General features: G+C 43.0%; 1 protein-coding gene across 3 annotated transcripts; it reads left to right on the top strand.

Annotated features, from left to right (window-relative positions):
• The first annotated feature begins 63,666 nt into the window (after positions 1–63,666).
• Positions 63,667–282,669, top strand: PLEKHG1 (pleckstrin homology and RhoGEF domain containing G1). Of its 3 annotated transcripts, none has more exons than XM_048225975.2 (17): positions 63,667–63,873; positions 119,102–119,159; positions 193,221–193,726; positions 224,076–224,176; positions 238,995–239,064; positions 246,197–246,243; positions 250,006–250,156; positions 253,541–253,672; positions 255,886–256,068; positions 256,154–256,249; positions 256,420–256,506; positions 262,610–262,643; positions 265,011–265,106; positions 266,624–266,662; positions 268,377–268,399; positions 271,988–273,632; positions 279,165–282,669. In XM_048225975.2, exons 3-17 carry the CDS (start codon positions 193,319–193,321, stop codon positions 280,229–280,231), a joined length of 4,179 nt encoding a protein of 1,392 aa, XP_048081932.1. In that variant the 5' UTR covers positions 63,667–63,873; positions 119,102–119,159; positions 193,221–193,318; the 3' UTR covers positions 280,232–282,669. The 3 variants fall into 3 exon arrangements, with proteins under 3 accessions (XP_048081932.1, XP_057166955.1, XP_057166954.1); XM_057310972.1 differs by lacking the exon at positions 63,667–63,873 and adding an exon at positions 128,248–128,346; XM_057310971.1 differs by lacking the exons at positions 63,667–63,873; positions 119,102–119,159 and adding an exon at positions 149,933–154,716.
• Positions 282,670–288,358: the final 5,689 nt, after the last annotated feature.

The following is a 288,358-nucleotide window of genomic DNA, read 5'->3' as shown; positions in this document are numbered from 1 at the left end:
TCAAAGATGAGGAAGATTCATCTGAACACTGGGGTTTTCCCTAAGAAGTGACCACTCCTCTACGTCTTTAAATATTTATGAAGCTATTTCTTTTTGGTTAGGTTTTTTTCCTTTTGAATGTAGCTTTTGTTTTATTATTATAAAAATAATATAAAGTTGCCCCAAATTTTTATAAAATACTCAAAGTTATATTTTTAAAAATCTTCTGAAAGTCCGCCACTCAGAGGTAGTCTCCGTGAACGTTTAGGAATATCTTTTTTCTGGTAATTTTCTCTGCATATTGTATTAATTAGATATAGAATCCTAATTTTTAATAAAAGTGGTATCATATGATCCATCTGTTTTATATCTTGTCCTGATGCTCAAGAATATATTGTGGCGATCTTTTCGTGACATTAAATTTTCGTTCTACTCATCGCTTTAATAGTCGTGTACGATTTCACGGAACAGATGACGCTTATTTATTTAAAGTCTCTTGTAAATGAACATTTGGACTAATTCCATTTTTTCTCCTGTTATAAACACTTCTGGAATGAAATCTTTTCCGTTGGTATTTTCATTGCTGTTTATTCTCTCAAGTAAAATAACTGTGTGAGATTTTACTGTTTTAAGACTTAGGATACGATTGCTTTCCAGAGAGTTTTCCATCATTTGTACTTAAACCAGTAGTAAATGCTTATAGGTTTTTTGAAAACTTTAATTTTAAGTAGGCTTCATGCCCAGTGTGGGGCTCAAACTCACGACCTTGAGATCAAGAGTCACATGCTCTACCAACTGAGCCAGCCAGGTGCCCCAGATACCTTCTATTTTCGGTAGAGATGCCTGTCTGCTGTGCTATAACACAGTAAACGAATCATACAAAATTGCTGCTACTCAACTTTTATTGCCTATAAATGATATTTCATATGGATAAACCTAATAACAGTTTCTAGAAACACTGTTCGTTATCTTACTCTTACACATCGTATTTTGTTAACATGAAGAAAGTAACCCAGTCACAAAGCCTTACAGCTTAACCTTCTTAATAGCCACCAACTCAATTCTCTCCTCTCAACTGTAAAATCCTGACCCCACATTGTTGCTGGGACGATGTTCTTGTAAATAAACAAAGCTAGACCTGCCGTTGTCTGATAAAAACCCTTCACTGTCTCCTGAGGCCATGGTCGTACCCTCTGCTGAAATCAGAAACAATGGGGAGGGTCATGTTTCTGGAGGTGGGAGAATAAAATCAGAAGTTCCATTGGGACACTTCAACTCTGAGGCAGTGTGAGATATCCCAGTGGAGGTGCCAAATGGCCAGTTAGATAGAGGATTCCAGAATCCAGAGCAGAAGTCTTAGCTGAATATGAACATTTGGGTAGCATCAGCCTAAGGATGGCATTAATACCTGTAAATATGCCTGTTCATCCCTCTTCCGCGCACTCTGTCTGAGCTGGCTCGGTGACGTTATCCTCAGCAAACGTGTGCAGGACGATGAAAGGCTTTCTCCCAGACTGTCAACAAGTCTGATTTATTAAGGAACATTTATGTGCACAGAGGAAAGGGAACATGCATTTTCCCACCTGAAGGAGACATAGCAAGAGTAATTGCAAATATTAGTTAAGAAGTTGGCCAAATCCACAAGAAAAATCCTTGAAGGAATGTCCCTCTTATTCAACCTTTGTCATTAACTTTTACATCTTGAAAGCCATCGTTGTTTAAGTTAGCTTGGAAATGACTCCACTCTGGTTTATGAGAAGTGAAGCAATGCTGCGAATCAGGAAATGGAAAGATCTCTGGTCAGAGAAACAATAGGAATTCTCCATCACCTTTCCTAGCTCTGTGGTTTTGGACATTCTTACCTGCTCTGCACCTCCTCACTTGTAAATTCAGAACAATCTATCTACTCTCCTGGGTGATTACAAGGCCCTGTCCTTGGGAAAAACTGGGTGTTACAACGCAAATAATGAATCATGGAACATTACATCAAAAATTAAGGATATACTGTATGGTGACTAACATAACATAATAAAAAATTATTATTAAAAAAAAAAAGATCTGAACCAGGGAACTCATCTAAACGCAGGTATTTCGGGCAGTGAGTGCTGACATGAGGGTGGAGCAAAAGATCCGTAGAGATTAGGAAGACATTGGGTGTCCCTTCCGCTCTGGGCAGAGACTCAGACAGGACAGGGGCAGGGGACCCTCATTAGAGAAGGACAGCCAGTAATAGACTCCTGGGGGAGGCATGACTCATGGATTTTGATGGTGAGGCCTGATTTTGACTTGTTTCCCTCTTTTTTTTTTTTTTACCAGTTCTACTAAACTACACAACCAGCATCACCCGCGGTGGTGGTAAAGGCTAACACTCCGGAAGTGCTGTTCTGATCATGTCACATAAGCGAGCCCATGCAATCCTCACAACTCTGAGGGGAAAGTACTCTTATCATGCCCATTTTTCAGATGAGAAAACCAAGGCATAGAAAGATTAAGTAACTTACTCCAGGTCGCTCAGATAAGGTGTGTCTTTCCTGCATTATTATCCCATATACATTAGAGCCAAGCCTTTGTTAAGCTTTTACTGAATGGTTGAGTCATTGTTAGCTGAGTTTCAGGGAATTGAGGTAGGAGCTCTGTCTACGCTTTGTGTAAATCAGTGAAGGGCGCAGAGCAGGAGTGAAAAGGAGATGAATAAGTATAGAGAGAATAATAAGTATAGAATATAGAATATTCTTTCTAGAAATTTGGTTGAAAAGGAAATGGGAAAGCTGGGGCTATAGCTAGAGCGGGACAAAAGGTCAACTGATACCTTTTTAAGATAGGAAGTATTCGTGTATATTTAGAAGCTGAAAAGAAAGAGATAGCAAAATGCGAGAAGGGTTGAAAATATAAGAGAGAAAGGGGATCATTACAAGATCTTCTGTTGGAGGTGGGGAAGAGTGGCATTTAGAGTGTAGGTGAGGTAGCCCTTGGACAGGAAGTGGCATGGCTCCCCCAGGAAGCCCGCAGAGAAGGAGCAAGGGAGGGTACAGAGGCTTAGTAAGCTGACATGACTTTAGAAAGTTGATCTAATTCACACCTGATGACTTTAGTTCTCTTGATAGGACACATCTCTGGGCAAGGGTAAAGACTAGAGTTTGGATAGGGAATTAGAAGACACAAGTGGCTGAGTGGTAAGGCATAAGAGGCCAACATAGGTCAAGAAAAAAGACTTTTGAAGAAGAAAGGGAAGAAGGAAGGGGGGGTAAACAGAAGGGGGAATGAACCATGAAAGACTATGGACTCTGGGAAACAAACTGAGGGCTTCAGAGGGGAGGGGGGGAATGGGATAAGCTGGTGATGGGTAGTAAGGAGGGCACGTATTGCATGGTGCACTGGGTGTTATACACAAGTAATAAATCAAGGAACTTGACATCATAAAATAAAAAAAAAAAGAAGGTACATTCCGCAAAATACCCCAGAAGGGTATTTATACTGAAAACTTTTCAGTACCTAAAATTTAAAAAAAAAAAAGAAAAAAAAGAAAAAAGACTTTTGAAAGATGTTCAAGGTCCGACTGAAGGAGGAGACCAGGAGTTTGCAGGGGATCCAGCACATTCTGTTTTGGTTTGCTCCAGTGACACCCAGCAGCGTTAGCAACAGACTGTCAGACATCATGATCCGCAGGTTTTGCTGGGCTGGGCAGGGCCTGGGGAAGACAGGGGCTTAAAGATCTGAGAAAGAATGTAGATTGGGGATCCATCCTGCGACCCAATGTAGATGAAGAAATCAGACAAGGAAAGGGCTACTGGGTTGGGAGAAGTGAAGGGATATATATAGCCGGTGTAGCCAAGAGCACGTGCAGGAGGGACAAGACTGAGAGAATGTGAGGCTGTGGCCAGAGATGGGGGTACTAAAGCTCACATTTCAGAGGTGAAACTATTCTACGTGGTGACAAGGTCTGGGGTGTGGAGATACACCGGGTAGCAGAAATGGAAAGAAGAAACCACTGGAGAGAAGGCCATCAAGACCCTGAGGATGTTGCTGTGTGTGTGTTGTTCACACGGACACTGCAGTAACCAAGAACTGGTGGCAGGACCTGAGACAGAGAGGAAGCCTGTGGTCTTCACCTCGGGAAGGTGGGCAGTGACCAGGATGTTCACAGCAGGCAGCGATAAGCCAGGTGGCAGGAGCCCCCCAGGAGGCAGCCTTAGCAATGGAAGGTGGAGAGAGTCCAGCAGAAGGGCCACGTGGTTAGGGCATGGGTTTGGGGGCAAAGTAAACATGAGTTCAAATCCCAGTTCCGCCACTTAGACGTGTGGGACTTTCGGTCCTTTGTTTCCTCCTCCTGGAAGCAGGGATAATAAATAATACATAATCTGAGAGTCCTCGTGAGAACCCTGAGCACACGCGCTGTGTTGGCAGCCCAGTCGTGACCACGGTAAACACCTGATACAGGCAGCTTCCCTCTGCCTGGGAGGCCCTGATTTTTCTCATTTATTGAAAGTTCTGTTTTTCTATTAGGTTTCAGTTCCAATGTCACCTCTTCTCTATGAAATCTTCTATATTCCAGGAGTTCAAACTGCTCCTTCTCCTCTCTGAATTCCCCTGGAGGTCTCTGATTTTCCCCTGCAACCATATTTCTTATAGGTCTCCACGTTATAGCTCTTTGTGGATGTTTTTTGCCCCTACTAGACTACAAACTTCTGGAGAGAGGGAATAATAGCTTACTTGTCTGTATTTCAAATAAAGGATTAATAAATACTTGTTGCATTTTTCCTATTACCCTGTCAACATTATTCTAATCATTAAACTTATATTCTAAAGCCTTATAATTGATGAGGAAAAACACCAAAAACTTTTAAAGTTGCTGACAAAAATCTTGGGTCCAGCTCCTCCAAACACAAAGCCTAAGGACATGAAGAGAAAGATTGTGAGATCACACCCACGAATTGTAGCTTTGGGTAGATCTGGGATCAAAAGATTTCATGTGAGAGTCAAGTCATTCATAACCTTAACTGACAGTAAAAATACATTCTAAAATCAGTCAGTGCATTACAACTCAACACATATGTTTTATTTTAAGCCCGTGGTTTAATTTGTTGTCCAGTGTATCTTAAGCCATATAGAAATTTCCATTCATTTCAGGCAAAGAAGACATTATGGAATTTTATTCTGTCTTACTAGAATCTGCAAGAATGGCCTGAAAGACAAAAATCAGATCTTCATTAACATCTTCTTAACAGCAAGTATGCGGTTGCACAAGGAAGCCTCTTTCCCCCTGTATACACATGAAAAGCCACAAAAGGAAGGAACTGCTGATACGACACGTTGAATCTCAAAAACACATGTTGAACAAAGGGAGCCAGACGCAAGAGTAAACACTGCATGATTGCATTTACATGAAGTTCTAGAAAGGGCAAAACTAATCTACAGTGACAGAGCGCATTGGCTGTCTGGGGCCTGGGGAATGATTGCACAGGGGCAAATGGAACATTTTGGGATGATGGCAGCAGTCTCTATTTCAATAGGAGTGTAGGTGACCTGGGTACGTGCATTTGTCAAAATTCATAGAGCTGTACATTTTAAAGGAGTGCATTTTATTTTAAGTTACACCTCAATAAAGGTGATTTTAAAATAAAAATTTTAAAAATTTGAATATAAATCATATTCATCTGACCAGTTCTCTATGTACCAGGACCCTCTGAGAGCTGGTGTTACTGGCAATGTTTGTAGATATGGAGGACGATTACAATGAATTAATTAAGATGTTCTAAAATGTTTATTTTAAGTGACAGTAACTTTCCGAGACGGAAATTCTCCTTTCTCTTCCAATTAGACCAAAAGAGATGGAGGAAGCAAGCTACCAAGGGTGAGAAGTGCTTTCCCCTAACAAGGTCACAAGCATGGGTCCTTCCTCATCCACGGCAGACACGGGCCGGTTGGAAGGCTTCTGTGGGAGCAAAACTGCATTGGAGGACCCACAAGTTCAAGAGCTAGAAACAAATTCCCAGGCATTCTGTAACACTTGAAACACAGTTAGTGGTTGAAATAAGCAATAATTGATAACAGCTGAAAATTAGAAAGCTGGTTCATAACATCTTCGTTGGGTGTCTCTTAAAATTTTTCTATACATGGATCATCTGGCTAAATATAATATTTAGAAACTTTATCAAATTTGACCTTAGTTGGTTTAACAAAGATATTTTTTTCTTTTTTTTTCCCCCCACTTAAAAAAAAGTCCTATCTCATTGGTGGAAAAATTCTCTAGTTCTGTCTGGAAGGAATCCATCTCTTTGGACCAGGAGGCTTTAGTGCAGACACCACCAAGGGTTGCTACCCAGTTGGTATAGACCAGGGTGGATGGGCTTTGGAAGGATAACCCGGCAAGTCTTAATTAAGGAAACAGAACCATCAGACACGTAATCTGGTACTTTATAAAATGTTGTTTTCTGTGCTACCCAGTGGGCCTCTTTTATGTTTTATTAGTTTTGTCTCCTAAACTAGAGGGTGAGGATCTTACTTTGTGACTCCCCGAATACTTGTCACCCCCAAATTTGTCCCCTGGCCCCATAGTGCTCTCTTTTTAATGAGTATTCTATGCATGGTGTCACCTCAAGGTCCCTATCTGAAGTTGACCCTTCTCCCCACTTACCTGCCTCCAACCTTTGCCATCTTGGTTTCCAACATCCTGAGAACACACTTCTCCTTGAGTAACCCAACCCTAGGACTCCACGTTTCTACACAGTCCCCCCAGGGCACTTCTCTCTTCTTCCCCACCAGATTTTCCTTGATGCTGCTAATACTCCCTGTATGCATCTTTATTCTCCAAAGACTTTGCTTTGGTAGACAGCATAAACAAAAGTTGGTTACATGTGGCCCAGTGCAGGTAGCTGTGAACACCAGAGGGGGTCCCAGAATACCAACATGCAGGCTTAATTTTAAAAAAGGGTATCACCGGAGTATAACAAGGGCCTGTGAGTTTACTTACAGCTGGTGTCCATACCCAGGTGAGTTGGCTGATGCTTTACTCCCCAGCAGTTTCCCCATGGTGAACTGAGTCACACCAAGCAGTTACATTCCTGCTTCCCAGAGGTCTTAGAAGATTTGGGTTGGGAATAGCTCTCAAGTCCCCACACAGTGCAGAGATGCTGTACCTGGATGTTTTTCTTTTTCCAAAAAGAAATCTTCTCTCTCCTGATGGAATGTATTCAGAAATCGATTCTGATTCTCAGTTCTACACTGGCGGTCTCATCTGCGAAGCAGATCTATAGTCATTTTCTCTCCTCAAAAAGCCTCATTTCCACTAACTTTAAGGATTTGGGGAGTTGATAACCATTCCGGGAGAAGTTATCTTGCCTCTTGAAAAACAATCAAGATGTTTTATTTCTATAAAAATTAGAGATCATCAGATATTCTTTCTGCTCTACTAAAAACTACATTATAATTTATACTATATAAAATATGATGTATAGTGTTTATTATTATGTATATCATTATATATATGTATATATATGTATATATATGTATATATATACATGTATATATATACATATATATACATATATATACATACATATATATACATGTATATATATATATCTGAAATAGCTGCCATTCCAGAAAAGAAGAGACGAGCTCGGGTTCACTGACTATCGAATACAGTTGGGAGGCAGGAATAAAATAAGAAACATCTCAAAAAGAGCAGGACTGCTTCCTTATAGTGTTTGACAGTGGGCAAGTGCTTACAATGAGAAATGTGTGGAAGAAATTAATCATAAGGGCAGAGACCTTTGCCAAATAATTTAAAACCATGACATGCGGTGGTTCTTTCTTGGGATGGAGGACTTCAACTGAGATGTCACATCATTTTATGGTGATCTTGATTAGCAGACATAAATCAAGAAAGAAAAGTCCTAACAGCAATTGTAATCTAGCAATTCGTCGAGCTGAGGACTCTAATGAGTGCTTCATGGGGTTTTTAGAAGACAGTGTGGCCACTTCCGTCAGTTCACCATACATGCAACTCACCACCAACCAGACTGCACAGCTGTTTACTAGAGCAGAAATGAGAAAATATTTTTCTCCTCATGTGAGATGGCAAAAGCATGTGATCATTTCAAAAGAAAAAGGATTTTTAGTTGTTTCTCTTTTCTCTCCTATGAAGGAAGCATGAGTATGGGGAATCCGAACAAATGCAGAGCAAATAATTTACAATTATTTCGAAGATGTGTTCTGTCTATATTCAAACAAAGGTGTGTCTTTGGTTCTAGGAATTCCCATTTTTGCTTGCCATATTCATTTCCATACAGGCATAGAGGCTTGCTTCATCCAGTCAGGGCTTGGTGTCTGACAAAGGCTACAAGTTACACCTTGTAGGAAGACATGGTTATCATCTCTCAAATGTTAGGTTTGTAAACTGAAAGTACCCGTTTTCCTTAAAAATCTAACATGGCCCTGAGATTCTCCATACGCCCCTCCTCTCAGCCCCCACATTTGTATCTTAAAGGAGAACTGAAGCTTATGACCTTAGTCTTGAACTAGCCTCTTAGATCCAAATGGTTCCAAGCTCCTCTCATACTCCACTCCTGGCTGTGTTTTCTCACAGTCTCCGTTCTGAGTTTATTCTTCTAATTTGACCCTCTGTATAATGTTCCTACTCCGTGTCTTGTCTCCTTTCAACAGAAACTCTGATTCTCCATCTTGGCTGCCCTCCCTCAAGAAACACCCCTTCCAAACTGTCCTTTCTTCAGACCTTCCTGTTCTGGGCTTATCATTGCCCTTTCTGAATAAATAAGTCAAAATAAGTTGTAAAAATATATTTATATGCTCATTCTGATCTTTTCTGGAGGTAATGAGTATAATTTATTCATTGTAGCATTTCAAGTGTGTAGAAAATTATGCAGACTAAAACAATCGTATTTTTCCTACCTTTTCCCTAGTAATGTGTACTATTTGGATTTTTTTTCTTCTAGTTCCAGCAGATGAGACAGGGTCATTTCTCTGTATGAATTAACTTGCCCATATCCTCATCAAACTCAACCCTACTCTTCCGGCCACTCTGTGAGTCTCTGGTGATCTTCTGGTTTATTAAGCTCAGATCAACATTTGACTGTACAAATGTGATTAGTACCATTTGTACACTTTGAAAATTTATTGTGCATCTTCTCTTTTCTTTCTAATAAATATGTGAAAAATTCTAAGGCTCTGTGCCAATATCATTTCCATTTTTAAAATCTAGCCTGTTCGTGGGAAAGACTCCAGTCCTTTGATCAAAGAGTCAATCAACTAGAATTTATTGAGCATGAGCATTAATGTGCATGGGATTGTGGAGATCAGGAGAATATTTATGTCTGACCAACTTGTCGAGACTGGAAGTTTGAGTCATAGTTTTTGGCTTACAGGGTGCCCCTGAGTGCTTGCCTGGGGATATAAATAACACTGATGGTTCAGCAGTTCTCTATGAAGCACAGTGTTCCTATAAAATTGAGGCTGCATAATTTGGTCAATAAGTCAACAATTTCATTCCACCCCTTCCAAATGGTTTAATTTCACCTCTGCTCTTAATAGGTCTACTATAGCCTGTTTATCCACTTACCCATTTCAAAAGACAATTTGGGAGTCAGTATCTCCTTCTAGCTTTTTCTCCAAGGGTGATTCTGGAGAAGAGCACATTCCTCCTTGCCTTTAAAAAGAAAAAAAGTCAGAAAATGAGCAATTAGCAACATCGAGTGCCAGCACTGAGTAGCCTCTATTCTCTGAAAAAACCTTTTAGTATTATATTTGGATCTCCCCGAAAGGATCTTGCCCTTGGTTGGGAAGCCAGCCTGATTTCTGGTTGTTCCGGACCTGAAACATATTCAGAAGTTCCTTCTTGCACCAACAAAGCATGGTCTCCAGCCCCCTTGGAGCCCCTGACAACACGAGGAAAGCTCTCTGCATTTTCTCAGAAGGTGTTGTCACTTGTCCTCCACAAGAGCATTTCCAATGGAATCCGCTCTTTTACACAGTGAAAACGAACTGCAGGGTGAAGTCGTGGTGAAGACTGTGGGCTCCAGAACCAGGTTACCTGGTGTGAATCTGGGCTCCATGTGACCTTGGGCAAAGAAGTTAACCTATTTCTACGTTTCCCTTTCCTCTGCTTTAATGGGGATATAATAATAGAACAACACCTCACAGGACTGTTCAGAGGGTAAAATGAGTTAGTATAGATGAAATGCTTGGAATATGGGAGTACATAGCAAGTGCTAATGGTTAATACTAACTCGTATGAAATAAAACAGAGCATATCAGTTGGAAAACCACTCAGCTCCTGACAACAAAACTAACGTGCGTGCACTCATATCCTTTCTGTTTCTCCATTCTTTTCAGAGGTTCTTTTAGGTGGCCTCAGGTTAATTCTCCCCTGTGCTTCAGATACTTCCCGTGACACCTTGCTTTGTCAGGGATCCAATCCATTCCACCCCTCCCCCTCTTTCTCACTTCACAAGGTGGAGGCCTGGGAGGTCTGGGGAGGGTTGTGGGATAGTCCTTCCTCAGGTGATGTTTTATGAGAGTGATGTCTTGTGTGGGCAGACAAGTCCTGTTGGGGATCTTAAGAGGGATCCTTGAACAGATTTTAGAATTTCAACTTTCTGGACTTTCAGGCTTCCAAGATTGTGGATTATAGCCTCTATTTAATAAAGGAAATTTGTTTAATTAGAAGAATTTTGTTGGGATTTTTAAAATTGGGATTGGGATTGCATTGAATATATACATCAATTTGAGGAAGACTATTTATTGTCTTCACAATATTGACAGTCCATATATTCCCCCATTTATTTAAGTTTTTAAAATTTTATCTTAATATTGCTTATTTATGTATAAAGAAGTCTTGCACATCTTTGTTGGACTTATTCCTAAGCATTTTATATTTTTGACACAATTTAAGTAGAGTCTTTTAAATTATATTTTCTAACTGTTCATTGTTGACTTATAGAAATTACATTGATTTTTGTAGTTTGTTACAAGGTCCAGCTCAGTCTTAGCTCATTTATTCTAATAATAAAATTGTTGAGTATTTTTTTGGATTTCTACATAAATCTACATGCAATCATGTCATCAGTTTTATTTCTTTTTCTTCAGAACTTCTACATTTTGTTTCTTTATTTTCCCTCATTACACCGGCTCGAACCTCCAGTGTGATGTTGAATAGAAATGACGACAATGGGTATATTTGTCCCTTTCCCTAATATTATTTTTCTAATATCATTTTCTCTAATATCATTTCTTTGGCTAATTCCAAAGAATAATAGTAGACTTACAGACTAATAGCGCTGGAAGAAACTTTGAAGATCGTCAGTTGAGATAGCAAGAGGTAAATTGAATTCCTTAATCATTCAATGAGAGTAAACAGGGATCAGAACCTAGATATTCTCACTTCTAGTTTAGTATTCTTTTCCCTACAGCAAAAAGCCTCTCCAGAAAAGGAATACAATTTAGACAACTTTTTATCTCCTGAAGTTAAGGAGTGCTTGAAGTTTAAAGTTTTCAGAGTTGAATAACGTGTGGGTTATGTCATTAACAAAGCTGCCACAGCCCGGCCAGAAACAGGGATACTCCATTGGCAAGTCCAGCTCATTCCACTAAGAGCTCCAGGCTTATTTTATCTCCAGAGAGCTTCCAGAATGGGCAATGGTCCTATTTGATTTCAGAACCTCTAGTCACGGGGCACCTGGGTGGCACAGCGGTTAAGCGTCTGCCTTCGGCTCAGGGCGTGATCCCAGCGTTCTGGGATAGAGCCCCACATCAGGCTCTTCTGCTATGAGCCTGCTTCTTCCTCTCCCACTCCCCCTGCTTGTGTTCCCTCTCTCGCTGGCTGTCTCTATCTCTGTCAAATAAATAAATAAAATCTTTAAAAAAAAAAAAAGAATCTCTAGTCACTGACTTTTCTTCTTGATCCACAAGAATAGCGGGTGTGAACAAAGCTATTTACACACCTACTCTCCTTCAGTCTGATTTCCCATGAGATCAAAGGAAATGGTTTTGTCCAGCTTCCTCTTTTCTCTTTGGAGTTAAATTACTGGCAGAGCATGACCAGTGAAACTTCCACCTGTCTTCTCACCATTGTCAGCATCTTCAATTCCATCACTTCACTACTCCTCATAACTGAATTGATGAACCTGCTGGAACTTAGTATGTCAATAGTGTGATCAGCAGGGTAACTAACTGATTTCAAGATGCCGCCGCAGAAGGCAGTATAGGTATCCTACACAGTGCTAGACCTTTAAGAGTTTATACTCTAGTCGCAGAGACAAGATTAACTCACATGAATTAAAGAGTAATAAATGATAATGTACATAGAATCTCTATTAGTAAATAAATATACAAATACATATATCAACATACAAATAAATAGCCCCAGCCACTGAACAAATTCAAGAGGATTAAAGCCTGTGCCCACACTCCTGACTTCTATATTGAAACTGTTCCTACATTGCCACACACGGTTACCCCTCTGTCATCTCAGCTCCACTTACTGGTTCTTTCTTCCCCTTCCCCCACCCAAGTCATTAAGGGAAATGTTTGCTGTGGGTATTCTTGTTGGAACTCAGAATGTACTCACTCTGAGAAACAGTGGGTAGGAATGATGTCAACACGTCAGCCGCATTACAGGTTAAACGGGCTTTTATGAATAGACCGTAACTATTTCTTTGGAAAAGCTGTTCTAAATACAAAATGACCTGCTTTCAAATGAAGTTTCAGAACACAGACTCTTCTTTAAACTCCAAATACTCAAAACTAAGCCCTCGGGAGGGGTGTCCTGCCAATGCCACGATGCTCTCCTTCAACAACAACGTCGATTGTCTTCTTGACGTATACACGCAAAAGGATAAATGTGGATGTAATGAGCAATAAAAATGTTCTCTGATTTCAGGGAGACTAGCACTCTTCAGCTCCGCAGGTACAAAGGCCAGAGGATTAAAAGCATTTCTGGAGAACTGGGAATGGATTGCACATGCTTTGTGTACAATCATAGCTCTCAGGTCTGTAAAATGAACATATTCTCTTAGTTTGCACCTTTGGCCTAACTTGAGGAAAACAGCTTTGAGAATAGATATTGTTCATAATCCTGAGGCTGATAAATAATACAAGTCAGAACTGAGAAAGACAAATTCCCAGCGTGGTATTTGGCAGCCCTTCTCCAAGGGTGGTCTATGGACCAATCGCATCCACCTCATTTTGGAGGTTGCTGGAAATGCAGATTCTTGGGCCCATCCAGAATCAGAATCTCTGGGGTGAGGCCCAAATATCTGGGCTTTAACAAGCTCCCAAAGTGATTTTTACACACACCAAAGAGACCTGGTGCTAAGTTTGTCTTCTCTCCACTCTATGGAACCAGCATTGGTAGTAGCTGCTAGAACTTCTAAAGTCCCATAGCCCTCAAAGGGGCCCTGTCTGGCGGTGAAGGGTCCAACAGTGCCTAGAGCAAAGAGCGTGGCACGAACAGGCACACAATACTTGTGAAATGAATGAATGTAGTGCAGCCCCATGTACGTTCTGCTTCTCGTTGCACTCTATATACTTCTTGCAATCTGTTTTACCCCCTAATTCATATGTTGAAATGCTGACCCCTAGTACCTCAGAAAGTAACCATATTTGGAGATAAAGTCTTTAAAAAGCTAATTAAGTGAAAATGCAGTCATTAAGGTGGACCCTAATCCAATACACCGTGTCCTTATAAGAAGAGGATGTTAGGACAGACACACACAGAGGAAAGACCATGAGAAGACCCAAGGAGAAGGTAACAAGGAGAGAGGTCTTGGAAGAAACGGACCCTGCTGACACCTTGATCTTGACCTTCTAGCCTCCTAGAACTAGGAAAGAATAAACTTCTGCTGTTTGAGCCATCTAGTCTATGGTTATTTGTTACAGTAACCCTAGCAAACTAATACATTCCACACCCCTGCCCTCGTGCCCCAGGAAAGGTCTGTATGGAGCTCTACCCCAAGTAATTGCTAATTTCTATAGCCACACACCACTGGCCTTTAGAGCGGGGGTGATGCCTGGGATTTTCTGTGATGGGCCATTTGTGCAGAGCACCTCTGCCTGGTGCTGACTCAGGTGAGTGTGTGCTCGTCTGTGCTGTCATGTCCAACGGGGGAGGGAGGGCAGCATCAGCCTAACACTCAGGGTTCCGGTGTTTACCACTATCTACACATGTGTCTGAGGGTAAATGCCATCACTCTGGGTTTGTTTCTTCATATGTAAAATGGAAACATTCAAGACCTTCATAATGTCAACAATTCTGGGTTTTACAGGGATGTTGAAAAAGTCAAGTGAGGTAACATGAGTGGGAGCATTAAAATGCATTGTTAATGGAAGTTGGGGATGTGGACTATTGTTTTCCCTGTATTAATAGAGCTATTATTAGCAAACCTGCTAGGGCTACAGCTTGGGCAGAGCAAAAGCTGGGAGCCCACAAAGAAGAATCTGCTTCACTGAGCTCAGTCACCCAGTAGAATTGAAGGGCCTTCAGATTCAACCCAGCAGTCCCATTGGAAACTTGCCAAAGGGTCACGTAAACATGTTCGTATTTCTGTAATCCGTCTGTCACTGCACACTTTTATCTCAACTTTAGTGTGTGTCTCTGTGCATGTGACCAAGTTAACTCATCTGTAATTGGGGCTCCATCCCACCTGTCTCCTTAATTTAAATCACATTCCTTCGTACTCTCATTAAAGAATGCTTGAATCTTGGATCGTTAAGAGTACAATGTGATTGAAGATAAAGGCCCCTTATTTCTGAGTTTAAGTCATCAGAACAAAGAAATCATATCAAGGACTCTGGTCAGCCAGGAAGTGGAGCAGATTGAGTGCTAAATGACACCAGACAAAACAAGGGGATGTTTTGAGAGGTCATTGGTGGAGTTTAGACTCAAAGACTTCTATTTAATTCGAACCACATAACAAATGATGGTGATATCATTAAAATAAATATCCCACATGGGCCATCCCTTTCCCTCCCATATCATAGCACTGACATCATTTTTGCATATTATATCAATGGCATTTTCCATATTCTGCTGGAAGGTCACAATTATGTCAGTAATGAGATGCAGCCCCCAGTCAAGCTGTTCCAAGACACCACCGCCCATTTCCAAAACAATTTGGAGGGCGGCTTCCCAGCAGTATGAATTCCAGAGAGCAGATGTCTCCTTGGATGTGAGCCACAAGTTAAATTGGGGGAGTCCACTCCAGATCACTGTGGTCATCGGAGCTGCAGCCAGGCCACCTAGGAGGACACAGAGTAGTGTGCAACCTCCAGGAAGATAGATGGAGCAGGTAGAAGGAAACTGAAAGGGCTCAGTGACACCATCTCCCTGGGCCAAACCCTAGAGACCTTACTAGTACAGTCTTGTTAGTTTTCAAACAAGGAATCCTTAAAACGAGACTGTTAGGCATTATTTGTCTAAATATTAAGAGCTCTTCTAAGTGAAGAAGAATTGGGATAGAGACCTGGCCCTGTTCCTTGCATAGCTGTGTGGCTTTAAGCAAATTGTCTGTCCTCTCTAGAGGCTTCATTTCCCCAGCTGTAAGATAGGGTTGACAGTGATGCCTCCATCACAGGGTTGTGAGGATTACCACGTAATGCATGCGAGTCAGCCCTCCATGAATGCTGGCTGCTATTATCACCATTAATGGGTATTTTAGGGTTGGTCTAAACTTGAACATCTGTAGCAACAGGGACCTACCACCCCTCCAGTCCCCTGCTGGGGCCGAAAGAAGGGAGTGTAAGGTCCATTTGACACTTGTTGAATCTGGTGATTTTTAAAACAGAAGGGGAGAGAAGGGCATATTTGCAAACATGTATTGGAATTCTCAGAAGCTATGTAATCAGGTTCATGTCTTTATCTCTTTGTAAATGTGGATCTGTGCATGGGTCCTTTCTGAGCTTATTGGCTAAGTCAGTAAGATTTATTTTCATTCTCCATTCCGCTGTGACTACACAATTAAGTGCTTATATTAACAACACTCCTTTCACTTCCAGTATTCAGTGACTTCTTCACTCGAAGCTGAGTCAGTTAGAAAGGGGTCTGTTAGATCACTACCAGGTTAGTGTGAATTCATGCAACATGTTAGCTCTCCCAAGAGGGTTTCCTCTCAAAAGAGAATGCATGGGAGAGAGGGGATCTTTTCATTACGCTGTCAGGGAAATGATCTAGACATAGCCTATCTGGATTTCAGCAGGGCAACTGACAAAAGCTCTCACAATATGCATGTGGAAGAAAGGGAGAAACATAGACCAGAAAAGAGCACCATTCTATTTATAACTTGCTCAATGTCCCTGACCAAGGAACGCTTATTAAAGAAAGAAGGCACAAGAGGATGGTGTCCCTACAGAAGGTCACAGGGCTCTTTCTAAGGCCACATCCTGGCCAACATTTTTATCAGTAACTTAAAGGAAAACACAGATGGCGTGTTGAACAAGTTCACAGATGGCTGGGTTTGTGGCTGATATATTTTGATGATCGAGACTATTCCATGCCTTTATTTGACCTAATAGCATGGCATATGGACCCAGTTGTTCTCAGTGACGGCCCACCTCTCGGCCCAGGTGATAGCCAGGCAGTTGGCACAGATTTTCTCTACCCCTCCAAAACAGAGACCATTGTCTCCATATTGTAACAAAATCAATTTTCATCATGGTCAACAAACTTGACTGGATCCTACAGCAAAACGGAAGGACAGAACTGGAACTTGAATTCAGATCCACGTAACTCCAAAGTCGTTCATGACCTCACTCAGTCTAAGGTGGGTTCTACACTTCCCTTTAAGAGACAAGTGTTCGTGGTGTATGGTGGAGGGGGAAGGCTGTCTAGCACAGTGATTGACACATAGAGATGCAGAAATATTGCGGGGAGAAAACTAGCAGCAAGTAAGAAGAAGGAGAGAGGGAAGGGTAGTATCTGCTTTAATCTGGGCTGGTAATCATGACCAGTGGGAAACAGCTGATAATATTTTGTTTGGCAAATGGAGATACACGAGTTCTCTTCAAATATTTGCAGGGCTGTTGCATGGAAGAAATATGAAATGTAAACCAGGGGGGTGGATTTTCATTCAGTGTGAACTGGAACTTTCTAAAATAATGAGCATTGTTTGTCCACACAGCAGACTCCCTCCTGAGGTGCTGCCGTGTCCCAAGCAGGACTAGGCCACTGCTCACTGGAGGTGATAGGGATGAGCTGGAAGCAGGAGCAGTGGACAGAGGAGGACAGAGCAGTGGACCCTCTACTTTATGAGGGTCATAGTAGTATTCCAGATACTTCAGCGCCTGGGTGGGGGACACCTTTTGGAGCAGAGGGAGTTCTCTGCATCCTGAAGTATACCACACAGATTTCTGCCTCCTCCACGGAATATGCAAAGATTATAAGTGGGAGCTAGAGACTGCCCTTCCTTATACCAAACGCCAGCAAAACAGTGGCCTCATTTATTTCTTTGAAGGAAAGGGCTAAAAATTCCCTCAAGCAGGCTTCTGGGGAAAAGAAAAACCCTCGAAAGTACAGCAGGGGTGCTTTGGGAAGCACAAAATAGGCTTTGTTCTGCCCCCTCAGGCCTGTGCCAGAAGAGCAGTGAGCAAATGGAAAAACGTCCTGACAGACCATGTTTATCACCCATGCCATCTTGCACTATTCACAGATTCTTCCATGGACTTTCTTGCTGGGATACTCATTCTTATGAACTTGAGCATTGCAGAGATTATTTTTTCTTTTAACGTTCAAGGCAGTAAACCAGGAAGAGCTTGAGACATCCTCCCGGTAACTGGAATACTAACAATGAAATGCACGGAGAGCACAGCCTACTTGATTATTTCCTAATTTTCTCTTTATGCTGGTTCCAGCCCGGAGACCCTGCCAGATGCAGAAAGCTTCCTTCATGGCAGCACAAATAGTTTCCATTTCCCAGCTGAGAGCCAGCATCCAAGAGGATCTTCTGATTTGAGACTGAATGAAACAAAAGATGGCCCAGGGCTCGACTGCAGCCAGGAAACAGAGGCTCGCAGGCCAGAAAACGTCTGCAACGTCCCAGAAATCCCCATGAGGCAGAGAGGGCACAGTGGCTACTTTATGCAAGTACGCATGCTTGCAGTCAGTATAGCCTCCCAGCTACTTTTCCATCAAAGATTTCTTCAGGCTCTTGGTAAAATTTTGCAAAAATGCATTCCACATTATATTCCCAATAGTATGCCCTCAGTCTTACTCCCTTCTCATTCATCGTTACGGGACTTCATAAATTCATCATGCAGTCATTTGGTTTTCGATTTACTTCTTTCATTGATTCACTTAGCAAACATATATTGAACATCTCATTATTCATTCATTTCTTTGTTATTTCTTGAGCACCTATCACTGGCAAGAATGGGATTGGGTTAAGGAGATGAATACAACATGGTTTCAACTCAGTAGCATTTCCCTCATGCTGAACCCTTACTAAATGCTCTGCACTTTCTAAGAGCTTTCGGTTACATGCAAGATGTTCTCAACTGTGTATTTCCAACTCTGGCTGCTTTCCAGAGTTGCCAGATTTCAACATGCCTGCTAGATTCAGTCTCATCGGGAACATCCCACTGACAGCTGCACTTCAACATGGTCGAAACTGAACTCATGCCCTACTCTTCTAAGCCTGCTCTTCTTCGTGACTTTCCATTTCTGTTCAACATTGCCATCTTCACATTGCATGAGCTCAGGCTAAGATACCTTTGAAGTTCCTCTTCCCTTTACCCAGGACAATAGTGACTTTCACCTCCAAAATGTCTCTCAAACATTTTTTTTTCTCCATTTCTCTTGCCACTATTCAAGGACAGGACAGGAACTCAGTAGTTCTCACTTGGACTATTTCAATAGCCTTTCAACTAGTCTTCCCACCCTCATATTACCAAATTCTGGTCTATTCTGAACTTTGCCACCAGAATAACCTCCCTAGTCCCATGTTCTCTGTGCCCACCCAAACTGGTCAAATACCCTTTGCCATATATTCTCTAGGCTGTCCTGCCTCTATGCCTTTTCTTATGCTGTTTTCCCTGGCTGGTGCCCCCTTTCCAATATCTGCCTGCAGAACTTCTCCCAGACATAGCCTTCTAGCCCAGGTCCTCCATGAAAACTTAACCACCTTTCTGGTGATAAGTGCCCTCTCCTCCCTTGAACTCTATGACATCTCATGTCCATGCAGCACTAACTTAGATCTCATCACCCCTTCCAGAGTCTGAGCTTCATGACCTCAGCACTCTGCTAAACAAATCATCAAAATCGAAGTGTTACTTTGCACAGGAGGGTAAACAGACCACACCTTTTTCATGAGAAAGAGTGAGTAGAGAATGAAAGATCAAAGGTACAGAAAAGGAAATGTTTGGAAGAAGAACTTCATCAAATAGAAAAGAATTGAATCAAGGGAAAGCATTTTGTTCGTTTTAGACCAGAGGTGAAAAGTCTCTTTTTACCTGACCTCTCAGGGAAGGATGAATAGTGGAGGAAATGTTCAGATGGTGATGAGCAGTGCTCCTGCTCTGACGGGGAAGGGTATGGTAGAGTCAGGAATGCATGTGCTTTGCTCCGTGGTCTGGGCAAGTCGCTCTCTAAGTCTATCCTGTCCTCTATGAGATGGGAGAAGAGTAGTGCCTATACATTTGCTGTGAGGAGTATATGAAATAATGTAAGGGTTTAACACAGAGTCTGGCCCTAGTCACATTAATTGGTGTGGGTACTTGCTGCATCGTGGCCCAAAATGGGTGGAGCTGAAGGTTCTGGGTTCTAGAAATGGCAGAAAGTGTACAGGAGATGTAAGTTACAAGCTGCAGTAGCAGATGTGAAAGTTGAGAAGAGGGGTGATCACAGGTGGGGGAAGGTGTGCTTAGGCAGAAAAGGAAGTGAATAAGAACTAAGACAATCTCTGTCTTTATCTAGGATGCTAGATTGGGATTAACTATAAACTACCACTGTCCTGGGACTGATCAGGGAGTTCGGGTGCGCATTAGCTAGCAAATGCCTATAATCAGAAACTGTTGTAGAGAATGACACAAACAAAAGTGATAAGTTCCTTCCCTTCTGAATGCAATTCCTTTGATTGCATCATCAGTAAACCTCCTTTCTTAGTTCTTTCCTTCCTAGGACTCACTTCACTCCTCCTCTATGGACTCTAGGACTGTTATAGGCACTTCATAGTGTCCAAGGGACACTTCAATGGCCAGAAGTCCCCGACCACCTTAGTGTCTCCATTTACTCACATAGGAGTCACAGTTCCCTACAGCATGGTGACTTGGGGAGTGAGCAGAGGAATTAAAGGCAAATGACCACCCAGGGGATGACATTCTACTAACCGTTAGTCAGGAACAGGAATTCTAGGACACCTATATAGAGGGTTATTGAGGTAGCCCCTAAAAGAAATTCATGTCAGTTTGCATGGGCCTGGTCTCCTTGTTAGAAAGATTTCCAGCATTTTGGGGGCATTAAGGAGTGATCAGGTGGTTTTCCAACCTATCTTAGTACAACTTCATTACCCGGGATGGTCTCAGAGACCTAACTGGTGGCTCCAACTGGCCTGATCTGTTGGCAGTGACCTGGAGCCAGCAGTCCCAGGATGGCCCTCTTTACCTTGGGGAGTGATTCAATACAGGACCCATTTCCTCGTTCTGACTCCTCTGTCAGGATCAAGAGTAGAAAAACAACTCTAGGCAGTCACCTCTTTATACGTATTCTGATTAATTGGTATCTGAGGCTAGACAGGTGCCAGAGTCAACTTGAGAAGATCGAAGGCAGCCCCTTTTCAACCGAAACAGGTGGCTGAATTAGGACTGCAGGTTGCTAAAGGCATGGGCTCATTATTTTGGCTTTCATTTCAGGGATATAGGAGGAAGAATAAATTTCCATGGACTTTAACCCAGAACTCCTGAGAGTTGCTGCAAGTAGCATTTTCTTTCTCTCTTGGTTTCATTTTCTTTCAATATGTGCCTAATTCTTCTGTTGGAAGGTCAATAACAAGGAGTTCACATTATTTTCCTATCATAATCTCTTGCCCTTTTTTCAACACACACACACACACACACACACACACACACACACACACACACACACACGTATATATATTAGTCTGCTTAGGCGGCCATAACAAAACACCACAGACTGTGTGACTTCGACAACAGAGATTTCTTTCTCACAGTGCTGGAGACTAGAAAGTCCAGGATCAGAGTGCCAGGACGGTGGGCTCCTAGTGAGAGCTGTCTTCCTGGTTTGCAGATAGCTGCCTTCTCGTGGCTTTTCCCACGGTGGGTCAGGGGAGGGCAGGGTGGGTCTCTGATGTCTCTTCTTAGAAGGACACTAATCCTATCGGATCAGAACCCCACCCTTAGGACTTCACATAACCTTCATCTCTTCCATTAAGGCCTCCTTTCCAAATATAGGCACTTGGGGGTTAGGGCTTCACATATGAATTTGAGGCGGGGGGAGGCACAGACATTTAGTCCACAACAATATACGAATTCTTAGCATGAGCTAGGGATGCTGACAAGCGTCTAGATCGTGAAGAGTAAGCTCATTACTTGGGCTCCTAGTACAGTTTCTCTTCCATCTCCTGCTCTCAGATAAGACAATCATGAATAAGTCATTAGATGAATGCAAATCCCAGTCTCACACATTTTTTTCTTCCTTGATTTTAATGTGATTCTGTGTCATTTAATGATTTGCTGACCTTGTTTTATTCAATCCATATCTGCCTGACAACAATATAAATACTAATTTGTTTTTTGATTGTTTATTTCTACCTCACCCTATTCCAAACAGAAGTGTGTGAGGGGGTTTACAGAAATGCAGCCAGCACAATAGAATTTTTCAGTGAAAGGATGGAAAGGGAAAACTGGTGTGGGAAAGGCGGATAAAGCCAAGAGTAATGCCAGAAAGCGAAGTGGTTGCCATAAACTCGTGGGTAGTGCCCATGACAGGCTCCAATTTTGTGACTGAGCTCCCCAGTGGCTAAAGCAAAAAGAAAAGCAGGAAGGCAGGTTTTCTCTGTTGACGGTGAACAGTGAGTCCATGTTCTTTGAAGGCTGACCAAGTGGGAGAGAAAAAGGAAAGAACAGAGTGGACATGTTCTTATGGAAATTAAGAAACCCAGTCAGAAGACAGACTAACCACAGGTGTGCTGAGAGCATACCTACGGGTAAAGCCAAGATTTTCCTAAGAAGGCTGCCTGTTCCGACATAGAGCAGGCGTTCTCAAGCTTTTGCGTGCGAAAGCATCACCTGGGATGGTTTGTGAAAGCGCCGCAGATCGTGGGATCCATCCTCAGAGATCTTGGCTTAGGAAGTCAAGGGCAGGACCTTGGAATCTGTGTGTTTAGTAAGTTTTCAGGTGATGCTAATTCTGGTGGTCCACAGACCACACGGCGAGACACATTACCAGAGAGCGCTCTTCTGTGATAACTTGGCCAAGAAACTTTTTCAAAACAAATATACAAATTGCTTACTGTGCATAGAAGTGTACGTGTGTGTGTGTGTGTGTGTGTACACAAAGAGTCCATAGAAATCTAATCTTAGGCAGTGCTCCTCCCACTTAACCTTCCAACATAAACTAGTTGTAAAATAAATCCCTAGGAAGTTAAATAAGTTGATTTGCTGTACATGAATTTTGGATAGGAGCCAATTAAAACTCCTGGGTTTTTTTCACGTGTGCTGCCCTTGAGTTATTGGGTTTTTTTCTTTTTTTAAAGCTCAAACACAGAACTTTACATTTATTCTTGTTATTTTCCACCTGTGATTCCATTTGATTGGCTGGCCTGAGTCCATGGAGTTGGCCCTATTTGCCCTAGACTCTAAACAGCTAAATTCATAAAGGGCACCCCTCCCCCCAACATTTAAGCCTATGGAACATTTATCAAAGCCAATTTTCTTGAATTGACAATAAACAACATACTCTATTTAAAGTTTTATAAAAATTTTCTTCCTAAATTCAATTTCTTACTAGAGCAGTTAAGAACTAAACAAAATAACTAATGCTTCTTGAAGTCTCTCAGCACCCAAAGGCACTAACTGGACTTTATTTGCTTCCGTAGAGCTTATCACCAGCAGACCTACATTTTCTTGGTTGCTGGTATATTTTTTGTTATTTCCCCCCTGGAATGAGTCAGACTCCATCATGGCAAAGAGGTCTGTAATTTTGGAGGCTTCGATAGTGCCAAGTACTGTGAGCCATAAATATTGAATGAATGAATGAATGAATGAATGAATGGTTGACACAGCATAAGTGAAAAATGCTTTGGAAAATGTGAAGATGCCACCACAAGTTCTACAAGTAAGTGCCAGACTGGGAGAGGTTATTTTCGACATGTATAATTGACCAAAAAAAATGGCATCTGTACTATATTTCTTAAAATCCTAGATATTGGTAAGAAAAAGACGAGCAACGTAATGTGGGGAAAATGGGTAAAGGGTATTAATAGGAAATTTATAATAGAGGGAATATGGTGGCCAATGACGTTGGCAGGTAACTTGAAGTCCGGGTCTAGGTTTCCTAATGCAGTAAAAGAGCTCCCAGCCTCCTAGGATTGAAAGAGTAAAACTAGTTAATACAAATTAACTGCTTGAAAAGTGGCTGGCACGTACGGCTGTACAAGTGCTAGCAAGCGTCATTGTCAGCGGGAATCAGGAAATATAACTGAGAACAAAATAGCACTTTTCACCCATCGGATTGGTAAAAAATTTTAAACAGGTGATGGGGATTAAGGAGTGCACTTGTCATGCTGAGCACTGGGTGATGTATGGAATTCTTAAATCACTATATTGTACACCTGAAACTAATATAACACTATTTAACTGGAATTAAAATAAAAACTTTTTAAAAATTTGCTAAGAGGGTAGGTCTCATGTTACATGTTCTTAGTACAATAAAATAACTTATTTGAAAAAGAAAAAAGCAAAATACACATAAAAATGTACCCTATATTTTCTGGGCATATATTTTATGTAAAATATGAAAATGGGCTTGAATCACACATACCGAACTCATGATACCATTGCAGAGTTGCGGTGGTGGGAATGACATAACTTTCTGGGACCAAAGAGGGTGGGTAAAGTAAACTTTTACCACCTCTTATAAAAATGAAAAATGAAAAACAAAGAGGAGGAAAAAAAAAAGCTAGAAGTAAATCCAATAAACATTAAGTTGATGAGTCTGAATGATGGAAATATGTGTGTGGTTATTATATTATTCTTTGTTTTTTTTAATTTTTAGAACTCAAAATTTTTTTTAATTTAGAAAAAAACATTCTAAAGAGCAAAATGTTTAAATTAAGGCACTGCTAAATTTGAGGGGATATTCATGTGTTATAGATGAACCACAAACAGATGGAGTAATTTTTCTTAATCGTTTTAATAAGGGTGACATTTATTTAAAATCTTCGTTAACAACTGAATTTGAAGACTAAAATGAAACAGTAATGTTTGTTGTACCCCTCAGCCCATCCACCCACTGCTATAGTATGCCGCAAAAATTCCCTGGACATTCACAATGTCATTTGTTCTATTGTTAGTAGTGAAACTGACAAAATCTTGTTTGCTCGTAGGGACACAAAGACTGGAGCTCGCCCAGTCTAACTGAGTTGCAAAACTTCAGCTGGACTGTCTGCAGCCCAGGCCCTGGCTTGGCCCAGAGGACGCTCTAGCCAACACAATTGACTTCCTGGTCTCTGCACTGAGATAAAGGCATTCTCAAGGAAGGATGCCAAAAATAGGAAGTCTTAAAATACAAAGGAAACAACCACTGTTTTTTCCTGACATTGATCCCCTTGACGTGGGCCACCAGAAGATAAGTTATCCCCCCTGAAGAGAACATCTCCCCGGAAAAGAGCAAGAGTTGCAGCTACACCTGTGAGCCGTCGGATTCCAGTCGGACATACCCGAGGCTCAGGAACAGCTTTGTGACTACGGTCAAAGGCTCCTGAAAGCTGGACTGTAAGCATCAACCCTTTTTCCTGTGTCTCCAAACCCCTCCAGGACAGTTTTTAAGGTCTGTCATTTACAGCCAATAATTAAGCTTTTAATTGTTACCCTTTTCCTGTGTATTCGCTTAGCAGTGAAAACGATTGCTTCTCCTTGTTTACTTACCTTCCTCAGTCGGGATGGGGGGCCAGTCAAAAACAAACGCGCCAGTCAACCAGAGGAAGGGGTAAATTTGTGACGAGGCCCATTGAGTGTTTGTTCAAAGTCCCCTGCACAAGGATGAACCCATGTTGTGTCGGTTTGATGGCTTGTGCTTTGTCCAGGATTCTCTTCTTTCGTTTTGGCCAGAAGTTGCTATTTTGCACGTAGTCTTAGGAGAGAGGAAACCCGTCGTCCAGAGCCTCCCTCCTAATTCTCTAAGGATGTGGTTTCTTGCTCTCAGACAGCCAGTCTCATGCTCGTTTTGGAAAATGTGAAAATAGATGTATCCATTGGCATCCAGAAGTATTCTTCCTTGTCAAGTGCTCCCTACTCCTGCAGGGCCAGGCCAGCCCCTCGGTCCAGTCCTCCACATGGACCTCAGTTCCACACCAACCCCTGCACAACTCACTTCGCCAGGCCCTCCAGTCCTGTGTCCAGGGAGGGAGAGAGAAAGGGAAGAGGTAAAAAGGGGACGAAGAGAAGGAGAGTGGGAGGGAGGTGTCGCAGGGCATGGAGTCTGTGGAGGTGAAGGAGAGGAAGGCAAAGGCATGTGGGTTTAGCTGTAAAACAAGAAACAAGAATTTCTAATGTGGCTAGAGACCAGCTCTGAAGGGAATCCGTGTGGGAAAGTCTGAAAATCTAAACTTCGGGTGGATTTTGAGGTGGTATTTTGGTAGGGCCAGAAATCTCATGACCGGAGAGGGATGCCTCATAGTCAAGCCTTACGTATACTCGCCAAGCAGAAATGTAGACGCCTGGCAAGGCTGCCAGTGGAATGTTCGGAGCAGGAGGGACAGCACAAATGAACAGTCTCTTCATTTTACAGCTTTAAGCTCAAACTCTGTACCACATGCCTTTGACGTTACCTTCAACATACGCCAAAATTTGAAGCTCCTTGACAATGGGAATCACAATGTGGTGGAGGATCAAAAGTTGGGCAATTTGGTGTTTGACATGAGGAAATAAATTAAAATGGCCGGTGACAGTGAGAGCGAGACCCATAGAAAAACCCGAGGGGTGTTTATGATGAGAAAGGGGGTGGGTAGCAAAGCATAGATCTAACAGAATTCTTCAAATGTGCCTGCTGACGTCAATTCTAATCAACCTTCCCAAATTCCATGAGTTGATTGTTGTAGTGATTACATACCCATATTTTGTCATTTACAATATGTGTGACTGGGCACCACGTAGTATTTTAAAGTTATATATTCTTTAGAAATCTCCTCAGAGGGACACGTGGGTGGCTCAGTCAGTTAAGCATCCGACTCTTGATTTTGGCTCAGGTCATGATCTCAGGGTCATGAGATTGAGCCCCACATCAGGCTCTGCACTGTGCGAGGAACCTGCTTAAGATTCTCTCTCATTCTCTCCTTCTATCTCTGCCCCTCCCTCCTAGCTCACACATTCTTTCTCTCTAAAAGAGAGAGGAAAGAAAGAAAGAAAGAAAGAAAGAAAGAAAGAAAGAAAGAAAGAAAGAAAGGGAAAGAAAGAGGGAGGGAAGGAGGGAGGGAAGGAAGGAAGGGAAGGAAGGAGGAAAGAAATCTCCTTAGAGATGGGGGAAATGGACCTGGAGGGGCAAATGGAAAATATGGAGGCCATATCCAAGTCTCACTCTCTTCCCATTCTTGCCAATGTCTCCCTTTGTCACACCCAGTAGGTGGCTGTGAGCAAGAGGGCGTATTGTGAGTCCATAAGGGGCAGCTCCTGAGACACAGAGCAGGTGGTCCATAATAGAAAATGCATCCAGAAAAGCAAAGAGAGATGATCCAATATACTGCCTAGTTCTTCATCCTGGAAGACCCCCCATTAGTGGCCCTGGAGGCTGAAAGGATTGCCGACCCTATGCCACAGACAGAGGTGGCATCTCACAGCCTGGATGGTCTGCGAACAAGCACATTTTACTTCATGACACTGCCTCCAGCCTGCACTGATGTCTGCAACTGTCATCAGAAGAGGGTGAAGGGGCTCTTTTGGGTGTCTGAGGGGGCCATAGCTCTGCTGAGCCCATCCCACCTTGCAGCAGCCCAAGGCCTGGAGCCCTGAGGTAGGACTGGGTCAACCATGTACTGAGAAACATCCACGCATCATCTTTGTGCCTCTGAGAGTCATGACTTGAAAATCCCACCAAAGAGTCCACCAGAAGCTTATAAAAGTCTTGTCACAGACTTAGCCTCACATTTCAATCCAATAATCCTCTTAGACCTTAGACCTAACAGGCCCTTCTTGCTCTAGTGTGTTGGTGACACATGAGGATATGCTTTTTAGTCATCTGCGAGTCTCGGTCAGACAAGAATTTTTGGCTCTGGCTGCCTGGAGCACTTCATCGCACAAGGGCTCCTGCAGTATGAAAGCCTCAGTCCTGAGGACCCTGCTTGCTGGGGCCTTCCCTCCCAGCCAGTTTCTCCCTCCAACTTTTACTGTGAGTTGCTGGATTTCAGAGCTGAGAGGACCACACAAGCCCTCCCACCCAACATTCTCCTTTTCTACGATGACTGGAGGCTACAGAGTTGCACAGGATAGCGTGGTCAATCACGCTGGGCCAGTACTACACTGGTGAACTCCTAGCCAGAGAGCTTTTTTCAAGGTGGCATTCTCTGTAGCTTTTCTGAGGAAAATGTCCTTTGAGAAGAGCAGAAGCTACAGCCTTGTTTTGATACTTTGCTGTTTTGGATGCTGTCATAAGACTAACCTTACTGGAATACCTGTCATGCTTCTTCCCTCCCCCCTACATCTCTTGGCCCTCCTCCTCTTCCTGGCCCCCTCATAATCCCCACTTCCCCCTTTATTTGTCCTCACCACCTCTCCTATCTCAGCATCTCCCCTTTGGGTTGCTTGCAAGAGATTTTGAAAGGGTGGGGAGAGGAAAAAGCAAAGAACAGGCAAGACTGGGGAGTGAGAAGAGGGAGAAAGTACCTGGAGCTCCCCTCAAGTTGTCTTGGTATAATTGCCCTTGAATAAATGACCTCATTTCCCAGGGAGTCTGTTTATGTGACTTTTTCATCGCACTCTATAACAAAGTTCTCCACATTCCAATGGCTGGAAAGCCCATCTGGGTGCTCTCTCTTTAATTAAGTGCACTACTCTTGATCCACTTACAGCCTTGGAAAATTCTTTCAGAGTGACTGTCTCTTCTTTGTTGAAGCCGGCTGGAAGAGTGGGTGGGAGGGAGGATTGCAAGCACTGAAAACGCTAAGCTACAAGCTTGTGTCCTGCCTTGCCCTGCTCGGGGCCTGATCAGGTCTCCCAGTGATGCCATGCACCACTGGGCTCAGCTCTCCTAAACGAGCCTGTTGCCCTGCCCTGGTGTCCTGTTACTCTTTCCTCGAGGTCCTTGCTTTCACTGAGTATGGCCTATTCCCTAAAAGACTGGCTTTTGACCCCTAATCTGCCCACAGATTGGCTATGACAACCCCTGAAATCCTTTCAGCTCTAACATTCTCTGAATCAAAGTAAATTTGTTAAGGGTGCTATGTGTGCGCATACACACACACACACACACACACACACACACGTGTGTACACACACCAGAGCCTTCTTCATCAAATGTGCCTCTACTGTTGCATGTTTCATATACGCATTTTTGGTCTCACAGACAGTGGCAATTCTGATAGTGCTTGTCTCAAGCCAGATGGGCGGAATCTCTAGTGCTGAGAGTCACAAGCACATTTGAGGTAAAACCTTGCAGTGGGGAAGTCCCCACGCCACACCATGCAGCCGCCACACCATATGAGCGCCAAGGTGGGCACAGTGCTTCTTTCTGGAGACTGATACTGATGGCTGCTTCTGGTCAGTAAGAATGTGCGACGCAGCCAAAGGGCCATTCACGTCCCCAAGACAAGAAATCTACCTTATTGTCCCTAGTGTAGCAGCGTGTCTTATGGAGAATAGTCCTTGTCATTTTTCTGAAGCTAGAACAAAATTGCTACCTGAGTTGCTGCAAACAGATTCTGCTTTGAATGTAAAGGCTTGATTTTACATCAGGGCAGAGAGTTCCTTTTAAGGGAAAAGCTGCTTTGTTGGGCTATTAATAGTTCGTTAATTCAGTTGTCCAGTGTTGACTAAATGCCAAAGCTATAGTTTCTAGGTTTATGGTGGTGAACAAAACAGAGCCCCCGCCGTCTCTAAGCCTGCAGCATAGTGAAGTATAAATGCAGTCATGTAACCAAATGTTTAATTGCTCTGAAGCAGACAAGATCCATGATGGATAATACTAGAAGTTCAATTTAGACCAAGCATTCATTATTCAGGGAAAGTGAAGACCTAAAGAATGAAAAAATGTCAGTTAGGCATGATGGGGAATGGAGGATGGTACTGAGCAAAGAAATAGTATGTGTGAGGGGTGGGGGTGGGGGATGTGGGGAAGATTTTGCCTGTCCGAGGAAATGAAGGTGTGAAGTATAGTGTGTGAAGTGAAAGGTGAGGTAGAAGGACATGGCACCGGAGAGGGAGGCAGAGATTAGGTCATGCAGGTCCGTGTAAGTTATGGGAATGCGTTTACGTTCTCTTCAAAATGTATGGGAAACCATTGTACAGTTTCAAACAGAAGGACAACAGTGTTCAGTTAACATCTGGCAAGGACAGCTGGCTGCTGGGAAAAGAGGTCAGAGGGAGGCCAGGGTATATGATGGAGACCAATGGGGAAGCAATTGCTAGGTCTGGGCAGGAGATGGTCACTTGACCAGTGGGGTGACCAATAAACTGCCATGAAGTGCTTTGTCTCCTGAAGGAAAACATTCAGTAGGAGTTACTGAGGCATTAGATTGAGGTAGGGGAGTGGGGGAGAGGTGAGGGAAAGGAGGAACTAAGAATGAGATGCAGGTTTCTGGCATGACGAACTGAGTTCATGGAGTGTCCTTCAGGAAAAGAGAAGCCTAAGGAAAGCAGTCTGAAGAGAGTGTAGGGGTCAGTCAGAATTTCCATTTTGAGGTGCATATGAGCCATCCTATGTCTGGACTTAGCCTATGCCTGCTAACTGACGCTTGTTTCTGTGAATATGCAAGCTGCTTGAGCACTCCGCAGAAGAGGCGGGGCTGGGGCCCGAAGGAATGCAGGAGAGCCAGCTCTTCACCTCAGCAGACTCACTGTTGAGATGCCCCAGTGCGATTTGGTGTTTTACACAAGATGTTAAATCTGATATTTGTGAAGTGCACCCTAGGCCCCAACTACACCTTGTGGATGAGTTGGGGGGGGGTCACTAGAGGAAATGGGTGTCCAATGGGTATCCACACTTCCAATCATCTTCAGAAGTCAGTGTGAAGGCCGAACGTGAGGACTTGGCGATGCCCCTCTCAGGTAATAGTGTTTTGTCAATCTAAACATTCCATCTGCCACAAGGACCAGAGAATAGTTCTCAGGTCAGTTCTTGAAATGGCTACCGGACAACAGAACTCTACAAATAATTCTGGAGTAGGTTTTGTTCTTATGCCAGGGACACATGCATATAAATACCTACATATAGATATATGGTTCATTTGAAACTGACTCAGGTATTTCAATGCATTTTTAAAACAGGATCTATCCTAAATGACCACTTACTATACACTCGGTAAACTTTCACCACATCAGCCAAATTAGGGAAAAGACCACTTTGAATTAGTAAAAAGCTAAAATACAGAGACCATTTTGCAATCTACAACTCTAAGCAAATATTTCACTGCACTGGCTACATATCTAAGCAAACATTTCAACATCTTTTACTGAATACATAAACATTACAGAAAAGAAAATAACAATAAAAATAGCGGCTGACTTATCACGAGTAACAACTTCTCACCAGGAAACAATAATACAACATTTTTAGTGTCAAAAAAAAAAAAAAAAAAAAAAGAAGCAAGCAAGCAAACAAAAAGCCCTGTTAGTTCAAAATGATATAGCCAAAGAAAATATCCATCAAAAATAAGCAATAATGCTACAGTTATCAAAACATACGGTATCAAGACATAGAGACGAAGAGAATGAAAGAGAGAGCCCAGGAATAAATCCTCACATATTGTGAGGTCAAATGATTTTCAACAAGAGCACCAAGACCATTCAATGAGGAAAGGACAGTCTTTTCAACAAATGATGCTAGGGAAACTGGATATCCACATGCAAAGGAATGAGGTTGGATCCTTACCTTACACTATGCACAAAAATTAACTCAGAATGAATCAGAGACCTGAATGTAAGAGTTAAAAGTTATTAAGTCTTAGAGGAAAACAGATTTATGACATTGGACTTAGCAATAATTTCTTGGATAGGATGCCAAAAGTATAGGTAACAAAAGTGAAAACAGATAAATTGAACTACCTCAAAAATTAAAACTTCTGTGCATCAAAGGACACAATTAGCAATGTTAAAAATAACGACTTACCAAATGGGAGAAAATATTTGCAAATCTTATATCGGATAAGGGGTTAACATCCAGAATATATAAAGAACTTCTACAACTTAATAACAACAGCAAAAAGCAACCCAACTTAAAAATGAGCAAGGAAATTGAGTAGACATTTTTCCAAAGAAGATATACCCATGGTCAACAAACAAACACATGAAAAGATGTTCACCATCACTAATCATCAGAGAAATACAAATCAAAACCATAATGAGAAAACACTTCACACTCATTAGAATGACTACTAAACAAACAAACAAAAACACAAAAACAGAAAATAACAGAATCACAAGTGTTAGCAAGGATGTGGAAAATTTGGAACGCTTGTGCACTAATGGTGGGAATGGAAAATGATGCAAATGCTATCAAAAACAGTATGGCAGCTTCTCAAAAAATGAAAAAATGGACCTATCACATGATCTGGTAATTCCACTTCTGGGTATGCATTCAAAAGTATTGAAAGCAGGGTCCCAAAAAGATATTTGTACACCCATATTCACAGCAGCATTATTTTCAACAGCCAGAAGGTGAAAGCCACCCAAGTATCTATCAATGGATAAATGGATAAACAAAATGTGGTGTATACACGCAATGGAATATTATTCAACTTAAAAGAACAGATATTCTGACACATGCTACAACTTAGATTAACCTGGTGGACATTCTGCAAAGTGGAATAAGACAGTCACAAAAAGACAAATGCTATATGATTCCATTTATTTGGGTACCTAAGGCAGTCAAATTCATAGAGACAGAAAGTAAGATTGTGGTTGCCTTCATAGAGACAGGAAGTAGGATGGCGGTTGCCAGGGGCTTGGGGGAGGCGGGACGGGGAGTTTAATGAATGCAGGGTTTCAGTTTGCAAGATTAAAAGATTTCTGGAGATTGATTGCACAACAATGTGAATATAGTTCACAGCGCTGAACTGTACACTTGAAAATGGTTAAGATGGTAAATTTTACGATACATGTATTTTACCACAATAAAAAGATAAAGAAATAAGACATTTTTAGAATTAAAAAAGCTGAGAGATTTTATTTCTAGCATAATTCCACCATAAAAATACTGAAGGAATTTCTTCTGGCCAAAGGGCAATGCCATCAGAATCTGACTTGGATTCACATGAAGAGCTAAAGAGCACAAGAAATGGTAACTTTGCTATAACTCTTTTTTTTTTTTCTTAATTTCTTTAAGAGATAACAACTATTTAGCACAAAAATGGTAACAGCATACTGTGGGTTTTATAAAGAAGTAAAATGTAGAACAACAAAACCATAAAAAATGGGAGTAAATGAAAGTCATACGTTTTAAGGTTCTTACATATGAAGTAGTATAATATTGATTCAGGGGTAGATTCTATTTAAATAAGCATAGTGAGGGGTGCCTGGGTGGCTCAGTCAGTTAAGCATCTACCTTCAAATCAAGTCACGATCTCAGGGTCCTGGGATCGAGCCCCACATCAGGCTCTCTGCTCAGCAGGGATCTTGCTTCCCCCTTTCCCTCTGCATGCCATTCCCCCTGCTTGTGCTCTCTCTCTCTCTCTGTCAAATAAATAAATAAAATCTAAATAAAATAAAATAAAAAAGCATACTTTCTTCCTATGATTGAGAAAAAAGCCAAAAGTCTACTCTCACAATTTCTGTTTAACAGTGTACTGGATATCCTTGCCACTGTAATAAGGAAAGAAAAAAAATAAAAATCAACAGATTGAAAAGAAAAATTTTAAACCTTTATTCACAAATGTCATCAATATGTAGGTAGAAAATTCTATGAAACCTATTAAACATACTAGAATTAATAAGAGAATTTAGAAAGGTCACAAGATATTTAGTTAGTACACAAAACATAATTTTGGTCCTATAGTCTAGCAGCAAACAAAACTTTAAAAACAATACCATTTATTTTGGCATCAGAAAAATAAAACACTTCAGGCTAAATTTAACAAATATATGAACAAGACCTGCACCCTGTAAACCACAGTGCGTTGCAAAGAGAAATTTGTAAAGACCTAGTAAGTGAAGAAACATATTCATGGCTTGAAAGTCTCAATATTGTTAAGATATCAATTCTTCCCAAATTGATTTACAGATTTAACATTACTCCTATCAAAATTTCTAGGAGATTTTTTGTAGAACTTGACAAGCTTAATCTAAAATTTATATGAAAATGCAAAGGACCTAGAACTGGTCCTTGAATATTGACCTACTGATTGTTTCAAAAAACATTTTTGAAAACTAAGACCAAAGGTAGAGAATTTACAATAATGGATTTTCAAGACTTACTATAAAGCTACAGTAATCAAAAACATATACCAGCTCTAGCATAAGGATAGACAAACAGGTTAACGTACTACAAAGGAGCCCAAAAAGATTATACACACACGGGGCGCCTGGGTGGCACAGCGGTTGGGCGTCTGCCTTCGGCTCAGGGCGTGATCCCTGCGTTGTGGGATCGAGCCCCACATCAGGCTCTTCCGCTGTGAGCCTGCTTCTTCTCTCCTACTCCCCTTGCTTGTGTTCCCTTTCTCGCTGGCTGTCTCTCTCTTTCAAATAAATAAATAGAATCTTTAAAAAAAAAAAAAGATTATACACACACATATATATTGTCAGTTGATTTTGACAATGGTACTGAAAGAATTTAATAAGGCAAGGTTAGTCTTTTCAACAAATGGTGCTGAAAAACCTGATTATATTCATATAGAGAGAAAAAATAAATCCTGACTTATATTTTATATCATGTACAAAAACTAATTTGAAATGGATTATAGACCAAAACATAAGACCTAAAACTTTTTTTAAAAAAATTCGAGTAACCCCTATTCTGCTTTATTTAAAGCCAGTGAAAGGGAACAATTAATGCTATAGGAAATAAATGGTTAGAATGATGAAGTACTGTTTTAAAAAATTTCTGAAGGACAGACTCATGAGAAAGCAAAGAGGGTCTGTGTGGACATGCTAATCTTTTACAAGAATGACTTTTTCCCCCAAGTGTCAAAAAAAAAAAAAAAAGATAATAATGGGAATCTACAAAAGGATGCAGCGTGGGAAGTTTGGGGAACGAAGCTAAGGGAGTTTGTATCTGATAACAAAGCAAAGTGGAATGCCGAGAAGTTGTGAATCTTAAAGAAAAAGTCATCCAAGTTGGTGCAGTCACCCCCAGAAACATGAGGGACTGCTGCTGAGGATAAGTGAAGGGAAAATTTAGCCGCATTGGGGTTCAGCTAAATTTAGAAACTACACACTTCTCATTGTGCTAATTGGCACAACCATTCTCTTGGACAACCAGGCAGGAGAGCTTGAAGTTACTGGTTTAGGAAATGTTTTATTCCTTCCTCCCACAGTGTTCTCACATCTTACACTCCTTCCCATTCAGCCTCCTGCAGTATGGGCCCTACCCGAGACAACCTACACCCCAGCTTCCCAGCGGGGTCTCTGTCTCCAGTGCTTCCCTTCCATACTTGTCTTCTTACTATGAAGGCTTAGAACTTTGCATGCCCAAATTCAAAAACCTTCCACAGCTCCTAGTGTAGGGTGACAGTTAAACGAAAAAGGTTCATCAGCTAAGCCGACCTCACATTTCAGACCGTGATGGAAGCCAGAGCACATGGCACCTTCATGGACCAAACGCTCACTCAGCAGCTTTCTCATGACACTGCCAGGCCTTTACCCAGCCACATATACATTGATAATAGCTAACATTGATGACCTATGATGTGTGACACATTGTTCTAAGCACCTGGCACATGTTGGCCTATTCAATTCTCATAACAACCTCTGGGGAAAGTTCTAGCTTTCTCATTTGATAGCAAGGAAAATGAGATACAGAGAGGCCAAGACAATTGCCCCAGAGTCAACGAGTGAGAGCCCAGGGATTCAAAGCCCAGGCAGCTGGGTTCCATAGCCATGCACTTAACCCCCATTCTAAGAACAGGCACTTGCTTGCCTTGCAACACCTGTGTCTGGGCCTGTTTGTCCAAGTCAAAATCTGGAATCTGCAATCCACCTTCCCTTGTCACGGCCCAAGAGAATATCGGTTTTTTCCAGTTCTGGAAGCTACCTGGCATCTTGAAGCAAAGCTCTCTCTTCCCCCAACTCCTTGTTGGGGTTCAACCCCTGGCTGCAGCCCTTGTCTGTGATGTTTCTCAATGATGTGTTCATGTTTCTGTCCTCCCTGATTGATAGTGAGAAATGATTACAAATTTTTAAATGCTGGTTATAAGTATTAGGAAGTTCAAAAAAAAAAAAAAAAAAGATTGAAAGGGGAAAGCCCATCCTCGTAATGAGTAGATGGTTCCCTAAAAGATTATTTTCACCCTTCCCTGTACCTCGAAGTTCCAGTTCCAACACAAAACTATCTTTATTTTCTTAATATCTTAGTTTACCCTGTTCTGTTGGATTAATTCTCATTTGCAAGAAGACTCGTTCTTTTATTCATTGCTTTTCTTAAGAAAGTCATGGTTGGAAAAAAGAAATGTTTAAGGAATTTGTTGGCCTTCCTCGAGAACTTCATTTCCCCTTTCCAACGGTTACCACCTCTCCCACCCCCCGAAAAGATTTTTTTCCAGGATTTTTTTTTTTTTTTAAGCAAGCTAGAGGTCACAACAACCTGTGCTATCTGAGACACTTTCAAGATTCCATCGTAGATATAACCCTCATCAGTTTGAATGTGTTTACCACGTCACATAAAGTCCAAGATAAATGCTAGTATTCTTCAGACTCAAACCCTGCAGCCTTTGAAAGTTTCTCAGGCACAGGTCTGTCCCTCAAGACGGAGCGAAAGGGCTTGTCATGAAGAGCACGAAACCCCCACCTTCCCACGCTTCGGTGTGAAAGCCCTATCGTGAAAACACGGTGCATTATCCGTAACACATATTTCTCTCTGACTTCAGTGACGCTAAAAGGCCGTGCGAACAATGGCTCTGGCATAGTTCCAGCGTCTCTGGGCACCTGCTCCTTAACGTAAAGTGAGTTCACAAAGGCTGGGGTTTCATTTCTGAGGATAGCAGATACTTTAAATACTGTACACTTTTGTGTCTACACAGACAAAGTAAAGCAGTGAATTGGGGCAATTATCCTTGTAATTCAAGTGCGCCCTTTCCTCCCCCCATAGGTATTTTGGCTTCAATTATCTGAATGTTTCGAGCAAAAAGTATCTTTTTCCCCCTTGGATACTTGTTTCGTTTCTCTATTTCCAGTAGATGAATTCAAAGTATTCCCTAGTCTGTATCTACAGATGAAAGAAACGTGTACAAATAAATTATTTCAGAAGAAACGCTTCTCTTTTTTTCTAATGGAGAGCTATTTGCACCTCCAATATGGCGCAACAAGCAAAAAATAGTGTGCCTGTGAGGTTGGGGTCCCACCCACGCAGGGACGTCCTGTTTCCCATTCTCCAGCCCCAAGGAGCAGGGAGGACGGGAGAGGCCCAGCCACCAGGGATCTGACAGAAGCTGTCATGCAGTAGACAGGAGCGCAATTCACCTGTGGCCCGCATGTTATCACCAGACATGTTGACAGGCGTGGGGGCCGGGGAGGGGGGCAAAGTCTTCCATGCCAGCAGGTGAAAGGCTGGAAGGTTCCTTCCCCTCTCACCCAGCAGGATTGAGAGACAGCTGCGGCATTGCTGATGGCCATGAGCCTTTTCAGGCGTGGACAGGTAGTCCCTAGAGACTTTGTGGAACCCTTCTCATGGCTTCAGGGTGCCGGTGGGGGATGGGGGGGTGGGGGAGGGGGATGTGAGAGGAGGGTGCTCACAGGATGGGATTAGAAATCGTGGTCCTCAGTGTGTTAGAGTGCACATATTAGGGGATTAGCTGGCGACCTTGGGACCGGGATGAATCCCCCATCCCAAAGTGTTCACGTTCGCTTAAGGGAAGAAGTTTCTGTGCTTTGGCAGGTGAGCCAAGCAGTCCTTTTTTATTGCTGTCTGTCCTTTCAACTAGATTATGAAAGGAATGTGTTGCTTTCTTTCAAAACTGTGTAGACAGAGAGGAGGACTTTGTTACGGGAACCCTTAATGGACCATAATTGAGTAAAAAAAAAAAAAAAAAACCCACATGTTTAAACTACCTAGTAAGTTCATCCTCCGATTATACTCCAGAATCTCTGAAAATGACTGGTTTTTCGTGTTATCATACATAGGATAAAGGGAAGTGCAACTCTAAAAGACCTCACATAACTGAAGGGGAAAACTGTATGGTTTTCATTGTATCGTGGCTACAGTTCCAAGGTTTCAGACTACAGGAGATTCTAAAATAGTCTTGGTTCCCTTGGTGTTGAGTTGGAGAGCTTGTTGATTCCAAATGACTGCAGAGTGAGCAAGCGTGGGTGTATTCTGCTCGGAAGTCGATTTCTTTGTAAACCAGCTGGTAATGAGAACAAGATGCCCCATTTCTGGAAAGGGGGAATCTACGGGGCCATATAACCAAGAGGCGTCAAGAGGCTGGATTCATGAGAACTATGACGAATGAGGTGACTGGTGGGAGCTGTTTAAGATAAATGGCCCAGATAAGAAGTCTGTTACCAAGTTCTGGGAATTGTCAGCAACTGCTGTGGCCACAGGAATGAGAGAAAAATTATTTCATGATGCTAAGGTTTTTGTTTTCTGGTCATAAATCAATATTTTTTATGTCAGTTTACCTTAAAAGAAACATTTAGTTACATGGGGTATTTTACCATAATTTATTATTGCTTTGGGCCACAAACAGCAGGAGGAAGCCAGAAATACAAGGCCCTGTAGGGAATGAACCTTGCTTAGAGCTTGAATGGTTCAGGTGGGTGGTCAATGGCATCAGCCACCTGCTAAAGGTCTCCAGCCATTCCTCCCTTCCTCTGTGGATGTGTTTAGGGATCCCCAAAACTATCCCTTGCTGAAACTTAATTCCTATGTACCTACCTGCTATCCAGCCTCTATCATTTTTCCACAAAACCTTCAAGCCTATATCTGTCCATTTGGCTCCCTCTTCAACCCCTGAAATTTCTGCCTTCACCATCCAGATGGGACCATGCCTTTCAAAGTCTTCCATGACCTCCCCCTCTCTCCAGTTCCTCCTCCACTTCTTCCTCCTCCTTTCTCTCAGTCTCCCCCCAACTCCCACCCTGCTCTCTCCCCACCCTCTCTCCCAAATTCAAATGCAGTGCCCTGGTCAGTGTATCCTTCTTCTTAGCCCTTTGATCCTGGACACTTTTGACCACTAGATCCTTTTAAAAATAATTCCTTTGACTTCCAACTTCTCAGCAATTCTCTGTCTGGTCCTGTGTCACCTTGGCATTTCTCTTCCTCCTCGCCCCCTTACCTGTGGGTACCTTCAAGTCTCTATAGTGTAGACATTCATTCCTGCCCCCATCTTCTCCCCAAGCCCTTTCATTCACTCTCCAGCTCCACTGAAATCCTCATCTCCGGGATTAATCCCTTTCAGCCTACTACAGTCAGGCCAACCCACTCAACCGGTATTGGGTACCTGTCTTATGTGTCTAACTGCCTACAAGATAGTTCTGTTTTTCCTGATGGCATGGGAAGCCAAAAATGTCCAAACTGAGCATCTTCCCTCCTAAAACTACCTCCTCTTCTCAATGGTCCCATTTCTGGTACCACTCTTCCTGCTTCATGTCTTTGAAGCTAAAAACCCTGACACGTGATCCCTTCCTGTTCCTCAGTCTGCATAGCCGCGCTGTCACATTTCTGACTTCAGGAGGGCTCTTTGCACAGCCTTTCCTTGCTCCCTCTCCTTAGCTACCTTTTCTCTTGGTTTCTTTCCTCTTTGACAATTATGTCTATGGATCCTGTACTCGTGGCTCTTCTGCTACTTCTTCCCTGCACCAGGCTGGCCTTTGATGCTCCCTATCTGCCCCTCCGCCCATCATTGCAGAAGCCCAAGCGGCTACTGTAACCTCTGCATGGGACTCACAGGTCTCCCTGTAGGCTGTGGCCGCAATGGCCTATATTTGAACCCTAACTGTAACACTTACAGACCATTTGCTGCCCATCCTTAAGAGCTGTAGGTTTTTCTTCTGCAATGTCTCTGATACCTGCCTCTTCCTTCCCATTCCCCCTCCTACCACCTGAGTTCAGACCCACTCCCATGGTTCCCTGGACAGGGGCAAAAGCTCCCCACCTAGTCCTCACCCCAGTTCCCCGTTTCTAACCATCCTCATCCCCATCCTTGCTATGGTGCTCTGCGTCTCAGTTTACGGAAGGCTTTCATATATTCTCCTATCATGTCATCCTCATAATAACTTTTTGCAGTGCAGAGAGGAGAGGAGCAGATGAAGAAACTGAAACTTAGGATGGTTAGGTGGTGGTCCAAGATTTCAGGTGACTCATGGAAGCAGGACCCACATCCCTCAAGCCCCAGGATCTGAGCCCTGCATTCGCTTATAGTGCTCAGAAGCTCAACGACAATCATTATCACTTATCTGCTTAAATCTTCCAACGGCTCCCCACTGTCTACAAAATAGAGCTTAATGTCATCAGTCTGGCTCTCCAGGTGGAAACCCCATAGCCTGGTTCCAGATTACTTCTCCAGGATTATTTCCTTAAGAAATTAATTCCTCCTACAATTCCTCATCTGTACACCAAACTCCGAGAAAAGGTGCCCCCTGCAACTCAGAGCCCATCTCACAACTTCAGCCTATTGTATAGTCTCTTCCCCTCTCAGCAGCTAGTGTCCTCTTTTAGAAATGTGAGACCGTGGCACTGCTCCGTGTCACACGCAGGGTAAAATATCTAGTTGATACCATGGTGCATACACTCGCTCTGGCCTCGTGTCCTGTAACTCACCTCCTGCAACGCGTGCCCTGCTAGTTCACCTGTTCTCCTCAGACATGCCCAGTATGTTCCCTCCGCAGGCCCTTGGTACCTGCTGCTTCCCCTGAGGGGGTGCTTCAGCTGCTAAAAACTGCTCTCATGTGCATCGGGTTTCTGTTTGTCAGAAGGATTTTCCCCACCACCTTCCCCGTCACTCTCTGCCCCGTTATCCTACCATAGCTAACACCACCTGGTATGTTACAGTTTTATTGACTGGGTGTGTTTCTCCTGCCCCTGGAATGTAAGCTCGGTGAGAGTGGGGACTTGGTGTGTCTAGTTTATTCCTGCATTCCCAACACCCAGAACCATGCCGGGTGCACGGTAAATGAACACGTGCCAGACGAATCAATCAATCAATGAAAATGAGGCTACTTGTCATTGACTGTCTTCTGCATTTTCTCATGCTGCTCTTTCTGCCTAGAATTCATGGAGTGTCCACTTTGCACTGGGTCCCACAAAGGGATCAATGCCGTGCCTCAGTCCATCAACACCCAATCCACTGCCTGAGCGTCCCTGACCACTTTCCTGCAGGTTGGCTCACTACCTTCTATGCTCCAATAGCAATGTCTTTGTGTCCCTTTTGTGACATTTATTGCCTCCTACCTGTGGTGTGGATACTTCTATATATATCCCAATTGCCAGGTCAGACCAACTGTCCCAGGGGCAGAGACCTCCTTGTATCTGTAACAGCACCGGGCACATGTCTCGACATATTGTGATGATTTAAGTAGAGTGGTATTTATAAATATATTGTAAGAGCATGATTGCACGTATAATTAAATGCATACATAGAAAAGTAAATACAAATGAAAGAATAGGATGGGCATAAGAGCATAAGTAACAAAGGAAAGAGAAATATGGAGGAAAACCCAAGGGAAGCATGGATTTATTATCCTTCCCAAAAGTGCACCCCCTTTCCTTGAAAAAATGCCCTGGGCAACATGATTGGTTAATTTCAGATGACCTTGACTTCAATTTGTTCATTCAAAGCCCAGGGCCGGCCGTGGGGGAAGGTGGGAAAGCCAAGATAAGGACAGATAGCCATCAGTCTTCCGTGTGAGGAGCCCGCTCTGCAAATGTCCACAGTCGTCAGCACTCTTCCCCACTGACCCGCTGACATTGTTCTGACTAACCTGTGCGCCGCCAGAAAGTTCAGTGACCCTCGGCCAGCGGGGGTCACAGGTCCCTTTCCAGCGTCCCAGGGGGGCCCTCCCCGGGGCTGTGTGCTCACCCAGCATGGGGGCTGGGGGTCAGCAGGGCCAGCCGGCAGGGGCGGGACAAGGGAAGGGGCACAGGACAGTCCAAGCCCCCTGCTGCAGTCCCACGTGACTGCTCTGAGGTGAGAACTCAGAAGCAGGAGCGGAGGGAAGGCCTCTAAGCCCAGGGTGGCTGCAGCAACGCCGTGTCTGGTTTTCCTGGCCAAGGGGCAGGTCCGCTGGGCCGCAGGACAAGTCTGTGGAGAACCACAGAGCCTGGGTCTGAAGGCACAGCAGGAGAGCACAGCCAGGCCCACCCTGCTCTGCCTGTCGGGGGAGGGGCAGGTGGGTGTCACAGCTGTGCTGGCAGCTGGTTGGCAGCTGCTCAGGCTTGGCCCCTGCTGGCCCAGTGCCAGCGGCCCTCCGGACTCACCTCAAGCTCACGTGTACCCCTCTCCTGTCCACCACGGGCAGTTTGGAACAGGCACGGAATGTGGCATCTACAAAAATTCAAGGCTTCAAGGAGAGTCAGGTACCCCCTGTACCCCAAGTTTCCCATCTGTAAAATGGGTAAGAGAATGCTTATTTGATCTGTGCCTCAAATAAAATACTTATGAAACATTTCCTGGTAAACTATTGTTCTTACCATACTGACGTTAGCTTCCTTCAACCTCCCTTTAGAATATAAAAATATTAGTTACTTAAAATTGAAAGGGGATCCCATGGATTTTATTTCAAATTATTATTATTTTGGTGGGTGTAGGAAATGGGGCTTGCTAAGATGATCTGAGCACCAAGGGTGACTTTGACAACAGCAGAGTTCCAGGCTGCCCCTATGGTGTGATTCTAAGGGCTAGCAGGAATCATTCCAGACAAGCTTTATACCTCCCACCCCCAAAACACACACTCTCTCTCTCGCTCGCTCGCTCTCTCTTTTGCCAGTACCTGATTCCTAAAACGCTACCATCACTTAAGCCAAGGCAAGAGTTCAAGGCTAAAGTGAGAAACTATGTTAAGGCGTTGGCATAATTGAACCCTGGCTCCTTTCTAAGGGGAGTAGCTTTCTAGAGAAGGACACAGATGAAAAACAACTGTGCATTTGACATAGAAGAGGGCGTTGTTTTAAAATGTTTGTGAAGAAAAAAACAAACAAAGGAAAGAGGTTATTAGATACTGCTTTTGTCCTCCAAGAATTTCTACAATTTTCAGAGAGTACATAGATGCTGGTACACTAACTCCAGAATCAGAGTTCTGTCTGGTTAGGGCATCCCTGGCTGGGGGCCCAGGAGGAGTACTTTAACCTGACTGGCCAGGTAGACATCAGAGGGTCCTAGACATCTGAGGGGGCAGGAGGAGGGGTTTTGGGGTCAGCCCAAAGATAGGAAAAAGCACCCCCATGTCAGGAAGAATGATCTCTCACACTATCCTTGGTCAACGGCTGAATTTGGCCTGATCATACTAGAGCAGTAAGAAGTAGGAGACACGATCTCATATTTATTGTGTCCTACTCCAATAAACCAGCTACCGTTGATTGAATGCTTACCCTGTGCCAAGTGTTATTTTAACCACATTACATTTAAGCCTTTGCAACAATCCCATGAGGAAGGTCTACTTACCATCCCCATTTCACAGATAAGGAAACTGAAGCACAGAGTTGTTAAATTAGCTGCCACAGGGCCCCCAGCCCCTAGGAGACCCCAGGATTTGAACCCAGGCATTCGGACTTCAAGGTCCACTCTCTTTGCCAGATGCCTGACTACCTTGCACAAGGGAATGGATACAAGGCCAATGGAAGGTTTTCTTTCTCTTAGGACACTGACCCAGCCGGAAGTACATCCTTCACTCTGGCCTCACCTGCCGCCTTCCTGGGGCACAGCATAGCTTCAACTCATTTCTCTTTCATTCCTATAAAGGCTAACTATGTTTTCAAGAGTGCCCACAGCAAGAAGCTAGTTGGAGAGGCCTGGATTCTTCATCTTCCCTCTGCGCTGATGTAGGGGCCAGTCCTTCAAGCCACTGTGGCCAGAGCCGGGCGCCCACCACCCTTCCAGCGAAGAAGGCGAACCGAGCTCAGAGCACCCTAGGTAACAACAGCTGTTTCTCTTCAAGCGGGCACACAAACGCATGCGCATACGGTGGCACATGCGCATACAGCGGCACATGCGCACTCAGCGGCACATGATGCGCAAACATGGACACAGAGCAGAGACCCTCGGTGTGTTTAACCCCCTTCCAGTGATCGCACAGGTAAGTTGCTGATTGCTGCTACTGAGACTAAATTGCTCACTTCCGTGTATTTTCACCTTGCCCTCTTCCCTCCTCCACTGGAAAGCGGGGCTCCCCTCAGGCATTTCATCCAAGCCCATTGGTTCTGTGCAGAATAAGCGTTCCTCTCAGTTTTGGGACATGGAGCTTGCAAAGAAGAGGTCAGGCTCATGTGTTTCAAGAATGGCTCAAAAGTACGGAGAGTGAGTTCGGGAGCTTGGGGTCTGCTGTCCTTACCCATCAACGTTGGTAATTATTACTATGAATCTCTAAACAATGAGCTCCAAAAGGATAGGGACAATTCTTTGACCACGTTTATTTCTCCAAATCCTAGAATAAGACCTGGCATATGGGAAGGAAGGAGAAACTGAATGTGTAACTCAGACACCACCCTGCTTTCATGGGGGACACAGACGATGACAGGGGTAAGAAGAGAAAGAAATGGCATTTGGTTGGGCAGATTCAAAAAGACTGGTTGAAGACTCTGGCCTTGGAGAGGGACCTTGAAGGACAAGTGGATTTCAGTAGGAAAAGAGGCGTGAACAAGGCATGCTTCAGGAAAGCGTGGGAATATTCAGGAAACAGGAGGTGGTTTCCTTTGGCCAGAGCACAAGGTACATATAAAAAAGCAGTAGGAGCCAGAGTGAGGGCGGTGTTTGGACCAGGCTGGCAAGGATGTGAGCACCCCCAGCAGCACTGGGCTGGGTGGCGCAGCAGGAAGGCCAAGGTGAAAGGGGCTGGCTGCCTTCCATGTTGTCCCACCTCCATTTCTCCACTGGTTCCAAGGATCGGTTCCTCTGCGTTAAGTGGATGGAGGGACTTTCCTGGCCTCCTCTCTGTGCAACTAGACTTCACAGAGCGTGCAACAATGGCTTTCTATTTAGAACCAGAAATCAGGCTTTGGGACGTCATTCTCCATAGGTGGGGAAGGGAATGGATTGTTACTTACTTGTGGAAAGGCTATTTGGAGGATGTAGCAATTCTATCAAGCTCTGATAGACTGTCCCAATTAACAGCACAAGCCTTTGGTCAAAAAGCATATCTTCAACTTCCCACATTTGAATTATTCAAATGGACTCATAAGTAGGGAGAGTTGAAGTGCGAGAATAGAGCAATGGGGGGGGGGGCGCCTGGTGGCTCAGGCGGTTAACCGTCTGCCTTTGGCTCTGGTCATGATCCCAGGGTCCTGGGAATAAGCCCTGCATCGGGCTTAGCAGGGAGTCTCCTTCTCCCTCTCCCTCTGTCTGCGGCTCTACCTGCTTATGCTTTCTCTCTCTGTCAAATAAATATAATCTTTTTTTTTTTAAGATTTTATTTATTTATTCCACAGAGATAGAGACAGCCAGTGAGAGAGGGAACACAAGCAGGGGGAGTGGAAGAGGAAGAAGCAGGCTCATAGCGGAGGAGCCTGATGTGGGGCTCGATCCCATAACGCTGGGATCACGCCCTGAGCCGAAGGCAGACGCTTAACCTCTGTGCCACCCAGGTGCCCCAAATAAATATAATCTTAAAACAAAACAAAATAAAAGAATAGTTGGCAAGCCCACATAGTTTTCTAGAAATAAGGCAAATGAGTAAGATATTCTCCATGTAAAATGTAACAAGCCTGATGAGGCTGAAGTCCTGTAGGACCAACCCCTGCTCCAGCCTCACTCCCCCTTCTGTCCTCCCCCCATGCCTCTACTGAGTGGACCATTGGGATCATACTATTGTCTCGATCTCCAGAACTTTTCCCTATGTATTTGCATATTTAGAAAATTTATACTCATGTCTGGTGTTCATATACCTAAATGTATTGCATATGTGGTTTCAAAATTAATTTTGAAAAGGTTGGAAGCAGAAGGTCAGCAGAACACGGTATGTGCTGCAGTGCTGCATGAAATTAATATTCGATAAATAAAACATTTGTCCACTTACACTTGGATTTTCCTCTCATGCTCAGGAAGGTGTGGAAGCATAAAGTTGATACTGTATGTTCTTGCCTGGGTTCTTTTGCACTTCCTGTCATTACTAAAAGTGTTAATTGTCACAACATAAAACTTAGAAAGTTAGAATGCTTTTTCACATCACCCATTGCCAAGGATCAGCTCTCCCTCCAGATGAATTAACTACTGATCCTTATTCCTCTCTCCTAAAATGACATGGCTCATTTCGCCTCTGATGATTTCATTAGGGGACAAGCGAAGGCACATCATCCTCCCCTGACAATCTGTCTTCCTCTTTATCTTCATGTGGCACTCGGGTCCACGTTGGTTATTGCCAAATAATTACAAAAAAATCTCTTCTGCTTTCATTGCAAAGGCAAATGACAAATTGCTTTGGGGTCAGGTTTTATGAAGATAATAAAATCCTCTAATGGGCTTCAGGTGCACTTTTGCCACCAGCTGTGAGGCCATCTTGAGGTCACTAAATGGATATTATCATAGTTTAGGGATATGGATAGGACAGGTGCACCTGATGTTTCTCTTCCACCCTGTCTTTTAAAGGATTTCCATTAAAATCTGGAAGTCTTAGATGCTGGTTTGCTATATGAAGGGAATATGCTTTTACTTTTCAAACTTTCTAAAAAATTCTATTTCTGATGTGACTTTATAAACCTCAAAAGCAGTCTTCCTTACTGCCTCTCTTGTGCGATGAAGCCATGTATCTCTGTTTATCACTAAGCGTGGTTCCCTGTTAGTGTATAAATCATGCCTGGTGACAGTACCCCAATGGCAGCATCGGCTTTCGATGTCAGGCAGTCCTTTGCCTCCCATGGCTGCTCTCTTGCAAGTGAGTGGGGATGCAGCACTGCAGATTTGAGAATCTGAGGTCCCATCTGATATGGGAGCATGGAAGATACATATTTAAAAAGGGAGCATTGTGCTATGCTAACCTCGTAAGTTACAATGTATCAATTACACTCAACTATAACTTTTGCCAAATTTTGAAATCTTCATATTAAAATGTTCAAGATTTATATTAAAATAGTTGTCTCCAGGGGTGCTGGGGTTGCTCAGTCAGTCAAGCGTCTGCCTTCGGCTCAGGTTATGATCCCAGAGTCCGGGGATCGAGTCCCACGTCGGGCTCCCTGCTCAGCGGGGAGTCTGCTTGTTCCTCTCCCTCTGCCCCTCCCCGGTTTATGCTCTTTCTCTCTCTCTCAAATTAATAAATAAAATCTTTTTAAAAAATTAAGTAATAAAATCAAATAGTTATCTCCAGGGGACTATTGAGTGAATAGTCACTCATCAGTCACCTGATGAGTGAAGGGAAGGGTTTGGTGTTCCCTTTATCATGCCTCAGAACGTATCCAGGGTGTGCCTCTGGAACATCTTCAGAGGGGCAGTGTTGACATGTCTCAATGAACACCATCCTCCCCCTGGGATTCCACAGCTCCTTCCTGGGCAGAACACCGCTCTGGTCCTCCACCCTAGCCTCCTGCCCACCTCGCCTCCTGCCTGGCTGAGGGGAAGAATGAGCACCCTGTTCCCAGCAGCTTACCCTAAGTGCTGCCTGTTGGCCCCTCTTTGGCATCTACAGCCAGTGGTGACAGGGATTGTGGCATCTCCACTCCCCAAAAGGCTGGGAGGGCCACATCCCATCAGGAGCTGAGTCTCAACTAAGCCCGACCCCAAGGGTTGCCTTGGTTACGTCACTTATTTGTCTGATGTGGTTTCCCCTTCTGAAGAAAAGCCCTTTAAGTCAGTTCAGTCTGCCTGCAGAGCATGGCTTCCCTTCCACCAGGAGGCTATGACCCGCCTTTACAGTACGTACCATGCAGAGCACAAAAGTCACGGGCATTACAGCATCGGTGCCAGACAGAACTGCACTCAAACCCAAGCCCAGCACCTTCTAGCTGTGTGGCTCTGGGAAAATTCCCAACCTCTGTAGTGCTCCACTTCTTTATCAGAGAAGTGGAAGCAAGGACGATGTGCTCTCTTTTTCATAGGGTGCTTTGTTATATTAATGAAATAATACAAACAAAGCACTTAGCAATATCTAGCAATATAGCGATCTCTCAAAAAACAGTAGCCATAATGAAATGTCATTTCCAACAGTTAATAGATAAAAAGTTAAATAGATTAACTGTATATGTCCCATTGATGAAGAAAGCAGTAAACTAAAAGAAAATAACCTATCGGAGGTGCAGACATATTTTCAAATGACTTCTATGAGGAGGCCAGAGCGTCAGTTCAATCTCCCCTTGGCCCAGTCATCCCCGGCATGACACAGTTAGAATAAATATTCAGAAAGGTAACTCTGAGCTAATATAATATTGTATCAGGGAGGAAAGCAGTCATTTTAAGACAACCTTTTTAGGCATCAATATGTCTAGAGATTTTCTACATCATGTATTGCAAAAGAAAGGGAGTTTTGGTGACCTGAAAATTCAGGGAGTCCTGTTTCCAGAGGTTTTATTTTATCCAAACTTGACTGAATTGAGTGGAGAACATTTGTGGATCAGAAGATTTGGGGCTGCATGGGGCAGAACTAGCATCCATCATGTTTCTCTTCTCCGTCCTCCAAGACTGTGTCATTAGTCATGATCTATGGCTTAAGCCTTGGAGTAGAGAGCACGGAAAATGCATAATCACCAGATAATCTGCTCCACTCACATTATGCTTTTTCTTGCTATACCATTAACCCTAAAGATACTCCTATGAGGCAAATATTCATATGCAGAAATTACGAATTCCTTTTCATTGCTGGAGAAATGAGGGAAGGCAGTCAGCAGTTGAAATGCCACTTGAAATTGCAACAGCAGCTAGTCTTCTCCAACTAACACCAGTATTTAGGTCCATGGTTCCCCTACCACCTACCACATTGTCTTTGAAAACTTGTGAAGAGCTACAGTTCTGACTTCCCCCCCTAACCTGCATATGACTGATTTAGGGGTGAATGACCGTTTCAGGGAGGGTGTGCTCCATCTCCCGGGTGGAGGCACAGTAGCCCATTCACTCTGCTGATCTCCGAGTGACTCACAATGCAGCTGCTTAGATTTATGGCCAGTTGATGGATTTAAGGGCTCTTGGCTCTTTTGTTGAAATTCATATTAATAAAGAAGGGGGCTTTATGAAAACGTACTGTTGCATGGAGTGAATGCATGAAGCATTGCAGTGCAAGGATTATGATGTCCTCACAACTAAAAACGTGGAGTAGAACTATGCTTTCTTTCATCAGTTTCTGCAGTCTTAAAAGCAAATAGGCTTTGAGGGAATTTACCCATAAAATTTGCAGGATAAAATAAACTCTGGCAATTATATATAAAGTCCTGTTTTCCTCTTTACCACCACCACCACCAAGAAGTTACTTTTACTGCCAAGAAATTTTTTTTTTTTTTTTTAGAATCAGACATAAACACCCCAAGGTTGAATTCTGGCAAGTTCTTTTCTTGTCCAAGTTCTTAATTTATGCCTATATGCAGCATACATCAGTTCTCAGCTACTTAAGAGAAACCAAATCCTGGTTATGTCATACAGTAGCATAAAACTCTAAAAGAACTTTCCAAACTTATAAGGGAGAGGGCCCATTGCTCTTTTTTATTTAAAAAAAAAAAAAAGGGATCTCATCTGGCATTAGGAGTTAACCATGTTCTTAATGTACAAAACTGAATGTGAGATATCAGGAAAGAGTATTTACATTTGTTGCATATCTGCTGCTTCAGACACAGTGTCTATCTTATTTTACTTAATCAACACAATAATGCTTCAAGGTATGATTTCACTCCCTCGTACAGATGAGGAAACCAGTACAGGTTAAGTAACAATCTCATCAGGGTCACGTTGAGAAACTGCAGTAGACAGAATTCTGGAAATGCTTCCTAGGATTCCATGCCTTAATCCCTGAAGCCTGTAAATGTAATAAGATATCACTCCCATGATTTTATCATAGGGCTCAGTTGACCTTAAAATAAGGAGATCATCCAAGGACCTGACTTAATCACATAAAACCATAAGAGCAGAGAACTTTCTCTGCCTGCCACTGGGAAAAGAAGTTGGAGAGATTCAAAGCATGACGAGGCCTGAGGAACCACTGCTGGCTTGAAGATGGAGGAGAGGAGGCCACATGAGGATCTAGAGAGATGCCTCTAGAGGCTGCGAATGACCTTTGGCTGACAGCCAGCAAGGAAACCAGGACCTCAGTCCTACAACCACAAGAAACTGACTTCTGCCAACAATTGCAGTGAGCCTGGAAGTAGGTCCTTCCCAGAACCTCAGATGAGAACACAGCTAGCCAACACCTTGCATGGGAGGTCTTCAGCAGCAGAGCTGTGCTGGATTTCTGACCTCGGGAAATTATGTGACAATAGATGGGTATTGTTTTAATCTGCTAAATTTGTGAAAATCTATTATGCAGCAATAAAAAAAACTAATAAAGCAATTAAGTAGAGGAGCTGAGATTCAAATTCAGCTCCATTTGGTTTCAACCAAGTAGATAAGACAACTTCTAACCTACTCACAAAACCTCCTTCAACAGATTAATGTGAAATAAAGAACTATCTCATTTCCGTAACAGATTAGAGATCAGAAAACAGATTAGAGGGGCGCCTGGGTGGCACAGCGGTTAAGCGTCTGCCTTCGGCTCAGGGCGTGATCCCGGCGTTACGGGATCGAGCCCCACATCAGGCTCCTCCGCTATGAGCCTGCTTCTTCCTCTCCCACTCCCCCTGCTTGTGTTCCCTCTCTCGCTGGCTGTCTCTATCTCTGTCGAATAAATAAATAAATAAAATCTTTAAAAAAAAAAAAAAAAAGAAAACAGATTAGAAAATTTAGGAGATTAGAATTTGTGTCCACCCATCCCTGACTTCATCCACCTTTTCTGGATGAACAAACTGAAGAGCAAAGTAGTTAACTAATTTTTGTAAGAGTCACCTGATTAGTAAGTAAGAGGAAAACCACTCCTAGCTTTCCTCCAAATGCAATCTTTTTGTAGAAAATAGGAAACCGAAACTCAAGGAAATCATGTGACATGCTCTGGGTTGCAAATCTACTGGCCTCATAATTCCTGGTCTTCGTAACACACTGACCTGGGATTCCTTGTACCTCAGCTATCTGACCCCAGTTGCTCTGCCCCCTGCAGCCAGTTACTCAGATCAAGCACCCACAGCCTCTGTTCAAGCAACAGCTTCTGACTTGTGTGCCCTCGTCACTCAGGGCCCTCCAACCTTTTCCCCAGTAGCTAACCATCCTGCCCCACAGCCTTTGAATTGACTGCAAACGTTCTCTCTTCCTGGAACACTCTCTCTGTCTTTATCCCTTCCCCTTAACCATGTTAACTCCTGCTCGTTCTTCTGATCCCAGTTCAAATGACCATTTTAGGGACAACTTCCCTCAAACTCTAGAGTACATTAATTTCTTTGGTTTCCACAGTTGGCAATTTATACTGATTTGGGGATTAAGTCATGGAAGTCTTTTCCACCCATTATATGACAATCGCATGGGGACTAGAATAGCATCTTTTTTGCTCACCTGTGTCTGGCACGGTCCTGGCACATACACAGGACTCAGCAAGTAACGGATGAATTAATGAGTACCTTCATGGATTTGTGCATTAATGACATAATGCAGCTACTCTCTAGGTAGGCAGGCCATTACATCACAGACTGCCCCTCCAAGGGGTCAGCCAGGTGAAGGTACTTTGGCAATACTAAACCACATCTTTCTACCTCCACCATGCCTAGGCAAGGCCTAAGAAGTGAGTGGAGGGCTTTTATAGCTTCAAAAAAAACCCCAAAAACAAAAAACAAAACCTACTTCACAATCCTGATGGGAAAACACCCTGTGCCTCCCAAGTACTTCCTCCATTTCATGGGCTGGTATTTCTCACCTCCTCACATTCACAGCTCTACTGACAGATCTGCTGAGAAAGAGCCACCCACTCCACCAGGCGACTGGCTAAAACCCAGCCACGCTGGAAGCCACTGTGTAGACGGTTACCTCCATGACTGGGTCTAACTCTTCTCACAGCAGAATTCACTTCTAAAAAACTGTTCCACATATTAGTCATTCCTGAATAAATTGGCATTTTTATTTTATTTTCTTGACGGGAGTTATTTGGAAAATTGTTTGAAAAGTGGCACTAGACCGTCTCCAAGTTCTTTCCAGTTCTGGAAAATTGTCAGTCTGTGATTTTGCACCTTCATGTAGTAGCCACAGATTTACAGCATCGTCACACTCCTTAAATGAAACCGAACAGCATCAGATTCCAGAAAGTTATCCGGCAACAGAGAGAATGCCCTCTTCTGTGAAGAGGGACTGGAGTAAGGCACTAAAGTTACTTTTAATCCCATCTGAGCTTACATATCCCCTATGCTCCTGCCAAGTAGTTAGCATGCTATTAAAAAATACTTCAGGGGCGCCTGGATGGCACAGCGGTTAAGCGTCTGCCTTCGGCTCAGGGCGTGATCCCAGCGTTATGGGATCGAGCCCCACATCAGGCTCCTCCGCTATGAGCCTGCTTCTTCCTCTTCCACTCCCCCTGCTTGTGTTCCCTCTCTCGCTGGCTGTCTCTATCTCTCTGTCGAATAAATAAGATCTTTAAAAATAAAAATAAAAATAAAAATAAAAAATACTTCAGCAGAGAAGCTGTGGCTCTAAAGAACCCATCAATAAATCAGTTTATTAGATGACTACCTTCAATTATATCAATTTAAAAACAAAAAATCATGTACATGCAAGCTGACCATTATGAAATTGAATGTCTCGCCTGCCTTAGTCTATCATTGTCAATAATTACACTTTGAGTGCATAGCAGGTCAAGGATTTTGGTCCTCGTTGCAGTTTGCGGGGAAGACAATAGAGGCAAGACATGGTTTGGACATTCTGAGTGAGGAACTGTCCCCTGGGATTTTAGGAAAACCTAACACAAGAAGAGGAACTAGAACCACTCTTTGGAGGAAGAGTACATCTCCTCAAAGAACACATGGGAAAGCACATTCCAGCCACAAACATAGAAAGTCACGTGCTAATGATATGCTCTGATATGGGATTACTACTTATTGGTGGATTTGGTTGACTGAAAACTTTTGGTGGAAGAAGAAGTAAAGGCAGGGGTGCCTGGGCGGCTCAGTTGTTAAGCGTCTGCCTTTGGCTCAGGTCATGATCCCAGCGTTCTGGGATCGAGCCCCGCATTGGGCTCCCTCCTCAGTGGGAAGCCTGCTTCTCCCTCTCCCACTCACCCTGCTTGTGTTCCCTCTCTCACTGCCTCTCTCTTTGTCAAATAAATAAATAAAATCTTAAAAAAAAAAAAGGAAAAAGAAAAGGCAAGATGGTCTGATACGGGCTAGATTAATTGACCTTGAATATTGGACTAAGAAATTTGAGCTTGATTCTAAAACTAGGGAGCCACTGAAGTTTGTTCAAGGAATGGCTGATATGCATGTAACTGAGGTTCACCCAGCCCTATGAGGGCAGTTGTCCCCGACTTTACCTGTACACTCCGAGTATCAAGTTGAAGAGTGGGGTCCCCATGATTTAGCATCTTCCTTTAACAGTCCTGAGGGTTACTATGAATACATAATATTGTGACATCATCAAAAAAGAAATTTATTGAAAATTAACCCATCCACGTTATAGGGTATGCATGTACAGTTTTTAAGAACAATGAATGTGGGCGCATGGGTGGCTCAGGCAGTTAAGCGTTTGAGTCTTGATTTTGGCTCAGGTCATGATCTCAGGGTTGTGAGATGGAGCCCTGAGTTGGGCTCCACACTGAGGGTGAAGCCTGGTTAAGATTCCTTCTTTCCCTTGCCTTCTGCCCCTCCCCCATCTAAATAAATTAATTTAATTAATTAATTAATTAAATACAAGCAATGAATGTAAGGAAATATATAGACAACATACTGCCAATAATATGCAGAAGTCCCAGCGTTTGAACCCATCTTATGAAGAAATCTGTGAAACAAGACTGATGGTGTGAGGATTCACAACCATCACCTTCTTTTAAGGGAAATATCTTTGCTCCGAGCCTGTCAAGTTCTTCTTTTACCTTTCTGCTTTAGGATAATTAGGTGGTCCTTGTAGGTGTCTCATGGGTCCACTTTCCATGATAATCCACAGTGGGTTATTTCCTTACATCAGAAATAAAACAGTATAATTGAAAGATCAATTCCCAGTCAAGCCTGCAATTACTCAAAGCTAAGCTTTGAGCTAAGAGCAACTTCCTCAACTATAATCCCAAACTCTAGCTACATCTTTTTCCACTTAACCCCTGTGCGAGTCTGGACAACACTGACATTTAATTAGATGTGTTCTCCTCCAGTGTGTGCTCCACGAATCCACTTGTCCCAGCCCCAAGTGACTACCCAGGGAATAGCTTCCCTTCTGGACAGCAGTGGTAGGAGTGGGGGACTGGGGGGGGGGGCGATACACCTCACACCTTGGGAAGAACAGTGGCCAGGAGTTAGCATCATAGAGAGAGAAAATGCACAGGCTGCAGGCCACTGGGCAAGTCGCCCCACTACTCAGAAGTCTTTGAGTCTTTGCTTACTCTCCGGGTCACACTCTCAAAGTCCTTCCTGAGCACACAGTCTGGTTTTGCTTTTAACCATTTGGGGGCCCTTTATGTGTTGTTAGCTGTGCAAACAGTATCCTGCGGAGATCGGGCTGGCAGCAGGTTATGTAAAGAACAGCGGAGCCAGAGAGCGGACATACCCTGGTCAGGGAACTACTTCATGAGGACTTGAACTAAAGCGGGAGGACGAGGACAGAAAGAAGAAATAGACGTGGGTGCTCCCAGGAGGTATGTGGTTATTTCTGCTTTCTGTATTCTATTTTGCATGGTAAGATTACAGTTGCTTGTTAATTTAATTAGCCCACAGCAAGGGTATCTTCTTCTTTGATGGGTAGGTTTGTTTGTTCGTTTGTTTTTACTTACCGAATAGTTTTAAAAGACCCTTTCTGTTCTTGAAGGGATTCATTTCCTAAGAGAAATAGGAGCTCAAAACATCTTGCTTGGAATGTGGGAATCAACTCTCAGGGAAGTATTTGGTTGCTGGAAAGTGATCATGAAATTGGGTTCTTCATAAACAAAGTCCTGTAATTTCAGAAAAAGTTACTTTGAAACTGGTATATGGAATGTGCCTGAGGTTAATCGCGTTACAAAGGACTTGAATCTACAGAGGCAGCTGAGTCCCTGTAACCCGTGAGGTCTCTACCTTCTATCGAATCTCTGTCGAGGTATTTGGCAAGCGGTTTTCTTCTATACCCATGCCTGCTATCCTGCTAAGGTGAATAAGTCAAAGGAAATTTTAAAAATAAGAAATTAATTTTTAAAAGAATGACCTTTTTTGAGATAAATTGAGAAAAAGCATGATGTTTCTTTGGCTTCTGGTTTAATTTATTCTATCACAAAATTCCAAAGAAAAGTGGAACATCTCAGAATTTATATGCAACGTGTTAATATTATGTAATCAGGTTTTGCTGAATTCAGCTGGAAGAAAAAGCTAATGGGAATAGGATTTTATAATGTGAATGAAGTTGAGCTTGTTGGCAGAAGCGGGCTCAGAAATTAAGAGAAAAAAGAGAAAGGAAGTCTAGAAGAATGGACCTGTACAAAGAGGCACAAATACGTATGCAAATGGGATTTATTTCTGTTCTGAGAAGGCTGATACAAGCGAAAGAGCTAGATCTCACCAGTCTTTAGTTGATGCAGATGTGATTCTCCATATTTGGGGTGTATTCACTGAATGAGCATGAGGAACTAATATGTAGTAAGAATCTTTCATTTATTCTTACTAAGTTTATCCAAGATCCTCCATATTAACAGAGTCTGATTGCTAAAGGTGATGAATAAAATTGTTCCCGAGTTTAATAACAAAGAAATTAGGAGAAAAAAATGAGTTTGAGATATTTTATTATAAATTGCCTCTATGACAGGGCGCCTGGGTGTCTCAGTCGGTGGAGTCCCAACTCTTGGTGTTGGCTCAGGTCATGATCTCATGGGTTGCAGGATCATGGCCTGCATCGGGCTCTGTGCTCGGTGGGGAGTCTGCTTGAAGATTCTCTCCCTCTGCCCCTCCCCCCACTCACTCATGCTCTCTCTCTCCCTCTCTCAAACAAACAAATTTTTAAAAATAAATAAGTGTGTGTGGATGACAAAAACTCAGTCCACCATATTTTACCAAATCAGGAAGCTTGGTCATGCTCACTTGAAGAAAGGATCTTGGGGTGAGAAGGATACTGTCTCCAATCCTCTCTTTCCAAGGAGCTCCCAGAGATGAAAGAGAAATCTTAGCTTTCTCCCTTGGCTGTTTAATCACCCTTCCCTTGCTCCCCATATTGTCCCGCTGTTCTTCCAAGACTGAGCACTATCAGCCTACTGATAACTTCTTCCTGCATCACTAAACTCTGTTTAAATTTCAGGTCTTCATATTTCCAAGTACCAATATTCCTCAATCAAGATGAATTTTCCTTTTTTTTTTTTTTTGAGAATATCGTAGGACTTAGTTTTATTTTTAATCTTGCATTTGTCTTAAAGGACTGGGCTACATTGCACTATATTTCAAAGTTTATGTTTTAACTTAGTATATATGTAATATGAAAACCCAGTTCTAGATCATTGTATTCCTATTACCAGATATTTGAAAGAACATTTTGCAGTTGATGTGAGAACAACCTCGAAAGCCTGATTTCACTGGAACTTTGCTTAGAATAAGGTATGTTTTATTCTTCAGGAAACATAGCCTGCCATCACTTAAAATGGAAATGAAATAAAGGAGTAGCATTTCATTGAATATCGCAAGTCTCTAAATTTACCAGTAGCTTCTAAAGAATTGTTGTAGAGACCTCAGTGATGGCCCTAGATCATTATTTCTGAGATGATGGTGTCTGAAAGAGCACTGCCAACTTATAGTCTCAAAGACCTTTTTTTGGTGTAAATGAGTGAGAATAATTATGGGGCTTTCCCCCTTTCTGCCGATCTCTTTGTTCTTCCTAATTATTCAGTTCCCTTTTTATTCCTTTCTGCAGCATGTGCGTTCAGATCTTGAGTGTAAAATTCCTTTCCTTGCAGGTAGCGGAGTTAGCCTAATGATGTAAAAAAAGGAAAACTGGATAATCACTAAACTCCATTTGAAGGTAGCAGTGTAGAAGGGTTACTTTGGGCTAAAAATCTTTTCCCTCCAAATTTGTGTTGGTTCCTGTACGAACTGAGCCCCCCACGTGCTCTTGCTTCAATCCATACGCTCCACATGGCCCATAAGGTGTAAACATCTTGCCTGGTCGAGTGCAGGAGGCGTGGGACCCACAGAACCCTTGTGACTGGCAACTTCGTGAAGCCTTTGCTCCGCCTCTGCACACACTGCAGAGTCCCTGCATTTCTAGTGGTTTTTGGTGAACCATCTTTACATGGTAAAACCTTAATTTGACTATTTTTCATGTCTTCCTTTAAAAGAGGCAGAGAGGAGGACGAGGAGAAGATTCACACCTCGATCTTTATCACAACACTCGTAAAACTGAGATTGCCCCAACATGGTAGTAATAATTTTTCACATCAGTGAATTCCCTGGGGAGAACTTGGATGGCCATTCTAAGGCAATTCCACAGGATCTCCTTTTATTGATGTACCAATAAAATGCACCTCAAATACGTAACTCCTTATTCCCTTGTATCTCCAAATTCCTGCTGCGTCTTACTTGTTATGAAGCCTTGGCCACGTTACCCAAGCCTCTAAGCCCTTGTTTCCTGCTAAGTCTCAATCAATGCACTAACAGCCTTGTTCAGCACTGTTGAAATTATCCCCAAGACAAAAGGTTAAGAGAGTCTATGAAAAGTGTTTTGCTCCCACGAAACCAACACAGCATTTTCTCTTCATCCTGGACCGTCCCTTAACACCTTCCAACTTGCAGGGAGGGCAGACTGGGAAGAGCTCACAGCGTGTCATTTTCCCCCCTCTTATCTCATCCCTACTTCATTGGTGTGCTGGTCAATGCTTAACAATGAGTTTGAGGGCAAGACAGGAGCTTTGGGGCAAGGCAGAGGAGGGAAGTCTGATCTGTAGCATTTGCCACTTTCTGCAGTGTAAATATTCCTACCACGGCTGATTTCAGGCTACCAACTTGACATCCACTGGCTTACAAAATTCTGGAAATGTTAACAACCAGCTCTTGCAAACTAGTACAAACCAACTCCAACATGCCCCTGCTTCTCACCATTCAGAAAACAGAGTTTTAAGAGTATCTATTCAATATAATGTGGGTTTTTTGAAGCTCCAGATTCATTATCCCTAATTCAAGATTTTAGGGGTTTTTTGATGGGGACTTTTCGAAAGACAGTGCAGTGCATATACCATATATTATGGAGTAGTCTTGCAGGAGTCTGGGATGGCACCCCGAAATCCATCACCCTCATATTTCTGCAGCTAAATGAAAAATGCATACCCAGTGGAATTCAAGCAAAAACTACAAATAGTCTCCAGTCACTGAAGGTGAGGCTTTACTGCATAATGAGTTCAGGGCAGGGCAGGGCAGGCTTTGGTACAAAGGATTTCAGAAAAACTTCCATTTGCAGAGTTGTTGGATTTCCAGTTGGGGGGGAAAGATTTTGAATTGCAATTGTTTACAGCACCTCCTTATCGGGGCACGTGTGTGCACTAGCCCATGAACTTCTGTGTAGAAGCCATAGACGTCATGGCCACTGGTCGTGAACTTATAGAAGGTGACCAAAATGGAGAGACAAAGATGGCTGATGCACGGAGAAGCTCATCTCAGTGGTACGTGGCCCTTCATGCTGGTTTGGGGTCACAGACCTGGTTCCACATTCTCGTGCTGCATCTTACTATTTATAAAACCTTGACCACATCACCTGAGCTCTCTAAGCCTTGGTGTCCTCACTTATAAAATGGAGAAAATACACTTAATTGTGAAGATTAAATAAGATGCAGAGCATCTTAGAACACACTAGAAGCCTCTGTCATCAGTTAATTATTTAAATTTTTAATTAATTTTTCGTGGTTACAAATAGTCTGATTTCCCCCCATTTTATCATTTCAATTATAGCATCCATGGCATTGAATTCTTAGAGGAGAAAAGCATTTTCTATCAATCTTTCCCCATGCAGTTGATTATATGTCTTTTAAAAAGATGCAGGAGGAGACACAGAGGAGGGAAGAAAGATCTTTTCTTTCATTTTTGTCTGAAAAGTTATCCAAAGCAATGGAAATGAAAGGGAAAACAGAGGTCCTCGAGAAGCTCCTGGATTTAGGGAGTGTATGTTTGGCCAAAACAGTGTTTAAGAAAATTTGAATGATATGTCTGAAGTGTGCACTACATCTTAACAATTCTGAGCTGCTGAACAAATTTTTTTACTGGCCTGGCCCCCGAAGGCATTTAAATTTGTGATGCCCAATCTACAGGGACTCCTCAACAGTGAGTGCTTCAGGAGACGCTATTGGTATCGAGGATGGGACCACCCTTCACGGTGCAGGACTGTCCTAGCATTGCAGAAAGTTTATCGACCATGGCACCCTCCCACCAGTAGACCCCAGCTCCCATAGTGACAACCGAAAACACTAACCCCAACACATACATTTCTAGAAGATTCCAAGGGCTGTGGTAGTGCTCTTGTGGAGAACTTCTAAACATCATATTTTTGAGAAATAAAGTTGTAAGCAGCTCCTCCCTCAAACACATCCGACATAGAGAAAAAAGCTCAAAAAATTTTAAAAGCTTCCATACCCATACTGTTATAAACTTGAAAATACAGCTAATTTTGAAGCAGAAGCGTGAACTGTTCAGTATTTCTTTATTTCATATAACACAATGAAGAGCGTTCTCTAAAACAAAGATGCTCCGGCCATGTGCCTAAAATAATACTGGATTTCATTTAACCAAGACAGATAAAAACTTTCAAGTTTGGGGGGAATTTTTTTCTGCAAATATGAGTATTTATAAAGCATGTACACATATGTCTTACTTTGTTATATTAGTCAAAATTGAGGAAATTTAGGCCAGTAGAGAAATAGATAAAATTATGATGTTGACTATGAGCAATTTACACTCTGCTCACAGGCTTCTGTCCTCCGGACACATTTCTGTTGTCCTTTTCGGCATTCGTCGGTGCCCCTTTGCTCTCTTCTACCCTGACTGGTAGCTGGGGTCCTCTTCTTCCCCTCTTCCCCTGGGGCCTTCTTTCCCAGCGGGAAATTATGCTTTTTAAGAAGATCTGGTTCACTCAATAGACTAGTTCAGTAATGGGCAGGATAATCCTTCACTATATTATCCTTTGATAGAAAATGAATTTGCACTTGCCTCCTGGACACCAGGTCTTAATCCACTTGGCTTCTAGGGAGGGGAATTTTAGAGACTGTGCTGCAGGCCAGCCATGGAGATATTATTAAGTGTCAGGATTGCCGAATGGCCTCAAAATCCGCTACGTACTTTTAGACCCAGCTCAGCAAGCTTCTAATAATCATGGACATTTCTTATTTTATCTTTCACTCTTTTGAGATCAGCAGAGTTTCTTAATTTTTAAATCTTCTAGCTAATTTAAAGCTTGAGAAGGATCAAATTAAGCATCACCAGCACCAACACAGACACTGATCTCCGCTCCTGGCTGGAGAGAATTTGAAGGTGCGTGTCTCTCTACCATGAACTTACACTCTTGGTTTTCTGTCTTCCCTACATGAGACTCTATACCATAAGACCCATTGCTTACCCTGATCTCTCTAACATGACCAGAATATTCTAGACCATTTCCTGAAAGCCTCACAAAATCAAATTTAAATTGAAATCACTTTTCAAAAAAAAACAAAAAAGAATGAATCAATGATACCCATGTTTTTCCTGAGGTACTTCGATAATCCAATGGACAAGATGTTTCTGATCTTGTGGGATCATAAATTCAGCACAACCATCATCAGCATCGTAAAAGTTATCACCATAAGTCGTAAAATAAAAGCAAAGGCGTGATCCAGCCTTTTAACTCTGTAAGCTTTGCAAACATTAACTCCCATATGTGCGTGGACTGGTGACCCTGAAATGTGATTCCGTATGAGACTGTGGATGAGTGCACTGCTTTTCATTAGAAACAGCTGAGTTAGTGGGACACGCAGGAGAGCTGAACAGGCTCTGCCATGAATGGCTGTGTGGCCTTGACCAAATCACTGAAACTTCCTGAATCTCTGTAACCTTATGTAATTTAGGGATTTTAGTATCTATCTCATCAGATCTGCGTGAGGAATGAATGAGATGCTATGGGGGACACTCAGTAATCTCAAAAAGCAAGAGCATTTCTTCTGCAGAAGTATAACCGGTAGACCCAATCTTATTTGAGAAGGAAGAGGTAGGCGTTGGGGGATATGCTAGGCCTAGGCTGGCTGTCCTCAGATCCTCCTGGCCCTTTCTCTGCTCAGTATCACAGGATTACAGGGGTGGCAATGGGGCACCCCTACATGCTGAGTGTTCCGGGTTCCCCTGTCAGCTGGGTTCAATCCATGTTGGGTTATGGGGCAAAGGAAGGGAAAAAACAGGGTGTTTCTCCCCCTCTCTGCAAGCGTCTAAGGGAGTGGCTGTTTCTCCGGCTCTCAAAGACCGCTTCCATCTGTAACAACCCCCTCCCTGCCTCTCCAACCTGGGGGAGTGAGGCGTGGCTTTCTGCTGTTGATAATTTCTGGACTACCTCATCATCTCTCCTTTTGAGTTCTTGGTTCTTCCATCACTTGTGGAGTCAAGTCCTTGCATAAAATCTCTCTCTCGTAAGTACTTCAAGTGGTTTCTTTTTACCTCTTTTGACCTTGACTGATATTGGAATTAATAATAAGAAAACCTCTCACCCAAAGAATTTTCCTGATATTAGATATGCCATTAGAAAGTCATTCCATTGGATCCTTTTCCTTAAAGGGGAGAGTAATATTACTAACATGGAAGGCTACATAGCAGCATGTTCACAACTCTTGCATTGCCCTTCCTTTCATCCATCCATCCATCTACCCACCCACGGAACTTGTTATATCTGTTGTGTTAGGAGTGGAACCAAGTGCTGGACACATGCAGATAAACTAGATATATAGTGTGATAGACCAGGTGATTTCAAGACCGCTCTTTCGTCATCTGAGAGGTGGAGTGCATTCGTTTGGGAAATCAGGAATGACAATGCAGATTAGGTGCCTCGTGCTGTACTTGGCACTCAGTATCAATAGAAGAGATTTCATGCACCTGTTTCTACTTCCTACCTCCCACCTCTCACCTCATTAATAAACTGAGGTGAAGGGAATCATAGCCATTCCATAGATAAAGAACCAAAGTTCACAACTCTTATCTTCCTGAGGGTGAGCAGCTAGTAAGTGACAGAGTCTGCGGCTGGTGGTCAGATCACACTGGTTCTGTAAGTCATCTGTGCAGAGAAACGTGTGAGTATGTGGGGGCAGGGAGCAGAGCAACAGAGAGCATGTTCCAGGAATCAGGAAACCCTAGTTCTCGTCCCTTCTTTTCCAAGTTGTCCCCAACACCCTATCCAGCACACACACACACACACACACACACACACACACACACACACATCCATTAGCTGCTTTGAGCCTGAGGCCCCTTCAGTGTCAAGTGAGACCACAGGAGTGATAAAGACCATCAGTGTGGTACCAGTTCACAAATGTGTTGTATACGTGTGAGGTATTCCTGCTCACTTCTGTTGTAACAACGGAGAGAGATGGGGGGATAGGCACGGTTTTGTGTGAGCTCCACGTACTGGAAAGGGTCCTGATTAAGCCTCCTGAGCCTCCATGTCCTGTCTGGGGAAAGAAGCTAGCACCTGTCCTGTTGACCTCACAAGGTTATTGCAGGACCATCTGAAATGATGCTTTGAAGATGGCAAAGATCTGTTTGAGTCCCATTGCAAATCTTCCGTGGTAGCGTAGTCCAACCATAACCCAGCCTCATCGCTTTAGGTAATACAAGTCAGTCGCGGAGACAAAATAAATTGTAAAACTGAACATAAACTGGGCCTTGTAGGGAGAGAACTGTGACACTGGATAGCCTTACTGCACAAAACCTTATTTTGTTTCAAATCTTTATGACAATCTCCACAATCATGTACATGCATAAAAGCAGACCAAAACAGAAAATCAACAACAATAACTAATATGTATCTCGGCTTTATTATCCAGGCTTAGACTCTTAAGCCTTTCCTGTGCATTACGTTGTTTAAATCACACGCAGCAGCTCTGGGGTAGACACTATCATTACTCTCCCCATTTTACAGATGAGGGAACTGAGGCACAGAGAGGTTAACTGATTTGCTCAAGGTCACACAGCTAATAACTGGTAAAGCTGAAGGTCTGTAAACAAGTAATGGGAGAATGCAGTCCTGCAAATTGCAAAACCTAATGGAGTCAATAGGCAAACAGGATAGGTCTACTTTTGACGGGATAAGTGTTAAGAAATCACTTTGTATGCCTTTGACGGTCATAATTTTACTACGGAGCTGGTGCCTTTCAACATTCATCAGGCTATTACAAAGGTTAGTCTTCTTCGCTCCTTTTCACTTTTACTTTCTCTAAGCAAAGGTTATTTGGTACATTAACTTAGGTGGTTAGGGTAATGATGCCTGAAAACCTGAGCTTCCCCCCTCTTTTTACATAGTATTACCCCAAAACTTCTGTACAATACTAGAATGCTGACTTAAAAAAATGATTTTTGGTATTGTTTTAAGGAAATGGTATGGGAAATTATCACATCCAAGAGAAAGCTAGACCCAAGGATCCCGGAAAATGAAGAAAAATGATGTGTCTGCGAAAACGGTAGCTGGGATTAAAAAAAAAAAAAATTCCCCCAGGGGTTGTAATTTGACTGCGCTGTTTGGCAACGCTCCAGTGACAAGTCCAAGTGCTTAATCTCGCTCTTCGGCTCTCCCCCTCCTCCTCCCCACCTTGCTCGCCCGGGGGCCGCGGGGAGGAGGGACCGAAGATCCGCTGCTCTCCGCGGCAGAGCCGGCGTCTCGGCGCTGGGAGGGGCGGGCCCGGGCGCGGCCGAGCCGGGGAGTGCGGCGGAGCGGCGGGGCCGAGCCGAGGAAGAGGAAGTCCGAGCCCGAGCGGCGGCGCAGGGCGCTCGGCGGGCGCGGGAGCCGGAGCCCGCGCAGCGCAGCCGCACCTTCCCCGCCGACCTGCGAGCGCGGCGCCCGCGCAGGAGCCGCCCCTCTCCGGGTAAGCGCCGGGTTCGCCCCGACACCCGGGGTCCTTTTCCAGGGATGGGACCGCTCGCCGGGAGCCCCGGGGAACGGGGAGGGGACCAAAGGACCCTGGTCCGGCACCCCAATCCGCAGGTGGCGGCGGGCGGAGCGTGGAGCCCGGGCCCCCTCTCCCCTGCGCGCTCCCTCCGGGGTGGGGGCAGACGGTGTTTCCCGGAGCGCGCCCCCGCCTCCGGGACCGGGGCCCGCCGCTGCCCGCAGCCGCCTGGAGGGGGCGACCCACCGCCGCCCGGGCCCGCGGCTCCGGGTCCAGGAGTCCCGGCCCCAGCCCCGGCGCAGCCTCTCTCTGCCGGCCCTGCTCTCCCTCCCCTCCACCCGCTCCGAGAAGGGGTTTCTGCGATCTACAAAACCCAACCCCACAATTCAAACAGGATCGTCCGAAAAACGGGACGCGACTGCCAGACACCCGAGGTCACCTTCCCAACACCGGTGCCGGCGCCTGGCCTCCCAGGACCGGCGAACCGCGGCGGCAGTCGGAGGCTAGGGCGCTGCGTTTGGCTTGGGGGACCCCTGCCTTTGTAGGAACTAGCCTCGGTGCCTCGGCTCCGCAGATATGCTCTCTGGGGGTGGGGGGCGGGGGTCGAAGTGGTTCCTCCGTCATGGGGGTAAATGGTAGCACCTGGTCCGCTGGGACTTTGCCGAGCTCCTGGCCTCGGAGGACAGCCGGGGTCTGCGGGTGATGCCCGAAGCCCAGGCCCTCTTTGTGTCCTCTGTTGAGAGTCTGGTTCCTAAACCAGAAGCCTAAGGACGTTCTAACTGGGAGAAGTTAAGCTGTTCCATTTCTTTCGGTTCCTTGGAAACAATGAGGTGGATGACTTTCCTAAGCGCGCGCGCCGTGGAGTCTTGTTTGCAGAGCCGGTATTGTGTTAAGTGCGGGTCCTTAACTCTCCGTTTGTACCAGCTCAGGTGGCCCGGGCTGCTGCACAGAGTTCTGAAATCCTTGAGTGGAGTCCCGCGGAAAGGCTGTTTCCAGCCGGCATCTATGTGGAGCGCAGGGGGGAGTTGGTGTGGGGGTTTTCCGACGGGGTGGATCCCGAACTACCTCGCGTTTCGTATTTGAACCAGGAGTCCAGAATGTTGACTGTAGGTCAAATTTGTCATCTCACAGAATTCCAGGCCTAGATAGGTCGTGCAATGCTATGAAAATAGTTATCAAGTGTTAAAATCGGCTTCTTCGGGCTTCTCAGTTTCTGTAGTTGGCTGACTTTTAAAGAATTTATAGGCTTTGGACTTTGATTAGACGCTATTAAAACATTTCCAAGCCGGTCGTGTCCAGGAATAAGAAAACTCCGTTCTAACTTGAGCCCTGAGCAGGCTTCCCTGAGTACAAAGCGGTGTACAAGAACCAGGTAGTTTCTAAAGCTTCGTGCTCGCTCTCCCTGGCGCCCCCACCCCCCGTGACATTTACTTGGGCCACAATATTCAAGACTTACATAGAAAAGTGATGGTTTGACATATGACCCTTTACTGCCTCTGAGTCTGAATTCCTAATTCTTCACTTTCCTTTTTGTCCTATTTGAGGCCCCTGTCAGTCCACCAAACCACCTGAAGAAGTGTGGTCCCCAGAGTTGTCCATCTCGCTGACCTCATCCTCAGTCCCTCATCCATAGCCGTCACTGCCTGACCTTCCCTTTCCGTCCTGCGTCCGCGCTCCGAAGCTCCCTGTTGAGGGGCAAAGTGAGAAAATACAGATGGCAGTCCCATCTCTGACCACATCATGCTTTCTTTCCTCGATCCGTTTTCCCTGCTCATCTCCCTCTTTACCATGGGCACGGATTCTTTCGGTGACTTGAATATGGGTGATGCTACCAGATAGAAGCTTAAATATTTCCATGGGGGACTCAGTCTGTGCTTCAGAGAGGTTAAGCAATCACTTTTAAACAAATCAATAGAAAGCAGCAATGTGTTTTTTCAAAATCAAGAATAACTCATACTATTTTGTTCTCCTTTGAAGATATGACTTTTGAGTGATTTAATTAAGATTTAATGGTTTGTAGTCTGACATATGCATATGGGGAATGCTTGAGGGACACTGAATCTTTTGAGCTCTTAGTAAACTAAAAGCGATTCCTGGATCTATGCTCTGATTCTTTTTCTTTCTTTCTTTTTATTTTTTTAAGATCTTATTTATTTAACAGAGAGAGCACAAGCAGGCAGAGGGAGAAGGAAAATCAGGCTCCCCGCTGAACAGAGAGCCCAACTTGGGGCTTGATCCCAGTACCTTGGGATCATGACCTGAGCCAAAGTCAGACGTTTAACCAACTGAGCCACCCAAGCACCCCTATGTTCTGATTCTTATTGGCTGCAATCCACTTTTTGCAGGCTTCTCCCTCCTGTTTTCATTGCTAGTGATTGGTCTTTCAAACAATTATCATCTTGTAATTCTCCTGCAGGGATGTTTAGATGCATGGACTATTAAAGCTAGAATGAATCCTGGATGATCTAGGTCAGGCCCTGCATCTTAAAGATTTGGGAAAGCGTGAGTGATGAAGAACCAGGTGGTCTGGAATTAACTGACGTGTGAATGAAATCGGCCTCTCTGCTGCTCATTAGCACTGAGACCTTGACCCCTCTAAGGAAATTATTTAGACGTAGATTATTTTATAATCAGGAAAATGTAACAATTATAGGTGGTCACTCTCTCTGGATTATCTCACCTTTACTCATTTCTTCCTCTGTAAATTTAGGAAATAATGACTCTTCCCTTGGAGTCATGCTGAGCATTGATGATTATTAATGAGACACTCCATTGTAAGTGTTTGCCCCATTGTATGCTTTAAAGGTAATTGTTGATAAACCAAGTCCCAAGACTGAGTGTTTTTGCTGGAGGTTACATAGCTCTCTACTAGCACAACTGTGATTTAACCCAGGTTCACTTGTGTTTACCCCAGACTGTACCACCTAGAAATGATGGTGGCATAGGCACATATTTTTTATTAAATGTAATGGTTCATTCTTTCAGAAAAAAAAAATCACTTGTCTCTTTTGTCTTAGGAAAAACATGGTTCCTAAAGCAAAATGGTCATGTATTCAGCAGGGATGGCAATGGAAACATTTTCTAGGCAAGGCTGTAAGCAGCCAAGTACTTGTAGGTGGCAGGCATCTCAACTACTAATGTTTCATCATAGCCTGCATCAATCTTGCTTAATAAAATGAAAAGCTGACCCCAAACCATTTGGGCAGTCAGAGCTGTGGGTGTCTGTGCCAAGTAGAACCTATGACCCTAGAGCCAGCTTTCAAGTCATTAAGAGACGACTACACGTTCGGCTTTATATTGCTCTCGCTGATGTAGAGCGGCAGATGTTTTGCAGAGATGATGGAAGCGTAGGCTAATCCTCCGAGTGAGGGGGCCCAGGTTTGTTCGTGGGATAACTGGGCCACAGGGTCCCTACATGCTGCAGAACTTCCAGTACGCCTGGGTGATTCCTCTCCCAGTGATCAGGAGTTGACTGTGTATCTAGAATAGTTTTCAGGTTTGAGTCATGCTTTGCTATCTTTTCAATCTGTATACACAAGGTTACCCAAAAAAATGTTTTTCTGATGAGATAGAAGCCAAGTAAAAATTTCCAAGCCTAAACATCTTCTTTTGGTAAATATTGAATTCCTGATTGATGGAAAGCTGAAGTATGTTACATTCGTGGATCCACAAACCCATAACGTTCTTCTTCCTTCCCTCGTCCCATACAGTCCTAGAGAAAAAGTCAACTTGAAGCACGCGAGGCTAAGTTTTGAATAAGATTCCAGCTACACCCGCTTGATGTACTAACCCAAAGGGAGGAGAGGCCAGGTTTTCACGGGTCTTTAATTAAGAAAGTTGTTTTGGTAAGCTTTCATAACCAGGCTGCAGCGGGGCATGGGGAAGGTTAAACCGTTCTAGCAGTTGGCCAAAAACTAGCAAGCCCTTAAGTGGAAGGAGGACATCTTTTCAAAATATCAAAGGCAAAGTTGAGATAGGTGTGAATCTAACAATTGGCTAAAAATTTAGAATTCTCATAAGAGGAATTACTAAAGCAATAAATTATCATACCATTGAATTGGCTTTCATTTTTGAGATGGTAAATAGATCTAGTTCTCGACATGTCTGGTCACATTAGACACTAACTCAAATGACCTGTATCAGATAGAGCTGGAGGAGGACGATAAGAAGTTCAGATGGTAAACCTTTTCCCATAAAGAGCCAGATAGTAAGTATTTTCTGGTGCCTGTATGCCTCTGCCGTATATTCTTTTGGGGGGAAGGGGAGTGCTGTTTGTTTACAGTCCTTTTAAAATATAAAAACCGATCTTTCCTCGACTGCCACGTAAGACAGGCTGCAGGCTAGCCCTGACCTGTAGCCATGGTTTGTCACTTCTGTCCTAAACGGAATAGGCTATTTTTAGTCTCCTTCAGTATTTTTGCAGAAACCCAAAATAACAAATGTCATAGGTTCTATCTAAGATGGCTCAATAGAAATGGACTTAAAATCAAATCTCCTTTGCCATTCCTTTTTCCAGGCATTCTCTATTTTCTCTTTACACTAGTCTTAGAAGCCTATCCGACATAGCCATCAATTGACATGGGAATGGCAGTACCAAATTTCAGTATTTTTCCTTGAGTTGAATGTTGAATGGGAGAGAAGCTCGGCTGAGATGGAGTAAAGCCCACATTAAAATGGGTTATTAACGAAGAGTATTGATCATATGAAGTGAAGTTCAAACCTCCCAGCATGGCACCCAAGGCCCTTGTACCTACTTTTCTTCTAGCACCTGCCATGTATACTCTATGTCCCTATCAGTGCAGGTAACTCACAGAGCCCTAAGTGGGCTATGCTGTCCCTTGTCAATGGTGGAATCCTTCCATGCAAAGTTTAGATATCCATCACTCCCATGGAGACTCTTCTCATCTTATCAGGCAGAAATGTAGACACATGTACTTCTTATTAACACAGGACCTTACACATGAAGCACTTGGAAGGTCAGAGGATTGCGGTGATCCCCAGTAGACAAATACTACTTTTCAAGGGTAGGGGAAGTTTTATTTTTCTCTGTAGCTTCAGGGATCTTCCCATATAGCTTTGGACAAGCACAGAACGGTTTCCAGACTTTGTATGTGTTACACAGAATGGCATAGTCCTTATGGGTCTAGTTTTTGAAGTCAGGATGTGCCGAGGTCTAGTCCTTGCTTTTCCACCTAAATTGCTATCTGCTGTCCCATCTTTTAAGTAGATAATAAGAATGACCTCGAAATTGCTAGGATTAAATGAGATTTGCCTCTGAAAAGCATTTAGTTCAGGGTCTGACATACAGTAATTGCTCAATAAATGGTAACTTTCCTTCATTCCAAAGCCAGTTATTCAGAACTTACCATGTCTAGAATGATGCTTGATCTGGTTCTGGGCATAGCGGTGAACACAAGAGATGTAGTATCCATGAAGATGGGATGACCGAGGGGGAAGAATCAGGGTGATGGGTGGGCCACCTTAGACTAGTGCTCCAGGAAGCTTCTCAGAGAAGGCAATGTGTGAACTGTGACTTGAATGATAATTGAGTTCCTGTCTCAACAAATCTAAAATACTTGTGAAATACACCATCTTTTAAGGTCCCACTAAGAGGAAATGGTGTCAATAACATTGACACCCTCTCCTCTAAGATACATCTGTAAGTTGTGAAAAATGTATGTCTTCACATCAATGGAATTTATTGATACTTGTTGCTAAGTAAATATCCATTGAATACATTAGTGATACTCTATGGTTGCATACAAGATTGGGCTCCAGTGGTTTACATTCTTTTTTTTTTTAATATGTATCTTTTATTTTATTTTTTAAAGATTTCATTTATTTATTTGACAGAGAGAGAGAAAGACAGCCAGGAAGAGAGGGTACACAAGCAGGGGAAGTGGGAGAGGAAGAAGCAGGCTCCCAGGGGAGGAGTCCTATGCCGGGCTCGATCCCAGGACTCCAGGATCATGCCCTGAGCCAAAGGCAGATGCTTAACAACTGAGCCACGCAGGCACCCCTCCAGTGGTTTACATTCTAACTGAGTTTCTGTCTTCTGTTTCATAGCTCGGAAAGGTTGACTCGGATCCACCAAAGATAAATTAAGAATATGGTAAATTAAGACCTTGTGAGACATGTAAGACATTTGTGATCTGATGTGTTTTTAAAATAGTTTAGAACTTTCACTTTGGTAATTTAAGTGAACAAAGCATATTAGAGAATCCTGTCTATGTGGAATTGACCTACACATACCTTGGGTAGGAGTGAAGTCGAGCAGCTTCTGCATCTGGATAATTCCTTTTGGCAGCTGTCTGCAGGGCTGTGTGAATCTTTAATGCACATAAATGCCTTTCTAGGGGCAATGAAGGCATTAGCTGGAGCTTATGTCCTTCTGTTTTCTAGAGTTAATTTAACATAAATACTTCTCTCCTCTGTCTCCCAAGGGGCTGATCATTGCTCTGACCAACTAGGTCCTTTCTGATAATGAAGTGCAAGGGGCTCCATTTAGAATCAGCCCCCTTTTCCCCTCTGGCCAGTCTCCAGGTTTTCACACTCCAAGGAATGTTCTGTTCTCTTCCCATATTTCCCCACCCCACCTCCCTGTTCAGAGAGTAAAATACTGCTTAAGTCTTTGCTTTCTGACCACCGTCTGAACTCTGAATCCTCGCTCATCAAGGTCTATTTCTGCACCCAGTATGGACCCTTCCTGTCTCTCCTTATCCAGCTCTCCCCATCTGTCCAAGATTCTTTTAACTCCTTGGTTTCTGAATGGGTGACTCCATGGGAGCTTTGACAACACGTGGCTGTTTCTAGCTGTCGTGAAAGTGTGCTTTCATGCTGTTTGGTATGAGTTTCATCATATCACCCAAATCCGTAGCACTCAGCAGCAGGCTGTTCCCCTGCACACAGTACCTTCCTGGGGTCTGTTCCTTTGGGCTCTACCCTCTCCCAGTGGTTGGCTGAAGCCCCAGCAAAGTCCCCTTCCATGTTCCGTCTGACTGGGAGGGGTGGTCAGTGCTTGGCCAAGGAGGAAACAAAGTGCAGACCTTTTTCTCTTCCAGAGCCACCCTCTTCCTCCCACCAGCTTCTCCTGGGACAGAAGCCCTCATGTTTTAGGAGGTCTTCAGAATCGACACCAACTCTAGCTGAAATATGAGTCTTCGCAAACAAGTAGATGCAAAGGAAAGGTCATCCGTAGGCATTCCAGGGATGCACATTAACCACAGTGAATCTTAGGATGATTTAAGGCCGCTGCAACCTGGGACTAGAAAGCTGGCTGGGGTGGAGGGGGAAAGGGGGGGGAGTGAGGCCACGAGGAAGGGGTGGGGGTGCTGAACTGAGGCCGTCACAGAGTTCAGCTTCCCGGGGCTGTGTGATTACACATGGTCCTCAAACACTAACATCTGAGCTTCTCTGACGTGCTGGCAGAGAGGGAAAACTATAATCGCAGCGTAAATATACGATCCTGTGTGTGTTCCCTTTAAACCATGTAAACCTGTTATTAGTTTAAGCATCTGTGTTGTGCTAAACTATGATCGCTGCCTCAAAGGAGGATGCGGTAGCTGGTCTGAAGCAGCTTACGGTCTAAATAGTCAGGTGCCTCACACTTCTTCAAACGTGAATCAGCTGAACACGTGAATTACGGAGCCTAAGAGTCAGACTCCGGAATATACGATTACTTCGTGGGGGACAGCAGAGCATAACAGAGACATAGACGTTAGAAGTTAATGTTTTAAAAAGAAAAACCTTATCTTACCATATGCCTTTCCCATCATAGATCAGACTTTTTAGAGATTCATTGGGGAATAATTAGGGGGAGGCTCTAAGGGTGTTGAAGTGGGCAGGAGACAGATGGGAAATGGGCACGTGGATGGGTTGCCTGGGATTGGCCGTGTCTAGGAAAGTGCTTGGGGAAATATTTGGAAGCTTTCGGAATATAGTTATGGAGCAAAATCTTGGTGGTCTTGGCTTTTTTCCACTATTCTTCACTGTGTATATGAGATAAATGCTTATTTTCCCCTCTCTCCTTTAACTGTTGTTTGGGTTAAGCTCTAAGGAATGCCATTTAATCACAATATTTAATGATATCTGATCTTGAAGCTAAAATGGTAAGGAAAGTAATGTGAAAATGATGTTTTTGTGGACATGGAACCCTGTGGCCCCTGGCGCACCCTGTCACAACAAGGCATTACCTCTAGCAACTTCCAATCCAGATGACGTCCAGAAAGTGTCACCATTATAAAGCACCCTTTTGTTGTTATTTCTTTCTTTTTAGAAGTTACCCTGATATGAAAGCAAATATCATGAAGTTCTAAGAGTTAATTTGTCATGAGCCCCACAACAGCAATGCCTTTCAAAATCCAGAATGCCCCTGAGGAGCAAAAAGAGATTTATTTCACTTTATGGTCTGCCATATTAAGATGCAATACCATCTAACCTAATACTATAGTTTAAGAAATTTCCAAATAAGAAGTCAACAGGTATTTGTTTTGACCTTCTTATATAAATGAAAAGAACACAGGTCTGTATGAGCTAAAGACGTAATAGCTAGCAACAGCTAGCCTAAAAACCCCTTTGGCTTTGGATTACTAATATATGCAATAAACATATTTTGCAAATGTTCAGAAACTGTGTACCGTATACCAATGAGAAGATTCTTATTTGATACTCTAAAATGCAAAATAGAAATGGCAATCAAATGTCATACTTTTCTTGCTCTCTTTGCTTCCTTATTGTAATACTAGTTCAAACACTCTTTATGTGGCATCAAATATGGGAAAAATGGTGTGCATGGAAAAGATTAACTTGCTTTTCTAAGGTTTAATTCCTCAGAGTTGAGATGGGGGAATAGCCTGGAAGTGGGCACTCTACGTATGTCATTTAGAAGTTATTTGAAAATGCCTTCAATAATGGGAATAAAACCATATAACAAAGGTGTTATGAGATTTAAACGTGCAATGTATGTACACTACCTAGTAAATAATAAGCCCTTGCTCTTTTACTGTGTTCACTGGGTATCACTCTTCAGTTTTATTCCCTGCTACTAGACGCTGGAACAATAAACCAACATGAGTAACCGAAGCAAAAGTCAATGCTAAGACAGAGGGAAAAAGAACACATTTTTTTGGTTTGTTTTACTGTAGTAGAGACATGATACTCATTATACTTGAACATTCCAATGAGAATTCGTTTATTCAACAAAGATAATTTCCTAAATTTGGGGGATACATTGAACAAAACAGACCAAATCTGGAGTGAAGAGAAAGCTCTAAAGACAAGAAGATAGGAAAAATGGGATGGGGGTGGGATGCTGTCTTTGCCTGGTGGCCCGAAGGGCCTGTCTGAGCTGGTTACATTGAGCCAAGACTTAAATAAGTGACCCTGAGAAGATCTGAGGGAAGAACATTCTAGGCAGAGGGGGAAAAAAAGTGAGGAGGACCTAAGAAAAATAAGCTTGGTGAGTTCTAGGAAAAGAAAGGCAGGCTGTGTGCGTGAGATAGGAGAGCAGCAGTAATGGGGAGATGAAACTGGAGAGTAGGCAGGACCTGGATTGTGTAGATCTTTATATTATCAGAGGTCTTTACCGTGGCTTAAAAATGCAATGCAAAGCCACTGGAAGGTTTAAAGTAGGGAAGTGACATATGATTAATGCCCAATTATCACTCTGGCTGCTGTGCAGAGAAATGACTGCAGTGGAAAGTTCTGGAAACAGGTAGAACAATTGGGGCGCTATCACAGTGGTACAGAGGATGCTCGCAGAGCAGGTGGTGAGAAGTGGGTTGGTTCAGAACCTGAATGTGAGCCAAGATGGTACAGCTCAAGGAGAAGGAATTTATGGGGATTAGGAAGCATCCTGGCTACTGTTACTTGTGTTGACCTACGGTCTTACCAGTCCCCATCTTCAGTTCCTTCACCCTCTCTTTTTCGACTCCCCTAGGTGGGGTGACCAGAGCTGCACATGGCTGCTGCTCTCCGTGAAGCCATGATCGATCAGCTCACCTCCCTCTGAAGCTCTTCACAGCCAAGTACCCCTTCCTCACAGCTCCTTAGTATCCTCATTACCTCATTTCTAGCACTTGCAATGTGGTATTTTTGATAACCATTTAGTTGGTCTGTCTTCCCTCACTAAACTGTGAACTCCTTGGGAGCAAGTATTTGAACAAAATAATTTTTCTTCTACTGGTTGAGATGAGCATTAAGAAATCTGGGCAAAAATCTTTGTTTTCACAAATTAGTTGAAAAAAGGAAATTCTGAGTAGGTGGCTAAATATTTGAAGGAAAAGGAGGAAGGAAAGGAGAAAAGAAGAAAAAATGAAAGGAAGAGGGAAACCCACTGGAGAAATTCAGAGGTTTTCTGATTTAACACTTCATGAAGTTTTCCTTAGGAAAGTGTTTGTGTTCAAATGATTTTCTGCAAGAGGAGTCCAGTAGCTATTGGTTTGAAAGTTGCATGGGTCTGCAGTAAATGTGGGGCTCTATAAATATGTATGTCCCTTGCCTGCCTTTCACTGGTTTATAGTGTACTTGTAAGCTCAGCCGTGTTTATTCTGGAACAGAAACAACTATCAGAGAAATTGTAGTGGTAAGAAGTCTCTCTAATGTTCCAGCAGTTGAGTGATGGCTCTGCATTTCCAGACCTGATATCAACCCTATGCCAACTCTATAAACATGCTTCCTAATGCATGGGGAGGGTACCTCAGACCCTTTGGTAGGTCATAAATCTCCTGGGGCATAGAGATTCTGCTGTATTTATCCTGGAATTCCCCGTACAGAGCATGGTCAGTAGGCGCCCTCGACTTTTAATCAATTAATTGTTCATCTTGAAGTTTGGTCCAGTTCTTGATTTCCACTGTAAAGTGGGATTGAGAAGTCTGATGTTCAATATTAATATGTGGGTTTTGGATGAAAACCTTAATTCTGGTTTACCAACTTCAAGCTTAGACATGTAAAAACAAGTTTGAGAAGTCTGTATTTGTTATTCTCATATTCAGAATTTATTACTCTTACTGGAAAAAAAAACCAATATGGCTAAACCACATTGTTTTGTGTTATTTTAAGTGGTGCAATGATTGTTCTGTTATTTGCAAATTTAACTTATTAAGACAGGTCTTCGAAGGATCCTGTCATGTTAGAAGGGAATGGAGTCTGGTAGCCTCATTTTAATGACTAGGCCTATTAGGAAATAATCAAATGAAATTTCTTTTAGAATATTCTGATTTAAATTTTCTGACTCAGATAGGGAGGCCTTATTGTGTTTCAAAAGAAATCAAGAGAAAAACTGCAGTGGGCCTGTCCAAACCTCCCACTTATTTGCACGCCTCCTGGGATTTATCTGTTAGCTTTTGCACAATTGATTCAAAGTCACCCACCCAGAATCGGGCTCATAATCTCTGTTTCCAGACCCACCTCCAACTTCCTGGGGTTGTTTTTTTCCCTCCTTTTCCAATTCTTAGTTAATAGCACTCTAACTCACTGGTCACGGCAAGCCATTTCCTTCTTTCTCCTGCCTTGTCCAATCAGCGATGACTTCCTATAAAGTTCTCAATCTGTATTCACTTATGCATGTCCCCATCCCATCCTTTTAGACACTTATCTCTTGCCTAGACCATTAGAATAATTGTTGAGACAGCATGGATTGGTGTATCTAGAACACAAATTTGACCAGTGAATGCATTGTCATTGGGGCCCCTTCTAATGGTTTAACCCAGAGGAAGTGTTGATGGTAGAACTTAAGGTTAAGATGAAAGTCCCAGATAGAGAGCCTTTAGCATTTCTTTGGTCACATTCCCCCCCTCCTATCTCAGGTCCAGTAGGCATGCCCTGCAGGTTCCACCTCCAGAACATCCAGAATCCTACTTCTCACAGACTTCACTGTTGCCACTGGGTCCAGTTCCTTTGCCCTGTCTCCCTGGATTAGTGGTCTCCTTGCTTAGATCCATGCTCTCTATTATCTCTTTTCTACATACCAGCCAAAGTGATCCTGTCCATAGGTTGGCCAATTCAGACTCCCCTCGTGGTTTCCCAACTCACTTGGAGTCCAAAGCAAATCCGTGAAACAGCCTCCAAGAACCTTCCAGTTGGCCCCTGCTCCCCTCTTTCTCTCTGATCCCATCTCCTGCTCTTCCCCACACACTCACTCTGCCTCAGCTCACTGGCTGCATTGCATTTCCCACCTATGCCAAACAAGCTCCAGCCTCAGAGTGTTTTCATGACCTCTGCCTAGAAAATTCTTCCCTGGATATCAAAGCCTTACTGTCTCTCTGCTTGCAATTCCCTGCTCAAGTGTCCCCTTATCAAAGAAGTCTTCCTCATCATGCTTTATAAAATAGGAACACCCACACCTTGCAAGCCATATCCTTCTTACCCTACTTCATTTTTATTCATAGCATTTATCAACACCTAACAAAGGATATATTTGTTTCTTATCTGTTCTTCATGGGCAGAGAGGCTTTGTGTTGTTTTCACTGTATTTCCAATGTTTTAGAACAGTGCCCAGCACAGAGAGAAGCTTATACCTTTTTCAAATAAATCAATATCACCATTGCCATCTCTTCCCTCTAAGTAAGGCAGGTTCTGGTTGTCTGATACTGTTATTCTAGAACGAGATCAGCAGCCTAAGGTGTTGTGTGTGAATGTGGGTGAGTGGGTAGGTGAATACTTAGGAGTAGAAATGATGAGATCCTGCCCTGTGATTCCACCTTTTTCCATTCCTACACTCATGCTCTTGGGCTTCCAAAGATATTTCCTTAGGAGGTCCCCCTGGGCCAACTGTCTGCCCTCTAGCGCCATCTTACCCAGAAAGCTTTACTCTTGGCTCTTCTCCCATATCTGCCCTCTACTCCGCCCAGGTTGCTTCCCCACACCTAGCCTTCCTCCTCCGCAGTGCCCACAGAACCAAATAACATCTCACGTGTCGCAGACACTCAAAAAATACCAAGTCACTGCTTGATATCTAGGTCCATTCATTTGCCCTTCATTATCCAAAAGCTACATATCCACCAAAATAGGCAGTCTGGTATGACAGCTAAATGTTTAGACTCTGGAGTTGGACTACCTGGTTCCACACTGGGTTCCCCCACTCAGAGTTGGCATGACTTTGGACAAACTATCTGGCCTCCCTAGCTTAGCAGCAGCACCTCACAGACAAGGGAGACAGTACCAGCTCCCGGGCTTAGGATGAGGATCAGATCCAGTCATTCTTCAACATGCTTGCGAAACCTAGTTCTAGCATCCAGAAAACGCTAGTAAGTTCTAGCCATTATTTTCATTAGCATTTCTTTAAAACTGACATCTTTCAGAAAACTCAAATTGCTCTCTTTTTTCTCAGAAAACCAGATGTCCTTTAATTACTGTGTTAATCAGCTTCATATATATTAATGCCTAAGCCTGATATGGATTACCAACTCCTCCATGTCTTATTAATATATATATATATATATATATATATATATATAATATTACATGCATTTAGAAATATTTTATTTATCCACCTCTTCTCAGCATTTCCTCTTCCCTCCCTTCCTTTATTTTTTCTGCGTAGCACGTATTTCTGTCTGATTGACACGCTGTAAATTACTGTTTATCTTTTTAAGCTCCTCAGGGAGGAATGTCTCTTCTAATTGAAGAAATTTCCGAATAAACACAAGTAGAGAAAATAGTATGATGAACCCCCATGTACCCATCTTGCAGACTGAACAATTATAATGGCCAATCTTGTTTCATCTGTTTCCCTATGATTCTCAGCAAATCCTAGATATCATATTCTTTAACTCGTAAGTATTTCAATATGTATTTCCAATGGATAAGAACACTTCCATAGTAATCACCAATTAATATGCCTACTAAAAATAGCAGTAGTTCCTTAATATCTATTCTTATTCTGTCTGTACTCGAGTTTCCCTGTGGGAGCAGGGGCGGGGTGTGTTATGGCGTTTTTTGCCTGTTTTGTTTGCTGCCACATCGCAAGTACCTAAGAGGCCCTGCAGTATTTAACTGAATGAGTAGGAAAGTTGTATTCCCGAATTTTAATTTTGAAAGACAACGCCATAAAGATATTACAAATAGTGATTGCGATCATGGGCCAATCAAAGAAAGCCCACTAGACTCCTAATGTAGCTGAGGCATAATTCTGTCTAATGTTTGCACGTCCTATAGAACTAACACCGGTGTCTTTAATGAGTTCTCAGTTGGGATGGGCCATCTTTGAACCCACAGCTCTTGCCTCAGAGGATGTGAAATTCCATCTCTCTTCGCCTTCTTGAACAGGGAATGAAGATGGCCTGGTTCATACTTCTCTATCTCAATGGACTGTCCATGAATGTGGACTGTACTACTTACCTGCTGTTTCTTCTTCCACAAAGTGGGGATAAGGAGAAATACTACATAGGATTATAAGGAATAATTAATGATAGTAGATAAAGTGTTAACATGGTGCTTGGCCTTTAGCAGCTGTTTAATGAACAATCGAGATCGCTCCCTCATCACCAAGCCACTGTTGTTGGCAGTCTCCAAGGCAAGAGTCCCCAGGAGAGAGAGAAAGGACCCCAAGGGCTGACTGGGGGCAGGCGGCTACTGAGTGGAAGCTGGTCCTCAGCAGTGTTGCTTCCCCAGGACTTCCGGCCCTTCCTTCCGGACTCTCTCTCTCTCCTGTTCAGGTTGGCTCTTTAGGGTTTCTTACTTCTGCTGGGGTCTCCCACAGAATGGGAGATTTTCAAGCACATTGGTCTCCCTCATGAATTTGGAGCCACAACTGGTCTTGTCAATGACATGTTGGCAAATCACTTCTCTTAATGAGTTTAGATACAAGATCAGTTCTTCTCTCCATCATTCACCTAATACATGGACATGTCTTCTTGGTTTCATGATTTGAAGTAGTTTCCCTTCATTTCCAGGACTGCACCTTGCCCTAAGGCAGATTAACTTGGTATTTGAGGTGAATGAGGCTTTGTATAACCTACAACCTCTGTAAAGCTCAATCTCTCTCCACAGCAGAGAGAGGTTCAAAATGTTATATCCAACACTGACGGCTTTACCAGAACATACAATGGTGAGCCCTCTTCTGCATTCTGCGTCTGTGGTCCCTCCCCTCACACCAACCCCAAAGTACAATCCAGAATCTTCTGTTTGCTCTCATTTAGCCAATATCACCCTCTGAGAGCTGGCATCTGCTTTATTTCCTTCCTCCTCCATTGCAACGTTCGTCTTTTCCAAATCTCAGTGGAAATTTTGTAATATGCATATATTTAAATTCTCACAACAGGGAAAATATACAGATGTAAATTCACAAAGGCTTGAATTTGTTATGAGAAGAATCAGAATGAAGAGGGATTACAGCCAGCGAAGTCTCCTATGAGGAGTAGAATGGAAATTCTAAATAAGCAGGAAGAAGATGGGAAGGGCAGGACATCTGGGGAGTGAGCATGGGGGGGAAGGTAAGGCAGTGCAAGGGCTAAGGTGATGGGGATGAAGCTTTGCCTCCTGATTCCCATTCGCCTCCTGTTAGAGCAAGGAATAGCAGACCCTGGAGGGACGGCCGTGGTGGTGGAGGTGGCAATGGAAGTGATAGCTAACATTGACCAAACACTTACCAGCCCAGGGGAAGTTCCAGAGGCTTTGCATACGTTTACTAATTCCATGCTCACAAGGGCTCTGTGCATAATCATTCCCATTTTGAAGAGGAAGAAACAGGCGTCACAATAGTTAGATTTCTGGTCCAAAGACACCTAACTCATCAATGGCAGCGCTGGGGTCAGTGCCCAGTGACCGACTCCAGATCTCATGCGCATAGTATGCTTGGTGTGTGGGTTGGGATTGGATTCAACTGCCAGTGGGGGTGGGGGACACAGATCTGAGTAAGTCCAAGACCAGTAGGTAGCTGTCTACTCATAGAGACCCAAATTCCTTCTATCTTATTGTGCTGAAAGATATCATCTTAAGCCTGGGCAGCCATATGCCCAGTTAAAATTGAGGATTGCATTATTGCAGAAGAAAAGAGTGGCTAGTTGGGGGACAACTCAGCTGCTAAGAGAAAAGGAAGGTGACATTTGCAAGGTGTGGCATACCAGAGGGAAGGAGCGCCTATGGCCAGAGTCACTGAACTCTCCAGCTCAAGCGCCTTGCCTAGCTGTGGCTCACAGAAGCTACTAAAGTACTTGGGTGACAACTGAGGTATTTTCTCTAAAAACCAGAACCGTATCTAAAATATTTACCATCTGGCAGGATGCCTTACTTAAGTACAAATAAATCGTAGATTCTGGTGTTTGATGAACAACTGGGCATTTCCAACGGACACTTCATTTTGGCAAGGGCCGTTTACTAACAGGGTCAGAAGCAGTTTCTCCGGGAGAGGAAGCGTCTACAGATGCTAATCGTCATAGGGTGTCAGTCATTCATGGTGACATCAGGAAACACCTGAAAACTGATACGGGCTACTTACTGCCATCAGCTTAATGTCTCATACGAACTTGACTTCCTGTCAAAGATCTAGACGAATCAGACACTTGCTGGAAGGGCTCCACATTTGGAATGAATCAATTAACCAACGAAATGATTGCAGTTTCAACACTCTCGATTTACTGTGGTAAATGCAGAACTTCACTAGAATTAAGACCCCCGTTGAGGGTGGGATGATTTCGATGTTATTGACAGGATTAGAAAGAAAATCAGAAAATCCAGAATGAGGATAGCAAAGATTTTTGCCAAGAGGAGGCATTTGAAGAAGTATAGTCGAGTTAAATTGTATATGCTCAGAAACGTAGATTCTGTGCATTTTCTTCTATTGCACATCCCCAGAGAATTACAGGAAATCCTTTGTTACAGGGTATCCTGAGTTGGAAGGTTTGTTAAGTTAAAAAAAAAAAAACCACTCATTTGGTGGCAGGCGTCTGGTGAAGATTATAGAATCCGTTTCTGCTCCGCTGAGTTTGAGGAACAAAGCACTTTCATCACACTCGTGTGCACGGCGGCCCGGAGAAGAATTAAGAGACTTGCTTTTTAAAACGTTTTTGCGAAGACAGCACTTTTCTTTTCCAGTTGAGTCAATGGGATTGTCTTCTATTGGCATTCCAAAAATCAAACTTGATGTCCCAGTGAGATTTAAAAGTCAATTGATGAGACGTCATTAACTAGTTAATGACCAGTGTGGCAAAATAAATGTGTGCTTTAGAAGTTGTGAAATTACTCAAATGGCTGGGACTTTCAGGAGAAGGTTGTTTGCTGATGTCACGAAGCCTTTGGCAGGACTGCGAATGCCCTTGGCGACGTTTCCTGTAGAACTCAGTACGGTTTTCGGTCTACTTTAAAGGTGTTTGTCTCCGCTGCCCAAGAAAGTTAAGAACGGTGATGCTGATGGTAAGCGGTGAACAAAGCTGCCAGCTGGTGTGTGGGCCTATGAGGCCGGTGCAGAGCGCTCACCAGGCCGTCTAAATGCAAAGGATTTCCTTCCATTCTCTGAGGCCTTTTGACAGACAAATGATTACAGCTTACGGAGGGGCATATCAGCGAGCATTGTTTCGTGGAGGGCCTGGGGTGTGGGAACAGGTCTTAGGGGGCGAGGGAATATATCCAAGGACAGGAGGATGGAAAGCGAATATGGTGTGTGTGCTGGTCAATGTTTAACAACCTGCTGGGGTGGGGGTGGGCGTGGGGGGCTCTGTGTGTGTGTGTGTACAGTACACATCGCACAGTTTGCAAATAATAATACACGTGCAAAATGATTTTCACAGAATGCTTTTGTTAATGTTTGCCAAACTTCTTACATTTGTAAGCAACCTGTTAATAAGCGAATAGAGTCTCGATGTGAATATTGTTATTTTCTTTCACATTAATAAGACAAAAGTGAAACAGCGAAGATGTGTGTCAGAGTGTCACTCACTCATCAATGACGTGAGTGACTCGTCTAATCGACTGAATTGAAAGCTGGATGAATATTTCCACATTTTTTGTGCTATTTATATAACAGCTATAGACCCTTTTACATTTTCATCTGCATTATTAACATTTTCTTCAGCACTTTCTTAGACAGGAAGAGAACAAATCGAGCCCAGATTTGTAGTGTTTGCCAACTTCCAAGGAGTAACTATCCCCACTGTGGCTACTTCCCCGCTACTGATGTGACATCATTGAAAGCAGCCTGGGGCAGAAAGGGGCACTAGCCCACCGTTAATACAGGATTTCTGCCGTACAGACAAACTAGATGTCAGTGACCTCAAAAGCATAGGTAGCAGTAACATAATTAAGAAAGGATGAGTTTGGGGCATTTATATCTTTGCTTTTAATACAATTTATTTAATTTTAAGTTTCTATTATTTGTTTTTACTGCTGCCTCTAACCACGGGCTCGCGACATTCCTGGGAATTAACACTGGGCGCTGGCAAGCTGCTGAGGAAGAGTCTTGAAAAGGAGAGTGCCTCCTCTCCCAGTCTAGGGAAGAAGGGAGGAAGCATAGCTGGTCATCCACACAGTTTTTGGCCTGACAAAACATTTTTGAAAAGCAGCGGCGATTTCCCTTCAAGTGTGGGGCAAACTAAATAAAGGTGGCCTCTAAATGACTAAGGGCAACTCAGGTCCAAAGGGTGGTGCAGAGCCTCTGCCCGGCCACTGCTAGAAGTTTCCCCACTGGTTACCCCAGGCTTTTTACTTGGGAGAGAGGGTAGCAGAGCAAGAGGAGGGAAGTGTCAACATTGTGAAAAACCTACCAAATCAGAAATCAAAGGGAAGAAACTATGGAGAGCAAAAACACAGTTTAAACGTGCTTTGGGAACTGATTCTAGATAATTTGACTCAAGTGATGACTTTTCTCAAAATTCTACCTATTTGAGAGATCCAAATGATTCAAGACTCAGGGGTGGGGTGGGTTCAAAGGTCACGTCTGTTGGGTGCCCAGAATTCCTCCACACTCCTGCTTGCTTTAGCAGGTCCCCCCTCCACACACTCCTGCCCCCCCCCAGACCCCCAGAAATTTCTCACATTCTTGCAAATTCTCCCTTCTTCCATCCTTGCAGACAGGTGTTTAGCTTTTCCTGCCCTTGGTTGGCTTATACTCATCACCCAGCTCAGAGTAGACCCTCAGAATCCATGCATCCTTCTAAGGCAAGAGAAGATTGTAAAAATAGCCATATTTCTGACACATTTTCATTTGAATTAATTCAGTCGTAACCGCTTTATTCCTAATGCCCACTGAGACCCACCATACTAAAGGAGCAGATAGGTAAGTGGGAAGGGAGCAGGGAACTTTGAGGAGCCAAGGGAAGCTTCCCTGGGACAGTTGGAGGGGTAAAGAAAATAAAACGCATGCTTCTAGATGCTTTCTCTCCTCAGACTTGAAAGAAGAAATGTCTTTTTTTTTTTTCTCCCTCCTACTTTTTGCTGCCCGCAGCTGCTCCAGACTTGGGCTCCAAATAGCACCATTCTCCTTCTCATAGGAGCAAATCGTGAAAACCAGCTCTGAGTTCTAGGTGGAATGACAGAACTTGGACAGGACAACCCATTTGCTGCTTGGACTGCTTACAGGTTTTAGCATCAACTGATCTCTTTTTCCCAAAGGATGTGTTTTGAGAGGAGGAGCGTGGTTTGTAACATTAACACAAGCATTGATGCCACCACATCTTGGGTATACGTTATGTTTGGTCACAATCACACAATCATTATCATCTTTATATTTTTATGATGCTTGTTTATTTTTTTGGCCTTTGTGTTTACTTTCACTGTTTCTTTATTGTGCGTGTTTTTACAATTTTTACCGACTTTTTAATCTGAAAGAAGAATTTCATGTATGGGAAGGGAAGGGAAAACACTGATTCAGGTTGCGTCATTAGAAGTCATTCCAAACCTGTACTCCTGAAAAATCCTTGTCTGGCCATTGGCAGGTAGCCCCAAACACGGGGCAGCCTGACTGCACTCTCATGACAGGAAGACACCCTGACTCGGTGGCCCCTCTGCTCTGCCCGTTCCCGGCCGCACCCGGGCCAGACCTGGCAGGTCCTGATCCCACAGGAGTTTGCTGCAGCTGCCTGGCCTGTCCTTTGTCCCTCCAGACCCCTTCAGTATTTGTGCAAGTGGGGAAGGGCTCTATGTAAACACCGTCACTCCCTCTGTGACCACTGGGCATTCCACACCGACTTCATCCCAGTGAGGGTGAACAGAGCCAACTGTGTGCTCTATTTTGCTTGTCTTTTAAATTGCCAGATCTTTTTGACTGACTTGGCTATTTTTTTTGAGGTTGTCTAGACTTCTGCTGTAATGATGAGTATGTGTGTGTGTTCATTCAGTGAATATCTGTGCGCCTGCTCCGTGCCAGGCGTCATTCCTCTGTCATGGGGGCACAAGGGTGAGCAAGGCCGAGGATCTGCCCTCTCGGAGTTTGCATTCTCTGCAGGAGACAGATACCAACAAGTAAACATCAAATGCTATCGGGACAATGGAGAAAAGTAAGACAGGCTGACGGGACAGAGAAGGAATACGGATTGGGAAAGGAGGGCACTTTTTCTTAGTGTTACCCAAATGAAGCTCATTTGTCGATGTTAAAAAGTGGTAGTCAGGGAAAGTAAATAAATCTGTGCAATTTATCCTGCCTCCATAAGGAGAAGACCTCTGGCTTCCCTTTCTCAGATCGAATCTCCAGAATTGCGTTTCTGTGCCTCAGTTTCCTCGTTGTAATATGCATTAGTAACACACCCTTGGAGTCGCAAGGAGTAATTGAGTGAATACTTGTAATGTGGTTAGACTGGCACCCGACAAATGGCAGGTCCTCAAATGTTACCTCTGATTCTGTACGATGGCGTTTAGTGGGTGTCTAGCGTTCTCGCAAGGAGGCTCTGTCCCAGAAGGGCAGGACGCCGGAGCTGCTGCTTCACTGGGGGATAGGAAGTGAGCCACAATCCCTGAACCTCAGCTTCCTTCTTTGTAAAATAGGTCCACCTCGCCACGCAGGGGTTTGTTGGGCTGATCAATTGAAACAAGATGAGAGCACAATTTGAAAAGTGGGAGATAACATGACTGTCGGTGGTGGCATTGATCACTACTAAGGACCAAGAATGGCCTATTTAAAATACCTAATTAGGAATGCTATCAAAATGCCCATCTGTAGACATTTATGCCCCATGTCTGTCCTCCTTAGTTTCTGATGCCTGTTTTGTATTTCGCTTTCCATCTTGTCACTTGCACACCTGACAAGTCACTGTGGGGTGGCAGGTGTCCCACCTTATCATGCTGTGCCTCTGGCTGTCCGTGGCCAGCTGTGTTGCATTAGTGCCGTTGACCCTGAGCTGCAGATGAGAGCGGCACCTCTGAATCCAACTCACATTTGAGCCTCTGTTTCCCTTCCGTGTCCCTGGCACGATCCCCTCCTCTGACAAGTCTGTCAACCTCCAGCCAGCACCTCACATTATACCAGGTGGAAGGAAGCAAAGAGCTGCGTGAGAATATCATATGATGGGGCGTCAGAAGGATACTTTTGTTAAATGAGCAAATCTCCATGAAAGCACAAATGTTATAGGAGCATTTATTATGTGTGAAGCACTATCCTAGCTGCCATAGGGTGAGCGGAAACGTTAGCCCAAGGGTAAAGAAGAATAGTTTGTTATATGACCTATAGTAACAAAGGGGAAGTCTTCCTGGTGTCAGACTTTTCTGGAAATTTTCAAAAATTAAAATAACTGGAGATACCAGGCTGTGTTCCAGTGTCGGTGGAGCACTCCCCCAGGCCCTGTCTCCCCAGCTCACCCCACCCATCATGAGGCAATCTTTGGTACCAGAGCCTCTCAGGCAGAGTTTCCCCAAGAATCCTCCCCACTGTGCCACACTTGTTGAGCCAGAGGCCTGAGTGGGACCCGGGGAGCCCCCTTCAGGAAGGCCAGTGAGGTATATATTCCTCAAGGCATTCCACACAACCCCCCCCCCCCCCCCCAGTCAGCTCTCCTCACCGGAGTGTAGAGTCCGCAGGAACCCCTCTCATATCCTCTCCAGACAGGTTTTGTTAAAGGAAGTTATTCCCAGAGGATGTGTTACTGGGGGCTCTTGTGGTGTTTTATCGCCACAGAAAATTGGAGACTTTTCCCTTAAGTTGAAGGAAGAAATCAACAACTTTTTGTTGTAATACCTCCCAAATGCCTATTTGTAGTGTATAAGTGTCTTTTCGGGGATTGAAGAACAAAGCAGCAGACCCTCTTCTAAGCCGCACACCCAGTCAGGGCCATTGTCTCAGCCCATCTGTCAGAGAGGAGCTGGCACTTCCTTCTGTGTCCAATAGATATGGAGGCTTCACTAGAATCTTTTTCTGTTGTTGTTCTGTAGGAAATGAGTGAGCAAGCTTGCTGAGGCCACTTCTGTCATCTGTTAAGGGTCCTGTGTGTCAGGGACACATTCTTACAGTTTCACTTCTTTTTACCCCAAACCTCACTCCAGTGTAATTCATCAAGTGGCACTGAGGTCACATTTGATGTGATGGTGCCTTCAGCCGCACAGGTGCAGCCAGAAAGAGGAAGACAGATGGGAAGACTTTCCTCCCCCATTTTGCAAGTTAAATAACCTTGGTGGTGGTGGGGACAGGGGGACATTATATCGTTTTGTGAGAGCTTGTGCTGTTGAGGTCAATGACAGTGCCATCTTTTGACAGTACTGTGTTAGGATGTAGGCACCATTTTATTTTTTTAAAGATTTATTTATTTGAGAGAGCGTGCGCACACGCACCTGAGTTGGGAGGAGGGGCAGAGGGAGACAGTCTCCCACAGACCCCCACTGAGTGTGGAACCCTATGTTAGGGCTCCATCTCACGACCCATGAGACCATGACCTGAGTAGAAACCAAGAGTTGGAGATACTTAACCAACCCAGCCACCCAGGCGCCCCTGTAGGCAACATTTTAAATACTCCTTCATAAAAAGCATTAACAGGGCATTTTGGGTTTTGTTTGTAGTCAAAGTTCCCCCACTCCCCATCCCCTAGAATCATTAGGTTCTAGATCAGCAGTCTTCAAAGTATGGTCTGTGGTTCACATGTGGGTCCCTAAGACCCTTTCAGAGGGTCCATAAGGCCAAACTATTTTTATAATAATACTAAAACATTATTTGCCTTTTTTACTCCTTTCTCTCACAGAGGTCCTGTGAAGTTCTCCAGGGAGTACATGCCATAGGATATCAAAATATATTGAATGCTGAGGTAGATATGAGAAGCCCTCTGTCTTCTTTCTATAAAGCCAGACATTCAAGACACTAAGAAGACTGTAAAACAACACCAGTCTTCTCACTAAATGTTTTTGGCTTAAGAATTTTTATGTTCCATTTAAATGTTATTTATATCAACATGTAATGGGTTCGTGAAGGTTATTTTAAAATAAATTAATACATATTAAACCCCAAAATTGGGTTTAGTTTCTAATATGATAGATATTAGAATGTATAAGCCACATAATCAAGAGCTCTTTGGGCTTCTCAGGAGTTTTTAAAGATGTAAAAGGGATCCTGAGAAAAGTTTGAGAACCACTGATCTTATACAAGAGCTCTTAACAGAAGAGTAGGGAAGATCTGTTTTCCACAGCCAGCAGTGCCTACGAGGGTATGATACTGGCCTGAAACCTGTGCTGATTGCCTCTGTCTGCAGAATGCATTATAGATTTTTCACTCCAACCCTCAGCCCCTGAGATAAGAGCTTTGCCTCTCCTTCCAGCCCTTTCTCCTCTTTCTCCCATCACTGCCCTGTGCTCCAGGTGGGCTGGAAAAGCCTGTGACTTGGGCGTGCTGATGCCTTCCTACTTTATTCATCACTGCTCCTTGTTCTTGGGTCCTGCCCTGCACCCCAAAGACACCACTGCAAGGGAACCCCCCACCTCCCCCATACCCTCAATACTTGAACCTCAATTTGCCTCCCTGTTGTGCCCCTATAAGGAGAAAACAGTGCCTATCTCACAGAGTTGTTGCAGAGAACAAATGAGCTCATTTCCAAGGTGTTTGACACGGGATCCGACACAAAGGGAGTACTCAAGTATTACCTTCTGTTATGAATAAAAATGCTTTTATCGTGTACATTTCGCCCCCATTCAGATTATAACTCCTCGTGGGGAAAGGAGGCCGGTGGCACTGTGTGGGACCTGGCCCAGCGAGTGCTGGAAGGCATTCTCTTGTAAGAAACCCAGCCAGGAAGGTGGTAGTTTGCAAAAGAAAATGGAGGAGACTCTGTTATCATCATCATGATTCTTATAGACACAGTGATCTATTCTTCACCCTTCCTTCAGACAGAAATGTTGGAATTTCTGTTTGAATTAAGGAATGAGAAGGACACTTACTGCAAACTTCCTATGCACCAGACACTTTCTGTAATTTTGGGGTTTTTTCTCTAGTTTTTCCCACAATCAGCCTAACCTCAGCAGTGGCAGGCAGTGTTTGCTGTGCGCTGATGAAAAAGTGAAGCCCAGAAATAGGGACCTTGCTTCAAAGTGTCCTGCACCAAGAAGCAGCTCTGTATTTGAAATCCAGATTGTCTCCAATAATTGCCCATAATTTTTACATAATGGGGCGCATGGGTGGCTCAGTTGGTTGAGCCACCGACTCTTGGTTGGGGCTCAGGTTGTGATCTCAGGGTCCTGAGATCGAGCCCTGCATGGGGCGGTACTCAGCACAGAATCTGCTTAGGACTCTCTCTCCCTCTCCCTCTGCCTCTCCCCACTGTGCTCCCTCTCTCTAAAATAAATAAATAATTTTTATTTTTATTTATTTATTTTTTTTAGATTTTATTTATTTATTTGACAGAGAGAGACAGCCAGCAAGAGAGGGAACACAAGCAAGGGGAGTGGGAAAGGAAGAAGCAGGCTCCCAGCAGAGCAGGGAGCCCGATGCGGGGCTCAATCCCAGGACCCTGGGATCACTCCCTGAGCCAAAGGCAGACGCTTAACTACTGAACCACCCAGGCGCCCCAAATAAATAATTTAAAAATTTTTTTCCACAACAACCAGATGTGATGAGTGAAACTTGATTGAGTCATAGATCAAAAAACTATAAGATAATCTTAGGATAGTATGTTAACTTATTAAGGCTGCCTTAAATTACCATAGACTCAGTGGCTTGAACGAACAGAAATTTATTTCTCACAGTCTGAAGGCTAGAAGTCCAAGATCAGGGTGTTGGCAGGGTCGGTTTCATTCTGACCTTAGCTTGTAGATGGCCATCTTCTCCCCACACCTTCATGTGGTCTTCCCACTGTGTGTGTTCATCCAGATTTCCTCTTTTTACAAGAAGAGGGGTCATATTGGATTAAGGCCCACCCTAATGACCTCATTTTAATTTAATTACCTCTTTAAAAACCATGTCTCCAAATGCATCACATTCTGAGATACTGGGGATAGGACTTCAACCTATGAATTTTAAGGGGACACAATTCTATCCATAACAGACAACCAGGTAACTTTGGAAATGGACTGGGTATCAGATGGCATTATGGAATTGTTGCTTTTCCCAGGTGCAACAATGGGTTGTAGTTCTGTAGGAAAATGTCACTTTGGGGGATGCATGATGACATATGTAGAGGTAAGGTGTGACATCTGTACATTACTTTTGAACAGTTCAACAACAACAACAAATGTTGTAAAGGCAATGAAAAACCTGCAAAAGACACCAAAACAGGGGCAGACTCAGAGGAAGTGTCTGCAACACAGGCAACGGACAGGGGTGTAGTGTCCCAAATATGTCACAATTCCTGCAAGTCATTTAAAAAGGGGAGGGAGGGGACATATTTTGTTTCTGGTAAGGAAAGGTGTGTATTTTATTTTATTTTATTTTATTTTATTTTATTTTATTTTATTTTATTTTATTTTATTTTATTATATATTGCAAATTCGCCCAAAGAGAGAGTGTATTGTCCTCTCTAGAGGTCTTCAGGCAAAGGTTCAGAGTTCCCTGGCCTGGCTGAGTGTCACTGTGGTCTTCCCTGAAGGCTAAGGATTGAACATGGAGGCCTTGAAAGTTCCATCCAGTGTCTTGTGATCAGGAGTCAGTATTGATCTCCTGTGTGTTTCCAGCTATGAAGGGAGGTGATGGGCACCTGGGAAGTCAGTTCCGTTCACTGCTTGTGCTTTTGAGTGAAAGGGAAAGCTTCCACAACCACTGCATCCATTTTGGCAAACTCACTTTTTCTGGCCTCACAAGACTCGGACGTACCCTGTCAGCAAGCATTCTTTATGTTTTCAAGGTTCAGCCATGACCCCAGCCAAGTATTATGGGATATGACTCAGATAAGTAAATCTCTTTAAACAGGTGCTTATCCATTCCATTTCAAAAGGCTCTCAAAGCCCAATATCGAAGAATTCAAGCCCATTGTTTGGTATGCCTGAGGGATAATATTCTATCAAGTATCAGGCGTAGATCCATTTTCATCCTGAAACTCTGTGTGCGCGCGTGTGTGCATATGTGTGTGCAGTATTTTTACCCTCCGTTTAGGTCAAGGCTATAGAAAACTATTTAAAGTTAAATATCTTTGTGCTCAACTGTTTGCAAACTCAGGAAATCTTATGAAAGAAAAATAGCAAATCAACCATGCTTTATGGTGAATGGGACATTTGAGAGGGAAGCAAGACAGAAAAGCCACTGTCTAGACTCCGCGGTGGGGCAAGTTCCCTTGTAATAGATCAAGGGAAGGGTGTGCTCATGGAGCCCAGTTCTAGAGATGTGATACAACAGGTCAAATCAGCAAGTCCATAAACAGACATGTTTGTTTATACCATGTCAAATTCTGGACAAAATATTTATTTGAAAAAAGGAAAATATTTATGTCTTGAAAGGTGTTTTTGTGGCAGACAGAGATGGAAAGAAAGTTTTTAATCATTTTTCTTCCCCAGGCTCTATTATAAGCTACAGAATCTGCTCTTAAGTAACGTGCACTTGCAAGAGACTCAAAGACATCATTATCTCCACTCCTGAATTTTGCTAACATCGCAACAATCCCTGCTCCAAATTGAAATTTTTCCTTTGTTCAAAAATCAGGTTATCATGGTTTCTTCCTTTAGGACAGTGAACACTTCCACGGATGCAAATCTCAGGCGTAAAGAGAAATGAAACTTAAGCTTACAAATGATAGTAGTCTTTTTTTTTTTTTTTTTAATCAACACTAACATCATTTTTGAGAAGAAAACTTAAACATCTGGTTTCCTTCTGGGAAATTGCACTGGTTTTTTTGACCTTCATCTTAAAAAAAAAAAGTCTTTCCTCGTCTAGTCTCAAATATGAAGTTAAAATAATTACCACATACCTGAAAAACGCAACGTTGACACATAGATTTTGTTTATTAAGATGACAGGTTTAACAAAATTGGATATAACATGTGCCCTGCCTGGCAAAATTGAATATAAATATTTGTGTCAACATATGCTTGCCACAATTAGAAAAGATTTCCATCACGCTCTTGCCTTGAGCACTTTTGAGGGAGTTGATTGCCATCTGCGATCATTAGAAACTTAAATCCCAGATTAGAGAGATAATAATGAACAATTACCGCTTTGTTGCCTTCCAAACATGTTGCTGTATGAAATGCAAGGAGTTTTATGGAATGCAGGCTTTATTCTGTTTTAAGTACAGACATAAGCCTCCATTAATATTGATTTTTAATGATATCCTTGTAACCACATGATAATGGGATTTTTAAATAGAACCCGTCCTTGTGCAGCATCAGTATTTGCGAATTTAACTATTCTTGCGTCTGACATGTGGGAAACAGATTGAACCCAAAGTAAATGTTTTAAAGGTTTGGTAATATTGGAATGATGGAGGAAATGCTGTTTCTGTAGTAAAACTGAACAGTGAAGCAATGATTAAGGCATTTGCACTCCCACTTCGAGAGGCTTGAAATGTAATATGTTTCAGGTTGTTTTCTTCTCTGAGTGGGATTTTCTGTTTTACTGTAAATTGCCACTGTTGTTTAATATGTGTGTATTTTTCTTGGTATAAACTTCAAAAAGGATGTTGACCTCGTAGAAAACCCCTCGCCTGAAAGAATAGCTTAAAGTAGCAGCCTTCCACCCATAGCATTTTCATCCTGGTTTCTCCTCAGATTCCTTTGAGATCAGTTTTCAAAGAGCCCTCAGCAAATGGATGTTGGTTTTGGGCTCCTATGGAGGTAGGAAAATATACATGTACGCACACACACACACGTAGTTGTCCTTGCTCTGCTGTGCTGTACCTTCTATATCTAGATTATGCATTAACTTGACTCAATTGGAGGGACTTGGGGTTGAATTCATTTAGTTTGGTAGGGTTGGTTAATATTCTGCCTCTGCTATTAATGGCCTTACAATCCAGCAGAGACGGTAAGATGATTGCACAGTCATTGTCTTTACCTGTGGAATAAGGGGCTGTGTGGTAACGATATCCCCAGGTGACTGTCAGGCCCATAATGGTAGAGAAGTTCTTCCACTGACAAGTGGGCATGTGGTGCTGTCACCCATGTGCAGATCATGAAGCCTCGAAGGAGACTGGGAAGCAGTGGAAATGGAGCCATTGATCCAAGAGAATCATGTGTGTACATGTGTGTCTGCGCATGTGTGAGACCATTCTTCGATCTGAGCGGCACTGTCCATAATGCCCTCTTTGAGCAGCCTCTACCTTGTTCAGCTGGGAGGCCACGGGAAGAGTGGGACTCAGGGACCGAACAGGTCCTGGTTCAGACCTTGGCTTCACTCTGGGTGTGGTGGAAAGCCCCTGGAGGGGCTTGAACCTACAAGTGCCATGATCTGGCATATGAGTGGATTTGCTCTGGCTTCTGTACACAGAACCAGGCATGAGCATAGCAAGATTAGTTACAGGAGGCTTGTAGCAGTCCAGAGGAGAGACGATGGGTGCCGGGACAGGGTAGGAGCTGTAGAATTGGGGCACCATGGTTGAATATGTGCTGAGAGTGGACCCAGTGGGATTTGAGGGCAGCTTAGTTGTGGGGTATTAGAAAAAGAATAAAGGATGAAGCCAAGGATCAAGCCTGTAATCAGAGTGCTTTTGGCATCATTGGCTGAGGTGGGGAAGATCTGGGAAAGGCAGGTTAGCAAGAGTGAGAAGGTAGGAGTCTGTGGTCATGCTGGACCTGGAATGGGCATTTCAGCTCTAAGTAGTGATATCAAGTAGGCACTTGGAAGTGTGAATCTGGTGTTCCAGAAGGAGGTCCAGGAAGGAGACATACAACTGGAACCTGTCAGCAGATCTATGGTATTTACAACCACAGGGCTATATACGATCTCTTAGAGTAGGCAGAGAAGAGGCAGAAAGGCTGATCCTGGGCCACCCCAACACTGAAGATGGATGAGAAAGAAGACCCAGCCCAGGAGACTGGGAAGGAGCAGCCAGCAGGGGAGGAAAGCCAGGAGTCTGTGGTCTCCTGAAAGCCAAGTAAAGAATGTAGATCGTAATAACTGCAAAGTAAAGCAAGATTCTGAGAGTTGATCACTGCATCTTGTGGTGAGGAGGTCAAACAGTTGAACAGTTTCAAGGTGATGGACAGTTTCATCAAGACAGCGTGGAGGGAGTGAAAGCCTGATAATTCCTCTTACTTGCAAGAGAAAGCTGAAATTCTCAAAGATTTTACAAACCACTATGGAAGAGTAAGAAGGGCAAAGAAAATCTCATATGCCCAGGAATTCAAAAGCTCATGGAGTACAGGTTTCTGGATTTTTTGTGGTTGTGGCTTCCCAAGCCTGTGATCACACCACCTGCTGACCACCACGATCTCTTTTCTCTTTCCCAGTTAAAACCACGAAGCCCATTCCACCTGCCCTCCAGCCAGCAGCCTCCTTGCCAGGTCTGCTTTCGGGTGATAGACAGGACCACGGGGAGTGACTCAATGGATATGTTACTCTTTTGGGAACACCCTGTCCCCTATACACAGGGCATAAGTGGACCCCTAGGGGCCCAGCACGACAGCCACACCTTACACCTAGTCTCGTCTGATCAGGTCTCGTGGCCACTCACATGATAATGACAGCATCTTTAGGTCACCTAGCAAGATGCCCAAAGTTACTGAACTGCCATATGCAGAAAGAGTGCTAGGAGAACACAACTTCTGAGTTTGCATTTCATAACTCTTGTCCCCCTGTGACAATGGATTTGGGGCTTCCCTTTCCTCTTGCTGCAACTGCTCCCCACTCGGCTGGCAGGAGACTCACAGATGCTTCAGAGCATGGGTGGAGGCTTCTGAAGATGGGGGTGAAGGGTTGAAGTGGCTGGTAAAAAGAGGATTTGGGCTTGTGGAGGGAGTGCCTCTAAGGGGAAGGCCCCTAGGAGCAGGAAACAGGGCTTCGGAGGGGTCAGCCTCCTGCCAGGGCTTCTCTGCCACAGGTGCTCCCAGGGGCCAGCTGCCTGCTTTCTCTGCCACCACCGCCAGGCTGTCCACCAGCGTCCCGGCTCTCGGGCCCACTGAGAAGGCAACAGTCCCTCCACTCACAGCTCTCTGATTCCTAAAACAAGCATGTGGCATTTCTGATATTTTCGGAGGAGTTTTTGCTGCAAGTAGCAAAAGGTCAACGGTTTAAACTTCTCAGAAATGCCTCTGTTATAATACTCAGTGGGGGAAGAAAGGAAAAAAACGTCAGAGTGCACTAAATTATTTCATCTCCATTCTCCTTATAAACAAACAAACAAACAGGCAAGACTGGATGAGTCAAGTACCCCAGGATTAGCCGTGATTGTCTCTGAGTTATAAGTGATGCCTTTTCCTCGTTTTTCTTTACAGTGTGCATCTATTATTTGTATAACTAACAAAATGAAAATGTAAAGATCTCTTCCAAAGTTCGGCTCTCTGTTTGCACACTTTTACCATCTGCCTTGGCCACGTGGGCGCCAGCAGGCTCCTATCAGAGTCTCGGGTGCTATAGCGGCCGGTCAGATGGTTAGCGGACACACAGAGCTGAAGCTGCTGCCCAGGCCGGCTCTGCCTCTCCTCCTGGCTTCTCCTCCGTCCTGCTGCATGCCTTGTTCCCCACAGGGTGGCAGGGGCATGTGCCTGGGGTAGAGAAGGTAGTCCAATGGCCATCACGCATTAGGGACATAAATGGCAGGACTAATGTGCCTTTTCTGTCATGATCGCCAGGTAGCCCTGCAAGGTAAGCAAGGAGGATTCTCTTGTAGAATCTATGTAGAAACAACATTTTGCGTGAAAAATTTTATATGCGTGTAAAAAACATAATATTGAACTGTTTGGAGCAGGGGTGAGAAGTAAGGATCCCCCTCCTCCACAGGGAAGGGCACTTTGTGATCGCCAGCGCTCCGGCGGCAAAACTGGAAGCCCACTGGCTCAACCCATGCTGAGCACTGATGATGGAAAGAAGCCACCAAAGCCAGCAAAGGACTTGGAGAAGATAATAGAGCCCTGGGAATGCTTCAGGCAAATTCAGTGTCACACAACTCTAGAGGAAACTTTCGTGAGGCTTAGTGTTGTTAAAGGATGTCTCAGAAATGTGTAGATTGAAAATTCTCTGCTCGTTCAGTGCTTTCCTTTAGAAACAAACCGAAATAGGACTAGCCAGAAGGAAGAGCAGGCATTAAGACGGGGTGGCACTGAGTCCGATTTGGGAGTTGAAGAGAAAGAGACTCATGAGAGGAACCAGATGAGGGACTGGGGGAGTCACTGGGGAGACAAGAAGAGGTGTGTATTTCTGTGGCAGGGCGTGCTTTCTGACTCACTGTGATGGAGAGAGAAACCCCTTCCTGTGAGAACACCTGTAAGGATAAGTAAAACTGGAGGGTCTGTTTGTTGAGGCAAGGTCCAGGGTGCCCTGGCCTGATCTTGTCTGAAGTCAGAAGTGAGCGCATTCATGGAAGACAGGTGTGCAGGGGGAGACATAGAAGTATTGAGGCCTGAGGTTCTCCAGCATGTTAGGACGTCCAACACAGCTTTCTTCTGCCCGCTCAGCTGGACAGAATTTATGTGCAGCTCCGCTAGCTTGTCACAGGTCTCCTCCCACCCTGTGCATCCTCAGGCGGGAGGCTGTGTGTTTGTGTGTGCCCACGCAACTAACTCAAAGGCAGCTTCCAAAGCTTTGACTGCGGGTATCCTTGACGCATGTATCCTTGACTCTGTCCTTGACGCATTTATCCTTGACTCTGTCCATTTATTGAATTCCAGATGTGTGCTGAACCCATTGTCTGTCCCAACCTCCAGAAGCTATCCGTTTTTAAACTCTCAGCTGACTCTGTGACTCCCTGACCTGTTTTTTCCCTAGCTCTAAGTTCCTTCAGATACCTTATCTTTGCAGAGCCTGGCTTATTAATCATCGCTAGTGCTTTGGTCTCAGGCCATGTTGGAGGCCATAATCCCCAGTCTTGACTATGGTCTGACCTCTGCTTGCAGAACTCACTGTGGCCACCAGGGCCCCAGCAGGAGACAGGCCTTCTTCCAGGAGATCAGCGCAGCCTGGGAGCCCAAGGGATGGAGGGTGGCCCAGGACTGTGGGTTGGCCTTGTAGGTTTGGCACTAGGCTGGGTGCTGCCTGAGCAGCATTACAGGAAGTGGAAGGAAGGTCTGTGATGGGCTGTGTAAAGGGAGATGACTCTTGAGTTCTAGAGAAGAGAGCGAGTAGATATCTGGGTGTATCATGTGCTCGGGGTTTCTGTGAAGAGGTTGTGGTTAGAGAGTCTACTTTGGATCTAGGGGCCACAGATGAAGCCCCGTCTCATGTGGAAAAGTCTAGAACAACACTTCTCCACTTTACTGTAGGTCAGAAGTGCCTGGGGAGCTAGGAGAAATGCAGGTTCCCATTCAGGGGGCTGGGGCAGAGCTGAGGGCTGCAGCTGTCACTGCAGCTGACGACGCTTGTGCCGGATGACCCTTGGAGGAGCAAGCCTCTGAGGGCACCCTGAGGCATGGCTGGTCCCTCAGTGGAGGCCTGTCTTCAGTGTGGGGGCTGAAGCTGTCCAGCAATGGCTGGAACCGGATCGGAGAAACAGGGGAACCCGAGTGAAGAAGGCAGAGGGTGCCCATAGGAGCCCTTTGGTAGGGACCTGGACTGGGAACATACATTTCCTCTGACTGGGGAGTTGTAGGAACTTTCTAAACACTCGTGTTCTTCATTACAGTCGTGATTCCTTTTTGACCAAAAGTCACACAATGAAGCTCCTTGGCTTGTGTGCGACTCTCCATTATTTCGGTGCAGAGTAATACTTTTGTCACGGGGGAGCCCGTTTATGAGTATAAAGAGCTTGTTATTGCTGGAGACAAGCTTGTGCACGCTGCCGATCCAATGTCCTGACTTTGAGACAAACCTCTTGGCTGTTTGTGTCTGTACCATAAGCTTTGACTTTCAGAGAAGCAATATAGTTGCGTAGGTATGTGGTATGTAATATTTAATATATGTAAATATTTCTACTTTTATATAAATATTATATATACATAAGCACCACAGTATATAAATCCCAGCATCTTGGAGCTAAATGGTAATTTACAGATTAGTCCAGTCCTCTTATTTTTATAGGAACCATTAAGGTACGAGAAGAACAGTCAGGATCATGGGCACACTCGTGTTTAGAGGTCTTATTGGCTCATTTAAGATGTAAAGGACTAACCTAGACCTCATTATCACATTCCATTATGAATGGGATGAAGAGGGGTCACTTTCCTTTTGAGAAAAGAAAAAGCGGGTTGAGTGTCACATTTCCAAGGTCTCCATGTGCAGGTGGCCCCAGCGTCGAGTCCCTGTGAAGGGTCATCTTTTGCACAAATAGTATACACAGGCTGTGATATTGTAATTTTTAGTATTTTTTTTAAAAAACCTTACTATTCATTCTTATAAATACTTTTCCACAAAACCTCTCTTAAATGATTACAAAACAAAACAGTCCTTTATTTGTGTATAGAATGGACATTTGAGAGCAACAAGGGATCTCCTGGCCCTGATTTGCCCTGAGGTTTGTGTCCGCTCATGAGTGTCAGCTGCCTGGGAGGACGTGACTCAGAGAACAAGATCTGTCTTTTGAATAGTTTCCTTCTATTTACTTGCTTTTCATTAATGGCAACAAAGCTGTTCATGGTTGCAAGCACAGTGTGAAGTTGTTCTAATAAATATATGCAGGGCAACTAAATGAATAAGTGAGAACTCCTGACTGTTTAGCTGGCAGAGATTAGGGGGAAGGTAAGGAAGGAGACGCCTCTTTGACAATAGTTCTGCCAACACTGAGATGTGACTTACCCACCAAACAGATCCAGAAACCATGCTGGTAAACTCACTAGGCTTCTAACAGGCATCACAAGGCTTATGTAGGAAAGCAGGAATGGTGGCTGGCAGAGGCAGCCTGCTCAAGTGCCACGTGCCCCTTGATCCAGCAGAGCCTGAAGGTGCATCCTTGACTATGAAAACTGCCCTGACCAGGGTTCTGAGACCCAGCAGCTGCACGGTTCTGTAATAAGCTTTTGACTCTTGCATGTTAGGTGAGATTCCTGTTCAGATGTGAATCAGCCCAACATGTTTGAATGCTACCATGTGACTGGCACTTTGGAAACCCCCCAAATTATAGTTACAACACTGTTCTCTAGCATATAGATAGTAGGATAAAGGACATACCACACATATCCATCTAGTAAATAACACAAGGGTATTGAGGGGCACACATGGTTTATAGGAAGCATAGACAGTGTGTAGAAAGTGAATTCTGAGTTAGATGGGAGAGGAAATCCCTGTTGATCTGAAGAGGAATGACACAGTCCCGGCTCCACGAGTTCTCCATGCAAGAGGGGGCAAAGATGGAGAGAATAAGGACCATAAAGGCAGTGGAGGAATTAGGCCAAGAGGGAAGCATGAATTAGTCTGGAGAGATGTGTAATCTTCTTATTTGTGATGTGTCTTCATCTCAAACACGCTGTTTTTTCCCGCCTCTGAGCCTTGCTGTCAACATTCTCCTTCTCGAGGTTCTTCTCCTTTCCATCTTGAAGATCTGCATGAGCTGTCAGACACACCCCTTTCAATGCCTTCCCATGGGCATTGCTGGGCTATCTCAAGCTAATGAAAAGGCCTCCTGCTCGTTTCATAGACCAGCCCGTTGGGTGTTCTGTCCCCTTTGCTTCCTGGGAGCCAGAGAATGCATACTCATCGTGGAAGGGCAGCCCCCACTGTACCCAGGATTGAGCAGAGTACTCTATGGGTGGCTTCATTCAGTTAGTCAATGCTTACTGAACATCTAGTACCACGTGTCAGGCGCTGTTCCTGTCGGGTGATGAGCAAAAGAGGAAAGAGAACCCCCTTGTCACAGAGAGTCTAGCTGGGAATACAGACAGGAAGGACTAACTTGTTGCAGTACAGTGCAGGGAATGCCCAACTCGTAGAAGTGTGCAGAGTTCAAATCACATAGGAGGGGCACTTAGCTGAACCCAGACTGAGTGCGAAAAGATTCCCAAAAGAGATCACATATGGACTGAGTCTTGATGAGTTAGACATTACGTATAGATGAAGAAATATCCATTGAACATGTAAAATGCATTTAGAAAATCTTGCCAGGCACACATACGTAAATACGTGAGTTTCAATCCCTTTCCTACACTATTACATTAAGCCTTTGCAGCCCGGAAATATTGTCACTGTTTTCTTATGGATCCAGCTGCTCTCAGGCTGATCTCAGGGCCCAGGCTGATGCTCCTCCAGTGAACGGTGTGAGGAAGGCTTAGAGGGGATCAGAGCTTCTGAGGTCCATGAAATGTATCTCAGGTTACTTATTACTTAAAAGACTTTTAATGAAAAAGTATATAAGGGATACATGATGACTGGGGACGGGAAGGGGGGGAGCTCATACACCTAAATCCCACCAGCCAGAGGCCAGCACATGTACATTTTTGTTTTCCAGGCTTCAAGATATTTTCCCGAAAACATGTCTTTTTTTGAAAAATGGGATCCTACCTACTATACATCCTAGTCTGCAGCCACTGTCTTGGGACCACATTGAGCATTTCTTGGAATATAAGCTTTGTATAAAGTATCTTAAGTGCCTCACCTGTCATAATACCTACATTTAGCTCTGTGAGTCCAACTTCGGGAAGCAATAAATGGAGATACAGAGAATCATCTTGCAAACTTTTTATCCTGACATATGCAGTGTTGGTGGTCAGGACATTGGCGGTAAAAAGACTAGGCAGAGGAGAATAAAGAACTCCACTTCGAAGTGATGTTTTCAAGAATACTTTCAAAACACTTTGTGATGAAATGATACATATCACTGATGGCTGGTTTTATTTACCAAAAAGTTTCTGGGGAAGCTAGCTGGCTTTCAGTTAGAGGTTACCAAATACTAAAGTTTGCAGGCACTTCTATGATTTCATTTGAATTTCCTTTTTCCAACTTAGTTGATATTTTGCTAATGACTTACTTATTTATTTAGGCTTTTAAGCCATTCTGTGCAAATACCTTATGCAATGCTTTTTTCTTTCTTTCTTTTTTTTGTTTCCAAAGTTTATTTATTTTCACTAAGCCAAAAAACACAACTTCACATCTGGGAGCAACTGACAGATGGATTTGCTCTCCTTTGAAGACTCATAATTCAGCTTCACATTTTTGAATAGTGACTCTGGGCCTGAGGTCCCACAGATGAGACCGTGGTTCTGCCCCTGAGCTCACAGTTCTAGCGAAGAGACAGAACAGCAGCACCCCCGGGAAATGCACTGTGTGGAGGTGTCCTCCTGAAGGAGGTCATTGGTGCTGGAGCTGAGCCATGAGTGAGAGAGGGAGCAGGCTGGGCACAGAAGGCGGGAGTGGCTGGCGGGCAGAGGCGAGGGCAGGACAGGGCCCAGAGAGGCAGGGGAAGGGGCATGAGGCCACGATCCAATGAGGTGGGGGTTTTTCCCCTACTGGGGAGTCAGCCGCACGCTGTCCGGGAGCTGCTGCACTGGCAGCTGGAGACACAAGTCTGAGGACTTTGCGTAAAGCCGTAAGGAGAGTTCAGGAGCCCCCAAACACCCGGGCTCACCCGTTTCTCTTTGCTCATTTCGGTGGCAGAACAAGAGAAGAGAAGCATGAGCAGAGTCATTGAGAGGCGAAGAAACAGGGATGCTGGGGGCGCCTGAGTGGTTCAGTGGGTTAAGCGTCTGCCTTTAGCTCAGGTCATGATCCCGGGGTCCTGGGATCGAGCCCCATCTCGGGCTTTCTGCTCAGCGGGGAGCCTGCTTCTCCCCTTCCCTCTGCCTGCCACTCTGCCTGCTTGTGCTCTCTCTCTCTCTCTGTCAAATAAATAAATACAATCTTAAAAACAAAACAGAACAATGACCCTAAAAAAGCATGGTCAAGGAAGGAAGACGATAATAGCCAGGGAGCAGGGGTACAGGATCCAAAGGGGATAGCTTTTAGCAGAGTTGAGATGCCATCGTATGCATGGGCCAAGAGAAGATAGGCGATGGAGAGAGAGAGAGAGTTGGCTACATGGGAGACAGTGAGGACCAGACGAGGGGGTCAGTGCTGGTGCTTAGGTGTCCCTGCTCACTTCTGACCACCCCCCCTCGGAGCTGGGGGAGCCTGGGGGAAGACTGCAGAGCAGAGTGAAGCCACAGGTGCACTGTAGTGCCAGGCACGGGCAGCAGAGAGAGTTCATTCCTGATGGCCTCATCTTCCTCAACGTGGGGGAGCGGGCTCTCGTCTGACAGGAGGGGTTGGCGTGAGCGACAAGGGCTGAGGGGCTGCAGAGAGGAGCCATGGAAGGAGGTGACCAAGGATAAAGGCAGGACCAGCCTATCCCACCATAGAGTCTGACACACAATAAATGTTCAATTAATATTCAATTAAAAAATGATGTCAAGGGGCGCCTGGGTGGCTCAGTGGGTTAAACGTCTGACTCTTGATTTTGGCTCAGGTCATGATCTCATGGCCCTGGGAGGGAGCCCTGTGTGGGGCTTCTCACTCAGCAGGGGGTCTGCTGGAGATTCTTCCCCTCTGCCTCTCCCCCACTCTCTCTCTCTCTCTCTCTCTTAGATAAATAAATGAATCTTTTTAAAAAACATGTCAAAAGATGGATGAAGAGCATCAGGAACCCAAGTGAGGTTGGCAACTGTGGATTCATCATGGTGTCATTATGCGTGTGTGGTTGGTCTTCAGTTTTCAGCCTCGGAGATACATTACTTAAAATAGGAAGATGGAAATTACCCCCGTGTGGGTCTTTTCCTGGGCAGCTGCAAAATTCAAGAATGGAAGGGAGGGAAGGATATCATTCAGAGAGTGGTTAGGGGTGAGCCAGGCAGGATCTGACCCACTAGGAGAAAAAGGAGGGGTTCAGGGTTTGAGGGAATGAAGACAGTAAGGGTTGGGAAAGTGGGACTGTCACTTTTTATTATATACCCAAAATACATACCATAAATACAAAAGTTTCCTCATTTTTTAAATGATGATATTCATATGTTGTTCATTCTAGGCTCTGTAAGGTAAAATGAGAAGTAGTCTAAACTTCCAACAACAAAATACAAGTTCAAGGTGGTAGTGAGAGAAAACCACCCATGGTATCTTTGGGAATCAGTGATGGTATCACATTTGACTCAGGTAAATACATGTGGCTGGGAGAAGTGTCAATGTCCAGCACAATTAACAATCAGATCTGGTGTTTTCTCCCTCTGAGAATCAAGGATTGTGCTGACTGCAGAATGATGGCTAAGATATGCACTCACCCATTCAAAAACATGTGGACCTACTATGTGCCGTTCAGTGTCTGGGGTACCATTTATGTTCAGAGTGCCACGAGTAAAGAGAAGCCATGGGAGAGACTCCCTGACCATCAGGCTGGTTTCCCATGTGATTTAGGAGAAAGGGTCAACTAACCTATATGCCTTTTAAAACAAAGCGTGTGATCCAGTGGCCTCATGAGCGCTGGAGCATAAGTAGTGTAGGAAGAACGTGTAGTCTAGGAAAACCTGATGGATTTGGAGAAATGTTAAACAGTAGCTGGAGAGAAAAAGGACGGGAAGCTCAGAAGGCACACAGTCTACCCTCGGTTCATTACCCATTGCCACGTTGACTTCTGTCATTGAACCACATTCAAGGCTAACTTGAGAACTGCACAGAAGTCTAAAACTTAGCTTTGGGATAAAGTTTTAAAATAATAATAATAAAGTGAATAGAAATAAACACTTAGAATATCTTAACTGAAAGAGTAAATCAGTTTTTCCATGACTAGATCAAGTGGTTTAAATTCAGACATATGGAAAACATTTAACTTTCAATTCCAGATTCAAAGCCTAATTCAGGGAGAAAACCCATTAAAGTGATGAAGCAGTTGAACAATAAATCTTTATTTTGTAGAGAATACAGTGAGTGCTTGGAGGTGTGTCATCATTTCCGTGCTTCGGGATTATTACAAACACCAGCATCTTTTCCTAAGAGTTACAAGGCTGTGATTTGTAACTGACTTCAGGGCAGGGGTGGGTAGGAATTTATGGGATGTTATCCTTCCAAGAAGAATTAGGACATTTTTTTTTTTTGGATGAAGATACTTAACCCAGGTTTTAAAGTAGTTGAGTGACTCTTCCCCTGGAAAAATAATTAGTTCTAAATCCTGTTGAATTTGAGCATTCAATAGAGCTGTCACTGGAAATGGAAGGAAATGAAAATGTGGACAGATACACTCCCTCCCCAGGAAGGGTTTATAACAGAATACTTTGGATTTCACACAAATGTTTTACATTATTTCATTAAGTTGACTCCAGTACATTTCAATTTGTTGCCCAGAGTGTGAGTAAATTGCAGCTTTTACTGCTTTAAAAAAATATATTTTTTTTGTTTGGGGGAGTCATGGAGACTTAATGCACTGCAAATTTCACTTTTAATAAATGACACTGAACTATTTTTAATGCCCTGAAATAATTGAATGAGCATTTTAAGAGTCTTGTAATTAAAATAAGAAATATGAAAGCCATGGGTGGATATGGTAAAGCAATCGTGGTTCTGTTGTTTTTTTCTTGCTGGAACTTGTGGATTAACTGTACGCAATTTGTAGTCACAAGAACTGGAAAGTGTGTCTGTTTAGGTCTGATTTTGTCCTTTTTAATGTTTCCAGTCTCAGTGTCTTCACTCATATGACCAGCATCTCAGCTTATCTGGAGCTATATTTTTTTATACTCCTTTCAAGGGTTCAAACATGTTTCCAGGGGCGCCTGGGTGGCACAGTGGTTAAGTGTCTGCCTTCGGCTCAGGGTGTGATCCCGGCGTTATGGGATTGAGCCCCACATCAGGCTCTTCCACTATGAGCCTGCTTCTTCCTCTCCCACTCCCCCTGCTTGTGTTCCCTCTCTCGCTGGCTGTCTCTATCTCTGTCAGATAAATAAATAAAATCTTTAAAAAAAAAACACATGTTTCCAGCGTGTTATGGAAGGGATATTTTTGGATTTTCTCAGTTTCTGCACTCTGGGTTTTTACGAGACTCAATGGATCGAACAGCTTCAGGGAACCTAAGTAAACCCAGCCACGTTAAATGTTCATGTTGATTATAAGCTATGTCTTGATTTCAGGTATGTTTTTAAAATGTTAAATCAGTCTTAAAATAAGGAAATTTGATAGATGTGTGGTGATTTGGGAAGCACCCAGTAGCTGTTACACGCATCATGGGCCCTCGTTCCGTGCACGGGATGCCACTTGTAATGGATTTTGATTATGTGCTTGGTAGGTAGTGACTTCCAGAAGGCAGGATTATGGGCTTTTTCCATTTTAAATTTTAAATAATGTATCTTTGAGGTGTTAACAGAGGGCATTCATAAGTGGAAAGGAATGAAACAATCATTATCTTTCAGGGTTGTGTTATCCTTTGTAGATAAGTCAATAGCTTCCTGTGTAAATAATCGACTTCAGTATACCTAAGATTTGCGTTCTCTTTAAAGACAAAAAAAAAAAATCTATAGATATGAATCCCTCTTCAGGGTCATTAGACAAACTTCAAAGTGTTAATGCTCATGGAAAGAAGCCCTATTTTGAATTTTTTAAAAGATTGTATTTCTTTATTTGAGAGAGAGTGAGCACGAGAGGTGGGGGGAAGCAGAGGGAGAGGGAGAAGCAGACTCCCTGCTAAGCAGGGAGCCCGAGCGATCCCAGAAACCGGATGTCATGACCTGAGCCGATGGCAGATGCTTAACCCACTGAGCCACCCAGGCGCCCCTTGAATTTTTTATATGAGTTAGATTTTTGGCATAAAAAAGCCAGATCATGGTATATCATTCAGGCTTTTCTTTTTTTCTGAAGTTAGTGTAATATACACCACCCATAAATAGTCACACTTCTAGAGAGGGAGCAGAATGTCTCTTGAGCAGCTGTTAGGTGGAGGGACCAGGCTATGAGGGTTCACCCAGCAGCAGTGTGGCTTCTAATGGCCTGTTACATGATTAACTCGGCTCATTCGGTCCCTTTTTCTGGTTCACTGAAGACTTCCTCCTCCTGTCCTTTCTTGTGACCATCCATTCTCCACGAGAGGACAGGCACTGCTTCTGGACAAGGGAACAGATCTTCCCGTCCTCAGCTTTGTTTATACTTTGGCTTTCCTCTGGGAGTTTGGATAAAAATCCCTTGTCTAATCATTCTTAGTTAGCTCCCCATGCTCGGAACCTGAGGTTTTGCTCATTTTGAAACGTCCTCTTTGTTAGAAGTTAGATGGCTCATGAGTAAGACTTGACTTCTTCGACTCTAAATGGATGTATTGTTTTAAAAATCTAAATCGTTTGGAAGGGGTTGAAATCAAATATAAAAACCTCATTTGCAAGTTCGGCCACTGCTAACAGTTGCTATATTGATGTTGGTTGTCACCAACTTACTTCTTTTCTAAAGCCTCTATTGAGCCTTGACTCTGCAAAATGGGGATATTAGCATCTTTCATTCACCCCTTCTCCACTATGATTGAGGTGACAAACTAGTCCTGACTTACCCTGGACTTTCCCCGTTTTAGCACTGGAAGTCCCATGCCCGGGAACCCCCTCAGTGCCAGGAGGGTGTCAGCCCCCACCTATAACCTCCCAGCATGTTAGACTATAATTTTTTACAGTATCATGGTTTAATACTTCTGTTATACTTAATGTCACAGAATAACTGTGAATGTTTATTTTTTCTATGGATTGTTTCTAACCATTGAAAGCCAATATGCAAATATTATTCACTGTGGAGCCAAGTAATATACCCAGATCTAGAGAGAATGCAATTCCATTCTGGATCACTGAATTTTGCTGTTTGAAGGAGATTTTTTTCCAACAGTTTCATTTATACACTCCTCTACTTTGTGGTTCTATTCGGCTCCTACTATTTTTTTCATGCCATGTTCTCTTCCTTAGATTCCCGTCTTCATTTGGTAGACGATTCCTTGGAGTACTTTTTATATATAATATGCATGGATGGTGAGCTCTGTTACTGCATGTTTGAAAATGTCTGATTTTGCCTTCACACTTGATTGATAATTTCAGTCTAGATTCAAAATGATAGTTCTTCCACTTTGAAGGCATTGCCCCTTGGATACCTACAATCTAGTGCAGCCAGTGATCTGGTGTTGGATTGATTCTTACAACTTAGTTGATTGTTTATGCCTCTGTCTGTTTACCTCTTTGAAGCTTTTGGGAATTTTTACTTTATCCTTAGTTGTGATATTTCACCAATGATCTTTTTTCAATGAATCTTTTTTGTTGACCTTTGCCATCTGAAGGCTGCTCAGGCTTAGCATATTTTCTCCCCACTAATACTTATGCAGTCTTCATGGAGAATTCCAGTAGATGGGTTTAGGACCTCCTGGAATCAATTCTCCATATCGTTCATATTTTCTTTCTCTTTGTTTTGGCTATATGTTCTGGAGATTTAAATTTTGCAACCTACTGGGTGCGTCTTTAGCCATATGAATTCTATCATTGAGGCCATTGGTTTTCTGTTTTAGTGCTTATTTATTTAATAATCTGAGAACGTTCCCATTCTTGTTCGTCTTCCCATGAAAGGAATATGAATACGTGTGAGCATTATTCCAGCTCTTGTGAAAGTGTTGTTCTTGACAATGATGAACTTAACAGATGATCTTGGATTGCTTAGAATTTTTCGTTTCTTTTCCAGCCTCAAACACTCCTTTGTTAATTTTTAGGTAGAACATATTACTGTTTCCCACCCAAACCCTAGCTCTAACTAAGTTACCTATCTTGTTTTTTTTGGAACAATCTGGGCTTTCCTACCTTCCTATGCTCTCTCGTTGCTTGTGAATGGCTTTCCTTTCCTTCCATTTCCCGACTCTTCCCTAGAACTTACTCTGATTGCCCTCCCTCCACCCCATTTACATAAAAGGGTATGGGGCCCTGTCAGCCACAAGCAGTCTCCTCTTTCTCTTAATACTCCTTGGCCCTTGCTTGAACCTTTCTTGTCACTGCCTGTCTCTCTTGCTGAGGTCACCACTGCTTCTGTGTGATTCCTGAAATGAAGGCAAATAAGGGTGTCAAGAGGACAAGCAAATGCCCAGGCATGGGAGGGAGAAGATGGGGAGTTCTAGTGACCTGGGTAGAGGCTGTCCCTGCCGGGTACCTCTTGTGTAAAAACAGCTAATCGGTGGTTAGGGGCTTACATTTCCACCTCTCACGTAGAAACTTCATTGGTTTCAACAGTTTTTCAGATTATTTCATGTTGCAACATTCTTTTAAGTAACAGTTAATCAATAGATGACCAAAATAGAAACTATTGAGATTTCCTTTATATAGCTGAGAATAGAATAATACAACCTGGATGCATTCCTGAAATTTCTCTGTGGTTCGGCTTCAGTAAATTACTACTTTACATACAGCTTTTAAAATATATTTAGATTTAAGTTTAAAGAGCAAGAACCACTTGTGTAAACATCATTGAATACCATTCTTTTAATGAACGGGTAATGTTATTTATATTCTTTCTTCACTTCCTCTGGAAAGTCCATTTCTTTTAGGAAGGCTTTAACTTATATTGTACTCACCTTGAAAAGTGAAAGGAATTCACTTTAGTATATTTTAACTAAACCACAAATCCTTACTGTTGCTACTGAGAAGTGCTTGGCCCAAATCTCTGAGTCCGATGTTTCTAAATTGGACTGTCTGTCTTAAAATAGCAAATAACAATACACATATCCCTAAAGTAGTGAATAGGAATGTTTAGGGGATGAAGAACCCTTATTTTATTTTTGCTTTAGTAGAGAAAATGCTGTTTTTCTTTCTTTTCTTTTCTTTTCTTTTCTTTTCTTTCCTTTTCTTTTCTTTTCTTTTCTTTTCTTTATCCATTTTGTAGTTTGTGTTTCAGGGAAGTCATAAATGAGGACAGAAGCAATGACGCAGGATTTCCTGAGCTGGACTGACGAATGTGGATTCACCCAGACAGCAATTGGGGGGACCTTTGGAAGGATTGAAGCAGAGAGGCAGAAAGTCACATGATCATGTTGGTTGTATATATGACAAGGATGAAAGTAGGATTAGAGGCAGAGCAGAGGGGAGGTCGTGGTGTAATCCATGCCAGAAAGTAATGAAGCCGTGAGCCAAGACAGTAAAAATTCTAAATTTTTATTCTGTGTTAATTATGCGGCCATTAGACCATTTCCTGGTTGTTTTATAACAACTTAGCCCTTTTAGAGCTAGAAGGGACCTTGGAGATCTTTATGCCACCCTGTCATTTTTACAAATGGCAGAAACCTAGGAGCTAAGGAAACAAAGTGATTCCTCCACATTCAGCAACTCATTGCTAGCAGAGCTTGGGCACGGACCCAAGTGTCCTGATGCCAAAGCCAAGGCTTTTCCTGTGATGCTGCCTATGCTATGCTTCCTACCTGCTCTCTGCCATGCACGTGCCCAGGCCAGCATCCTACCTAAGGTTCCATCACCTGGTGACTGATGACACAGTGTATGTTACTGATAGACATGGTCAGCTCACGCCCCACTCTTCCAAATGACTTATCTCGTCTTCCTCACTCTTCCCAAATACACATTTTCACTCATCATATTCAGAAGATGATCTCAGCTTGTACTTCCCAGGAAAAAAATCAGAAATCACCTAAGAACATGCCGGCCACTGCCTGCCATCAAACCCGGTTACTGCCATGTGCCTGTCCCTTGTCATAACAGCCAAAGTAGCCCAACCTGATTTAGCACTGGGTTCCCGGCCCTAGGTCCCAGTTCCTCCTGTCTTTTCAGAGGACTTTCGAAGATTTCCCTATTTCTATATTTTCAACCCCTTCTTCTGTGAAAGGTCTGTTCTGTCAACATTTACGTAGCCTCTGGATGCTCCCACTGGAAACCCTGCTTACCATACCTACTCAGCCTTTTTTTTTTAATAAAAAAGATTTTATTTATTTATTTTTGTGTGTGTATGAAAGAGAGAGAGAGGGTGCATGAGCGATGGAGAGGGGCGGAGGGAGAAGCAGACCCCGCTGAGTAGAGAGCCCGATGTGGGACTCAATCCCAGGACCCTGGGATCATGACCTGAACCAAAGCCAGATGCTTAACCAGCTGAGCCACCCAGGCGCTCTCGGTGAACATATTTTACTCAGGCATTCGTTTAATAATGACTTGGGAGCAACTACCCTGGGGTAGGCATTGGGTGTGCTGTTCCACACAAAGGAGACGGGGTGTTCTGTGGTCCAGTGGGGCAAATGGATGCTAAACCAGGATCTGTAGTTGCCGAACATTTAGATTGGAAAGTGCAATTCTAACTAACCTTATGGCGGTAGATACTACATTTCAGTGTTTTCATAGTTACCGTATCTCAGTGTCATAGTGCAAATTGTGGCAGTGTGTCCTGTCCAGTATATCTCTGCACTGCTAGAGCGCCTTGTATATACCCAAGCGTCTGGGCTAAGAATGCATCTAAGAGAGGCCAAAGAAATATTTATCTGCTCATGGGGTTAAGTGCAGACTCCCTGAAGTGTTTTTGTTTTTGAAATAGCATTCCTATTAAGTTTGAATCTTTTTAAATCAGCAAAATAACTGTCTAAGCACATGCTACGTATGCTAATGGCGTATTTAATAAAAAGACAAATAGTTTTCTCAAGTACAGATTTAAAATGACAAGGTCTCTATGCATATGTCGGTTATCACCCGTCTATTTTCCTCATGGGCTACATAATTCAATTTTAGCATTTCCCCTCTTTTTAGAAGTAAAAACAGACCACATTTGCAAAACCAAAGATTTCCAGGAAGTCCTAGTTGCTGTACTGGCCAGGAACAAGTAGATGAATAAATCACTGTTTGGTAGGAACTGTAAAATGTTTTATTGGAAGTCTGCCCTCCACATGCATGTTTCCTTTTTTTTTCTCCCTGAACCTGAAAGCTCATTGAAATATCCTCAAGATGGATGTTAAATAAAAACTCTGTGATATATTTGGTAGTTCATTTTTAAAAAACTGAAATCAAAGCCTGTTTTTCTTGACTGATGTGGAAAGGTTAAAAAAAAAAAAAAAGACCTTCGGTGAAAGGAAATTACCTTTCTAAATATAACATTCTGAAATGATGTAACAGTTTTTTCCATATGTTGCCTGAATAAAAGAAGTGTTTTTACAGAAGCCTGGTTTAAAAAAAAAAAAAATCAGTACTCTACCATTAAATAAGCAGGCAACCCCAAATTCAGATTTCTAAAGCTACTCCCAAAATATCAGATTATTAAATAATTGGTGTAAGAAACATGGTATCTTCTGTTTCCTTATACTAAAATCAACATCAGTTATAAAGTATGCCAGTGTTAGAAACCACAGTATCCGAATTCTGTTCATTTTACGGAATTTGTGTTAATTACCATGGTTCATTTTGCCTGCTCGCTAACACATCTGAATTGCGCCAGTTATTGCTCTAGGTTGAGAGAGGCTCATGGAGTCTATCTATAGACGGTATTCCTTATAAAATTTTTCTGCTTAGAAATGTTCATCCAGGGGCGCCTGGGTAGCGCAGTCGTTAAGCGTCTGCCTTCGGCTCAGGGCGTGATCCCGGTGTTATGGGATCGAGTCCCACATCGGGCTCCTCCGCTGGGAGTCTGCTTCTTCCTCTCCCGCTCCCCCTGCTTGTGTTCCCTCTCTCGCTGGCTGTCTCTGTCACATAAATAAATAAAAAAATCTTAAAAAAAAAAAAAAAGAAATGTTCATCCATTTCCATGACTTCCTCCATTTTATTAAACACAGAATCGGCCAAATCTTACAACTTTCCTAGTCACCTCCCTGCTTCTTATTTACGTCTGGACTTGAAGATCTTTGGAAACTTTTGCCTTACCTATAGTATTCCTCCACTGATGTGTTACCAAGCCCCAAGTTTTAATTAAAATTGTATTACCTTGGACACCTGGGTGGCTCAGTCTGTTGGGCGTCTGCCTTCGGCCAGGGTCATGATCCCAGGATCCTGGGATTGAGTCCGGCGTCAGGCTCTCTGCTCGGTGGGGAGCCTGCTTCTCCTTCTCCCTCTGCCACTCCACCTGCTTGTGCTCTCTGTCTCTGTCAAATAAATAAATAAAATCTTTTTTAAAAAACTGTATTTTATGCTTTCAAGAGCACACTGTGTAACTGCAGCTGCCTCTGGGCTTTGATGTTAGCTAAATCTGTGACCCCATCCCCCCACCCCATCCCATTGACTGGAAGGTCTGCGAGGGTAAGGACCAAATCTATCCCTGTCCCTGTTGGATCGTCAGCACCTGTGCCTGGTACCCGGTTGGTACTCAGCTGTTGGATGCCTTCCGGGTACTTCAGGAGTAGCGTGGCTTGCTGGGGTGATAGGGAAGTAAGTTAGGAATGTGTTGATAGCTGGACAGTAACACTTATGATATAGCTACTATCCAATCTGTTCACTGATGTGCATCCCTCGGATGCCTGCTGTCTTGGGCAAAGTCTCAGTATCTCTCTTTGTAACCCTAGTGCCTTTCACCACACTTGAATGAAGGTCCTTCACTCAAGAATCATTCAGTACTTCACATTTTTGCCCAGTGTCACCTCCAACACTGAAAAATAAAACAAAATGATGGTGAAATTCCCCATTCTATTTGGGCAGCTTTCCTTATTAAGAGGTCCACTTTGCTGTAAGAATGAAAAAAAGAGAGGAACATAGGGGAAAATATGAGGAAGGGGTCACCTGCTGGAACTCCTAATTTCTGACTATTAGAATTAACAATCCTTTGGTAAGTAATTATGCCAACTGTTGGTCTCTTCCAAAACAAAGCAAAACAAAAACAAAAAGTGGCAAAATCTAAGGTCTGGGCCATCAAAATCTGGTATGCACAGTTGTTGTCTATCTGCTTTTGGTTTCTTTTTTAAAAAATTCACAGCCAACTTACCATGAAATATAGCTCAGAGTTGGAAAGTATCCAGTATCAGCCTACCATATCTTAATGATGTATAAGGAACTTTAATCAGTCCAACCCAATATTGGTGTGTGATCCTGTGGACCCCAGGAATTGATACAGACTAAAAACTGAACTTGTCTTGAAAGTTCAACTCACTTCTAAATTTTATTTATATGCGGCATGCAGTGCCTGATAAGACATGCAAACGTGATATATAACATCAGGGTTGAGTGAGTAGAACCTTCATTTTGACAAATTTTACCTGATGTATCTGTTAAAATGCCACTGAAAATATTCAACTTATTCAAATTCCTTGATGTGTATAGTTTTTCCAAGAACACATCTATTTTGCGATAGGAGAAGATTTTCTTGGAGACACTGTCCTTTACTCACTTTGTAACTCTGCACCTGGCAAATGTCAGGTACTTTCTACATAATTTAATCAAATTGTAGGTAAGGGTGGCATATTGACTGGTAAGGGAACCAACAAATTTTAGCTATTGTAATAGCTAATTTGTACCCCTTTTCCATAGTTTCCACTTCCAAATTCTAGGGTTTGGGTTTTTTTAAGTGGTTGAGACCCACTGTATTTTTTTCAAAGAAAGAAATGACCAATTAGACATGTCAAATTAGAAATAAAAATTGACTTGAGCTTGCAAGGAAAGCTATAGAATGCCTGTCTTTGGAGGTTTCTTTGAGAATAGAAATGTATGTTTGTATATAATAGATCCTAAATACTTGTTGAATACAGGAATAAAAACCAAGTCTGAGATATTTAAATAATTACCTACATGAATGAAAAATTCATGGATGGGTAAAAGATGTCAATTCTGGGGCGCCTGGGTGGCTCAGTCATTAAGCATCTGCCTTCGGCTCAGGGCATGATCCCAGGGTCCTGGGATCTAGCCCCACATCAGGCTCCTCCGCTGGGAGCCTGCTTCTTCCTCTCTCACTCCCCCTGCCTGTATTCCCTCTCTTGCTGGCTGTCTCTCTCTCTGTCCAATAAATAAATAAAATCTTAAAAAAAAAAAAAAAAAAGATGTCCGTTCTCCCCAATATAGGTCAAGCACAATCCCAATCAAAATCTGACAAGTTTTTGGTGGAACTTAGGTTGATTCTAAAATTTATATAGGACAAAGATCCAGAAATAGCCAAAAAGAATCCTGAAGAAAAAAACAGGTAGGATTTAGAGATGTTATTTATATTGTTATAAAGCCATAGTATTTTAGACATTGTGATTTTAGCAATAGAGGTAAACAATTAGACCAGTAAAACAGTAGTTCTGAAATGGGCCCTTGTTTATATAGAAACCTGATATGTGACAGAGCTGAACTTGAAATTAATGGAAAGAATAAATTAATAAATGATACTGGGGTAATAGGTTATCCTTACGGAAACAAATGGAAATAGGTCCCTGCCTCACAGCATGCGTAGTAATTTCAAATGGATCAAGGACTTAAATGTGAAATACATCATTTTAACGTTTTGTTGAAAATATGATAGAATACCTTCATATGCTTGGGGTAGCAAAAAAAGACACAAAAATCATTACACCGTAAAGAGATACATATTGGATCATCATATTTAAGAACTTCTGTTTGTCAAGCAAGAGACTGAAGATAAACCATGATCCAAATGGGTTTATATATTGGGGAATATATAAAAAGCTCCAATAAATTCATTAGAAAAAAATAATCCTATAGTAAAATGGGCAAAATGTATGAACAAGTTTTTCACAGTGAAGGGAACATGAATGGCCAACATACATATGAAAATATGTTTAGCGGCATTAGTAATTGGGAAAATACAATTTTAAACCACAAAAATATCATTTCCTACCCAGAATAGCTATAATTAAAATATAGTATCAGATGTCGGCCATAATATGGAACAAAGTGAACGCTCATATACTGTGGGCAGAGTGTAAATTGGTACAATTACTCTGGGAAAAAAATTTGGCATTACCCAGTAATGTTCGTGTGTATGATAAATATCCCAGCAGTTCCAATTCAGATAAATACAAGGTAGAAATATGAAATCAAGGACCAATCCAACTTTACGTATAATAGGAAGGAAAAAATGGAAATAGTGTGAAGTTCCAACAGTAGAGAATATAAATACGCCACAAAATAGCCAATGAAATGCAAGGAAATACTGTCTGTCAGTGCAAACAATTGCACAGCATAGTTAGCAAAGTAACATGGAGGAATCTCACAACCTAACATTGAATGGGAGAAAGCCTGGATGGCTGCAGTATCTCTGGCCTCTAAATCCCCTCTCGTTTGTGGCTGGTAAGGACAGTAAAAAGTCTGTTTTGCTGGTATATTTAATAAAATACCCCGGATTAGGTCTCATTGACCCTGGTTGGTCTACTTGGGCCATGTTCTATTCATGAACCAATCACAGTAATCAGGGGGATGAGACATGATGAACAGCTTCACCTAATTAATGTCATTCAGAGCGCAGGAGCTGGGAGGAGGGTGGAGGAGAGGAAAACGTGACTGTGGTTGCTACAAGGAGGGTAGATAGATGTTGGGCTTCTGAAACCAGCAGATGATATCACTCCACCCACTTTCAGCAACCAGTATAAGAAGGTTTGAATTGCACTAGCTGTTGTTACTGGCTTATGGTCTATGAAGGATAGGAGGTGGCTCAAGGCAGGGCAGGTAGAAGTAAGAAGAGGGTTTTGTGTTGCATGGACCTAGAGTCAGAAGTTACCTCGCCTTCTCAAACCAGAATGGGCAGATGTGGAGTGGTACTCCAGGGAGGTAGGTCTGGGGCAGAAGCAGAACTCTAGTCCAAATGCAAAGATTCCCTTTGGATTTACGTGTTCTAATTGTGTATCGCCTCAGAAATACTTTGTTTTTGTCCATTTGACCATTTGTGTTACCGATTTAAAGACTACTTTCTAGGGAGAGGGAGGGGGTAAAAAAAAAAAGAATACTTTCTGGATACTTACGGGAGGAACTTTGGAAGATTTGCCCTTTGTTGGCATAATTATTATTAACTACATTATGGTCTACACTGGTCTAAAGTCTTATGATTTCTGGTAGCCCCTTAGTGTATCTCCACCCTTACTTTGTTTCTTCTGTGAAGTTCATGTATTTCACTGAAGAAATAAAGATAAGAAATGTGCTTATGTACAGATCTCTGGGGCTCCTGTATTTCAGATAGTTGACATTTTAGGGGAAATGTTTATGCTTTGGGTCTCGCAAAGTTATTATCATGAGTACAAGTGTTTTATCAGATATGACTTTAAATTGTGCCTTGTTTAAGCCACGCCTACTCAGACCATTAAAAGCTGCTTTTGCTAGTCACTGGGTATCACGGTTCTGCAAAGCTAACAGGCCTTTTATTGTGTCCTCCATATAAAGAGCGAAGTTGGTCCCTTTTGTGTATAATTTTTGTTCACATTCATTCTGATTAACTAGAATTGATCATGTAGTTGTTGTCAGGGCATTCAGCTTTAGTCTCCTCGCGCTGTTTAACATTAAAGGTAAACTTATTTTAGACACTATAGCTAAAAGGACATGGTGACATATTTTGGACTTGTGCCTCCTTTTCATAAGACCAATCCTGACATTTTATTTATTTTTATTCTTAAACTCACATTACTTGTATTTTGCCTATATAACTTATTTTAAACACCACCTTGGTGTGTTCCAGAAGTTTAGCATTGTTCTTTGGCCAAAAGCAATAAAACGTGACCTGTTTAGCACGATTCAGTGATGTGCAATCAGCATTTTCTTTTCACAAATATAACATCAGTGGCTATTTATAACCCTTCCCCAACCTTTAAAAGTGCAACGATGTGTTTTAGGGTTTTTTTTAAAATATCAAATTCTATCTGTTTCTAATGCCCTGAGTGGGTTTTGCACTTAAGGCCGGATAATCAAATATTCATAATGTGTTTTTTTCTAGAAATCCCATCTTGAATTTATAGAATAGCCTCTGAGGTCCGCAAGTATTCACCTATAAATAAGCATCTCTGATTGTAAAAGTCCCTTGCTGTTCTCATATTCTTATACGAGCAGTTTACCATCTCAGACTAAAACTATAAATACATTGGTTTACCTCATATTGAATTTCCTGTCTAAGTACTGCTTTTTTTTCCTTTTCTAAAAAAGCATATTTGTGCTTTTCATCATTTCTCATGAGGAAACCATTGTCCTAAAGATTTCCTTAAATGTGCTCTATGTAGATTCTTTACTGTAAGCATCATGTTTCTGACTCTGATCTATTTTCAGACTGTCTCCATTTTCATTTATTTGCGACTGGTCATTGCTGCAAATGAACAACAACAACAACAAAAACCATTGCTTTTTATGTACTGTGCTTCAAATAATCTTATGGTATCTTCTCTATTTCTGCTGGGCTTCTTTTAGATCTTTCTCTTGACTTTTCTGAGTATTCAACCTTGTCACCTGCTGATGGGGGTCATTTGACCTAGTCACTTCCTTTAATATCGCACTGTGAGCATATTTTATGATCGACTTTTTAATAAAAATGTTGTTTGCTGTGTTGGGATTTTTTAAAAAGATTTATTTATTTCAGAGAGAAAGTGAGCATGCGAGGGGGGAGGGGCAGAGGGAGAGGGAGAGAGAACCTCAAGCAGACTCCATGCTGAGCGCAGAGCCCAACTCCAGGCTCAGTCCCACAACCATGAGATCATGACCCGAGCCAAAACCAAGAGTCGGACACTTCACCTGCTGCCACCCAGCACTGCTGTTGTTTTTAGATCTTTTCAAAAATCACGGTCAGTGATCTTTCAATTTCTAGGTTACCGAGAGGTTATCAGATAGAGGTGCTGAGCTTAATCCTGTTGTTTTAGCATCTTTGAACATAGGAATATGTGTTGATCTCTTGTGACCCACTGAAAGAACACAAGAGAGCTAATTATATAACATTTCCAGAATAAGCCCAATTTATATCATTGTGTCATGATTTTAATATACTAGAAATTGAGTTTTCTGAGCACCTTATTTCGTATTCTTCTGCCTTATTTATCTAAGCTAAACAAGCCTCTTCTCTCTTTGTGTCTTGTCAGGTTTGCTTATCAGGCTTGTACTAGTTTCTTCAAACAAACTGGGGAGCCTCATCTGTTCTATATCCTAGAGCTTTTTATGTAGTTTGGGAATCATTTAATCCTTGCACTAATCCCTATTTATTAGTTCTGTAGCTTTTATAGTTCCGGTTCAGTTGTAATAATTAAATACCATCTGAGAAACTGTTTCTATTGAGATGTTAAGGTAGTCACAAGGATATTTTTACATAACACTCAGTTTTTAATCTCTTCCATATTTGAGGTATATTCCTTTAGTAATTCTATTTTCATGTTGGATTTTAAGACTCGATTTGCCTGAAAGCTGTCTGTGGGGTATTTCATTCTGTAATGCCTCAGTGACTGCTTTTTAAATATCTACATCACAAATTCCTGCTTTTATTTTTATTTCTGCCTTTCCTATATTTATCATGTTTTCAAACTTAACTAAGCTTAGATACGTATTTCACTTCTTTATTCTCTCCAATTTAAAACAAAACAACAGTTACTAGTGCCACAGTAAAATACATTTTTTATCCCTCATATACAAAATATAATTAGCTCACTTTCACTATCTACCCCTACTCATTTCTCCACTTTTTATAACATGATCTAAGACTTCAGACTTAGATGGAGCTAATTATTATAGTAAAGTTTTTTTAAAATAATTTTTCAAAACTTTTTATAAAGTTTTCACTCTATTTGGACTCTTCTTAGAATAATTAGCATACCTCACTCCTTGTTTACCTGCTTGTAACACTTTCCACCAGTGCTACTATGTGACTACTTTTTCTCCTAACTTTTTATTTTGATTCATCCCTCAATCAACTGGAATATTTTTAAGTTTTTATCTTGATGATATGCAGCTGATACATTTCTAAGCACATTTGGTGTTTCCTTTAAAACTCTACAAACATGGAAATATCTGTGGCTCCTTCTTTTTAAAAAGAGTGACCAGGGTATTAAGGAGGGCAAGTATTGCATGGTGCACTGGGTGTTATGTGCAAGTAATGAATCATGGAACTTTACATCAAAAACTAGGGATGTACTGTATGGTGACTAACATAATATAATAATTTAAAAAATATTATTAGTAAAAAAATTAAAAATAAAAAATAAAAAGAGTGACCAGAAAAAAAGCCACCTCAAATTTTATCAGATGTAGTCACCCCTGTGGACTTCCACCCCCACCCCAACTACTTTGCAAAGATAGAAAGGGGCGGAATTATGGGATATACCATGCAGAAGAATCAGGGATAGAGTGGCCATGACCTTAGAAAGTTGTTCATCCAATGGACGACTTGGGCTTCAGGGAGAGGGATAGTGTGGTTGAGACTGAGTAGAAGCACCCACTCTCCTCCTGCTTTCATTGCCCCTCCAGGAAGGAGAAATTCTTCCTGGCTTCCGGGAGGTCATTGAACTTAGTTTTTTTGTTTTGTTTTGTTTTGTTTTTTGTTTTTGAGAGAGAGAGAGAGAGCAAGAGAGCACAAGCACAGGGGGAGGGGCAAAGGGAGAGAGAGAGAATCCCAAGCAGGCTCCATGCTTATTGCTGAGCCCGAAGCAGGGCTCAATCCCATGACCCTGAGACCATGACCCAAGCCAGAATCAAGAGTTGGACACTCAACTGACTGAGCCATCTCAACACCCCACAGTCATTGGTCTTAGTTTTTAGTGCTATCGGAAGTTCACATCTTTTTTTGAACTTTGTGTGGATTTTGAGGGAAAGGGAAAATCAGTAACTTTCCTAGTACCACATCCTGTAAGTTTTTGTTTTTTAATTAAATTGTTATGATTATTGTTATGGGTCTATTACAGACCAGTAGCATAGATGTGGCATTTTCCTCAGAAAATGCTGACCTTTTTGCAGCCAGTGTTCCTTTTGCCACTTAGAATTAGCCCTGATATGTTATCCATGTTCCACTGAAATATTCCGGAAAAGTAATAAGAAACAAGTTAATTTTTGTGTTTCTACTGCAGGTGAAGACGGACCTTGGGAGTCTTGAGTGCAGACACTGGAAAGGCTTCAACTATAAAAGTGAGCTATTTTCTTTTTTTGTCACTTGAATATGAAACATGTTAAAAGATTAATATATTCATAATTTAGGCTTGTTAGGTATTTTTGTGGAGTGAGGGCAAAATTTTTCTTACTTTTAACTATTTTGCGAGCCAGAATAGCAAATATGGTAACCACAGGATGAAATATAAAAGAAAACGTATACTTCAAGTATATATATATATATATATATATATATATATATATATATATATATATATAAATAAATAAATAAAGTCAGGAAGAGTAAGCCACAGTGTGACCCAATTTGGAGTCATTTATTCCCAGTGGCCTTCAGCTATTCATGAGTTGGTCTTTAGGTAATATTTTAAATACTTTTGATCAGCGGGGAAAGTTCTTGTCCTTTTAACTTCTAGTTTTTCTTCAAGATTTAAAGTCTCAATCTAATTTTGTGGTGGTGGTATTTGAAAAGCCACAGTGAGTGATAAAAGGCAAAGGAAGGAAGGGACATGCCTTTTTTTTTTTTTTTTTTAGGTCGAGGCAATTGTTTTACTTTGCTTCTTTCCTAAGTACTTGATCATTCTCTGACCACATGATAAGCTATTGGTCAAGATGCGGAATGTTGAGCTACTGTTGCTCGATGATGTATCAAATGCTTACTAGAACCATAGGAATAGGTCAAGAAACTCAGTCTGCTAAGCATAGCATTATCATTTTTTACTCATAAGTTTATACTTTAAATTTTATACCAGGCCTTCTTTTTCTAACCAAATAGACAAACAAACAAAAAGAAAATTCAAAGCAAAAGTGCAGCAGTGGGTTGGAGTTTTGTTGCCTTTAACTAGCAAAATATTAATGCTTTATTGGAATCATAAATATTTGATACACTGCATTATTGTTCTTGAAGTACTCAAAGTTATTACAAGGACAAATGGTATTTTAATGGAGTAAAGATGACTTTGCTGTGTCAGAGTTCAGAATTCATCAGTGTTTTGTTAACTGGTAAAAACAGTGGTTTTCTTGGTGCAGATCTTCATTGCTGGCAATAAAGTTCCAGAAGTTCTTTTGCCTAACTTACGATAGAATGCTGAGTAGCTTAAAAATCAAGAACCTACAGGTACCTGGGTAGCTCATTAGGTTAATCATCCGACTCTTGACTTCTGATCTCAGGGGTGTGAGTTCAAGCCCTGCATTGGGCTCCATGCTGGGGTTGGAACCTATTTTTTTAAAAAAAAATCAAGAGCCTGTGGTCCAGAGCTGACTCACTCATTGGGAACAGTGCCCAGGACCCATGATATTTTTAAAGGCTCATGAAAATGTTTAATTTTAATTTCCTTTAAAAGCAGGGGGTAAGTGAATATGATAGTGGCTATATGGTAATGAAGCTCAGGCTGGATGGTGTTTTTCTTTATAACAATGCAGTCAGAAAATACAATTTTTGGTCTTTTTTTTGATGGAGGAAGGGCTCAGAGTGCCCACAAAAGTCTGAGTCACAGCCACGCACTCTCTACATATGTGAGATTCAGTCATTTGAATGCTTTTTTTTTCTTTTTTGGAAGAGCAGTAATTATTAATTTTTAGAAATGATTGTCTTCTCTCTGAATGAGTCCATAGCCTTGTCTGCTTATCAGAGAGAGACACCATTCTAGCTACAAAGAAAGAAGTGGCATGTTGGTAGGTTGAGTAGCTGTGATTATTTGCACTGTTTTTCTAGGTTAAAATAAATAATTTTTCCCTCGAGAGTTCCATTGATATTCTGTTTGCTTTGTAATATGATAAGGAAAAGTAAGGGAAGGGAAAGCAAGACTTGACTCAAGATTCTTTGGTCCATTTCAGACGAGTGTTTTTGCCCAGGGGGCGTGTGCTTATGAGAACAGTGGCTCACCCCGCCTCCTTGCTGCCGTGGGGTCTAGAATTTTAGTTCTTCCCTAGTTGCTGATCTCTATTACTGAGTATACAACATTTTCAATTACCATGACTGATCTGGTTTTGTTTGTGTCTGAAGCCATGATCTGGTTTTGAAGAAAATATTTGTGTTAGTCTTCAGCTGTACTGACTATATAAATTGTGTCCAGAGTATCTTCTGAAAGTCACTTGTTGGTTTAAAGTAAGTGTGTTGCCTGTCTGAAGAACTTTTTTCAAAATAGGTACTCACTCAAAGATAAGCTTCCCGAGAGCTAGGATCTTTGTCTGTTTTGCTTGTTGCTATATACTCGAGAAAAAGCCAGACGTATGAGAGAAGCTCAAATATTTGCTCAAAGAATGAATGAGCTAATGTCCTCCTTTAGAAAAGCCTCGTTGTACCTCAGAAGTGTTCTGAAATTGCTTTGGGTGTATACGTGAGCTGCTAACCCTCCACTCCTCAGACTAGCAAGTGTCTGGGCATATACACAAAAGTGTACCTAGCACGTTAATATAAAATTGTGATCTACCAGACCGTTACCCACTAACTGGAGGTAAGAGCTGTCCTCTCTAGATTAACAAGCTAGTATATGCCATTGGACACCACTTAGTCACATTAAGCTAAGCAAGCAAGAGAATTCTAGAGAACGGTGCCCCTCTCCCCAGCTATTGAAAACGTAAGTCTAGGATTATAAACAGAAGAAATCAACTGACTTTTATTAATAGTACTTGGTTAGGTGGAACTGGTTTACCGAAAAATCAGAGGAGTGTCGGTCTATTTCACATGGTTTGTTGACTGCAGGGGAACTAGAATGCATGATTTTTCTGTTGATGTGACATGTGTGCGTGTGTGTGAGAAAGAGAGATTCAGCTTCAAGACTACATTTTAAAGTCAACCCCCCCAATATATGCATATCACACACCCAGATGTACGTAACTTTTTTCAGAGTAAACTTGCCTCTGCATTTTATTCTCTGCGCCTTCTTGCCCAGGGTTTCACCTGCCCTCTGACAGAAGTGTGTTGGGGCAGAGCTGCTGTGACGAGTGCACAGTATAGAGCTGCCCAAAAAGCAGAAAGATGCCAAGTGAATGTCCCAAGGCACGCGCCAAGGCACTGGGGGGCTCCAGTGTCCTGATCGTTACTGTTCTTGCAAACAGTTTCCAAGCCCCTTACACTGTCAAGTGGGGGCACAGGATAGTGGGATGGTTTTTGGTGGAGATCTTGCCTGCCAGCTTTGCCATTACCAAGCACTGCTGTGAGGGTGCCTTCGGGACCAGCAGTCTGGCCGTGCTCTTCCCTGGTGGGCGAGCATCTCCCCTGGCCGGCATCCCCATCAGGGCACTCACCCTGCCCTTATGGGAGCCATTGCGGGAGGTACACACATGGAGCCCAGGTCAGCAGCTGCTTCTGTGGTACCCCAAAAGTGTCTAGTCTTGAAGCTGAAGGCTTTGTGGGTTGAAATATCGGGGCTTATTACCCCTAGGACTTACGAACAGTACAATGTAGGCACACTCGGGGACAGATCGGCTCTGCATAGCCCTTCCGTGTCCGGCCTGTGTCCTTGCCACTGTGTTCCCAGGGCCGGGTGTCTTACTCGGGGCTCACAGATTTGTCGGAAGGCAGCTGATAGAAGGCTCATCAGCGGCTGCAGTATAAATGATTTCACATCGTGGATAGCGAGCTTGCTGTCTTGAGCTAGACACTGCTAATAACATGACCACCCAGCGCAACTCTGGGCCCAGTGCTAGACGACTGGGGCTCAGTGCGGTATGGGGATCTTTAAAAAGTCATTGAGATGCTTTCCTTCCGTTTCTGCCATTGCAGAATCCCCTGAATCAGTGTCATGAAAATGATTTTTTAATGTATAATCGAAGATTAAAGGTGTTATAACTAAATATAGCACAAAATTACAGCACTCAGAAAGCTGTACCAATTTGACTCTGCCCACAGAGTGGACATCTCCCCCCCATTAAAAGAATATCTTCTATTAAAGGATTCTTGAGACTAACCAAACCGTACACTTAAAAATGGCCAAGAGGGCAAATTGTATGTTACATGTATTTTACCACAATCAAAAATTTAAAATTATTTTTAAAAAGTATCTCCAGAAGTTTTCATAGCTTACACTGGTGTAGAGATCAGACATCCTTTGAGGGGTGAAGGGAGGGTGGAGGAGGAGGACTACTTCATTGTAGATCTTTGATTAGAGATGGTGAAAGGTATGAAAGGGTCCCCAACCATTGTTGAGAGAAAAAAAAAAAAGATATTAGTTTAAAAAAAAAGGATTTGTTTTCTCATGAAAGGATGACCTTTGGAATGAAGAACTAGTTCCTATTCCTGGCATTGAGCATTAGGGGATTCTCAGGACAGAATGACCTCGACTTTGTAGAATTATGGGAATAGGTTCCTGTCAAAAACTAGGAGGGGGGTGGGAGGCTTCCTGGTCAAGTAAGTTTGGGATTTAAGCAACGCTTATGAGTTCCTTTTTCTGCAGAGCCCTTACCAGGCTGCTCTGAATTGTCTGTCTTCAACGAGGCACTGCTACAGGCAGACTTTCTCAAACGTACTGAAGCTGGAAGGTCTCCCCACAGCCCCCGCCTGTCCTTGTGGCTTTTTAATCTATTAATTATGTTGTTCTGTGGAAGGTCGTTTGGTAAATACAGATGTAAGGTAAAGTATGGGACACAAACACAGAAATCAGTTGTAGGAAGTAATAGAGATGTGGGACCCCCTGGGAGGCTCAGTCAGTTAAGCATCTGCCTTCAGCTCAGGTCATGATCTCAGGGACCTGGGATCGAGCCCTGCCTTGGGCCCCTTGTGCATCGGGGAGTCTGCTTCTCCTTCTGCCTGCTGCTCCCCCTGTTTGTGCTCACTTCCTTTCTCTCTCTCTGACAAATAAATAAAATCTTAAAAAAAAAAAAAAAAGAAAGAAAGAAATACAGATGAACTGAAGCCATAACTGTGACCTGTCCCTGTGGGAGGAGCTAGGAGAGCGGCCATTTCTAGAGCACAGAGCCCTGTACCACAGCTCTGTACCCTCCATCTGCATACCCGGTAACGGAGCCAGGCCTTGGGTGTACTCGTTAGGGGTCCCTCCTCACCTTTTGCTCTCCCCTCAGAGTGACCTGAAGGTTCCATGCGTAAAACTCGTGGGGCATCTTGAAGCATTTAGCTAAACCACTGGCCCAAGGTTCAGCAAAGATGACATTCGGTGATCTGAAATTCTAACGTGGAAGAACGTTTCCTTAGATCTTTCACTATTAAACCACCGCCAATCTAATAACATTTGATAGATCCTGATGGACTCCTTACGTAACACATGATTGGAAGTAGCATACAAGGACTCAGCCGAAGTTGTAAGTGATACGCTTGAAAGTGACATGTGTAGGGGGATCAGTTCAGAAATGAGCGCCCCCTTCGTCTGAAGCGCTAAGCATGAGGCACTGAGCACTGTGAGGGGCGCCAAGGCAAGAAGGCAAGGCCTCTGCCCGTGGCGAAGTCAGAGAGTGAGGCAGAGAAGGTAAGATGCGTCTCACAAGCAACCTTTCTGTGAAGCAGCGTGTGATAAAAGGTGGTATCAGGAACGTATGATACCACAGAGGTTAGAAATGTGATCTGGAGAGATGTACCTCCCCCAGAAAACATTCACTTGCGTACGTTCTGTGCCTTGAAAACGACGCTCGTTTTTTGTTGGCTGGGTAGGAAGTTATTAATTAAAACAAAATTGTTTTAGTTGTTATTCAGGTCATCAATATCCTCACTTTACCTTTTTCCTACTTGACCTGTCATTTTCCCAGAGAGCTTTATAGAGTTCTCACTACTATGTTAGTGGGTTGTCGGTGTTTCCTGTTAATTCTGTTTTTCCTTTATATGTTTCAAAGCTGTGTTACATTACGGTTCCTCAGTTATTTACTTGTTATACAGTTACGCAGGTCACTGGTGTATTTTAGGAAGCAGTTAGACTATCAGATCCCCATGAAGCATGGGGCCCCAGAGGATTATGGGAGGTTTCGTGTTCTTCACATCTGCCGCTGACGATGAGCCACAGCTAGGCCTGCCAGGGGCTTGCCCGGGGACCATCTAATAGGCACGAAAAAGCTGTCACGTAAAATGTCAAAAGAACCACATGCACCCAGGGCTGCCAGATCTGCTTTCAGCAGTTGTAGATAATGAATCCAGTGTCTGGAACAGACCGCTAGTTTTAATATTCGAGAACTTTGTAGAAGCACTGGGCCGGATTCACCACGCGTAAGAAGTCAGTAAAACAGAATTAGCCCCCATGACTGGGGGGAATCAAGGCCCACCTTCCTGGGGAGCATCATGCTGCCCACATCACCTCCAGCCCAGCCTCGGCCCCTTCCTTCCCGTCTCACGGCAGGCCCCAGCCATCTCTACGGCAGCGGCCTTTTCCAAGACATACGCGCTTTTAGCAATGTGTGTTTTATTGCCTTTCCTGCCATGGCTTTTCTACGCCGTCAGGAAAGCCTGTTCTGGAGAAAGATTACATTCATGATAAAGACGTTTGAAAGTGAAGTTGGGTATCAAAGCAATACATGGAGTTGCAATTGATTGTAAGTCCTGCATGAAGTATTTTCTTTTAATATTCTTTGTCTCAGAAAAAAAATGGGGTCTGGTTTCTTAAAATGTTGTAACTTCATATATATTCCTTTGCTTTCTAAAGCATGGTCATTCAAAGAAAAACAGAGCTGAGCAAGTTCACAGGTCCTCAGAAATGGAATATTGGAGCCGCCAGACTCTTAGGCAAATGACGGGCGAGTCCTATTTCCTGGTTTCCCTGTTCTTCCTAAGCCCTCTGCCTTAGTTCTAACTCTTCTCTGGGTGTTTTCAATTGGGGATCTCCCAGTCACCTTCCTAAAACTAACTCCTAACTCCTGTTTGAGGAAATAAAGATAGTTTTGTGCAGGCTTTTCATTTTAAATGCATGTTCAACGCTTCTTTCCCTCCTTCTCCCCACTCCCCACCCCAAGCCCCAATATCTTTTGTCACCAAATCTCACTAAATTTACCTCACCATCTGTTCCATCCTTTCTTTTCCATTTCCACAGCCTTCGTACAGGAAAAAACTGAACACTTGAGCACTACCACACGCAACACATAGCAGCTGACCCTTGAACAGGACGGGTTTGAACCGCATGGGTCCGCTAACACGTGGATTTTTTTCAATAAGTACAGTACAGCACTGTAAATATATTTGCCTTATGGTTATCTTAATAAGATTTTCTTTTTTTTTTTTTTTTTTAAGATTTTATTTATTTATTTGACAGAGATAGAGACAGCCAGCGAGAGAGGGAACACAAGCAGGGGGAGTGGGAGAGGAAGAAGCAGGCTCACAACAGAGGAGCCTGATGTGGGGCTCGATCCCGTAACGCCGGGATCACGCCCTGAGCCGAAGGCAGACGCTTAACCGCTGTGCCACCCAGGCGCCCCTTAATAAGATTTTCTTTTCTCTAGCTTAGTTTATTGTAAGAATAGGGTACCCTTTTAGCTCCTTCAGTGCCTCATGCACCCTGTAATCCATGCTCCCATGATTGGGTTAAAGAGCCTGAAAAAGACTTTATTTTAAGAATACAGTATATAATTCATGTACAAAATACGTGTTAATTGACTGTTTATGTTATTCTTAAGGCTTCTGGGCAATAGTAGTCCATTGGTAGTTAAGTTTTGGGGGGAGTCGAAAGTTATAAGCTGGCATGGGGGGTGGTCAGTGCCCTTAACACCCACGTTGTTCAAAAGTCAACTGCATATACTTTTCCTTAATTCTTTTAGCCTTGTGCAAGTTATTATCATGAATTGGATTTCACGTTTTAGGAGACTGAAGCTCTCAGAAATTTAAGTCATTGCCCAAAGTCACAAAGTTAGTAATTTATAAAACAAGACAAATTATAAATACCCAGGTGTAAGTCCAAGTCCAGTATCTTCTTTGCTGTGCTGTCAAATGTGAAATGCCACCAGCCCAGCTATGTCACGTGCCTCTGTGTTGCCACATCGGGGCAGAAGGACCAGATGCTCTTTCTCTCTCTTGTCTCTGAACTTGCAAACCTCCTGTTCCTTCTGCCTACCAGCCTAGCTACCTTCCACCCAACATGTACGTCAGCTGTCTGGTCTAAAATTCACAATGACGTGTTGCTTGCTCTGTAAGATCTGACCTTTCCTTTTTTTTTTTTTTTTTTAAATCTTTAAGTCACCTGTTCTAGAAAAATGTATTTTGTACCACCCAGAACTCTCTCTGCTCCTGGGAGTTGGTCTGCAAGAAACACAGTGGGCTCTGGGGTCAGCAGGACCTGAGGGTGTGTCTCTGCTCACCTCTTCCTTCGGACCTTGAGCAAGTGTTTTGCCGTCCTTATCTGTAAAATCATGGCAATAAACTCACTTCAGTTTCGTTGGGAGTTTAGAGAGTGCATGTTCAATGCCAACTGTAGTGAGAGCCTGGCCCTTGGCAGGCTCTCAAATAGAGCTGGAAGGCGGTAGCAGTAATACTATTATCTGGCCCTTATCTATCCTTTCAAACTCAGTTCAAATTCCTCCTCCTTTTTAAATTACTCTGACCTGATTTTATCTTTCCGCTCCTCAGAGCTACTATATATATCAGTTAGACTCTGAACAATGCATTTAGCAATTTTAATTATGTGATGCTGCTTTGTGATCTTAAAAATCCATCTTGAAATGCCTTCTCAAATGTTATTAATTCCTGCTCTAATGGACTGAGGTAATTCAAAGGCAGAACTAGGTCTTAGGCAGGGTACGTAGCCTGACCTCTGACCTGTAACTATTTACAAACTTTTTTGATTCAAAATTAAGAAATTTTACAAACATTCAAAAGAAATCAATAAGCTGGATTAGTTTTAAATACAGAGATATTTAAGACCAGGTGGATGCCTCTATCTTACATGATGAACCCAAATTTCTTTGTCCATAGTTCTGAATGTGAAGATGATTGGAGAGTAAATTTTAAAACTCCAAGACATTTTACTATCCAATATTCCTGATAAAACTGTCTTTTAAATCTTAAAACCTGTATGTATGTGTGGTTATTTGTGTTTCTTGGAATAATTCCAAATTAGGAAATACTCTAGTTTTTCCCATAACTGTTCTTTTCCAGGCTTAATCTTTTTTTTTTTTCTTAGAGCTCCACCTTTCTTCGTTGCCTCTTGAGTCCAGATCACTTTTTCTCCCCTCCCCCAACCAGGTTTTCCCTGGAGAAAGTCTAGTGGGAAGGACCATGCTGTTCTTTATGCCTGAGGAAGAGTCTTAGAGATGAAAATCTGGTGGCAGTTGTAAACTGAAGGTACGGCTTGGTTATTTATGGGCTTTTTAGCTTCATTGAATCACCTTTAATTCAGAGCAGGTTTTTACAACGCCATACTTTATTATTTTAACTGGAGGATTGCGGGGCCCTCTCTAGGCAACACAAGGATTGGTGAAAGACAAAGCATTTGAAACAAGTTGCAGACAAGATGTTTGTTCCGTCCTAACGTCCCACCCTTTTCAGTGCGCTTGCACAAAGACGATTTCCAAACAAAATATATGTGACTAATTTGGGTAATCTTTTGCCTCCATAGAAAAAGTTGTTGAAATATTTATTTAAGGATGGGGCGCCTGGGTGGTTCATTCGGTTGAGCGGCCAACTCTTGGTTTTGGCTCAGGTCATGATCTTGGGGTCCTGGGATCGAGCCCCACGTCAGGCTCCACACTCCGTGTAGAGTCTGCTTGAGATTCTCTTTCTCCCTCTCCCTGCCCCTACTTCTGCTCATACTTGCTCACTCTCTATCTCTAAAATAAATAAATAAAAAAATTTTTTAAGATATTTTTTTTAGGCAAAAAAAATAGTCTTCTTGGTCTGCCGGGTCTAAAGTTGTAAAATTGAACGGTATGAAATCCTTTGGAAAAGCCCTCCTGAGGGAAATGGCTTTCTGGCTTCTTGGGATTGGGGGGTTGGTGAAGAGTTAGAAACGACTCCCCCAGCTGTGGGGATGTGTCATCCCATCCAGCGCCCGGCTCGCCGAGTGATTCCTTTCGTCTGTGCTCACGGTCTCAAAGCCTGCCTGTAAGGCGATCCTGATAGAGCCTCAGAGGGAACAGAGGCACAGACTGGCTCGCCCGCACCACTATTGGGATCTAGTAAGATCCCCCTCTCGGCAAAATGCCCTTTCCAAAAATCTTTTCAAAATTTCTGAAGAACATTTGAACATTCAAGACTAGGATTCTGTAGGGAAAGACTAGGAACTAATAAGGATTTGGGCAGTAAAACCATGTACATAACAGCACATGTTATGTGTAAGCAATCTTCAATTTAAGCTAGGGTTGTTTTCCAAAAGTTCATTTGAAAAATATATATATATTGTGTGTGTGTGTGTTTCATGAAGGTTTTATTTTTTTTATTATGTTCAGTTAGCCACTGTATAGTATATCATTAGTTTTTGATGTAGTGTTCAATGATTTGTTCCTTACATATAACACCCAGTGCTCATCACAACACCTGCCCTCCTTAATACCTATCACCCTGTTACCCTCTCCCCCCACCCCCTCCGCTCTGAAATTCCCAGTCTGTTTCCCAGGGTCCATAGTCTCTTGTGGTTCGTCTCCCTCTCTGATTTCTTCCCCTTCAGATTTCCCTCCCTTCCCCTATAGTCCTCCATGATATTGCTTATGTTCCAGTTATGAGTGAAACCATATGATAATTGTCTTTCTCTGCTTGATTTACTTCACTTAGCATAATCCCCTCCAGTTCCATCCATGTTGATGCAAAGCGTAGGTATTCATCCTTTCTGATGGCTGAGTAATATTCCATTGTATATATGGACCACATCTTCTTTATCCAGTCATCTGTTGAAGGGCATCTTATTTCCTTCCACAATTTGGCTATTGTAGACATTGCTGCTATGAACATTGGGGTGCATGTGCCCCTTCTTTTCACTAATCTGTATCTTTGGGGTAAATACCTGGTAGTGCAATTGCTAGGTCATAGGGTAGCTCTATTTTTAACATCTTGAGGAACCTCCATACTGTTTTCCAGAGTGCCTGTACCAACTTGCATTCCCACCAACAGTGTAAGAGGGTTCCCCTTTCTCCACATCCTCGCCAACATTTGTTGTTGCCTGTTTTGTTAATTTTTTGCCATTCTAGTTGGTGTGAGGTGGTATCTCATTGTGGTTTTGATTTGTATTTCCCTGATGGCTAGTGATGTTGAGCATTTTTTCATGTGTCTGTTAGCCATTTGTATGTCTTCTTTGGAGAAGTGTCTGTTCATGTCTTCTGCCCATTTTTTGACTGTCTTCAAAATATTTTGTATTTTTCCCTGATTAGACATAAAACTATGCATGGGAAGTCCTCAAGCAAACAGAATCTAGTTAACACATACTGTTCCTGCAATGCAGTTAGGGCCATTTGAAGAGCCAGTTCCTGTTACCTATATTCTTCCCCACTGTTCCTGCAGGCAATTGAAAGTCCAGTATGTGTAGACAAACCTCATCTCCTGGAGAACTTCTTGCCTAGAGAATGTGGCATCCACATCTTGTACTAGGTCATGAATCTTGATATTGGAGTTTAGAGATAGGCATATGAGGTATAAAACTGTAGTGATACAAACATGAGTAACCGTGTATAAGAATGAAATAGGAGAGCTTCAGAGCAGTAACAGGAGCATATTACAATTATATAGCACTTTAAAGTTTTATGCATTTGCATTTTACCCCAGTTTTAACTTTGAAACACTAAGACCTAGGCATTCTCATTAATTTGTAGCAAGGGCTTACATGGAATGCTTTGGAATGAGCAATAAGACAGGGCCTCATATGCTGAGAGGTGAATGAAGAGATGGTGAGGATGGTGCCTGTTTGAGCCTCACGGAGGTACTGTGCATATCGTGGAAGAAGAAAGGAGAAACATACCCATTGTGACAGTACATCCCAGGAGGGAGGATCTGCTAGTTATGGGAGATGCGAGGTTGAATGAGAGAAGAAGAGAGAAGACAAGGAAATCTTCTTCTTGCCCTCCTCCTTTCAACTCCTCGTCTTCCCAGTGTGGGTTACCCCTCTGGCCTCCTAGATGTGTTCTTTCATAAAGACACTGATAACCTACAGTTGGATCCCCCATTGAGGATTCTTGTGCGTTAAAAAGCTTTTATATGGCTTTTTTATATACCATTAGAACCTGGAACACATTTTCCTATAGAAATAAACAACCATTTACCAGGAGTCTTTTGGAACGCACTCCATTTTTAAATTGGTTCTGCCTGTACATGTACAGTTGAGTGAGCCTGGGAACAGAAGAGTAGAGCACTGGATTCTCATGGGGGATGGAGGGCTTCTCACCTTTGGAACTCAGTGAACTGGTCTACCACTTGGTACACCTCGAGGCCAGTCTCAACTATGTATTTCTTAGGCACAAAATACAATTTCACAGTTTTCCCTGTGATTTTTTATGAACATGAGCTTTCCTATCTGAGAAACTTTAAACACTTATGAGATGATTATGATGCTCATGGGGTCACTTACGAGTACAAAAAACAGATGGTAAAAAGGTTCGTTGACATGACCAGCTGACCTGCTGTGAGATATTGAACACATTAATTTATTTTTCTTCCTCCGTGATCGTTCTTCTGACCATCTTGAAAGACAGCCAAGAAAACTTTTTCTTCTAATTATTTCCAACCACTTCTGGGCAGTTCATTCAGACTTACGATTAAATAAATCTCCTCTGCTTTGGGAGCACCAATTTAAACATCAAATGTTTGCATTTGTATTGTAGGGAGAGGATTAATTCTCTCCCGCCACCAGATTTTAGCCTGAAAGGCAAGTTATTTACTGTTGCTCACTCTTGTATACTGAGCAGTTGTTGAGTAAATGGATTAAATAATATGGTATCTTGATTCAGGAAAATGTGTTTCCCAAGAGAGCCATTTAGAGAAAATGATGACCATTATGTATTTTAGATTTATAACAAATTGAAGACTTATCTTCTCAAGAATTTTGATTTTAGCAGATCAGTGTTTCAGGAAGAGAATACGAGAGATACGTGAGGCACTTTCTTTCCTAACATTCAAAGCAAATTCACATTTATTACATCTTCTGTCTCCCACTATCCTCAAGGTTTCATACTTTCCCTGGTTTACTAGTTTCATTGTTTCCCCCCCCCATTGGTTTTTCATTTTATGAGATAGAACATTTTCAACTATGATAAAGACTCTAATTCAAATGTGCTAAAACAAAAAGAAATTACTAAACTACTCTTGAGGGAGGATGTCCTTTAAGGTTCATTGACTCAGTGACTTAGGAACATCACTGATCATGCAGTTTCTCCTCCTCTTTCTGCTCTGCCATCTTTCTTGACTTCTTTCTCTGGAAGATTTCCCTAAACAATCACAAAATGGCTGCTAAACACAAATGGATTAGCAGAGTCCCTTGTCCATCTGCATGAGGAGAAAGAGGGGGGTCTCTCCCTAGCCATGGAATACGAGTCCCTTTGTCCAATCTGATAAGGGCTCTTACATCACAGAGAGGAATAACTGTACTACGAATGCTATGAACTGATTGGCTTAGATTGATCGGGATCCGCCAGGACAGTTGGGGATGGGATCCGCTACTGCACCTATACCATATGACTGTGACTAGAAGAGATGAAGAGGCCAACACCTCAACAAACCAAGGGGTTGCTGGGAAGGGAGAAGCGGAGAGTAGATGTTGGGTAAGCAGCCTACAGTGCACACGAAAGTCTGGCTGTTGTACTTAATTGTTGCATTCTTTTTTTCTAAGTAAAACTTTGTCCTGAGTATAGTCTGTCAACCCCTGCTGTATCCCTTTGCAGATGGTCCATTCTTCTATAAAGTTATTCCTTGGCACCTTGGGGAAAGGGGAACATGTCTCCTACTATGAACAACTGTAGTGGTGTCCTCATCTTCTGGTCTGAAGTTGCTGAGGTCTCCATGACTGGAAGGTACCCACAGTCCAGCCAGCCACGGTGTCCAGAATCACTCATGCACAGAGCCCACCCTGGGCCAACTGGTGCTTTGTTTTCTGGAGCATGTGCCAGAGTCATACTGTATTCTATGCAGAATTGGAGATGTTCCCTGTGTCTTATGGAGTTTTAAGTGAAAATTATTCTGTTAGTTAGAAAATACTGTCTGCTCCCCATTCCTCTATCTTTAGGACTCAGACATAGACCATAGGGCCTGTGGGCCCTGAGGACAGGAGACCAGTAACTGAGCTGCTGAGACGGGTTTCTAGGCTTCTGGCTTGGACTGCTGGGTGGGACTAGGTTGCGGTCAGGAGGGCAGGCTCCCTGTGCTGTTTAGTGCCATGGTTAAACAGACCAATGTAGGCAATTTTGTTATCTACTTATCCCTTAGAATGTTATGTCCATGGGAGAATGTGTTCCAGACTCCAGACTTTAAGTCTGGGCTCCAAGTGATTTAGAATGCAATCTGTTTGTAAGTTACAAGTTACTTAAACTGCAGTCCTTTGTGCCTCTGTCACTGGGAGACAAAATTCCTTGTTGTCCTCCTTTTCCAACAACATCAAGTCATTGGAAGAGAAAGTTGTAGGGGGAAAAAATGGAACTTTTTTTCTGCCTGTGTTAAGGCTTTAATGATTTGATTTAATAATTAATGTCAAGGCTAGGAACGGGGCTTTCTTCCTGCTGGATCATGTTTCTCAGTTCCTTAAAGGCACCCAGCATAGACCACTAGGGAAAGGCTGCTGTTTCTCTCAGCTATAAAACAGATGGTAAAACCCCCAGCTGCTTCTGGCATTTGTTTCTTCATTCCTTAAGGTTTGTGGATCCAAGAAAATTGGTGAAGGTAGCATGGGGAGCCCCACTCTGGAGCTCAGGTAATAGTCCAGTTAAAACCAAAGAAATTTATAATCTATAAACTCGGCCTCAGTGGGCCTGTCTGCTGTAATGGGGCCATGCTTCCACCTCTTAAGTGGAATTGGTTATCTGGCAGATGATCTGACGTTTCCTTCCCTTCTTTCCACATTGAGAATGCCCTTGTTTGAGCAAGAATTCTTCGTTTAAAGCAACATCAACAAAACAACAAAACATTGAACAGAGATGCATGATTTTTTTCTGAGTCTTCCTTCACCCTGGCAGTGCTCTGGGTAAAAGAGGCAAGTTATATAAATATAATGTGGACAAAATCTGTTAAAAGGGTCAGATGTTCCACTCTCTGCAGTTGGGTGGAGTTGTGGTTGTCTGAAGTAAGCCAATATATTCAGATTGGAATGTTGCCCAGAAAAGAGAGTTTAGGAACAGGGTAGACTTGGCCTTCCTCTCAACAAGCCGAGGTCACCACTATCTACCATTGATTGGCTCCCACTTCAAGGGCTTCTGTGGTCTGGCTCTGTCCAGCCATATCTCTGGTTACTTTCCCATCCCGGATCCCTCTGCTAACTTGAGTCTGTTTGTCATCTTGCTCCATTCATGAAACATCTGTCTTCTCTGCTTGGGGCAGAATTCTACCTTCCAGATGACCAGTGAGTCGAGTATGTCTCTACCATTCTATGCTCAATTCAGCTGTACTAGGTATTAATTTTAGACACCAAAAGACCGAGTCCTAAATATCTCATATTACTTATGAGAAAATTGAGGCCCAGAGGGAGTTGGTGATGCCACCCAATGCACACAGCATATATGCACCAGCGAGGAACCGGAATCAAGATGCCCTGTCTTCTAGCTTAGCATAGCTGCCATCAGACCAAATGCAGAGTCTTTATTTTCTTCACAAAGGATGTGTGTGTGTGTTGTGTATTTATTTATACGTCTACACACATATATATGTAGACACACATATTTTACACTAATAAGCAATAAGAGAAAGGTGGATTTTTAAAAATTGATTTGCTAAATTAGTCTGGAGCTGGGGATGCCAACCATCTAAATCTCGCAATGCAAAAATTGGGCCTATTTAAACATATATTAAGGCTGGGTTTGTATCACCTTTGGTTACCTAACTACTAAGATTTCAGGTTTCTAGTATCCCTAATTTTTTATCACTAGGCTTTAAAAATATTGTATTTCTGTAGACATAACTTCTTAAAAGAATTTCCACACATGACCTCAAGGACTCTCAGTCTCTGACTGAGGAAGTCTGCTTGCTTCTACTGTCCGTTCAACTGAGTCTTATGTTTTCAGCAAATTTACAAGAGACGGCATTATGTTGTCTTAATACAACTCTAAAATGGGGTGTGTGCAGAATGGGCTTCTGTTTGTTACACATAATCTAACATTATAAAGTATCTTGGAAAAGAAAAATTTGAAGTACAGAATCCAGTGACAACCTCCAATAATAAAATTTTCCTTGTTCATAGCAGTCTAGTTTTTCCTATTTGCAAAAGATGTTGCATATGCAGACAGAAGCAATACGCTTCACTAATTCGGGCAGAAATATTTTCCTGCGTTATAATTACTGAATATCATGTGGCTTTTCTTATACAGCCTCTATTCTGCTTAGGAACTTTTAGAGACACTGAATTCAGAAGTACAGAAATTAATGGAGCCGTGAAAAGCAGCACTGAACCTCCCTTAGAACCAATGGGAATATTAAATCCAACAATAACAAGGAAAAATACTATCTTATTGTTGTTGAGTGTTAACTGTTAAAGATTTCTCAGCCAGTCAGCAGGTATAAAAGGTTTCAAGACCTCTTGTCTATTTGTGAGATGTGTATCTAAAGACACATAAAGAACAGAGGTATTTGAAAATTGACTTATATATAAAAGTGGCTAAAATGCCTGTCTATAAATATGTCTTTCCAGGAATATAACAGTGATGCTGGGTTGTTGTTGTTGTTGTTGTTTTTAAGCTGGTTTCTGTTGGGTGTGAAAGTTTGTCTATGAACTAGAAGCTTCTTGGGCCCAAGTATGCCAACACATGGCCCGTGTGAGGTCCTTGCTGCCACCTGTACCTGCCAAGAAAAGACATAAAGCACTGGCTGCCCTATCATGACTTTCCTAAGAGCATAACAACAACAACAAAAAAAAAACCATGGAAGCATGAAACAATCAGAATACCTTCTAAACAAAGTGCAAAATGATTGGCTTTTTTATGGCTCCCTCAAATATTTTTCAACTTCTCTGTAGCCTAGTTCCAAAGAAAGAATTATAGTTTTCTTTGAAAGCCAACAGTTCTCTTTGTAAATTTCTGGATTTGTGGTGATATTTTGAGTTCTATAATAAAATTTAATGGTCCATTTGAGAAATTGTCCCTTATTGAGCGTAGTTTCTATTATTGGGTTGTTTGAGGCAATTCTTGAGTGCTAAACTCTTCTTTGATCTGTTAGGACTCACTGGTTTCCATGGAGTCTTGCTGGCTCATGACCAAAGGAGAGCTCAGTGTTCCAGTCAGCTGGAGTTCAGTGTTCCTAATCGGCCCTGACCTGAAAAACTCACACAAAAGACTTTAAAATCAGAATGTTTTATGTGGGATCATGAAAATCAGTTGATTATTTGGGGTGGGGGGAAGAGTACAGTAAAGGTTTAAAAACTTGTGTTTCTTTCATTTAGTAAAATTCTGATTTGTTTCTGGAAAAATAGTCTTCTGATGATACAAAATACAGGTTTTCCAGTCCTCCTACTTTGCACAAAGTAATACAAAACAGAATGTCTTATTTGACCTTAAATGTAAATAAGATGAGAGCTAAATTATTGTGACCAATGTATTTCATACATCTGGCAGTAATCTTTTTATTTTATGGCAGTGACGACTCAAAGCAATTGTTAATCCTAATTTATTTTTAAACATTTTAACTTGAGCTTTCTTCTCAGGGCTTCTTTGTTTCTCCCCCACCTAGTTCTGGAGGACGGCTAAAATAAGATCACTGTAAATACGACATTCATTTTTTTAACTCAAACATTTGCACAGCTACGCTGTGGATTCAGAAGAGACAAAAGGAGATCCGTGGCTTAGATGTAGCCCTCAAATAGAGGGAGCGAAAGCCTTCAAGGCTGTGCTTGCAGAGAGCTGGGATGTGTCTTTATTGCACAGAATGAATAGGAGCAAAGAGAAAGAAAAGGTGACTTTTGCCTGGGTGGACAGGGATTGAAGAGGCTTCTGAGATGGCATTTAAGCTTCTACAGAAGTTCTCTGACCTAGTTCAGTGCCTGACTCCCTTGCAGTTACTTCTGTTTGAAACCATACGGCTATAATATAAGGGGAGAATTAACTCTTTAGTAAACATATAAGATCATGAGAGGCTCTTTGGGGTAAACTTTTGCCTCAATTACTTTCAATGCCATACTTGTTGTCAAAGTTGCTTGAACTATTGATTTAGGTCCTTTGGCAGAATCCTGTGAAGCAACTGATGCTGTAAAGAACAGTCCCGTATAGGGGCGCCTGGGTGGCACAGCGGTTAAGTGTCTGCCTTCGGCTCAGGGCGTGATCCCGGCGTTGTGGGATCGAGCCCCACATCAGGCTCTTCCGCTATGAGCCTGCTTCTTCCTCTCCCACTCCCCCTGCTTGTGTTCCCTCTCTCACTGGCTGTCTCTATCTCTGTCGAATAAATAAAATTAAAAAAAAAAAAAAAAAAGAATTGAAAAAAAAAAAAAAAAAAAAAAAGAACAGTCCCGTACAGAATTGTAAAGACTGATTCTTAAGCTCAATCAAGTTCTTACCAAAGGTGTTCTTCATGTTGACATTGCACTTACCCAGATTTTGACCTTAAAATGTATGTCTAATTTCCTTTTGAAACCATTCTTGGGATTACTGAGGGATTTTTGTATTTAAGGAAAGCAGTGGCTTTATTAATTTTTATCCCTGCTCCTTCAATGAAATAGACATTTATTTTTCTTCATAAGCCCCATGGATCTTGATAGAAATTTCAAGAAAAATAATCAAGAAAAAATTTTATACAGTATTTTCATTTGTGCTTATGTTTTCAAAGTAAATAAACAATGAGGAATCAATGTTCAAAAATCAGTAATGTTAGGGGGTGTTTTTCTCATAAAAAATTAACTTAAGTAGATTCTCTTTTCATAGCCTCTCAGCTAATTTCATTGACTTTATAAGGAATATGATCCATTGAATCATATTTTTAAAGATATGTATAAGATAAATGTTGAGTTTGTAACAAAGAATCAACCCAGGAGCAAAGCATAGGGCTGGAAGAAGAATCCAAAATGAAAACATTGAGCAACTGAGCAGAGCCACACCTGGGGCCACATAGACCTGCTCTACACAGGGGGTGATCACAAACCCCTCTGGGAACAGAGCCCCTGGAGTTGTGCCAACACGTCAGCCCTAGAGCGAAGGGTTATAAAAAAATATTTTCGCATTCTTGGGTTCTTTCAATAAGCCATGGGGTTCCCTAATTATCCTGGGAATGGGGGCACCCTGGATCACATAAGCATTGATAGCTAAAGGACCTATTAGTCGTTGACTCCAAATAATAGTCCATATGGCCGAGGGAAATGACATAATGTTGTAAATCTCATGTTGCTTCCCTTTCACCAGCCTACAGAGTGCTCCTTTCAAGAGGAAAAGGCAGAGCCATTATGGGAGAGAAGGAACCAAAGCCCAAAACCGTGGAGGAATTGGTCAGGTCAGGAGTCCTCTCACTCCTCACGTGCTTAGGCTTTCGCGCAGCCAACACTTACGGAAAGGCTCCATATGCCAAGCACTGTTGTAGGTGTTGCGGCCGAAGAGGCGCTCACAGGCTGCTTAGAGTCTAGGGGAGCTGAAAGATCTTTTTTTTTTTTTTTTTTTTTTTTTTTTACAGAGAGAGACAGCCAGCAAGAGAGGGAACACAAGCAGGGGGAGTGGGAGAGGAAGAAGCAGGATCCCAGCAGAGCAAGGAGCCCGATGCGGGACTCGATCCCAGGACCCTGGGATCACGCCCCAAGCCGAAGGCAGACACTTAACAACTGAGCCACCCAGGCGCCCCTGAAAGATCATTTTAAAGACCATTAAAGTGTATAATTACAAATCGTGGTGAGTGCTGAATGAAGAGAACAGGGTACTCCCAAGCACATAGACTTCCATTGACAGAGGGAGATTGGGGAAGGCCGATGTGAAGTTGGACTGTGAATGAAAGAATGAATGAATGAAAGCCAGAGACACTAGTGAGCAATGGACAAGAGGGACAATGAGGTGCAATGGGAGGGGTGGATGGGGGCACTATCGTGTGTGGCCTGCAAAGGCCACATTAAGCAGTTTGGCTTTTATTCTAAATGCAAAGAGAATATATTTCCAGATTTTAAGCAGGGGAGTGATGCAATCCAGTTGGAGTTTTTGAAGACTGACTTTAGCTCTTGGGTGGAGATTGAATTGCAGATAAGAGTGAAAAAAAATGGTAAGCAGTTAGGAACCTTTTGCAGGAGGCTAGTCAGGAGCTAATGATCCCTTGGGCTAGGGGGTCCCTGATGCTAAAGAAATTACCCTCTACGTCACACAGAAGATGTGCAGAGGCTATCAAGGAACCGCTGTCTGAGTAATGGAGAGGGAGAGTGATACCAGAAGTCTTCATACAAATATTTCTCTTGCCTAACTCATCATGGAAGTGGTGCAAGGACTCTCTGGGCCTGGGTTCTCTCTATACCATGGAGAAAACAAGGGCCCAATGCCATGGATGGTCACATGAATAAATTAATGTTACCAGGTGCTTTGAGGTACTATGCAAATTCTAGAAATTGCCGCCGCCTCCCCTGTTTTCCCCTCTGTTGCTTTAAGTTCCTGGGAGAAGCCAGAGGGCATCTACATTGTTTGATCTTAGAGATGTGCACATCAACATTAAGGATCTTCAGTTGTCTTAGAAGTTGAGGCCTTTTAAAAAGATCTAATTAATTGTTCATTTTAACTGGAAGCCTATATTAAACGGATGCTGTATTTCACCAATAGCATTTAGGTGAAATAAAAGAACACTAAAAAATTTAAGTCATCATCGCTCGGCATGTGTAATATAATTTATATAAACTAATATATAAATATACATATTAAATTATATTACATATATAAGATATCACTAATATATTTATACTTATATTTATATATGATATGCATACATTAAATTATTTATAAGATAGAAAACATAGTCAAGGAATGTTTGCCATCATTATTTTAAGTAATATTAAAGCACTGATACTTAATACCTTCAGTTCTTTGTTAGTGTGCTATGATTTTTCTTCTGAATGTTAGAACAGAAGATCGTATCAAAGACTTCCGATTTAGAAGGAAGGAATTTTTAAAGATGAGTAGGTATAACAGCCCAGTTTGAGTTTTTTGTTTGTTTGACAAAAGTAAATGACATAAGAACACTTCCTTATCCTAGGCGTGTCCTTATTATGCTCCTCCCTCCCCGGGAGGGAAAAACAGGCCCAGTCCAACAGTCCAAACTGAATGAAATTCTAGTTGATAACTAATGAAAAGAGAAAAATATGGTTATTTGATTTTTTCTTTGTAGATGGTTTTTGTTTTGTTGGTTTTGTTTTGGTAGCTGTTTCATTTCCTTTCCACACAGGTAATTTTATAATGAAAGGAGAGAACTCTTCATTTTCCAAGTTTGGGTGGGAAGAAAGAGCACTATTTAGAGATAAAAAGTAAGATAAGATTTAATAAAGTAACTGCCCCTCTGATGCTCTCCTTTCTCTTTCAGTATTTCTGCAGGTAGTCTGGGTGTCTGCTTCTGAGTAGCATGAAATAAATAATTCAGCATTTTCTGCTACATATCAACCCTCTGCTTATTTTCCCCCTCAAATTACATATTCTGGCAAGATTTCTCCCTTGTTAAAGCATTTAATTATTGTGTTTGGCAGTCATGGTTGGTTGCATTATATAAACAAATGCCTACTTCAAACATTGAAACTGATTTTTTTCATAGTCTGCCAGAAAGCGAGACTATTTGATGTGCAGTTCGAATGCTCTATTTTTGATTATATAATTTAGGTCTGGGAATAGAATGTTGCCATTTGTCTGCAGCCCTTATGCCATAGAAAATTAACCTTTAGCATCCTCTTTAAAAGGGCAGATCATCCTGCGTACAAGTTCCAGAAACACTTTTAAAGTAAGCTCCATTCTATTAAAAGGTCCCTTTATCTTTAAGCAAATGCACATCTGTCTGGTGCTGCATTGTTTTTAAAATGTTCTGTGTAATCCGTGACCTGTGCTGAGCTGTAGCTAACTCAGCTCCCCCTTCTAGTCAGCATTTCGGTGGAGAGCCTGGTAGACAAAGCAGATATTCTGCTGCCTCTCTGTAGCCAACGCTTGCTATCAGATGCTTAAATATATTCAAGAACACTCCTCAGGGCTTTAGACTTTCAGTTGGGCATTACAGACACCGGTAGTCGAGCAAAATGGAGGTAAGCCAAAGCCCTTAGTGGACTATTTCTTATAAACTCGGTTCTTAGGAGAAAATCTAACCCTCCCTCTCTGATGCGCACACAAAGTACTTAGACGTGAGGCATTTATTTCAGGAAATAAGATAATCCTGCCGAAGTGTGTTGTCCTAGGTCTCCATTCAACCCAGCTCCCTCATCTTTCTCTTCGCGGAGTCCGTGGGGATGCTCCTTGTGCAGAGCTGACCCTGAGGCAGAGTGAGAGCGTGAGTCATCAGAGGAAGGTTAATTGAGAGTTTGGACACCATACTTACTTAGAGAGGTGGGAACTTGTATGACCTGGTCGAGAGAAAAAGAAATTTAACAGGGGTTAAAGGAGGGTTTTATTGTTAACCCTAAAGTGACCAGAAAGTTCAGTTAGGCTGAACTTCTCATCTCTTGAGGAATTTGGATAATTGCTATTTTGCTCTAATAATCGTGACAGAACCAATGACCTCAGAGGTCAAGCTCTCTTCCCCCCCTTCCTTTCCCAGAGGCAGCTTGCCAAGGGAGGGGGGTGATAAGGTCATCTGAGAATGGTACCCAAATGAGGAGCAGAGAGCCAGCCATTTTTGTAGACCTACATTTATGACACCCAGGTTTTGATTTCACATCGTGTCATTTGCCAGGTTATACCTTGCACATTTCCTAGAAGAGGTGCACACAAAGTGGAACTGTTCCCTATTTGAAAAGGGGAGCACTAGGGGCGCCTGGGTGGCACAGTGGTTAAGCGTCTGCCTTCGGCTCAGGACGTGATCCCGGCGTTATGGGATCGAGCCCCACATCAGGCTCTTCTGCTGTGAGGCTGCTTCTTCCTCTCCCACTCCCCTTGCTTGTGTTCCCTCTCTCGCTGGCTGTCTCTATCTCTGTCAAATAAATAAAATCTTTAAAAAAAAAAAAACCCATTAAAAAAAAAAAAAAGAAAAGTGGAGCACTAAACTCAAAACTTTCATAGCAACTGATGAAGGGGCCTCACTGAGAAATGTTCAGCAATCGCGAGCGCCATTTTGGGAGCTGACTGGGTACCAGCAGACAGTGTGCGGTAAGTGCTTCATGTGCACTTTGTCATTTCTCCTGTACCGCCCTGTGAGAGCAGCTCCTGCCCGGTCTTCTGTGCTCATTCCTGTCCCCTTCAGTGCACTCTCCGTGACGTGATGTAGGAACTTGCCTAAGGTCACACTGCTTAGTGCTAAGTGGCAGAGGCAGGATTCGAACCCACATCTGTTGGAGACCAAAGTGCATGCCTTTGACCCCTTGAGCTGTCTGTCTCAGGAGTGTTTTCTCACGTACTCATATGTTCTTGCTGTTTTTCCAGGTTCTTCTGCCATGCTTTCCAGGTCAGGGTGAGGGGTTGAGAGTACGGAGGTCCTACCCCTACAATCTTGTCTTTCAGTTGTTCAGATTTCCAATGTATTTGGAGATCTTGAGTCTTTTACCCCCTTCCTAAGATAGTTTTATATTGGCCTCTTATCTTTAATAGTAAAACTTATTTTTCTTAGTGGAAGAATAATTATGAGGATTACTTAAATCTAAGATGATAAGATTAAATAGCACAAATGGATCTATATTTCTTACAGATATCATGATAAAATATTTATAAACTATAGATGAATCAAGTAAAAAACTAGTAAAGATAAAGTTACGTACCACAAGATATAATATAAAAGAAAAAATATCCAAGATCCAGCCCACGTACCACCAAATATATAACTCAACAGACTCCCAATAATTAAGGAACAGTGGACTTCGATAGCAGTTTCAGCTACAAAGGAGAAATTTGGTTGAAGGGAAAAAAATCAAAAAGGGAAAGATGCACAAATGTATTTATATAACATTTTAAAACCTTCTAAATCTAGACAGAATAAAAGCAAAAAATGGGGAAATGATCATAGCAAAAAGTAAAGACTTGATAACACACACAGGCGAATTTATATAACGTGAGCTATCAGATTCTAACCGCATGAGTGGCCCAAGGATACAAACAGCCGTTTCACCCAAAAGAAAACAAACAGGAAACCAAATCTGAAGACGCATCCAACTTCAGTCAGTTTTTAAAACGAAAACATTTTACACCAACCGAATGAAGGAGTGTCAAGGGCCAGAGCTGGAAAGGCTGTGGGGCAAACGGGTATCCTCACGCGTTATTGTTGACAGTGTAAATCGATTCAGTTTTTCTGGAGGAAACCTGGCAGCACACAGTAAGAATTATTAAAGCCTTCCCTCCGTAAGCCTGCAGTGCTCTTTCTGGGAATTGAACCTGAGGATATCACGAGACAAGCATTTCTTGAGCAACGGCAGTGTTAGAAGGTGTGAGAAGTGGGGATGAAGGAGATAGCTGATCTGAAGGAGTAACTAATGCAATTCAAAGGCTCTAAAAAAGTACATATTCAAAAATGCTTTCAAAGGATTAGCTGTAATGGAGAAGAAAATACTAGAGTAGCCTAAATGTCTAAAAACGGACAACTCACTGTCTACCTGAACCACCGCCCCACAACCCAAACTCCTCTGCCCTTGTGCGCGTACCCCGGTGCCAGCCCCGGAGTGTCTACACCACGGGCCTCAGCCCTCCCCCTGACCCCTCCCCCTCCTTCACACCCACCCCAATCTAACCAGCCGCAAGCCACAGGCATCCCCACTCCAGGCCACCCGCTGACCTCCACCTCCAGAGAGACAAGCCTTCGTACTTCCTCATCTGTTCTCCAACTTCATCGAGAGTCTTCTTCGAGAAACACGGATCTGATTGTGGTATACCTCAATTGAAAACCTTTCAGAACCTTCCCATTGCTTTAGGAGAAAGTCAGACTCTTTGTTAAGATATATAAAGCCCTTCGTGGCCTGGTTCCTGCTTACCTCTGTTGTCCTCCTCTTGTCGCTCACTCTTCGGCCTTACAACTCCTGCACGCACGCACGCACGCACGCACCCCACAGTTCCTACTTACTGTGTTGTTTGGAGTTCTCCCAAAGAGGCACCACGGGTCTTTGCACATGCCATTCCCTATACCTGCTCCTCACCTCTGCCTGTGACTCCGGGCTGGCTGACTCCTGTTTATTTCTACGTGTTCTTCTGGGCTCAATTGATATAGGATCCGTCAGGGAACATCTTCACGACATACACAGACATAAGACCAGGTTATGGGGGAGACCTACCTGTGTTCACCACAACACCTGATTTATGCCCCTCATGTAAAAGATTCTTAATTGGGAAAGAAATTCTAAATTCTGATGTCTGAATGGCCTGTTTTTTATTTAACTGTATATTGGGACAAAATATATCAGCCTGTTTAATCCCCAATACGGTGTAACATTATCTTTCAGGGTTTTTTTCTTAAGATTTTATTTATTTATTTATTTGAGAGAGAGAGAGCACGAGTGGAGGAAGGCCAAAGGGAGAAGCAGACTCCCCACTGAGCAGGGAGCCCAATATGGGGCTCAATCCCAGGACCCTGAGATCATGACCTGAGCCCAAGGCAGACGCTTAACCGACTGAGCCACCCAGATGCCTCTGTCTTTTACTTGTTATGGGTAGTAGTTCCAACCATTTAAAACTGTGCATAGGAACTGTATTCCTCTGCTCACCTTGCTGTCTGCAGAAGCAAGAACAGATTTCTGGGCTGCAGATTTGGGAACCTTCAATGACCATAGCAGAACAGGAAGGAGAGGAGGAACATACTTCCAGTGGCATCGAGGGGGAGGTTTAGACCATGGGGAAGTAAAAGAGAGCCTACTACCTGGAATTGACCAGGGTAAAGGTACTCTGATCTGGGATTGCCCAAATTCTGTTTGCTAGAAAATCCAATTAGCCAACTGTTTGTTAATTAAAATGTCTAATGTCAAATGTTTTTAGCAAGAGTAAAGAGGGGAGCCTTATAAGGTCTTTTCAGTGTATTACCTTGTCTTTAATGTAAATGGTATTTATGACCCCTTAAATGTTGGTATGATTGATATCTGATATTTAAACACAAAATGCAACCAATAAGGTAAATATGTTTCTTCACTTTTTCTAGTCAAATGTTTCAGAACTGTTCCAAATGAACACCTAAATTCAGCAGTGTCTGAAGAAGTTTTAATAATTCTATAAAGTAAGCATGGAGAGATTTCACTCCTAGTGCCATTATTAACACCCCATATAGAAACAAGAATTATTTCCTAACAGAAGTAATCCATGTTAACTTCAGATGCCTTAGTAAAAAGAAGTTTTGATATTAGGTTCAGCCCAAGTTACCCATCTTGACCCAATCTAATTGATATAAGTGGTAGGAATTAATTTTGTGCAGACAGGGATCAAGACTAATCCCAGTCAATCAGCACCTTATAATTAATCTACCTACTCTTTTTATAAGAGAGAGAGAAATGTTGGCACAGTCTCTGGTTTAAGGTTCTGCACCAATCTAATATAGAGGCCAAACATTTTACGGGGTTCAGATTTCAGGGTGGAATCACAAATGACAAAGGTTTTGTGAGAACAGATGGTTATTTTCAACCACCAAATGTTGAGGTTTTCTTGGGACTCTGTTCTCACCATCCATGAGTGAATGAATGAGGATGTGAATTAAAGATAAAACATGTCTAGGTGCCTTTTAAGTAGGGTTAGAAAGCCTGGGTTTTATCAACTGGGCTAGCATTGATATTGTAGTTTTTAAAGCCTGAAATCTCTAGATACTAAGTAATTATAAAATGGAGTTCAGTCTAAACCTGTCGCTTTTCCCCTCCACCTGCTCACGTGCTCTTTCTCTCTTTCTCTCTCTCTCAAATAAATAAGTAAATATTTTAAAACAAATAAATAAATAAAGGGCGCCTGGGTAGCTCAGTGGGTTAAGCGTCCAACTCTTGATTTCAGCTCAGGTCATGATCTCAGGGTCCTGGGATTGAGCCCCGTGTTGGGCTCCACGCTCAGCACAAAGTCTGCTTGAGATTTTCTTTCTCCCTCTGCCCCTTCCCCGCAAATAAATAAATCTTTTAACCTGTCACTTTTTATGTCTGAGAATATAGATAAATCCCTGAAAAAATAAAAGGGAAAAATATTAATAAATGATTTTTCTACAAAATCAATATGTTAAACAAATTCTTAGTAAACTGTAGTTGTAAGTGAGGGTCCCACACTACTGTAGGGTACAGCCTTCCTTACTTCAATGTAGACCGCAAAGCAGCATGCCCTGGAAATGCACAGGTCTGCTTACACACTGTTGTGGTTTTTTTAATAAATATAGCACAGTCCTGTAAATGTATTTTCCCCTCCTTGCGACTTTCTTAATACCATTTTCTTTTCTCTAGCTTTATTGTAAGAATACAGTATGTAATGCATATAACATATGTACTTAATCGACTGTTTACGTTATCAGTAAAGCTTCCCATCGACACTTAGCTATTAGTAAAGTTTTGGGGAGTCAGAATTTACACATGGATTTTCTACTATGGGAGGAAGAGGGGGTACCCCTAACCTCCATGTCATTCAGGGGTCAACTGTAAATGTGAAAAATCATTTTTGCAGTTTTTATTAAGAGTTAGACATGAGAAGGCTCTGCAACCTTAATTTTCTTAGTTGTTATGTTGTTCATAGAATGCAAGTTCAACGGGTTTTTTTTTTTAATATGTTTAACCTCGGTTTTAATCTTATAATGAATACTAAGCTGCAAAGAGGTATTTAGTCATTTGTTAAATTTCTGGAGCTTTATGGCTATGGACAGCAATACAGATAGGATTTCTAGGGGCCCAGGAGATGGGAATCTTAATTCTGAATAGGAGCCAAATAGAGACAGCCCACTTTGCACCACAGTGCTCTTTGAAGAATTAATAAAATAAGGTAGGTATCATAAAGTAGATCATGTTTTCCCACGGGAATGATTTTATAATTATGGGCTGCTTTCTTGAACAGAACTTAGTTTCTAATTATAACAATAGCATGTTTTTTTAAAATTACAACAGCTGTGATAGAAATATCATGCACACTAATTACACCAATGCCCCAGCACACTATAGTAGTTCATTCATTCATTCAAGAAGTACTCATTGAGTATGTACTATGTGCCAAGCGCTATTCTGGGGTTTTGGTGTGAGCAAAAACACATGACCCTCCCCCCCACCCACATCAGTATGACAGAGTGGACTCGTAGGTGACATGACTCTAACCCAAGCATTCACTGCAAATTACAAATGCTAGAATGGAAACGCACAGCCACTGACTTGGGAGGTGGCAGCTGGACCGAGACGTAGCTGCTGCGAAATGTCATCCATCGCAGGAAAGCAATGTGTTGGGACCCTGACTCCCTAGAGGAGCTCAGACACATGCGATGATGAGTCTGGAGCCATTCAGGAGAGAATCCAGTAGGTTAGCAAGGAGGCTGGGCCCAGGACCTGCCAGGTGTTGGGAACCTGAAAGATTTAATCATTGTCCCCGATGAAGTGAGAAGAGTTTTCAGGGCATGAAGTAAGGATGGGGTGACATCACATCTGCAGTTTGCGAAGCTTGTGGGTGATGGTCCTGTGCCCTCCAGGAGAAGGTTTCAGAGAATATTACACTTGTACAGGTGAAAGACGACCAGGACAGAGATGGGGAGAAGTAAGTGACATTTGGGAGTGAGCTAAAAAGTAAAAACAAACAAACTGAAAGGCTGGTGGGGGTCACGATTTCAATATCTGGAGCAAAATGGTGGAAAGGATGGCTCCACTTTCTGGCTGGTGTAGCCACATAAGTGGGGTGGCATTCCCTGGAAGAGGACCAGATTTGGGAGGCAGATGGCATTTCATTTTGGGTATCTGACATTTCGGCTTCTCATGAATTCTCAGATATCAGTCACTTGCCTGTGCTGGTCTGGTGCTCGGATTTTGGGCCACAGACAAAGATGAGTCATTGGTGACCCTGCAAAGGAGACTGAAAGGGAATGTCGATACAGGGAGGAGGAAAACCAGGATAATAAGGACCATGATCCCCAAGGGAAGACAGTGCTTCAAGAAGAAAGGAGGGGCATACGTGTCAGGCACTGCCAGAAATTACGTGAGAAAGAAACTGATAAATACCATCTGGATTAAGCAACAGAGCTGCTCTGATGGTTGGGAACTAGGTTGGAATGAGTTGGGAAAGAGATGAAGAGGTGAGTGCAGATAACCTTGTGTGACTTTTACCCTTGGAGAGAAGAGAGCTGCCCCCCAAGGAGCTGGACACTGAAGAGTCAAGGGAAGGCTTCGTACATGGGCAAGTTGGACCACATTTTCCTGTCACTAGGGCGGATAGAGAAGAGATGCCTTCGCAGCTAATAAATGTTTCGAGACTGCAAGACATGCTTGTGTATGTGAGAATCCGAATTGTATATGAATTGACAGATAAGTTTTTCCAGGGATTGATTCATATTCACAGACACCACCCATGCTGATATTTTCCCCATCTGTGAGCGCTACCACACTGAGGTCCGTAAATACAGCCTTTGGGAGTTAGTGTAGTGTGGGCTGAATTTTGTACAGCGTCCAGTTTGGAACAATTCAGCCTGGGTTGTGGATATTACTTCAAGAGAAGAAATGACCCTAGAGCATCGTCTTTTTCTTCTCATTTTCTTTTTTTTTTTTAACTTTACAATTTCTTCCATGTTCTCCATGTTGAGAACTAAGCAAACACCCATGACTTGAAGCCCTCCAAATTTAGAAAACCAGTTTTTATTTCCCATCCCCTGGAGCAGTTAGTTATCTTCCCAACATGCAGTACTTTGATCCAAAGACCCTGGCCAACTCCAGAGCGGAGTCTCAGTGGTATGTGAGTGAGATAACCAGTTGATCTAGAACCAACTTAAGGCCTGTAGGGTGGGAAGACTCTCGGACCTGTGCATGAGCCACCCAGATCCAAATTTTGCCCCCCCCTTGGCCTTGAATACAGAATGGAATTTGGGGCAGCTGATCTAGTGCAGCCCGCTGGGCCTGGCAGTAAGCACTCGAGGCTACACCCGACTCGGCAGTGTGTGTAGAACTGGCTGCCTTGTAATACCATTCCACCCTTGACGTCTAAAAAGCTTATAAACACAAGGACACTCCTTTTCCTATTGTTGATTCTTTGCCTCAATACACCTGCTTCAGAAACCTGCACCTTTGAAGGGCAAGGGCAAGCAGTGGTAGCCTGCCTCCTAAAGGCTAAGCCGGCACTTGCTGGGGCCACCTAGCCATCTGCTTGGGGGAGTGAGGCCTGAGCCCTGCTTGCGAGGGGCTGCTGCCTGCAGGCCTGACTGTCTATTTATTTCATCGCAGTATAGTTGACGCACCATGTTACATTGGTTTCAGGTGTACAACATAGTGATTTGACTGCTTGACACATATGCTGTGCTCACCACAAGTGTGGCTACCCTCTGTCACCAGACGACACTATGACATTATCATTGACTATAGTCCCGGTGCTGTAGGTGTCATCCCCGTGACTTATTCCGTAACTGGAAACCTGGACCTCCCTCTCCCTCCAGCCATTGTGCCCACCCCCTCACCTCCTGCCCCCACTCTGTTCTCTGTCTGTAGGGCCTGTTTCTACTTCTTTTGTTTATTTATTCATTTGGGGTCATTTTTTGTTTTGTTTTTTGTTTTTAGATTGTACATAAAGTGAAATCACATGGTATTTGTCTTTGTCTGACTTATGTCACTTAGCATAATACCCTCTGGGTCCATCCGTGTTGCCACAGATGGCAAGATCTCATTCTTTTTTGTGGCTGAGTCGTATATATACTACCCATTGTATATATACTACATCTCCTATATCCATTCATCCGTTCATGGACAGCCCTGATACTCTAGATAGGGCCACGCACCTGTGGGCAAAGTCATCTTAAGCTGACTCAGCTGCCAAAGTAAAAACTGCACACGGTATAAGGCATAACGCTGGCCACCACGTTACAAAAATAGCCAACTGCGGGACCCTAAAAGCTAACCGTGGCGTAAAACAATTCACTGTAAGTTGCCACACAAACACCAGTGGCCCGCGCTTAGGATATTGGGAGACAGGGCAATAAAGATGCTGTCCTCCCACCCATGTTCTGAACCAATTTGAAAATTTAAAACAAAGGAGTAAGGCGGAGAGAGGCTACACCATCACCTTGATTACCGATAAAGTGGACATTGGAGATTGTGCCTTCCGTTGGTTGGCAGGTGGGCATCCCCGTACTAAACCCAGCATCAGAAGCTCTCCCAGCAGCAGGGTGAACGGGGCAGCCTTCCCCTCACAGGAGCGGATTTGGCTTCTGTCACACTTACGACATCAAGAAGTACAGCAAAATGTGTGCTACTTGTGGGCAGTTCTCTGCCGAAAGAGCCAGAGTGGGGCCAGATTATGCGTGCCCAGTTTTCCCTTCTACCCTTGTCGATCAAATTTCGGATTTCTGCCCCAAAGAGAAGTCCGAGTGTGGGGTCAAAGAGACTAGAAGCTCCTGGAACCCCACCCAGATGGACAAGAACAATGAGCTAGGAAGAAATTCCCCACGTACGGCCCCGCCCTCAGCCCCAACAGCTCCTTCCTGACATAATAATAGGAGAGCAGATATTCACTGACCAATAGAAGTCCTACTTAATTCTGATGGCTTCGTGCACCTTTTAACAGTTGACAGCCATCTTACAGCCTGACCTGCTCTTCTAGAGTCTGCATTTGCTAAGTGCCCTCTGTGCACCCTGAACTGTGATAGGCCCGAAGAGATTACAAAGAAGCAAATAGCTGGATTCAGCCCTCATCCTCTGTAGTGGGGACAATATTTATGTTAATGAAATTTCGGGACTACTTGGTAACTCATAGTCACCAGAGGAAATTAGAGGCGAACGTCTATGAACTAAAGAACCATACTGGCCTTCAAAGAGCCTTCAGCAGGATTCTGGTTTTCGAGGACCCTTCTAGAACGCAGAGGCGATCTGAAGAAAAAGTGTGTTTCCTTCCTCAGTGTGTCCTTTTTCATGAAGAAGGAGAGGGTATGTCATAAAAGACTAATTTGGAGGAAAATGACCTCATGGGCTCGCAATTAAGCTGTTTCCCTTTGCATCTTGGTGGAAGAACTCCATCGGCACACGGCAGGTCTGTTTAAGGAAGTATATGTGTATGAATTAGGAAGGGTGGGGTTGACCTACACAGGCAGGACATTACTCTCCTTCCTCTTCCTGACCACGTTTCCCACAGTAGTCATGGTCATTGCTCAACTTCCTGTTGGGGAAAACCTTGGCTATGGAGCGTCCACCTGCTCCAATGGGCAAACTAAGGACGGCTAAGTGTTCGCTGCTGCTGGGAAACCTGAGTTTTGAGCTTGCCTACAGACCCCTTTTCCGTAGTATTTGAAGCAAAGATGGAGCCCTTCTGCATGAGGCAGAAGGGACCGGAAATGGCAGCCTTGACAAACCATCACCGCCTGGAGTAAAACATGGCAGCCTGAAATGTGGGGATTCGGAGGGGCCTGGGGCACAGACAAAACAAGGGGATGTCCTAAGGTGGCGCCTGCGGCCAGGTTAGCGTTGGCAGAAGTGGCGAGCAAGAGGTGGATGGGAGGACGGGGGCATTGGGCCGTTGGCTGTGGGGAACACCTCTGGGCCCCTGGCCACAGGGCTGATGCTCTTCATCCAGCAAACCGTGTGCTGGCTGCAACACTGCGCTGGGCACCACGATTAGTAAAGTCGTGGCCCCTGGCTTCCAGAAGCCCACAGTCTGGTCAGTTGGTTTCGTACCCTCCTCAGCTGGATTCCAGGTTGGTAAGGGAAGAAAGTGTGTTGGGTGGGGGGGCCTAGAGGAAACACAGCTCCCAGCACTGTCTTAGACCTAGTGGGCAAGCCCTGGGAATCTGCATTTTATGCAGAGGTACTGATGCTCGGTGAGGTTTGGGGGTAGTCGGCTGCATGGACAGAGTAAGTAGAGTGTGGCAGGTGCTGTGCTCATGGGCCCTGGGAACCTTGAGAGCACGAAGAAGGCAGAGCTATGGGGACGGTTCAGGTGTGAGGCTCAGGGAATTTTATTCGAACAGTTGGTTCCATTTACCTACTTTTTTGCCTTTATATCACCTCCGGTGGCTGGTAACAGCAGCTGTGCTGTTCTCACTGTCTGAATTTCAGCATCTCACTGTGCTTCAGGCTCTGGCCATCCATCCTGTGCCTCTCATCTTCCTTGGACTTCTGATTCGCCCACCAGGGACCGATGACTGTTGTTTATGGGGATCTCAGATACAGGGCAGCAGTAATGATCGAAGCCTCCAAGGAGAGGTCCATTTGGAGAATGTTAGTTCTTTGTCGTCTTCACAGCAGATCTTTTGCTTTTTCAGCATCGCTGTGTTCTCTCTGCCACCCCACCCCAAGGACAGGGCCAAGGTGGCTTCTGCTTGTCCTGATAGAGCCTCCCCTGGTATCCCTCCTATGCCTCATCCCCAGCCCACTCAGCCTCCCGCAGCCAGACACAGAGTTCCTAAACAAAATGACTCAAGGTCAGCGCCCATGCTGTGCTCCCACCTCCTGGTCCTGTCCCCTGATAGGGGGCCCTGGACCATCCCGCAGATTCCTGCTTCATCCCCCGCCTCCAAGCCAAAATCAGACCCCAGGCTTGAGCACCTGGTTCCCCTGCTGTCCTTCCTGGATGCCGCTCTACGCCCACAGGCAGTATCCCCTGCAAAGGCATTTTCAGCCCGTCCTTGTGACATTGGAGGTCATGGGAACTAAAAGACTTGAAGGCCTCTTTGGCCTTTTCCCTACAGGGCAAGTAGCATCACACCCTGAGCAGCTCTCTGCTGACCCCGTCAGAGCCCAGCTCAGCCCTCTGTGGCAGAAGGCGTGCTCCAAGGCAGAGGGAGTCCCCACTCTGGGGTGCACCACGAGGAGAAATAGGACCCATAGCTCTCATCAAGTGCTGCCCCCTGTAATCACACACTGTGCCCCAGCTTCCTGGCTGAACCCCACCTTGAGGTTGGGATGAGGCGGGACGAGGGCCAACAGCTTCCTACTCTCATACCATTTCAAGTCCCTATCCCCCATTTCTATCTTCCCTCCATCTGCAGTGATACTAAAGTTTTTTCTAAATTTGGGAAATGTCAAAATAATGAGCAAATGAGGGAAATTTCAACTAAATGAATATGTAAAGTGTGTATCCTCAAAACTGCTGCTTTTTAGTAAACTGTAGGCATTTTTTTTATTGTGAAGAATATGGAGGGATTTGGGGGATTTGCCTTTTGCAAAAAACAGTCTACATCTTGTTAAATAAAGTGAAAGTGGGAAGGGAGAAAAAAAAGTGAAGTCAGGCGTGGACATGGATCGTGGGCATGAGCCACAGAAGTCATAAGACAGTGAATACTATCAAAGCCTCTTAGGCTAGCTACAATTAATTCAATTTTAGAACCACCCAGGGTGAATAAACATACTGTCCAGAGACACTCAAGGGATTCTAGAACTTTCTGCTATTTGCCCCTCCCACAACTTTAATGCAATCCTTGCTCTCCTACTAATGTGCACCTGGCATCTTGACCAGTAGGGGGCATAAGTGAGCAATGTACTAAATGAGCAGTGCTCAGGTCCCACCTCCTGGGTAGGAGGCAGCTCCAGCCAGCTCACCAGGAGAGAGAGAAGAATGAAGCCATTGGAATCAATTCATTTTTAAAAAGCCTTTGAGAGTTTACATGATTGTGAATTTTTATTAAATTCCCTTAATCAACTTTCCTCAGCCACAAAAGCTGATACAATTCTGTGACTTGGACATTCAGAACACTAGAAATGTTTTTCATAGATTGTGAAAGAATTCTGTTGATACAGAAGAAGGGTTCTCTCTGGAAAAGCAATTGCCCCAAAGCTGTTCCAGTTCAGAAGAGAAATGGGATGGGAAAAGAGAAATAGACACATAAGTATTTGACTTCCACCTCCACCCCAACACACACATCGTCTTTTTTTAAATGTTAAAAAATGAGGTTTGTTTAAGTGAGAAGGGAGGATTTGAAAACATGTTCCCTCAAGGAAAGAAGGCACTTCTGAAGTCCTGACCGTCCCCTCCTATTCATTGGCTCTATTCATATCCCTCAGCTTTATTTTTGCATTGTCTGCTCTTCTCATCCCATCTCCCAAACTTTCCAAGGGCCTCCTGAGGGAGGGCAAACAACACAAGCCAGGGAGAACGTGGGTGGAGGACACAGGCAGTGGAACTGCCCCGACCTGTCTGCCTTGGGTGTAGCACCTCATCCTGCCCCAGATGGACATGGTTCTCCCGATGGTGGCAGCCTGACGGGGCTGTCCACCCCTCCCCGTCACCCAGAAGGGCCACAGCTGCCCGGGGAGCATGCTGTCCACAACCATGGTGGGGACCCTGATCCGGGGGTGGAGGAATCGAAGTGCCCCTCGAAGGCCTGAATCCAAACTCCTTACTCCACGGAGCCAAGATGGATCTCCAACTCAGGGTATGTTGGACACTCAGCTATGACTGGGTGATTTTTTTTTTTTAAGGGTTCAGGGAGGTGATGATGAGCTTCGAAGCTCACCCCCACTTCAGATTGAATCGACAAACCTAGAGTCTGTTTTTCTCCTCAGGTTGTTATAAATTATGGCTAGCTCACTTGTGGACAGTCTATTTCTATTTTCCTAGTCAAAGACATTGGTGCCTTCAGTGGTCACCCAGGAAAAGGACATTATTTCCATCTTATTTCCCTTCCAAAGCTTTTATTTTAAGATGTAATCCTTGTTCTGTGATATTTATATTTGACTAGTAAGACAAAAGGTGTACTGGCTTTTGGCAAATTCTAGTCTACATCATTTTATTAACTCCAGTATGGAAAATGGTAAAACTGAGTTAGCTTCTGGGCTTCCCCATCAATTATTTTTCTTTTCTGTTACTATTGTTTTGAGGCAACAGTACAGTAGAGCTAGTGACCAAATCGTTGCTCTCCTGTGAACTGAGTCCAGAATGTTACTGTGGCCTTTTCTGAAACACATTTTCATTGGAATGAAATAGTATTGAAACACCTGACCTCATTCTGTTCTGTCTAGACCTTGAACTTTTTAATGATAATTATTTATAAAGGAACTCTTTGGTCTTGCTGTTGACTGACCAAGGAGAGAAGCACAAAGCCAGCACAGGAAGCAAGCCCAGAAGTCATAATCTCCCAGGGGCTTTCTGGGCTGGCCCGCGGCCCCTCAAAGTGCTTTATCTGACCCATAGCCCTGAGAGCTGTCTGAGCAGTAAATGCAACCGTTCTTTCGTTTCAACAAATATGTATCAAAAGTCAGTATGTGCCAGGCATTTTTCTAGATACTGGCATGCTCTGATCTGTAGCTAAACTATGACTGAGTGGTACAAACACTAAATGTGGTCATTTGTTTGGCTCTGATGGGGGTTTCCAGCCATACTTTTCAGGCTGACTGTATTCAAGAATCAGGCCAAGAGATGATTTTGAAAAACGTCTGATAAGTATTCGTTGCAAGATAGAAAAATTAGTGATTGAACCAGGTATGCAAAAAATAGAAGGTTCTTCTTGTTCTAAACTGCCAAAAGGATTAGCGATTATTTGTAGAACCCAGGTATTCAGCAAGAAGTATGAGTCATAGTATTTCAAACACTGATCGCCCGGTTCTGCTCCTGGTAAATTTCTTTAACAATACTCAGAGCTGTGGGAGCTGACAAAGTAATGTGCTAACGTGAAAGGGATGGTGTGGGGTGTTTCTAACAGGTTTCTTGAGATATAATTTATGATTTTAATTCACCCAGTTAAAGGGTACAAGTCCGTAGTTTCTGATATGTTAGATTATTCATTTTTTAAGTTGTGGTAAAATATATATAACATAAAATTTGCCATTTTATCCATTTTTAAGGGCACAATTCAGTAGCATGAATTACAGTCACAATTTTATGCCACCATCACCACGTCTACTCCCCAAACTTTTTCATCACCCCAAACAGAAATCCCACAACCATTAAGCAGAAACAACTTCCCCTTGCCTCCGCCCTTGGTAACCTCTCATCGACTTTCTGTCTATAAATTTGCCTCTTCTAGATATTTCATATAAGGGCAATCATACGATATTTGTCCTTTCGTGTCTGGCTTACTTCACTTAAGCCTAATGTTTTCAAGATTCACCCCAGCACAGAGCAGAACTTCTTTCCCTTTTATGGCTGATGAGATAGTATATTTTAATTCCCTCCTAGTTTAGTCTCCCTCCCTTAAATATACCTTAACTTCTAACCTACTCATGAAGAAATCTTCGGGTGTTTTCAGCCTGATGGTATTTTTATAGTTAAGTTATTTAAAGCGTGAAGAGACTCTTAAAAAGATATTTATTTTCAGTTATTTCTTTAACGGCAGGGGCCATAGATTCATCTTTTCAAAAATCTTTTTATCTAATGCCCAGTCCAGGTCCTGGTGCAGAGTAATTATTCAACAAATTTCTCTTGAGAGGGACTGATGAGTGGTTTTTAAGGTTTTACTTTTAGGTACCGTGAAAGAGATTTTTAAATGAAAAAGAATATGTTTTTTATGTTAGTTCTTTGTTCTCTGGAGCAGTGGTAGTTTCTTTTGACATAAAATTTAATAGTTGCGATTGTTTCACATTCCATAGAATCACTAAGTATGAAGAGTAGATCTGTTATATAATATAAATATTTCACTGGGACGTGGTCAAAGTTAACTCAGGAAACCTGACAACACCTACTTTGTGCCTTTCATGAATGTTTAGTGACATTTTTTAATGAGAGGGATCCGAGTGTCCCAGCTGCAAAGCAGTGTGACCCGGGACAAGTCTTTTCAACTCATAACTGCTCTTGGCCTTGCCTACCCGGCTGTTCTTTCTCAGCGCTGAGCTCAGAAATGGAGAGGAAGTTGAGGCAGAAGCCGTTATAACTCAAGGAGCCCTTTTACACCTCCCAGGGGTGAGGAAACTGAAGGCGAAGGCAGATTTGGGTCATTTCACAGCTTTGATCTTTAAATACAGAATGTACTGTGTTGCTGCCAGGGCTGCCCCAGTAAAGTCAGGAGGTGTATTTTCTATATGGGCAGACCCCCACTCGGCATACTAACACACGCTCTGATTGTGCTTTGACTGTTTCAGAAGTTGGGAAGAACAGGAGAGGAAGGTCGAGAAGTGCAAAATGTTGTCCTTGATCCGGGCTTGAAAACTCATCAAAAGATATTTTTGCTATAGGCAATTTCCCTACCCACTTTCTCAAAACCTAATCAGGGACGAACACTTGCAAATTTTAAATTGCAACTAAGTTATTTGCTTTGTTGAATGTTTAGCACATGGGTTCTTTCAGAAATTCTGCTCTGTGTTGAAGCTCCCAGGAGCACCGAAAAGACTCGGCTAGGAAGCAGCATGCATCATTCATTCACTTTCCCTGTGGTCCTCCCTCTTTATCCAGATGGCGCGCCCAGGTAGAGCCCCATGGCTTGCTACTCTCTGAGTCCACCATGGCCCGATGTCCTACGTAGAGCAGGCACTCAATGACTGTTTGATAACCAGTGACTCCAGAACCACGAAATGCAAGATGTTATAAAGCAAGGAGCCTGGTTTGCTTATATGGCCCCTGGAATCTATCTTGATGCTTTGAAAGTCATACCAGGTACTTAAGTTATTAGTGCTTTTTACATTTCAAAGGCATATAGACTACCACTGGCCTAAATATAAAATAATAATTTCTGTCTGTAGAGCTATACACCCTATAGTCGAAAAGAAAGCCCTTCCTTCCTCATTTCTCAGTGACAGCCTGTAATCATCTTTGAGTAATTTTTAAGATTCTTTCTTAACCACCATTCCCTTCATTATGTCGGCCGGGACCAGCTTCTCCTTGTATCAGTGGAATGATTCTCATTCCTTCCCAAGCCCAACCACCACCTAGTAAGAAGAGGTAGCCGTAAATCTCAGCCAACTTTCTTTTTCAACAATTAGGCTGGGTGAAAAGTCAGATGATAAAGTCAGATAACCCACCAAATATTTCTTGAGGACCTGGGAGGAGTTTCAGGTAGCCATTAAAGAGGATATGACTGAGTTCTACCCAGACCTGCTTTCCTCATTCAGATCTAATGTAGGCTTGAAGGAACAGAGACCGGGGTGCAACTGGGTTCCTGTGCAGCTAGGACATGGCCCATTTCTTTCTTCAGGACCGGGAACTGTTTAAAGAAGCCCAGTTAGACTTCTATAAATTCCAACTGAAATTGTTAACCTTACCTCATATTTGGCCTAGCAACTTCGGGCATGGATAAAATACACACTGAGAAACTGCATCTCACAGCTTGGTGTATGGTTTGTTTATAAACTAAAAAGTATTTTGTCTTTGTAAGCCAAAATTAGTATTAACCCTATTATAGAATTAATAGTTATGACTAAATATGGCAATAACACTTTAAAATGGTTTTTATATCATCACTGTTTTCTGATAGAATTTAACAGACTCTTACACTGTGACCTGTACTAATTGTTCGTCGTTTAAATGAGCCTATATAAGCCTTTTCCCATATTTCCCCATGATTAACTATGTAATTACCACTTGATAAGAGCCCTTTATTTTAATTAGAATAATCACAGGGCTTACGATTCTATAAATATTCACTGAGCAGTTGCTATGTGTAAGACTAATGGGCATGCCAGAAAGATAAAAGAATTACTAAGGCTTGTCCTTCTTTTACTGAGGCATAATTGACATATAACATTATATTAGTTTCAGGTGTACAACAGAATGATTCAATATTTGCATATATTGCAAAATGATCACCACAGTAAAGTCTAGTTAACATCCATCACCACATATAGTTACAGAACTTTTTTTTCCCTTTGTGATGACAGCTTTTAAGATCTATCTAAAGCTCTCAAAAAAAAAAAAAAAAAAAAAAAAGATCTATCTAAAGCTTACCCTTAACCTCAAAAAAGTGTTTGTGATCTAGGGGAAAAAATGTAAAGAAATGCAACAAATATAATATGAATAGACAGAATTAAGTAAGTGCAAATGGATATCAGAGGAATAAATGATTAATTTTAAGAGACAGTATAGAGTTTCCCAAGGAGGTAGAACTTAAATTGGGCCTTCCAAACCACTGAGGGCACTTTCAAGTCTGAGATTAGAGCTAATAGAAAGTAAATATTTGCTCCTGTTATACTTTCAGTCTTTTTTTTTTTAATCTCTTGAAGATTCTACCAAGTCAAACTGAAGATTTGAAATGAATTTAGTTATATACTCTGAGAAACAATTATATAAGCAGATTCAAAGCCCCCCCCCCCCCCGCCCCGCCAACCCTGTGATTTCCCTTATTTAGAGAACAGTGGGAAACATCCCAAGGGCAGTAACTAGCTTGAGCAAAGACAGAGAGGAGTGAAAAGCTGTGACCTTAGTGGGCAATGTTGAGTTGTCCAATATGGCTGCAGCTCTGGGCCAGACCCTGGAAGGTCCAACTGCCAAGATAAGGAGTTGGACTGGATCTTTAGACCAGAGGGAACTGTATCAAGCTTTCCTGGCAGAGAGTAACTTACATCCTGAGTTTTAGAAGAGAGCCATGTGAAGAGATGGCTTGAGGAAGCAAGAGATTGGATTTAGCAAGATGTACTCAGAAGGTTATGGCAATGATTCAGGTCAAAACCACACAAGTAACAGTAAGGAGAAAAGGGATGGAGAGAAGAGACATGAACTGAACTGATTTATTTTATGACCTGTGGAGAAGTTCTCATGGCTATTGTTTACTGGGCTCTATTGTCTCAATGGTTGTACCGTGGGGTTTTAATTTATAGAAGCAACTGAGAGAAGAGACAGACTTACGCCACTCAAGGGAGATGTTTTTCATTACTTACATTTGCCAAGAGGAGCAGCATGGCATGCCACCCAGGACCACACGGGGAAGCACCAGAGTCAGTTGGGAGGCAGAAAGGAGCAAGAGGAAAGCCTAGGCTGAGCCTTTATTGGGGTTTCCGTGGGGTTGCCCATCCAAGGCAGAACAGGCTAAACAGATTGGCTGGTCTGAATAAGGCCCTGGGGCATAGGGGCTGTGCCCAGCTGTCTGGTCCCTGGCCCTGGGATGAGTAGGGCAGGGAAGTATTGGTTTGGTGCAAAGGAGTTAGACAGAGGTAGTTCCGAGTGTGGGCTCTGGATCCCAGGGGAGATGTGAACGACTTGGGCTATTAGTTTGGCCCTGTAATGAATGGATGCCAAATAGACGAATACAGAGGCTAAGAAAACACAAGTCAGAAAACGCATCTATGTACCAGGACTCTTGGCTAAATGCTTTATGTCCTTTATCTCATTTAATCCCCTCAGCAATCTGCAGTAAGTGCTAAATCATCCCATTTTACACATGAAGCAACTGAGACCTAAGGCAGGTCAACAGTTCAACAATTTACGCAAGTTCACGCGAGTAATAATGATTTTTCAAGCTGGATTCAGTCCTAGGCATTACCACCTCCAACCCCCTGCTACTAACGTCTGTGCCCTAGTGCACACGGCCTTCTCCGCCTGGTTATCTTTCCTCACTCTGGGCTCAGGACCTGAGACAAGCCCTCCTGAAAACGGAGTGATGGAAACTCACAGAAGCTTCCCCAGAGCTCACTGGACCGAGGAACAGAGGTGAATTCACGTGGTCCACGGTCTCTCCACAAGTCTTTCTCTTTCTACCTGCTTTGTCAGAATAGTGTGAAGACGGATACTGGCAGCCTTCCATTCAGCATGTTAAAATTAAATAAATAAAATGTGTGACTTAATCACTGTCTTCTCCATTCCTGGAAATTGCTTCTTGACTTTTGGCTTCTCTCTCTTTCTGATCATTCTAACTCTGGGAGTTGGAAGCTCTCATGTCAGCAAACAAAGCCCTTGGCAGATTTCTTTCTCCGGGGTGTCATCGGCCAATGATCCTAATTGCCTATGGAGTAATCCCCAAATTCCCTGGGATAGGCTATGGGGTCCTGCATCAGTAACTGCCCTGTTTGGTCACAGTCCAGCCCTGTTCCTTGGTTCACGCCAACCACTCCGCATGAGTTCTGTCTCTTTACAACCTTTGTGGCTTTGTTCTCTTATACTCGGGGCTGCCTTCTCACCCCCTCTTTCCATTCTCTTCACACATCACTTCCCTGAGGAGTCAGCTCAGGGCTCAGCCTCCGTGGGAAGATGTCTACAGCAAACGCAAATCATGCAAAAGCATCTAGGAAGCATCTACTTCACGCAGACTGTGGGGGCGGGGGGGTTACAGAGCATGAGCGGCCCAGGGCAGGAGTTCAGAAAGCTCATGACTAGTTTGAGAGGTGGGATAAAATGGAAGAAGATGCAAAGAACACATCAAGAAAATGGAGGGTTAGAAGTCATTCTCCACCAGGCTGGCCCCTCTTTGTATGTGATTATGACTTTGCTCATCTTCCTCTTTCTCCCTGCTGCTGAGAGTTCGCCTGGGAGCTCAGGCTCTCGCAGCACTGTGAACCATCAGGGAGAAGCACCACAAGACCAGCTCTAAGAGACTTTGCTGGAGGAACATGGCGGAAATTCCTGTTTTCTCTCCACCATTAGCTCAGTTCTGTGGGGACAGTCCCTGTCCTCGTGTGCAGGGCTTTGCCCAGCGAGTTGTCAGAGACGAGGACTAGAAGTCTCAGTCCAAGACTGTGTGGTTCCAATGGTTCCAGTTTTACTACTTCCCAGTTGTATGACTATGCATGTTACTTAATCTCTCAATACCTCCCTTGTCTCAAGTGCAAAATAGGGCTGATAGTAATCCTTAGCTTTCAGAGATGTGAGAATGAGGTGAGTTAAATTTTTTTGAGAATCTTCAAAATGGCACCTGGCACATCATGAGAAATCGGAAGTGTCAGCTCTTGTTATTAGCTGTTACTGTGTGGGCCTCATGACTTCTAGAGGCGGTGTCAATTCCTAGTAACTGGACCTGCCTATCCTTAGACATCATTGCTTCCATCAATCTTCCTTGCTAGTAAATTTTTATAAAACCAAAGTTTAAAAACTTCAGCATAAACATTTCCTCTGGAATACTAGAGTTATTGGTATTTTATGATTTCTACATTGACATGTTAATAGCCAACAATGACTTTTAAAAGAATTAGGGAGACATGCAGCATCTGTTGGTCTCCATATTGGAGTTCCTGTTGTGTTTTTGTTTCCATGTGAACCTTATTTTTTCAAAAGTTTATAAGCCTTTTGCTCCATGGTGAGATTCGGCAACAAGTTTCCGCTCCAAAGAACAATATTTGTTCTACTTGAAAATTGACCCTGGTTTCCATTTTCATTACAAAGAAGTTGCTCAACGCTTTGTGCTTCTAGAACTTGAATTTAGCTTGATGTTTTTACATACGTAACTTTTCATATTTGACCATTTGGAGAAACTTCTCAAAAGCTGTAAATACAGCTCATTGTCCTTTTCTTTTCTTTTCTTTTCTTTTCTTCTCTTTTCTTTTCTTTTCTTTTCTTTTCTTTTCTTTTCTCCTTTGGTTTTTAGATGCCGAGTTGTCTTTAGTTGGTCTTTATTTGAGGTAAGGGTGTAACAAGTGTTAGGAATTTACTGGAAATATGTCTCTGTTCTACAGACTAGCATCCTAGGCTACAAAAAGTTCTTTCTTCTTTACAAAGAAAATTGCTGATTCCCCTTCCCTTGAAATTTTCAAGTACAGGGCAGTGGTTGAGAACATAACATTAGAGTAAGCAGATCTGGATAGAGCCCCGGCTTTGTGTTTACCAGTTGTGTATCTTAGGATGTGTTACATAGCTTGCACGAGCCTCGAATTGCCCATCTTTGAAATGGGAATAATCGAATTCTTATGAGGACTGAATGAAACAGTGCATTTCAAGTACTCACAACACTGCCTAAGAAACACTAGAGTGCAAATGTTCATTGCTGTTGTTTTGCCAAGATCTGACCCTCAGGTTTCTGTGACGAATTATATCTGGTTGTTGAAGCTTTCTTGAAACAAAATGTGCCCTCCTTGAATGAAGGAGGATTTTGTCTGAAAACGTCTGTATGATGACCAAGTTTACTTATCGTAGTCACAGTATTTAGGAAGAAACAAGAGAGAAAAACCATTAAAGTAATAATTCAAATTTAGAATTTTCGCCTTAAAAATGTGAATTTATGATTTCTTGGCCACTTTCACAACCAGTCAGGTGAACTTGGGGTACTCTTTATATAACTTATGCGGAGAGTACAGGAAAGTGGTTATCAGCCTAAAATGGTGGCAAAAGCCCTGGCTCTCTATCAAGACTGTGATGAGGAAGAATTCAGATCACAGAGAATATTGTTGAGCACCTGCCCTCTGCAAATATTTTTTTGAAGCCCATATACCCTTTAAATTATTTCTTTGATGGTTTAAGTCGAATGTCTAAGAAGTCTGGCCGTGGAATTCAACCTAAAACCAAGAGACCCATGGTAGCGCGGTGGGAGGGAGCAGCAGGGTGCCTCGTGACTGAGGTCTCGCCCCCCCACTCCCCAAAGTCACGAGCCACTTTAGGCCTGCAGGGATGGGAAGCTTCCAGCTCTGAAAGAAAATCTGCAGATTTTAATTTGAAATCTGAGGATGGCATTTGGACCCGTTCATCTTGCACTTCATCTAATGCTCTGAATCGCTAGTTACACGCGCACACGAACGCATGTACACTTCTCCCGTCTTTGGGGACACGTGAGTCTCAATGCAAACTGCACGAAAGGAATCTTAAGCCAATCAGGGTTTTAAATCTGATTCACTGAGTCATGAGCATAGTTTTATAAGCACTGTTTAAGTCCAGAGATAGAAAAATCTGTGCAGCAGAGAAAGGACTCAGGGTAAATATTTTAAAGGTATTCTTTGGATGCATGAGACTGAGTCCACTGATGGCGTGATGTGGTTTTAGAAATCAGTTTGAAAGCTTTTACAGAGGTGGTTTTCTCCTTATGTGTTATCTATTAAATAGAAGACTTTGTTGTATTTCAAAGAATAAAGTTACTTTGTATTCTACTTCAACAAAGACCAAAAAAATATGCTATGGTCCATGGAAAGTTCCTTGGTTACTTTTTATTCTACGTTAACAATGACCCAAAAAGTATGCTATGGTCCATGGAAAGTTCCTTGATTTTGATTATATTGGTGGTTTTAATCTTCTGTGTGTATACATTTGTATGTGTATACACACACATGCATATATATGCTCACACACACACACACACACACACACACAGTGTGCTACATTTTACTGAAGATTGGTTGTAAACCGTATGTTGTGGGGCACCTGGGTGGCTCAGTCAGGTAAGTGTCTGACTCTTGACCAGCTCAGGTCATGATCTCAGGGTCCTGGGATCGAGCCCCAAGTCAGGCTCTGCACTAAGTGTGAAGCCTGCTTAAGGTTCTCTCTCTCCCTCTCCCTCTACCCCCCACTCCCCGCTTTCTCTCTCTCTCTCTCTAAAGGAAAAGAAAATGTTACTATCAGAAGTACTTTTAAAAATAAAGATACTTTTAAGCATTTTAAAATTTCTCTGGGAGCAGAAATAGAATGCATCCGGTGATTTGATTCTGAAGAAGTAAGGACCATCACAAACATTGTAAATTCTTAAGCTTAAGAAAAATGAATAAAATAGTAAATTTCCAACTGCTTAGACCTACAGAGCCATTCAGCACACTGTAGGCAATGGACAGAGCACTGACCTTGGAGTCAGGCCTGCAGCTCTCTAGCTCTGCGCCTTGGGCAGGTTATTTGAGGGCACTCCCAGTGTCCTCAGAATCTTTGTGAGGTGGCCAAGCTTAGGGCACCAGCCCTGGAAAGAGAGAGTCCCAGGTGGGCAGGGGCAGAGGGGTGGGGAAAACTTCAGGACACTTAACTAGGGATGAGTAGGGATGCCTGGGGTCGGGAGACTACACCAGTGAGGTCCAGAGCAAGCTTCTCCTATTACAGAGCCTTGCCTAGGGCTGGCCCTAGAAGGAGTGGGGGTGGGGAGGTGGGGTCCTGCAGAAGTTCTGCTTGGTCATTTAGAATTCAGATGACCCCAGCGGGGGTCATCAGCTCTGTGTGTACAATGGAGGGGAATTTGGCTCCTCCACCTAATGAAACATCTGTTTACTCTGGCTGGCCTTGCTGATGGGAGACGCACACAGACAACTCCCCACCGCGCGAAAGGAAAATGCTGTGTTTTGTTTCCTAATACCAGAGCGGCTTTCTTAGGGTGAGTAATCAAAAAGGTTACCACGTCGTTACCTGCTTAGGAAAGTAATGCTGGCCCTTTTTGATCAACCTGGAGGATCTGCTTCCTATGAGCTTCTGGAGACATTGTGTTCTTCACGGGCTGCTGCTTTCTTAAAAAATATTTCAGCTAAAGACCAAATACTGGCAAATGCATCAAGCTAGGAGGCCCATTGTGAACTACCTCGTGGTACATCAGTTTTGAAAGAAGTTGTTAGTTAAGGAAGATGCTGGCATATTAATGGTTTGTTATCCTAACCTGACTATATATTATGAAAATGAGACACATAGTAAAACTTTACCTATTCCAGCTAATTACAATATTCAATTTTAGTATTTTCAAATGTATATAAATATAAATATATTTGAAAATACTAAAATTGAACATTGTTATATATATTTATATATATTTGAAAATACTAAAATATATATATGTATATATATATTTCATATATATATGAAAACAAGAATGCTCAAGGAAGAATATTTGTGGAACCTTTAATGACTTGATAAGACTCATTTATAATGAATACAAGAATAGGGGCTTCTAAAGGTAACTTAGGGAAAGTAGCAAAATCCAAGTGCAATCTACATGCCATTCCAGGCCTGGCAATATATAGCAAGTTCTAAAGCTCCTCAGGATGTAATCATTTTATGAATTGTAAAGATTGTGAAGATTGTGTGTGAGTTTGGGTGGGGCTAGGAGCTGTGTGTAGTAACCCCCCTTATCCATGCAGATACGTTCCAAGACCCCAAGTGAATGCCTGAAACCCCAGATAGTCCTGAACCCTATATATAGGGTCCCATATGTACCTATGATAAAGTTTAATTTAAAAAATTAGGCACAGTAAGAGATTAAACACCAATAACTGATAATAAAATAGAACAGTTACAACAATATACTGTAATAAAAGCTCTGTGAAGGTCATTTAGAATTCACAATATCTTATTGTACTTTACTCACCTTTCTTCTTGTGATGATGTGAGATGATGAAATGCCCACGTGATGAGATGAAGTGAGGGGAATGACATAGGCTTCGTGACCTCATGCTAGGCTGCTATTGACCTTCTGACGCTGCATCAGAAGGAGGGTCACCTGCTTCTGGACCTCCATGGACCACGGGTAACTGAAACCACGGATAAGGGGGAACTACTGAATATCAAATCTGGGATTCACCTCTCACATCACTAATACGTGTTCCCATCTACAGAGGATTTGAAAAACAAGTTAATTTGATTATAATTGTTAAGCTCAGTCTCTGGGGGAAAAATTTTTTTAAAGGTCTTTTTTTCAGGAAGAGTCTTATTTATGTAGTTTACCATTTATCTTCTTCTGGTGACTAGTGAAAAGGCAGATTTCAAAGGAACACCAGATGATTTGACATGGCTGACTGTGCTCATTGTCTTTACATCTCCTTTCTGTTTCTTTTTGTTTTTGTGTCCTTCACAACCAAAATGCGCCTGTCCTTCAAATGATAAGGTTCGAATGTACTTCATGGTCTGGATTGATCTCAGTGTCCTGGTTTTGTGTCTATGCTATGGTTACACAAGTGTTACCATTGGGGGAAACTGGGCGAGGGTACAGGAGACCTCCTTGTATAGTTCTTTGGTTTTTTGCAGCTTCTTACGGATTTATACTTATTTCCAAAAAAAAAAAATTTAATGTAAGTGTTCTTGAGAACCCTTACCTGAAATCTCTAGCCTAGCAGGAATTCTGAAAAGATGCTTTAGTTCAGTAAGTGATGACCAAGTATTAAGTCCTGTGAGGTTTTGTGGGTGACAGATGGTTGCCTTGTAAATGTAGGTGCCCCATAAATGCTTCTTGAGTGTCATGCTCTTTAAATCCCCTTGCTTACGGGGAAGAGAGAGTTCTGATTATGATGTCTGTCTGCTCACTCAGGTCAAGCCATTTCACCCCACCTGCTTACCCAAGCAAATGGGCGAACCCCTGGGCTCTCTTAAACCATGGAAGCAATGATCTTTAGAGCTGGCTGGCACTCTGGATGCACTTCCTACGTGCCAGGCTCGCTCATCCCTTACACTCATAAGGGGCTCAAGCCTCAGAGGACCCCTATGACAGCGCAAACACCAAGCAGTTTCAACTGTGGCAGATTTGAACAATAAGTAATGTCCCGACTTTCAAAATAGTTCACTGTACCAGGGATCCTAATGAGAGGCGAGGGATCCTCTTAGCTAAACAAATAAGCAAAAAATTTCCTTTTGAATTATAATGTAAACCAAAGAAAACTTTGAAACTGTCTCATCGTCCTTTTCTCCTGAGAATAAATACTGGCAGATTGTTCATGACCCCTGCTCCTCTTGCTAAAACTCCTGCTGTGTCCGGCATTAAAAGAGCCGCATTTTAGAGGGTAAGTTTTGGTAAATAGCTCAGAGTGAGAAGAATACTCTTGGCAGTAAGCGGGTCTGTGTTGTTTCAGATGGGGTATGTGCAGAGGTGGGTAGAGAGGGTCATAATAAAATACCAGCATTATAGTGAATCATGGTGTAATGATGCTGGAAAGAAGCTTCCAGATGTCTCAGCTGAACTGGGAGGAGGAGAGCATTCCACACCTGGGTCCGGGACTGCTCTAGCAGGCTGCCCAATCTCCCTCAGAATTCTCATTGTTACAGAGCAGCTGATACACACCATTCATGGGGAAGATGCAAAGTGAGGAGAGCAGAAGTTTCATTCTGGCTCACACAGGGAAGTAAATCAGTCATTGGTTTTTAAACTGTGTTCCCAAGACCAGCAGCATCAACACCATGTGGGGACTTGTTAGGGATTCGCAGGCCCCACCCCAGACCCACAGATTCTAGGGGTAGGTCCCAGCAGTCTGTGTTCAGGAGCCTCCCAGGGTCTTTCTAATGCTAGCCACGCTGTGAGAGCCACTGGCCTCGCTGACCTTGGGTGATCTTCTTTCCAGGCTCTGGAATGTCTTCTTCTATAAAATGAAAGATTTGTAGTAACCATTTCTAAGGCCCCTCTCTGAACGTCCAGGGCACACACCCCAAGCTCTCGAATTCTATGAATCTGTGGCGTAAATATACACATCTGGCAGAATTGCATAGTGAGTAAGAGGACAGGCTCGGAAATCTGATGGCCTGGCTTCAAATTCCGGTGCCTCCACTTGGTAGCGTCGTACACGCAAGCAACCTACTGAAAGTTCCTGTTCAGTGAAATCTTCGATCATACAATTGAGATAATAGCACCTATGTCCTAAGGGGGTTGTGAGGAATTGACCCAAAGCATGTGGAACAGCACACTGCCCAGGGGAAGTAACTCACGCATAGGGTACTAGCAGACCTACCTCTTTCCCCCTAGAAAACTTTGGGACTTCGAGGATAGGAATCATAGCTTGTAAACTTTATTTCTTATATAGGAGCAACAGATATTTTTTATATGAGCTATATATTAAAAATGCTCTTAAAACACTTGGTAAAGAAATAAGATAATAAATTAAACCCATCAAAGATGTTTCAAGGCAGATGCTTAACCATCTGAGCCACCCAGGTGCCCCTAGATGGCCCCTGATTTTTAAGGAACCAAGATTGATTGAGATTCAGGTCCATGATCATACAGTAAGTTGTAGGTCCAAGATTTGAAACTGGTAGATTTCACTCCATAATTCACCCTTCAGCATCCCTAGTGTAGCCATTATACTTTTAAAATATAAGCTTAACTTTCAACAAATAAGACCCAGACGTCTTTTGCTACTTCACAAGCAAACCTGGACAGCACAGCGGTTCTCTAGAGCTCCGGTGTGTGGAGCACCTTCTGTAGGGCGCTGGCAACTTCTGACCATCCACCACGCTTCTCTCGTTTGTGCCTGCAAACATCAAAGGACCGCACTTAGACCTGCGTTTTGGTCTTCATCATTCTCCCTCTGTCTGTGTGGCCCTCAGATGAGAAAATGACTGGTGTCCTTGGAGAGTTACCACGCTAGCGGGGAGGGAAAGCCACACCCAGGGTTCCAGCCTTACAGGGGAGAAAATCATACTAACTCTCTCCTTACGGACCTCCTTCCCATGATTTTAAGATCAAAGCCAGTTAGGATACACAGATTATCTACTAATGGCTGTTAGGGTTTTTTTTCTTTTTTGTTTTAGAGAGAGAGAGAGAGCACACACATGGGGGTGGCAGGGGCAGAAAGAGAGAGATTCCCAAGCAGGCTCCACGTTCAGCATGGAGCCCGACACTGGGCTTGATCTCACAACCCTGAGATCGTGACCTGAGCTGAAATCAAGAGTCAGATGCTCAAATGACTGAGCCACCTAGGCGCCCCAATGGGGCTTTTAGATTTTGGCTCAATACCTAAAATATAATTTTATCCTATCCATTAGAAAAGCCCCATTCCACCTGAAGGCTACTACTTCTTGTAATATTTTTTAATCTAGAAAATATTCCGCTCTTTGCTTAAATTTTACCTTAATTTGGAGTATTGTAACATTCTTACAGTACAGCTATTGCTCTCTATCTTGGCAATAGATAAAAATCACTTTAAGAAAAAAAAAAATCCTGGTGCCCTGGGCTCACCCTCCAGAGAATGTCGTTTTTAAAATAGTGTTTGATTGTTGTTTAATATCACAGTTTTTGAAGATCTGCAGCATTTTCTGCAGCATTTTTACATAGTCGAATATACTTGGTGCCTTTTAATTTGCTTATATATTCTTATTCGTAACCATATAACTCAATTTGAAGTCTTTTTGGGTTGACTGACTTTGGAGAATCTTCACTGTAGTGATTTTTCATGAGTGATTTTCACAAGAGTGTAACAATAACCAAGGTTTATTTTCTATAGGCCCTTGAATTTCAGAGTCAAAAATATCCTCAACGGTTGGTGGCTCGACTCCATTTTTTTACCTTTTAGGATGTCAAAACTCAATCTTAGTTGATTCTTTGAGGAAAGGGAAGAGACAGCCAGGGTCCCAAGCATGAGCCTCTCGTATCCAACCAACCACCTCCACTCTGGCCCCTGCAGGCTGGTGTGACCGCAGCACAAGGGTACTCTTAACTTCACCTTTGCTTCACACCAAATCTTGATGTGCTCTCCTTCCAGTGGAATTGGACTGATCTCACTGGGTCTCAAGGGCCCCTCTTGTCCTTCTAGAACCAGCCTAAGTATGCAACTGATGTGGATTTCCCTACAAGGTGCTTCACCTCTGACTCCAACCTGATTTCTGATGAGTTCTAGTCATAATCTTCTGTCCGCCTTTTGGGGAGCCTTATTTTACTTGCTTGAGATGTCTGTTTTATCATTGATCCCATAAGCTTTTCCTCTTTGGGGTGGTAGAATAGGGGAGGCTGAGGGAGGGGCTTGGGGGCTGGTGGCAGCCTTGAGCGACCCCCCTGACATAATGATTCTCACCCTTTACAATGACAACTATCACCCAGGGAGTTAGTGACCACTGCCCATTCCAGGTTCCCATCCCTAAAGATTCCTCTGTAGCATCAGGGGCCCAGCAATCTGGTTGCTTTTTGAAAACAGAGGCTGGCGGTGGTTGTATGAGTCTGCTCAGGCTGCATGCAGGGTACCCCAGACTGGGCGCCTTAAATAACAAGCATTTATTTTCTCCCAGTTCTTCCTTGGCAGGAAGTCCAAGGTCAGGGTGTCAGCCAGGTGGTTTCTGTGAGGCCTCTCTTCTTGGCTTGTAGATGGCTGCCTTCTCTCTGCATCCTCACATGGCCTTTGCTTTCGATGAGAGTGTAGACAGGAAGAGATCTCTGTTGTCTTTTCTCCTTCTTAAAAAGACTCCAGTTCTGGGGCACCTGGGTGGTTCAGTCCATTGAGCATCGGCCTTGGGCTCAGGTCATGATCTCAGGGTCCTGGGATTAAGCCCGGTGTCGGGCTCCCTGCTCAGTGGGGAGTCTGCTTCTCCCTCTGCCTTTGCCCCTCCCTCTGCTCGTGCACTCTCTCTCACTCTCTCTCTCTCAAATAAATAAAATCATAAAAAAAAAAAACAACCCACTCCTATCAGATCAGGGCCCCACCTTATGACCTCATTTACCTTTACCTCCTTCAAGACCCTATCTCCAATTACTGTCATGTTGGGCTTCACCATATGAATTTGGGGGTGGGGAGCACACAATTCAGGCTTTATCAGTGACTTAGGAGGTGCTGTGCCACTCCTGAAAAAATGTTGGGTTAGGGTTTGTACTCACAGTCACCAACTTCATTCGTCAACTATTTGGTTTACAACACCATTATGGTAACTGGTGTATTAAAATATCTAAATAGATTAAAATCTCTAAATGTCTACCAGAGAATGAAATGCAAAGTATATGTGGAAGGTAGGCCATTAGAACCGTCATTTTCATGAATTATAGATGGTTTAGCTCATCTTAGGCAGAACATTTTGTTTTTTTAATAAAACCGTGGAATGGGATTTATTGGCGCAGGAGAGGGAGAGAATCCCCTGCTCACTGACACTTTCTTGTCACACAGGCTTTCCAGAGAAGCACCCCAGAAAAAAAAGACATGAGTACAAGCCAGTCCTCATTTGGCCTGGATTGGGGGTTCTCAGGCCTTCCTCAGCTCTGGCCCTCACTGTGAATGTCTAGGCCCGCCTGAGCCTGAACCCTGGGTGGGGTGGGGAGTGGGGGGGCATCGAGGAGGTAGCTGAAAACACGTGGCCTCATAAACACATTTCAAAATTGCGCAGAGAAATGTAAGCAAGTGAAGTAGTCTGAAGTTGGTTAAACTTGCTTGATCCATCTCCGTCTGGAGTGGCTTTTTCCCTCAGGGAAGCTTTTAGCTCTCTGCTTTTCAGCCACATCAGGATTAGGGGAAAGTAGTTGGTTTTGTTTTCCTATCCCCCTCACCCATTCCCCCTCCTGGTCCTCCTGAGGGAAGATATCACATATCAGAGACATTTCTTCTTCAGAAAGACTTGGGTATGCGCGCAAATCCTCATTGAGGCCTCTGTGTATTAAAATTTTTATCTCCAGGGTTCAGAGAGAAATAAACACCGGTATGGGGGGCAGGATGGGGTTTTTTCCCCTTTCTAGGAAAAATGCTGATGATTAATGCCTCTGGGTGTCTTCTTAAACGCTCAGTGTCAGAATGCACAAATGCTTTTCCACGCGAGGCGGACTGTTTATTTCTTGTTTTTTCTTGCCCGTAAACCCAGTCATACAGCCTTCGTTTGTTTTGATGGGACTGGGATCTCTGCTTCTAAGTCTTAACTTCTCCCCTATTATTTTTTTTCAAGTTACAACCAAACTAATGTTTTATGAAATGAGGCTGTGATATGTTAATTTGGACATTTATAGCTGATCTTGGCTTGTTCAGAAAAGTATCAACCAACAAGTCCCCTCTGCCATCCTTGTGGGAGGGTCTGTGGATGGCAGGGACCCCTGCGTGTTGCCAGCCAACTCAGTGTGTCATTCTTCTGGGGCTGTGGCTTTTGTCTTACTGTCACGGGGTTTTTAAATGTCAAAAACCCTGATAACAGTTATTTGGGTGTTTGGTTTGGCAGAATTACAATTAAATCATTTCTTCTGTCGTAATTCCTTCCTAAAGACCCTGAACAAATTCTAAACTTTATTGATCTGTTGTAGGCTTGTGAAAGACCCAGAGGGATAAAGATTTTGATTAATAGGAAGCGTGGAAAAACAGAAACAGGAGCTGAGAAGGTTAAGTGGTAAAGACCTGCAGTGAACATTCTCCCCACCGTCCCCTGAAAACATTTCCCCTCACTCCCTTCCCTAAATCTTTCCACAGTGATTTTTGGTCTTATAGCTCCTTTCTCCCCAGCCCCCCACCCCTAGCTTTTCTAGAACAATACACAAGTAATACTTTAAATTCTTTATGTTTCATTTTTATATGACTTACAAACTGTAGAAAAATACACTGTTCTCACCAGATTATTTCTCGTCGTGGGGTCATTCTAGGACTACTCACCTACTGTACAGGGCGGCGTCCACGTGTGTCCGTGTCTGGAAGCCAGAGTCAGATGGCTCCAGGCCCCAGGGCCAGGCAGGTCATGGAAAGGAGTGAAGGGAATGGGTGTAATACTGAAGGGGGTGGTGGGGACTGGGACAAACAGGAAGAGCGCACGGCCAGAGTAAGGGAAGCAAGCTCGGCTCCCCTGTTCCTGCTAAGCAGAAATGTCCAACCAGTGGTGACTGATGGTAATTGTCCATTTATTTGGTATTCTTTCTCCCCAAGCAAAAAAAGTCTGGATTTTAATGGGAAATATCCTGATGTACAAAATTTGGTTCATCAGTTCAAAGAAATGTAAAGTCTTCAGGTCACACTCTGCCTGCTCAGGCTCAGATCATAACTCCTGGGGAGTCTTCCGCTCATGCCAGGCCTCACCAGCCCTAGGGGTATGGGTTCAGTCACATTAAAAGACTAAAATTTGCCGCTACGGTGTCCCTTCCCACTGGCACAGGGACAAGACCTCACTCCTGTTCCTTCTACTCCCAGGCTGTGCCTCCCTGGCTCCCTGTTCCCCCTCCTTGCACTATCACTGGCCTTTGTCCAGGATGCCTACCCTCCCAGGGACCCCAGAACTCCGATATTTGAAGTCTCCAAGCTCCCCACAGGGGTTCACCTGGTTGACCACCCATCCCTCATCTCCAAGCTGCTGGTGCTCACCTCTCTCTCCTTATGGGGAAAGGGCTCCCTTCCTCTTATGTTGTCTTCATTTCAATAGAAGAAGCCCAGAGCTAGGTTGCCTGAGATGTTACAGCTGTCCTCTCCCTCCCTTCTCTCTTTCTCTCTCTTTTCTCTCCCTTTCTGTCCCCCTCTCTCCACCCAGTTTCCATGGAGGCTCAACCAGGACACCATTACAGTGAATTTGTTCTAATCACCATAATTGCCTGTGTATAAAGTATATGAGCTCCTAGGATAATTTAGAACTAGCCATAACTTTTCATTATCTGTGTATTATAAGAGCATAATTTTTGCAGTGATACAGTTATATTGACTTTCATGTTACCACTATTCTGGGGGTGTATTTGGGCTGGTACTTGGTTGGGATGCAACCCCAAATTATATACCTCTGTGGTAAAATGAGCTATTTCATAATCTACATCCTAACCTGGTTTCCAGAATGCAATTTTGCAGAAAGTAGAGATGATGTCAGTGAATAAGTGGAAAGCATGATCTTGATGCTAGACATTGGTCTACTGTCAGATGATGTTGTTAAAATTTTTTGTGGGGAAACTTTCTGTTGATAATAGTTGAGTTAAGGTATCCACACAGTTCTACCACATAAGGGATTACAGGTAATTTAAGGTAGTTTCCTTACACAAATTCCATATGCTCCTGGTTTTTGCATCAACTCATGGTTATCTGACTATAATAGTGGGACCACATTTAAGATCCTCAAGTCATATAAGAGCCTCGGGAAAGACTGTCGAAGGAGTTAAGAAGAGGGTCATCGTGTCAACATATCCCCCAAAACCATGGAATCTTAGGTTTATAGATTTTAAAAGCATTCTTAAATGTCATAGACTCCTAAGTTCTCATTTTACTAATCCAGAAGGAATTTGGAACCTAGAGAAGTTAGTGACTTGCCCCAGATGACACAATCGTCAGTAGAGCTAAGATACCACACATTTCAACTCTAGGTCTTGTGTCCCTTCCACACATCATTTCATGAGCAGTAAATGATGGTTGGGACTGAACAAAGTAAGTTCTGTTGGGTGGATGGCTTTTATAATTACATCACTAGGATGGTAACCAGCGGTCATTGTAAAAATCCAACTCCCCAGTTCTCTCAGAGCGGCTTCATCCTTTGGGGTCTGTCATTTTGTTATGTCCTAATTTACACAGACTCCTAAGCAGATGCCATGTCTGGAATCATACTGGCACTGGGAAGTGGTCCTTGGCTTTGGCTCTCATAGGAAAGGTGACCAGTTGGTCCTGGGACGTACTCAAGGCTCAAATGTACACGGTCAATCCATAAGTCCCCTGGAAGTAGTAAGACAAACCGAGTGGGGTGACTCCCCTCCCCCAGTCTGTCCTTTTGTGACCCTTCACCTTTTAGGGCTTCTCTGATGTTCACTTTAATCTGATTATACTTTGATGAAAATGCTGGGCAGGGAAACTTACATTGTGATGCGCTGTAACGACACCTTATAAGGGACCCTGTCCCAGTGACTGGGCAAGAAGAGAGTCATGGTTACTGCCTTAGCAGCTCTGCCCAGTGTCTGGAGGGGGCAGAAGAAAAGCCAAGAAGAGAGAGGCTGATCCATTAAGATTGGAGGATGGGGTCACCCCAGAGTAGAGAAGGAAGCTAGAAGATACTTTAATAAGGAGGCATTGTTACACTAAACATAGTTATGTAATGTAACAGTATATTTGCAAACAAGATTGGGGAAAAATCTAGGCTCAGTGATGGCCGTGGGCGAAATGCGAAATATACCAGCTGTCTGCACTCACAGGACGTAAAACCACCTGGACAGTCCCTTCTCTCTGCCTGGTTTCTGCAAGTTACTTCTCAGCCTTCAGATGTCAGTTCACACATCCTCCCCCCAACAAGGAAGCTTTCCCTGAGCACCCCAAACCAGCCTGGTCCCCCCTTTATATGTTTCCATAGCACCCCATGCCTTCCTTGTGTAGTATACATCTCACATAGAATTCAACACTTCCTCGTGTGATGGTCCAGTGTCTGTCTCCCTGGCCACACTCTGTGCCTTTTGGGGACAGGGTGTTGCTGCATCTAAAAGTATGACTTAAGAGGAGCAGGGAGACCATTTACTTTCCAGAGGAGTGGTGTCTTTTCAACATTTTTTATAGTAGTAAGTTGGTGTAAAAGTTAAAATCCTGTAAATACATTGGCGGAAGCCACAGGAAAGCAAGATCCTGAGACACGTGGAGAAGGTGGTCACAGGGGAGTGCCGCTTTTAAGCGTGCTTCCCACAGCACAAGGGGCAAACTCCCCACTTTCCACCCCACTGAACCCTGCCCCCAGGAATCACGTACGGTAGCTACTAGATAAATATTGGAATGAAGAGGCAAATATGTATGGGCGACCTGATAGCATCTCAAATAATCAATGAACTTCAAAATGGAAGTGAGGGGTGATTTGTCTTATGTTTTCCTGAAGTGGTCCTTGAAGAACTTCCGCTAAATGTGAGAAAATACTCTAAAGATTCGGACTGCCCAAAGTGTGATGGGCTGTCTAAGCAGGGATCAAATGGCAGGACCAAAGCAGAGACTGGGTGTCCTGTCTGGTGAGCTACTGTGAGGTGGTCATTTGAACACCAGATAAGGAATTAGATTAGAAAAACTCCCAAGTTTCTTTCCAATACTAATATCCTGCTGTCCCAGGATTAAAATCCATATATCCCCCACTCAAAAATAGATTCCGTAAGGGCAGGAATTGGTAGCTGTTCACTGGTGTACCTTTTGCGTGTTAGAGCGCCTGGCACAGAGCGGCTGCTCGATAAATATTGTTGAGGAAATGAGTTATGTCAATAGATAGCAAATTGAAAAATATGTTTCTGGCATAGAATAGGTTCTAATTAAATGTCTATTTTGTTAAGAGTCAGGCAGGCCATAAACCAAAAAAAAAGGCTAGAATTTGGCAGTATGCCCCCCAGTAAAAAGCTGTGGTCCACATTCTGACTAAGCATGTGAAGTCAAAGTGTTATCAGCTTTCAGACCAGAGATTCCGGGGTGAGTATAAAATTGTGTCAGCCAGGGACGTGACAAGAAACTGAATTAGTTCAGCTGGCTCAAATGGAGAATTTAATGAAGGGAACCAGCAAGGAGTGTGACCGCACTCAGGGACTGAAGCGATGGCAGGCAACCTTAACCACAGCTCTTGGGGACAACCCACAGGGACCCCCAAGGGATAAGGGGACCCAATGAGAACTGGAACTGTGGGTGTGGGGCTGCCTCAGATGCAGCCACTGCTAAGCACCAGGCCTCTTGTCAGCAGGAAGAAATGCCCCCTTTTCCATCTCCTCCTTCCTCATACTACTGGGGCTTCCCAATAGCCGAACCCAGCAGAAAGCCAAGCAGCAGAAAGCCAGGCATGAGGACCTGGGCAGAGCAGGGCAGAAAAAGATGGGGGGTGGGTGTCAGCCCAAGGGGAAAAACTATCACATAAATTAATTTTGTTCTTTTTATTTTATTTTATTTTATTTTATTTTATTTTATTTTATTTTATTTATTAGAGAGAGAGAGAGAGAGAGAGAGTACACGAGGGGGGAGGGGCAGAGGGAGAAGCAGGACCCCCCCGCCCTGCAGGGAGCCTGATGCGGGGCTTGATCCCAGGACCCTGAGATCATGACCTGAGCAGAAGGCAGATGCTTCATAGACTGAGCCACCCAGGCGCCTCTGATTCTACTTTGATTACACCAATAATACATATTCATTAAAGAAAATGTGGAGACTAGATCACAGTGGGTAATGAGGGGTCTCCCCCATAATCCCACCTCTCAACTGTTAGTATATTTTGGCTTTTTCTCCTTTTTCTTTGTCCTTGTAGAGGATTCGAAATTTTCTATTCAGAATAAACCAAAGTAAATTGGGTTACACTTGTTCCTTGGCCTCGTTAAGATTAAACCTGCAGCCTAACAGAGAGCTCTGTTTCCCTTCCTTTGTTCTCTCAACATAAACAAGTTACTTCATGTATCTCTGTGGGAACTGGGAAGTAGGCAAGTGTTTAGACTCACAAAAACTTCCAGCAAATTTGGCTCTCAGCTTGGTTACCTTGTAATTAAATATAAGATGAAAGACGAACCCAGTGGGGCTCACTCTCCGAGACTAGAAGGGGAATCTAAGCGAAGGCAGCCTCACATAGCTTGATTGTGCTGTCAACAAAAAGTTACTCTCCGCTTTTAATATCACTTGAAGGGCAGCTTGAATAGGAGGAAAGGCAGTTGAGGAAAATAGAGCAGATACATATGTATATAGTTCTTGTTACATCGGATTCATGACACTTGTCACACCTGTCACTCTCCGATGCTTATCCAGTCCTGCTAGGCAGGAACGTCCAGAAGGCAAAGCCAGTGTCCATTCATTCACTGAGCCCAGCACAGAGCCCAGCGTTGACTGGGTTCCCAGTTAGTGAGTGTGAGTGGTTGGTGCTGTTCAAGCAGAGAAAAGATGTGAAGGAAGAAGGGTCAGCTGGATGTTGCTATGTGAGCTGAAGCTCTAAAAGGCCAAGATCAGTACGCACGGTGACAGATGGGTGTTTACGACCATTGTAATAATATACATCTCACTCGGCAGTCCTCTTTGCCTTCTTGGTTTAAAAAAAATTTTTTTTAATCCTGGAAAGTAATAAATTATCTCAACTCCTTTAGAGAAAAATAAGTTCTGCTTTCCTGGAGAGGGATCTGTCCTTGACCTTTTAGAAATTTCGACGTGAAGGGGATGGGTCTCGTGACTTGGCCCAGGAGGCCACAGGAATAGCCCAACTGACCCCTCTCCAGTTTGAGAAATGAGGTAGCCTCCCCTGTAATAAATCCATTTGCTCTTAGAGGTTAAGCTGTCAGCCACTGTGACATTGAAGGTAGCCCTGGGATTGGGGGAAGGAGATAGATGGTGGCGACCACAGAGGATGGCAGGAACCATGCGGAAAATTCAGCAGCAGGTCAGAAGAGATTCTGACTGCCCTGTGCAGCTGGGCCGTGACTCCCCTGCAAGCCCAGCGCTCACCCCTGCTGCTTTTGATCATCGTCTCTCTGAACCCACCAACACATCACTGAGTCTACAGGCGAGGGGTGCAGCTGGCGATACCTACCTGGCCGCGTCCTTCCCTCTCACTCCATTGCCTTGGAGCTGTGGGGGAAAGCCGGCCAAGAGGGTTTGTCTCTGTCCTCTGCCCACAGGTGAAATGGTTTTGCAAGCTCACATAAAGGTTATGAACCTCCATGGTTGTTACTCTGAAACAAGAATCGATTTTTGCTTTAATTATTATTTTGGAAAATAGTACTTCAGGGTATCAATACAATATCCAAGCCCTTTCTACAAATGCAAGTACATTTTTTTGAAGAGTGTTTTCAGAAGGATAGAGTGTGTTGAATGCCTTTCGTTATGAATGGATTAGATGTGTGTTATCTCCTGGAGAAAAATGTGTCTGGAAACATACTGCATTCTTAGAGGGAGAATTAGTTCATTGTGCTTAGCACAGCGAGTCCTCCCATGGTGTCCTTAAAGATGGGACTGATCTAGGATTGAAAGCAAGAGACGATTTGTAACATATTGCTTGCTTGATATCTAGAAATTGTTCAGTTCAGAAATAGCTAAGACTTGATTTCATCGTCTCTGGACAATAAAGACCGAAATATCCTAATAAAAAAACAGAGTGAAAAACAGAGCTAATGATTGTCATAGAGTCAGAGAAATGAGCCCACAGAGGAGTTCCTGAAACAGAATTTTAGAATCCCGGAGTATGAGCCCTTCCTGGCGATCTCCGCTAGCTTTCACGGCCGACTAACATATGATCGAGGAGTTAAAGCATGACTTGATTGCAAGGTAAGGGTTCACTGTCAGAAAGTGTTGTGAATAACGGGCTTTGTGTGTTTGTTTCCTAAAATTCTTATGACCATGACTCGACACTGACATTTTAGTGCAGTAGGGGGTGAGGAATTATTTTTTCAGTTGGATGATTTGAGTCCTAGAAACCATTTATTATTTATAGCTTGGTTTCTATGATTAGATTCAATACTTCAGGGCTAACAAAAAAAAAATAATAATACTTTCATATAATTTCACCTATACGTGAGTGCTTTTGTCTGCCTCAGATCTATATCTTTTGTTGAGAGTAAACACTTTTTAAATTTGCAAAGACAAACTCACTTACCATTAAGATTATTTCACTCTGAGGGGCGCCTGGGTGGCTCAGTCGTTGCGCCTCTGCCTTCAGCCTAGGGTGTGATCCCAGGGTCCTGGGATCGAGCCCCGCATCGGGCTCCTTGCTCTGCTGGGAGCCTGCTTCTTCCTCTCCCACTCCCCCTGCTTGTGTTTCCTCTGTTGCTGGCTGTCTTTCTCTCTGTCATATAAATAAATAAAATCTTGGGGAAAAAAAAGATTATTTCACTTTGAGGAGAGTCTTTTAGAAAGGAAAAAGCCAGATTAGCTTTGTTTGTTTGACAAAGTATATAGTTTGGTTTGTGTAAGACTGGCGAGGCAGAATTTATGGTTAGTGACATTTTCTGGGTTTAGCGTAGGCTGTCTGGAAGAGCGTATATGGATTTTTAATAAACACCCGTGATGCAGAAGGGTGTTAGTACATTATATCTCACTTTCAGGAGGAAGGTCAGCGTGTCCTAAGGGACATCAGTGAAGCCGTGTGGCACCTCGTGGCAGGCAACTGGCTTTACTGTTTGTCATATTTATTCTGTGGCATGCACTTAGAAAGAGGTAATCTTGTGCCTTTTTCTTTCAAAGAAAAGAGTTTTCATAGACTAAAAATATCAAGAACGTCTTGTCAATGGCCTGTGCTTTAGAAAGCAGTTGGTTTTACCCTTTGTTTTGGGAAATGTGTTAACAGTGGCAATATCTCAAATCGCAAGATAACCAGGCTGCCCCCTCCAGTATGTCAGTTGCTCTGTTCATGTATAAAATATTAGTTGTGTTTTGAAGCAAAGCCCCTTGTAACTTCTAGTACCCTTGTGTCTGAAAATGCAAGATGATTTTCTAAATCTGCCTTAACCGGTATTGATTATGTAGAGCAAATCTTCCCTGAATTAAAAAAAAAAAAAAACCAGGGTGCGTGCCTTTGTCTTTCTTCCTATCTCCAGGACATTCCTTCACCCTTTGTTGCCCAGCTTCCTGGCGTGTTTGTTGCCTGGCTGCAGAGACAACAGAGTATCCCAATTAGGTCAGACCTCGTTAAGCCCCTAGAACTGCATGCTCTCTCTGCTTCCCCCCTCAGCCTCCCCAGCCCTCCCCACAATCCCATTCTGGCCTCCTTCCGAAAAGGCCCATACAGTTCCTTGGAAGCATGCGGCGGCCCAGGCTAACTCACGCCACTGTGGCAGTGATTCCCTAACCCTTCCCAAGGGGGATGAGCACGTTAACTGACAACTTTTACTTTAAACCAAAAGGAGCTCTTTCTCAGAGTAGAAGCATGGGCCCTATGGCAGATTTCTGGGAAAGGATGTTTTTACATAGTGGGGCTTTCTGGTCCTCTTCCAATTAGGCCACGGGGCTGGACTGCACTTGGCTGGCTGGCTGGGTTGTGCCTGCTGGCTATAGATCTGTCCTGTGGGTGCTGTTCTTCTACCCCTGGCCCCCCACCCCTGGCGGGGATCCTGGGAATGGTTCCTGCACTTCCCGATTGTGTAACTAGTGCTGCAAGCCAGTGAACAGGAGCCACTTTCCAGTAAGAATATCTTTTTCACCTGACAAGGCATCAGTGTGCAGTTTATCTGCGGCCAGTCGCACTATCGTTTACAACGAGATTTTGCTGAGCAAACACAGTCTTTTTACCTGCTGGTAATATTGGCAAATCAATTATACAGGAGAAGCTGCAAGGATGCTAGTGTTGGTGCCTTTTGCGTGTCTTAGGACTTACTTTGCGCCAGCGGGGCACCTACAAGAACTGGTACCAGCTGGTGTGATCGAGGTGTGGGATCAGAGATGGGAAGGAGTGGAAAGTGAAACCCTGGCAGAGTAAGGTAGAGCAGAGAAAGGCCTTAAGAAAACACTGGGGCCCAGAAGGCTCCTCTGCTCTCAGGTGTGAAAGAACCTTGAACATTGCTCAAGAAATGTTCTTTTCCCTTCCATTTTCTCTTCCTTTCTGCTCTTAGGTCTCTGTACTGTCTCTCCCTAGATCTTATGCTCTGTTCATTTGTTAATTCATTTAGCAAATATGTGGTACTAGGAAAAATAGAAAGGTAAAAAGAGCATGTGTACACGCGCACGTGTGTGTGTGTGTGTGGGTGTGTGTGTTTCCTGCTCTGAAAAAGCTAGATTTTTTTAAAGGAAGATTTCAAGAGACTAGATTCAAAATCCTATGAACCACCCATGTGTGCAGGTGTGATAGAGAGTGGTTCCAGTTACTTGTGAGTAATATGAAAGGTGTTTCCTTACTTAAGTTGATGATTTTGCTAAAACAGGAAACACAGGTGAAGTGACAAATAACTGACCTGTGGGACCAAATACGCCCTGTGCTGTCCCCACAAAGCCGCCCTTCAAGTCAGGTCACTTGTCTATCCAATGGAGACGTTTACAGACTGCCCAGCACCCGTGCTGGATACAGCCTTGCTGTTTTGTTCGCTTATAATGTACACAGCATCTCTCAGAAATGGCTTTTAAAAAATGTTTCTTGGCTGAGCACCTGGGTGGCTCAGTCGGTTAAGCAACTGCCTTCAGCTCAGGTCATGATTCCTGGGTCCTGGGATCTGGGATCGAGCCCCACATCAGGCTCCTTGCTCAGCAGGGAGTCTGCTTCTCCCTCTCCCTCTGCCCCTCCCCCACACTTGTTTTCTCTCTCTCTCTCTCTCTCTCTCTCTCTCTCTCTCTCTCTCCCTCTCTCCCTCCCTCCCTCCCTCCCTCTCGTGTGCATACATACATGCACAAAAATAAATTTAAAAAATCTTTTTAAAAAAATAAAAAATATTTCTTGGCCAAAAAAAAAAAAAAAATCCAAGTACAATAATATCTCAGTGGAAAATGGAAAATAAAAGTAGTAACTTGGGATCTGAAGACGTGGACCCAAAACAAATGAGTCAAGCAATGCCAGGAGCCTCCGTGTATTCTACCTCGTCTAAGAATTTCGCTCTTGGTATCGTCCACATGAAGATCAAATCTATGGTAGAGGAAGGCTCCCTGCTCCCCAGGCTGCCAATCCAGGGGAGAAGCGAGACAATTAAGCAATAATTAAATACGAGACCGTGTGATTCTCTAAGTGTAATAAAGAGCGATTTAACAAATGGAAGGCACAGGGGACTGGAGTTGCTGTGAAAGATTTGGTGGAGCTGTTAAGAGTTGAGCTGACTCTTGGCTAAGCAAAAACAGAGGTCTTGGGCATGAGTCTAGGGGACGTCATCTGGGGGGCAAGAGAGAACACTGTGGAGGTCAGTATTGGAGGATGAAGGGAGTCCCCACAGCCTGGGGAGGACCCTTCCTCACAAACTGCCTTTTCAGCATCTGTGATTTAGTGATTTCCATCAAACTGGTGAATTCTGTGAGAGAGAAACCATTCCAAAAGTTGTCTTCTGAACTGACTGATCAATTCCCATCAAAATGGCTTACTTAAGTGGCTTTGCATATGTTCAGCCTTATTCGAGAGGAAATAGGCATTAAAGCAAATTATCCTATTATGTTAGTTTAAAATCACTTAATAGGTATGATAGAAATAGCTGTATTAAAGATGATCAGCTAATGTTATTTTCCATAACCACAAACGAATGCTTTAAATGAAACTTCTGTTAAAAGGATTTTGATCCTTTGAAAGAGTTTAGGTTTCTGTGTCCATATGTGGGCGTAATCCATAATTTGAGTTTTAACTCCATGATGGAGTCATTTCAGTTTTTAGTAACATTTTGTACTTTTGAAGACCCTCCATCTAAAAAACTCATTATCTTTTTCAAGTATGAACATTTTGAGTCTTTCTATAAAAATACATAGAGCATTTTAAGAAGGACAGGTGGCCTGAAGGAAATCGAAATCCAAGATAATTTGAAGATCTCTTGTACTAAAGTGTTGGAGTTCGATCATTCTGTCTTTCCTACCTCGTATTTATGAATTATAAGATCACAGAATTTGACCGTTTTTCTAAAAAGTGCCTATGAGCTTCCATCTTAGGTGTTTTTCTTCAGATGGATTTTTAAACTCTGTTTTTTAAAAAATCAAGCTTAAATATATTCATGTTTAACTTTCCCTACTTGAAACTGTATTAAATGTCTCGTTAAAGGAAACAAAGTGCCCAAACTTCCTCCGACTATGTAATTCACTGCCACCCGCAAACTTCACTTTAAAACTGAAGTTGGAGATGTGTCCACTTACTCTGGAACGCGCTTACAATTCCGGAAGTGAACTTGAAAATATCAGCACTCCAGAGATGTGTATTCTTTTGTGGAATTTCATGAGAGCGGTGGCCAGAGCCAGGAAGGTAAAGCCCAAGCAGCTCTGGGCGAGTGTGGGTTGTATTTGATGTTCACAAAAGAATGGCAGGCGCGGGGCGTTGCTTAGCGAAGTGTGCATTTTCAAGTTACCCACAGTGGTGTCTATTGTCCTGCTTCTCAATTGAATGATGTCATGTTTCATTTAAGGCTCTGGGTGATGCTGAAGTCTGTGGTCTGCACACTAGGGGGGAAAAGGCAGTGAGAAAGTTGCAAATCAGGTTTTTGTAAAGCCTTTGTGTGTTGGGTTTTGAGAGATAAAAGCTGACTCATGCAATATTTCTACGGAAGGAGCTGCACGGACTAGTAAAGCCTTCTTGTTTTACCTGACTGAGCTGCCGGTGAGGTCACCGCATCAGCTGAAGGTGGACGATGTGGCTTAGCCCGGGAAGAGCACAGGTAGGTGTCCACGTGAATGTGCCCAAAGCACCGATGCTCAGTGCTCGGGCGGGGACAAGCTCATGCCTTCCCTCTTGGAGCAGCCGGGACGGTCCACCGTGGGGCGAACCGGTTGCAGGGGCTTTTCTTCACAAGGCAGTGCGGGGGGCGGGAGAGGGGGGACAGCAGCTCGCTGGGATAGGTTACAACAGTTCTGTTACAAATGCGATGTATGGAAACAAGTTATCCAACAATGGAATTAGTCTGGAAGGTGATTTCTTTTTCCCTCCATCTGAACTGGTGTCTGAAATGGTTTTTTGCCTTGTTTGATTTGGTTTTCTGATCTTTCCTTAAAGTTAGTTGAAATATCTAGAGAGATGACGTCTGTGATTCTAGGGAGAAAACAAAAATCCCAGGTTGTTGTGCATCGAATGCCCAGTATTTTAATATGCTTTCTTTCTGAGGTTCACTGCAGGCTGAGCAGGGGGTGGAGGGACGGAGGGGGGCGTGTGGAATAAACGTTTGCAAATTTTGCCCTTAGCAACTGTACTGGTGTAATTTAGTCTGAGTCTAGTGGGAACAAAAGTTGACTAAGTAAATGCAATTTCCATTTTGAGTATTTGTTGGTAAGAAATACTTCTGTTAGGAGGAATAATCGGGGCGAAGGAGGCATGCATTGTATTCAACACTGGTGCACATTGGAACCTGATTTTATTTTGTTTTATTATTTTAATGTAGTGATAGTTATATATTTCAAAGAAGATATATGGCATTCTTTTCCTTAAAATTATATTGAACATAAAAATCAATTATTTTACTGTAAAATACTTAAGTATTTGATACAAACTGAGGTTGTGGTTTTAATTTCTTTAGATAACTTTTTACAGAGTATAAAAGCAATATACACGTGGAGGAAAGTGATATTTACAGATAAATATCAAAGGGAAAAAAATCATCCATGCTCCTGGTTGGTAAAACCAGTACTAATATTTTATTATTCCTTTCCATCTTTTTCTAATGTGGATAATAAGTAAGTGGCATTTTAAATTCAAAATTGGGATCCCATTGTACATATAAGCCATCCATTTCACCAAACTGCACATTATGACCATTTTCTACACCCTTCAGAATTTGAAAGGACATGACATTTAATACTTTTATATTGTTCCTTCTAGATGAATGTATTTACTCAGATCTCTATTGTTGGCACTTTGAATTCTCTTCCTCTTTTTCTCTAAGAAAATGTTTAGTGTACTTTGTGGATGGATTTATTTACTCAGAGTGCTATTGTTGGTCACTTGAATTTCTCCTCTTCTTCTTCCTCCTTCCTCCCCCTCAGAAAATGTTATTTAGCCTAATGCCTCCCTTTCAACTGTACGGAAATGTTTTGGGAACTGAGTACGTTCAATACAGATAGAGCCTTAATATATAGCTATCCTTGTTTAGTTACTGGCCCGAAACCAGTATTTCTACACTAACAGGAAAGTGCTGTTCTAAGTGAAGCTGAAGCATAGATTTTTAATCTAAATTAAAACTAGAGGTTTTTTAATAGCCTTTGGCAGAGTCAGTGACATATGTTTTGGCATCCAAGACCCGGCATTGGTAGGATGTAGAAGAAAATTGCTATTTTGCAGTTCCTGCTTATGCTGTGATTCCAGCTAGGAATGGACTTAGTGTTTATTTCAGGCCTGGAGTCACACCCCGAAGGTTGGCTGGGATCCGGGAAATCAGGTAGTCCGGCTACTTACCTTACACGTGAGGAAACCTGAAACCCAAAGACTGTAGTACAAACCTTGATGGTACAGAGCCAGGGCATGAATGCAAACCCTCCAACCAAAAGAGAGACTGTTATGTCATAACGTAATTTCTGGCCCATCCTCTGAGCTCTTTCTATACACACGGCTGGGTACATATTCATCCCTTTACCTACACACACACGCACACACACACACACACACACACACACACACACACTGTGTAGGCCCTTTTGGCTTTTAGCACATGGGGACCGTGTGCTTTGTGCAAGGAGCTTATGTTTAGGGCATTTCCTGATCTCTAAATGCCTTTTCTGCCCTACTGTGTTACGCATCTATGTCCAAGTACAAAGAAGAGTGGACGAGCAATCAGAAACCATAGTCTCTGATCCGCAGTCCAACTTTGAGCCCTCTTGTTGACTTTGCTCCCCTGTAAAATTTTAAGAAGTAATGACACATGTGAATGAACTTTGAGGCTTTAGTTTGTTTTGATTTGGGTTGGATTTTTTTAGGATAATTTCGATGCAGAGTTGAAGCAGTGGCATATTATGGGAAAGCTAATCCGTTATCATGGAGACTGTTCAGGTTATCTCTTGCTGCCTAACAAATCATTCCAAAGCCTCGTGGTTTGGAACAACAACAATCATTTCTAATCTCTCCAGGTTTTGTGAGTCAGGAGTTCAGAGGAGGCTCTGCTCTGTGGTTCTGAATCAGGGACTCGTGAAGTTGCAGTCAGACATGACAGTGCTGAGGTCCCCTCGGAGGCTTCTCACTCACACAGCTGGTACAGTGGCAGGAAACACGATCGGAAGGCCCCGGTACAGCTAGGGTCGCTTGAGCGTCTCTCTACATGTCAACGTGGTCTCACCACATGGTTCCTCCAGCCTGTCAGCTTCAGGATAACCAGACTTTTCTGTGTGGTGGTTCAGGGCATGTCCACACCCAGTTTTAGTGCAAGCCTCCTTCTGTCTTCATGCTCTGCCATATTCTAGGTTACTGGTGTCATGTTCATGGTTCCCGCAATGTCCCTGCCCCAGCTGGGTTTCTGTGGGAAGGGAAAGAATGTGGAGGAATGATGGTGAATGCTTGAGAAATGGACCCCCAAAGGGGCACTTATCACTTCCACTGGTGAGGAGAACTTGACCGCCATGCTGTTAGGTTTGGTGGGAAGGCCAGGACATGTACTCGGCTGAGCCTCTGTTCGCGAAGCCGACCATAAAGGTAAAAACAGCTGCATTTATATCAAAAGCCTTAAGGGAATTCCCTTTTAACCACACTGGCATGTTGGTGCCCTTAAATGTAGAAATTCTAGAGTCACCGCTTAGCGGAGGCCCTTTATCTATTAGCTGCATTAACTATCAACTACAGTAGCCACTGTATCCCTTCGTTTCCATCCACTGGCCTGAGAATCCATTAGTAAATTCCCTGAATATTTAGTATCAGACTTTACAGCTTGAAAGAATCTTTGTTTTTGTGTTCTCATTCAACCTCTTCTTGTTTGAACAAGGGCATTTTTGCAAAACATCTTTTCCCATTCTTGATCTTGTACAAATACTGACTTAACCCACTCTTCTCTGATAACACCATTTTTTAAACTATTTACTTTGGAAAAATTTTAATTTACAGAAAACTTTCCAAGATCGTCCAGAGTTCCTTTACATCTTGCATCCAGCTTTTGCTAAAGTTAGCATCTTGCCTCACCATAGTACTTCGGTCAAAACTAAGAATGAATGCGGTAGTCTGATTTTTTTTTTTTTTTTTACTTCTTTATTACCAAAGAACTGCAGATAAGTATGAAAATCATGTTATCGGGAGTAAGTACTCTGAGCATTAAGGAACAGGTGGAATTGCGGTCCTGGCCTTGCTATTAATAGAAGAATCGTGGGTATTTTAGAAAACCAAGAGGGAGAAATTCATGTTGCTCTCGGTGGCTTTTATCTACCAAACTATCTACTATCTCAGAGGTGTGGATTCTCCTCAAATACCAGGGGTCGTATTTGACATATAGAAATGTGCATTTCTTATAACCTCAACTCTAAAAAGTTTTTTTCATTTACTTTGTCTACAACTTTGAGGCTCTACCTAAGACTGGCTGAGAGAAGAACTTCTTGCTTATACTTAGTGTCTCTACTGGTTTCCCCTTTTTGAGAAATTCACAGGCAGTATAATAAGGAACTACATAATTTTAGTTATTCATTGGTCTTGAGCTCAACACGTTCTCTTGATATCCATGACTGCCCTGCCAAGGAGCTCAGACTAGCTATTTGAAGTCTAGAATAGCAATGAGCAGAGCTTGGAAATCCTGATCACGCATCAGCCCCCGCTGTGCATAGAATTCTGCCTTGCCTCGTAAAGCTCCCCTTGGGGGTTGTGACAGGGAGTGGTCGGCTGTGGACCCCTCGGTCCCCCCTTCAGCATGTAAACATGGTCACAGGAAGCCTGGGCTTTACTTGCCATGGAAAGTTCTGCCTCAAGCCTAAGTCAGCCTGAGACAAGTTAGAGCCAACAAGTGCTGCTTTTGATTCTAACAATGACATTCCAAAGGAGAGCAATTAAAATGATGGAAGTTTGAGGAGCAAACAAAGAGAAGCCGAGGAATTAAAGCTCTCCCACCTAGAAACAATGAGAGAGAGACTTGTCATGAAGTAAAATGTGGGAAAGCATACCTACGTGGAGCTCTATAGCCACTGTTTTCTTTTTCTTGAGGATGGCACGAGAAGGAATATTTTACGTTCATGGCTTGGAGGCTGACAGTACTTCTGGCTGTAAGAGTCAAGACTCCAAGATGCTCGACTTGGGTTTCGAACATCACCTCCGGGTTTCCCAAGGATCAGACGGACCAAGACCCTCCAGGCAGGCAGAACCAGCTTCTTTTAGGATATTCATGGTCAAAAGACCCACTGACATGGGCCATCAGCAATGTGCAATTCTCAGAAGTTGCTGTGTAATAGCCCAGTGCTTGGGTTTTGGTAAGAAGGAAGAGAGGTTACAAGAAGAGAAACAAACATGTTAGCCAAATGTTAGTACAACTTGTCAGCATCCTTCACTCAAGGTGCAGGAAGAGGCTTTCTTGTTCTACGGCTTTCTATCTGGGTGTTTCTGTTTACCAGGGGAACGATGACCCCAATATCTAGTATGCAGTGACTGTCTTGCGCCTCTGTTTTTACTAACTCATAACAATATGGTGTATTAATGAATGGAGGCGAAGAAAAGACAACGTTGGAATTGTACGCACCTCTCCACTCACTATTATTTGGATAAAGATTGATAAGGAAGTCAATTTTTTTTTAAAGATTTTATTTATTTATTCAACAGAGACAGAGACAGCGAGCGAGAGAGGGAACACAAGCAGGGGGAGTGGGAGAGGAAGAAGCAGGCTCATAGCGGAGGAGCCTGATGTGGGGCTCGATCCCATAACGCCAGGATCACGCCCTGAGCCGAAGGCAGACGCTTAACCGTTGTGCCACCCAGGCGCCCCAAGGAAGTCAATTTTAATCTTACAGAACAGTGTAATGATCTAGAGGACTTCATTGTCCAACTAAAATACAATGCAGGCCACATATATAATTTGTAATTTTCCAGTAGCAACATTTAAAAAAGCAAAATGAAACCAGTGAAAATAATTTTAAGATATTTTATCCGACTCATTATCCCCAAATATTAGTTCACCGTGCAATTAATGTAAAAATTATTAAGGAGGTGTTTTGTACTTTTTTATTTCATACTAAGTCTTTGAAATCTGGTATATAGTTTATCCTTACAACATGTCTCATTTTGGACTGGCTGCATTTCAAGTGCTCAGTGGTCACATGTGGCTCCTGGCTCCTGTTTTGAATAGTACAGCTCTGGAAAGAAATATCAGTAATTGGTGGGCTATATTAGGAAGGATAAGCCAGACAGGGTGTAAATTTTAAATTATTTCAAGGGAGGTGAGAACAAGACGAGGCAGTTTTTATGAGGTCCATTTCCTCATGTGAGAAAACTATAATTATCTTCTAAGCAATGAAGCAACATGAAAATGTGGTCCATTAGCAGATGCAGTCTCATATTATATACCATTATGTGACTTAGCATTCAATGTTACTGTCCTTGGTAATTTTGGAAGGTGTTTAATTTGGGGCAGTAAGCTTGGTTACATATTACAGATACCAAATATCTCAAATGTTCTATTTTAAAAGAGCCTGGTTGGCAGTCTGAAGAATAGGCTGGCCCAGCGGCCTAGAATACATGGCCTGGTATTAGAATATATGAAGCCCTACCTGGAACAGGGCCCAAATTCATGCTGCCATTTAAGATTTATCCATGAAGGGACCCCCCTGTTGACCTGAGTTTCATATCCCACTTTTTCCTGCCTTTGAAAGTGTAAAAGGCACTGTCATCCCTGGCAGCCCATCATGGACTCCTCTGAAACTCCTCGCCACTTTTGCTCCCCTTTCATCCCTCTCAGTCCCAGTATTGGCTGGCTAACCTGACATAAAAGGAAAGAAATGAGTCTCTATTGTGTTCATTTCCACCAATCCTGATAATGGATATGTGCCAAGAGTTATATAACTGTTAAATATAGTTTTCCATACTGGAGAGAAGGTGTGTCCAGATCTATGGGGAGTAGGCTGATCTGGACCTTTCCAGATGCCCTGGCTTTCAGGGACAGTATATCCAGTTTATTTTCAGTACTAAATCATTGTCTCATTGGACCTTTGAGACCTTAAGAATAATCCAATATACTTCCCAAGGTAGTACCCATTTCTGAAAGTGAGGTCATCCTCATGGTTTTATGGTTATGATGGATGCCATCATGAGGGGAAGAAAATGCTGGGTCTACTCCTACTTTCAACTGCCTAGGACTTTCTTAACACCAGTCCCAAATGTGGGCAAGTGTGTCCTGCTGTAAGCACACCTACAAGCCTGGCTGATTCTTGGATTTTTGCCATACTCAAGTTGGATCAGGCTTTTTAGGGCAAGTGCATTTTAACTACTATAACCAATCCATGTTTTATAGGCCATAAAGTTGTTATAGAGCGAGCAGAAAGAATATTGCAAAAGCTTTAAAAATTTGTGGCAAGTTTATACCATGTGGTAGTGGTTACGCCGATAAATTACTCATTTCCTACACATTTCTTACCATTCCTGCTTGTTGACCCAATTGAGTTCTTTTATATTTATAATTGTCATATTTGCATTATAAGTTGGCACTCATATTTGCCATGAATATAAACTATCTAGAGAAAGTCAGGATGTGGAAGGATACAGACCTGATGGATTCTTTATATTCTAGAAATATCGCTACCAGCTGTTTGATAATCTTTATTACAGAGCCAAACCAAATTCATGTTCCTTTTGAAAAATGATCATTCATCTATATTCTTCTTATTGTGTGTGTTTTGTTATAAACTTCCGAACATAAGTTGTACTCTTGTATTTTTCTAAGAAAACCCGTAAACATGGATCCTGGTAGTAAGTTAACCTGCGGAAATGAAGCAAATATCTTCATTTGTCACACTCTTCACTGCAAGGCATATTGTTCCATAAACTTGGGATCTCATGAGGGGAAAACAATGTTGGTCCTGCCTTGCAAATGAAGAAGATTGGCACTTGGTGTGTTTCACCAAAATAGCTTCTGTGAGCTTCAGTTTCACGTAGGGCCTCAGGATTTAAATGCTACATATATTAAATGACCTTTTGACTTTGCAGTGCCCACTTCAAAACACTAATGGGTCTGTCTCTTTAAAAATACATCATTTTCCTCATAATTGAGTTTCTGTACTATTGAATTGTGTATTTACACGGCCGTGTTGTCTAGCTTTATGTGGGGAATGTTGTGGTTAAGTATCTCTGTAATAGTCTAACTTCATAGGCACCACAAATGGGATGTCAACTTTCAAGGAGAGATTGAGAGAAATGTTGTGTTGAGAGAGAAGGTTTGAAAGAAGGCATGGATCTTAAACAGTTTGGCTTTTGTTGTCCAGTGTCAGAAAGTTATTGTCCATACCAACACTTTCTCTTTCATGCCGTATCCAAGTAAAATGTGAAATTGTCAGCGTCCGTGAAGCAGTGGTGGACCCAGGATGGCAGCTTGAAATTTTGTGGACCGAGGGTGGGCTACTTAAACTGTAGAACAGTGTTCGGTCAGATTCTATACGAATCACGGGGGGTGTGTTTTCAAGCACATAAGAATCACTTGTGGTGCTTGTTAGGGCCGTAGAGTCCTTATGCCCTGACCACTGAGCCTTTGATTCAGTAAATCTGGACGAGTCTGCGTGCATGAGTCATCCCAGGTGATCCCACTTGGAGGCAGTGGCTGCAGGCTCTCTCGAGCTTTAGTCTGTGCACAAATGGCATTGGCGTCTTGTTAAGAAGCAGACTGAAGTTGGGGAGGTCTGGGGTGGTGCCTGAGACTCTGCATTTCTCACATGTTCCCAGGTGATGCTTTAGAAACTCTGACTTTGCAGCTCGACCTACATGGGTGCCTTTGCATTTCCTTCTATAACGAACCCGCTCCCTTTTTACTTTTGACCCTGTATACATTTGGGCTAGGTTTTAACCCTGAAACCTTGTCTGATGTAATTTAAAAATACTTACCTTGTCCTTTGTTGTTGTTCTTTTTTTTTTTTTTTTTAATGACTATAGATGTGCAGCCGTTGGGTCCTGAAGTGCCATCAGCTGTAACAGAAACTCCAGATCGCAAGACCATCGGCAGGCAGCCCCGCTCCCAGGAACTGAAGGCCATGGAGCTCTCGGACAGCGACCGCCCGGTCAGCTTCGGCTCCACGTCGTCCTCAGCCTCTTCCCGCGACAGCCACGGTTCTTTCGGCAGCAGAATGACCTTAGTCTCAAACAGCCACTTGGGCTTGTTTCACCAAGATAAGGAAGCCGGGGCCATAAAACTGGAGCTGATTCCAGCCCGGCCGTTTTCTAGCAGCGAGCTGCAGCGGGACGGCCCGGCTGGGCCACAGAACGTGGACGAAGGCGGCCACATTCAGCCCCGGGCCCAGCGGAGAATGGAAGCAAACGGGCCGGGTAGACCGGGTGCAGAGCCGGCCACCAGCCCCAAGCTCCTCTATGTGGATAGAGTCGTTCAGGAGATCCTGGAGACTGAAAGGACTTATGTGCAGGACTTAAAAAGCATCGTAGAGGTAAGGCACACTTTTTTTGTTTAGTCCTTTTAAAGCTTATCGTGCAGGATAAATAGGCTTGCAAAGTAAAGAGCAAAGCCAGGTATGGGGGAGGTTTTGTCTCCTAAGACGCAGAAGTAGGGTGAATGTTGAAACAGATCATCACTGAAGAGGAACCCGAGGGCCATATTCGTTGTGTTAAAAATCCTCTTCGTATTTGCAGCAATGCACTGATTACATGTTAGAAGCCAGAATGAGGGTGCCAATGCGTCCCCCAGTAGATCGTGTTAAGAACTCCTCTGTCTGAGCGCTCCAAGTGCTCCACGGGGGCTCCAAAGCAGGGTGTGAAGCGTCCTGACTCGCAAATGTCAGGTGTATCCAGACAGAGTCCGTCTGGCTATCTTCACCGTAATCACAGTTGTCTACTGGTGTCTGGGAGCTTCCCAGACAGGTACTGATACCTGCGTCCCACCTCCAGAGACTGGGATTTCACGGCCCTGGGGGTATGGCCCCGGCAGAGGGATGATGGAGGATCCCCAAGTGATTCAAATGAGCTTGGGAGCCACTGTTGGGTGCTGTTCTCTATTGGTTGGTGTTTGGGGGAAGGAAGGGAAGGGAAGGGAAGGGAAGGGAAGGGAAGGGAAGGGAAGGGAAGAGAAAAACCATGGGCTTTGTCTTGTCTCGGGCTTTGTCTTGTCTCTATTAAAGACTTCACTTTAATAGTGAACCAGTGTGCATAAATCATTCGACTCCATGTGAATCGGGCTGAGCTGATGGGCCAGATTAGGTCCTCTGGAGATTGAGTTATGAATTGACTTTGATTTATAGATAGGTTTTTAAGGATAAAGTAAAAATTACCAGAGCAGCTCAGATGTTAACTCATTCTCAATTAATGATTAAAAGTATGACTATTTCAAAGGCAAATTTATGTATTTTAAAGCTGGACCCACTTTGCTGCCTGGGAATATACCAAGTTCTTTGAGTTGTTAGTGCCCACTTCCTGTTTTAGACTTTTAATCTAAAATGTTTCAGGGTGTAGTGGAATATTTGCTGATGAGCACATTCTGCACCAAATACATGCATTCTTAGAGCCTTAGAAAAAAAATTCTGAGGCATAATTGTGTGTTGAGTTCCATAAATGACAGAACCAGACACTGTCTACTAAAAATAGTTATGACATAACTTCCTGGTAAAAATAGAAAAATCAATTGATGCTCAACCAACAATATGTGATCCCAAATGTAGACTGCAGCAGCCAGTTTTCTTGGTAATTTCAACGATGATGTCATTTGTACTTGCGAAGAAATACCTGTGAAACTGCCAAAAATTTTGCAACCTCTCAAGAAATGCGCGGTTGTCAAAGCTTTCTTTGGTGTGTCCTTCTCTGGTGTGTCCTTTTTCTTTTCTTTCTTGGAAATCTCTCCACCTACCTGATCAAAATTCACCATACTGAGGGAGAAGCCGTAAGTTACTAAACTGACATTCCACGAGCACTGTGGTTTTTTTCTGAGACTGGTTGATAAACCTTGGTGAGAGGAAGTGGGTAAGATCTGAACAAAAGGGGACCGATAAAGACAGGATATTTTTTGCTAAGAAAGTGGCAGTAGAAGTTCTATTCCAAGCTGCCCAGATGTTCTTGCCCTTTTTTTTTTTTTTTTCCCATGATCGGTGAAATAACCATGTTTTACACTGGGGGTTGGTGGACTTTTTCTATCAAGAGCCAGAGCGTAAATGTTAGGGTTTCTGGGCCCTAACGTCTCACTTCTAATCGCTCAGGTCTGCTGTTGTAGCTCAGAACAGCCGCAGACATTATGTCAATGAATGGGTATGGGTTTTCCGGTAAAACTTTAGGGATATGTTTGACCCAGGGGCCATAGTTCGAGGCTATGAATTGGTGCCTGTGTTTCATTAGCTCTAAAATGAGACTAATAAATAGTAGCCGCCTCATAGGATTAGTATGAGAATGAAAAAATACATGGAAAACCCTTCGAACAGGATGTGCGGCCCACGGGAAGCAGTCAGTAAAAGGAGCGCATCCGAATTTGTTGGTTGAGAGTGGTCACCATTCAGCTATACTGTGTTTCACCTAAAGTCTTTCACGAAAGTAAACAGATGAGTCAGTTCGCTACAGCAAGAGATTTAATTAGGAAGAAAATTTAAACCGGTGATGCCGGCATTACTATTTTCAATGCAATTGGATTATTTCCAGTGAATTCACCGAAAATCTGAGGTGACACCTAATTAGGGTGAGGAAAGGTGAAGAAGGATGTTGGGAGGAGAACTATTTGGGGAAGAAAAGTCCCAAATGTAGTGGGAGGCACCCATGTAGGTCAAGGTAAAATGGTGCTTTGTTCCAGAATTCACCAGAATGCTTTGGCTTACTTATTCCACCAGACTCTAGATGAGGGATTGGTTGTCACAGCCTTTTCTTCACGTACTTTGGTTATGGGGCCACCTCTGTTTCTCAAGATCACGATTTTCACAGACTGGGTAAACTCATTTTATCTAGTTCTTTCCTTGATGAAGAATAACCAATTATTTTTCCACTTGCAGCAACTCTACCCGATAAAGACTGTGAAAATCGGTATTCTTTTAACATACAAAGTGTCCATGCCATTCAAATCTGTTTTCCTTGATCCATTTCTAACATATTTTTACAATTCTGTAGCTGATTTCTCACAGACCCTCAGTGTTTCAAATGCAGAATTTTAAAATGGGAAAAGAACTGTTCGTTAACAACCTGCTAACACAAGTTCTCACCACACCTAAGGGGTGGAGCTTGTTAGCTGGCTTCTTGTGGGCAAGAATTACCTCTGAGTAGGAAAAAAAAAGTCTAAGCATTTATACAGATACTGGTAAGTCACGTCTCATCTGTGCAGGAGCACATTTCTGATTTTCTGCACATCTACCTAATACACTTCCACGGCCATCGTCAACTGAATTTCCCTTATCGGTAGCACATTTTATCCATATACCATGTTTATCCATCAGCCCCACAGGTCAGGTTTAGGTTTGTGTGTAGGATTTATAAATGGAAACATTTTTGTAAAAGATCGCTGATATATACATAGATTTAAGAGACATTAACACAGCGGCACCTGGCTGTCTCAGTCAGTGGAGCGTGCAACCCTTGATCTCAGGGTTGCGAGTTCGAGCCCCACACTGATGTAGAGATTGCTTAGAAATAAAATCTTAAAAAAAGAGAGAGAGAGAGAGAGAGAGAGACATTAACACCATGTGCGTTGACCTGTTCAACCTGGTCCCACCGTAACTGACTTCAGAGAAGAGGTCCTTTCAACCTTATTTAGGCAAAAGAATCCCCAGATGTTGGTTACACAGACAAAGAAGGTTATCTGCCTTTTGTTCCCCTATGTAGAAAGATAGTATTAATCCCAAATATGTAGGTCTTTTTCCTTTCCCATTTCCTGAACATTTTAAAAATGTTATTGTTTTTATCTCTATTGCTCTTTATTTCTTGCAGTCCTCCCCAGGTCCTTTGTTCTGAGCCCCCTGCTCCTTCCTCCCCACCATGGCTGCTTCATCCTCTGCTTCTTTGCCAGACATGGTAGTCATCTAATTTTGTACACTTCACATTTGATAGAGCGAGAAAGAGGGAAAGAAAGAGAGGTGAGATCTTGACTGTCCCCCCCACTCAAAGGAACAATGCAGCTGTTATTTTCATTTCTATATATGGCTCCTAATAGCATTCACAGACAAAATGAGGTGTAATAAATAAGAAAGCAAGTTTTAGAAGTTAAAAGTAAAATAGCCAATGAGACAATTTGTGGAGAGATAGAAATCCATGGTTGGAAAGTAGAAAATAAGGGTCTCTTTCATTTTTAATGGAACCTTACAATGACTGAGTGGGGACCCTCATGAGTAGAGGGAGTTTCTTTAATCTTCCTAAATGATCTATAAAAGAGCCTTTGAAAGCTTCATAAGATTTGGCCCCAGATAGAGTTTATGGCCTGTTTTAACCTTTTAGGAAAGTTTTTAAATAGGTCATAATGTTATATAATGCTGTACATTTAGAAGTTAATTCCCTACTACAAAATATCATCTTTGGAGATGCTACGTTAAATCATCTTTTGGGACATTGAGGACATGTGTATTTAGTAGAAAACAGGTAAAAGACTAAGTGTAACATGAGTTTATTTTTTCCTATCATCTTCTAGAGTGCTAACATTCTTTTCAAGCACCTTTGTCCACACAGTGTGTTAAAAAGCTGAGAAGTGAGTATCACAGCCTAAATGTTTAAAACTTAAAGAGCCAAAGCCTTAAGCATAGCTTTGTTGAGAGCATTCAGCATTGTTCAAAAGCTGTAGCTGAACAAGGATTAGAATGTTGATCTCCAACCCCCTAACTCTTGTGTTTATCAGCCTACAGGGACACTTTGTTTACTGCGTGATAGTGTAGACAGTGTCAGGGTAGGTGGGGGAAAGAAGGATGCTTTTCACATGCCTGGTGACGTGAAACACACTGAAAGCTATTCTGTCCATTGCCATGGCTTCGAGAAGAAGTTGCTCTTAATACTGGAGGCATCATGTTAGTTGGAAGGATAATCTTCTTGCACTTGGGAAGCAAGCCTTCTCTCCAATCTGCAGAGCGAAAGAAGGAAACCTAGGGACCAGGCCTGAGGAGTCTGTAGGGCCTGTCCACCATTTTCTCCGAGTAGAGACTTCACTTAGAGACTGGACTCAGAACAGAATCTGAGTTAGCTTTTGTCTGGGGCCACCCCGCCCTCCAGGACAACGCTGTCGATTTGGATGTGGTTTTCTTATGAAGTCTGGCTTTCTTTGGATCCTCTTGGAGAAACAAGACTGTTTGGCATGGAAAAGGGGCAGTCTGTGTCTCTGCCGCTCTCTTCCCTTAGCCATGAAAATAGGATTCTCTGTGGGCATTCCCTGGACCAGCCGTAACTGCGTAGGACCCTGGAGAAGAGGAGAAGGGTCTTGAACCAAGGGAGAAGGCTGTTGAGAAGAGGTGAACGGTCATGGCTTTTATTTCCTTTTTATTTGCAGATGTCCTCACTCAATGCTTTCCCTCCAGTTTAAATAACATTTATTATACTGACACTTTTTATGAGGTCGTGTAGAGTTTTTAAAGAATACTGGGGGAAATACGTGTTCAATGCTGGAGTGTAGGACTTGGCAGGAATTGTTTTTAATGACGGCTTGTTATGTGGGTGGATTTCATAAAGAACTTACACTGTGGGATTTGGCACAATTTAATGTACTTTTTCTTTTACGTGGCCTTTGAGTACTTTTATTTGAATGTCTCTATTTGTTTTTCCCTTGGAGGGCTTTTATCATAATGGGTGAATGAGATCTTTCTTAAAACCATTTAAGATCTATGATAATTTAGAAGCAAACCTGTTAAATAGTGTTCTGCCTGTGTTGGAGCTATTCCTTAAAGAGCACATCTAATCGCTGTACATTATCCCCCCAATCTCACTTCGACTATGCATGGCCAGATCTCTTTGTTATTGTTGTTGTCATTGTGTTCCTTCTTCCCTACCCTACCTCATTCTCCTCTCTCTCCACCTCAGTGACAAAACCTTAGAAGGAGGAATACAGTGATTTCTTTCCACTTCTCTTTTTGTTTGTTTTTATTGGAGCATAATTGACATAACAATATCCTGCTAGTTTCATGTGTACAATGTAGTGATTTGACATTTGTATACATTGTGAACTGATCACAATAAGCACATTTACCATCTGCCATCATACAAAGTTAATACAGTATTATTGACTGTATTCCCTGCGCTGTACATTACATCCTCATAACTTATTTATTTTATAACTAGAAGTTTGTACCTCTTAATCCCCTTCACGCATTTCACGCCCTGCCCCCAACGCCCCTTCCCTCCGGCAACCACCCCTCTATTCTCTGTACCTGTGAGTCTTGGTTCGATTTGGTTTTGTCTGTTGTTTTGGGTTTTTTTTAGATTTTATTTATTTATTTGACAGTGAGACAGCAAGAGAGGGAACACAAGCAGGGGGAGTGGGAGAGGGAGAAGCAGGCTTCCCGCTGAGCAAGGAGCCCGATGCGGAGCTCAATCCCAGGACCCTGGGATCATGACCCGAGCCAAAGGCAGACGCTCAACGACTGAGCCACCCAGGCGCCCCTGTTTGTCTGTTTTATTTTTTATATTACACTTGTAAAAGTAAAATCACATGGTATTTGTGTTTCTCTAACTGGCTTATTTCACTTAGCGTAATACCCTCAAGGTCCACAAATGGCAAGATCTCGTTCTTTTTTGTGACTGAGTAGTACCCCATTGTATATATACACCCCGTCTTCTTTATCCATTCATTTATCGATGGTTGTTTCCGTATCTTCATATCCGTATATAAACCATACTGCAATGAAATGGTGCAGATATCTTTGCAAATTAATGTTTTCATTTCCTTTGGATAAATACCAAGAAGGGGAATTGCTGGATCATATGGGAGTTCTATTTTATATTTTTTGAGGAAACTCCATCCTGTTTTCCACAGCGGCTGCAGCAAGTTGCGTTCCTGCCGAGGGCTCCCTTTTACCCGCATCCTTGCCAACACTTGTTGTTTCTTGTCTTTTTGATAATAGCCATTCTGACAAGTGTGAGATAATTTCTCATTGTAGTTTTGATTTGCATTTCCCTGATGATTAGTGATGTTGTTTATCTTTTCATGTGCCTATTGGCCATCTGTTTGTCTTCTTTGAAAAGTATCTATTTAGATCATCTGCCCGTGTTTTAATCAGATTGTTTGGTTTTGTGTTACTCAGTTATATGCATTCTTCATATATTTTAGATATTAACCATATCAGATACACGATTTGCAAATATTTCTCCCATTCAGTACACTGCCTTTTTCATTTTGTTGATGGTTTCCTTTGCTTTGCACACGCTTTTTAGTTTGATGGAGTCCCGTTTGTTTACTTTTGCTTTTGTTGCCTTTATCTGAAGAGACAGGTCCAAAAAAAAAAAAAAAAATCCCTGAGACTGGTGTTGAGGAGCTGACCACTTACATGTTCTAATAGCAGTTTTATGGTTTCAGGCCTTACATTCAAGTCTTTAATTCACTTTGAGTTAATTTTTGTATATGGTGTAGGAAAGTGGTCCATTTTCATTCTTTTGCATATGGTTGTCTGGTGTTCTTGACATTGTTTATTGGAGAGACTGTCTTTTCCCCATTATATATTCTTCTTCCCTTTCTTGTAAATTAATGAACTATACACACACACACACACACACACACACACATACGTATTGTGTGTGTGTGTGTGTGTATGTATGACTATAGTGTTTTAATTACTGTAGCTTTGTATTATAGTTTGACATCAGGCATTGTGATACCTCTGGCTTTTTTTTTTCCTTTTTCAAGATTACTTTGGCTATTTGGGTTCTTTGTGGTTCCATACGAATTTTAGAATTATTTGTTCTAGTCCTGTGAAAAATGTCATTGGAATTTTGATAGGGATTGCAGTGAATCTGTACATTGCATTGGATAGTGCGGACATTTTAACAATATTAATTCTTTCAACCCATGAGCACAGACTATTTTTCCGTGTACTTGTGTCTTCAATTTCAACACAGTGATTCTGGGTGTTCATCTGTCCTACCCATTGTAATTAATGTGGGAGGGAGGGCAGAGACCTGGGTTTTCACTTTTGTCCAGTCCTAATGCGTCTGCCCATGTTGAAGGCTCTGTTCATTTGCATCCAGTCAGAAGGTATGAACAATGCACATGTTCAGGGTGGACAGCATTTAATGAGAGCAAAGTGAGTAGAAGTTTGCAGAGTCGATATGTAAACGTAGCACAGAAAAGTAGCTGTTGGTCTTCACAAGAGTTCACGTGTGTTTAATGACTGCTGCCAGGTTGGGTTATTCTCTCCAGATCTTTGTGGTTAGATCTTCAGTGAAAACTTAGGAACATTATTTAAAAGACCTGTATTGTTCCGATTCTCCTGGGAGCACGGTAGACAGTGACATCATCAATGTGACAGCCTTGAGCTTTGTGACCGTTCCTACCACCTCGCTGGTTTCCAACAGCTATAAACACACTATGTATCTAACACTTGTAAATTTTCTAAATATGTGCCTTGATAACAACAACAAAAATACTAGGAAATGGACATGAACAGCAGCTAATATTTGAGTACTTACTGTATATCGGGCACAGGCGTGAGCCGCATCTTCACTCACAGCCCCATCATGTGGGTATCAGTATAATTTTCCTATTTTAGCACAAGAATATTGAGTGTACAAAGGGCAAAGTAAGTTGTCTAAGGCCACATAGACAGTGGTAGAGCTGGAACTGAAACTTGGGTCTCATTCCAGAGCCCACTCCTTTTGCCAGTAGTCTGCACTGTTATTGGAAATCTTCTCTTAGAATCTAGCAAAGGGTTCAACGTTTTTGCCCTCTTCTTACTCTCTCTGGAGCAGGGCTTTGCAACAGGAGTACCTCTGACAGTTTGGATCGGACAGTTCTTGGTTGTGGGGACAGTCCTGGGTGTTGTAGGATGTTTCATAGCGAACCTGGCCCCTACCCACTAGGTGCCAAGAGAACCGCCACCATTTCCTTTCGTAACAACCAAAAATATGTCTAGACATTGCCAAACATCGTCTGAGGGACAAAATCACCTCTGGCCGAGAACCTCTGCTCTACAGATTTGGAACATGTCTTACACGCCTGTGTAAGGATGGGCTAAGGCACAGTCACACATAGAAACCCCCAATGTAGTGGCTTAATAGAACAGGAGTGTATTTCGTTCTTCTGGAACAGTCACGTGTGGGTGTGAGGGTTGGCAGGAGCGGTGCTCCGGCCTGCGCTCGTTCGAGGACCCCAGCTGATGAGGCTCTGCCGTCTTCAGGACCGCTGCAGTCTGCACCATCTCCTCCAGCTAGAAGCCCGAGGAGACAGGGAGACATGAGGGGGAGATTTCTAAGACAGGCACCGAAGGGGCTCACCCCCCGGCCTCATTCCCCAGGTGACACTCTTCTCAGGTGGCCACAACGAACTACAGATGTAGTCTAGCTGTGTGCCCAAAGAGGGTGGGGAACATTTGGTGAACAACTGGCAATCTCCAACAACACATTGTTATAGACTTAAAACATCCTCGCTGTGAAACTACACCGTGTGTCCCTCCTCCCCTCTCCCCGCTGACCACCACTAAAAATAAAATAAACAGGGAAGAAAGCAAGAACGATTTTGGTGATGCTTACCGCTGAGATTATGGTGACTCCCTTTCGCCACGTGGCGTTACAGAATGTTTTAAATGAATTCTCCACTTCGGTCTTGGAACAGACACAGACCAATGTGTCTTCTTTGCTCCTCTCTCCCTTCTCACATATCTTCATCACCCCCTCTTTCTTTACCCTTTCTCCCATCATTCTACTGATTCCCATTGACACAACCAGCAAATAGGGCTCTTTGGAAAAATTGAACACGAGAGGTAGTAGTTTAAAAACAGGGCTGCTGGGTCTAGCAGTCATTCAAAAGCAGGGTTTGTGCTTATCTTGCTAGTGTTCTGGCAACCTTGTGAGCAGATGGCAAATCAATGAGGATAATGGACTGAAGCCATTAACCACTTAACAGAATGAGGCTCGGGATCTGCAGGTTGATGGTCACACTGATAAAGTTTACAAGAAAAGGGAATGTTCTCCTTTTTATTGCCCTGCCCTTCTTTAAAACTCATTTCTTAGCCATTCTGAGAAGCCAAAATGAGAATTATGGGTTTTGGGGCAAAAAATGAGCAGTGAAAGACCAAACTGTGAAAATTGTGTTTATACATTCTCAGTTTTGTATGCCCCAAACCAACTGATGTTATTACGGATGCCTTTCTGTAAGAAGTTGAAGTCAATTTGCATCCTTCCAGAGGGGAACTGATAGAAAATAAATTTACCACTGATAAACAATAGTCTATTTATATTGTTAACCTTCACCGGGTATGGTTTTCAAGTTACTTGGTAGCAATAGCATAATGGTCACCAATTCTTATAATAATTGTGGGTGCAGTGATGGTCCTCATTGTCTCCCTGAGAAATATTAAACCTCAGATAACGGAAAGGTCACCCCTGAGTTCCTGACGGTCCTGATTTGTGACTTGCTTCTTGAAATGTGGGGCAGGATGAAGAGTTGAGGTCAGTCTAAGGATGTCAAAGGTAATGGGGCCCTGAGTCAGGCTTTGTAGGGTATTCTTACTGGGTTACAAGAGTTTATAATTTGAGAGTAGATTATAGACAGGGATTGTTTTAATGCCCATATCGAATATCTAAGGCCCAAGAAAGAGAACGTACAGATGAGAGAAGAGCTATATGCATGTCGAAGTGCCTACAGTTGGTTCTGCTGGAATGTGACATATGACATGTGTGCTCCTAAAAATCCCTCCCTGTGAAAAATCACGTGGTGGGGGAAACATAAGACCTACAGGAAAAATGAGTTTTGAGTACAATATTCAAAAACCTCATTCGTGATAGTTAAAAAAGATAGGAATCTGAGGAAAAATGGAGACAGTTTCAGACATGCTAAATGGTTAAGAAAGACATACCTACTCTAGTAAATATGACACTTGACCTTGAAGTTGCTTGTGGAAGCCCCGTGGTTGCCACACCTGCCACCCTCTGTAGGAGAGGAAGAGTATGAGAGGGACCGAGGGGGAGTGAGAAGAAAGAACAGAGAGAAAAAAGAACAGAGAACAGAGAGGGAAAACACAAGATAGGCTAAGAGGAAGGAGAAAAATTGAAGAGGGAGGACACCATCCAGAGGGTTGCCCTTGAGGAGTGATCTTGAGGTAAGATTGCCTGACGTGGATGGGTGTGGCCCACGTCGCTGAGCAGGTGGACTGAGTCCACTGGTGGGCATTTGAGGTGAGTGTGCGTGGTTTTGTATTCCTGTGCTGCTCTCTGGAACTGGGGGCATTTTTTTTGCATCCACCTAGTGTTTCTCATGGATGAAATCCTGCATAAGCAAAGGCAAAGTGAAGAAATTGGAGTTAAGTTCAAAGTGTTCCTTTGTGGGACGCCGGCGTGGCTCAGTCAGTTAAGCGTCTGCCTTCCGCTCAAGTCATGATCCCGGGGTCCTGGGATTGCGTCCCGCATCGGGCTCCCTGTTCAGCAGGGGGGCCTGCTTCTCCCTCTGCCTGCTGCTCCCTTTGCTGTGCGCTCTCTAACAAATAAATAAAATCTAAAAAAAATTGTTCCTTTGTATATTAATCATGTTGGGAACAAATTCATGTTTTCACAACAAATGGTATAGCAGAACTAACTGTACTTTTTGAAGTAGTATGGCCTATTTCAAGTACGTCTCCCCACCATGACCCTCCCCGCCATCTTTGCTCAGAGTAGAAGATTGAAGAACAGTATTCCTGCTGTCAAAAAACATGGCCTTCCATTTATCTTAAGTGAGACTAATAAAGACTATACAAATATCCTTAAGGCTCTTTTCACTTCCACCTTTTAAGAAAAAATGGTTTGAAAGAATTTCAAGTTCTCTTCACAGTTTGACAGTTCATTCACATTTCTGGAAACTAACAAATGGATTTTTTTTACCCTAATCACAAACCAACAAATATGATTACTTATGAACACAAATAGTTGTAGGAACTTTTTCTTTTACTGAAAGGACTTGCAGAATTTGGTCAAATGTTCTTGCCCAGACGATAGCATTTTCTGTCTATGAAACTCTTCGTACACCAAGGAGATTTAAAGGGTAAACCTTTGTGTGTTTCTGATGTTAAAATTAGAATGATTTTTTCCACCCACACTTGCCGATTCAGTTAGACAATTTATTACAGGAAAGTATAGCCTTACAATGCAATTAGGGGGGAGAAAGAAAACAGAAACTGTCCTTTTCACAGACCTGAGTACATTGATTTCTTTTGCATGATCAAGCACTTCTAGAAATACCTGCAACCAAAAAAGTCCTTCCCATTCTATTAGGCTTTTCTTTTAAGGCAGCATTTTGATTTTTAATAAAAAGGCATTTCAGAAACTTGAGTTAACTCAAGTGATTGAGTAGCTATTATTACTGGCCAGCTCAGGAACTGCTCATATATTTCAAAGACCGCCCGTGGGCAGAATTCTATTGAAGATTTGCTAAAACAGGTCCTGTTCGGTTGGGTTAGAATCATGCTGCCTTTTGGATGTGTGCCATCTTGAATATTCAATTATACTGAGTGGGTAGAAAATTATAGAATTCAGGAAATTATGCTCTAAACAAACCAACCTTCAGTTGGAAGAAGTTTCCCATGGCCAGAAATATCTTCCAAAGATGTTTGCACCTTGTGAAACTAATCACATAGAAGAATTTTACCGAGATGATGCGATAAGCCTAAAGCCAAGGGCATCCCTGCTCTTTAACACCGAGAAGAGGAAACGATAACTCAGGCTGATGCACAGCTTGTCAGCCTCCGCAATGTCGTAGTTAACTGTTTTCCCATCATCTGTGTCTTTGGATTCTCCTTTGTCCACCAAGACTACTTTGCCACTTACGGGGCACAGCATTGTGCTGTATAGTAGCTCACTTAGAATTTTTTCATCTCTTTTTTAAATTGGAAAATATACATAAAATTTATCATTTTAACCATTTTAAGTGTACAGTTCAATGGCACTGAGTACATTTACGTGGTTATGCAACCCCCACCACCATCCTTCTCTAGAACTTTTCTATCAGCTACTGTGTACCCGTTGAACAGTAAGTCCCCGTTCCGCCCTCCTTCAGTCTCAGGCAACCCCCATTCTGTTTTCTGTCTCTATGAATTTGACTACTCTAGGTAGCCCATATAAGTGGAGTCATGCAGTATTTGTGCTTTTGTAATTGTCTTATCTCATTTAGATCACGTCTCCAAGGTCTATCCTTATTATATATAGTTTGCATCAGAATTTTCTTCCTTTTTAAGTTTACATAATATTCCAGGGTCTACATAGACCACGTTTTATTTATCCATCTGTCTGCTCATGGCCAGTTAGGCTGTTTTCAATTGTGTAGGATTTTTGATTAAGTAAAATCACACCAAATTACAGAACCGGGAAATAGGTCTAAACTGACTGCAGATCCTGCAAGAGTTGAGGTGTGTTGGTATGTTTTCCTCCCCTGCCTTTCCTCTCCTCTCTGCACTGTGTGTGACCCTCAACGGGCCATCCCTGAATACCTGCTGAAGGAATGAGCTTGTCTTTCTACCCAGTCACTGTTATAGGTGAGGAAATAGAGATTCAGAGAGCCAAGTGATTTCCCCAGCTGGGTGCAAATGCTGGTTGTCACTACCTTTGATTTTAAGCAGTTATTGAACTTCTGTTAAGTGGTTTCTTCATCTTAAAAAGGAAGCGGTATTGCATACTTCCTAGGACAGCGAGAGGATTAAATGAGGTAAAACCTGTAAAATGTGCAAGCGCCTGACAGCTGATAGCTGCTCAAACCCAGACCCTGAGGCTAAGTATTGGCAGTGCTGGGAGGTACCCAGGTCCTGTCTCCTGCCCATTTCACTTAGAAACAACTGGAAAACATAAGATTTAAGGAGCGTCCCCTAACAGACCAAGGAAGGAGAGTTCTCACTTGTTAATGAAATTTTCTGGAAACCTATTACTTTCATTGCCCAGTTTCCTGTATCTTGGCCACTGATGGGCATAAAATCAGCATGGCCACAGAGGGCTGGTACAGAGGGGAAGTGGCAACAGGTTTAGAGTCCCCTCCTTGGTAACTTCTTGGGACAAGTCTAATGCAAGTGGTGAACTTGCCCTTTTCCCCCAGCACAGGTAGAGGTGGGCTTTGGAGGGTCCCGAGAGTGTGTCTGGGCCCGGCCACTGGTGCTCATTGTCCGGTTGGTGCTTTGGGGCCCTTTTTTTGCCAACCCCCGCTCTGAAGCAGGAGCCGGCTTTGAAGTTTGCGTCCTAATTTTTAAAAAGTATAAGGTAAAGAAGGTTACAGATTAAATGTATAAATTTACTTAATATTCAAACTCAGCCAGACTCCTCAAAAACCACTCTTATTAAGAAGACCCACTAGAAGAAAACTTCTACTTCAAAAATAGGAAAAAGTAAAGCATAATGAAGATCCCTTATGAGGAACGTGCAATTACGAGGTCATCAGCCAGATTCGTACCAAGGATAGGAAGCCTCATAAACAGGTTCAAAGGGGCTATTATTAGAGCAATTAAAAGCTATCACCTCAGAAATCTGGCTAGGAGGAGCAGCTAAAAAATGGGGATTTTTCTAAAGCAGAGGGTGCACTTGAGTATCCCCTGGAGAGCAGGAACTTGTCCCAAGCTACACCCTGGGCTAATGAAATCCGTGTCTCTGGGGGCAGCGTTGGTTTTTCTAAATCTCTCCAGATTCCCAAAGGCAATCAATGTTGAGGTCTACAGTCCTAAAGGGAATTTTTTTCCCCATTGTTACGAAGCGAACAACTTAAAGACAGCATAAATTACCAACCCCCTCACCCTTTGCAAAATACAACAAAATGATGAAAAGCCAAAAATCTGTGAGAATTGAACCGAAATCCTGACTCTGCCATTTTTCCTGTGTCGTCTTGGACAAGTTACTGAACTTTTCCACATCTCTACATTTTCACCTATGAAATGGAAATAATAAGGTCATTATGAAAATCTGTAAGGTTTTCCCTGTAAAGTGCTTAGCACAGTGCTAGGCACAAGTAAACCCTCAAATGAGAGTTGTTATTATTATATGATTATTCATCTAATTGTCATTGTTTGGAAAGGCCAGTAATTTCTGGTAGGTTTTAAAGTATCATCAGTTGTTGTGCTTGTGAATCTAACGTTATTATTTCCAAAAATTATTTTAACTGTGCAATTTAAAAAAAGGATAGGCTATATCTCGTTGCAGTTTTTAGGTTACCTGACACACCTGCAGGTAGTTGGAATTCATTTCCAATACAAACGGCTGCAACAGTGGAAGGAAAGCATTTTCAGAATTTTGATTTGAGCTAGGTGAAACCGAGGTTGATTTATGGGACAGAGCGTTGGCCTGGGCCCTGGTCCCATAGCTCTGTGCCCGTGGATGACCCACCAGTCTGACCTCAGCTTCATCCTCTAAAATGAGTTTAATTCAAAAAACCGAAATCTAAAGATGACTGGAGATCTCATCTCCTCCAGCCTCAGTTCTCAAGAATGTAACCAGGAAATAAGCAAGTCCTTTGAGCAGCCAAAATAGATTATTTCACATGCCAAACAGTAACTCCTATGTCTTTACCCCAAGAGAGGCCCCAAGCTCTCACTGAGAGCCCATTTACCCTACATGTTTAAAATAAGTTAATTATTTGGTTCCCTCACCCACATCAAGGGGGGGTGGGGGTAGGGGTGACAGCTCTAGGGAGCCAGAGGAAGGAACTCCTTAGTAGATCAACTAATGTAAGGCCGTCTAGAACTCACCTCGGTCACCCTGGTGAATTTTACTGGTGAATTAGGGCTTAGAGCATAACCAAAGTCCTTACTGATGTGCCGGAAGAGCAAGAAGAAACTTTCCTTATGTTTGGTATAGCGTCTAAAATCTATGGTCTGATGCCTGGCCTTCATAAACAAAGTGATTTTCTAATTATAGTAATTGACTTTTTCAACGTCTTCTGCTCTTGTAAAATATACATTACGTAAAATTTCCCATTTTAACCATTTTTAAGTGTACAATTCAGTGGCATTAAGCACATTCACAATATTGTGCCGTCATCACCACTACTCCTTTCTAGAACTGTCTTAGCATTCCAAACAGAATTCTGTATCCATTAAATGATAACGCCCCATTTTCCACTTCCCCCCGCCCCTGGCAACCTCCAGTCTGCTTTCTGTCTATGAATTTGCCCGAATTAAATAATATTTGCCCTTCTGTGTCTGATTTCTTTCACTTAGCATAATGTTACCAAGGTTCATCCATGCTGTAGCGGTTAATTACAACGAACTTTTCATACTTAGAGAAGATTCTTGTACAATAACCGATCCATTAACAAAAGTGAAATGACGCTTCCTGAAAAGTGAGAATCAACCTTGCTCTGCAAGCGGACGTTTTAAGAAAATAATAAAGACATGATGAGAAGTTCCAAGCGTCTGTCCCACCCCAAGCGAAATGGAATGCTTGTTCTAAATGTGAAGACTCTTGTCCTGTTAAACTAATAGGAACGAATCCATAATGCTTCCCGTGTTTGAATCCCTGACACCCCTCTTCCCTAGTGTGGGCCCCTGAAGGAGAGGGGCTGCAGCCTACATCTGTGGTTTCGAATGGCAAATGGCAAAATCAAAATCACATTGAGGCAAAATTACTCCTCAATTTTCTCTGCAAGCTGCCTAAAGGACGTTATGGGTGGGTGGGTGGGTGGGTGGGGGTGTGTGTGTGTGTGTCTTGGAAGGAGGCAGAACAAGCCATTCTTTTAAACTGCACTTTAAAATACTTCTTTCTGAAACAAAACTTTTATTTTTTGGATCAACAAGAAATGTTACAAGAGTCCCTTCAGTTTTGTAATGGGGCTTCAAGTTATGCTGTTAACCTTTCAGAAGCTCTAAGTGAGAGATGAGTCGGGAGGGGCTCCCCAGCACTGGCCAGAGGGCGGCCTGCAAATACAGAACTGCTGAAGAGACGCAGCTTTTGTCCAGTTTTCCATAAAGCAGTGGATAAATCACGCAACGCAGGGGTCTGTTTGTAGCCTCCTAAATGGTGTTCCAAATGCAAATGTAGGTAGAGAAAAAGGGTGTGAGTTAATCTCCTTTTGATTAGGGGAGCGTTTCTTTTCTTGTGCTAAGCGGGGAGTTACCCATGGGTGGGAAGCGAGTGGAACATGAAATGCATCTTCCAGAGGTTGGTGGTAAAAATCGCAGTTGCCGGGACAAAGGGAGGGGAGGGAGCAGGAGAGGAATGCCGGGTTGGGTTACAATTCAATACAACTTCAGCCTCAGGGAGTTTGAGAGCAGCCGGGCTCCTTAACCCTTGCCTTCCTGGCTTGGCTTCGCGCAGTTAGCAGACAGACGCAGTTTCAGGAGTTCACTGCCCTCAGTCTGAAGACGCTAGGGGCTGGGAAAGCTAAAGGGAACACCTGCAGTTGCTGACGTCAGTTTTGAGGGAGAGCAGGAACTACAAAGAGCAGAGACTACAAAGGCATTCTTGCAGAGCTGTGTGTTCATGACTCTAGCTTCCCCTCTCCTGGAATTAGAAATGCAAATGCTCAGAGGAGCACCTGACCCTCAAGGAGTGGGAAGGATCCAGAAGGATTCCTGGGAAGCATCTTGGCCTGGATTTGCCAGTAGGAGGGACCATCTTGGCAGTAAAAGCAGAATGCGTAAAGACAGTGAAGCCAGGGGACAGGGGACATTCCTGAAAGTACCAGGAGTGTCTGTGGGTTGGGGGTAAGGGCGGGAGGGGAGGCAAGAAAGTGGTAAAAGTTGAGTCTGGAAAGGTAGACAGGGGTGCAGGCCTTGAAGGACCTCCCTCCATGCTGAAGACTCTGAGAAGTCCTTAAAGCATTTTTTGCAGGAAGCATAACATCAAAGTTGAGTTCTAGAAAGATCACACTGTCTTCATTCTGAAAAGCTGGAGGAATCAGAGCCCCACAGAGGGATTAGTTAGTGTGCCCACGCAGTAGGCATGGTGGGAGATAACCAAGACCAAAGGAGGGAGGGGAGGGAGGAGGGGTCTGTTTCAAGACAGGTAGGAGAGGCGGCATTTATTGTCTGGGTGGTCATAGCAAGTGAGATGGCCAGGGTCTGGGAGACTTCTGAGTGTCCTGGAGACTTTGTATGCGTATGTCTCCTCTAACCATCTTCAGAGCCTGTCCCCAACACGATGGTTAATAGCAAGCAGCCTAAGTACCTCCGGCTTCCTGTGGCGCTGTGAGTGCCTGTGGCAGAGAAAGGGGGGGGGAGTTTTTATTAGAATTTATCTGTGCGGATAGAGTTCATTTGCTTTTGAACCAAAACAGGTTCCAATCTGGCTCCTTCCTTGCCCTCCTGAGGAGGAAGCGGGCACACAGGAGGCCACATGTTAGCCACAGCTACCAACCAGTATGTGCTGGCCATCTTGGGCAGAGAGGCTCCTTGGATGGGCCTGGTCGTTGAACCCACGGAGTAAAGATGAGGTACGGATGTTGCATTATCCCTACTCAGAGGCTGAGGCAGTGGGGTCTCAGTAAAGCCCATAACCCTCCAAGGGGCAGCTCCCAGCCCCAGGCCGCCTGCCCTTGTGGTCCGGGCACTTTCCACCATGCTGCAAACGGAGCCCACCCTGGAGCAGAGGACTTCGTGAGGAATCTGCTGGGCCTCTTGCCCCTGTCATGCTGTGTCCTCCTGTGAAGCTACTGTCTTGGGAGAGCAGGTGTGCAGCGGATCGAAACTGTATCTATTACAAGAAAAGCACGTAGTGTACTTCTGTTCAGATCATGAAAGTGCTCTGTAGAAACTCATTCTACAACCATCTCTTGACAATCACGGAAATTTCATCCTAGGAGGTCAGTCTCCCTCCCTCCTTCTCACTTCTAAGTACCAAGACATTGTGCCTGAGATTTAGGAGTGGAGAAGAATTCCTTTTCCCCAAGTCACACAGTTCCCCCTGTGGGCACGAATTGAGATCAGGCCTCCAGGAGGACAGAAGGAAACTGCTGGATATACCCCATTCAGGAGGCCCAGCACTCTGAGAAAGTCAGGTTTCTGGGGAGCTCCCCATCATGCTGGCCCACCTGCACCCCCATTCTACCCTCTGTTCTGCTGCAAATCTCCAAGCCTGGGCTGTTTCTGTGTCAATCTGTAACTTCTGGTTGATTCTACTGTGATGAGATCAACAACAGTGTAGCCAGAGAAGCAATGAGATGTGTCCTTAGGGCTACTCATTGTTTTTGGTACAACGAACGGAACAGTTTAGCCTATGCATCTCCATATTTAGCCGTGGATTGCCTAACGCAGCCAAGGCATAATCACATTCATCCGTATTGAAAAACTGCCCATAAAGGGATCAGTCCTTGCGCAGTTCTTTATTTTAACATATACAGCCTCATTGCATTGCAGTTTTCAAATAGAATAGCTTGACCTTGAGGGTCATTATCCAACTGTGTGACTCAGTGATGGGAAGTTGAGCTAATGTCTTCCAGCTTTTTGAGCTATTTAATATCGCCCAGGTAGCTCCAGCCTCTTGGCCTCGTGGAAGCTCGGTTTCGGGGTTAGAGCTCCAAGGAAAGTAGCACGGATAGCACTGGGCTTTTGTCTCCGAGGCCTTGTTTCCTCTCCCTCAAGTGTGCGCTCCTTGAGCACCTACTGCATACAGATCCATTGCTGTGCACATTGCCTATATTACAGTTCCCGTTCCAGTAAAAGAGAGTAAAAAGTGTTCCGACTCATTCATAAGTCATATAGTTAATTACTGTCCAATACGTGATCGGGTTACGCGTGCGTTAACCAGTGACGTGTCTGTGGCAAAACTGTGTTCCTGTTTTCATGGGCCATTATTTGGGGTCCTTATTTCACAGTTTCTGGTCCTCTAGAATTCCAAGTGGAGGGTGGACGGTGATATGATTCGTGCACAGGAAATGTTTTTGCTGCCGAAAGCACACACATTCCGATGCTGAGTGACGGCTTTGAAGCCGTCAGTGTGCTGACGTGATGTGCAGAGCGCTGGGAAGGAAGTCAGAGCCCCACGATAAAAGTCCAGGCTGGCTGTCATGCAGAAGAGCAGGCCAGAAATCACTCGAGAAGCTTAGCACTTCCACACGCTCCCATGGGAAGCAGTAGGACACCTGCCACGATGGCCGTGCCCACCTGCGAGGGAGCTTTCTGCCCTCCGCTCGCCCTGCCCCTCTGCGTACCCACATGCCGCTCCCGTCCATCGGCCTTGCCCTGTGGCAAAGCCCATGCTGGCAGAGCTGTTCGTCTCTCCGCATTTCTGACGGATCTTCATTTTATAGCAGTTGCCAGTTCTATCGCTTGTAAATGCTCTGCGTTCCAGGCTCTCCATCGTGTAGCGTTTGTTCAATAGACTTAAACGTCACGTGGTCCTGGGAGATCTGGGAGGATTCGTTTGTGAGGATTCCGCATGACCGGTTCGGAAAGGCGCATGGTCCTCTGGGGAGAGCTACCCCGAGTCGTGGCCCTAAAGAGGAATGGAGTGACTGACCTGGGGGGTGACTGGCAAGGGGAGGGGGACGTTCGAAGGAGAGGGAGAGGGGAGAGAACTCGTGAACTGAACGGCACGGGAAGGTGTGCGCCCGTGTTGGAAGTCAGATGCCGGTTGGTTGAAAGCTGGCGGGCTTAGCTGCTGGAAAAGCACGCCCTGGGATGTGTGTGGATGGACACACGCGGGAGGTGGGCTCGGCGTGTCCGCGGACTGATACTGATTCACATGCGGTCTGTGACGATGCTGGAAGGTGGCAGGTGCCGAGTCCGTGAGAGTGGTTGTCTTTGGAAGGCTCCTACCTCAAACCTAACAAAAACCACATTGAGCCCCCCGATGATGCCCACGGCAAACATCTCCTGCGGTGTAAAGATGCCGCATTAAGGACTAAAGCCTTGGAAGCAATAGTGCAGAGCTCCGGAGCCCAGGCGATCATCAGCCGGTCCCAGTTTGAACGGGACTGAGTCACTCACTCTCTGTGTGACCTTGGGAAACAACTGACATTTTCTAAACTTCCGGTAAAATGGGACTACTAATGGGACCCACCCCCTAGGTCGTTGTGAAGATTAAATGAGATAATGCATAGCTCAGCACCTAGCAATAAACATAAAGGTAATGACTCGTAATAGTAAACGGCAGTAAGGAGGCGTTAAACTTCAGATGATCTAATAACATAAATTTATTTTACTGATCTTTTATTTTATTTTCTTTCCCATATACAAAATCCTTTGGGCTTTATTTAATTTTCCTTAATTACCATGTTTCAAATTATACCAGCAGTACCGTGATTATAATTGAGATGAATCAGTTCTCATTTTAAGGTACTTAAAGCTTTGCCAAGACACCACATCTCTTTGCTGTTTTCCTCCTTAAGGATTATAGCCACATCTAATTGTCTCTGTCTGCTTCCTTCCCTAGCTTGGGACCTGGAGAGTAAAATAGTAAAATAACGATGCTGTATTATTCCTGTATTCCTTCTCGAGGAAGTGTATGATAAACTTCCTTCGCTTTCTTGTCTCATCAGCCCCCTCTGGAATGGTTCTGGCAAATTCTCTGGTTGCCCATTCTGAAGATGTTAAATATACTTTACATTAATGCATATTCAATACGCACGTGGATTATCCCAGAAATGCTTTACTTTTTTTTGGTAGTTAGAAATGATGATGGGATTAAAGAGTACGGAAAAACAAAAAGCAATGGTGGGTTTCCAATAAGTATGGAAAGCTATCTCAGTGTGAGCAGGACTTCTTCACGGGCATGTGTCCACTGCTCTTATTTTAAGAAGAGCTTTACATATGAGAATGCTGTCAATGTGATTTGAAAACTCTAAACACGGTTTTTAAAAATAAATATTTAACAAAGCCAATAGGAAATTAAGTTTCCTGCCATGTTTTTATTACAGAAGGGAGTCTTGCAAGAACTTTTTTGTTCTAATTTGGTAAGATAAGAGATTAATTGTAGCATTATATTTGCACCAAACTTTAATTTTTATGACATTTTTAGATTTATTTACTCTTACATACATCAGATTCTTCCTCTGGATGTCAACATGAAGTAAATACAGACCATTGATTTACATAATGGTTATCAGAAGCACAGGAAAAGATGGGCATCTAGCTGCTTGGAGAACTCTAATATATTAATGCTAATCCGGTTTCTTCTATCATTCGATTACTGTAGACTGCCAGTTCATGTGTATTTTCTGCTTAAGTGTTTGGGGAAAACCAAACAAATATACCCAGTTGTCTTCAAGCAAAGATCTGTATCTCTTTCTACTCAATGTTGCTGTTTTTAACAGAGAATTCCTGTCTGCCCTTCTGGGAAAACCTGTTCAACCCCCCTTCCCCCCACCCGCCCCTTTCCAGGGCAGGCTGTTCCATCTCCTTCCAGAAAGGAACCTCCTAGCTCCCCTTCTCTCAAGAGGGAGACGCGAAACAATGGAGGGGACAGAACAGGCTGTATCATTTGTCACAGCTAAGCAAGAAGGCCATTCCTGACATTTTTTACTGATGTCTTATGTATTGAAAGTATTATACTGGGCAAATGAGGCTGAAAGCTCTCAGTTTTTTATGATTCTTTTCCTCAAATATCTCAGAGCCATTAATTCTGACTTTCACATATCACCAATTGAGATCAGCCTCTGTACCATCAGTTAGGAAAACTGAATGAGAACTGATATCACAGCAAGAACAGAAGCTGCTTTGAACTCTCCCTTCTCCACTCCCCTTCTCCCCCTCTCCCACGTGCTTGTGGGTCTTCCTCTCTTGTTCTCTCCCTTTCTCTCCTGGTCTTCTTTCTCCTCTTTTACTTTCTACTCCCCTTTTTCTTCCGTCTCCTCTTTCCCCCTTTTGCTCCCCTCCATTCATTCTCCCCCTCCCCCATCTCTGCCCCCTCCCCCACCCCACCCCAACATGGTTGGCAGAAGAGTTTGCCCTGGTGATGATATATTGCATTTTCAGTGCAGTTCTCCGCCGCGTGGGGGCTACATTATATAGACTCAGGGAAAACACTGTTCCCACAATAAGAGCTTTGTTTCCAGCTTGATGAGTGGCCAGAGACCCCCAGCTCCCATTTCTTTAGCTGTACCTTCCTCCCTGTGAATGTGGACAGAGAAATAAGAGAAAAGAGATCAACTGGAAGATTCGACTTCTGATACTTTATCTGCAGGCTGCAGAGGGAGACTTTACTATAAACCCTGATTAGTGGCTTCTTTGGAAGAAAGATAAAGGGTTTCTTTCATGATAGCCCCACAACACTTTGTAAATAATTCTTATAACCCTCCCATTGTCATACTCTGTATGACATACACATGTCTCTCTCCTGTCCTCTCTTGTGAGCACCTGGAGCACAGGGATCACATCTTACTTGTTTCCAGATGCACCTGCTTGATACAGAAACCCACCCATAGGACGGGACCCCTGAAAATCTTCTCGAAGTACATTATAATAAAACTGTTGGATGGAATACAATGCAGCCACTATAAGGAATGAGAAAGAATTCTATTGGCATATAGGAATCATGTGTGTTTATATACATCAAGTGGAAAAAACAAAGTTGTGCATCAAGCATAGGTCTCATTTTTGACAGATGTCATTATGCCCCCGAACATAGCTGAGAAGCTTGTCTACTGTATCATTAACCACAGTTACCTCTGGACAGTGATGTCTGTGCAGAAAAGGAAGGTCCTGGAGGAGGGAAAGGGAACTTTTTACTCTATATGCTCTGACTCATTAGAATTTTATTTTTCTATGGCAAAAAATGAAGCTGACCCATGTCATTTTGGCCACTCCCCCCCCAGGGGCTTATCTTCCTCTCCTCTACATCTTATCTTGTCCCCTGACCTGGCTCTAATTGTCACCTTGCCAGAAGTTCTTTACTTGTCCCTCCAAGCTTCCTCCTTCTACCTTCTAGCTTCTGCTTCTCTTCACTTTCTCCTTCCCTCCACCCACCGCCATCCTGTTCTTAGAAGCCTGAATGCCTGTGTGGGATGCATGGGTGTGTGGGTGTGGGGGGGTGTGCCTGTGTGGACAGATCAAGCAATCAATCCTCCCTGGTCCTACATCTCTTCCAGTTACTGCTCCTTCCTGGGTAGCCCAACATCTCAAAATTGATATTCCTCTTACCCACTTCCAACTCAGTCTGCAACTCTCTCCAGTCACTGCACTCAGGACTTGACTCTACTCCCTCAGTTTTCCTGAGACTGTCTGGAAGAGGTGGGCTCGCCAGGCTCTGTGCTCCAAGATCTTGGGACCCCTCCGGAAGCCCTCACCGCCGCTCCACTCGGGGGTGCGGTCTCGGCAGCGTGAGCCCCGGCCTTCTGTGCTGCCCCTGGCCTGGCAGCTCATCATCTACCTTTCTCACTGCCCTTGCAAGGACGCTTTGGTGTCCTCACGGCCACGGGAGACTTCCCGGGGATGCCATGGCCTGCTGACCCTCCCCGAGGTCGCAGTTTGCAGACACTGAGCTACTCCGCAGCCTCTTCTGTGTGGCCAGGTGTTTGACGCGGCCGCGGACCCCGAAGCATGGGACAATATCTGTCCGTGTCTCCGAAGCCCAAAGCTGCGCAGGCACGCGCTGCTAGCTCCCCACAGAGCTTTCTGAGCACACTGCTGTTTTTCTTCCCGGATCCTGTGCCTGACAGACCTCTCCTCGGAGATGTCCTCCAGTTACCTCTGGCTTCACACATCCGAAACAGGCCCATCTTTGCGCCCAGACCACCCCGGCTTCTCTTCAGGTCTCTCAGGAATGGGGAGAGGAGCTGCAGCAGTGGGGTCTGGGCAGGGCCGGTGATTCTGAGCCAGTCACTAGCCATCGTGATGTTTCTGAGGGCACTATTCGTGCAGAGGACAATGGCTAGAAAATAAAACCCATATTTCTTTTCAGAGCTTGGACCCTAAAAGGAACAAGATGAGCCAGCTGTAGTCGCATGAAGACCTCCTGTCTAGATGAGCGAGGCCAAAATATAGGCCTTGTCTCCTTTTCACCGTAGATCCTTCGAGGTAGATTTTCAGTGTTTTATCTGGGCCCGAGGCAGGCCAGTACAGCGGCTACCAGCCACCCAACGAGGCCTAGAACCATCCTGCCCAGGCCTCTGTAGGCTCGGCCAGCAGGAGCAGCCCTGGGTTAGTTTTACCTCACCAGCCACCTGGCAAAGCAAGTCAGAAGGAAGGATGAGGAGGAGAGCTCCCTCCTCTTCCCGGAGGGAGCATTCCAGCTCTCCCCATGCCAAAGCCAAATGGATGGGGAGATGAGGGGTTGGTCTCACTGCCTTTTAATTCACTCACTGCCAGGGAGGATAAGAAGAGGTCTTGCTGGGAGTGAGGGGAACAGTGCTGCTCCTCTTCAGCATGGAAAGAAAGAGAAGTGCAGACTCCCTTCTCCTTGTTGGGGAACAAGAATTCCTGTCTCCTTCAAGGTCCTTCCAGCCAGACTAAGAATCAAAATGACACGAAACAGATTAATAGCATATATACAGACAAATTCCAAAGACAGGCACAATGAGGTCTATAAGTCATCCTGAACCAAGGAGAAGGGGGCAAGGGTCTGGGACTTCAGGGGGAAAGGAATGCAATTTACAGGAAGGTGAAAAAAAGTAAATGATTGGTAAACAAACGTTTGCTGGGCCACTCAGAAACAATGGGACAAAGAGAGGACTTTGCTCAGAGTGGCCTTGCTTAGGCCCCTCTCTGTCTACCATACCTAGTTCCTATCATAATGGAGTTCTCGATGGTGATAGCTCTCTTTCTAGAGCAGGTCATCTCTCTAAATTCTTTTTAGGCATTTGAGGGGGGAGGTACAGTTTTTCCTGAAATTGCAGGGTTTTGATTGCTCTAAAAAAATTATTTATTTTTTTATTTATTTGAGAGAGAGAGCTCTGGGTGGGGGAGCAGAACCAGACACCCCACTGAGCAGGGAGGCCGGACTCGGGGCTGGTCCAAGGACCCCCCCGCAGACATTTAACCAACTGAGCCACCCAGGCACCACAGGTTTTGCTTGCTTTTTAACTCAAAATAGTCTTCATGCCAAAGTGGCCCATTTTGGGGCAGCCTGCCATTGGCCTCTACATCCTGAAAGCCAACAATGTCCCTCACAGCGTGACTCTCGCCCTTGACTGGCGCCTTTCTCTCCTTCACGCCTCTCAGCAGAACCTGTGGAGGGCTTGGTCATGGTTTACCTGCGCTGCTCTGCGGGTCTAACTGGCCTCCCCGCCCCAGTTGTACAGCCTCTGGTGGGTTTCTTCACGGATGCCGGGGTGGTCTGTCGTCTCCCTCCATCCTTCAGTGGTTGCCACCACCTACAGAGCATGGAAGATTCTCCACGATCAGCCCTGTCCTCACCCTGCGCCCACGTCCAGGGCTTGTGTGCGCATGCGTGGGGGCCGGGCTCTCCTGACCCAGCTCAGCACCTTGAAGCGACTGATGGCAGCCCGGCAGCCCGTATAACTTACCCTGTGCCTGTTCGCACTTTTCTGCTTCTTGGATGTTGTCTCCTCCCTTTCTCCACGTCCAGAGAGCTGCTTATCCTTAAAGGCTCAGGTCCACGCGCACCGCCTCTAGAGAGCCTCTCCTCTAGAGAGCCTCTCCCAGCCCAGGAATCAGCCACTTCTTTCTCTGCCTCCCCTCCCCTTTCTCTGCCAATACTGAATATTTATCAGCCATGCGGCCTAAACACTGTATTGTACTTACTTGTTTACAGTTGTCTTTCAACTACACAGGGAGCTCCTTGGGGGGAGGGATCATGTATTATTCATTTTTTTTAATTCCTAGCTTGTAAAACAGAACTTGGCACACAGTCTTATGTCCTCAAAAAAAGGGGTGGGGCGGAGAGGGTTTGTATGAATGAATGTGAATGCTTTTAAACTGTAAATTGATATACAAGTGTAAGTTATTGTGGTATCAATGGCGTCCCAATGTCATACATGGCATTTGTAGGGCAGGTTTGGGGATAAACAGATGACCCGTTCTAGTAAGCTGGAGGGGTTGGAGAAACAGGAAAAAAAGCTTCCTTCAAAATAAAGACCAAAAAAAAAAAAAAGTCTTACATAGGAGTTTTATCAAAGGGTTTGGAATTTGGAAGCGCTAAAAAGAGAAAAACCAACCAGAAAGAATAAACTATAAAATCGCTAGGTTGAACTTTGAAATGTCAGCAAGAGGATTCAGGAATGGAATCTTTTTGTCTCTACAACGGACTCTACACAGGGGGTGGGGGGCAGGGGAGAGTCAAAGGGATGTAAGCTATGAAGAGCTGTTATAGTTCTAAATCCGTATTTCTTCCCCTCGTGTGGTTTATCTTCATTATATCAAACAGGTTATAATTTTAAAACGTTTTAAATGTTGTTTTAGAGGAAGAAGGGAAACGGGGGGGCAAGGACATTAATTCCGTAGGCATCTTAGAGAAAGAAGGCAAACTACCAAGAGCGTTGAATTTGAGTTTAAATCTGAATTCGAATTCTGTCCATTTCTCCAGCGTCTCTGCCGGAGGTTTGACTAGACCAGGGCTTCTCTGTCTGTGGTGAGGGACAGGGACGTGCATGCGTGTGTGTGTGCACGTTTTCCGCCAGTCAGTCACACACAGACACTTTTGGAAAATACAATAAAAAATGAATTGCTAGAAAAAGAAAAGAGAAATTGGATGTGCAACATGAAAACCCAAATTGATCATTAGAGTCAACAGATCTCCATCTGTCAAAAGGCTGTTAGTTTCCATGCACTTAGTCTCAATTTCTGCACTGAATTCGCTGTAGTTCCTAACAGTTTGCAAACTGGCTCCTTTTCCATTTGCCACACTTCAAATGGCACTGAGTTAGTCTTTACTTGGATATTCTCAATAACAGATATTACAGGCAATGAAAAAGTTAATGCGAGGAGGACACCCACGCACAAATCTTGCAATCTTAAGGAGATCCTAAGGACATGAATTATTAGAAAATAAATAGGCAGAGTTTGAAATGACATAATAGCTATTTTTTCCACCGGTGGAAAGCTTTTTTTGTGTGTAGCTCCCTGCCTCATCCCTCTCCCAGTCAAGTGAATTCTTTGATCTTCTTGGCAAATAATTGTTTTCAATGCAAAAGTTTTAAATTGATCCTTCATTGTTAACTGCAGGGTAGCCATAGATGCTGACATCAAGTCAATAAAATTAATAAGCAGTGTGACAGGCTGCAATAAATTTCATGGGTGTCTTTACTCTGTTATTTGAGCACAGACCCAACTGTTATTATCGCTGAGCTTCGAACCTCTCATTTTGGCTGGTGATGATTACAGCGGCTGATGCCGTGCCTGCTGCAGTAGTTCTCAGTAACTAGTTTAGGGTTAAAGTATCATATTTAAAAGACTTAATTATGATCAGTGGGGGAAACAAGTTGTGGCCATAGGACTTTGATCTGTTTTCTAGAGTGGCCTACAAAAATTTGGACTCCTCACGATCTGTTTTCTCAACAATTTCAGAAAACGAGCAGCCTTTAAAATGTAGTTTCCCTACCACGGACTGGGGGGTTTTGAAACTCTTTCATTTGGAGAGGGGCCATTATTTGTTGGAAGTGGGCCATGGTTCTTTGTCTCTAACCCCAGCTGAAATTCTTCAAGCCCCTTAACTCAGTCTTTCCCTCATATGAAGAATTTAGGATCAGGTTTCTGCAAATGAGCAAGCACTTCACTTGAAGTGAGAAAAAGGATTGTTCAGTTTCTCATTTAAACCCCATGGCAGCCAGCAAGGTGAAATTGGCGTGCGTATGTCATCTCTGTCCTGCCCTTTATCCTATTTGGTGCAGCTCATGCTTATCCATATCCTTCTGTTTAAGCTCACGCCCGTCTAGAACCTTCTGTTTTACTGCCTTAATTTTGCATATGATGTGTCCTTTTAAAATGTTGATCAAAGTATAAACAGCTATCAAATATAAGCGTTCGATGCAAGTTAAATATTAGCCCATCTTTTTGTACCATGTGTAATTTTATGTAACTCTCAATGAATACATTTAGGTTTACATGTTCAAAAGGCATTCATTTCACTTCTAGTTTTCCTGAGCATTTTTTATTTAGGCATTAACTCTCTAGCCTATACAGATACTTAAGCTCCTTGTAATTGTTTCATTTATGAAAGTAGGGAGGCTATGTCTTGCTGTTGTTGGGTTTGGGGTGCCGGTTACACTTAAACCTTATGAATTTAACTTCTTTTTGAGATGACCGCTGTCTTAAGAAGAAAAGATATTCCCACAAAGCTTGTTAGAAGAGGGAAAAAGGGGGATACCTGGGTGGCTCAGTTGGTGAAGCGTCTGCCTTCAGCTCAGGTCTGATCCCAGGGTCCTGGGATCGAGTCCTGCATCAGGCTCCTTGTTCAGTGGGGAACCTGCTTCTCCCTCTCCCTCTGCTGCTCCCCTTGCTTGTGCTCTCTCTCTCTGACAAATAAATAAATAAAATCATTTTAAAAATAAAAGAGAAAAAAAGGTTTATAAACATTGGTTTGTGCATGCCAGTGATTTCAGTGTTAAAGAACTAGGAGGTGAGTTTTGTGATGCAGTCTGGGAAACATGCTCCTGAGAACTGCCTGCTTCTCCTCTGAGGAGCAGAAAGAGCACGAGAGAACGAATGTGGCATATTAAAAGAGAAGAAGGAAGAATTATCTGATGGTTCTTAAATTTCAGTTTCTCCTTTGGCTGGTTGCGCCTAACTGCTATTGTGCTTGTGATGGGACTTTGGAATGTGGCTGTAGCCTGGGATTTGCACAGGGTCCGTTCCTCCCCGGGGTTGCACGAAGCCGTGTGACGTTTGGTCAAGGGCCATAGTACATTGTGCAGCCCGGGGCAAGGGATTCTATTTATTTTTTATTTTACGTTATTTCAGCTGCTTTCACTTTTTTCTTTATTGTTTTCTTGCCTCCTACCGAGTTCTTTTTTCAAGCATTGCTGGGGAAGGGGGGACACTCAGTTATGAACTCTCACACCCAGGGTGGAAAACAGCTTTCTCTCAGCACCTCGAAGCTTCCAAGCCACGGACATTCAACCCACAGTGGATCTAAGCCCATCTTAGCTCTGCTTGGGATCTGTTGCTGTGTTAAAAGATATAAAATCATTTCAGAGTTTTCCATGGCTCATTAACATAGCCTACTAGAGAGAGTGAGTTATGTGCTTATTAAAATAAAAAGGGGGGGGTTCTTATAAATTGGCGTTTGAGAAGGAATTTTGTTCTGCATTTTAACAACTGATAGCTTCCTGATTTCAAGGTTATGTTTAAGCAATGCTTTCTTTTCCCAGTTTATTGAGATATAATTCACATAGAACATTGTATTAGTGTAAGGTGTACAACATAATGACTTGATGCGTGTGATTATTGTGAAATGATTTCCACAATGAGTGTAGTTAACAGCCATTAGCGCACAGTTACAAATTCTTTTTCTTGTGATGAGAAATTTTAAGGTCTGTATTTCTGGCTTTCCACTAAATGAATTTGAGTATCTTTTTATCATATAAATCAGTCAAGGAAACAGAAGATAATGTTGTTATGCCAAAAATCTGACCTTATGAGAAACTATGATCATATTATCCATCTAAGGAAGCTTTAATACATTTGGGGGGTATATAGCTTGATATATACCATACTCCTTCTTGCTTGAACTCCCCATTCTACAAATAGATGAGTATTATCAGCATTAATAAAAGTGACACTCTGTATTTCATAGTACAATTAATGAGCACATTAGTGTAATAATTACTTGAAATTGTTATGAGAGATTCGTCTCGCATAAATAAAGATGACTTGGAGAAGGACAGGTGTGTTTAAGACATCCTTCTCATTGATTTCCCAGGATTACCTTGACTGCATCAGGGACCAAACAAAACTTCCTCTGGGGACAGAAGAAAGATCAGCCCTCTTTGGAAACATACAGGATATCTACCACTTCAATAGGTAAGTTCATACTCAAAAGATCATTCTCACCTAGGAATGTATGACTTTCTCTCAGATGAATGCAGCCTAAGAGAACTTCACCTGTATTCCTTGATTCAATTTCATACATTTTTACGTGCTATCATGCCATGAAGTCTTCTACCTGGAAGCATCCTTGTTCTAGAAGAGTTTCACAGTTATTTACTACTCCATCCCAATCCATCCTCCTGGCTCAGAGAAGAGACCTGTTTAACCTGACAGAGCAGGGACATTGTTCTACAACACAGCGTGAACAGGGCATCCAAAAATGTGTGCACACTTAGTCTGCAGCTTCCCCGCCTCCACTGAATTTTCTAAAAATGTTCTTCTGCCTAGGGAGTGGGCAGGACCCAGTAAACACACAAACACTTTAAGTCATAGCATACTCATTCAAATTAATTAATAAGTTAAATGATTAACTCCAATATATATTAAGTACCTATGACGTAAAAGACACCGGGCTTAGGAAATTTGCTGAAGGGGCTGGGACCAGCCAATCGGTTAGTATTTTATATTGTGAAACTTCTGCCAGGCTGTAGGCAAGTGTAGAGCACAGACTCTCATTTCCAACATGTCTGGGTTTGCATCCCAGCTGAGCCATGTAGATCTCCTTGGGTGAGTCTTGAAATGGAGTGGAAAAACTAACTTCCTCCCCGCAAGTCTGTGCCCATGTCTTCCTTTCTCAGTGAAGCTTGCCGGACACCCACATAGCACGTCACCTGCTCTGCCTTTTCTTTCTGGCATTTATCCAATTCTGTGACACACTCTATGTTTACATCTGTTGTTTCTTTCCTCCTCACCCCCACTCACGGAACACTCCCCAAGGCCTGGGTTCTGTTTTGTTACTGCCCAGGTGCCTAAACAGTGCCTGGTCCATCAGAGGCATGCAAGCTTTTGTGGAATGAATGACTGGAAATAATAAGAATATCTATCTGTCTGGTTATTGTAAAGCTTCTGTGCTCAAACGCTGAAAGGGCCTACTTAGCTCAATGCTGGCACAGAGGAAGCATAAAAATATCAACCAGTGATGATGTTGATTTTGTTATAGTAAAATCCCATTATAAAATTCTACGGTGCCCTGTCATTGCATGACTCAACCATAATGCAAATTATAAATCTTATCCCTCTTTGTTTAATGAAATTGGTATAAGTGACACCTGGGGGGCAGGAGCCACATCTCCTTTTCTACCTTTGAATCCCTAACACCTAAGACAAGCCTGGCCTCTGGGAGATCTGTGTATAGAATTGCATCAACTCCTCCTTTCATTTGGAAAGTCTAGGATATAAAAACTGCCAATGTTGCAACATCTCCCTGGTTTGACTCAGGAGACTTTGGAAACCAGTCTGCATGTTCCGAGACTGTGATTTTCAACCTGAACTACACTACTAGAATCACCTGGGAAGCTTTTTTTTTTTTTTTTTAATATGATGGATCCCACCCCTAGATATTATAATGAATTCGTTTGGGGTGGGGCCAGGGCATCAGAAGTTTTTAAAACTTCTCAGATGTTTGCAATGTACAGCTGTGGCTGGGAAACACTGTCTACCTAAAATAAACACAATAATAAGAAAATAGAGAAAGGGCATACGAAATTGAATGAGGCTGGGACACCTGGGCGGCTCAGTTGGTTAAGCATCCAACTCCTGATTTCTGCTCAGGTCATGATCACGGCATCGTGAGATCGAGCCCTACCTCTGGCTCCTTGATGGGCATGGAGTCTGCTTAAGATTCCCTCCTGCCCTCTCCCTTTCCCCCTCCCACCACTCAGGCGTGTTCAGTTGCTCTCTTGAAAAAAAAACAAACTGAATTAGGGAATTTAGAGTCTACATGTTCATTGGTATTAAAACAGCCTCCCATTTAGCAGTCGCTGATGGTAAAATCTCATGAACCCCCAAGTGGCTTCTCCTTCCAGAGCCGAGCAGTGGCACTGTAACATGGGGAGAGGATTGAGGCATATGTGCTGGGAGGCCCCTGGCCTAAGCCTCTGCTGGTTTGGCTGTACATTGATGGTAATGACTGTTTGTCTCCTGCTTACTTCATGCCGGAGGCCGTAGAGCTTTATGCTCATTATCACCTTATATGCCTCATCTGGGCTTCTCTGACCCCAAACCCCAGGCATTTAGCCACAATCCCTCTCACCAGAGTGGAGCCCTGCTTTTCAGGCCATGGTTTGGGACGTGGTGGCATAGTCCAGAAGGGCTTTTCCTTTTTTTTTTTTTTTTTTTTACTCCCTGAAGTTTAAATCTTCCTGTGTCTCCTAATTTAAAGAAAGGTAAAAATGATGTAGCCCCCTAGGTCAACAAGAAGGGACCTTGGCAGTGGAGCCCATTCTGCAAAAGTTGGAAGACTGAGAAGGTCTTTGTATTCCTGAATTGGTTCTCTGTTCTTTTCTCTTTGGTGTTCTCTGGACAAGGAGGTCAGACCTGTCAGCCTGAGTCAGAGTGAATGAGTACCCGGATGATGATGTGTCAGGGATCCATGTGGTGACACAACATGCATGCAGTAAACACCACGTGTGCATGCCTGGCCCTTTCGTAGATCACACTTATCTACCCCTGGCACATGCATGATCTCCTGTAATCCTCTTAACAGCTCTGGGAGGCAGATAGAACGCAGATTGTATGCACATCTTACAGATGAATCAGGAGTGCAGTATGGAAAGTCCTTTGCTCAAGGACAAAGAACTAGGCATCCAATCCAGCCTATTTTGAATACCTGGTTTTGTCACATTTCGATTGGTAATCCTATTATTTCATTTCATTATTTTCATTTTTAAAAATTTTATTTATTTATTTGAGAGAGGTCAAGAGAGAGACAGAGAGCATGAGCAGGGATGAAGGGGCAGAGGGAGAGGGAGAAGTAGACTCCCTGCTGAGCAGGGAAGTCCGACGTGGGGCTTGATCCCAGGACCCCAGGATCATGACCTGAGCCTAAGGCAGACGCTTAACCGACTGAGCCACCCAGGTGCCCCAACAAGCAGATACTCTTGGAAATAATAATGAAGAGCACCTGAGTGGCTCAGTCGGTTAAGCATCTGCCTTCGGTTCAGGTCATGATCCTGGGGTCCTGGGATCAAACCCTACATCGGGCTTCCCTGCTCAGCAGAGAGCCTGCTTCTCCGTCTGCCTCTCACCCTGCTCGTGCTGTCTCTCACTCGCTATCTCTCAAGGAAATAAATAAAATCTTAAAAAAAAAAAAGAAAGAAAGAGCATCTGCTTGTTTAACTTTTATAGCTGAGCTGTCCACACTATTATGTCCCTATTTGTTTTTACTTCCTTTCCCTTAGATCTGGAGTCTACATTTAGAGCTCAAATATCTTTGCTGTTATATTTGCTTAAGTAAGAAGTATTGATGTGACTTTTTATGTTAATGCCTCTTATGAATCTTTTATTATATACCCTACATCAGTTGGTTTCAAAGGTCTGACTCTAGCAAATCTCTCGTTGGGGCTTGAAATAATTTTAAAGTTTCTATTATTAGTTCAGATCCAGGTTTTTCAACATATTATAATATTGTGACCAACTAAGCAAGATTTAAATCTCTAAAATTAAAGAGGGGAAAAAGAAAATGGTTTTATGCTGGCCCAAAAAGCTCTGCTGACTAGATTGTGTTTTCAGAGTATATTTCCAAAAGATAGAAAAGTAGCATGATAAATAGCCATGAACCCTATCCCCACTCTATCAAAGCCTTTTCTTGTGTGATATTTACTTTAGAAATTCTTTAAAGCATAAAGACATTACAAATTCTGTTGAAGCCCCTTATGTGTTCCTCGCAGTTGCATCTCATTCTGTGGAGAGTGGCATAGTAAGGTGCTGGTAAACCAGTTCTCCGGCATTAGGACGCGAGAGGGGAATCTGAGATGTATATTGTTTGCCAGTTTCTGTGGTGTAAATATTCCATCACAGCAGATTTCAAGCTATTAGCAAGACATCACTGAACATGGAATTAGGAGGAGGTGTGCAGAATTGGCTCAGGCAAGCCAGTATAATCCGGTTCAGTATACCACTAGAACTGGAACTACTACTAGCCCAGACTTGGTGCGTTACCCCCAGGTATGATTTTGTTGTCATGACTATCTATGTAAGCATTTATTTAAAATATGTAACTCACTTTCACTTATTTCAAACATGGCATAAAATGTGCCAACCTTTCACAAAATTTTTTCTCTCCACATTGCTTTTGAGATTTATACCTCTCTTGTTTATTTTCACTGCAATGTAATATTCCATTGGGAGATATATTACTTTGTGTTTTGCCAATTACAAGTAAGACTGAGCATCTTGTCTTGTTTGTTGGCCACTTAGATTTTTGTGTGTGTGAATGTCTGCCTTCTACTCACTGCCCATTTTTCTGTCAGGATATTTCTTGTTCTTATTGCTGTGTAGGCTTTCTTCATGATTTTTGGCTAGTGATCTTTGTGGATTATTTGAGTTGCAGACCATCTCCTACAATGAGACTTGTCTTTTCGCTTTAATTACAGTTTCTTTGAAAAGAAGTCATATAATTCATAGGTTTGACCACACTAAATAAATGTACATTTTATAATATGTGGATTTTGTGTTCTATCTGAAAAATTATCTTATGGGGTGCCTGGATGGCTCAGTCGGTGAAGTCATGATCCTAGGGTCCTAGAATTGGGCTCTGAGTCAGAGTCAGGCTCCTTGCTCAGTGGGGAGTCTGCTTCTCTGTCTCCCTCTGCCGCTCCCCCTGCTTGTGCTCTCTCTCACTCTCTCTCTCTCAAATAAATAAATAAAATCTTTAAAAAAAATTATCTTGTAATCTCTGTTCATAACTATGCTCTATTATTTTTCTAAAAGTCTTAAAATGTTGCCTTGTCTTTAACCTTACTACTGTTGATGTAGGTATGGTATATGGTAGGAGATCCAAATTCTTGTTTTCCTATGTCTGGCCAGTAGCCTGATCACCACTGGTTGAAAAGCACATCCTTTCTGTGCTGATTTGTACCTCCACATTAGGAATCCCATGTGAAGTTTACATGTATGTATGAGTCTGTTTCTGAGCTCTGCATTCTGTTTCATTCCTCTGTTTGTCCATCTCTGCCCCATACCACATCTTCTTCATTATTAAGCCCACATTTCTCTTCCGTATTGGCTTAGCTTTTCATGACTCTTTGCACTGTCAAGTGATTTTTTTTTAATTAGTTTGTCAAGTTCCCTGAAGAACTCTGTTAGGATTTTTATTGGAAATACACTTAATTTAGATTAATTTTGGCACAATTGACATCTTTACAATATTGAGTCATCCCATGCATAAACATATTTCTCTTCAACCAAGCCTTTTTAAAATGTCCTATAGTAGTGTTTTATAATTTCTCCATCACATTCATACATACGACTTTTAAAAACTTATTCCTTTTGATGTTATTTTGACCAGAATATTTGTTCTATTTTGGAATTGACTATTATTGTCCTCTCGGAATGCTGTTGATTATTTTATGTTGATAGTGTATCCAACTAACTTTCTAAGCTTTTCCATTAGTTCTAATGGTGGTTTATAGATCCGTTTGGATTTTCTGTATAGACACTAGTATCTGAAAATGAGGAAATTTTTTTGTCTTCCTTTATAGTTCTTCTACCCATTATGTTTTTTCGTATCTTATTTTTTGGGTAAGTCTTCTCGTACAGTGTTGATTTGATGTTATATCTTTATCATCTTTCTGACATTAGCAGGAATGCTTTAACTCTCTTACCAATAACTATGATGTTTGTTTTGGGATTTACATAAACATTTTTTCCTATTTTGCTAGGATATTGTGAATGAATATTAAATTTCATTGAATGCTTAATCTGTCTTCAAGAAAATTAGCATATGATTTTTCTCTTTCTATTCATAATACGGTAAATTATATTACTAGGCATTCTATTTGAATCATACATTCATTACTGAAATGAATCTTACCTGGTCATGATGTTTTATATATTTGTGTCCTGATAAGTTTAATTCGTTTGTATTTTTTAAAGAAATTTTTCATGCATGTTCATAAATGACCATAATCTATAACTTCTTTCCTCATACTATCTGTGTTTAGTTTTGGTACATGACTAGATTTAAATTGTTACTTCACAAAAACCTTCCAACGTAAAACATTTTGGAACGCAGTTGATACTTCATTTTTGTTTTCCTTTTGTAAAGCCAAATCTCTCTTTCCTCTCGTAATCCCTGTGATAGCCTAGAAATTTAAGTCTGTGGTTTGGTGTCTGGAAGAAATCCCTAAATGGTCAGGAAACTAGGTCAGTCAAAAGAAACCACTTTCCCCCTTTTAACATGCCCCTAAAATCTCAAAACTTTTTTTTTTTTACTTCCAATTAAAGAAGAAAATGCCTACTGTTTTATACAGTCACCCTTCTCTTGGAATAGAGAAGAGTTACCTAAATTGTAATTTGAATCTTTCTTTAAGAATGAAGAGTGAGGAAAGAGAGACCATTCTTTATATTGAATTTCTATTTTAAAATTATTAGCATATTAAAATCATCTAAGCTCTCTTCCTTCCTCAGAAGATGAGAGTAAAATCTTCCCTTTCCCTTTAACTTTTTCTCTTTAGTCTGTAAATGTCAAGTCCCTGCTTATAAAACATTCAGCTAAGTCTAGTTTAAGTCTAAAAAAAAATTATTTGGGCCATCCTTTTTTTCTTCCTTGAAATGTAATTCAGAAAGTGAATCATGGGATACATAGAACATGAAGACAATGAAAGGAGGGGGAAGTTTTCTTTTCTTTTAGTGCATTTTCCCACCACCAAAATCTCTTTTAACTTCTGCACGGTGGTAACAATGTTTTTACCCGCAGGCTTTCTTCAAGTGGACTTTCAAGGCCAGTATTAACGTATCAGTGAAATTAATGGAACATTTGGTGCTGTTAACCTCATTCCATTTTCTGTTCCCACGTGCACATGTGCCGGTGTGGATGCAATAGTTAGATTGGCAGCTGACCTAGTTAGGTAGGTGGGGAAAGGAAGTGGTGCTGAGTCTATTGTACACCGGAAGGGGAGAGGCCCCATTCCTGTCTCTTATTCCATGTGAGGCAGTAGAATCTTCAAGGTCAAAATACAGTTCCTGCCTTCAAGTTCACATCACTGGTCAGAGAAAATTTTACATGTAATATGTTCTGTAAAAGAGAACAGTGTTTCCTCTAACTACATTTCCTCTAATTACATTTCAAACAAGTAAGAAATGTAAGTAAGCAAGTATGAAATGTTACCTTCTTTTTCATAGTCCTACTCAAAAAGGAAGAAATATTTGGAACTTAGGGTATGGGGGAAATACCCAAAACCCAAAGGTGGGATGACTCTAATTTTAGCTGTGAGTACAAAACACAGTCTATGAATCATTCCCTCCTGCCAATGTACAGGTAGGGTTGTTCATTAGATACACGGATGCAATGAGAAACCTGGTCCCCATCCTTAGGCTGTAACTCTCGGACAGTCCTGGTCTTTATGGAGTATCTTCAGTGGCTGGTATACCACATTCCGTGGTCGCATCTGTGCTCCCCTAGTACAGGGCATATTATTTTTTAGTCAGTCTTCTTCCTGTATCTCCCATGCTCCTATTGTTCACCAAACTCCAGCCAATAGTGGCTTCCTTTCTGCAACCTCACGCCAGTGAGTCCAGAATGAGCTTGGTGTGCTCAGCGGATTTCTTAAATGACTTTCTCTTTCAGCCCTCCCCATACTCCAATATCACCTCTATCAAGAGCCCTCCATGACTGCTCCAGTGCTCTTCCACCCCTACCCAGCCTCAGTTGCTCTCCCCATATTGCTCTTTTTGCTTTGTATCACATAGGATAGTGTCATATTGTGTTGTTTTGTTTCGTTTTTCAGTAAAACCAATACTTTATTATTTTTCACATAAACGTTTCTCATTAAGTGATAACGTATTATGTCATGCGAGTTTCTGTTGTAATTTCTTTAGGTTTTTCTGTTTTTAGCAAAATAGTGCTTTCAGATTTTATTTTATTATGTAAGAATGCTTAACGTGAAATCTACCTTCTTAACAAAATTTTCAGAGTACACTACATTATTGTTAACTTCAGTACTGTGTTGTACAGCCGGTCTCTAGAATCTGTTCATCTTGTTACCTGGAACTTTTTGCCCATTGATTAGCAATTCCTCCATCTCCCCCCATCACCCGTCAAACCCCTGGTAACTACCATTCTACTCTGTGAGTCTATGAATTTGACTACTTTAGATTCCCAAGTAAGTGGAATCATACTGTATGTGTCTTTTGTGACTGGCTCGTTTCACTTCGCATGATGTCTTCAAGGTTTACCCATGTTATCGCAGATTACGGAATTTCCTCCCTTTTTAAGCCTAAATAATATTTCATTGTATGTAAATACCACGTTTTCTTTATCCATCCGTGGATTAAGTTGTTTCTACATCTTGGCTATTGTGACTAGTGTTGCCATGACCATGAGTGTGTTAATATCTCTTCAAGATTCTGATTTCAGTTCTTTTGGATAAATATCGAGGAATTGGATTGCTGGCTCATATGGTAGTTCTATTTTTAATTTTTTGAAGAACTGCTTTTCACAGAAGCTGTACCATTTTGTATTCCCACCAACAGTGTACAAGGGTTCTTATTCTTCACATCCTTGCCCACACTTGTCTTTTGTTTCATACTATGTTCTTTATGTATTCTGTTATTAACATTTACCACCCCTGATCAGGGCATAAGCACCATAGGACAGGGCTTTCACCCACATTCTTTATACCACACCTCCGTACCTGTAACGATGCCTGTCATGGAGGCTTTCAATAATTACTGTTAAATGGAGAGCGAACAAGATGGTGGGCCAAATACATTAGGACAATGGCCCTATGACAAGGGCATGAAAGAAATCTCATTACTTCTTCCTCACTGTTCCCGTTCTTAGCATTTGTCCTATTTTAGAAAATGATTGTAAAGGAAAGCTAAGCAGGTGACTCAAGCTAGGGCTCCCAGGTAGACAAGGTCTTGCACCAAAAACACCATAATGCAGAGTCCAGCCCTCGGCTTTCTTGAGTCAGCCAGGAAACAAATCTTTCAATAGATGTGTTTTTAATAGAGTACATGACTAGGATTCAGCAGCCCTGATACTAACCCCAGCTGTGGCCATTAATTATTAGCTGTGTGAACTAAGGTAAGCTACTTCCCTTGTAGGAGCCATGATTTCCTCACCTTAATATGAGGGGTTGGACTGGAAGGTGTCTGAGCTCCCTCCTACCCTGTGGTTTGAGCAATGAATGCCAGTCATTCATTTACAGGTGAGCTATACCTGGAGCCTGGGTGTGTCCCCTGAGACACTTCCTCCTACCAGGTAGTTCACTCTGGAGATGAAGTTAAAGCTCAGAGGAAGCTGGATTAGCCTAACATATAGAACACAGAGAGTTGGATATTTTCAAGGAGTATTTCTGTTAAGCCATGACGGATTCTGCTCAAAATTCTTTTCTGATCAGAAAGAGGATTTATATTGAAAGACCTGGACACAAAACCTAGATCTTGAGCCCTCCATCCTCCAGTAATGGAAATCACTGGCCCAGAAATGTTGCTTCTTTGACTATTACTTTTCTTTTTTTTTTTTTAATAATAATTTTTTATTATGTTAGTCACCATACAGTACATCATTAGTTTTTGATGTAGTGTTCCATGATTCATTGTTTGCGTATAACACCCAGTGCTCCATGCAATACGTGCCCTCCTTAATACCCATCACCGGCCTATCCCAATCCCCACCCCCTCCCCTCTGAAGCCCTCAGTTTGTTTCCAAGAGTCCATTGTCTCTGGTGGTTCATTAGACTATTACTTTTCTTTAACTGTTTCTCTTCATCCAGTGTTTAGGTCCCAATGATTAGATTTCAGCTGTCTTTAATTTATTCATACCCATCTATCTGTAAGAGATATTGGTACAAGTATCAGGATTGTATTTTCCAAAGTAAAAATAATCTTACAAAGGGAATATTTTTATAGGACTCTTAGGAATGAATGTTTGAAATTGGGACTATCCTGAAATCATGCATTGGTAAAAGATCCTTTCAATGTGCAAGATAGACCAATGGATTTTAACGTAACAGGGTATAGTGTATTGGTATTGGCATCAGGCTCCAACAGATCTCTAAGAAATTATCATATGTTCAGTTTCAGTGTAATACCAAAGAGTATACACACTTTTCTGAATAGGTATTCAAAGACTCCTCTCTTTTCCGGTGACATATCTATGTGAGGTTGGATTGTTTTCTGTGTACTTCATCAAAATAATGGGTGCCTGGGTGGCTCAGTTGGTTAAGCATCTGCCTTCAGCTCAGGTCATGACCTCGGGGTCCTGGGATCGAGCCCCCTACTCAGCAGGGACCCTGCTTGTCCTTCTGCCCCTCCTCCTCCACTCATACTGTCTCTCTCAAACAAATAAATAAAATCTTAAAAAAAATAACAGATTGTGACAGATTGAACGTATAAGCAGATATGAGAATCCATCTGTGTTCCATTAAGGTCAACATTAGAGATTTGCAAAAATGTAAAACAACCTTACTCTTCTCACTAACTTTTGTTTTATAAAATCTATTTTTCACAAAAGTTATTTATATTAACATGTATTAGACTTATTAAATGAATTGATCTATTTCAAAAATATTTAATTTTAATTTCTAATAAATATCCATAGGTATAATCCACATAAAGAATTTTTTAAAGTGTATACAGGTCATAATAGCACAAAGTTGGAGAACAGCTGCCTTGAGTGAAGAGGACCCTGTGGAAAGCTCCACTTCTCACATAGTTTACAGTCGGCATTGTCATCTCTCACCTTCAAATAGGAAAGGACAACTGAAGATCCTGGGTGTTTGGGGAGAGCCTCTAGCATGAATGACAGAAGCCAAAAGGATCAAACAGAATAAAGAGAGCTCAGCAGAAAGCAAAAGGCAGGAAAGAAAAGCCCCAGATAATTAATAATAATATCTTTGAAAAGAAGAAATTTTGCACTCATAAGAATGGAAACATTAAGAACAATCTAAAGAGCATATTTCTAAAAAAACACTCTGAAATTAAAAATCAGATAGTAGAAAGGAAAACGGTTAATAGAGGGGGCAGAAAATAAAATTGAAGTTTCCCAGAAAACAAACAATAAATAAGAAGATAGAAAATAGGAGAGGAAGAATAAGAAAGATTAGGGTATTACACCAAGAGATCTAAAATGTGAATAGTAGGAGATTCAAAAAGAGAAGAGAAAATGGGGGGAAGGAAATATCAAAGACCTGATTTAGGCATGGAGTTTCCTTAGCTTTTTGGTCCCAGGATCCGTACATACTTCAGATTTACTAAGGGCCCAAAAAGCTTTTTTTATTTATGGTGTATGATGTTTTTTGTTTACCATGATAGAAATTAAAACTGAAAAATTGTTAAAACTTCAATTTATTCAATAATAATGAACACACATTCTTAGAAAAATAATTTTACTGCTTTTTCCCTAACATTTGTGTATATATTGGAATTGGTTTACATTTTTGCAAATGTCTTTATTGTCTGACTTACTAAAAAATCACTGGATTCTTAAGTGGGCTGCTTTTTTTTTTTTTTAAGATTTTATTTATTTATTTGACAGAGAGAGACAGCGAGAGAGGGAACACAAGCAGGGGGAGTGTGAGAGGGAGAAGCAGCGTTCCCGCCGAGCGGTGAGCCCAATGCGGGGCTCGATCCCAGGGATCCCTGGGATCATGACTTGAGCCAAAGGCAGATGCTTAATGGCTGAGCCACCCAGGCACCCCCTTAAGTGAGCTTCTCCTTTCCATCTGTTACCTCATCCCAAGTCATGTCACCTGGAAAAGTCCACTGTACGCTCATGAAAAAATGAAAGTAAAAAAGCCAATATTGCTTAAGAATTTTTATGAAAACAGTGACCTTACAGACTTCTGAAGGGGTCTCAGAAATCCAGGGGTCACTTGGAGAAGCGATGCTTGAGAACATTTCCCAAATAGTCAGGTTGGTTCCGTGCACGAAAATACTCATCCCTTCCCTCCTACATTGTTGGTGGGAATGCAGGTTGGTGCAGCCACTCTGGAAAACAGTGTGGAGGTCCCTTAGAAAGTTAAAAATTGAGCTACCCTATGATCCAGTCATTGCACTACTGGGTATTTACCCCAAAGATACAGACGTAGTGAAGAGAAGGGCCATATGCACCCCAATGTTCATAGCAGCAATGTCCACAATAGCTAAATTGTGGAAGGAGCCGAGATGCCCTTCAACAGATGACTGGATTAAGAAGTTGTGGTCCATATATACAATGGAATATTACTCAGCTATCAGAAAGAACGAGTTCTCAACATTTGCTACAACATGGACGGCACTGGAGGAGATAATGCTAAGTGAAATAAGTCAAGCAGAGAAAGACAACTATCATATGATTTCTCTCATCTATGGAACATAAGAACTAGGATGATCGGTAGGGGAAGAAAGGGATAAAGAAAGGGGGGGTAATCAGAAGGGGGAATGAAACATGAGAGACTATGGACTATGAGAAACAAACTGAGGACTTCAGAGGGGAGGGGGGTGGGGGAATGGGATAGACCGGTGATGGGTAGTAAGGAGGGCACGTATTGCATGGTGCACTGGGTGTTATACACAACTAATGAATCATCGAGCCTTACATCGGAAACCGGGGATGTACTGTATGGTGACTAACATAATATAATAAAAAATCATTAAAAAAAAAAAAAGAAAGAAAGAAAATACTCATCCCTAAGTCAGCCGTCACAGAATTTCAGAGTTCATGTTAACAAAGAGACAACTCTAAGAGCTTCTAGAATAGAAAATCAGGTCCCATGAAACCTGGACCACGGATCAGAATGTTCCTGGACTTCTCAGCAGCATTGGAATTCATAAGGCAACAGATAGTTTCCTGAATACTCAGAGAAAATTATTTCCAACCAAGAATTCTATATCCAGTCACATGATCAGTCAAGTGGGAAGGGAGAACATTCTAAAACAGGAAAAGTCTCAGAAAATGTATAGCCTATTACCTTGACTCAGACAGCTACTGTATGTTGTAATCGCCCAAAGAAGGATACATCTGAAATGGTATCTAAGAAACAGGGCATCTAACACAGAAGCCAGGTGAAGCGCATCATCAAGATGGTGTTGGGAGAACCCAGCAGGTGTGGCGTGCAGGTTAACCTGTAGAAGGACCGAGGGCTGCAGCAGGGAGATAACCAAGAAAGAATACAACCAATAGATGATCTGATGTTTGAACACAGAGAGGCGAGAGTTATGCTTCCAGCACAAAGTTTGAGGATAAGTTAGTGGTGTGTACTTTGAAAACTAAGCAAAAAAAAGGGGGGGAGGATGATTTTAACTCCAGGGAAAACATGGTTGTACAAGAAAGGAAATGTAATTATGGTATACTCCCAGGCTCAGCTGAGAATAATATTTATACAGTCTTCAAAATGTAAGCTCTGACTTTTAATCTAATCAAATTTCATAATAGAAATCATTGAGATCAGACGAGGGGAAGTTTGGGAAATTAAGAAGTAAATAATATCTGAAACTGAAAAATACTGAAAATGCTGTATCGGCATGTTTAGACCCATGGATAGAAACAGCAAGAAGGTGAGAATGCTTCTGGAAAGTGGCAGTAGAGAATGGGAAACAGAAAATAAGAAACTCCTTGTTTTTGTTGTAATTCCTGCAGAACGATTTAACTTTTTATTTTTTTAAAGTAGGCTCCACACCCGATGTGGGGCTTGAACTCACGACCCTGAGATCAAGAATCGCATGTTCTACTGACTGAGCCAGCCAGGCGCCCCTATTTAACTTTTTATTAAATATGTAATATACCTCTAAAATAAACACTTAACATAATAAAATATGTATTAATACAACTTATATAAAGTGCAATTTGGAAATGTGTTACCATTTAACTCTGTGATGCCCTTTGACCCAGGAATTCAATTTATAGAATTTTGTCTAATAGTAAGTTGGTTACATTAATTATACTATATCCACACAATGAAATATTTTGCAGTTACTTAAAATAATGCCACTGCCATTAAAAAATAAGACAGGTTTTCATCTGAGGAAAGATATTTCCTCCCAGCATATCTTTCCTTTACAGCACTATCTCCGTTTATAATTTTATTTTATTTATTTTTTTTAAGTAAGCTCTATGCCCAACATGGAGCTTGACATCATGACTCCAAGATCAAGAGTCCCATGCTCTACCGGCTGAGCCAGGCAGGCACTCCCTCTCTGCTTATAATTTTAAATTTGTTAGTGTGATCTTTCATGGAATGTCTGACTCTTCCAATGGGTTCTGAGCTCCAAGCACTCAGGGACCATATCTCCCTTGGCTCACTGATGTGTTTGTTCTTAGGCCTTGCCTGGCATTTGGTACCTAGACAGCTATTTGATGAATGAGTAAGTAAGTGTGTATGAACATGTGTACAGACAATGCCAACCGTCTAGAAGACTTAAATGTCAGGCAAGTCTTATCTCTAGGTGGGAGAGTTAAAGGTCGGACCTGTGTTTAAATCCCTGGGGTACCATGACCTTGGGCAAGTTCCTAACCCAAGCCTTGGATATAATGACAGTAGGTCCTCAGTTATCCAATTAACTATGATTCCTTGTGGCAGTTGCCACGTCTGGGCCTGCCTGCTCTCCCACCTTGAAAGTGTACTTCGGCTTTGACCACTATTGAACACTTTAAAAAAAAATGATTCCTTGTAAATGCCATATAAATATGTAGACCTCTGAGTTACATAAAATGTTCTCAATCATCAGACTATAATCTAATACTTTCTGACTATTATTTTTTTATTAGTGAACTTCTACAAGATTTGGAAAACTGTGAAAATGATCCTGTGGCCATAGCAGAATGTTTTGTGTCCAAGGTAAGCAGGGTTCTTTTCTCTGAGCCAACCAAGACAGACGCAGATTGCAAATTATTTTCATTTTGAAGTTAAAATGGCTCGTTTGTTCCATACTAGATGAAGTTAACCACTAATCTCTCTCTCTCTGTTTTTTCTTTTTTTTCCACTAGCAAGGGAAAAAAAATAGTGTTACTGTCCCCAGTAAGTTAGGAAATACAAATTTAGGTGTCCTAGAACTTGTATCGTTCCTGAATGATGTTTACGCATATTTCCTAAGAAAAATGGTGGGGAGGAAAATCCAGAATAGAATAATGTTTGAAAAATAAATACTCACAGAATTCCTCAAGACCAGCTACAAAAATCTGTTAGAATCTAGGTATTTTATCTATAATCTATGTGGCACTAGCCTAGGCTATATAATTATCCTTGGGGGGGGGGGGACTAAAGAGAAGCAGAATTAATCTCTTAAAAATGCATTCTCATTTTCCTACATTTTTCTTAAGCTGCATTGATAGTTTAGAAAAATAGAAGAAAAGGATCTGACCTTTAAAGCTTATGTATGAAATGGTCAGCTCTGACCCTGCACCAGGGTTCCGAAACATACAAGAAAATCCCTTTAGGTTGTTTTCCCACATGCTTCCTACCCTATATAGAATCTCAAGTTTCTCTTAAACATGCAACAGCTTTTGTTAGGAAAAGGTCTAGTGGAAATTATTTTGCAGCAAAACGTCACGTGATTTCCACAGTTGTGGTTTCAAGGGTACAGAGGTGTAAGCAAGGTTCATGATGGTGCTCGGGACCGACCGGGTATGAGCACCTCCCTGAGAGCTGCAGAGTGCACTGTGAACTTCGAGATGCCTGACCTGGCTCAGGACTTGTTTCAGAGCTGTTTCTTATAGCCACAGATCCATCCAGTGGTTTCAAATCCAAACATAACACTCTGGGTTTTATTGAAGCATGATTCCTTAAAGGCGGTGGTTGGGCTTGCGTATCAAACCCTCGTGACTGTGGGCGGGTGTGTGGATGTCCACGCGTTACCGTGCTCACACACACAATTCTTTCATACGTTGCCTGTGTCATAATTAATTCTCGTAAAGGGTAGGAATTTGAAAGAGGGAAGGAAGAGGGAGGAACGGGTAAAAAGATGTGCCGCGTAAATCAAAGAAGATACGTTAGAATAGCCACGGCGCGTAAACAACATGGGAGCGATCGGAAACGCTCAGGCTTTTACTGGTAACTGTAATCACAAGTTGATTAAAGACGGTCCAGCATATGCTTAGCTCCGGCTTAATTATTCACATAAAAGTTTGTTGATGTGCCACGTTGCCAACTTCCAGATCTTATTTTTTCATTGTAATATTGCCAAGTTTAATTAGAAGACTGACTTCAGCACTCCACACTTTCACATGGAGGCAGGGCTCTGTGTGAGTGTTTGGTTCTGGCACAACCTGCTTCTCACTCAGCACCCTGAAATTTAGACGATGTTACGTTTTCTGAAATGCAACCAGCTGCTCGACTCTGGGGAGGAATGGAAAATTGCTTTAATTGCGAGGCCATTAATGAAAGAGGGAAAGCTGACGGTTGACTTCTGCTTTAATCTGAATCACTGGGGCTTACACAGAGATTCATCTTTGACCTTGTTTTTGTGGCATGTGGAGGTTACAGAAATCCTTCCTGACGAAAGGAGAATACAGTACTTCTTACCTGCTGCTTATAAAAGAACAAGGGGCTGCAGAGACCATTCTCTCGAGGGACAGAAATAAAAGTTCCCCAGGGGGGCAGGCCAAGCTGTCTCCTGGCTGATTCAGCTCCCATTTGTCTGCTCGTAGGGCTCTAGAAATAGCTGGAACAGGTTTCCTGCTTCCCTGCCTTCACCTCCATCCTCATTTCTGTCTCTTATCTCGGATATCAGCTGGGCTGACCCGAGGCAGTGCTTAGGAGGGAGACAGAGTTTATCTTTGGAGACCCCACCTCCTCTGAACCCCTTCCTCTCCCCTCCCATTGATGCCCTTCTCCCTTCAGTGCCCAGGCATGCGCCCCCATGCATGCGTGCACACACACCCTACCCACTTACTGAGATTATCCTCAAGAAAGTGCTGCCATTGACTATTCATGTCACTGGAATGAATTCAGGTCCATGTTACCTCTCCCAGATGCTACTTACATATTAACCCTTTCTCAGGAATCAAAGTGTGTGTGTGTGAGAGAGAGAGGGAGAAAAAATCATCCAGATCTTTACTCTGCTTACTCAACCAATAAACAGCTGAGTTCTCCATGTGCCCAATTGGCCAGCCCTAACTCTCTTTAATTTTGGTTCTTTCATAATTAAACATCTCAGTTTTACATCTGTAATTACAATTTGACAGAGTTGAATCAGAAAGAAATATCTATTTTTATATAATTTATCATTGTCTTCTTTTTCCCTAATCATGTCTAAAAAGCATTTGGGGTAGCATATATATTGAATAAAAGGCATTTAAGGATTAACCAACTAGGGGCTATTGATTTTTGTATAAAACCATTGTTTGGATTGTCCAGAGCTTATAAATCTAAGATCAAACATGCATTTGATTCTACATTGAGAACATAGAGCTGATTTAAATCAAAACCTAATTTAATATTGGGTTAAAGCCAGGAGATCACAAAATGTACAACAATTCAATTGTGCAGAAGTCTTGAGGCTCTGTTAGGGATAGGTGCATATAGGTCAAGTATATGATGTAATTTAGATATATTTTCATTGAAGCCATTTTTGTAAAATTAATATATAATGTATTATTGGTTTCAGGGGTACAGGTCTGTGATTCATCAGTCTTATATAACACACAGTGCTCATTGCAATGCATACCCTCCCCAATGTCCACCACCCAGTTACCCCATCTGCCCACCTCCCTCCCCTCCAGCAACCCTTGTTTGTTTCCTATGATTAAGAGTCTCCTATGGTTTGTCTCCCTCTCTGGTTTCGTTTGTTTCATTTTTTCCTCTCTTCCCCTACGATCCTCTTCCTTGTTTCTTAAATTCCACATATCAGTGAGATCATATGATAATTGTCAGTGAGATCATATGATAATTGTCTTTCTCTGATTGACTTATTTCGCTTAGCATAATACACTCTAGTTCCACCCACATCATTGCAAATGGCAAGATTTCATTTTTTTGATGGCTGTGTAATATTCCATTGTATATATTATATACCACATCTTCTTTATCCATTCATCTGTCAGTGGACATCTGGGCTCTTTCCATAGTTTGGCTTTTGTGGACATTGCTGTGAAGCCATTTTTTTTAAAGATTTTATTTATTAGAGAGAGCATGAAGCCATTTTTTTTAAGATTTTATTTATTAGAGAGAGCGCGCGAGAGTACAATTGGAGGTGGGGGAGGGGAGGGGCAGATGGAAAGGGAGAATCCTAAGCAGGCTCCATGCCCAGAGTGGAGCCCGACGTCACGTCACGATCCTGAGATCATGACCTGAGCTGTAATCAAGAGTTGGATGCTTAACTGACTAAGCCACCCAGGAGCCCCTGAAACCATGCTTTTCAAGTTTGGCATTTCAGATGATCCTAAAGGCCCCTAAACTTAAGGAGAGTCACCCTGATATTATTCAGTCCCATGTGAGTGCAGCAGAAGGCAGGAAGGAAGCGAGGAACTCAGAGTGTGTGAGCAAACCCAGAGAAAGGCTCCATACGACATTAATTTACCAGACAACCTTGAGCAAATCACTCTGCCGGTATTGTGCACAGAGCCAGGGCCGGGCGCTCCAGTACCTTCAGAGCCACACAGGGGAGTGTAGCACATGTGTGGGCCCAGGTGGGGGCGAGAGCAGCCTAAGTACAGGTACTGAAGGCAGAAATGTCACGTGAAACGGGGCGCCAGGTCCCGTGGATCTAATACTTTTTCTGGAGAAACCAGAAATCAAGATATTTTGATCTGCCAACTTTTGGAAACTGGCAACTAATTTAAATTTTTAAAAAGTACTGTGTTTGAAAATTGGGTAGCATATGCAGGTGGAAAGGCCGTGGGGAAACAGGCACTCCTGTAATCATGGAAGAAAAGAATGGCACAGGCCCTGGGGAGGAGAATTTGAGTATATCTAGCAAAATTACATTTGACTTCATTCTGTAATCCAGCAGTCCTCCTTCCAGAAATCTGCTCCAAAGATACAGTGACAGAAACGCAAGCGTAGGGACGCCTGGGTGGCTCAGTCAGTTAAGCATCTGCCTTCTGCTCAGGTCATGATCCCAGGGTCCTGGGATCGAGCCCCACATCAGACTTCCTGCTCCACGAGGAGTCCGCTTCTCCCTCTGCCTGCTGCTCCCTCTGCTTGTACTCTGTCTCTCTGACAAATAAATAAAATATTAAAAAAAAAGAATCAACTGTAAAATTAAAAATTGATCACTGATAGAGAATGGAGGGATAGACCAGAATGGAGAGGAATAGAAGCTAGACTTCTTTAAATATGCATTTTCTTATAGAGTTGACCCCGAAACCATGTAATTATTTTTTTCATAATTATAAAACTAGAGTTAAAAAGACAGTCTCCAGAAATTGAAAACAAAATGAAATGATGAGCCTACTGATATAGCGGCTTTGTGGCATAATCGCACAAAGGAAATCCCGATTGATTTTAAAATAGACAATGGAGAAAATACAGCGAATACATTTTTAACTGTTGTCAGTAATGATATCAAATATGATGGTGTTGGTATGGTTATGCTGAAATCCAGTGTGTTGTGGGATAAAGCAAATGAGTAGTTATGTTAGTGTCATTGAACTGGATTTGGTAGGAGACAGGAAACACAGGGTAAGCATGAGGCTAATGAAAAACACTGTAATCCTGAATCCGAATTGTATGTTTGAACCATGGATGTATTTTATGTTTGAAAACACCATGTTCCTAAGTCTGTCCACTGAAAGGGCCTAGAAATAATGATTAACTCAGTGGCAAGACCATCTCGGATACCCAGACCGTGGTCTCCAAATACTACTTGCAACCGAAAGGAATCAGGGCCCCGTGAAGAATGGGTGTGGGGCAGGAAATGTACGAGGTGACCTGGAACATCTTGTCATTCCAGAAAACAAGGAAGCTCCCGGAGTCTGTAGGTCAGGTCACGAATCCTAAAGAAGAGGCTCTACCAGCCAAAACTGGGATCATTTCAGCATCAGTAAAGATAATTCATTAAAAACAACTGAAACCCATTAAATATGTTTATAGTCATGAATTCACGGTGATTAAAAAAAACCCAAATGGTGGCCTTCGATGCTAGAAAACCAATGTGTTATCTCGAAAATGAAGGAAGAGAATCAAGCGTTCGTCTTGCCTTTCCCATACAAACTACAAACTGCAGAGTAACAGTTAATAGGAGGAAGTTCCTTTTTTTGGAAAGATTCTGGCTAATAAATGAGGAAGGAATAGTGGAGTCAGAGATCTCACCATCTGGCATTTCCTAATGAATTAATAGATCAGGCAATAATTACCAGGGGTGGTTAACATCGCAAAGAGAGAGACAACCAGACATTCTGTGCCTCCTGACGGAAACGCGATACAGTTATGACGTATTCCTGCCAAACTGTGGAAGCTAAATCTGTTCTAGCCCCCCCGAACCACACCAGTGCAGGGGGCAGGCGAACATATCAGAGGAAACCATAGGGATGTAACCGGCAAAGCAGACGATGAGAAACTGTAGGAAAAACCATCTGGTTTCTTCAACTACAACTGCAAGGGGAAAAGGGACAAAGGGAGGAATTTATAGCTTAGAAGAGTCTTAAGAGATACCACCCGGTTGCTTTGTGTAGTTATTGGGACTCCAAATCAAATAGGCCAACTGCTTAAAAAAAGAAAATTAAAAAGATAGGACATTTGAATAGTGATGGTTGAATATTCATATTACAGAATTATTTAAATGTGATCGTGAGCATTATGGTGATGCTTCTTTATAAAAGTCCTTATATTGGAGATATATACTAAAATATTTACAAGTGCAGTGATCTGATGTCTAGAATTTGCTTCAGTGGGATGGGGAAACGGGAGTAGTGGGTATAGATCATGAGTTACTATTGAGGTCAGGTAATGGATACTTGGTGATTCGTTATACCATCCTCTCTACTTTTACGTATATGCTGGAGACTTTCTATAATATAAAATTTTTAATCTAATCCTAGTCAACTGAACAGAAAGGATTCTAAGTAGACTTTCCTTTTAAATAAGAAAAAAAATTAATTAAAGCATTAAAATTACCAAAAAAGTCACTGTCTTAGAGTCACATGTGAATCTAGCATGAAGTAGTTTAAAAAGTAAAAAAGAAGTGAAAGGAGCAGAATATGAAATACCACCAAGATAACATAAGGTCTCTTTTTCATAATGTAATACGATGTTAGAGTTTGCAAGAACAATGAATCCTGCTCTCAAATGATTTTCAGTTTAGTAGAAAAAAAGAGGGATTCGGTGGTCCAAGGAGCAATGTGTACCAGATGAACACAGTACAGCCCCGACCTTGCAGGAACTCATGGGCTAGAGCTGGAGACACGGAGGCAGAGAAGATGTCACTGTCGATTGGTAAATGCTCCTGGAGATCTGGGTGTTGCGGAAGCCCAGAGTAGAAGCAGCTGGCTCCGCCCTGGCTCCGGGGAGGCTCCTCGGAGGAAATAAAGCCCAAGTTCAATGTCAAAGGATGCACAGTGGCCATCCAATGCAAGAGGTGGGAAAGACAGCTGCAGAGATAATTGTATACACAAGGGCCTGAAAGTATACAGTGGTTTTCCTGTGCCCTGCACATACTTCCACCATGTTCTTACCACCATAATTAAATTATCTACTTCTATTTCTCTTTCATGTTGCAAATCCACCATTGGACTCTATGTACCTGGGGCAGAAACCTTATTTTCCTCCTCTTCCTTTCCGCCTTCAGATTCACCTAACACAGCAGGTGCTCAGTAAATGTTTATTGACCTCAGATGAGTTCAAGTCTAGGTGGCTTCTAGTATGAAACAAGGTGGATAAAAAGGCTCAGGCTATTGCCGCAGGGGCTCAGACAGGCCTGCGTGATGGGAAAGGCAAATTTATGGGTATGAACGATATTTCTTTTTATTGTTTTTAAATGCTTATTGATGCCTGTGCTTTTTTGCCTCTGAAAGTCTCTTCTGTTTCCTTGCAGAGTGAAGAGTTCCACATTTACACGCAGTACTGCACCAACTATCCAAGGTACGCGTCATAGATATGCAGCAGTGCCTCTCTGAGTTTTCATCCGGGTTCAGGCAAGGGGTCCAGTGCATGCTGGCGGTAGGCGTTCTGTGCCTGGCACTGCGCCGAATGCCATGGAGAGACTGCACGGCGCGCTGAGAATGGATTAGCGGGTACCCAGATAGTGACGCATTCAGCTTAGGGACTCCCGGCAGAGCCAGTGGGGGGACACTGTGAAAGACCGTGAAAGAGACCAAAAAGATCGTGAGGTGTCCTTCAGGGGAAAACTAGGTGAACCAGTTGTGTTCAGCTATAATTCTTGCCCGTTACCTCTCTTGTATGTATGGCGTGTTTTGAAGAATTTGGAATGCACTGAGCATGAATTTATATAATCTAGCTGGGGATAAAATATCTTATATTTTTACTATCTAAGCTCTGAGAACTATGTAAAAAGGACTTCTCATCTCATCTGGATTGTGGCTTCAGTTTTGCTGACCCGGGGGCTGCACAGGAGGGCGGTTCAGGGAATGCCATATGGACAATATCATGACCATTTCAGTAAGGGAGCCGGGCCTAAGGTCACTGTTGTCATTTCTTTTTTTCAGCAAAAGACTTTTATTGAGCATTTCTTGAGTCCTAATCACTGTGTTAAATGCTATCAATGTGAAATGTTGAATTTAACTTGCACAATAATCCATAGATGTCCAGGGATTCCAGAAAAGAGAAGCATCTATCACAGTGCGGGGCACGGGACGATGGGTTCTCAGCCATTGCTTCCTCATCATCACCCCTGCCCCAACCCAGTGTACGCGTGAAGGAGCTGAGACTCTCATAGGTTTGTTGATTTTCCAAGGACCACATAGCTAGTGAGTGGACCAGCTAGGATTTGAATAGAGGTTTCTCCAACCTCAGACCGCGTGCTACCCCATCCTTGTAAAGTTTCTCAACAGAACTTGAGTTGTTATCTTAGGGGACCAGCCAGGAAGATAAGAGTGACATGCTCTGTTGTCTGTCTTGGTGGAAACACGTCCCTACGGCTAAAGTGGGTGGCAGGATCCACCTGGAAGAGAAGTCAGCAGGCTGCCCTCCCCGCCCCCACAGCTACCACAGCAAGGAAGAACAAATGGGAATCCTGCTCGGAAGTGGACCCAGAAAGCCAATTTGGATTCAAAGGCACGAAGCCAGAGGCCGAGATTTATGTACAAATACTTTCCATTGGAGGATTGTAGTCTCCCTCCCTAAACACTGGTCAGGATATTGTGCTGTGGGGATTTATATGGTTAGTGGTCAACCTCGCTTTTCCCGGGTTTCCCTAAAAACCAAATGAAACCGCCAAACCCCACATGCCAGTTAGTACAGTTACCACCATAGCCTTATCAGTAGACACACCCATCGTTTACGCAGTTTCGCTTAAGCAATGTTCTCTCCTACAGTATTTGTTTCTACCTCTATGCCGAAGGTAGTAGAAAATTGTCGGACGCACCAACTAAATCCCATGAACCGGAAGCTAAAATCCAGCATGGCATCACACCCTAATCCAGAGAAGACTCGGCCCTCAACTTCTCCACTAAACTCCTAAGGGAAAGGAAAAAAACAAAAACAAAAACAAAAACATTCAAACTCTGAAGAATCAACACATAACTAGACCCAATCATCAGCATGGGAAACACTAGCCGGGCTTGTCTGGGGGATTGTGTCTGTATAAGCTTCATTATACACATGTCATTTGAAGAAATAACTTCTGAATTTGCAGTTTGGGAATTTTATAGTAAGATTTGTTGAAGTTAGTAATAAGAAAGGAGAGTACAAAAATAAAGGCAGCTTTTTCTCTATGAGGGTGCTTTAGAGTCAAAGGACAGGCAAAGTCATTCATGCAAGAGCACCATGGAGTCTGGTCCCAAGCCCACTGTGTTTTGCCAGGAAGTAGGAACTAATACCCTTGCCTTCTAGCAACTTTTAGCTGTTTTTTTGAGAATCAAACTCAACTAAATGCAATGACGGAATAGGATGTTAGGGAAGATCAAATCGATAAATACAAATTAATGTAGAATGGACTCAGTCGTGTGACTAGAAGCTAAAGATACACGAGAGGAAGGAGTAGGAAGGCCCAGGGAGGAGAGTTAAGAACAGTTTCTTGGAGGAAGTGTTTTTTTCTATTTTGGGTTTTATTGTACTTTCATGTTTTCTTTTCTTTTTTATTGTATATCTTCAACTGTGAGGAAGGAAAGAAACAGGTTAGCAGAGAGATGTTCGCAAGGCATGCTCAATGAAGCAGGCATGTCCGGCTCTTGCCCAATTGTGTGGTTTTCATATTCATAGAAAAATATTTCCTCTTGGCCCCTTGTCTCCAATCAGTTTGCTTTCTGAAGCCCCGGTCTCCTTTCCCCTGTCTTAACAAGCCAAGAGTGCCAGGTGTTTCAGCCCATCTGACAACATTTCTTCTCCCTTCGGATCCAGGCTGGAGATATTAAATGTCGCCGGCACACCTTGACAGATGTCCACCTTCTTCATACCAGTCACGCCCCAGCAGTTTCGCTGGGAAGAGACACAAGCGCTCCCTCCTTTCCCCAAGGAGGGGCCCAGGCCCTGTCAGGTCATTGTCCTCAGATGTCTCCCTGGGCCCTGAACCTGGAGTTCAGTGCGCTCTGAATTTGTTGCAGATGTCCTGTCCTTGGGCACGAGCTCAAGCCTTCAGATGGCCAAAGGGCAATTGGGCAGCCGATTCTGGCTCTGGAAGAACCTTTAGAAAGACCCTCGGCTACATGATGAAGAGTATTTTTGAAATCTCAACTTCTGGGGGAAATAAACCTGTTTGGACAGATAATTCTCAAAGCAGATGGGCACAAAAGCGATTCTAATAGATTTATTAGGAGACCTCCATTTCACTTCCTTCCAAGGAGTCTTATTTTGTTGTTTGGCTCTAATTTTCTAAATTAATCCTGAAAACATGTTACTAACTTGGGGAGTGAGGGGCTGAAATCACTTCCACCTGCTTTCTTCCAAGTTATAAGACCATATGATTTTAATTTACGAGTGTGTGTGACTCCACGAGCCCACTGGCTTTCATGTATAAGATATGAACGCTGTTTCAACTCTTCCTCTGGGACATTAGGGGGTCTATACTTACTACTTCTGGGAGAGCTGGGATGCAGAAGGAATTCGGACCTACTTCCCTAGTCCACTGAGGCACACTCCCTAAGAGGTGAGGTTCCCTAGCTGTTTCAGAAACTGTCTTTGGAGGGATCTATTCAAAAATTCTCAAGGGCTGTGGGCCATGGTTTCCAAAGATCTGCACGGAGCGTCATGCTGTTTGTGCATTCCACAAAGGCAACCATCAGAAGGGGTGACAAATGTCCAGCATGGGGCTGGCTCTCCTGAAGAAGGAGCTCCTTTTTCCTAGTACCGAGGTGCCCCATCCTTGCAGTCTGACCTGTGGAGACTGAGTACAGATGTGTAGTTCGAGCACTGCACAGATACCCATTTGGGAAGCAACTGGGGGCTAACATCCGACTCAGGCCCCCTTTTTGCCAAGCCTTTGTCCGGGCCGGGGCCTGCATCCCTAGAAGGAAGTAGCTTGCTGCTTAGAAGCCGTGGTCCATGTCATCAGCTTTTTCTAGTGCCTTTTTCTAATCCATCCACCCAAAGAGACACCTTTTTCTAATTTGCCCAGAGGCATTTTAGTCTAGCTCTGGCTCCGTTGCTATGCTACCTGGTTTAGGGCATTTAAAACTTGAATACCCATCTCATTATTACAATTTAGGTAAAAATGTATCCTTCTTGCAGGTCAGTAGCTGTGCTTACAGAATGCATGCAGAACAAGGTGCTGGCCAAATTCTTCAGGGAGCGTCAGGAAACTCTGAAACACTCACTGCCTCTGGGGTCCTATCTCTTGAAACCAGTTCAGCGGATTCTCAAATATCATCTCCTTTTGCATGTAAGTTTCTGCCTGCCCTTGAGTACTTTCCAGGGGATGGCGATTTTGTGCGTCTATTAAGCTTCGGGGGGAAAAATATCAGAAAAGGCTGTGGACATATGGAAACGTTTTTCACAGTCATACTTTACAACAGACTAATCTGCTTTGAGGAATTAGAGATATTTATATTCCGGGCCTGCAGCGCCATTGACACCAGCCAAGTGAAAAGATTCGTTTTAACTCTGATTCTGATAGGGCTTAGGAGTACCTCGCTCTGGGCAGTGAACAGTTTCAGGCACAGAGCTATCACCTTAATGAAAAACAGATTTTTGTGTGTTTTGTTTTATCTCCACGAGCCTAGATTCAGTAAGCAGTTGGGCAGGAGAGCTATCTGTCAGAGATTGGCTTTTGTAGGAGCAAAGAGAAGGGGCTGGAAAAAGAGAAGACCGATGAGTGGTGTGAGGAATGATCTTTGAGCTTAGTATCACTTCAGGGTTTTTATTGCATTTCCCATTATTTGTACACAATGCAAGGAGGCTTTAGAAACAAGGGTAGACATAGCTCTCACAGACTCATGTCTTCCCTTTAAGGAAGTTGATAAAATTGGGGGAAAGTTTTGTTGCAAGTAATTTTTGTTGGGTCGGTAGGATTGGATTGCCCTCAAAACACAAGAAAGACCTCAAGCAGTGGTCAGGGTCCAGGCTCTGGGTTCAAATCCTGTAAATCGTCCACGTTCACTGTGGCTTATAGGCAGTCCATCAAAATGAGCTATTGTTTTTGTTTTATTATTTTTAAACTACATTAAAATCTTAAGATTTTAATCCAGAGCTCTTACCTGTATCACCATGCTTGCAATTTATATGTATCTCTTTTTAAATGATTCCAGGTTCCCAGCTTGGATAATCACTCCAGTTTTGCTCAGTTCACACACATCTACAATTTTAAGAACGCTTATTGTCCAACTTTGCTAGAAATTTCTCAGCTCTGTCGGTTTGCCTGGGTGGCTCATGTTTGGAGAATCGTGTGTCCTGTGAAGCCACATCAGGGATATCACTCTAATTGTTCAATTAATACTCATGACCCCTTAGATTAGTGGGATTAATTGGCTAAACCAGTGTCCAAATCATGCTGAGATGATACCTGTACCAGGATAGATCTCTGCTGGACTGTGCTAATATGGCATTTAAGACTAGTGTGTCTCAATAATCTCTAAATATAGCCTTCTAGATAGGTGGCCATGAATCAAAAGCAAAGTCTAAGATGGCAGTTACTTAAGCATGTGAAACATAACAAGTCAGGATCCTTACAAAAAGGTAATTGATAGGGGAAAATAGCCCCTACCCTCTAAATTAGGAGCTGGTGTCTTAGTTTAGGCTACTATGAGAAAATACCATAGCCTGGGTGGCTTCAATAGCAAACATTTATTTCTCACAGTTCTGGAGGCTGGAAGACCAAGATCAAGGTGCCAGTCTCGTCAGGTTCTGATGATGTCGCCGTCCTGGGTTGCATTCTTGTTTCCTTAGGTGGTGGAAAGAGGCAAGAGAACTTCCTGGGGTTTCCTTTTATAAGAACACTAATCCCATCCGTGAGGGCTCCACCCTCATGACCCAATCACCTCCCAAAGGCCCCACCTCCTAAGACCAGCACAATGGGCATTAGGATTTCAACATGTGGCTTTGGGGGCTGGGGGGAACACACACATTCCATCCATAACAGCTGGTAATGAAGAACAGTGGTTAGATTAATCAGAAACTAACTTCTGGTTGCCTTTGAAGTATTTTTGCTTTTATGGGTGATTTAGAGTGTTCCTTCTGTGTCACTTACATCACTTCAAAGTTGTGTAGCCATCCATGAAGATCCGCACCGAAATACGCTCTGTACTCCTAAGCCTGTTTGTTGTTGAACAGGATTGCCTCTCAGACCAAAAGAAGAAATTATTATTTTTTTTAATCTGCTCTTGATCTGGAGCTTACCTGGGAGCTGTTATTTTAGCAGTAAAGTTTCATAGAACCTTTCTAATAGCTGAGTCCGAGTGTGGAAAAAAAATGCAAATTCCTTCCCAGTTTCTAGCTAGATGGAAAACGTGAGTATTTCGTAAAAGTAAACAGAGATTTACAAAGTAGGACTATAAAATAATGGAACTAACCTTCGTAAGTTATACCATAAGATTCAACCTCCATCCTTTGGCTTAATGATTATGCACATCATCGATGTCTCAAAAATGATCTAATGGACTATAATATCTTTTTACTATTTTGCCTGTTTATATAGGTTACTGTTATCATTTTAAGAAGATAGAACTTCAACTTAATAAGCATTTATTGACCACCCAGCTCTCTGGTAGTTACTATTAAGTAGATAAAGAAATAAATGATACAACAGTCCCTCTCCATAGGTTCTCGAGGGGTCTAGGGACATGTGTCTTATGTGCTGGAAAGAATTAGAGTAGAGGGGCTCCTGGGTGGCTCAGTCGTTAAGCGTCTGCCTTCGGCTCAGGGCGTGATCCTGGAGTCCTGGGATCGAGCCCCACATCAGGCTCCTCCGCTGGGAGCCTGCTTCTTCCTCTCCCGCTCCCCCTGCTTATGTTCCCTCTCTCGCTGGCTGTCTCTATCTCTGTCAAATAAATAAAAAAATTCCCATAATGCCGGGATCACGCCCTGAGCCGAAGGCAGCGCTTAACCGCTGTGCCACCCAGGCGCCCCTGAATAAATAAAATCTTAAAAAAAAAAAAAAAAGAGAGAGAGCAGAGATCACGTCCCTTTCGTGTCCCTGGGATTGTGGAACTCCAGTGCTAAGCTGAGTGCTGATCCCCAGAGAATAGTTGAATCATGAGATCGTCCTCAACACTGTGAAGACTTGTCTTTCATGAACTTCGTTTGGGGCTTTAAAGCCTTGACTACATGAAAAGACACTTGCTATAAGACATACTTTTAAAGGTAATGTCCACTCTGTTGTTCAGTCTGTTACATAGTCCTGTGTGACACATTTTATTTCCTCTGGGAGAAAAAGGAAAGTATGTCTTCTATCCTGTAAGGGTGAGAACTCTATTACGTTGGCCACTAGGAAGCTCCGAAGTCTCCAACCGTAATAGCAGTCTTGTATCTGTTGTAAGTGTAGCAGCTCTATGAGACTTAAGGAACTGTATCATGTTTTCTTTTATCCTCCTCCTCGTGAAACTCTGATCCACTTCTATGTTTCCTCCCCCCATTTTCATTCCTATCTTACCATTTCTTTGCAGGTCTATTCTGGTACGTTCTCTCAGACTCTTAAGGCACGATGGTGGTGTGTAAATAAACAGGCTAAAGGGAAATATGAGGAACTAATCACAGAGATGCTGTGTGTGCCATTGGGGATATGAGAAAAAAATGAAAATAACTAGTTCTCTCTCTCCTTTTTTTTTTTAAGGAAATAGAAAATCACCTTGACAAGGACACAGAAGGCTACGATGTGGTGCTTGATGCTATCGACACGATGCAGCGAGTGGCCTGGCACATCAACGACATGAAGAGGAAGCACGAGCACGCGGTCCGGTTGCAGGTGAACCCTCGAGACGGCGGCGCCTGGCGGTGCTGCGGGGGCCCTGGCTTAGTACCATTCTTTCTTTCTTTTTTTTTTTTTTTTTTAAGATTTTATTTATTTGAGAGTGAGAGAGAGCATGAGCAGGGGTGGGGCAGAGGGAGAGGGAGAAGCAGACTCCCCACTGAGCAGGGAGAGCGATGTGGGGACTCGATCCCAGGACCCTGGGATCATGACCTGAGCCGAAGGCAGATGCTTCACCGACTGAGCCCCAGGCCCGCCTGCCATTTTCCAAATCAGATATTAAGGCTGCCCAAGTGTTGCATTTCATCCATGGTCTTGATCGTAGGTCTCTCTAAAGAAAGATCAGGACGTGGCTAATTCTAATCACTGTGTAAGGTGGAATTTAAGAGAAGTCACTTGATAACTTTTAAACGAATCGTTCGCTCGTAGCCCCTCCAATTCCCCAAGTTATAAGTTGGAGTCTCCTGCACCCTTACCTTATGTTAATTACAGATAAGTAATTCTTGTTGGAAGCCACTTTCTCAAAGCTGTTGCAAGAGTTTTTGAGCCTCACTTCCTGTCTCCCTAGTGAATGCAGAATCGTGGGTTGGTACGTGTGCGATATGGGGCGGGGACTCAGAGGAAAGAGAGCCTGGAAGCAGGTTCCTCGCAGTTCCACTTGGTATGAAGCTCACCAGCGCACGCCAAAGGCCTCATTTCTAAAACAAGACAGACAAGAGCTTTGCTAAGGCTCTTTCCAGCACCAACATTTTGGACCCTAAATCCACAGAGGCATTTGATAAGTGCTAAGCCAATGATCATGTCCCAGGCACTATTTAAAAAACAAAAGGTCAGGCACCTGGGTGGCTCAGTCGGTTACGCGTCTGCCTTCAGCTCCGGTCATGACCTTGGGGTTCTGGGATAGAGTCCCGCGTGGGGCTCCCTGCTTAGCGGGGAGTCTGCTTCTCCCCTCTCCCTTTGCCCCTCCCTCAACCCCCACTTGTGCTCTCTCACTCTCAAATAAATAGTCTTTAAAAAAAAATAAAAAAATAACAAAAGGTCATGTGGACCTAGAGGCTGGTCACGGGCTCCTGCGTGTCCCTGGAATGAGACATGAAAGCCCAGGTGACTCCACGCTGTGCAGGGCGCCTGTGCCCAACTCAAGAAAAAAGGTACAGTATTCAGCTCATAAATTTAAACAAAACTCTAGGATTCATCTGTAGGCGGCCAGAGTATTGTGTGATGGAATTGACGCTCAAAAATTGAGGGAAGGTGACATTCTCATCTTCCAGGCCATGTCTGGTTTTTATAACAGTCAGAAAAGGTTTAATGTGTCATCAGCCATGTGTTCTGTGGACATAATGTCCATTGCATATTCAGAAATGGCTAAATGACCGGTTTTTCATACCTTATAAATCTGTTTGGCATTCTGAACACACTGCTAACTCAGGCTCTGGCTCGGACGTCTGTCTCCATTTCTATCCGTTTCTACTTGCAACCAGTGAAATTTGAGGTTGTCCTATGGGCTGCTTAATTAAATGCTGTTTGTATTTTCATCTTTCAAAACAATAAAAAATCAGCTTCCTTAAAACACATTAATATGGATGTACAGTACATCCCAAAGATACTTCAAAGTCATGTTCTCAATTTATATGTATCAAGTACCATTTAAAACATAGTGGCTGACGAACTTCATTTCCTTTCTCCAAATAAATGGGATTAATATCAGGGAATTTCTAAGATGTATCTCCCGTGACTTCCCATAGACCTTAGTTTTGAGTTACTTATATGTGGTTTGGATTTCAGTTTCTGGAAGAAGGTTTGTGCCTCAATACCTCTGAAGGTTTTTGTGCAGAGAATAGGGGTGACAAGGTCAAGGGAAAGATGCCTATTGGAGAAGGTCACCTACCTGTGGCCTCTTCACCCAGCTTTTGAGAGACATAACTGCTGTCGCCAGCCATAGAAGAGGGGTTATCACGGAATGGAAATAAGTAATTGGCAACTCATCAACTAAGAGCTTGATTGATTTCTGTTCAGCCTTTAGTGATAGCCCCCATAAGTGTGGATTTAGGTCAGGGATCACTGGACCCCATCGGACACCAAGTAGATCCGTTAGACCCGATCAGAGACAGTTAGACACCGTTCTTGAGACGCGGCAAATGGGCCACGTTGCCCTTGCCGCCAGGTCCTGCCACCTCCTGTTTGATCACACGGAATGGTCACTTTTTCAGGAGATACAGAGTCTGCTCACTAACTGGAAGGGGCCAGACCTGACCAGCTACGGGGAACTGGTGCTGGAGGGCACCTTTCGCATCCAGCGGGCCAAGAACGAGCGCACGCTCTTCCTCTTTGACAAGCTGCTGCTCATCACGAGGAAGCGAGACGACACGTTTACGTACAAAGCCCACATCCTGGTAGGTGGGAATGTCGGTCAGGGGCCAGGGCTTCGTTCCGTTCTCTCCCCGGCGTGCCTCACGCTCTCTCTGCTCTCCGGCTCAGTGTGGCAACCTCATGCTTGTGGAAGTGATACCGAAGGAGCCGCTCAGCTTCACCGTCTTCCACTATAAGAACCCGAAGCTGCAGCACACAGTGCAGGTAACAGCAGGCCCTCCCCTCCCTGCGGGGCTCGCTCTTGGAAGTGAGGAGCGCCGTGGGCTCTGGCCACACGGTGTATTTCCAGCCTGTCGGAGGGCTATCGGAGGGTCTGAATCTTGTGAGTTGGTGGAGGCATGAGTCGTCTCACTGTCCGCATTGCCGTCTGGTAGGCTAAATCCCAGCAGGACAAACGCCTGTGGGTTCTGCACCTGAAGAGACTGATCCTGGAGAACCACGCGGCCAAGATTCCGGCTAAGGTAAGACGATGGGGTCAACAAACAGTAAAACGTGAAGGAGTCCAAGTCCCAGAAGGCAGCCTGACAGTAATAAATGTTCGCCTTGAAAATAAAGACAATTGAGAGAGAGGATACGTATGGGATCAGCTAAAGCAGTCAGGTTTATTAAGATGACTCACATATAGGGAGATTGTCAAAGGTGTTTGTTTGTTTTTAAATTTAATTTATTTGAGAGAGAGAGCTTGAGGAGGGGGAGGGAGAGAAGTAGAGGGAGAGGGAGAGAATCCTCAAGCAGACCCCTACTCAGCATGGAGTCCGACGCAGGGCTGGATCCCAGGACCCTGAGATCATGACCTGAGCCAAAACCAAGAGTCAGACACTGAACCGACTGAGCCACCCAGGCGCCCCAAAGGGTTTGTTTCCTTTTTTATTGTTGTTGTTATATTTTCTTTTTGGGCTTGAGCAAAGAAAAAATAAGGAAAAGACTACAAGAAAATTTCTAGAGAACTAGTAGGAAACAGTTGTGAGAAGTATTCAAAGCTACGCTAAGCGCCTATTGTGAAGAGAGCTAGCTTAGGTTCTGTGGGAATGTTAGGGAAAGAAGATTCCTCAGCTATGAAGGAATTTGTAGATGAGGGACCTAGCCATATATACAACAAACTGTTTGCCAAAGAGGATGAATTAATAGAGGTGTAAGCCAGGTGTTGTGGAAGGATAAAGTATTCAATTACAGTTGAATGGGGAAAGGAAGGAAATACCTTTTACCTCAGTCTTGAAGGATGAGGAATATTTTTATTAGAAGAAGAAAAACCAAACTGAGAGAACAGCATAACAAAAAGAGATATGACTGGGTGCACCGTGTTCGCAGCACACAGACCGTGTGTAGGTGGAAGGGCTGGGTCCTCAGGAGGTGGAGCAGGCGGGGAGGCTGGAGAAGTGGAAGCCAGTCGCTGGGATACGAAGGCCTTTGAAGGCACACAGGAAGGAGTCTGATTGTACTGGTGGTAGGAAACTACCGAGGGCTCTGGAGGAAGGCAATGGCGTGGTCTCCCCTGTGTTCTGTGAGTGTAACCTTAGGGACAAGGTGATAAAGGAGCTGAAGGAGTGACACTGGGGGGAGGAGAAGAATTGGCAAGCCACCACAGTACTCTAGAAAAGAGATGAGGACTTCTGGGAGCCCCAGCAACAGAGGATGGCAGGTGCAAAAGCTCCCAGAGAGGCAGAGGGAACGGGATATTGCCCACTAGGTGCACGAGAAGAGCGAAATAGGAGGCAAAGATGAGTCAGGGGTTGGGCCCAGAACACAGTGTTGAGCTCTGAGAGAAGCTGCCAAGGGGACGAACCGGTTGGATGGGAGCGAGGAGGAGCTCTCACTGTTGGCGTGCGCGGGCGAGTCAGCCCAGGTGGAAATTCAGGTCTTGGAAGCTGCCGGTCTGGAGGCTGTCTTGACACAGACAGTCACTGAAGGCCTGAGCTTTGCTAGGACCGCCCATGAAAGTGTGTAAAGGAAAGAACCTCTGGGAATCGCAACATCTCTGTCACCTGCGAGCCGGTGGGGACTGAACCACCAAAGGGAGAGGGACCAGGGAGGCAGTAAGAAAACCGAAGGAGAAAGGCGTGGGGACAAAGGAAAGAAAGGATCCCAAGGAGGGAGAGGGTAAAAAGAGTCTCAAATGCTGTGGATGTCACAACAGATTCAAACAGGAACGTAGATACTCAGTTTGGCAACTAAGAGAGCAGGGAGAGCTTGCAGGGCTTTGGAGAGAAAAGCGGAAATGAGAAGCCCCAGACCGAGTGCAGACTTTAACCAAGTTCAGAAAAGATGCAAGGACTCAGTCCTTCCACCTTGAGGAGAGGCGAGGTCAGAGCAAGACACTGGTGTAGGTAAAGAACACCGTGGACGTGACCGTGGGCGGCGGGAAGGAGAGCGTAAGGATAAGCAGTGGGGCGCTCTTTGGACTCCACCTTGGGAAGCCGGAGGGTGGGATCAGGAGCTCAGGGTGAGAGGGTCACCTGGGAAAGCTGAAACCTCCTTCCCAGAGCTGGGAGAGGAGAAAGATGAGACAGGACCGAGGACCTTTGAGATGGACTTGGGTGAAGATCTAGAGTTTGATTTCCCTGGAGTTGGTGATGATGTCATGTGTCGGGTGGGGGGAGCCTGGGTGGGTTTGGGCGCCTGAGGGAAAGCAGCAAGGCTCAGAACACTTGCTGAAGGAAATGGACCAGTCTGTAGGGGTGACTACAATAATTTGTGCATCCACGACCTGAATGAAATAGGCCACCACGAATCAGTGTGATGAGGTCGTTTGGAAATCTGCTCAGCAACTTGGACACTAGCGTTGAGGAACCACAGCTCAGGGGGTGGGCGCCAGCAGAGCCACTAACGGGGACGATCAGCCACACATGGGAAGGTGGGCGCCAGTCAGCACAGCGACCGAGCGTGATTCCCAGGCTGAGCGGAGAGGGAAGCCAACAGAGGGAATAGGCGTGGCCTGAAGGGCCGCTGGCCTCGGAGAGTCCAGAACTGGCTCAGCCGAGTTAAAGGCGGGGGGATGGAAATACAGAGGTCTGTAGTTGAAAAGGGGACTTTTAGAGTTCTGGGTGCTGCTGAGGTCCTGGGGGCCGCGCTGATTGTGTGCTGCTGTTCTGGAATGGAGGAAAAGGTTGTCAGAGATAAAGTGCTAGGAGCTAAGGTGAGGGTGGAGAATGGCTCGTCCATGTAGGTGGTGAAACGGTCCTTGCGGGGCTGGAGAGGGAGGGACGTGGAGCTGAAGGTGGGATGGCGGTCACGGGAATCGAACTGGGGGCTGAGGGAGAATTAGGACCAGGGACATTTCTGAGAAAGGAGTGTCCGTTTGCTCTGCGTGTTTTGAAAGGCATTTGAAGCTCGTTCTCAGGGGCTGTCAGCACTGATTTGGTGCCCAGGAAATGACTGTGCATAGGTGTGTGCTTAAGTTAAGCAGGAGTCTCTATTCATCAGGGTGTTGTGAGACGGAGGGTAGCTCATGCAGAGAAGTGATTGCGTTTTCTCCATGGTTAGTTCTTCGGTTGCTGGCCCTGTGCCTTGGAATGCCCTGAGCAATGACAAAGTGTCTTTGATACGCCCCACCCACGGTTCACCTGTCTCCTGGGAAAATCAAAGCTGCCAAAGGATTCTGAAAGGCCATTACAAAACCAGACCAGCTTGCATACCTGTCCTCTTTCTCCCACACAAGACGTGGTATTCCAGCCCCTTCTCCCTTCAGGCGTTGAAATGGTTCATCTAGTCACCACAGAATTGCACTTTTTTACCCAGATTCCTGACCCTTTTTGAATCTAAACATTATTTTTTCAGCTACAACTTCTGGAGCACACATACAGTGTGCTAACTCCTTTGCATTTCGCCCTCAGCAAAACACCTTCTGAGGAAGGTTTTACTCTCCCCATTCGAGAGAAGAAAAACAGAAGCTCAGTGACGTATAACTGCTCTGCCCAAGTTTATACAGCTCCTACGTGACTGAGCCTGTCAGACTCAGGTCTGTCTGGGTGCAGGGAGCAAGCCTTAGCCACACTGCTCCCAGTGGCAATGAAAATACACTTATTTAATGTACTTGATCCACTATGATGTTATAATAATTTTCTACTTTATTTAAGCAGGTTTATTATTTTTTTTAATGATTTTTTATTATATTATGTTAGTCACCATACAGTACATCCCCGGTTTCCAATGTAAGGCTCGATGATTCATTAGTTGTGTATAACACCCAGTGCACCATGCAATACGTGCCCTCCTTACTACCCATCACCGGACTATCCCATTCCCCCACCCCCCTCCCCTCTGAGGCCCTCAGTTTGTTTCTCATAGTCCATAGTCTCTCATGTTTCATTCCCCCTTCTGATTACCCCCCCTTTCTTTATCCCTTTCTTCCCCTACCGATCATCCTAGTTCTTATGTTCCATAGATGAGAGAAATCATATGATAGTTGTCTTTCTCTGCTTGACTTATTTCACTTAGCATTATCTCCTCCAGTGCCGTCCATGTTGTAGCAAATGTTGAGAACTCGTTCTTTCTGATTGCTGAGTAATATTCCATTGTATATATGGACCACAACTTCTTAATCCAGTCATCTGTTGAAGGGCATCTCGGCTCCTTCCACGATTTAGCTATTGTGGACATTGCTGCTATGAACATTGGGGTGCATATGGCCCTTCTCTTCACTACATCTGTATCTTTGGGGTAAACACCCAGTAGCACAATGGCTGGATCATAGGGTAGCTCAATTTTTAACTTTTTAAGGGACCTCCACACTGTTTTCCAGAGTGGCTGTACCAACTTGCATTCCCACCAACAATGTAGGAGGGATCCCCTTTCTCCACATCCTCTCCAACAATTGTTGTTTCTTGCCTTGTCTATTTTTGCCATTCTAACTGGTGTAAGGTGGTATCTCAGTGTGGTTTTGATTTGAATTTCCTTGATGGCTAATGATTTTGAACATTTTTTCATGTGTCTGTTAGCCATTTGTATGTCTTCATTGGAAAAGTGTCTGTTCATATCTTCTGCCCATTTTTTGATTTGTTTATTTGTTTCTCGTGTATTGAGTTTGAGAAGTTCTTTGTAGATCTTGGATACCAGTCCTTTATCTGTAGTGTCATTTGCAAATATATTCTCCCATTCCGTGGGCTGCCTCTTAGTTTTTCCGACTGTTTCCTTGGCTGTGCAGAAACTTTTAATCTTGATGAAGTCCCATAAATTCATTTTATCTTTTGTTTCTCTTGCCTTTGGGGATGTGTCATGAAAAAGGTTTAAGCAGGTTTATTATTAAGTTGAAATTTTCACTTCTCTCTTCAAGACTTTTTCTTAAATCTTTTTCTCCAAAGCTTTCAAAATCTGTTTATTCCTATTAAATAAAAGAAATGCATAATGGGGAATTTTTGTAAACATCAAAAAAAAGTCTGACCGTCTAACACCGTTACCACAAGCTGCTGGAAATTCATCTGTGTGGCTCCCAACCTCCTTCCGGTCTTTCAATTCAGGGATGGTCCCTGGCTGACTCCTAGAGGAAAATGTGGGAATAGTACATTTCTGAAATTAAATGTCAAGATGGGGAAAAAAAGATATTGAGTTCTTAAAGCTTACGTTTAGAGATACGAGGAAACTTCTTGGAAATAGCCCTTTTGTTTATTCATGTACATGATACATACACTAATCTCCTCTAGATTGAGAATAAATCTGAAAGTAGAGCCTTCTGCATATTACATATCCACCTGGTTCGGGAAGTGCACTGCACAGAAATTGAGCTCACGTCTGTGTTTGAAATTAATACTAACTAGTAATCCCAAACTGACTATATGATAAAAATATCAATGTCATAAAAATCTAACCATTTGTTTTCTCAAACTTAAGGTGGTTGCATCAAGGCTTTTTTTTTTTTAACTCCCTCCTTTTTTTTTGTAACTAAGTATTACCATTTAGCCTAAATATTTTTACTGTGCTATCAGAGATTATGGCAAAATACAATTAAATTATTTTTAAGGTGATTTTAGCCCAATGTTTGTAGGTTAGGTCACACGACCCTTGAACTATGAAAATGACACGGGGGAGCAAGATAGGCTACCTAAAGTAATTTTTTCCCCCTCTTTGAATCCTCAGGCGACATGGTGCATGTTAGGGTGATTAACTTTCTTTTTGTATTGCCCTAAACATTAATACCATTGGCAGCAATAACAATAAAAAGAAGCCTCAAAGCATTAAAGCTGCAAAGGTTGGGGTTGAGGGGAGAGGAAAGCCAGAGTAGAGGATTATCCGGTCCAATCCCTTGGCAGGCGGGTGGTAACTTCGTTGGGTTGAGTGCCTGTCATCTGGGCCTAGCACCAACCCTGAAAGGTGGGTCCTATCTTGCCGTTTGTGGCCTCCTTCCAGATGGGGGCGGTAAGCTTAGCTCCCCACAGGAGGGCGCTCGTCTGCTTGAAGCCCTTGAACTATGTGTTAATGCCTCAAAGAAATAATGAGTTCTTGAAAGCTTTTCGTAAATCCCTTCTTCAGGTGGGATAGTATAGGTAATATAGGTCTTCTGTATGACGATGGGTAATTTAAAGAAGAAACAAGAAGTAATTGCAATTTATAGCTATACTTTCTTTCTTTCAGGCCAAGCAAGCGATACTTGAAATGGATGCCATTCGTAAGTTTTGTTCTCTTAATACAATTTGAAATTTTCTCGTCTCCTTGCGTCTCTCGTATTTTCTAGCTTAGAGTTGATAAAAATGTCAGTCGTAAGAAAGGAACAGCTCTCTATTCACCGTGTTAACAAACAGAGCCGGCAGACAGTATAATCTCTTCTTAACACATTCACTTGTTTGTTCACTGATTTCTCCTGGTTTATCTATGAGTCACCTGATGGCTGGACACATGTCTAGATTTCTGTATCAACGAAGAATGTGAGACCTGCTGCCAGGGTCAATTCTTACCCTCCCCTCCACCACCACCAGAAATTAAGGTTTCGCATACAGTTCCCACCACACCCCATTGGAGGGAGATCTATGTTGATTACCTGCAAGAATCATGCCAACGAAATAGTTAATGGTTTCCCTGATTTCAAAATTACAACTGCCCCACAAATGTGATTGTATTTCTAGGCTTGGAAAACAGGCAGAAAATAAATAGAGGTGAGGTCTGTCCTACAAAATAAAACCTCGTTCAACAACATCTATCACATCCTTGTTCTCTCCCAGATTAAACAATAAAAAGAGAATCGATGGCTTTGAAGACTTACAACCGGGTCTAATAAAAACTTTTACCTACAGCATTTGAAATAACTTACTTTTGAGGAATCTTTCCCCAGGTGCAAAGGGTGATTCACATACCGTCCACACAGCTGGTGGTTAGCTCTGCTGGGGAAATAAAGATAAGCACCCCACCACGTGGCTGAGACCCCCCAATGTCATGCCCTGCAGCTCCTGAGAGAGGACATGAGGTGACCCCTGTGAGAGGTCTAGGCTGGGGCCCGCTGCCCGCTTCTCTAAAGCCCCCCGTTTTATTCAGTGGAAAGGCTCTTTAAGATTTTTTTTTTTTTTTAAATGAAAACACTCTAAAGAGAAGGCAAGGTCAAGGATGAGCATGTTAGATTTAAGAGAAAAGGTGGGAGGAAGATGGGGGTCTGCTATTTCTGTGACTGACTTCATTCAACAGAACCGAGTCCTCGTTCCCAGCCTCTGCGCTAGTTCGCGGACACCAGGAAGTTCTGTGAGGGCGCAGAATGATTCCAAGCCACTGATTGGTGCCACGTGCCTTTCTTCCAAGCCCAGGACTAGGCCAGAGCAACCCAGCCTGGGAAAATCCCCTCATTTGCCCTACGTTGACTTTGGACTTGGCTGGGTATGAGCAGAGCAGACCAGTCCATTGGGCCAAATGACCTCATTTATGTAACTTTGCTACTGGCAGTGGACAAATGTGTGGTCTTTACAATCCTCGGAACTCTCTCGAGCTTTGGACACCCTTGAAGAGCCTTAACCCTATTGCAGCCATGTCCTAACACTGTTTACCCTCAGGCTTCAGATGATCAATGAAAGTGCTAGAGTATTTTAGGATTAGACCCAATTTTCTTTCTTTTTACTTTCTTTCATTTTTTTTTTAAGTAGGCTTCATGCCCAATATGGAGTCCAATAAGGGGCTTGATCTCACAACTCTGAGATCAAAACCTGAGCTGAGATCAAGAGTCTGATGCTTAACCAGCTGCGCCAACCAGGCGCCCCCTAGACCCAATTTTCTTAATCTGAAGTCTGCGTACCCCTTAGATAGGTAGAAAGACATAAACTGTGAAATGAAATGAAAATCCCTTTTCCGGTAGGAGAACCTAGAGCATTCATCACATGTTCAAAAGAGCAATGTCTAGAAAAGTATGAAGAGTCGCTGCACCGGAGGACAGCTTCCGTGGCCAGGCATAGCTCGACAGCCTCCACCTCCAAGCCAGGCACAGACGCCTCGCAAAATCACACCTGCAGTGAAATCTCCAGACGCTTTGCCCTGACAGAGCGCCTGTTGTGGCCCATCACGGCGGTCAGCCTGTCAGGGGCCGTGCTCACAGTTCAGCTGCAGTGGTGTTGACGTCGGTAGAATTTTCTGACCTCTGTGGGTCATTGAGTTGCAGATGACCCTGAGCGGCAGTAGGGGGTTAAGCACACCTTCCACATTTGAACGACTTCCTACAAAGGGTTAAAGACAATGGTTATGGCTCTTTTCTGCTAGCGAGGGAAAAAGGAGAATACGTAGGAGAGCGTGTGCGTGTGTGTGCGTGTGGGTGGGTGTGTAAGAGAGAGCCCGAGAGCACACACGTGTGCGAGAAAGGCAGCTTACCTTGCTCACGGACCCCTGCAAGTCCCAATGTAAACAAAAAGTCCTGTGATATATATTCAACACCAGTTATGGAAAGGAGAGATTATACCATGTGTGATGGAAAAGAATAAATCCAGAGATACCCAAAGCAAGTCTTACGGATCTGAGAAGTCACCGAACACCTCCTTCTTATCGGTGCGTGTGGTTATCTTTTCAGATTACCCTGGCTTCTGTTACAGTCCTGAGGGAGAGACGAAAGCGTTGTGCACTTCTAAAGACGGTTCAGCTCCATATCGGCTAAGAAGAAAATCTGGTAAATAGGATGTTGTGATCAAAATTTAATAATCTGGGGGACAAGTAACGAAAGAGCCTTTCAGTCTGCCTGTCAGGCTTTCGTTCTAAATTTTTCTCTATAACTCTCCATTTTCCGGGGAATGTAAAACATACCAATCAACTAATTTTGCTTTGCATAGCATCTTACCACTAGCATGCAGGTACTTAAAACCTGTTGACTAACACTAGGGAAAGATTGTATCCTATAAATGACACATGCAAAAGATGATTCAAACCTAAAACCTTTAACACATGTTTGCTGAACCAGACTCCATGTAGTATTCTCTTAGCCCTCAGATCTTTTTTCCATTTGAATCAGTATTTATTGAGGACCTACCTAAGCCCCTGCACTGTGTAAGGACTGGGAATGCAAGAATAAATAATAATGAGATAGTTAATTGTTTCCTAGGAGGCTGTAGTCCAGTGGGAGAGTCAAAAAGGGCAAATAAGTACCAGTCCGTATAATGGACTGTGGTAGAGACTAGGTGGGAGGAAGTGTAGAGAGACAAAGGAGAGAGAGGGGGGCCAACTCTCTCAGAAGGAGAGAGAAGGCTTCCCAGAGCAGAAGACCTGGGATGGAATCCGGGTGCCAAGGAGGCAGATGGGGCAGGACTAGCACATGCAAAGGCCCTGAGCCAGCATACCTTAGATCAGACCAGTTCTACTGCCGGTTGTTCAGCCTGGCTGGAACGTGGGAGGGAGCTGTGGGTGGAGGTGGAGGCGTGCAGGGTAAACCAGAGAAGTGGCTGGAGCTGCAGAAGGGTATGAGCCTGAACCTGCAAGCTACGGAAGGATTTTCAGCAATGAAATGTTTGCCTTCTAAAAAAGCGAATTCTGGCTTGATGTGGAAACTGAAGTAGGCTGTCCATCTAGTCTGGGGGAGAGAGGATAAAGGCCTGGATTAAGACAGTGGTGAAGGGGGGCGGCGAGGGGGGTGGTTATTAGGATCCTGCAGGACTGTGATGGATGAAAACAGGAGAAATTTAGAATGCTGTCCTGACAGCTAACTCGGGCAGGTAATGTCAGTGACAACCAGGATAGGAACTTGGATAAAACAAGAGTTATGGGGGGAGACTGGTGACTTTGAGGCATGTTGGGTTGCTCGGTCTGTGGGCACATTGGGGAATTGTCAGATGGACAGTTAGCATTTGGGTCTGAGGCTTGGGAGAGGGCTCTGGCTTAAGGACATAAAATTGAACACTGTCACCTTATAGGTTGTGGTTAACGCTAAGGAAATTGCTCTGCTAGTTGATGGTAGGGTAGTTTGCCGTTATGTGACCCTTGATTTGCGAAGCTTAAATTTTATCCTAGAGTTTTGTCAGAGTGAATGTCTTGCTCTTAAGTGACTCTAAGTGATGGAGATTTAGGTATATTTGATTTTAAAAAATTGTCTAGAGCTCAAATCATTTGCCTGTAAACTAATAATTCATCTATAAAGAAAAAAAAAAAACCTTGACTTGGTTTTGCAAATAATGTCAGCCTTATTTTTTCTCCTAGAACCTTCCTCAAGATCACATAAAGTTTTGAAGACCAGTGGTAAGTCCTAAAATATCTTTTCTGTTTTCATTCTTGCTTCTTTCCACTAAGTCAAACTATACAAAAACATAAGCACCAGATGATTTACAGATCGACAAATTGTATTAACTTCTATAAGTAGTAGTGCCCCATTATATAATGTAAAGCCAAATGACATAAAATGTCAGCAATATAGAGAACTGGCATAAAAAGATTAATATCCCCATTATGTAAAGGAACCCCATACATCAAAGAGAAGAGAAAAAGGACTCTCTTTTAAAAGACAGAGGGGCACCTGTGTGGCTGAGCTGGTTAAGCGTCCGACTCTTGGTTTCGGCTCAGGTCATGATCTCATGGTCATGGGATCGAGCCCCGTATCAGGCTCTGTGCTCAGTGCAGAGTCTGCTTCAGAGTCTCTCTTTCTCTGTCAAATAAATAAATAAAATATTTTTAAAAGAATAATAAAAATAAAAGGCAGAGAATATAATTGGGCAGTTTCACAGAAAAAACACAAACCGTCGATAGATTTTATAAATGGACATCATGTTCGTAATCAGAAAAATCATACATTCACAGGAGATAAATAGAGAAGGGAAAGCTGTGAGCTCAACCAAAAAATACAGAAAAACAGGCGCTCCAAAACGAATGGCGTCCACATTTCTGCAACCTTTGTGGAGCAGAATTTGGTAACGCCCATTTAAATCTAAAATCCACATTTGCCTTTGACTCACCAATTTCACTTTTTTCACTTTGCATTTCACCGTGTACACTGCCTCTGTACAAGTGCTCCCCCAGGTGAGGCTGGAGCCCCGTGTGTGTGTGTGCTCTTTGCAGCATTTGTTACAGGAAGCGCATAAAATGCCCATCTGTTGGGTAAGAGTTAAATAAATTGTAGTATATCCTGGAATGCTATGTGGAATATTCTGCAGTTGTCAGAAAGAAAGGAGCACCTCCCTCCCTACTGACAAGCGTGTCCACGCACACGTAGCAGGAAACGCAATGCTGCACATTACACCTTTATTTTACAGACAAAACCGTGTGCTGCGGTGGGCTAGGGTTAGTGGGTTTGGGAGCTGGAAAGAGGACCATCAGACTGCTGATATGGTAACTTCCACGGGGTGGGATTTGCAGAGAGGATTCGGTCACTGTTTACTTTATATGCTTCCGTAATTAAGCTATGTTTAAAGATGAGCCGCGCATCATCGAGGTATCTGAAAGGGCGTCTGTAAGGATGTGGCTACGTGCACCTGCCCCAGAAACCCACCTGTACGGCTCCTTAGCACAGCGCCAGGGTGACCCCGGTGATAAATGCTGTCTGCATCGTTCAGGGAAAACCAATAAGATGTTTAAAAATTAACAGAAGCATAGTCTTGTGTTTAAGTGATTCTCATGGCTTAGGGCATGTATTTCAGATAATACATATTTGGGGGGAAGATTTTGAAACTTATTAGCATGAATTGGTCTGTTGCTCTCAGGGATTCAGAAAGGTACTTGACGTTCAGATGTATGTAAGGTTCGGTTTGTGTGTGTGTGTGTTTCTTTTTACATATACTACAGGATATATAACGAGGGTAACTGAGAGGCATTTTCTTAGAATTAGGTCTAAAGGGCCCAAAAGCCTCTTGGGCTTCAGTTATTAACAAGTTTTAAAATCCTATAAAATACGGGTGCTTGCCTATGTATGAGATATATTTTTAATCCTCAAAAATTCCTTTAAAACCCTTTTATTTTTCAGAAACAGCACAAGACATCCAAAAGGTAAGCACGATTACATTTCTCATTTTGAAATGTTTACTTAGGCATCCCTTCTAGGTACCCTTATATATCTCATCTCCAGCCTATATTCCAAATGTAAACAATTATTTTGTATTTTGAGATGGATTTAAGTAAGGACTCATCCTTATTCCCTCCTCCCTCCCCCGGCGTCATTTCTCAGAAGTAAGGCAATGATTTCTTCATCCCCCTCTCACCCCACCTCTCACCTCGAAAGCTGTAAGGTTATCGAGGATGTAATACGTGCGCCCTAAGTGCTAGTGTGGTACCCCCCACATTGCCCTGCCCCTCTGCGCATGTAAGACCGAGGCTCCTGTCTCCCGAGTGTTGCCCCCTTCTCAAAGCGTTAGCCTTCGGTCGCAGAGCTCCCCTTCTAAAAATATGGTCCTGATGCTGAGAAGTATGATCCTATGTCCTATAATGAAACTTCATTATATGAAGTTTGGACTATTCTTCCTCTGATAAAAGGTTGGGAGAGGGGGCATAAAATGGTATGCTCTAGTAGAAGATGTATACCCAAACGTGTTACCTATGAAGAACGGGTACTGTGTCCTCACCTGCGTAAACCGTGTCCAGCTGTCTACAGACCAGTCGTCTAAGTTACCAACTCTTAGAGAACTGATTGTGGTTTCTTGTTTAATATTCTTAGTCTGTAAGGATATAGTTATGAAACTCTCTCCCCACAATTCCACTGCATCACTCCTTAGCACAGGGCCCAAGTAACCCTGTTAATAAATGCTGTATCTTTCCAGTAAATCCAATAAAATGTCCAAAAATCAATAGTCTTACCACAAAGTAATTAAAATTAGAGCATGTGAATTTCAGCTAGTACATATTTTTGTTTGGAAGCTTTTGAAACTTAGTTGGTTATTGTCCTGAAATATAGCACGAGATTTTGATTTTTTTTAAATCTGCATTGTTTTCATAAACAAACACTGCAGAAGGGGCCCGGCTCTTTAAGGCAGCCACACCAGGATCATGGTGCTAAGCCCTGCTCAGTACCAGGTGGGGGGAAGGCTCCACCAGCCCTAAAGATGGGATCTCAAGAGCTGGTTGGAAGCGTTCAACAATAGTGATCCAGCCAAGTCTCCCTGTGGGGACCAACTAAACCTTATAAAATTTGAAGATAAGAAAGAAGTAAAGCAATGTACTTTTTTCTTAGTAGTAAAATTCCATCTCAACACTAACAAATAATACCAAATGCAAGGAGAACAGATTTACTAATCGTTAAAGAGTTTATAACAGGAGATATTCCTTAATAATAGATTCACATTTCTCCCAGAACACGTCTTCTAAGGACATGCGTGTGTGTGTGTGTGTGTGTGTGTGTGTAAAGACAGAGAAAGGGGAAGGAGGGAGGGAGAGAGGGAGCAAAAGCAAGAAAGAGAGGGGGGCGGTTAAGGTCATATACATGCTGTGGATTCAGACGTGGATTCAAATCCATTTCTGTCAATCCTAAACTGTATGACTACAAGCAAGGTGGTAACCTTACCAAAACTTAGTTTTCTAACTTACAAAATTATTATAAAGACTAATGCAGAAATATGTTTTTAAAGGTGCTTAGTGCAGGAGCGCCTGGCTGGTTCAGTTGGTGGAGCCTGTGACTCTCAATCTCGGGGTTGTGAGTTCGAGCCCCACGTTGGGTGTAGAGATTACTTAAAAATAAAATCTTAAAAGGAAAAAAGTGCTTAGTACAAAATCTGGAACAAAGCAAGTGCTCCACAAGTGATTGCTATTATCATATTATTATTAATAGCCATAACGCTAAGAATATAGAAGGACAGTAGGGAAGAATGTTATCACTGCCCTAGTGAAGTTGAGGTATCTAAACCACACCCTTCCATGTTGTGCATAATCCGCATACTGATTATTTCTCAATCTAAGGGCTTCTTCACTTCTCCTGGTGATTTATCTGATGTAAAACACCAGTCTCCAAAGTCCTGCTATCTTCCTTTCAAGTAATTACCTTAAAAATATTTTTTGATATTAAAAACTCAGGTTTCCTAATTTTATAAATGTCTGGGAATCTTTCTGGGATGGAAGATTTTAAGAAGGTATTACTTCTGGCTGTTCACAAAATCCTTTTGTTACACTTTCAAAGTGTTTTGTCACAATTTCACTAGTTAATACTAACTTCGTTTATTTTCTTAAATATAGTTCCTGGGTGTCTGTATTTTATAAAAATGGTACCAGTACCATCTGAGTAAGAAAAGGGAAGAGATACTAAAGGGTGAAAAAAAAATAGAGTCATAAATAAAATATAATCCTATATATGTATGTGTGTATGTCTATACATATGCATATGTATGCATATTCATACATTCCTAGACCTCAAATAGTCCATGGTTTGACCATGTGAAAAAAAGCAAAAGATTAAATGACATTTAGATTCTTTTTAGTTTCAAATTTTAATGGAAAAATAACATTCAGGATGAAATTTTATTTTTGCCCTTCCTACGCTTCTCTTCCCTCCCTGATGGACATACAGGCAGGCAGGCAGATAGAAAGACATATTGATAGGAGCTTATTTCAAGGCAATATGTATCCCAGTTTCATTGACAACTGAGGAAAAATTCTTGCTAATTTAACATTTCTAATAGGTTAGTGTTTGGGTCAGAAAATATGTTCCTGGTACTAATGAGTTTGAACTGATCTTAACCCTTTCAACTCTTTGAAGCCAATCCTTATACCTACAGAGGGCATCAGAGAGCAGTCCACTGCCTGTCTGCAGAACTGAGCTCCATCAAGAAAGGTTCCAAGTTATAAAACACCTCATTGGTTTTCGATTAGAAATTGCTAACGTCACTCATATTTTATTTCCTAACAGGCATTTAAGTATTACTTAATTAAATGTATTTTGAAAGAAAGTAAAATGTTCATTAGCTCAATAGTGGATTAAGTTACAGTTCTGTAACAGAGACTCTTGGCCTAGAATCTATAAACAAAGGCAATGCCAGTCAGGTGTATGGCAAGTCTGCAGATTTCAGGGAAGGCCATAAGGTGTGCAGTCAGATTACTCACAGAGGCTTCTGGTATACCAGAAACCACAATAAAACTCCTAGGAGTCAAGCCTCATGTAGAAACCAGATACAATGGCCCTTGATACCTATATATGTTCATTTATAGAATGTTATTTACCAAGTGCACATCGGAATTATTTGAAGTATTTAAGAGTTTTCTGTATTTTGCTGATTCCCTGCATTGGAGTAAGAGATTTGGAGCCAGACTTAGTTTGTGTCCTAGCCTTTTTACTGACTGGAGAGAGCCTGGATTTCCTTTCTGTGAAATTAGTACAGTTGTGTCTAATTCACAGAGTGATTATGAATGTTAAGTGTGGAGAATGTCTGCACACGGCCCAGCCTATTTCTAAGTAAATAAATCAGTTCCTGTCCTTTCTGCCCCTTTTGCAAAACTCCGAAGTGCCTTTCAACTCCGTGAAAATCAACCACATTGACTGACCATTTGCTTTAAGACTATTATAGTCCAGTGGGAGAGGCAATGTGTAAAACAAGGAGAGCGTTATGTTATGTGTCCATGTCACTGCAGTTCAGTCAATGTTTCTATCCACCTCAGGTTTCCAGAGGGGACGGGTCTCCCCAGCGGACCTCAACGGGGCCATCTCCCGCCCAGAGGAACAGCCAGCCGAGCAGTTCTGCCATTATCAGCGTGCTTCGCGGGGGTGGAGCCATCAGAAACATCTGGACGGACCACCAGATCAGACAAGCCTTGTTTCCGAGTCGTCGGTCCCCTCAGGAGAATGAGGATGATGAAGATGATTATCAGATGTTTGTACCATCCTTCTCTTCCTCAGATCTGAACTCTACCAGACTGTGTGAAGATAGCTCTTCCAGTCGCCCTTGCAGTTGGCACATGGGACAGATTGAGCCCACAGAGACCACCAGCTCTGGCCACCGGGTGGTCAGGCGGGCCAGCAGCGCTGGCGAGAGCAACACATGTGCTCCTGAGATAAGAATTAGGGACAGTGGTGGCTCTCAGTACAGCCCCCGACGGGAACTGCAGAGCGACCCTAAAACAGAAGGGCTGGACGGAATGACTCCCTTTGGGTCATCTATAGAGTTGACTCTTGATGATATAGACCACGTCTATGATAACATAAGTTATGAGGACTTAAAACTAATGGTTGCTAAACGGGAAGAAGCTGAATCCACACCCCCCAAAACAGTCAGGGACTCTGTTCGCCCCAAGAGCACGCCAGAGCTCGCCTTCTCAAAGAGGCAGCCTGGCCCGGAGAAGAGCTCTCTGCGCTCAGAGAGGGATGGAGCTCTAACAGGTCGCCAGGCATCAAACCAAAGCACACATGAATTCCAGATGGCTGAGGAAAACATCTATGACACCATAGGGCTCCCAGATCCGCCCTCCCTGGATTTCAAATGCAGCAGCCTGAAGCGTCCCAGGAGGAGCACCTTCTTAGGTCTGGAAGCTGACTTCGCCTGCTGTGACAGTCTGAGGCCCTTTGTTTCCCAGGATAGCCTCCAGTTCAGCGAGGACGAAACTCCTTACCCCCAGGGACCCTCTGATAATGATTATTTGAGTTTGCTCTATAACTCTTTCAGCTGTAACCTGTCTATAGGTGATAAATCTGTATCTGACAAACTGTCTGAAGAAGTAGACGAAATCTGGAATGACCTGGAAAATTACATCAAGAAAAACGAAGTCAAAGCTAGAGACCGGCTCCTCGCAGCCTTTCCTGTCAGCCAAGATGACGTGCCAGACAGGTTGCACTCCGAGAGCACCCCCGAGCTGGGCAGAGACGCGGCACATTCTGTGTCTACGCTCTCACTTCCTGAGGGTCATGCTTTCCTCACGCCGCTGAAAGACAAGCCTGGCCGAGCTAGCCGGACCAACTGCCCATTTGAAGAGGACCTGATTTCTAAAGAAGGCTCCTTTATGAGTCTTCACGGGCTGTCTCTGGCCAGTGAACCACCTCCCATGGAAAACCCCTACGACTTGGCCAACACCAGTCTATCCCAAACAGACTTGGAAAACCCTGACCCAGGGATGGATGCCACAGATAAGACAAAAAGCAGGGTTTTTATGATGGCCAGGCAGTACAGTCAGAAGATCAAGAAGGCAAATCAGCTTTTAAAAGTGAGAAGCCCAGAGTTGGAGCAGCCACTAGCCAGCCAGCAGCATAAATCCACACACAAAGACCTGGCAGCCATCTTGGAAGAAAAGAAGCAAGGGGGTCCTGCCATTGGTACGTTCCTTCACACTGCTTTCCCTCCTTCTTGAAAGTAGGATGCAAGGGCAGCTTTCAGGTTCTAAAAGTCCTTGAAACCGTGTGAACATTGCCACTCAGACGTTCATTCTCTCAAATTGAGACCACAACCTAACTAACAAAGATCAGTGAGGCCGGTCCTAATTCTTTTCCCACGTTAGCTCACAGAGTCACCCAAGTTGGAGCAAGATTTGGTCTCGGAGGGTTCTGTTGTTTGTGTAACATTGTCACTACCAGACTTGATGTTTTAAGAAGTTTTCTCTAATCTGAAGTGTGAAAAATAGCAATCAGTTGAACTCGTGGCAGGTAGAGCTTTTCCCTGTGTGTCACTGTGTCACGGGGAGTCATGGCTCATGTCAGCTTTGAAGATTTGGAAGCATGTGGAATAGGGTTGCTCCAGAATCCCGGCAAACATGCCCACTCATCCTAACAGATGACAGGGAGTCTTTCCCCACTTTTTAAAAGCTGGTCAACACTATATCCTCAGGTGTTTTCTCACAGATTTCTCTTACCAGTTGCCTTTTTGTTTAATAGTCGCCGTAAAATAGCCAGTGTCATGCATTTAATACTGTCTCCCCTGGTATTCTCGGGTAGCTTGCAAAAAGTGTGATTCTTTCAGTCAAGCCTCCTTTGTGGGGCAGAAAACTGGGATCTCAGCTATGGCATTGGTATGATTAGGGCTGAACGTTTGACATCTTTCTCCCTTATAAAGAAGTGCAGAGACAAAACTTGACACTGAGACACCGAGCTTGAGCTCGGTTGAAGAACACAGGTGCCAATAAAACACATGATTGTCGCAGGAAGAAGACACCCCAGGGTCCTGGCTCTCACCTCCGGAGCTTTTCACCTCTAGACCCAGAGAGATTTTTGGGATTAAGTCCCGGAATCTGCAATTTAAAACAGTGTGGCCTTTTGATCCTATGTTAAAAATCCCTGGCCTTGATTTTCTGACGAAGGACCACCTTGGTATCCAATGAGAGGAGACCTTTCTCCAGTTAAAAGTAAAACCCAGATGGCTCAATATCAGGGCACATCGAGACAGCAAGACAGAGACAGGGTTCATCTGGCCAAGTGGATGCTGCTAACCCCCTTTCTTTGAGATTGATTTCTTTATCTCTGCGGAAACCAGAGAATAAGAAGGGGATATCCAAATCCTAAATGAAGCCACAAGTAACAACTTACATGACAAGAATCTATAGGGGATTTTTTTTTTTTTAAGTTTGGGAGTATTTGTGAATTGTCTAAAGCTTTACTCTTTTTCTAGAGCTCCTCTTACAGTAAAGTTTCCTAACAAATAGGGAAGGTAAGCGCTGGAATTGCTACCTGAAGGATTTTACACACTCTCGTGAGTTGTTCTTCTTTTTAAATAAAGGTGAAAAGTGAATTTTGTATGAATGGGAGAGACTAGATGGTGTATATTTTTCTCCTGGCAAGAATATGCTGGAATTCATTCGTGTCCCTTTTCCAGTGCTAACGTTGCTAAGCTGGTTTGTTGTCACCCATGGAAAAAGTGACTGAGTTGCAGCTGTAAAAGAGAGTAGCTGGGAGCATAGATGGCACTGGAAACGGTGGTGTGTGGGCAATGCAACCACCGACTGAACCTGGGCTAGAGAGAGAACAGAATAAGGGTTTCTGATGATGATGGTTTATGCCAGCAGACTGTTGTTTCAAGAGTGGTAATCGTCTGAGCCAGGTTGTTTTGAATATGGACCATCCATTAAAATGCAGAACTCAAACCTTGATAGAAACATGTCCTCCAACGCTGAATCATGGGGGCTTCCAACTACTTTGAGTAGTCTTCTTTTTTACCCACCTTTTACATATTCATACATGTCCCTTTGGGGTTTTCTTTTCTTCTTTTTACCTTTAGTTTGTTCTCCTTTTGGTTTTGCCTCCTGATACCTTCTTGGGATCCCATGGGATCTTTTCTCAGCCCTGTGTCTGGGTCCTTTCTTGACATGGTGGGCTACTACCGACGTTCTCCCCAACCAAGAGGAGGAGATCTCTCCAAAGTCATCTTCTGAGAGTGGGGTCTCCCCCGCTACCTGGCAGGAGCACGTCCCTAGGGCCTGCCATCTCTCGGACCTGAGGAATCTTCCATCTGGGTGGATCGAGCCCACTTCCTGTGCCCACTAGGCTTTCAATCAGTTGACGTGATGACTCCTTTTCTCTCTCTTGTTTATCTGGGCACAGGACGTCGTAATCGAACGGACCGATTCTCCAGACTTCTTCGTATGGGCCTTGCCACTTTGCCAGGAGCTTGCTCTCGGTGTTGTACGGAAGGAGGAACGCCCTATTCACCTGCTGAAACTCTCGAGCACCTTTATTGAACTCTCTGGCGGGGGTCTACAGGCCCCGGGTCAGATTTCTGCCTCTAAATCACCCCTCCAGGTCTAGTTACTCCCAACGTCCAGAGCCTGTGGTAGCACGCCAACATTCTTGTTCAGTCCGACCTCCCTCCTCATATAGTCTTTGAGGCCAATGAGGCCTTTGGGTTCCCTTTTTTGGTGATGTTTTACACGGGGGAAAACTCGATACAGGCTTGAGGGGTTTTTTCCTTTTTTGTGTGGCGAAGGCAAAATCAAATTTTATGCTTTGGTCTACGTCTCAAGCAGCTTTAGAAGCTTTGATTTTAATCCTCTGTCTTGAAAACAGTTTATTTCATACTTTTCTCAGCAAGGATCACTTCCGGTTTTTATCGGGAATCCTAAGAACGCCACCTTTTAAACTTACAAAAGGGAAATAAACCAGAGACAGCCCTGAGGTTGTCCCATAATGATACTATACATACTCTATAAAGGGTAGTCATACCAGAACTGAGGGTGTTGGGGAACTTTGATCCACCTGACTGACCACTAAGCTTTTTAGGCTGGGGTGTCCTCTCGGGCTGGCTATTTCCTGCACATCTGGTTAAAGAAAGCTGATGACAGCTGCTGCTTTGGAAGTATTCTCTTGTTCACATTGCCATCAAACAAGTTATGGATTCTCTTAGAATGCCAAGCTGAGACAAACAAAAATCCCTAAAACTTAGGCACTGTATATCATCTACTCATGAGATACTTTTTATTCCAAATTTATAAATGGTCAACTTTTTACGATCCAAAGATAAATTGTGTCCACTATGAGTTATCTGTAGGAAGCATTTTAATCAAAGGCTACTTACTTTCCTGCTTCCTCTTTTTTTTTTTTTTTTTTTGCTATGCCCCTGATTTTCTAGGCTGCCTGTCACTCTCTGTGGTATGGTCTTAAGGAAATCACGTCCATTTTAACACTATGCTTAAAATAAGAGGAGGAAGTCAGTAGTGCTCGAGACAGATTTGTATCTAGAATTGTACTTGGTGCTCTGTGAGGATTGTTCTCCAAGAGTAAATGCTCATGGGCTACCTGGAATGATAAACTAGCCCATGTAAAAAAAAAAAAAAAAAAAAAAAACCTAGCAACACGAGATTGTGTGCGTGTGTGCATGCCTGTGCATGTGTGTGCAGCTAATAGCTAACTATTATGGTCCACACTAAGTACATAAGACTTCAGAGAAGAGAAATGGGTTAGAAAATGATTCGTGGAACAGGTAGGGCTTATAGAGGGTCTAGCACGGTAAATAGGATTTGATTAGGCAAAGGAAGAAGAAGAGAGTGTGATTAGGAAGAAAGAGGCATGAGAAATACTTTGGATATTTTGAGTAATACATGGTTTCAGATCACCTGGGCTATCACGGTCTGAAGTCAAAAGCTCACTGTTCATACACGACTTGGGTGCTGAAATAGTTGAGCCAAATGTTTTAATTAGCTCTCATTGGGTCCCGCGAATTGTCATCATATTGGAACCTTGTGAAAGTTCGGAGCCTTCCTGTCTTGGCTGCGGGATGACGTTCAGGGCCGTGATGTGGATGAGAATGGTTTGGGCAGAAACCGGTGGATGTTCAGGTGGGACCGCTAACCAGTGACTCTGTCTCAAGGTCCAGCTGCCTTTGTTTGGGCTTCATAGTTAATGAAACATTATAGGTTTCAGAATGGCGAACGCAGGCACTTCGGTGGTGTTCACACAGACTTTCAATCTCTTAAGGGGTTGCCAAATGTAATTGGTATTGAGAGTCTTTACTATGCCATTTAGGGAATAATAGCTCAAGTTTTTGTTACTAGAAATTCTAAACTAATATTCTCTGTTCTTCCAAGGAATTTGGACTTGAAAACCTGAAGGATCTGAATATAGGAGCTATGAGAAGTTAAACAGACGATTTACCCTGATTTGGGGGATTTGGGAGGCAAACAATTGGAGAAGGTTGCCATCAAAGGCACACAGGATAACAGCAGGTGTCTCTGTCCTCATAGAAGATAGAGTCGAAAGAAATGGCAGAAGCTCAACTAAATATTTTGTTTAAATTCAAGGAAGAATTTACTAACAATAGGTTACTAAAAATCTAAATAGCTTAAGAAGAAAATGCAATATCACTTGCTGGTCATCGTACATGGGATAGATCCCTTTTGTAGAGGCTGTGTAGTCGTGGTCTGGGCAATTATAGGATGCATGGAATTCTTTGATTCTAGGGTGGTGGTCGTGTGGATACCTGGAGTGGGGTGATGGTGTGGGAGGCAGCTCTTGAAATTGACATCTCTGGGCTCTGTCTCTTAAATCAGTCCTGGCCCAAAAGAATATTCTACCCATAGCAGCTTTCTGTTAATGTCTTTAAAAATGTAGAAATGCCTGTACTCAGAAGTAGAGAGGAGAATGGCCTCCTAGCTGAATTTGAAGTGGCAGTAGCTTTCATGGATGTAACAGTCAAATCCTGTTCTGGACAAATACCAGAGAGCATTACATTATCAATTATATGCACAGATGATTCATTCTCAATGTCATGGGGGCATTGACTTCAGTGCCTGGCTTCTTGGGGACGGGAAAGATGATGTGGCTCAGTGCATACACATGGTTTTGACATCCTGGAAGGGAAGGCCTCCTGTAGACACTGGCTTGCCAGACAGTGGCAGTGGATGGAAATACGGAACAGCCACCAGGAGCGGACTCTTCTGGGAGTCCTTATCTGAGAGCGATCAAGACTAGTGAGAAGCCAGGGACAGCCGCTGCATGGTGCATTGTGTCATCTTCCTTTTAATGACTACTTATTTGTCATTGACCAGGTTTAAGTGCTGACCTTGTTTTTATGATGCCTGTTTTTTAGCACTGACACGATTTCATGCTTGTAAAGAACACTAGAAATTTTCATTACAAATAGCAAACATTTGCAGACCTAAAATAAAATAAGCCAGAGTTTGATCAAATTAAATGAACCCGTAGGTGACCTTTTTTTTGCATTTTTATGTTTTATTAAACTATGGATTATTTTATTAGTTCACATTGCTTAGTATTCAATGATGACTCATCCTCAAACTTAAAGGTCCTGTCTATTTAAATTTTTAAAATCTGTCTGTTAGGATGTTAGATTTGTTTTTTTTTTTTAAATCTTTGCATGTGGAAATAATCCTCTGTATGTTTATTGTTTCCATATTTGCCTTCCAGGGGCCAGGATTGCTGAGTATTCCCAACTGTACGACCAGATTGTATTCAGAGAGACTCCCTTCAGGACTCAGAAGGATGGCTGGGCCAGCCCTCAGGAGCCCTCCTACAACCTCAGGTCCACCTCACCTTCCCAGGCCCAGCAGAGCAGCGAGGATTGGCTTCTGCATTCAACCTACAGCAATGGAGAGTTAGTGGATTTCTGCCCCCGGCCAGAGCCAGACTTGAAGTCGAAACATCCTCCTTTAGAGATCAGTACAAAAAGCATTCCGAGACAGCTGTCCGCGGCTTGCTCTGTGCCTTCTCTTCAAACTTCCGACCCTCTGCTGGGCTCCTTGCAGAGACACAGCGTGATAGTCCGTCAGCCCAACAAAGAGGACTCTTTCCAGGGCCCCTTTTACAACTCTTTGGGTCGGAAAGGCCTCAGTGCTAAATGTCAGCCTTATAGCAGGTCCCAGTCCTCTTCCTCCATCTTGATCAACAAGTCAGGGGACTCCATCAACTACCCTGGGGAGATGGGAAAGAAACAGCTGCTGTCTTTACACAAAAGTTCGAGGTGTGAGAGTCACCAGGACTTGCTGCCAGGTACGGCTGACTCATGTCAGCAGGGCCCAGAAAAACGCTCAGATCTCACGCTCCGAGACTCACAGAAGGTTCTGGTAGTAAATCGAAATTTACCCTCAAATGCCCAAATAGCGACCCAGAACTACTTTTCCAATTTCAAAGAGACTGAAGGAGACGAAGACGACTATGTGGAAATCAAGTCAGAAGAAGACGAGTCGGAGGTCGAGCTCTCCCACGGCCGGAGGAGGAAATCCGACCCGAGGGTTCCGGAGGCCGACGGTTCGCAGAGCGCCTGCCCCAACACCCCCTCTTACTCTGGGAGTAGTCCGTGCGCTCCAAAAAAGCCGGGAAGCGACAAGCTTGGCGTGTCCCCCTATCTGACGTCGTACAGCGACTCGGACAAACTGAACGACTATCTCTGGAGGGGGCCGTCTCCCAACCAGCAAAACATCGTCCAGTCGCTGAGGGAAAAATTTCAGTGTCTCAGTTCAAGCAGCTTTGCCTGAGTTCTTCCTAGAAGCCGTTTGAGTCAACGTGGCCTGATGCTCAGGACAGACACCGAGAGGTGTCTCCTATGAACCAGATTCCAACAATTTCGTAATAGCCGGGAGTGTCAACCGTGCTTTCTTTGACGGCACAGCTTTCTGAAGCGGCCGCGCAGCCGGCCGGGATTGTACTGTCTGCCGGGGCCGGTGTGCTGACTGCCGTCGTGTTGCGTGTAAGTCAATCTTACTTGAAAATTTTAGGCTTTTTTTTTTTTTTTTTTTTTAACATCATGGCCATGATATTTTCTCCCGTATCCTGGCAATCGTGCCCAGAGTCTAAGAAGCGCAGTAGTCCTCTCCGATCGTCCAGAAGCCGCGAGTAGTTTGATTCTGGGACCCGAAGGCAGCAAGGAGGCTTTTCCACGTGTTTTAGAAAGGAAGGGAAACGAACGCTGTTTAAAGGATTATGCTTAGGATACCTGGCATTTTGGTTAACATTCGGGACAAGACCCTAGGATAACTTACGCTAGAGATCTGTGATTGCAGCGTAAGTGCACTGCCCGTCTCACTGTGCCTCGGTTACTCCCACAGCGGTTCACCCGCTTGTAGAAATCGGGTAGCTCTGGGACATTAGAAGGGAGCAAGACCGATTCTCTACAAGCAAGGAGTCTCACCTGTATTCCTGGACACGTTCTGGGGAATGGGCTGCTTATTAAATGTTTATTTTTGATTGCTGGAGTAAGATGATTTCCTCCAGGGCTGAAAGGAAACTACGAGCAAGAAAATGCAAATTGACTTCACTGTTAGAAAGGATGCGGACAACTTGGTGATCTCCTCACATTATGGTGGAGGCCGGGGGTGGAAATAGGACTTTGTGCAATTTTTCCATGCATATCACTAATCAACACAAAGTAAACCATGAGCTAAAATAAAACACTCTAGAGCCACCCTTTCCAGGGCAGTTTTTCATGTGTCCTTTCCCAAGTTTTGTACCTCAGCCAAATGACCTGATCCCAGCCTTGAGGATTTCGTTGGCTGCAATGAAATTTATTTTCTAAACTCAACATAACATGGGGGCCTTTTTTCATTGTTTTGAGGCACATAAAAGAAAAGAATCTTTGGCTACCAAGCTCTGACTAATGCCATCTTTGATGTTGTTGTTATGGTCTTCAAATAGCGGTCCATTGTGATAATCATGGACTAATCTAAGGGTTTATGGAAGGAAACAGAAAATCAAAAGCAAGACCTTGTGAGTAAAAAGCAAAAATCAAAGAAGTGAAAGAGAAAAGTGAAGGCCGATCTGTTGCTATTTTATAAAAATGTTGTATTTTATGGAAGACTCCAGTCAATGCTCAAAGATGTTTTCTCAAAAAAGAATGTTGTATTCTCCTTTCAAGCAATTTTACATTCTGGAACCCCTTCCCCAGTGGGCTCAGTTTTCTTTCTATCTGTGTAGGAAAGGGGATCCGGGCTTTCTATCTGAAGGCAAGCTCAGATACTGATTTCAGTCGGTGACATCTAACCATAATTCTCCCAAGCCTCTCTTTCTTAACCATGAAACATCAGATGTGACTGTCCTTTACAAACAGGTACCTACGACACTCATTTTTCCTTTTAAATAACAGAAAATAACCCAAGTTTCTTGTTTCTCTACACTATTCTTCTCGTAGCTTACAAAACCAAGTCCATGTTGAATGGCATGGTTCTAGAAACATTCCTGCTTTCACTGCCTTTCTTTTAAACTTGATACAACTTTTCAAGAGTAAGAGTATCAGAAAAGACAAGCGCTGTAGGAAGTATGTTCTTAGACTTGCTAGGGGTATTCCCAAGTGGGTTTGCAAAACAAAGTTACCTGATTCTTCTTGTCCTAAGAATGCAGTTTCCTATTTTTGCCTTTCAGTTCGTATGACCCCCAACTCTGTATTGTCCATATATTACTGTGGTGTCTTAAACTCTCAGAAATTATTAATTCTTCGCACCAGTGTCTCGTGGCACGACTTTGATGTCGCCTATAGGAACACACCCTGCTGTACGAAGGTGGATGGCTTGCTGTATAAAATGTCCGTGTGGTTGTCTTCAGGTTCTAGGACGAATCTTTAGCTTTATAGACCACTGCTGTCAGCCAGGATGCAGATTTTGAGAGCTGTGTGTATATGTATAATCATGTTTGTATTTGTTCCTCAAAGTTACCAATTAAATGCTTTTGTTTAAGACAGTTTCTTTCGGAGGTGGGGTAAGATTGTATATAATTGGGGGGAAAGTTCTTATGTACTTCAAAGTATGTCAAGTTCTTATTAGGTCTCTGTACTGAAGGTTCAATTTGTTTTTAAAGTTCACTTTTCACCTACTCTTTGTGCAAAAAAAAAAAATGCATCTAGGAATAGTTTAAATATTGTATATAAGATAATGAAAGTTAGTAATGCTCATTATTTAATAAAGTTTGTAAAGTACAAAGTAAATTATAGTGTGAATTCATGTGTTTGTTCTAGGAAGGTCAAGATTTTTCCAGACTACATTTAGTTGTAATACTTTGTTCTGCCTTATGAGCCGTGCAGGCAGTGGTTCAGGGTTAACGATGATACACCATGTTTCAGTGACAGCACATTTTCTGTATCTTTGGATTACTTTTAAAATATTGGATTTAACATCTGGGATGGTATGTGTTTTCTTGATAAGCAGCTAAGTTAGATCAATCACTAGATTATCGGGGGTTTTTTGTTTTTTGTTTTTACTTTGTAGTAACAGAAGACATCTTTTTAACTATTCTATTATTGAATCAAAAAAAAATTAAAACTTTGAGGGCACAAATTAAGGTGGGTTTTTTTTGTGTGTGTGTAACTTCATGTTCCAAATTTTTTTGACAAAAATTTTACAGAGAACAGAGGCGTGTTAATATAAATTGGTAATTATAGACCATTTCTTAAGCAATTCTATTTCCAAATATAAGCATACACCCACCCCAACATAACGAAAATATATGTTGCCTAACTTTCTTTATACAGACGAAAATAACTTTAAAATTTTTCTTCAGAGTGTTTTAAAGTGGTGAACTTCTAAACCTCACACTGAGAATCCATCAGATTTATCTTACTTTTCTGCTTGAGATTGAAAGTAGGTGGGGTTTTCTGTAAGTTATGGAAGGTCAATTTATTTTTGTTAAGGTTTTTATTTATTTGATACAGAGATTGAGCAAGAGAGCACAAGCAGGGGGAGCGACAGTGGGAGAGGGAGAAGCAGGCTCTCTGCTGAACAGGGAGCCCAGTGTGGGGCTCGATCCCAGGACCTTGGGATCACGACAGAGCCAAAGGCAGACGCTTAACCAACTGAATCACCCAGGTGCCTCTTGAAAGGTCAATTTAGAGAAGAAAATGATAGTAAAAAAAACATGTCCTGTGTAAATTCCATACATAAATCCTTAGGGGAAAGGCAGAAAAATCTTAAAAATTAAGCTTGTAATGAACTATAAACACAGCTGTTAAACATGAATATTTATTAACATTTGTTAGGTTTTCTTTTGTTAAAAAGGATTTTCTTAATCTCTATTTTGAAGAGCAAATGTTAAGACTTCAAGATCTCTTCCAGATGTCTGGGTGGCTGTCAGTTGAGCATCGACTCTTGATTTTGGCTCAGGTCATGATCTCAGGGCACGAGATCGAGCTCCATTGGGCTCTGCCCTGAGGGCAGAGTCGGCTTGGGATTCTTCCTCTCCCTCTCCTCTGCCCCTCCCCCCCAAAAATAATAAATAAATAAATCTTTTTAAAAATACCCTATATTACATAACTTCCACTATCTAGACAGTGGTAACTGCACTCAATTGTATCAGCCAAAAACAGATGGCACTAAAAGAAACTGCTTCAACCTTTTTGCTAATTTACGTATGTCTTTAACATAAACCTTTTCCTATTGATAAGGACTAGAGCTTCCTTAGGCATATTTTTTCAATGTTTTTGGCTTAAAAAAATATGCATGTAAACAAGCATTCTCTCACATTTAGCTTCTCACATTTTTCTTACAAGTGATTTGGAGCATGAAACGCGAAGATAACGTGGAATTATGTCGCATTAAAAAGGTTAATGCAAAACATTGCGCAATCATTCCATGTGATCATAAATTTTTTTTTTTTTTTAAGATTTTATTTATTTATTCGACAGAGATAGAGACAGCCAGCGAGAGAGGGAACACAAGCAGGGGGAGTGGGAGAGGAAGAAGCAGGCTCATAGCGGAGGAGCCTGATGTGGGGCTCGATCCCAGAACGCTGGCATCACGCCCTGAGCCGAAGGCAGACGCTTAACCGCTGTGCCACCCAGGCGCCCCATAAATTTAAAATTTCAGAATGTGCATAGCATATTTGAAAACAACTTCTTTTAGGGGTGCCTGGGTGGCTCAGTTGGTTAAGCATCTGCCTTTGGCTCAGGTCATGGTCCCAGCATCCTGCGACGGAGTCCCTCGTCACATCAGGCTGCTTGCTCATGGGGGAGCCTGCTTCTCCCTCTGCCTCTGCCTGCCGCTCCCCCTGCGTGTGCTCTCTCTCTGTCTTGCTCTCTGTCAAATAAATAAAATCTTTTAAAAAAATTTTAAACCCCTTTTTTAAAAAAGATTTATTTATGAGATAGTGTGTATGGGGGGAGGGGGGCACCGAGGGAGAGAGAGAATCCTCAAGCTGACACCCCCACTGAGCTCTGAGCCCAATGCAGGGTTCAAGCCCAGGACCCCGAGATCATGATCTGTGCCAAAATCAAGAGTCAGCCGCTCAACCGGCTGAGCCACCCACGTGCCCCTGAAAATGACTCTTTGACGGAAGAGTTTAAGTTTCTTTTTGGAAGAATATTCTAAAATTCAGCACGTGCGTCATTTGACCCCTTGAGATGGAGATGATTTTACCAGCTCTGTACAGTGCCTGACAATTTGTAGGTGTTCCATAAATTTTTAATGATTGAACAAATAGAGTCAAAAACTTGCATGAGCACAAAACATGAGAAAAACATTCAAATCGGAGACACGAAAGAGGGAAGAACAACAAGGACTACGCTGCTTTTTAAAATTCACAGCAACTCCCCTCAGAAACCCAACTTCTTGGAGTTTCTATTGGGGGTCAGAGAAAAGCCTGCAGGCCCCTTTCCCGTCGCTTGGCTGATAGGATTCCAGGGAAACTCACTCTGCGTGAGATTTCCAGTCACCTTTTCAACTAAGACTCTACGTGGTCATGGGAGAGTCAGATATCAGGCCGCTCTCTAAAATTCCATTTAGACAAAACACGTTTCCCAAGAACTGGTTTTGAGGATGTTAGAACAGCAGAGAAGAACGAGAGTGCCGCTGTGGGGCTGAAGCCTGGGGAGGGAAAGGGGGAGGACCCAAATGCTGAGACATTTTGGGGCCCAAAGACCACCTTGCCTACTTTACAATGGTGGTGCTGTGCCCAGGAGCAAAATCCACCTTATCTGAAAAACAATAAAGCTTGGTTTTCCTGACAATGGCTTAGACATGATGCATCACACAATAGGAAAAAAAGAAGCAAGCAGTTCTACTTCATTCCTTCTAAAACCATGTTTATTCAGCTGAATTTAAAAGAACAAGGCTTGGCCAGTGAGCAAATCATCTGCTCTGTGGGGCAACACAAGCTCCTAAACGTCCTATTGTTTGGATGGCAATGTATGGCTCTCCCTGCGGTCCTCATAGACCCATTCACGGCAAGACCTTGGCCCACATGCTGAGCCTCACTTGCACATTTTTAAAAAAGTTTTAACATAAAAATCCCAATTCCCAGCTTTTTTAAATGAAAAAAAAAAAAATCTGGCCTGTTTGGGCCTGGACTCTGGCGAGGCAACTCTGCGAGATCTGAGAGAATCTAAGGGCAGAAATCACCCAAGAGCCTAGTGATTTTTCTAAACGTAGGGGAGAGTGTCCCTTTGTTCTCCGTTATAGACTCCATCAGCCAGTTTGAAGCAGCCACAGAGCACTTGCACGCAGCTGTTGTACATAGAAAGTAAAGGCTTTTTTTTTTTAAAGATTTTATTTATTTATTTATTTGAGAGAGAGCGAGAGGGAGTGAGAGAGAGGACAAGCAGGGTGAAGGGGCAGAGGGAGAAGCAGACTCCCCACCAAACAGGTAGCCCAATGTGGGACTTGATCCCCAGAGTCCGGGATCATGATCCGAGCGGGAGGCAGACGCTTAGCCCACTGAGTCACCCTAGGTGCCCCAAAGTAAAGGCTCTTAATGTAAAATTAAAAGGATGACTGAGAGGTCAGTGACAACCCCCCACTCCCCCCATCCCCATCCCCATCCCGCCAACCTTCTTCCCATTCCTCCCCCCACACACAGAAGGATCTCATTACAGAGCTATTTACAAATGAATGAAAGGATATTCACAATTCACAGCAGCATTGTCACATGGAAAATGGGAAACAATACAACCAGCAACAAAGAGAGGGAAAATAAGTTATGGGCTACCCACAAAATAGATTATAATATACAACCATTATTTCAAATGCTCTCCTTTCCAACATCATTATATCAGATATATAGTAAGTGAAGAAAAGACCTTTGCAATAAAATTGCAAATGGTTGCAATTTTATAAAATAATTTCAAATAAAGAGAGAAAAATTATTACTTATGTTTCAGTGATAGTGTTATGAGTGATTTTATTTTTTACTTTATGCTCTTCTGTAGATTATAAATAAATCGTATATATATTTTTAAAGACCACTCAGCTCAAGCATCAGATCCTTCGGTGTTGTCTGATTCTCCTCCAGAACAGTTAAACCCCAGCACTCCCAACACCTTATCTCACAAGCCTTTTTTTTTTTTTTTTCTGTAACCGCTTTATTGGCGTAGAATTCACATATACAATTCACCCATTTAAAGTATACAGTTCAGGGGCGCCTGGGTGACTCAGTTGAGTTGGTTAAGCGCCTGCCTTCGCATCAGGTCAGGATCCCAGGGTCCTGGAGTCGAGCCTGCGTCAGGCTCCCTGGCTTCTCCCTCTCCCTCTGCCCCTCCCAACTCATGTTCTCTTTTGCATGCTCTGCTCTCTTTCTCAAATAAATAAAATTTTTTTTTGTTAAGGTTTTATTTATTTATTTGACACGGGGCGGCGGGGGGGTGGGGGAGCACGCGCGCGCACACAAGCACGGGGGAGGGGCAGAAGGAGGCTCCTCACGGAGCAGGGAGACTGATGTGGAACTCGATCCCAGGGTCCTGGGATCATGACCTGAGCTGAAGGCAGATGCTTAACCAACTGAGCCACCCAGGCGCCCCTAAAAAATCTTTTTTTTTTAAAGTGTACAATTCAATGATTTTCATAATATTCATGATTTTGTGCAACCATCACCGCCATTAATTTTAGAACATTTTCATCAACTGTACCCATTAGCCATCACCTCCCCATTCCCCCTACTCCTAGCTATAAGCAACTACTAATGTTTTTTCTGTTTCTACAGATTTGCCTCTTCTGGACATTTCCTGTAATAAGGATCGTACAATACACGGTCTCCACTGTGATTTTAAATACCACTATTGTCAGCACCCGTTAGGTGGAGTAGCTAATTGTCACTACGGTGGCAGTTACTGTTGGAACTTCCTCAGAGACTGGGTAAATTTTTTTTTGAAGACTTTATTTTTTAGAGCAGTTTTAGATTCACAGCAAAATTAAGAGAAAGACGCAGAGATTTCCCATATACTCCCTATGGACTGGGGGATTTTCGTCTTGCTGACCAGTGGTCCGTGTTTACTAGCATTCAGTGAATGTCTGCTAAATGAATGGCCACCAGTTTATAATGAGACAAGCCTCCAAAGGGTTTTATGACTTGCCCAAGATCATCACTGGCAGCAGGTGAATGGACCACTCAAGTCTCCTTTCCAATATTCATATGCTTGTGCAAGGCCTAACTTCTGTCACTTTGTCTCCTCCTATGTAAACTGGTAGTAATACCCACCTCACAGGGTTGTGGCAATGTTAGTTATTCCTCTACCCTACAAAGTCTAATTGTGTCAAGTGAGGCCACCACCCTACAATGAAAACTGCAGACAATAGTATAAGATTAAGAACATGACCAGGGACACCTGGGTGACTCAGTCAGTGGGGCGTCTGCCTTTGGCTCAGGTCATGATCCCAGGGTCCTGGGATGGAGCCCCTAGAGCCCTCGTTGGG

The sequence above is a fragment of the Ursus arctos genome, unplaced genomic scaffold (assembly GCF_023065955.2).
Source record: "Ursus arctos isolate Adak ecotype North America unplaced genomic scaffold, UrsArc2.0 scaffold_13, whole genome shotgun sequence".
Classification (NCBI taxonomy): domain Eukaryota; kingdom Metazoa; phylum Chordata; class Mammalia; order Carnivora; family Ursidae; genus Ursus; species Ursus arctos.
Note: the sequence above shows the minus strand (reverse complement) of the source record. Positions and strands in the feature narration are given on the sequence as shown.

What these genes read in the sequence shown, in the direction of transcription:
- PLEKHG1 (XM_057310971.1), top strand. Translation starts at nt 154,599, where the DNA reads ATGCTGTCCACAACCATGGTGGGGACCCTGATCCGGGGGTGGAGGAAT. An exon ending in TACTGCACCAACTATCCAAG is followed by an intron (nt 246,244 to 250,005) that starts GTACGCGTCATA and finishes TCCTTCTTGCAG; the next exon opens with GTCAGTAGCTGTGCTTACAG. An exon ending in TAAAGTTTTGAAGACCAGTG is followed by an intron (nt 266,663 to 268,376) that starts GTAAGTCCTAAA and finishes TTTATTTTTCAG; the next exon opens with AAACAGCACAAGACATCCAA.